The sequence below is a fragment of the Corvus moneduloides genome, chromosome 2 (assembly GCF_009650955.1).
Source record: "Corvus moneduloides isolate bCorMon1 chromosome 2, bCorMon1.pri, whole genome shotgun sequence".
Classification (NCBI taxonomy): Eukaryota; Metazoa; Chordata; class Aves; order Passeriformes; family Corvidae; genus Corvus; species Corvus moneduloides.
In genome coordinates this window covers 20,005,481-20,293,838 of record NC_045477.1, presented here as the reverse complement: position 1 = coordinate 20,293,838, position 288,358 = coordinate 20,005,481, and the positions used below count along the sequence as shown (strand labels likewise).

Sequence of the window (288,358 nt, the reverse complement as noted above, 5' to 3'; positions counted from 1 at the left end):
TTTTGTTTTTAAGTTTCTCTGAGCTCTCTCAAGAGCCATTTACTCATCTGTATCTCACCAAAAAAAATCATACAGCCGGTGCCTACCAATGCCAATGACTTTCAGAAGCTGTCGTCTTGTGGGTACCATGAAATATTCACTAGACAGCTCAAGATAGTTTCCAAATATAAATATCTGTCTGTGGATTACTTCCAGAGGCATATGGGGCACAAATCAAAATTCATATGAATCTTATTTTTAAAAAAATAGCCCTATAACAAAAGAGCTTGTTTGGATCACTTACAGAATAGATAAAGGAAGTTATCACTGCAAATGAAGTACTCATTAAATTAAATATTTTTCAATGATTAAAAGAAACCCATGTTCATCTACTAGGGAAAAGTTATGTGCTAAGGCACCAATGACATTGATTTATGCATAACTGGATATAAAAGAGCAAAATAACATTGAGCTTTCAGATGTGAAAACGTACCTTAAAAACAAACTGCAGGTTTCTTGGACATTTTCACAGACTAAAAATAGTCAGCCCTTACATTTATCTTTAAATCATAATATAAAATGATGAGGTCTACTTCCTCAAGCTTCAGGAATCCAGAAACATGTCACATAGCCAGGTCTTATCAAGGCAAAAAATGTGGGTGCTTCCAGAGGGTAATTATTGCTTGTATTTGAGACTCCTGTAATGGGGTGGAAGAAGGCAGCTGGCTCTTCTTGAGCTCAGGAATGCTGAAAAGTTACACTGGATGACTAAGTGGCTGCTCTTCTGGCTCATGATGGAGTAACACAGAGAGGTAGTGCATCAACAAAAACATGGCTATATTCTGGTGATTGGGACATCTTAATTTTACTGTACAGGAGGGAGGTGAGAGTATTGGAGGAGGGGAAAAGGTTGGGCCCTGTGCAGTGGGAAATGGGCATGACTTAGTGGTATGGTCTGGGAAGCTAGGAGAGCTTGTGTCAACAAGTACCAGTTCATGATGTTCTATTCAAAAAAGGATTATCCTTTAAGGAAATCCAGTCTGTGTTTATGGTTGTTTATGCTATGTTTAGTGGAATACAGGTGGCCCAGAGCCATCAAGAGCGGCACTAAATGTTGAGCTGTGAATGCTAGAACTAGGCATTCCCAGCTTCAGTTTCTCTAGATCCCCTCTGCTCCACTCTACAACAAAAGGAGAATAAGATGGGTGAATCTGGCGCTGTAGGCAAAATATCGGGGAGCTAAGACAGAAAAACTCAAATTTGTCAATCTAATGAGTACAGCCTCCAGAAAAATGCTGTATATCAGCAGGAGCATAACTGGTATCCTGTTCTCAGATAAGAACCATTTTACCATGCTTTCATAAATCTAGCCCCTGGAGAGGACATGGATACTGGGTGACAGTATCTTGGATACTCAGATAATGGTACTGGGTGACAGTGGATGGCATCAGTGTATAAAACAAAACATCTATCACAGGCATTTTTATCTTGTTTAAATTATGAGAGATAATGCTAAGAATACATCCTCAGTTAATTATCCTCTACACCTTTTCCCCAAAGCTTGCATTATCTAATTTCAGAGCCATTTTCACTAGCTTTTTAGTCCATACATGTTCAGGGCACATCTCTCAAAAGCAAAATCGTGGACAGTTGTATAAAAGAAGTTCTTGCCAGTGCAACACAAGAAAGCATCCCTGCTTCTGAGCTGTTGCATCACAGTGAGGTAACCATTTTCTTCCCTTTGCCATTGAAACTCTTTGTAGCTCATACCACCAAACTCTGTCCAACAGCGCAGCATAAGAGAAGAGCTATAGAATGAGCAGGCAAAAGGATCTTTACTCATGATGAAAGTTTGGAATTAAAAAAAAGGTATAAAGCATCAGAAGCAGAGTTAAATTTCCCTACTTTTTGGGGCTCGGTGGTCCCAGCCAGACTTCATGCATGTGTCAAGGCTGAGGGACATGAAGATCTCCTCACTTCCTACCAATATCATGCATCTTTGCATATGCTGCCTGCAGGTGTTTGGGTGTCAGATTGGTGTGTGTCATATAGCTCGCAACTTCTGGTTTCCTGTGGAGGGGAGCTTTGGTCGGCAGGCAGTCGGAAAGCCATGATGCACACGTTTCCAAATCTGGATGCCCAGTGAAGACAGACTGATAGTGCTCCCAAGCTCACCAACCTTGACTGTCAGGCAGAGTCGTGTCTCCTAAGGGTGCAGGGACTGTACTTCCACGTGTCTGCTCCCATTCACTGTAATTCTGCGGATCTGCACCGGGATGCATCCACCAGCACTGAGTGAGAGCTCAGGGGTGAGGCCTCAGTCAGCATCAGTGGTCGTTGTGCTAGGCATTTTCCTGATACATGAGGAAACCTTTTCCACATGGATGCTGTGTGTGTATCAGGACTCTTCTGTGGCTGTACCACTAGAAGGTAGATATCTAATTAAGAATTTTGACTCCAAGATTAGACATCTTTTTAAGGCCATCTGTAGCCTCAGCCAAAAGGCAGCTTCATCCAGTTGACAAGGCTCTAGGCAGATGACTGATCATTTTAGGTGGTGAGTCAAAATTGACTGGTTTTGATGACAACTTTGTTATTTCCTAGCTAGAGGAGTTGGTCCAACTTAAGTAAAACATAGTTCATGTTAACCTTAAATAAACAGGAACCCAACTTCCACTGAAAAATCCTTAGAAGATGAAGACCTGCTTACTTTTCTCCTATTCTTTACGTTGATTACAGTGGCCTTTGTTTAAGGCCCTGAGTGAATTTTACATTAACACATGCGTGTTAAGTACACATTTGTATAGCCAAAGGTTAAGGGGCTCATAACTTGGAAAGCTGAAGCTCTTGCTTGTGTCTGAATCGAAAGGAAAGACTTTGCTTCCTCAGGCAGTGCTGGTAGATTTTAACTCTGGGTCTGGAGAGTCTGGCTGCAGAGCACAACTCCTCTCCCCAGGCTGAAATGTATGCAGCCTTGTGGGGGGGTTGTGCTGTTTTTCTTCAGCAAGTAAGTGCTGGCTGTACCCCTGTCTGCCTATGGGAACTCTCTGTGCTGGTGCATGCCAAGTAACTCAAACTGGCCTTCCTGATAGTTACCTCAGCTGGTGTGAACATCCTTAGCATCCTTGCTTAGCTTGTGCAACCCAGGTTAAGTGCCTGGTGCAAAACCTTCAGCATTATCAGGTTAAACCTGCTCAAAAGTCAATATTACTCAAAAGTCAGTATTACTGCCAGTTGCAGTGTAGGCAAATCCCAAAGTTTCCTGTATTATTTGTGCTCGCTCCTTGGCAGTACTTCACTGTAAAAGTTCTCCCCTCCCTTTTAATACAATCTTTTCTTCAGTCATGCAAATCTCCAAAGACTCTGAATCTAAAGAGCAGTCTCATTGATTTGCCAGCTAGATCAAGATAGAGGAGGGAAAAAGGCTAGAAGCAAATGTAGATTAGATTGAACAGCTATGCAAAGGATGCATATATAGTCAATATTAAAATGTGAAGAGTAAGTTAATGGCATAATGTCAGCATCATTTGTGGTACAGAAAGGTTAAACTAGAAAGGTTAAAAATAAATAAATCCTTTCTGAGTATAGTCTATTTCATTTGGGTATGGTGTGAGCTATGAAGATTGCCTTTTGGAGAGCTCAAAAAACCTTGGACATGCTTGCGACCATCACAAAGCACAACAGTACTTTTCAGCCTGCAGGAGGGACTTGGTATCCCCAAAAGTTTTTTGCATTCCTCTGATTATTTAGTACTTGCCAGCCACTAGCTTAAACATTGGTAACTTTAGGATGAATGACCAGAAATGGGCTATTTTTCTGAGCAGACAGGGAGAGAGCGGGAGGGATTTGTCTGCATAGTTTTCCTAACCTGTTTTCCACCATCTCAGTGTTTGGGTGATATGATATTTACAGACACTGTTTCAACCAAAGGGAATGATAAAAGGAAAACAAAAGCATAATTCATGGATGAGAGGTAGTCTACAACCAGCCTGCACAAGCATACGTCAGGACCTGTGGCTGGGGAAGTGCAGATCAACTTCTCAAACAGAATGGCTCCTCCACCTACCAATCATGGTTAGAAAGCAAAGGAGAGATCAGAGTTCCCCTAAATGGAAATGATAAATGCCTTATTATGCCTCAATAAAAAGAGTGTTCAGGCCCATACTCACCTATCTGTCAGTCTTTTCCAGCAGGAAAAAGTTATATATATACATATATACATATATACATATATATACTTTTTGTTTGTTTGTTTTTGAAAGGGATCATTGCACCAGATTTCATCACAGTCCTCCTGTGGCGGCCTTCTTTGAAGTTGAGCAGATAAACACTGCCTTCAGGGATTCTATCTACACTCTTTACACACATTTGTTCAAAATGAAAATGTGAGCTGGCAGCAAGCCAGACTTCCCCCATTATCTCCTTCTTTCTTTCTGACCCCTGAGAGACACCATGGATGTGTATATACTGCACATGGGCCTTTCAGCCCAGAATTCTGATCGTCTCAGAGCTGGGCTAGAGAGAGCCCAGGTCTTCAGCTGATGGTTTTACATTTTATGGCCAATAAATTTATTCAGAATTCACCTTTCCTTTCCTAATTGCATGCCAACATAAGCCCGTACATTTCAGGGGGTTATGTACATCGCCTTCAGAGGCGATTTGCACAGCTTCTGTTTCCTGTCATTTGCTTTACCTGTAGAGCTCAGTATAAATCCCTGCTGCAGGTCCACTCAATTAATGTGGAAGGGTCACTGAGCAGGCAGAGGCAGGAAAAGTAGGCCATCAATAAAAACAATAAAAATTCAATAGAACTTTTGATGCCCTCTGCAAATCAGTGACATTGTTCTTTTAGATGTCAAACAAAAATGTGTTACCATTTACAAGATAAGCTTAGAGAACAGCTAAAAATCAAACAGAAATTTCTTAGCTACCTCCTTGTCAGCTGAGAGCATCACCAAGACCGTTGTTACCAGCATATCTAGTAAGCTTGCTGCATGCAAATAGCACTTGATTTATTTCACAAGCTCCCAGATAAACCCAGTGATCATTTGAATTGCTGTTAGCCTGAAGCATGCTACAGAAGCATGGGGAGTACTCAGGAAACAAAAACTCAGGGAAATATGTGTGAAATGTAATCCTGTTACCGTTTGCCACATACTGAACGCATGTGTCATCAGCACAGGAAATGAATAAGCTATAGGTCAGGAATATCCCCTGGACCTAGGAGACAAGCTGTAGATGATTTTTCGTTGTGCTAACCTCATAATCTAGACAAGCTTTCAAAATGTGTAGACACTGCTCTCCTTATCCTGGCAATACCACCCACATTTTTTTCCTTGCTTCATGTTTATTATTGTGCTTAATTGGCCAAAATGATTGACATGTTTCTGCTTCAATACAAATTCTCCTGGGTCGAGGGTTGAGGCTTAGCAAGGGGATTAGAAATAGGCCTTACTTGATGTTAATGGATTCCTGTCTAGCACAAAGCAAGCAAGGATGAAAACAATAATACTACATTTTTCCAGTGGAATCATTCCTGCTTCTTTTCTTCAGTTCCCAAAATTAAATATGTTCTTTATATTTCCATTTTCGGTGCGGCATCATATCATGAGTGTTAATGTTTGCTGTGATGCAGTTTATAATCAGTTTATTCATTATTTAATGGTGGACTTATTGCTTTTTCCTCCAGTCATATCTAGGAAACCCTTTTTACATTAAATTTTTAGTTTCTGAAGATACAACTGACATAAGCATGTGGTGCACAAAGCAAAAAGCAGATGGGGTTGTCACCTGTGAAGAGATTGAGAACAAGTTTTATTTCCCTCAAGGAGTCCTCTGTCTCTATGCCATTATCATGAAAATGTCCATTTTCTGGCTCAAAGCTTAAGCCAAAGAAGTCCCTGCCAAGCGATTACCTGCCTGTTTTGGCATTCATTACTTGCCTGTTTTCTGTCTCAGAGTCATACATTCCTGGAGCTGGGACAGAAAGTTCACAGGCTGGGATTATCTAGGTGGCTGACAAAAGCAACACTGTGATGGCACTTCATGCTGCCATTATTTCTCCTTAGCAATTAAAGGTGTGACCCTCCCTGTATTCTTAAAGGGAAAACTCCAACAACACTAACGGGTACAGTTGCAGTACTAAATCCACTCATGGTAAAAGTCATCCTGGAGCTGAGGGTGGCTGAGCTACCTGACTCCATGGGGCCTGAAGTGTGGAATTTAGTTATCAAAGATATCCTGTATCCACTATGATCATCAGAAAAGCCACTGCTCTGCTCCCTACTGTTTCCTGCCCATGCTACAGGTGCATAAGCATGGAGGTGAAGGTCTGCTACTTAAAAAGATGCCCCAAATCTTCTGAGATCTCATAATGACTACAAGCTCAGGCTGTCTGTTTTTACCATGTCTTTGAGAATCCTGCTCCTGTATTTGAAATTCAAGTGAAACTCTCTTTGGCCGTCTTGAGTCTGCACACATCATATGCCAAGCAGCAAGGGGTCCTCAGGAAAGCTGGAATTTACTTTTGACATACAGCACTATCCTAGCCCAGAAATTTCAAAACAAAAGAAGTTTAAAGCCCTTCTTGAGTGTTCTGCCCTTTTTTTTCTGAAGTTCACAGCGCCAAAATCACGTACTAGGCAGAGCTCCACCCCCTTCCCCCTCCCCCTGGTCATTCTTCCTCTGTCTGTCGCCGAGCTCTCATGTTGGGGTCCCTCCCCCGCCGTGTAGCCCTGGGAGAGGGGCCCTGAGGGCACAGACACGGGGCTTCCCTGCCCCTGCTCAGCCTCGTTCCCATGGGTTGGTTTGTGTTCCCTGCGCGGGCAGAAGGACCCTTGGTCCCGTGACTGGAACAGTTCCTCGGCAGAGCTCCGGCCATGCGGCTGGAGAAATAAACATCTCTGAAACATCTAGCAAGAATCTGTCTGTCCATATATATTTCCTTTCCACGGGACTCCTGGTTTGATATATGCGTGTTGCAGGATCCCCACTGCAACACTCTCAGACAGTCATCAGCTTCCAGCTACCTTGACCTGCTGTCCAGACTCCCAGCTATGGATAAGAGCTCTGACCTTTATATTCAGAACCTAAGGTGTCTCTGCAGTAATAACAGCTCTTTAGGAAAGGTAAGCTATAGGTAGGGTGATCCCTGCCTCTGCTCCACGGGTAAGCTGCAGCCTGAGAGAGAGCTCTGTGACATGAGCATCACCCCTCCTAAAGGAGGAAGATCTGGTTGAAGAAATCCAGAGCATCCCCTTCTCTTGCTTTTCTCCTCTGCCGATTTTTTTTTCCGTGTTACCATGAAAATTGGTCATGGGGCCTACATTACTGCGACAGAACGTTAGGGCAGCTGGCATTTAATTTGACTGAGGATGGCACGTACAGGTGCACTCTCTCCTTGTTTAAACTGTGCTGAGTCGTTTGTGATGAATGGCTCTAATGGCCCTGCAGATCAACTATATTGCTGGGTTTTGGTGTTCTAGGAAGGTAGGGTAAGGATTATTGAGGCTTTGCAGAGGAGATTAAGTGTAACCCACATAGAAGGTATAGTAAAGAAAGCAGAAGCAAAAGAGAAAAAAAAAAAAAAAAAAAACAAAAAAAAAAAAACCAAAAAAAAACCCCACCAAACAAACAAAACCAAAAACCTTAAAGAAAAATTATTGTGAAAAAAAGGTTGGATTATTTCTTTTCATTTTGTAGTTCAAGAATGCTTAGAAAGAATACATCTTATGATTATACATTTTACTTCTCATTGGCAGCAAGGCTGGAAACCATCTGGAAGATGCCTGTAGCCTGAACTGTGCAAAATACACCAAAAAGGGTTACTAAAAGGCCTGACAGTACTTGATCAATTTAAAATTTGTTTCTTGTGACTGAACTTTTGTGTCACTTGATATGTCACACCTGACAAGCATTTTCTTTTGCCTCGGTCTCTATATTAATGTTCAAGTTGCAAGCAGGGGGAATAGAGGCAGAGATGAAGGCAAACAGCCAGGAGTCCTAGTCTTTGAAATGACCCTCCCAAGAGCTTTAAGTGAAAACATGTGTAGATTTTTAAAAAATGCAAATAAATCCTTCACAATTGTTCTAGAATTCTTACCCTTTTTGTCAGCTTTGCTTCTAGCCAAGAAACTGTCTACATTCTTAGTCTAAACACATCCTCCTTGTCTTTAGTTTTTCATAATTAAACACATTTTCCATAGTGTGTAATCCAACTGGGGCAGGTCTAGATGATTGCCTTTCCATGTTGTTATAAATCGAGGCCCTTCATGCAGAAAGAGGGGAGAACTCTCTGAGCATGCCCAAGTAAAACACAAACAAACACAAGGCCCAAAACAGATTTAAATGTCTCTGCAGTTTGTCAACCCCTTCTTTGACCCCACAGGACTTGGCTGAAACAATCAACAAACAGCAGGTACATCTGCTGCATTTGCTGCAGTCCTGTGTGTGCCTGGCGGAGGTGCATTGCTTGCAGGTTGTGAGCAGCCCCTATGGCTGCTGTGCTTATCTCTGCATTTTGAGATATGTGGGAGTGCTCCCAGAACTTCCCAAAAGAGAATGGTGGCTTGCAGATTTACCCTCAGCTTTTCCATGCGATGTCAGCAATGATGCAGCTTTCTTCTGCGTTTAAATGGCAGCCTGCATATGTCAGAATTTCCTAATAGTCTGTGACAGCATGTCCAATTTGCCAAGGCAAATTTCTTGTGACTCAGGAACAGCTGACCAAGGGTCCTCTCGAGAGGTAAAGGAAGACTAGGATGAGAAACCTTCACTTGTCTGCTTTAAAGAACTGACCTTGCCCATTGACCATGATTTGAATGAGAGGTGGTCTGGTTGAGGTTTGGAAACAAACAGCACAGGCTCTTAAAATCCTGCCAGTAGCCAATGAGAGTTGCTCTTTGCAGTTAGATAACTTCAGTGTTTATAATATTCAAGGAATTTCCTGTAGTAAGTAGAGAAAAGTACAAATTATACTGAAAACTCAGACACAGCTGTATCTGTTTATCTTAGGTAAAACTGAGAAACTTTCAAAGGATGCTGCTCTTCATTCCTCTTTACATCTGGTCACCTAAACACAGAAGTTGCAAAATAAAGATTTGCACCAAGTGCAAAAAGGGATGTTTGTGGCATTTCAGTGTTGTCTGAAGCAGAACAGTTCTACAACAAGAATTTCAGAAATATCAGAAGAATTGAGTATCTATATTCTTTTCAAAAGTCTCTCTAGTTCAAAAAGGACCCTTGTCTTGGATCTGTTTATCTTCAGTCTAACAGATTCTCTTTATTGCTTTTAGTCCTCTTACTAGTTAGCTCACTGTCTTTTTAAACTTAATTACCTTGCTGACATAGAACATGGTGTTGTGAGTGAAGAGGTCTGAGATCCATACCCAACTAATCACTCATTTCAGATGCTCCTTCTTCAAAATCATTAGATGTAAAATTTGTAGGATCTTAGTCCTCTGAGGAAAACAGTGCCAGGGGATGCTCAGCACCTAATTCCTGCTAAAGGAATGAGCAGCATCCTTTAAGGGTCCTGACACAAGGAACCAGAGGCTTTGCTCGGCAGAGACATATAAGGGACAGAGCAAACTTAGCCAAAGCCTGCTTCCTCAAGTCTTTCACTTATTTAGGACAAGCACAACAGCAGGTCTTCATGTATATTTCCTGTGTGCTTGAAAGCACCTGTTTACTCCCACTACATGACTGAAGAGACCTGTGTCCAGTGTTACAGTCACTAAAGCAACTAAGTACAAATCACGGAAACTTAGACCACCATCCCTTTGAGATTATGCTATTTTTCATTTCTTAAATCTTTTACAGATGGTCTGTCTCCTGATATTTTCTTTGATTCTTAGTTTACACCTGGAGTTTTACAGAGATTAATTTTCCTGCTGACTTTTCTTGATTATTTGTCCTGTCCCACTCTAGCTTCGCTATGATTCAGCCTTTGTGTTGTTCTGCTTCTGTGGAAGTTACATGGTACATAGCTACACAGCCTATTTCTAATATTTACCAGGCATATCTTCAGAGTGAAGGACTTTGCCTTCTAAATTTTGGATTATTTATAAAATTCTTGCTTGCTTCTCATGTCTTTTATGGTTTCTTTAGGAAAAAGAAAAAGCATCCATGATGCACAGTTTTGGCATGCTGTGGACAAACACTGGGTATAATCAGGGATTAAATGACGCAGTGTTTTAAAATGGAAAAACAAAAAAGAACTTTGTGACTGGGAAATTTACCATCCCTCATGATGTCTGTGCACAACTGCAGATCTTATGTTAGTCCCGTTAGCAACACGAACGTCCAGCAAGGTAGAGGTCATCTCTCTCTCACACTTGTCAGACTTGAGACCATATTTGAGATATCGCTCATATTTGATGTCCCTGTTTGCATTGCTTTCCAAATTTTCAGTGCAAACACGAGCTACAATAAGTGCCTTTCTTTGCAAGCAGCACCCCTTTTTACCCGACCATGCTGCTAAGAAACCAAACAGCCACTCCTTGCCCCATGAAAGGGGAAAAGGCTGTTCAAGCAGCCCACAGCCATGTGAGAGCAAACAGGAATGACTCACCAGCTGGCCTGGGTCTGCTGTGGCAGAGGGGATGTAATCCCACTTTGACACCAGGTGATGGATTTGAGAGAGCAGTCCTTTGTAGATCCCTAGGTAGTTTCACAAACAAGCAGAGCAGGTTCTGCCCTTGGTGTGAGCTAAGCATGCACCTAAGTGTGCTGAAACCCAGGGGGCTTCTGCTTAGATCCCAGCACTGATCTAGCCTCCTTTCATCAGTGGCTATTAAACTGACCACAGTCTCCATGCCAGGAAGTTCTTAAACTGCTCAATGACAGGAAAGAGAAGTGAATACCAGAGGAAGGAATGCTCTGTTGTGCCCCACCTCTCATGGGTTTTCATTAAACTGATCTCACATCAGCAACATGATGCAAGGCAGGATCTAGTATGCCATTCCTATAACTCATTAATCCAAACTACATGAATCAGGTGACAGAATTATAGGTAGTCTTGGCCACTGTGGTTCTACCAGAGTGGAGACAGTGAAAAATCAGGTCCACTGATCAATGTTTAACGTGGTTTGCTGATCCAAAAAGACAATAAGGAAAAACATGGCTAATGTAAAGGTGAAGAACAAACAGAAACTTAGGACAAATGGACATAAATAGAAAATTCTCCAGTCCATCTTTGTCTCTGCAGATGTTGGGTGTTCCCAGTTTTAATCCTGATATGCAAACAGAAGAGTTCTCACCTCCAGCTCCACAATTGCCTCATGCTCTTTGCAGTGTCTTGGTCCCATGAAGAACCCGAAAAGAACCCTGAATAACAGAGTCTGAGGCCAACTTTTGAGAAATTGACTGACAATGTCAACAGGCAGTGCTAGCTTTCTAGCCCAGAAGGAAATGTAGAAAGATGAATGAAAAATCAGATAAATACAGCACAAAGACATAAAGAGGGGAAAAAAACCCAAACAAACCACCCACACAACAAACAAACAAGGAAGCAAACAAAAAAAGAACAGAAGAAGGTGTCTGAAATCTGAAAGGCTCCAAAAGTGATCTTGTTATAGATATAAACTATGATTCTGTTTTCTTTGAAAGAAAAACTAAGCAAAATCTTAGTCTTTCAAAAACTTCTCTCCTTCCAAAAATTTACCCATAAATTCCAGTTGAACACATCATGAGTTTTCTCTGTTTTTTCATGTCATTTGTTAGCTGTAGCTTTCTATGTCCTTTCATTTACCTAAGTCTTGTCTTTTCAAGCCCAATTTACTGGATTAACCTTGTTGCTCAGATAGCAAATTTTAACTCCAAGATAAGCCTCACGAGGGGATTTATGTGCAAAATAACTTTTCAACCTCCAGAGCCTCCTCCAGCTCTGACTTAGTCACAGAGAGTCCATACCAGCTGACCTGAAGGCCATCCTGGCTTGGTGCCTGGCTATAACTCACATGTTTCTGAGCAGTGGCCAAAGGAGTCTGTCAGAAAGCAAAACATATGGAAGCTGTTTTTCTCTGAACTGTGGGGCCTGAATATTGAAGAGGTCCAGCAAACAGTAATATGGCTCATCTTCAAAGCAGGAAAGGAATAGTGTCTCATCATGCCCAAGAAATGCTGTGGTAGCAATTATACAGACAATAGGCATCACGAACTTTGTGATTCATTGGTATCAGGCTGGTGTCTACACTCAGAAGACCAAGCTGCTGAAATGAAGGTGAATATGGGTGAATGAAAGCTAATTTGTCTCGATTATGATAGAAATAGGGGTTAGTGTTCCTCATGGTGAACTGCAATATTTTTGCCTGGATCTATTGTGAGTTCTGAGAGGATGGCAACTCAAAACTGCATCAAAAGCCAAAGTAAAATAGGATGGACATTGAAGAAAGAGCCCTCCCAAAGCCCAGAAGCAGAAATGCACAATTATGTGGGTATGTGAATTGCATTTTTTAGCATATGGAACATCCCTGAACATCCCTGAACATCCTTGGGTTCCAGTGTTCTGTTATGTCGTGACAGAGCAGAGCACAGATGCTGGTGTTGGAGAACTGGCCAGTACTTTGGCCGCAGATGGTCTGATTAAAATGGTGTCTGCTTAAAACTGCTAAGTTTTATAATGAGGAGGAAGCACAACAACCTGCCATTCTGTCCAACTCCAGCATTCAGAAACCTTGAATGACACCTTCCCTTCCTGACACCCTCTCCTTTCTCAATCAATCACAGGACTGACTTAACACCAAGAAAGCAGACAATTTCATTTTACAGTCTTTTTATGTGTGTTCTGGTGCTGGAGCATTTAGAACTTTCATTTCCAGGCACTGTGGGTGAGAAACATACTCCTTTAAAAATAAAGTGAGATTTTCAGGCAGTAATCTCTGTGCAGCAGCTATAGTTTTCAGAAAAAAATGTTCAGACTAAAAGTGCAAAGCCTGTGACTGCTCATAGACTCCCTGTCTGCACCAGGCCTTATGCAATAGAGCTACAGTCTGGCTGAGACCCCAAAACATTCACAAATTTTAAGTGATAATACGATAAAGACATAATGTCTTTTTTTTTCTGTCCTGTTCAAGATAATCCTGCATGAGCATAGTTACCTAGCTAAAGAGATCTGTCTTTAAAACCAGCTAGAAAAGACATTGACTCTCCTGCACACCAGTTGCTAACTGGCATATTTCCAGGCTTTCTAACTTCACCAGTTAACAGAGCAATAAATGGGAGATATTTAAGATTTTAATTTCTGCTAAAACCTGACCATGTAGGAGATGGTCTTATTTTTTCTGTGATATATTCCTTTTATGTGAGAAAGTAAGATCCACTTAGTGCTGGAATCTTTGCAAGATGAGTGTTCACTGGTGAGCAATTCATATTTGCAATATCTGCATGATATAAAAATACCATTAAAAATATACCGCTTTAAAAAGAGCAATTGCCAAATGCTGTCTTACACATTGCCTTTGGGCCCAACCATGTTATTTAGTTTTTGTAAACGTTGTTTAGGATTTGGTCTACACTGCTGCCACAATCCCATTTGGCTGTCACTTTAGGTAATGCTGGCCTGAGCTGTCCCATTGCAGCTACCCTGAACTTCTTCTCAAGGAGCTGTGCTCACAGCCACATCCAGATGTGCTCAGCTGGGAGCTGTGCCCCAGCTGGGCAGCCATGGCACAGTGCTCCTCTTGGCAAAACCAAGCCCACCTTAAGAGGAAGGGAAGAATTCGCAGCTGGTTTGATGCAAATCTTAACTGTTGATAATTAGCAATGGAATTTGTGTACCACTGTGACTGGCTGGACATTGAGGAAGTGCCTCCAGGAAAGGCCAGGCTGTGGGCATCTGATATGCATGCAGATATTTTTTGCCCAGCATACCATCCACAAACAGTACCCAGTGCAATTGCAACACAAGGTCTCAGAGTTGGGCATTCATCTATTGATGCTGAGTCTTGCCTGATTTTCTTTAGAACTACTGAACTTAAAAAGACAAGGCTGAAAGGTCTATCTGTCTCTTCCAAGAGTGTGTGTGTGTGTGTGTGTGTGTATTTTATGGCCAGAAATTTTCTGCAGTGTTTCTCATTTACTTTTGTGATGGGCACTAGGCCAGGATAGCTGTCTGCCTCCAACCTAAATGAGCTTATAACTTTATGAAGCATTTTTCACTGATGCTTTGGGGGTCAGGAAAATGGAAAGGCTGTGCAACTCCAGAGACCTCCAAAGAAGTGGAGTGATGACTTGGGCAGCTCTGTGTGCCTGTATGTGCTATCTTACAGGCCACATATATATAGGATTTATTACTGGTTTTTTACTGAATTAAAGCAATGTGAAAAACTTACAAGGGCAATTTTATGAACATTTCTATGTTCTTTTGATAGGGGGAAAGACTGAGTATCACTTAGTTTCTCAATTTTCCTTCCGTGCCTGAAGAGCCTGAAGCAACCCCATGGCCTGTTGTACCATTTCCCCAAATGGAGATATTAATTTATAATGTTGTCCACAGGTCCTGACAACAGGCCTAGTAGACTGCATCACTAAATTAAACAATGGCCTGTTCCCTGGCAGGAAGATTGATGAATAGAAAAAAGGGCACAGAAGAGTAGAAGTACATAGGAATCTTGCTCTCTACTCTTTGCTATTTTTTCTGTCACAGGTAGGCTCCCTGTACCGCAATTTCATTTTAACAAGGCATCCACTTCAGCTTGACTCTACACCTACATCACTCACAAATATATAAGCATCTCCAGAATGAGTTCCTGTACCTTCTCATACAACAAATAGAAAATACAAGACATATAAGAAGATGTTAAAGGCCTGATTGAAGTAAAAAAAAAGTAGGAAAATTCGAAGATAATGAGGCCAGCCTATCCTTACTTCACCTAGAGTTCCAGAAGATTATAGAGATCATTTATGGTACCAGCTACTGCTGGGTATCATGCTACAATAAAAGAGAACACAAGATGCGTTGGGTAGTGGCAATGGACTGATGTAATCACAAAGACTGAGCATTTACTCTGAATTTCATTCCCTTTGGCAATTTATAGAGAGAATGCAGGGCCTCCAGCCAGCTTCCCCCTCTATGCTGTGTGTACAGAGCTGAGGCTGTCTCTTATGTATCATCTCTTTTAAACATCAGATGTCTGCCTACCTGTCTGCTCAGGACTGCCAAACCCAAGCACTTAAATATAATTTGTGGTCTCTTTTTTGTTCACACACTCCCCATAAAGACAACCAAGATATTAGGTTAAAGATCACAAGGGTTTATAAATTATACTTTCTATCAGCCTTCAGTCTCCAGCCGAGAGATGTGCACCCATGTCAGAAGCTGCTCTCAGAGACCTGCAGAACTTGTAATTTGCTTTGAGGAAAAAGGGAAGTGAGCTGAATTTCCAAGGAAAGATGCCTGCTTCCTACAGCTGAAGCCTAAGGAGAACTCCAAACCTCATGGAAAGTCTGGAAGTCATGCTGCGTGCTTCCAGATCTGCAGGGAAGCCAAATACAGAGGATTTCATGGAAGAAGCAAGAGGCATGTATCTATACAGACAACTTCTCTCCTTGTCTCTTGTGGAGCTCTGACTTTTGTTCTTTAATCTAAAATTAAGAAAAACCCAACCAACCAAAAAAAAAAAAAAAAAACCAAGAAAAAAAGCATATAAAGAATATATCCTACTTTTGTATGTTGAAAGGTTTACAGCATTATTAGTGCCATGGAAAAAACAATTTGACCACACAAAAAGCTCTCATGTGCTAAATGTTAAAAAGGCCTTTGTGGATTTGAATGGGGTGTGTCGAGGGAAATGAGAGGAAGGAAGTTTCAGGTGCAAATGACTCCCATGCTGTTACATTTCCAGTCTATTAAAAATAATATATTTTCCTTTTACTTTAGAAACTTAAAAGCAAGACAGCACTAATAAAATGGCACATTTTAACACAGGGAGTGAAAAATAGGATCATATTTGATGAAAAGTCACATTTTCAAATCCTTAGCTTATTTCCACTAAATTGGAAGCAAGGAGAGAAGTTAACATCTGATTTGGGTCGACAGGTTTGCAGCCAATACTATTTCCCTTCCCGCTACTATTTTCTAACATATTTTTTGCCACTGAGAGTCTTTCTGTAGCAGAATGCTGGCAGTGGCAGAACCCAGAAGAAGGAACTTGGCTGTTTGCAGAAAAGGATCATTCTCATTAGGAGATGTCAGCTGCTGCTGGCTGCTGAGATTTACTAGAGCTGGTTCCAAAACTCAAATACTAAGTGCCTCTTTCTCTCTTCTCCATCCTACTTCACACTGGAGCAAGGAAAGTTAAGAACTAAAATGGAGGAAGAAAACTCTTCCAGCATTGATTTGTCAAATAGAGCTGAAAGCATAAGCATAAGCAGACAAGCATGATTTGCCCTGCCTGGTAGCATCAGAAAAAACACTCACTAAACAATATCCCCTTTCATGATGAAAGTCACTACAGTCCTTACTAATGTGTGCTGTTCCTGGGGTCACAGCTACAAAAATGTGTGTATAGATGTGGTCTTGTGGCCTCTGCAAGTCTGGTTGTGTGCAGGACTACTCATTCTGTGAACTTACATTTCTCTTTAGGCCATTGAAGGAACAGGGTTAAGGTCATTATATTGAACAATAACAACAAAGAAATCATTCCAGTGGGATATGGAACCAGAGCCTCAATGACACTTAGTATTTATCCCCAAAAATATCTGCCAGTTTTTCTCACCTGGACTCAAATTATTTTTGAGAACCAGATGTGAATGGCTAAGTGCTACTGGTGATGCTTTTGTGATATATGCATTGCAGTGTGTCTGTCAGGCTTTCAGTAAGACTTCAGATCTGCCTGGGCACGAGCCAGCTATTATGTTCCAGACTTATGCCCTTTGGAGTTTTCCTGGCTCAGAGGCACACAAAGTGCATCCTGGGGCTATTTCTAAAATTATTACTTATAATTTCCCTTCCCTCTGGCTCCTGTAATTGGACTGATGTTAGTAAGGTGTCTAGCTTTTCAGGAAGGTACTTTAAAAGAAAAATCCTAACAATAATTTTAGAATGTGTCTTTAATTATATTCTGTTTTATTACCCACCGCCATGACCCCATGAAGCAGGGGTTGACTGTATGGCAAAAGAATTTTGTCCTGACTTGACAGTGGGTTTATTACTTGTCAGGTGAAAGGCAAAGACAGAATTTTTATGCAGATCTTTTGAATGCCAGATCACCAAACATACACAAACAGAGAAACATAAACAGGTTTATTTTCTATACTGCACATACCATATGCATGTGTATGTGCATCTTAAGGCAGATATTCTGCCCAGCTAATCTGTCTCTACATGTAAAACCCAGTGCTTCCCATCAAATTCAGTGGACAGACCCAAAGGCATATAGATTTTCCTTCTGTTTCCCTCCTCAAATGATTTCTGGCACCTTTTAGAAATACAAAAAATTACCTTGTAAGTAGTTATATAAAATAACCAGTCACCTCTGTACTCAAGGGAGAAAAATATAAATAAGCCCAGAAAATGGAGGCCTGTCTAGCCTGTGCTCCCAGGCACTCTTCTATAGCATTATATTTTTGTGTGACCCTACACCTATGAGCCACAGGAAGTATTTTCCCCAAACAAAGCATGCATAGTCATTTTTTCCCAAAATCATCATGATGAACTTCCATTCTTCCCAACAGCTGCAGATGATACTTCTGAGGGACAGCTTGCTCTTCTGCTGCTGGAGATCCCAAATGTGGCTTTGCATGAAGCTACCTATACCTCAAGAGTACCAAGGGCTGAAATTAAGCTCTGTGGTGCTGTCTTCCCCTGCCATCCTCCTCTCCTTTTCCTAAACATGCAGGGTGTGGCACGGGAAGTCTAATACCGTGGGCATTGACAGCAAAGGACTACGTTGTACAAGAAACTGAAGCACAACAGAAATATTCATCTGGGAGCCTTTGGTTCTCACCCTAGATTTCATCTCTCCTGGGTGAGGGAACTGACTAATTAGCCATGAGATGTCAGCTCTTACAGCTCCACACACATTTCCTACAGCTGAGAGGCACAAGACATGTACAACACACTTGGGTGAGCCAAGAGAGGAGGAGGTCCAGCAGTACACTGATGTTGTATCCCACCTTTCCAACAGAGGATGGAAATAATTCAAGCCTGGGGCACTGAGTGCCTGGGCAAGCCAATGATGGCTCCCTTGGGAGCCTCTGATAACTCCTTCCCTCTCCCTGCCTGGTATATAGATTAAGCAGCATCCACTGTTAGGAATGGACCTGGCAGTGCCAGGTTAACAGTTGAACTCAATCTTAGAGGTCTTTTCCAGCCTTAATGAATCTATTATGATTCTACAAGTCCTGTGACTTGATAATATAATGAGGTCAGACCTAGAGTTGCATTTGATCTGCTGGAGAACTCAAAATTGGTAACGTCCCTCCTCCTTCCATTTCTCCCTGGTCACCTCTGACCCTGGATAAAATGTACTAAATGCCTTCCAAATTTTGGCTCTAGTTGCTAAAGGAGTGACAGAGGAATTGTCCTTTATCTCACAGAGTTGTTCTGAGTACCCAAAAGATTGTGAGGTATTCAGATAAGAGCACAATGGCAAGATAAATAACTAGGAATTAACACAAGCACTGCCAAACCCTCATCATATGGTGGAAGCCCATTTCTTTATCAAACACTAATCCAGTACCAAACACTGTCTTGAAGTTTAGGGGGGGTAGAGAGAGAGGGGATGGGAAGGGAAAGTTTTGGGAAAGGAAGGAAGCTCTTCTTTGGTGGATAGCTTGAATAGTGACAGCTGTATGACACTACCAAGATGTCTGGGATGTTTGAGTCGAGCAGGGAAGATGGATTATTGGTCAGGGTTTGATGAGCCAGCTAAGAGTGTTTGACAGATTTCTGAACTGTATGATGAAAAATGTGTACTTTACACACTTTTCAGATTAGCTTTTTATACAAATATATATGGGGAGGGGGCTTTTGAAAACCTCTGTAAATATTAATCTGTGATGGTCAACTACTAGTCCAGTCAAGTTCACTGTGATGTGAAATTTCTACCGTACAACACTGGTTGCGCTTGGGTTGAACTTAATTAGAGATGTGCAGCAAAATCTTTCGTGCTGCTTTTCCACCATTTTGGAAATTAAGATCTCTGTCATACAGGTGTTAATAATAACAATGTTATAAATAAGTTTAAAGTTGAGTCTTTCCAAATTTGCAGCAGCATTTGTCCTTTAAAGGGTGTCACAATGGATATGGCTCCAAAACCTGATCTATTATAGCTCATGGAATCTGTATTCTTTAGTTTAGCTCCTTTTATAACTGCAGTTTTTAAAGTTATCACCAGATATATGTAATTACTCAGAGTTGCTGTAAAATCTGTCTCAGGGAAAGGAATCTATTATTATGACTGTAATTTTTTTACAAGATATGGAAGCAAAATTATGCTTACAAGGTTCTTTGATTAAACTCATTGCTGACCTATTAAGAAATTTAACTTTTTTCTGTTTACATTAGGAGTTTGATTGTGTTTGTTTAAGCCAGGGCCTCAAACACTAGATTTTGGCAGTTTTTTCACTTGGATGGTGCTAGCATGATTGAGGTCATGATTTTGTTTCCTCACACTCAGCTCACCAGCCCTACCCAATGATTAAGCTGTTGTACTTTGTCTCAAAAATGTAATGGAAATTAATTCCTTTATAGTGGGTTTGGTAAGGAGGTTGCATATTTTTAGTCCTCCATATATGTTTTGCAGTTAAACCAGTGGGTTTAATTGTAGAAGACTGGAAAGTACAAGGTTTGAACATCTTTTCTTATCTAAGTTTTTCTTGATAATACCTGAGGTTGTTACACATATAGCTCTGCTCTGAAGCATTTTCCTGGAGCACTTGGAGGGTTTTCAAAGGCACTTAGAGTGGAAGGGGATAAGATATTACCAAGACCTATTAAAAATATCCGGACATTATTATCTAAAGAGCTTCACTTGCACTAAAATGAGATTCTCAGTATGACTATACTTCATGAACAGTTATTCACACACAAGATAAACATTTCTGTACACATGTTTTCCCACTTGCCCTGGAAAAGCTCAACTTAAAAGCATGACAGGGTCTCAAATGCTCCACAGTTTTATTACTCAGTCTGTATGACACAATAAAATATCAACAGAACACAAATGCTAAAATGCTAAAAGAATGCTCTGTACTTTGCCTCCACTTCACAAATGTTGTTTCTCTTTGACTTTCTCCTACTTTGCTGTAAAGTTCTAAGGAGTCTGCATTTCATTATCGCATCCCTATGAGCTTGGCATTAAAATACACGCACTTTTGAATTGTTGTGCTACACACAAACCAGACAGTATCTCTCCCATAGATCTGAAGAAGGTAAGCAGCGTGTTTTACATATTAAAGATCACTTATCGACTCATACACATTTCCCCTTTCTATTTAACACTCTAGAGTTTAATATATGGCATAAAGGCCAAATGCATTGCTTTCCTTTTCAGATCAGAAGAGATAACACAAAACTTATAAAGAATGCATGAAGCTCTAAATATAGAACTAGATTTCAGCTAGTTTAATGCTGCTTCCTGTGCAATAGAAGTGTGTTTTACCTCTGGTATGCAAAAGCAATATGTACCCAGGGCCGAGATATAGCATTTAAGAGCCAACAACTAAATGCCAGGCACTGGAAAAGCATGGAAGCACTCCACATAGGCATTAGCTTGGCTGTTAATGGCAGCTTTACTGTTGGCTTTGACCAATATAAAAATAAAGCAGATCTCCGTGGAATATTGCAGTCAAGCGTTCAGAATCTGGTGCACTTAGAGACTATTTTAATAAAATGACGACAATAATGGACTGTAGTTTGACACAGTGTAGGCAATAAACTCAATGGAGTCTGAAGCAAGCTCCCAGAAATGAGGCAGCCAGAGTAAAATACAGTGACTAACTGTTATATGACCAAAGCAAAGGAAAGTACCCAGGGAGTAGATTCCAGTTCACTCAGCAATGGGAATAACTCTAGATAGAAAGGATTCTCTCATTCAAATGTAAGTGAACAGATCCAGGTATCTGCTGCAAATCAGAGCAAAACAGAAGCAAATATTAACCCCTAAATGAAAAGTACAGAAAAACAACATAGAGAACAGAAATCCAGGTAGGAACAGCTGGACAGTCTGTGGGAAGAATCCAAGACTGGATTTTTAAGGGCTATTTTTCCCTGGCTTCCACGGGATTGACCATAGACTTGTGACCAATGGGTGCAATGCAAATGAAATCCTGAAGGTAGAGTAACAGCAAAAAGTGAGGGGGACAAAACATGAGACCCATCAAGGTGCTACCCCATTAACCACTGTCAGTTTTCACACTGGAAATAGCCATAGGAAAATATATCTTCTACCCCTGCAAAAAAAGTGTGACTTTTTTTTCCAAAAAAGCTAACTTTCTAGATAATAAATCCAAAGCACTTGAAAGAAAGAGAATCAAAATTTCAGAAGGCCTTAAAGGGGAAAAAAGGGTGTATGTGATGTCTCACGATCCTAAGATAATGAGCTAAGCATCATCACCCAGACACACCTTGTCACTTTAATTCAGTAACTGGAAATTTCAGAGATAGAAATTGGGGCCTGGACTCCGAACATTGTATTCTGGCAGATAAATGGATTCATTGTGTGTAGGAAGCCTCAGAGCTGGATTCCTTTTCATATCATTTTGTGGGGACAGGGCAATACCTGGACCTTTGCAAACAGAAAAGGATAAAATAGGACTTTTCACTTAAATTTCTCTCTTTGCAAGGAATGCCAGCATGCAGCAAAAGCTGAAGAGATACCAAAATAAAGCTACCAAACTTCATTCTTAACAGAGTTTTGGTTTAACTCTTTTTCCTGAACAAGGACCAGCTCTGCTCATTGTGTTACTACAATGCCCTTTTCCTGTGTTTTTCTTTTCTTTTAAGGAATTGTCTCCCATGCAAGAGCTCCCTCCCTGTAAATTGTCACAGCCATCAGATGGCAACAGCCTCTTTCTCTGAAGACAATTTTTATCTGAATAATCTTATGAATGTTAATGCTCAATGGCAATACAACCAAAGCCACCTTAGCCAGGCCTGAGAAGGGGTTAGCAAATCTAAGCACAAGGGGAGGCAAATTAAAAAATTATAAACCAACTAAAAATCTTTAGGAAAATCTGAATAGGAAAAGGGAAGTAACTGAAAGAGGATTACACATTACAGACATTTCATACCTCATGAAAGTTGTCTGCAAGGTTTGGGTGCCTACACAGATACCTGTCTACACAGATATCCATCTACATAGAAATCAATATTTGTCTTTTACAGAGAGCACCTCTGAGACCTGCTGAGAAAGATGAAAGAATTATTTCATGCACCTGAGAATATTTGTGTCTTATTTCCTGGGGCCCCCTTGTCCTGCTGACAGTGTTATTTGGGAGGCCCAGTAAGCAACAGCTGCTTGGAAGCATTATTCCACTGTGATTCAAAACAAGGAAGAACAATGCCTTCCCTCCTAACCCCACTTTATTTCTTTCAGCAAAGGACGAAATACAACCTTGATTTAAGATGTTGGACATTTCCATCAGAAACGGAAGTCTAAAAGTAAAAGAGATGCCAACAGTGGAGTTCAAAGGAGCCAAACTCCAAGACTCAAGTGCCAGCCTCCAACCATACATAATGCAGTGTCTTCCTATAGAAGCCTGCTATTTTTGACCCCTCAGTGTACTAGTTCGAAAACAAACCAGTGGGAGGCACCAAGTCAGAATGACAATTTAATAGGGAAATCAAAAACTAAAGCCAGAAAACACTGGTTCAAACTGACAGTCAGGATACAACCTGACACCCTGTTAGTCAGGGTGGCGGTGGCAGTCCAATAAGATGGTGGCTGCAGTCCTCCTGAAGTGATGGATGTGGTTCTGTTGGAGCGGTGATCCTGTAGAAAGGGTCTGCTCTTCCTCAGAAGGTCCAGTGGTGGCTGTGTAGCTCCTGTCCTCTGGGAATCCAGTGGAAAGGGTGTCTGTAGTATTCGGAATCTCAGATTATATCCAGGATGGAATGCTTCTGGGTGGAGCATCTCACAATAGGATGATGAGCCGTGAGGCAAGGCATTAATGGGCTCATTAAGAGAAGGTGGTCCGGAGGGAGGAGGCACGGAAACACTGCCCCACCTGGTTTCAACAGCTCAAGGATGGTCATAGAATACACTGTAACCCAGGACACTCAGAAAACATTATTCTAGCACAGAGGTGTGAGCTGGGCAGTATGAGAGCTACCTAGCACAGCAACAGCAGTTAACCTCTACTGCTTTGTCTCTAACTGAGAAACAAAGTAATGAACAGACCTTTTCATTTCAGAACTGGACTGTTTATACCAATCCTGTATTTAGGTATTTTTAGATACCCTTTAGGGAATTAAAGGTGCTATTCGAGAAAAAAGACCTGGACATACAGAACCGACTGTGACAGGCGTGACATAAAGCGTGGTGGAAAAGGGAAGAAGCATCTCCAGCTGGCCCATTCTCCCATCAGTGTTCTGCTCCTCCATATTCTTAGAGATGTGTATGGTCTTTGACCACATGCCATGACCTGGCAGAGAAGAGGTTAAACACCAGCTCAGGGTAGCAACAGACACTCAGAGTAATAAAAGTCTGTCAGATTAGTAAGACTCTGTGGATGAGTGATGACGATGAACATAATTGGCAGCGGGAACCTGATTTCCTGCAAGCAAAGCATGTAAGTGAGCAACAGGGAAGGTATTCAAGTCCTGGAGCCATAAACTGTTCTTCTGGATCAAGTGAAAGCTATTCTTGATATAGACTTCAGGATAAGACAGAAATTGTATCCCACTTTCATCCATGTCCCCAGTCGTTAGATTAGATTTGGCTGCTAGCAACAATTGAGGGTGGCTGGAGATTTCTTGGCTGAAATATTGCACTGCTTGTTAAAGGAGAAATAATGGATCTGATATTTATTGCCTTCATTCTTTTCCAGACCTAAGAACAAGTAGTTTGTTTCTTATTTGTACTCAGTGACACTAACTAAGGATCAGGATATGATTTCAATTTCATGCTTCGTATTTTTTTTGCACAAAATATTTTCAAAAGGTCATTCAGGTATTTTGACACATATTTTCCCGGGACTGGGCCATAACAGAAAGATCTTTCCTATTTTTGCAAATTTTGTCAATGTTATTTATTATTTTAAAGATAAAGATGTATTTTGGCACTGCTGACTACAAGGCTTTGTTTAAAATAGATTTCATTGGCTTGTGGTTCATTTCTGTACTCAGTCATGGAGGTGATAGGGAAAATTTTGGCAGCTCTTTACACTGAGACAACATTAAGTGCAATCAGGAAGTGTTTGTAGTCTTTTCAGTTGCATGAAAAATTTCATCTTCTCCTAATCCCCGTCCTAAAAATACGAAGCTTTTTTACAGAAATCAGCTCTTTTCATGAATATATAAACTAGCTGAAAATCCTGTTTTCTGTCAGTAAAGTGACAGAAAAGTTTTGAACAGACCTAAGCCCTGCCTTGTTTTAAAGCGTGCCCAAAAGTTTGTTCTTACCCTTCTTTCTCACCTACCAGCTTCCCCTGCTTTCAAGAAAGCATGTGTGTTCAAGCAGTGGTTTCCCTTCCCACAATAATGTGATGAGTTGTGGTTGCACATACTTGGAGCCCCCTGTGCCAGCACTCGAGGTGCTATGTGGGCCCACAGCTGCAGGGCACAGCCCTTGGACTGCATGACCTCAGCAACTGGTGGGACAAAGCTCAGCAGAAAGCACATTGCCACTGTCATCACTTTTGGACAATCTTCCTTTGATATCTTCAGTCCTCCTTCACCGAGTCCTCTTTCCTTAGGTTATATGCAAAGCAGCTGAGCCTCTTCACCTTCCTCTGTTCTGTTTTTCAGGAATAGATGCAGGCAGCATGCTCAACTCCTTTGGCTCCTGTCATGCCATCGCATTCCTGTCAAGCTGCTCCTTTGAATCCCTGCTCACTAGTCTTTCATCAGCAGTGACCTCTGCACTGCTTGAGTCAGCTAACACCTCATTTGCTTTCATGTGAAGTGCCTCCTGGGCAGAGGATATTGCCAGTGGCAGGTGGGTGAACTCCTGCTAGTCACTGGTGTGCTCAGGCTGTCAGTCTGCCCTTGCCCCACACCCCCTATATCCAACTCAGTTTGCAGGGTCTGGGCTACGCGTGTGAGAAAATGCATCATAGAGTTGTGGGCAGTATAGTCTTGAGTAGAAAGTGGTTTTCTCACACTGATTTTGAAGAGCTCCTTCAGCTCTGCATATCGGGATCTTGTCACTGCATCTTTTGAGATCCTCAGAGTAAGCTATTTTTTTTTGTACCTCAAGTCTGTTCTTTTCTCCTTCTTTCCCTCCCTCTCTTTTTAGATGTGTGCTTTAGTGCATAAATATACAGTGTACAAAATTCAGTCATTTCACTCATTGAAACACATCATTGAACACATCAACATTTGGAGGGTTCGAGTTTTCCCTCTCTTTCATTTGACTTCAGCGAGGTCTGAGTTTAATGGCTCTTTTACTATTTTCTGGTAGATAGAATAGCATGGTGGTTTGTAGCCTTAGGACACACATTGTGGAGTATTTGCCATATTCACATTGTCTCTAATATCTGTATTTTTAAATAACCCCTTAAAACCTCACTGAGAGCCAAAGGATGCCTAGAGACAGATTTCAATAGGGCTGTGTCTCAAACAACTTAGAACAGTGCTCTGAAAGTGATTTCTTAATTATATAATTTGTTTGGGATTGCAAATTGCTTTCTGGAGATGATTGAACTTTCCATCGCAGTAGACTGGGAAAGTACATGTAGTCAGCTCTGCTGAGGGAAAACTGAATTTCCAGATGATAAGGGGCAATGTACTGACTTGATTGATAGCAGCCAGCTCAGAATATGTTGGGTTTCTCTGCTCTGCTTCTGCTTCTGTCTCTGTATTTTCTTCTTTCATTTTAATCAGTACAGTCCCTGAAGCTTGTGACTGCTGTCCTCTGGAGGGGTGTTTTCTGTGGAATTCAGAATATGCAGCATTTGTTTGACCTCTGCCTCCTGTTGTACATGGTCATGCCTCACATTTCTTGTCAGCCTTTCTTTATGGCTAATAAATTCAAATATTAGAGAAAATTATTCTTCCTTTCTGACAGCTGGTCTTTCTTTATGCAAAGATGTTTGTGATGCCTCAAGGATTGTGCTTGTATGGATAATCCCACAGGCTTCTTGTTGGTCTTATGCTAAGTATTTCCTAAACTATAAACAACTGGCCTGCAGTTTAACCCCAATCTGGCACTTCTTGAGTGTATCACACTCACACACAGACACACACACAGACACAGAGCTCTGTTTGCTGAGCATTACTGCTATCTAAACTAGTTTGTTTGTACTGGCTCTAGGTCAGATTGATGTTCTGTTTGACATCTTTGACTAATATCTCAGCTTGCTGGTTTATGCATCTCTAATTGTGTGGCTGTCAGACACAACAAAATGATCCCCCTTTTTCCCTCGTACGTATTTCTTCCCACTTCCACGTCTGAATACACGAATGTTTAAGGATTCCTCTCTTTATTTCTTTTCTGTTAGGCTTTTCTGAGATATTTGCCCTGATTTTTTTTGGTCAAAACCACATAGACTCAAGTTTTTTGATAGCTCATGGCCAATATTACAAGCTCACTTGTCATGTACTTCTCATATATTATCATTTAAAATGGCCTGATGTGGTACAGTATTTTAGGCAAACAAAATGCTGGGTTTGACTTAAGTAGAAAATGAACCAGACCATTTCTTCCCTGGCTGCCTAGATGCCTATGGAAGTCTGTACCATAACAAGTTTTCAAATATTTTTAATAATAATAATAAAAATGAATTAGTTGTAATGTATGCCCTCTTATAAATATGATAGTGTTTTTGCATAAACTGACTACTGAATTTAGCAGATTGTGGAAAAATAAAACTTCATAAGAAGCACAAAGAATGAAACCTGCCTTTCTCTGGCTTTGTTTCTCAGGGCACACTGCATCAGTACAGACTCACTGGTGCCTGATAAGGTTTGTGCTCATACTGCAACAAGACACTAGCAGGGGACTCTCTATCAAACTGTCTGTATGCAGTAATTGTGAAGGAAGCGAGCAGATCTGAGACGTCTGTCCCTTTGTCAAAAACTGCCAGTTGATTTAAAAGGCAAGGCATGATACCAAAAAATAAGTAGACAATCTGAGTGTTTAAACAACGTTTCATTGGGAAATCCAGCTTAAAAACAAGACTAAGAAAAAACGTCACTGCTACGTGTAATCTTTTATCTGGGATCAAAAATATGCTTTAAAGTAAGATCTCTTGCTAGAGATTTTCATTCAGCTGGGCTAACTTGTTCATTGAACTCCACTACATGGATAACTTCTCTTTCACTTCTTGTCCAACTCATATTTGACAAATTGTGCAGTCTTTTAGGTAATTGACAATATGTCTATTCTGTGTCCTGCTAGCATCAAAATGATCAACTCCCATCTGGTGTCTGCTTTTAAGAAACATTTCCCACTTCAAAGTCCACTAGCAGCATTTTCCCCATGTTGTCAACAAATTGCTTGCTCATTTAACTTCTGACCCTTCCTGTTGCCCTATAGTGATGCTACAAAATAAATTGTCCTCAAAAAAAAAAGTCCAGAAAGAGTCTTTTCTCTGACTGCCAGCCTAAAGATACGCCTATGCCTGGTCTTCTGCTTGCCTTCCTGACATTAGTTCTGGCAGCTGTGTCTAAAAGAGGCTGATATATTCAGTGTGCTGGAGGTAGGCTGCATTAACCAGAGGTGTCATACAGCAAGAAGGACATAAAGGACTGCAGCATTGCCATCCTATTCCCAGTTTGGCTGAGTGTTGGTTGTAAAAAACATGTAAGAAAAGCAGTAAAAACTTTGTTTTCCTTCTCACCATATACCTCAGCATAGCATTAATGCTGGCACTCACATGGAGCTGGTAAATGCTATCATTATCTGTAAAGCCAAGCCGCTTTTACTAGGTTTTTTTAACCCTTTTAAATACAGGAAAATTAATTTTTTAAATGTACCAGTGCAATGAATTTAAATCAGGAGTTGTCAGAGTATTGAAATAAAACCTCTTGATCTTCTCTGTTGTAGTTTATATTCTAAGTAAATACATTTAAAATTCTAGCTAGGAAAAAATATAGCCTAGGAACCTGATTAGACTCAGTGGAAAGCAATGTCATTGAGTTCTTCCTTTCTTTTTTCTCATTTTTAACAGGAAAAAAACACACCTTAGAAGCACTGAGTCCTGCATGAGTAATACATCTCTATCTCAGGACAAGGCATGCTGGAGCAGAAAGGGTCTGTTAAGTGCTTAGCTCCTATCAACTTTCAGTAGGATTTGGGTACCTCTCTGAAATTTTCTCCACATATGCATGACCTGACACTTGTCCCTTTCTGCAAACACTCTGCAGCCCACTGCTAGTAAAGGCTGGTTCACCAAGGGCTCTTGGCTTTGGATAAGAAGCCTGTACAATTATATTTATAGTGGAAGTACAGCTGTCAGAGGACAGCTTGCACTCTACACCTCCAGGGACCACATATTGGAAGAGGTTGGCTGGACAGGAGTACATGAGTGAAGGGGTGCACCCACTTTATTCTGGGAACCCCAGGTAACAGCACCTTCTTCTAGCAGGCCATGGGAGTGAAGGGAAGAGAAGCAACTTATGAGAAACACTGAGAGAAATGTGGCTGTCTTTGTATTGGAAAGTAGGTGATAAATATGTTTGAGTTTCAAAACATATTTCTTTTCTTCTTCACCTAAAACTGGTGGCTTTGCTGATCAATTTAGTTGGCTAGAACACCTGGGAATAAGTCTTGTTTTGAAATAAAAAAGAAGAAAACCACCTCTTATAGCTCGAGAATACAAATTTCCCCCCCACTTGCCACTGGAGAACACATGACTCATTCTTGCAGCTCTCCTGAGCCTATTGCTGCTGCATAGTTGTCAAGATCCAGAGCACTTCTAACCTTACCTGAAAGCAGAATGGATAGTGAAAAATCTCTGTAATGGTACTATCTGTAAATGAGAGAACTGAGGGTATAAATCAAAGGCTTTTGACTCTCATTTCGGTGAAGCGGAAAATAGAATTGTCCAACTTGAAAACAGAGAAAAAGAAGAACAGAGCATTGGGTATAGAGGAGATGGACAATAGATTAGCTTAAGGATTTAAAAAATCACTGCAGGAGCTCACACATAAGGCTTTTCAGTACACTTGTGTGTGCTTGGAGGTATATCCTGCTACACAAGTATTCCCTGCCCCTAGATTTCAATAGAGCAAGGATGAAAATAATAAAGGGTTCAGCTATGAAGACAAAAAGATAGTGCCAAGAGAAGCAAATAATATTCTCTCACAATACTAATTTCTTCTTCTGATTTTCTATCAGTCAAGAAACAGACACCTTGTACTGATTTTACCTCATTAAAAACCAGTATTGTATGAAGAATATCAAACATGCACTTCACATTTAAAAAGAGCAAGAATGAAATCTTTCTTTTATATTATATTAGCACTGATATTAGCTTTTAAAACTCTCTAGAAAAGCTGAGAAGTTTTTCAAAAGCTACTTTAATACAGTTATACTGTAATACACTTGTTCTTACATATATATCAGGAACTATGATATAGATTCGTACACCATCAAGATTACATTAAAGAGGTATTTTTCTTTGGTCCAGCAATAGCATTCTGATAGGCTTGTAGTAGATTATAATTAATGCATAGTAAGTCCTGTCTCCACCTACATACACTCATGATAAGAGCTTTTTTGAATCATATTTCAGAACCACCCAAAGAAGAATAGGCAATAAGACATAAAGTCTGCCTGTGCCTCCTTTGGCTTCTGAGCTCATGTCTTTGTACCAGGTATTTTGAGTGTGATAAATCTGCCTGCCAAGAGTTGTCTTCCTTAACCCCTTCAAGATAAGTGAGAATATACATTATTAATTGGTTGTATCAGGGTCATTCACTTAATCAGTTCAGGCATATCAATATATTCTTTTTGTTCTGAAGTAAAAAAGAAAGTACAAGGAGTATGGAACAAAACTCCAGTGTATGTGGGCATACATACATTAGGCTTAGAAATTAAGCTCAGCTGTCCCCAAAGCCTAGGCATTGGTTCCTGATAGATGTCATGGTAAAGGTACCCAAGAAAAACGATACACAAGTGTCTGAACAAACTCGGGCAAAATTTCTTTCCCTTCAAAATTTATCATTCTCAAACATCACTTATCACCAGTGAAACATTACTTATTAAATCTGCAGAGTACTTTGAATATCCATTGTCAGCATGAGTCATGTTTCATCAGGAAAATAGCTCCATTCTTAATAACTGTTCAATTTGTTCCCTCATTTTTCCTCCCATTTAGAGGTTGTAGCAATACTTCTCATGAAGTCCATGCATCGAGGACACAGATGGTGGACGGGTTCCAGCACCATGACTTGAAAATTAATTACAGGGTTCAAGATACCAGTACTTGTAGCCAGAGTATTCTATGCCTCCCTCACGTGATTCAGGACATACCTTAAAAATTTAAGGTTTTCACACTTGTGAAAAAACTTAGACGAAATTATTTATGTCTACCCTAAGTTCTCACAAGCTTCAAAAAAAAAGAAATAAAAGTTAAAGCAATGGAAAATAAGGACACAAAATTTCCTGTCTTAAGGAACTTTTACTGGATTTTGAAATAGTGTACAAGGCAGAAGAGACTGTATGTATCAAGCTGCCCCTTCTTAGAATCATAGGATCATTTAGGATAGAAAAGGCTTCTAAGATCAAGTTCAGCCATTAATCTTGATCTGACCCAGCTTTGGATCTGGTCCATAATGTACCAGTAGGTTATGGTGAAGGAATTTCAACTGGACATACAGGACCATAACAAAAACAGACTATAGTTGAGTACGTAAGATTACTTACAGACATCAGATTTTACCTTCTTGAATATCAATGACAATGGTAAGGGACTTTCTCTCTTGTTAAATAAATGTTTAAGATGCTTATTGTGACATTTTCATTTTTCTCCTGAAATTAAAATAGATGCTCATGATTCTCAGACTGATAAGCAAGCATACTGGACACTTCCAAAATACATTTGTTAAACATTAGGCTTCACAGTCCTTTGGAGGAGAATAATATTTCCAGCACACAACATGATTTTTATACTGCCTAATATGAGTGTAGGATGTTCTAGAATGGCTTTTTATATTCAGTCTCTAAGGAACTGCGCTAGAAGGGCTTTTCTGGCTCAGTTGTCAATACAATGGTGCTCAACCATGCTATAATGCATCTAGGGATTAATTTATTGCCATTAACAGATTCACAAGGGAAACACAGGTGGCTGGGAACAAAAATTACCTATCAGAAAAGGAGGAGTATCAAAACCTTTTCAAGTAACGAAAGGAGAAAATAGATTGTAAGTGAAAATGACAATACTGCTAGAGAAGACTGTCTGTTATGGGTGACTGCTGACAAGCAGTAGTGAGATCCACCCAGTGATGAAGGAAAACCAGACAGCGATATACCTCTGATTTAAGGGATGAAATCACTATAACACAAGAAACCTCTAGGGAGAGTAAATTTGGCTATACTGGAGTGCCTTTAACTTCTGTAACCATAAGTAAGCTAAATTAAAGCTAACAAGGGCAGGTATTTGTAGTAGTGTAACCATGGCAGCAAAGAACTCAGACTAAAAAAGGCTCCACCTGCTCAAGGACTTGCATAAATACTTGCCATTTGGCCCCACAGAGCCCTCGACTACCATAATTACACCTCTGATAATCCAAGCTAGATATGCTGCACATAATAACCACAATATGGATGCTTCTTCAGACTGAAACCCCCTTAAAAGGATCCAAAGACCTTTGGTGTCCCTAGCAGACTTTCCATTGATTTCAGTGAACTTCGTCTCAGGCCTTTTAACGTTAAAGATGAATGTAACATATTAAATTATTGAACAGAGTACTTGGTCTTAATAAGAGCAAATTATTTCTTCAGGGTAATAAAACTGATTCAGCTGTAGTGAGATAACAAAGAAAACAGACTCAAGGAAAACTAATTAAAGCATTTTGAGTACTAGAACTAAGTTTCTCCCTCCCTGACATAAGAAATTATTTTCAGAACTTTTATAAAACATTTATTCTCATATAAAGAAGGTAATAAAAGTGATATACTGTAGCCTTCTTCCCTAGCCAAGATCAAACTACCTACCTTCTAAGAAAGGGAGCAAATTGCGCAGTGTGCTCTTGAACACAGAAAAAAATGTTTGCTATTGAAATGTGAAAGTCTATTAAGTGTTGGGCTGTGATTGCTTTCCAATTAGCTTTTACAAAGTTCTAAGGGGAAAAAAAAGGAAAGGTGGATCCCCAGCTTGCAAGACAGCCATTAGATTTCTAGGCAATCAAGGGTCACCAGACGACCATGCTTTGTTCCATCATCTAGATGTTTTTCTATTAAGGAGAAAAGGATTTCTAGGAGAAATCGAAGGGTAAAGCCAGAGAGGGTGAGTTGCTCTTTAATTAGTAAAAGCCATTGCTGGCTTTACTGAAGGTCAGCACTCCCCAGCAATGGACACAGGCCACTGCAGTAAATACATGTGGGTACCGAGAAGGTGATGGAAGGGGTTGAGTGGGGATGTTTAGATTGAGAGGGATAAATTTGGGCCAAAGCAGCTTTGGAGCCTGAACCAGAGCAGTGTGTGGCAAGTCCAGCAAATCTGTAGAAAGAGAAAAGTAACATGTTAACATCATCAACAGAAATATGAAACAAAGCCTTCCCTTACAGTGACTACTGTGGGTGTTTCAAGCCTTGATAGAGAGGGGTTAGATCTAAATAATCATTTATGCTGGTATTTAACTGCAAATATATGAGAAGCCCTGTTGACATTGCCAAGCCAATTTCAAAGAGAAGAACAGATTTAAGTGCTCTGCTGGATGAGGGCCAGAGGTAGCTGAAGATAGCACTAAGATCACTTTGGAGAGTTTTTTTATTTCTGAATTCTCAGAGCACCCAGATGGACCTCTTCTTGGATAGTCTTGGGAAGGATTATCAAGGTAAAGCAGATTTAAAACATGCAGATTTAAAAACATCTGGAACAGACCTTGAGACACTAGCCGAACCCCTTTCCATAGACAAGAGAGAATTTCCTTTAGATCTTAAACAGAAATTTTGTATTAGGCTTTTAAACAGCTTTAGGGGCTGTTTGTTTGTTTAGAGGCTATTTATTGATTGAGACTTTTAAAATAAAATATACAGGTAAATATTTATTTCCTCATTGGAATTGCTTTATATCTTCCTGATCTTATTTTTCAGGTCAGAAAAAGGACTGTGTCCAAAAACATTTCCTCAGAAACTGGATTGTAATAATAAATGTCACCCAGGTACACCAGATAGCCTCTGTTTGGATGCCATCCCTTGTTTCAAAAGGTATTTGAAATCAATTAATCACACTGGGAAGGACTGTAAAGATGGGCTTCAATTCAACAGAATTGGCTTCTGTGTTTTCTGATCCTTGGAAGAGAAATTTTCTCCCTGGTTTTACAAAACTTTCTTTCACACTGTGCTATTTGCTTCCAGTTGTTTTGGACAATCAGGAAAATCCCACTCCAGACATGGCTGACTACAAAAGTTCTACTAAATTCACAGGAGTCCAGAATTTTTTCCAGTAGAGTTATTTCCTAACCCCTGGGTCAAACTAATAGAAAAGTACAAATTCCCAAACTCTAACATGGTCTGAATTGTTATGGATAAACCCTTGAGAACCAAAGGCCTTTCATCCATTCAGATTTGGAATGATGCACATTTCCACTCTACTAACTTTTGCAACTTGAGGCAATAACGCAGTGCTAGAACATCTTTTTACCATTCATATTTACTTGAAATTGTGTCAGGTCTTACTTGGTTGGAAGCAGGGACTTTGCTTTTATTCCTTCCATTTCTTAAAAAATAGGCTTCCACAAGTTCTTACTGAAAATAAAGTATTCAATACAGACTTCGTAAATCAATTTTGTCCATGACTTAAAGACAAGCACAGTGTCTGGAGGACGTTTTCAACACTGTAATGCAGCACTCTCTGTTTACTTCTGCAGTTTATGAAGAGTTCAGGACATGGAGGGTGCACATGCTCAAAACAAACTCTTGCACAGAGAAAAATGTAGTACTCCTGTTCTCTGGTACAGATTTAGAATATATTGAAGTCTATTCTGCGTCACTGCTTAGCTGGCACTTCAGGAATTTTTAGCTAATTGACAGTGATGATTAGAAAGAATAGCATTATCTCATGTTTAGGGGAGCTACAAAATTCCAACCTCAGCATTCCTGTGAGATCTGTGTGAGAAAACAGGGACAACAGATGAAGATGGCTCTGGGAAACTGCTCTGAATATTTGTATTTGGGGGAAATGTTTTGAATTGAGTTTATCTTTGTGTCATGATGAAAAGCTGCATGATTAGAGTGGTATTCTTACTGGGACACTATTTCTCATTGCATAAATGTTCAGTGCCCCAACAGCAGCACAATTCATTTGCTCAAAGGGATGGAAGTTGTTTGGTTTTTTTTTTTGACTGGGTGAATTTTCACAGGTGTTAAAAAAGGCTATTTAGAAGTACTACCCAGTTTGTCAAGGCATTAAAGTTAGATAAATCTTCTTGCCACAATTGTATTAATGGGGTTTTACATTAACAATTAAGTTCTAAAAGAAAGAATTTGTTCTGAAGAGGTGTCCCTTTGGCACACAAAGCGTTGCATCCTGCCAAAGATCCTAGTTGCAGATACACTGAAATCCATGTTCCTTCCTGACTTCTGAAGCTTGGCCACAAGTTATCCCTAGGGGACTTGGCACCTGCCAGTGTCTCTTATTGCCTTGCAAAATTACAGAGTTTTCCAGCAAACATTCTTTCCTCCCTCTGAAATCTGTAAACACTATACTATATAGGCACTTATTTTAATTAGTATTTTTAATGCTGTATTTTCAATTAATTTGTTGTGCTACTCGGTTAGTATTTTCAGTGACTTTCCTTTAAAACTGTTCATTTGGAATATTTTGTTTCTCTGGAGTGAGCTTTTCTCTTCACCCCTGTGGCTCCCAGCTCATATCTATGGATAACAACAGTGCATGTACATGCTCTCAACACCTTGGGAGGTGAGCTTATACAACACCTCTTTCATCACCTGGATCAGTGCTCCAACTGGGGTTTCTCAATCTCTTCAGTCTCCAAGATTTCCTTACTCATAGAGCGTCTCTAGGCCTGAGTCACTTCAGTGTTTATTCCCTTTAAAAAATAAGAGAATAAATTTTTTTAAATGACTAAGGTTTTGGTTGAAAGTGAGCACTGTGATTAATATGCAGTTTGATATGCTGCAATAATTTTTGTGACATGTTATGACCTACAGTGAGGCACCACCTTTAAAAACATAAAAAATCTTGATTTTCAAAAGTTCAGAGCACTCTTGGACTCCAGCAGCTTTGGTGGGAATGTAGGGTCAGCTCTGGCCTTCCCTGCAGTCAAGAGGACTTTTATAACAGGGTGAGTTTTGGCCTATACATTTAAGCAGTATGATCAAATCACTTTCTTTTTGAGCTTAGGTAAGGATTTCAGTTCCTCACTTTAATGCACTCCAGTCTGAAACATTTGTTCTTAACAACTGTGAAAAAAAGGAAATGTTCAGGAGAAAGTTGTGCTTTATGCTGGAGTTGAACTTGAAGTGATCTCCTGAGATATCTTTTATTTGTATGTTAAGCAGAATGCACATTTATGGTGCTGTATAAATAATAATAATAATGTTATCATCTCTCTGTATTCTGTTTATTGTAATCTGTTTATTCTGCAAAACTGAGCAATGAAAGTAAAAATAGCCTCACTATGTATTTTCAGTGAAGATCCATAGCCGTTTTTATTTCATACAAACTTGTTCTTCCCAAGTTATAAGGCACTTCATATTTAAAGCTATCAGAAGAAAACAAAACCAAAAAAAGAGAAAATCTCAAAAACAAATGTTCTGACATCATTAAGTAACTCAGCTCCATAAAAACATGATGCCATAAAATCCAGTAATGTTCTTAAGTACTCCACATTCAAATCAGTGAAGAGTTCTACCTAAAAATCAGTGGTGGTTGATGGCCAAAGGAATTAAAAAAATTAAGTGGAACCACAAAACTTGAGGAATTAGTCATGAGACATGGAATCTTTTACCTATAAATCAGTGTGAAACCATCTCAGTTTCAGTAAGTAGCCACACTAGTTAGGGATTGATGGTCTATAGGGATCAACATTAAAAGGCAATAGCTACCACATTGTGGTATACAAGATATTAAAGCTATTTCCCGTACCCAACAGAGGAAATCAAGAATGCATTCAGATATTAATGTCAGCCAGCATTTGTGAAATGAATAGTCTTGACCTCAGTCCCCCCTCTTTTCCAGCAAAAAGGAGAAGCTGCAAAAAGTGCCTCCTTATTTGTGACCTTGAAATCACCATTTCTGTGAATGATTAACTTGGTGCAGAAGGAGGACAAGAATGCTGGAGGAAGAAACATAGAGGAGTTGTGCAAAACTTGCCACTTGTAATGACACCCTTTCCACAGATAAATAGTTTTTTTAAACCCTTACACTGCCAAACCCGCTCTTTTATCACCTGTAAATATACTAATGGCATGTAAAAAAACCCTCCTGAAATAATTCAGGGAGAAAACATGAACTGACAGTCTGGGCATTAATCACAGTATTTTATATTACTCTAGTATGAAAGTCACCACCTTTAGAAACTTTCATTTATCATGCTTCCCTGTTTAAGCCATTCACAGAGGATTTGCAATAGTTTCCTCATTCCAAGTCTAGGAAATTGTTACAAATGCAATAATCAACATTGGAAACCCCCAATAGCATCATTTTAAAAGCAAGAACTGCATATTGCTGCACGAGATTTTAGTGTGGTTTAATGTTGACAGACACCAGTGGCCAGCCTTTCACTGAGCAACACATGCAAGAGCCAGGGGATGGAAGTTTACTCCAGGAAGAGATGGGGATCACATGTTTTTAAGCCTGGCCACACTGATAATTGATCTCATCCAAAATAAAATACAGCAAACTATGCTGCATTAACACCTCATTTGCATGGGGATCCTAAAGGCGGTATGCAAAGAGAGCTTAGCTGAAGGCATGACTTCCCCACTGGAAGCAGAGTCACCCAATGCAGCAACAATCCTAATGACTCCAGGAAAATTAAATTGATGTCCATCCTTGAACAGCAAAGGCCCTAAGGCATCTCTCAGGATGCTTCAGCTGTGGCTTGGGGGCATGGAATGGCCTGAATGTGCATCTCTCAGGCTGATGGTCAGATGAGATGTTGGCTTGTGCTGGGCTACAGATTAGCAGCCCCCCCGGGTAACCCCGCCTCAGAATGACCCTTCTCAGCCCTAAAAGCTTCCTTATTGGTCAACAGTGCTCTTGAGGTCACCGCCCAAATGCTGAAACAGAGTTTGTCCAGCATGGAGGATGTCTGGGCATCAGAGAGCGGTATGTGTGGTGCCTTATGAGCCAGTTCCAAGCCATCATGCCTAACTGGTGCCTAATGGATGGCTCTAAAAATAGATTGCATTTCCCTGGGACTAAGGGAGGTGCTGTTCCTCTCCGGCCACTGTGCTTTCCATCCAGCTGTCTCTCCAGGGTGATGGATAAAGCTGAGTGCCATGTCATTTTGGGTGCCAGCTTCTGCATGGTCAGTCTCACACAGTGCTGGCCCTTCCTAGGTGCCAGGCATTTTGGGGAGGCAATGGGTTATCTGCACAAAGGGTTACACCTTGCAAGCCCTGCTTGTGTGTAATGCAAATGCTGACCTGCAGTGTCTTTTTTTCCTCCCTTACTTTAACTTGTTAGCTAAACATAGCAAGACCACATCCCCCCACGTGACCAGGGCTGCTTACTGCATCTTGTAGCATCCATCCAAATTCAATACCTGCATCACTTCTGACAGCTTTTGCTACAAAGACCTCTGAAGCCTTTTTGTCCCATTTAAGACCTCTCAGTCCTTTGCTTCTGTATAGCGCTTCCTAGCCCTGGGTTGAAGTACATTATTAAAAATTCCTTACAGACCTACATTAGTATAAATTAAGAGGTAGAGGACATTATCCTGCATAGAGTGTGAATTTTTATTCAAATAATTCTATTAGCATAATTATCTTTTTCAGAAATTAAATGAACATTATTACACTTGATGTGCTACAAATTATAAAAGCAAAATTTCACTTGTAAGGTTGCACAGCTCTCAAGCAATTAGCCATATTGCACCCAGCAAACCAAAATTAAACACATAAATTAAACCAGCAGGGGGGATAATAATGTTAGAAAGGGGGTATAGATTTTATGTGGTTTGTTCGTTCTGAAGCTCCAACTAAAGGTAGTTCTGACAGGAACAGGTCAGATAAGTGGGGTTAACAGGTTCCCCCACACTTTTCTAACTTGCAGTGTAAAAATCTTACTTGACAGAACAATTATGTGGACTACTTTCACTAGGGATAATAACATAATCTAAACAAGTCCTTTCCCTGTGTTCTCCATGTATAGTCTTGCAATCTGTCCCTAATTTTTACAATACATAGCTGTTATTGGCATTTTAATCAATAGGCACATTGGATCTGAACTCAGCATTCATACTTTTTTTATGATTATCGAATGCCTGTGGTTGCATTTATGTGCAGCTACCTACACAAAAATATACAGCACTTTATAGACACACCTTTTATTCTGCAGGCATTAATTATTACAGCTGCCAAAATTTATCAACATAGAGAAATATTTCCAGGTTTGCTAAAGCATTTAGATGAAAGCAGTAAATTAAAGAGCTTGAAGAGATATGTGAGTGCTACTGAATGGTCTCTAAAGATGTCTCACACTCACAGAGTTTGCTGAAATTCTTCTAGACCAGCTTCAACACAGGAAATGTCCTGTGTTTGAAAAATACACATTTGTTTTACCAAACTTAGAGTTATGCCAGTCCCTCAGCTGAGGGACCCATGCTGTCCTTTGCTGTGCAAGTGCTCACCATGATGATGTGGAGGAGCTCTCCTCCTCTGCTATCTGGTGGGTCACAGTCAGCAGGAATCAAGAGCCCTTACAGCATGCTCTGCTCTCTTTGTCAAATGAGAATTTTCTTTGAGACCAGGCCTGAAGTGCTGCAATGAATGGCTATAAACTCTTCAGGAGGGACAGTTGTTTGCCCTGGAGAAGACTGAGACAGGGCCTCATTGATGTCTATGCATATCTGAAGGGAGGATGTCAAAAGGATGGATCCAGTCTCTGCCTGGTGGTGTTGAGAAATGGGACAAGAGGCAACGGGTGGAACCTGATGCACAGGAGGTGCCACCTGAACAGGAGGATGAGCTGCTTCACTGTGCAGGTGACCAAGCATTGGAACAGGTTGCCCATAGAGGCTGTGGAGTCTCCCTCACTGGAGGTACTCAGAAGTTGTCTGGACACATTTCTGAGTAGGGTGCTCTAGGGGACCCTGCTTGAGCAGGGAGGTTGGACTAGATGACATTCAGTGATCCCTTCCAGCCTTAACCAATCTGTGATTCTGTGACAGGCAAAGAAAGAGGGGTGGTGGGGTAGCCCTGTGTTTTGACTGGTGACCATAGGGCTGAATGTTTATGAGTAGGAGTCAGAGAGAAGGCCAAGAAGGCAAAATCAGGGAGGGAGCCTGTTATAGACCATCTAACCAGGATGAAGAGGCACACAAAATGTTCTATATGCAGCTGACACACCCAGTGAATGAGCCAACCATGAAAGGCATCCCACTGGAACTTGTGTTTGTGAATGGGGAAGGGCTGGTGCTTGGGTCATAGTAATCACGATTTTGATTCTTGGAGAAGTAAGGAGAGGAGTTATAAACTGCCTTGGATTTCTGAAGGGCAGCCTTTGGCCTCTCTAGAAAACTAGCCTGTAGTTTGGGAAGCAGTCCTGAAGGGGGAAGGAGTCCAGGAAGGTGGGACACTCTTTGAGACGGAAATCTTAAGGGCACAGGAGCAGGCTGTCCCCAACTCCCAAATGGCAAGCAAGGAAGACCAGCCGGGATAAACAGAAAGTTTTGGCTGGAACTCAGGAAACAAATGAACTTTAAAAGAAGGGACTCACGCACTTTAAAAGAAGGGACAGGGAACATGGGAGGACTACAAGGATGTTATGAGAAAATTAGAAGGATCAAACCCCAGGTAGAACTCAATCTGGCTAGTATTGTAGAAGACAATTTTTAAAGTTTCTATAAATACATTAACAAAAAAAGGAGGATTAAGGATAATCTCCATCCTTCATTGGCTGCAGGGGAAACGTAGTGATAAAAGCTGAGGAAAAGGCCGGGGTGCTTCATGGCTTCTTTGCTTCAGTCTTACTATTACAGACCAGTTGTTCTTCAGGTACCCAGCCCCCCAAGCTGGAAGAGAGGGACAGAGAGCCAACTGAAGACTCCCTAATCCAAGAGGAAATGGTTAGCAACTTCATATGCCACTTAGGCATGCACAAATCTATGGGAACAGGTGTCATCCACCCCAAGAGTACTGAGGGTGCTGGTTGAAGAGCCACTTCCTATCATTTACCAGCAGTCCTAGCTAACTGGGGAGGTCCCAGTTCACCAGAAGTTAGTAAATGTGATATCATCTACAAGAAGGGCTGGAAGGAAGATCTGGGGAATGACAGAGCTGTCAGTCTGACCTTGGTGCTAGGCAATATCATGGAGATCGCCTTGAGTGCCACCGCATACATGTACAGGACAACCAGGGGATCAGGCCCAGCCAGCACAGGTTTATGAAAGGCAGGTGCTGCTTGACTGACCTGATCTCCTTTTATGACAGGGTGACCCACCTAATGGATAAGGGAAAGGCTGTAGTTGTTGTGTACCTGAGTTTCAGCAAAGCCTTTGACACCATTTCACACCGCATTCCCCTGGAGAAGCTGGCTGCTCTGGGCTTGGATGGGTGTGCTCTTCTCTGAGCACTGTCTGGGCTCAGAGAGGGGGGAGAATGGTGCTGCCTTCAGCTGGCAGATCGTCACAAGCAGTGTCCCCCAGCAATCAGTGTTGGGGCCAGTCTTGTTTAATATCTTTATCAATTATCTGGACTATGGGATTGAGTGCACCCTCAGTCAGTTTGCAGATTACACCAAGCTGGGTGGGAATGTTCATGTGCTGGAGGGCGGGAAGGCTCTGCAGAAGGATCTGGGCAGGCTGGATCCATGGGCTGAGGCCAGTTGGTGCAACAAGGCCAAGTGCTGTGTTCTACACTTGGGTCACAGCAGCCCCAGGCAGTGCTACAGGAAAAGGACCTGGGGGTGCTGGTCAACAGCAGCTGAACACTAGCCAGCATGGGCTCAGGTGGCCAAGAAGGCCAGTGGCATCCTACCCTGTATAAAAAAAAATGTGGTCAGCAGGACCAGGATGATGGAGCTGGTGAAGGGTCTGGAGCACAAATCTGATGAGAAGCAGCGGGCTCTTTAGCCTGGAGAAAAGGAGGCTTGGGGAAGACCTTGTTATCTGCAACTCCCTGAAAGGAGGTTGTAGTCGAGTGGAGGTCCGTCTTTTCTCCCAGGTAACAAGGGACAGCATAAGAGAAAACAGCCTCAGGTTGCACCAGGGGAGATTTAGATTGGATATTCAGAAAAATTCCTTTGCAGAAAGGGTTTCCAAGCACTGGAACAGGCTGCCCAGGGAAGTGGTGGAGTCACCATCCCTATAGATACTTAAAAGATGTGCAGAAGTGGTGCTCAGAGGCATGGTTTAGTGGTGGACTTGGCAGTGTCAGGTTAATGGTTGTACTTGATGATTTTAAAGGTCTTTTTTAATCTAAAAGATTCTATGGTTATCTTATACATTTTATACAGTCTTTCCCTGATAAAAAGGTAAAAATTCTCTATTTTTCCTGCCTGGCTTTGAAGAGAAAGCAGATGACATGCTTACCATGAAATGTTCTGGCGTTTGGGTAGTTTTCTAGCAGAAGCCAGGTTATTTGCTTTGGCCTGAAATACACTGAATTGTTTGGAGGCTGACTGCTTTAGGGAGCATCTGTCTCCTCATGGTACTGCAGTACCATGGTGATATAAAAGTGATTTGCCAGTTAGGAGAGATTTCAAGAGAGAGGTCTTTGACTTGCTTTCTCCTCAATCCTCTGTATTTTAGCATCACAGAGTTTCTGTTTATTCAGGTTCTTATGTCACACACTCTCTTAATTTTCTTTTCTCTTCATTGGAGTGCCTGTTCTAATATCCAAGAAGGATTTGATTTATAGGAATCTTTTATACATGAAGATTATGTTCTGAGTATTTGTCTAGTCCATACTGAATGGATGGAGTTTTGTATGTATTTGTGAATGCATGGAGAAGAAGAGTAACTTCTGATAAAATGCAAGTGCATTTAAAACAGGTTAAGTATTTTTGCTATGGTTGTTTGGAGAAAGGGACAAAATTAGTGCTTCCCAGTGTCAAAACTGAGCATAGGAAGAAAGAAAAAGGAAAAATAAGGAAAAGGAAAAATAATTCAGAATTCCATTTAAGTTTCTCTAAATGACATTAAATTCAATATTACACAAAGTAATTGAGACAAATTGATCCAATCACTTTTGCATTGCTTCTGTTTTCCAGCATAAGAAAGTATGCATTTCCAGAAAAAGAAATGAATATTTAATTTAGTCATACAGGTGTAAAACCCTCTGGGCAAAGAGCAGTAAGATTAGTGAGTAAGACTGGCCTCACTCAGGCCACAGAACTTCTGAAAGAGAAATGCTCAGGGAGCTCAGAGTATGCCATCATTCCAAATCCAACTGAATCACTGTCATGACAAATATGAGCATTTGCAGCAAGGGCACTGACTGAGCTTAGTGTTTACTCAATGATCTACTTCTGCCTCAGGGGTGTGCCAACAGGAAGAAGTGTGAGGAGATAATAAATATGGCCTGAAAAGTGGCTTTTGTAAAGACACGAGGAAGATGTTGAGTCTCATTAGTGTAGTGATTCCTGAAGTGCTGTATAAAGGGAATGGCAGTAGGGGTGTCATTTGGTTGTGACTACCCCAATTTGTCCATATCCCTAGTACATCATCTTCCAGAAGAATTAATTTAGTCCTTTTCCCTTGAATTGATATATGAGAGGAATGATGTAGTTGTTGTGTCTACAACAGTTTATCATCTTATTCTTCAACCCTCCATCTACCAAGTATCAGAGATGGTGATGTATCCACTCACATCTATCAGTCCCTCTCTTCAGCAGTGACACGTATTTCACCTTCTCCACAGCAGTAATGCCTCCCATCAGAGTCCTTCCATACCTGCCTCATGAAATGAAAAAAAGAAAAAAATAGAGGAAGAACAAAGAAACAACAGCAGTAATGTGAAATCAGCGGTGGTGCAATTTTGCTAGAGTGTCACATGTGGATGCTGCGACATGTCACATACACCCAGACAAAATGATCAGAAATGCTCAAATCAGTCCTACAATTTTCACTTTTATACAGTGTTTTATGCAGATGAAACTTGAAGACCTTTACACATTTTTGTAAAGAATCCAGAGCAATGCTGTGGTTTGATCTATGCACTGAAGAACATCAGTTTGAATGTACAAGGGTTCTTACTCCCCTCATTATTTGGAGAAGAGCTGTTTAAAATCAGTCTGAAAACTCTATATCCACTATGGTTTTGATGATTAAAGCATTAATGGGACTAGGTACCACTAGTTCAATACAGCAGGAGTTCTGTGTTCTCTAACATTTCTTATTTATCAGATACAACGGAGAAAGAAAAACAGTTAATGAAGGTTGATTTTGTTCGGAAATCATCCAAGGGAACTCCCCAAAACCATGAGTTCAAGTAATGTAATTAGTACTCAGCAGCCATAATAAGGAAATGAAGAGGGGCAAAATAATGCATACCGTATATGGATGTCTCACACCACCTTGTCAGGTATAAATCTTACATTACATGTAAAGAAGCTGTGATACAGAGTTATATGATTTTCTGAGAGAATTTTTGTCAGATGCAGATATTCCTGCCTTCTATTATATTGCTTTAACCACTAGACTATGCTAAGTTAAAGATGATCATAGCCTACTGAGATCTAACTGGGCTTTATCAATTTTTTTTAAATAAATAGTGGAGGGTGTTAGTGATATGTTAATGGAATTGTTGCCCAGGGCAGCTAGAACTGGAGCAGGAATCAAGAGAGGCTTTCAGAGTAAAAATAGAGGTGAAATGAAAATTAAAATATTAAAACCAAAACCCTTAGATAATCATATAGTTTTTAAAATATCAGGAGAGTTGGGGAGAAGGGGAAGGTCTTCTAAAAGATCATCTCTAGTGTGTCCATCATCCAATGCTGGATTATTGTCCTTAGCTTGACTCTGCAGGGGGAAGCCAGACACACTGGGCTGGACTTGCAAATGCCTCTTGGGGTGTCACGATGGCTATTTCTTACCCATGAGGATCTGCATCTCTTCTCATAGTTTTTCAGACTTTGGAATGTGACTGAGCTATAAAGATTTAACAAGTTGGGCTGAAGGTCCTGAGAAGAAAGTACAAGGTATAAAAAATATAAGGAACCAACTGGCACAATCTTGTTTTAAAAATGCCTTCACCATGCATTCTCCCTCAGGTACTAATTTTAGGGAGGAGAAGTATGATATCCTACAGTATTGCATCTGTAATTTCAGAGAAAATTTTGTTTTTATAGGGATAAGATACAATGTCTTTGACATACCCATCTTTGCCAGTTTTTGGCATCAGTTTAGATTTGGACAGGAGTGAAGTGATTAAAAGCAGCAACTGGTCTAATCATCCTTCACTTAACTTTCTTAAGGCAATTCACTACTGAGGCTGCATTTGAAGATCATTTCATTATTTTTCAACAGAACCCAGTGCTGAGAAGATGGCAGAAGCATAAGTTTGTCTGAAAGAACTAGAAGAGAGTAAAACACTGCCTATAACCTGAAAAAAAGTTATTTTAAAAGTAATTTGGGGTGTTTTCTCAATATATAGATTCAAAGGACTTTTAAAATTAGTATCTCCAAAACAATGAAAATCAATATTATATGAATGATGATACTCCTTTATTAGCTAATTATTGTTCCTGTAATTAACTGAGAGCAACTAATCTCACTGATACATCTTTTGAAGAATTGACTGATTGAGGTAATGACTAGCTTTCAAATGTATTTGTCACTAATTTGTAATTCACATAGGTGAAAATGTGCAGTAAAGTTGATGGCTGCTTGGAATCTGAAGTAAGAGAACAATCCTCTATTCATGTCCCTGTCACACTGCTGTGATGAAGCAGCTTTTTAAGTGCTGCTTGAGGGAGTTTGCACATTTGCCATTTTGTCATTAGTGTACTCAACTCTTTTCCCTCACAGGAGATTGACGAAGGTGTGGTTGGCATCTTAAAAGGGAGAAGATACTCCTCTGTTTATCTGACATTTTATTCATATGCTCTCTGAATTCCTCTCTGGTAAAAGAAGCCAAGTCAACAGCCTGAGAAACTGGAATTTGTGTTTATCCAAAGACTATGGGAAAAACAGAAGCTATCTGCTCTATTCTAAAGCTGGCTTTAACCTTGAATATTTTGACAGCAGACCGGTAACGTTGCTGGAAAACAGTGTTCCAAGGCAACAAAAAGCCCTTCACAAATTTTATCAGATACAGTAAATAATTTTAGCTGGAAACATGGAGGGAAATGCAGCGAAATGGAAATATTGTATATCAATGTTTCTAAGCTATCAGAGTTTGCTTTTTCATATGATCAAAATGTTAGAAAAGGATGAGAAAAGGGTAAATAACTGGCATGAAAAACATAGAAGCATTTTCACGTTCAGGTGAAATTAGGGTGTTCGCCAGCACTGAGTGTTCATAAGCCTCAACATAACTAACCCAGAAAGACAACTCCTCCAGGAGGTGACTCAAATTTTAGGTGCCTCTGCAAAAGCATCTCTGATTCCACTGATTGTTCAGCAGGCCTATGTAGACAGGGCAGCTAAATTAGACATGTCTCAGCTGTCTGAAATACAATGGTGTGACCTCTAAAACCGTGTCACTTTGCTTAAATTAATTATTGTAGGCTAATAGAAAAAAAAAAGGGGGGGAGCTGTCTCTGAAATTGAAAAAGTATCTCTGTTCAACTCTTCTTTTTTTGACACAAAAGAAAAAGAAAGAAAGAAAGAAAGAAAGAAAGAAAGAAAGAAAGAAAGAAAGAAAGAAAGAAAGAAAGAAAGAGAAAGAGAAAAAGAAAGAAAGAAAGAAAGAAAGAAAGAGAAAGAAAGAAAGAAAGAGAGAAAGAAAAAAGAAAGAAAGAGAAAGAGAAAGAAAGAGAGAAAGAAAGAAAGAAAGAAGAAAGAAAGAAAGAAGAAAGAAAGAAAGAAAGAAAGAGAGAAAGAAAGAAGAAAGAAAGAAAGAAAGAAAGAAAGAAAGAAAGAAAGAAAGAAAGAAAGAAAGAAAGAAAGAAAGAGAAAGAGAGAGAGAAAGAAAGAAGGAAAGAAAGAAAGAAAGAAAGAAGAAAGAAAGAAAGAGAGAAAGAAAGAAAGAGAGAAAGAAAGAGAGAAAGAAAGAAAGAAAGAAAGAAAGAAAGAAAGAAAGAAAGAAAGAAAGAAAGAAAGAAAGAAAGAAAGAAAGAAAGAAAAAGAAAGAAAGAACGTACTTATAGCATAGTCCTAGTATTCTATTGTAAATTCAACATTCAAAACATTTTTTTTTCCCACCCACGTCTTGGTTGACACCACTGAATGTTTTACCAAAACTAAACCAGATGATGGCTCCAACATTTTGATCACTGTTGGCCTACCATGGATATCTTCAGGCCATTGAAACTTGTGGATGAAAGAATATTTTCTTGTTCAAATCATGCAGCATGGAACTTCACTACAGGGCCAACCACTGTCTGGTGGGGAAAGGATCTTATCATAGATTTCCGATTTGGATTTGCAACTACAAAGTTAGAGACTCTTCTTCTGTGGGAACAGGGAAAGGAAAAAGTAGGATAAATATGGGGTTATTTTTAATCTAGAGAGAAAACCAAGCATTAACCAGGAATAAGAGGTGGTTTCCTCATTTTGGGATGTCACTCCAAAGGTGAATCCAAATTCACAACAGGAACACTACTTGAGAAATGTCTTCCAAAGCTGGATGAAGAAGGAAGACAAAGTTACATCTGAGATCCAGCTAATTCTCACCACTCCTCTGACTTGAATGATATGATTGTGAGCAATTGTGAGATTTGACCTTGAAACAATTTTCATATTTGCATGGAATGCTCTGATTTGGGACTGCAGATGCACAGCTTGGCCAGATGTCAGGCTGAACAGTGTGAGTGTTGATTTGCTCTTCCTTGTCTGCAGTCACCAGTGTGGCTCCTGTGCACAGTCTCAGGGTCGTGGTCAGCACTGTAGCATTGCAGGGATGCAGACACAGAGGCTCCTGATGAAGGCAAAAGCCAGTAGCCCAAATCTGACACCGAGCTCTGATCACCACTGCCTGGTGGGACCTGCAGCCGAGAGACAGACACCTCTAACTACTCACTCACCCACACAGGACATATTGAGCCTAGACTTTGTATGGTTTAGGCTTTGTATACCATTTCTCACTCCTCCAGGCAAGTGCAAGTTAGCCCTCACCACTCTTGTGCATTTTGCCTGCCTTTGTAACACTGAAACAGTACAACCTCTCTCAAGCCTCTGGTTTGAGCAATCTGACCAGGTGTCAAACCAGTTTTCAAAATAGAGGATCCAACTTTAAAGGATCAGAAAAAAATAATAAAACCCCATCTGTCTAACCAGACACCAATCACTGTGTTATCTCACAAATAAAGCATGTCATACAGAACATTTGTTGCCATTTATCTCGGGAATGGTGTTTGCGTATCAGCCTTTATCTCGGGATTTTGCAAATTACCTAAAGGCATTTGAGTCAAGGCACAGAGGACAAGGTGAGTAATAATCTCAGTCATTCAGACCTCATGACGCTTTTCAAAACTGTCAAATAACAGAGTTAACTAATGAGATAGTCCACACCTGTGAAAAGATTCGTAAAGAAAAAGGACTCTATCTTCTTTTCCTCCACTAAACTTTCAGTTAATTACCAAAAGGCTCCAGCTGACCATCACAGAAAGTCAATTCTGGGCGTGTAGGAGTACTTAAAGCAAAAGAAGCCCAACCTGCCATGAAGACAATGTCTAAACTCATGAGAGAGTTTAAGAGCATGGCTGTTGTTCTAAGCCAAAGTAGGATCCAGCAACACCAGACCATCCTCAGTCCTGTAACAACCCTGCACCCAGAGAAAACTAATTCCATTTTTTCCTCCACATTTCTATCTTGAAAATGCAGATAACAGCATTTGTTTTGCTCCCTTCAACATTGTGATTTTTTTTAAAAATTACTTTCAGGATCTTGATAGAAGACATTTCTGAGTTTTAATTGATCACAAGCACTGTTTTTCGGGTAACAGGACAACAATGATGAAAAAGCAATAGGTGGCAGAAAAGGTTTCAGGTTTGGATTAAAACTACATAATTTGGAATAAAAGTATGTAGGATGTAGATCACTGAGATGAGCCTTCCTGAGGGAGCTATTGCGGAAATACTTCCAGTTCCAGGGAACATGCTGTACTACTGCAGAACATTTCAGTCCTTACTCAAACACTGACCCTTTTTTGTCTCTCTCTGACTCCAAGTTGCACCCCAAGGGACCAGAAGTCTAAGTGTTTTTTCAAGCAATTATGCATGATTACATGGTGATGCAAAGTGCCATAAAATGAATCAGTGAAGACATTTGCAAAGTGCTCTTATAATCCTTATGATGGTGTACAGTGGAACATTTTATCCACACTCAATCTTCATATTTCCTACATTTACATTATACATTGTAGTCATATAATAGGCAATACAATCTGTTGAAGTGTGCTTTAATTAGCTTGGCTTTTCTTCTAAACAGAGGTCATATAGTTAGTTATTAAGCAGTCAAAGGAGTCAGAGAAGTCCTTTTTATCATGTTCTGCTCCATAATCTACAGAATGCAATATCTTCTGGGGAAGGTGCAAGGACTAGTCTTAGAGGAAGTCAATAGGCATATTACTATTCTCTAGAAGTTACCATCGAGGTAGCTCTTGCAGCTGTGAGCCAAAGTCTAGATTAAACAAGGCCTGTATCTGCAGGGACTCTGAAGGTGTCCCATCTATTCAAAAGGGGCAAGCTTCTGTGATATTGATGATACTTTATGTGGCAATACTGTTGAGCTCTGCAAAGCAAGGACAAAGGATTGGAAGTATCATCATGCAAAGGAGATACATTACTTATCCTGTAGGCTTGGCTACTCACTGAAGTAGGAAGGATAAGAAAGGAGATTAATTTATATAGCCTGACCTACCTTACATTAACTGCATAGCCACATTTTCTTATTTGTGGTAAATGCAAGGTAATCTTTTCCTGCTTATAAATTTATATTACATCATAACCAACGGAATCTTGTTTGTAATGATTCCCCAAATGCCTGTTCCTTAGAGAAATCCTCTCACCCCTCATAGTAAACTGCCAGGGGCTGAGACTCTTTCTGGGAGTTCTTCTACATCCCAAAGATATTCACATTTCAGTAGATTAGAAAAAAGAAAAAATCCCACTACAGACAGAAAATTTATGTTTGTTCAGAAAATAAAAGAAAAAAAGAAGGGACAAATCAACAACTGATTCACAATTTATGACTTGCTAAACATTTTGCTTCATAACCACAATCTGTTTACATGAATTGCTTTAGTGTAAAAGTCAGAAAGTTAATTGCCCAGTTGCAGGAACCTTAGATAAAAGCTGGTTCAGTAACTATAATTCACTGGAGCCTACCAGAAGTCTGGAAATAAATAACTTTACACCAAAGTAATTCTACTGCCTTCTGATGCTTCACACGCAGCAGAAGGGGTTTAAACCAAAAAGAGCTTGTTTTACAAAAGATGTTTCTGATTGTAATTTATTCCAATCAAAGCTCCCAAGTAACATAATTTCTGAGCTCTTTATTTCTCTGAGTGTCCATTTCAAGAATATCCTAAAGCTTGGATGAAGGTTTTCAGAAAATAGTGCCTGTACTGGTCTGCTCCCCAGGCAGATTCAGCAGTGATATACTTTCAATGCCACTACCTCGCTTCTGACAGTCTATGTTTTTCTACATTCCACTGGAGTCCAGGAGCCTTTAAGATAATATCCAGAAGTGATTACATCATGTCCTTCCTTTTGCTTCCCATAAAGTGAAATGTCATCTCTATAAACTTCTACTCCCTTTTAGGCCCTCTGGGCAGCATCTCACTCACTTGCCTTCAGATCAAGGGTCTGCAGAAGCTATAACTCCCCAACATCCCTCTGCACTTTGTCAGCTGCTGTTGCCAAACTGGACAAGGACTTTGGGGAAGCTGCAGGATGCATCCCGTAAGAGCTGTATTGATGCATGAGGCAGAATGGAGATAGAGCCCAAGCCTAAGCAAGCTTTCTTCCCTCCCTGTCGCATGGTTAGGACCTTTTTTCTTCTCTGCCCAAGAACAGCCTTTCCTGGGGACCTGTGGGATTGCTGACTGCACAGGGTGGTTTCCAGCTTCCACAGCAGCCCCTCCTTGAAGCACACACTTCTCACAAAGCCAAGGCCCAAGGGCCTCCCACTACATGCAAGAGCTGGTAGAGGGGCCTTGGATTACCACATTACAAAGATGTCACTCATATCTCCTTTGCCTTTGTAGCCCGTTTGAATGGATCTAGACAATTGAGTTGTCACCTTAAGTTGGTGCACTTCCGTCCTTTTACAAATCCCAGTCACCTCTGCCCTGGCATCAATGTGATGTGCAATAACTGTATTGCAGACCTTATAAGTAACAGTCTAGGCTTGTTCATGAATGCCTGTTATGGATATTGAACTCAGAAAATAGTATTGTATTTCACCATGTATTGTACCTCACTTGTATTTGGCCTTTCTCCCTGGCTTCTTTGCTTTGACAGACACGTTTCCAATATCCTACTATCTTGTATGTTTGTACTACAGTAAGTAGGCATAAGTGATTTACCTTTTCTCTAGCACTCACTGCTTTCTATACTACCATGCTGCCCCTTCTTATTCATCTTTTCTTCTGAACTGAACAAAGAAGTTTGTTAAAAAAAACGAAGAACAAGATTACCACTGAAAACTGTGAATTTTTCTTCCCTTCACTGCACAGCCTCCACCTATAAACTTTCCTCAGCTTTTTACCTCCCATTTAAAGAAAACTTCCTAGCCTGGCTATTTTCCTTTCTCTTCCCCAACTTCAGCTCTGTGGGAGCACAGAGCCACATGACTTTCCAGCACCTTCATCTTTGCAGCGACATCCCACACCAGCCCTGTCCCTGGTTTGACGGCCTTGGGCCAAGTGGAGCCACAAACAGCAAGCAGCATCATAACAGATAATTGTTCACATAATTAAATGCTTTCATTTTTTTATTGCATTTTGGCAACCAAAAATCCTGAAAAATGTCCATACCAAGTCACCAGCAAGGTCTGACAAACTATAAGCATATCCCCCCCAAAATCATAAACTATGAGGCCACAGGTTTAAAGAGCCACATGTCAGTGAGACTCTCACAATGCACATGATGCTTCCTTCTTGTGAAAAAGAGATCTTTTTCTTGGACTTCTCTAAAGATGCACAGTTATCAAGCAGGAAGTGAAGAGGCTTAAGAGATAGAGAGGGTTATAATCATAGAATTAGTACCATCACAGATGTCTCCAAGAGCAACTGTACTTGGGAAAAAAGTTACTCAGTGAACATGTGAATCCCTGCTAACTCAAGAATATAATTCACGAGGTACCAACTGACTGTCAATGACTACTGTCTGCTCAATTTTTACTTATTTCTTCTAACTCAGATAAATAAATCTTGTTGTGACCCTAATGCATGACTCAGTGCTCAGTACAAAAAGCAGGTTAGTAGCAGCAGTTGCCTCAGTTGGGAAGTACCAGGTGCCTCTCTCTATCTCTCACCCCTTTTGTAGCAGTAACTAGTTGGTGTGGTGAAGATAAGAGAAATGCTATTCAGGAGTTCAAATGCTCCCAGTGAAACTAAAAATTAGTGCTGAAACCAGCCCCAAATTGAAGAGCAGATGTCAAAAAGTCCCCTTCAAACCATATGAGGGGGCAAAAAAGAAGCAGAGGAAATGAGAGATAGAAGGATGACCTGGTTTTTCTGTGCTTTTTCACTGAATGATTCCAATAAACCTAAAGCTTTCTTTTTTTTGATAGTAAATAGAAAGTTGCTTCAATGAAGGCCATCCCCTACAGCCACAGGATTCATTCCCTTAAAAAAAATTAAGAAGTTACATCTTCCTTTTGCCAGTCTATAAAGGTAAAGGAAATTAAAGTTACAAGGATTAAGCCTGCTGTGACATCTTGGCATTCATTCATTCATCTCCTGGCTGAACTTCAGTCGTTTTGCAGGGCAAGGCTCAGCATGAAATTGTGAACTCCTCTGAGAAAGGGACAAAGTGGTCTCCCAACTTATTTCCCTAGCATGGGGATAGAAAGGGCACCATCACTGCTCATGGTGACCAGAGCTGTAAATGTTAAAACCTGAGGATGTTGGTGAAGATTATATTGCCCACAACTTGAATGCTTTTGTTGTTTGATGAGCAACTGAGGTTTAGCAGCCCCATCTAGATCCCAACAATCTCACTGGACTCACATGTGCATCCACTTCAGGATCCTTGCCCCCCAACTGCTCATGTTGAAAATTGTTAATGTTGAGAGAGGGGTGGAAAGAGGTTGTACAGGTTCTTGACACTACAGGCGGATTTCAGCTTCCCAGCTCTGATACTGGTTCTGCAGAGACCTCTATTCTGGAAGCGAGGTAACTGCCTAGTATGGATTTCAGCATGGACCTCAATAAGCGTAAGGAAATAATATTTAGTCACTGCATCTAGTGAAGGGTGAAAAACCTTCATGGGTTTAAAACTGACTTAGTTAATGATAGAAACGTCTGCACTAATGTGTTCCTCAGCTAAATGTGCCTTCTCTTAGTTTAGTGTAACTGCTTCTTCATATGTGTTTGTGTGTGTGTATGTTTATGTATACATAACTAAAGTAAATTGCACGCATACAGAAATAACATATTCTCTGCCCTCACAGAAGCTTAAAACCATTCTGTTGGCTGAAATAAAATGAGCAAGGAATTGATAAGGTACAGCTTTACATTCATGCAATATTTTGTATTTTCAAACCTTTAAACTGCATCTTTATTGGCAATGCACTTTGAAATTTCTGGAATCCATTTATAGATGGAAAAATTCTTAAGGACCTTTCTTATTTTCATTTGATCCACAGTACTGCACACAAAAGGAGAATATGCAGAAATGTTTCTGAGAGAACAAGGAGATACTTCAGGCTGTGCACCCAAGAGAACCACAGCTGAGGCTGGTTTGGATTTGTCATTCTTTTCTGGCAGTGTGTTTCCTGCATGCTGTATCTTTATCATGGGAAAGTAATGTGAAGAAAGATTCCTACAGAACCCGTTGGCCTAGGTGACTTGGAGATCATGATGTATTTTAAGACTTTTCTCAACACCAGGGAGTATTGTAAGCTGGATTGCTTACAGCTTTGTGAGACTACAGCTATTTAGTGGAAGTGTTCCTTATGGTAGTGGTGGTTAGTGGTTTTCTCTGTTTGTGGTACATATGATTACTCTTTATCTGAGGTTAGGGGAAAACACTTTTTTCACTTTTTTTTTGGCACCTTCTCCCAACCTCAATTTGAAAAATACCTGCATCCTCCTATTTTAAAGAAACTGTGGTCCTCATGTCAGAAATGTAGTTTTCCTCTTCCCACAAATAAAATTCCCAAATTTCACCTCATTGTAGCCCATTGCAACAGAAAAAGAGAATCTCTCAGTTCATATGTGCAGGGAAAATTTAAGTCAATGCTAAATGTCTGCCCCACTGGACATGAGTCAGCCCAGGACTAAAGTATGATTCTTCCAGTTAAGTCTCTGAAAAAGTACTATAGTTCAAATGTTAAAAAGACCACAGTAAAATCTTAGGTGAGTTGTTGTTTTTTGGGAAAAACATGCTTGTAAAATAGAGTGGATAAGAAACTGCAGTGTAATTCTCTGGGAAAGACACTAGGAATTTCCTTAGTCCAAACTCCTCCTGAAAGCAATGTCAGTCAAGAAGTCAGATCAAGCTTATCAGGGCTGTATCCATTTAACCTCCTTCAAAACTTCCAAAGATGGAGCCTGCTCAGCCTCTCTCAGCAACCAGCTCCACAGCCTGACTGTTCTCACTGGGAAATACTTTTTCTTATATCCAGGCTGATTGCTGTCTCCTTTCACTAAATCACCTGCCCCATTCACCAATGGGTCCACATTTTTCTTGTTCATCCTTTTACTGCTAAGTAGCACAGAAGCTTCTATTGTTTTCCTTGATATCCCTCACAAGTATCAACTCCAGCTGAGCACTGGCTTTTCTAGCACCATGCCTATCCTCCCAGACAAAGTTTCTTAATCCCTCCTTTGAACCCCTTCTTGCTGTCCACCCTGTGAATTCTGCCTTTTGCATTGTCCAGTTATCTAATGGCTGTGCCTGACCCTGTTTCCCCTCATTGTGCCTGAGAGGAGACAGGGCAGCAGTCAGGGATAGGGGAAGGGGTCAGGGAGAAGGAGTGGATCGGACATGAAATCAGGAACAGCAAAAAGCAAACTTCCTCTGAGCAGAAAGAAATTCTCTGTGTTTTATATTCTGGGTATCTGACTTCATACTCTGGAGCCTGATTTCCTGAAATGCTGAGTATTCCAGCTGCAACTGAGCTCAATAGGACCTGAACTCTGCTTTAAACAGATAAAGTTGAGCACACTGGAAAAATCTGGCCATAGGTGCCTTAGACTGGAAAACCAGAATTTTGTCTGTGAATCTGTAAAATAGGGCTAATAATATCTCTCATTCTCACAAGGGTCTTGTATAAATAAATGCATTCATTGCAAAGTGCTCAGATACCACAGGGATGAGCTCAGTAGAAAAGCCCAGGAGGCAACTGAAAATTCTGTCTTTAGAGAAGGGTTTGAATAGTGTGCAGCAAACAAGGCTTGAGTCCTCTCATCTATGTAATACGGAGTAAACAAGAGACAGAATAACTGCTGGTTAAGCGAGCAACATCTATCCTGCATGATGAATGAGGTATGGTCCTTTGGAAAAAACCTATATGCAACTGTGTCATTAAAAACTGTGTCATGATACATAGACATGGTGGAGTGGACATTTATCTCCTGATAATCACTGTAATTCTGACTTTTCCTGATTTTTTAGTAAAGTGACTCTGAAAACTTAAAACTGTTCTTTTAACATAATTTCTGCACACACTTGTATTTATGTTTATTTAAAATATTGTGGTTTAATACAGCTTCAAACCAGTCTATTTTTGTCATACAGACTTACTCCCATAATTTTGATAAATCAAGGAATACTGTCACAGTTTACATTTTCTATTTGTTGCACTAGTTCCTCCTGGTGTACATGAATCCTTCTAACCTATCAGTGACTGAAAATTAGTTTCTTCTGGGGTTTAGTAGTTTCCATATTTAATCCATTGCATCAATAATTGCATTATAAATGTATGTGTTAAATGTGTATCTGGCATAAAACAGGCAATTCCATTACTTGGGGACGCTATATTCATGTCTGCATACACAGTAAAATCCTGGGTAATGTGTTTGTCATAAACACTTGTAACGAGAAAGAAAAATTGGGTTGTGGGTTGCTAGAAGGAGTTTAAATAAATTGCTTTATTGCTATAGAAAATTTCAAAACTAAGATGCTTTCTAAAGCAAGGTGCAGTACTGATCTCAGAAAGTAATTTTACTTCCTTTAAGCCCAAAGAATTTTTTTAAAATTCCATTCCAGTTTGATCAGGCACCTGCATTCAAAACGTGTCCTACTATAGAAATAGAGTAATTTTTGGGCTACTTGCAGTCTGGCTAGGCTTAATATTATCTTTTGTTTGAAATGACACTGTGCTATCCTCATACAACTTTCTGTTAAAAGAAAACCCACTGTGGGGGATTTACACATCAGTTCTTGGGGCAGCTTCTCTAAGCACTTTAGACAGTTTGCAGCAAGACTTTTTACCCATTCCTATTCATAGCTGCCAAAATTAAGTAGTCTTTGTTCTGTCTACCACTTGGGAACAAGGCAAACACACTGCCAAACCAGCAGGAGAGCACACTGCTGCACCTGAGAACTAGCATCAGGCTCCACCAAAACCCTTCCAGAAAGAATTCAAAAACCAACCCCTGGTGTCTCCTGCTGCTGCTGCTGCTGGTAATTACCACATCATTAAAGCAAATGGGTTTTTACAAGGGAAAGCAGAAGTGTGTTTACATGAAGGTAAAATGTCTGAAGACACAAATAAGTGTCATCTACAAGAAGGGCTTTAAAGTTCATACCCGGTCAAATCTAGCATGAAGAAGAGCAGATGGTATGTCAGCACCAGAAACAGCAGCAATTTTTTGGGATTAACCTGGCTTTTCTGCAACCAACAAAGTGCAGGGATTATCAGCTTTCAAGATTTTGTTTTCCTTCCTGTGCTTTAGTGTCACACAATTTCACAGCAGCTAAACATGACAGACAATGCTGCTATCCCTCCTTTGGATTTTATACTGGAATGTTATTGGAAAATTCAAGAAAGTGCTGAAGATGGTTTAAGCTTTCAACACCAGCCTTGTCATCAGACCAAGAACTTGTGCAGGCACATAGGGGAAAGAAACATTACATTGATGGGGGAACAAGTATATTAGTATTTTGCTGTAACTTTTCGTCCCTGGGAGGCTTTAAGGATCTTGCCACACATTTCCTGTCAGATTGAAGTCCTGCTGCTGGAGTGATCTCTACTCCCTCATTGTCCACTCTGTCACCTCTTGAAAGCTGCTGTTTCTGTAGCTGAGGTGGCTGGGTGGCTTTTGAGCTACCTCTTCACCATAACATTTTGCAGGGCAGCATGTTGCCATGAATTAAAACAGATTAAAATCTCCTTTAATTAGCCTGGCAGCTAACTGCATGGATTTAGGAGAAGCCCCACTCCATATTATGGGGGCAGACATTTCCTAGAAAAGGGGAAGGCAGCAGCTAGAGAGGGAAACTGCCTGCCACTGCAGTTCAATCTGCTTCTGAATGTACATCAAAGTTTTCAGTGGAATATGATGAAAACATAAAAAAACCATGAGGAACCTACACAGAATAATAAGATTCATGTGATAACTCAAGACTAATATAACCTAACCTACAAGATCCCATCCCTCCCAAGAATTATGTCACTTTTCCCAGTGACACGAATCACATAAGAAATCATTGCTTTTGTGAACAAGGAAATGTCATTTAAATCTAACCACTTAGCCTGTTGAGGGGAGCTTCCTAGGGACTGGTAGAAATTAAAACAAGGATAAAAGCATTGAAGGATTTTCTTTCATTAAAAGTACAATTGATACTGGATAGTATAAATATTCATTTCCAAATTAAAAATAGAAATTTAAACAACAAACAAGACACAAAACAAGGAAGTGAACCAACCCCAGATAACATCTTTACTCATTCCCTTGTCTTTAGTCTGCATCAACGTGCAGAAAAGGAGAAATGTTTAAGCTAATAGGAGACAATTATAGCAGTCAAGCTTTTTCACACCCACCTTTCGTTCCTGTCCTGAAGTGTATTTGCCACCCAGACAATAGCAGGCAAGATATGCCATCCATTGTTTTGGTAATGATAAAGGTGGGTGGAACAGGGGCTGCTCGAATGATCCTATGACAGAGAAAAATTCCCTGTCACTACAGTGTGCTGGAAACGTTATGTCTGAGAACCTGTCTTGTGCCATCCCTTCCTGCAGCCTCTCCCAGATGGGGGAGGTGGGCTCCCACTAGGGCAGCACTGCAATTTGGACAGAGAATGGGGCTCTCTCTAGGGCTTGTGAATGTGTTTCTAAGGCCAAATCTCCTCCTGCTGCCTGGCCCAAACCACCCTCCTCAGTGCTGGTTTGAAGCTTTCAGCATGAGACCATTCTCTTCCGAACATAATCCAGAGATATGAAAATACTTTAAACTCTGCAGTCCTTTGCATGATCCAGGATCCCCTGGGCTTAGCTGAACAAAAGGGATGAGAATCTCCCAACTGGAGCTTGCACATGCTCCAAATACCACGCAGGGTTTGCTGTAATTTGTAACCATCACTAGCACACCAATGCAATGCCTGAGCCCTGACAACCCTTCAGCCACATCTCACTGCCTGAGCTGCAGCAAGAAGCACCTGTTTGCACTACAGGGACAGCCTTTGAGGTCTGGGGACCACCAATAAATAGCCACATCCTGTGGTGCTGGGGGACCCAGCCATTTGGGGAAGCTGTGTGCTGACCAGGCTGCACTATTGCTGAGAGCAGCCCACCAGCCAGGAACAGTCCTGCATGGCTTAGCAGAGGTTATTGAGATATATGCCATGGGAAACCTCTTTGTGTTGTAAGGAAAGGCAGCAAAAATCTGAAGAATAATGAATATATGGTTTCAGCTTTGTTTTCTCAAGCTGTATATTCTCCTGCCCTATGAACTACAGGCAGTGGAAAGTAATCGGTGACTACTGGGTGGAAGTTTTTAAAAATGCATATAGCTTAGAAAAGCCTAAGTACTTCAATTGACATCTTACTCTAAAAACCTGCACCCTTTCTCCCCTTGCACTGTAGAGGATTCAGACAAACAGTCCTCTTATCAGATATATTAATCCTAAAATAAGGAACACATATAGCTATAGAATTTAATAGGGTTATTGGAATGGAAAATGGCACTTCTAGAAAATACATATCTTTGTTGTTGCCAGTCTGTAACACAAAACTGCATCTGGAACCCCTGCTTTTGTGGCAATGTCTAAAAGGAAGTTTTATTTCTGCAGTAATGAGAGGCAAAGCCATGTAATTTGTGAGCTGCTTCATATTTTGCATGCCCTGTGCAGAAGCTGCTTTTAGAAGGCACTTCACCTATACCAAATGCTGCCACAGTGCAACAGCATAATGGAAATTTTACGTTCTCTGCCCCTTGCAGGACCTTTCTGGCTTCCCAGCACACAGTTCAGTAAGCAAAGATACAAACTAATAACAAAAGAGAAAATGCTTTTATTTATTTTTCCCTGATCTCTAAGGTGTTGGTGACACTCAGAACATACTTCCCAAATGAGTAATTTCAGTCTTTATGGCTCATTCAATTTCAGTTTGCACACTGCATTTTATCCAGCTTCGGCTCTGTCAGTATAATGCAAAAGATAGCCATTCAAGATACTGGGTTTCTATTCTCCATATATGTAACATTGGCCAGAATTCAAGCCCAGAGACATAACAGAGTCTTTTGTGCAGATATTTTTGGCTGATATTAGGAACTGCTACAATAAAGAGGGATGGAAGCCATCTGCAGAAAACACACACACACAGACAAAAGCAGTTTTACTGGTCAAGGAATCCAGGATCAATGCTTTGCTTGAGCTCTGGATATTATCAGAGCTATGCAGGAGCCAGAATTTCTGTCTCAGAGACAATCCAGGATTTTGAATCTCTCCATATTAGATCAGAACAGAATGTTTATTTTCAGAATTTTCCCTACAAATGTTTTCAATTAAAATGCTACTTTCTGTTTTGACATTTGTCAGTTATAATTTTTCATTTCAAATGAAAATTTGCAGTGAAAACCACTCCAAAATGGAGCCAAGGGGTTCCAGTCTAATCAGCTTGTCATTTCAAAACATTGCCTTACAGAAAGTGAGAAGGTGGCTTCATTACTATCCATTTTGTTCAAAGTGAAATATCATTATAATCAATATTTCCTGCAAAATGTCCCAGTTATAACAAGCTGATACTATCTAACATAAAGCTGCTTCCACCAAACGTTTTTGACCATATTTGCTAAGAAATACTTATCTACACAGGAGGAATTCAGATACCTGGTATCCTTTCTGTGCAATAGTTCTTGCTTCTGCCTCCCTCAACCTCATTTCTTATTAAAGCCTCAGGAGGAAGCAAACTAGAAAAGCTGTAGGGGAGGGGAAAAAGACCTAGCGGGAGAAGCAACAGCTGACACAAAAGAAGGAAATGCCTTATTAGGGACACCACTAAAGCTAGCAAGCAGTCCCTTTCTTGCATATTCCTCACTCCCAATGAGCTGGGGTGCCAAATGCTGTCCTGGAGGCATGAGCTGAGCTGAGCTGGGCTGATCTGGAAAGCATGAGCTGAGCCAAACTAAGCTAAGCTGACCTTGTCATCTCACTCATGCAGGCTATATTCAAGGGCTCTGGAGCCTGTCTGGCTGAGCCCTGAACTTGGTTCAAATGAAATATTTAGTAGGAGAGCCAAGAGGATCATCTCTGCACCAGGCACAGATTCTGGCATTTTGCTCATCCCTGTCCTCGCTGAGCTCTGCCAGAAGTGGAAGCAGAGGCACTGTGCTGATAACACATCCTGCAGGACATGTCCAGCCAGGCTCCCCGACACATGGCAGGGAGGCCCTTCCCTGGCAAGAGGCATCAGCTTAGCTTTGAGCTCAACAAGGGCTCTCTCAGCTGCCCCACAGTAACTCTGCATGGGATCAGTCCCTGCTTCTCTCTGCCCAGCATCACCCACAGCAATGCTGAAAGGGTCAGATGTTGAGAAAATGCTGCTTAAAACTGAAATGCAGGTTCATGTCCTCACAAGAAGCATGGGACAAATAGGCACTACCAAATGCCCTATACAAAAGACAGCATGCTGAAGTCGTCAATGGACATATTTAGAACTGGAAAGCTAAGATAGGAAAAAACCCTGAAACATTAATTTTAGGAACAATTATTTGCAGAATTATTTATGTCCTAGTGAATCAAAAGACTTAGTCCACACTTCATGAGGATTCATGCACAGCTTTCCTTCTGCTACTGTGTCACTTGGACACTTCAGTGCCTCTTTCCTGCCACAGTCTGCACCCCCAGCCAGGCTGCCCTAGAGGGGCTGGAGAGCCCAAGGGGCTACAGAACAAAGCCCAGCACTCCTTTCCTTGCCCATGGTGCAAACTCTGCCTGCCTCTGTGTCCTGTTGTCTACATCTGGATGGAGGCTTAAGGCATGGCTGGATGGCAGTGAGCTTGTAGCTGCTTCCAGGCTGCTTTCCCCTTTCCCCTCCCCTCTTTTCCTCACCAGGCATGAGGACTCCACAAGCAGCTCCACAGTGTGGTTCCTGTATGCAGTAATACTTTTGCATCAGCTGCAGCGAGGTGATGCCAGCTTGGTGAAGCCTCTTGCTGCAGCACTGCTTGTCTACAACAGCATGGCAGTGACAGCTTGATTCAGACCCTTACAATGGAATTGCTGTTTATGTTTTGCAACTCTATGAGTCTGTGCTCCTCTGTAGTGAACTTTAAGAAATTTGGGTCAGACTTAATTTTTTTCAACTGAAGATCCCACAGTCAAGATTCCAGGTTTGGCATTGCACTGCACAAGGGCAGTCTGACCTTAACTCAATTCATGCCACAAGTGTGTCAGCCTTTCAAAGCAGAGTCTCTCTGGTGTAAATTTGGGGCAAAAAGATTAGAGCTTTTTGGTAGGACCAGAAGAGTAAGGTGTCAGCAAAATGAAGAATCCGGTGCAATATTGTCTTTGGCTTCGCTTTTAAATTAAATATTTCTGCTTCCTTTTTAAACAAAACATGAGGACTGTTTCCTCCCTCTCTGGGTTTGTGTTGCAGTGTTTCAGCTCAGACTGGAGCTTGTATGGTATATTATTAATACAATTTATTAATAGGAGTTAATAATGGAAGCACAGACACTTTAGGGAATGAGATCACTACAATTAAGAATAAGAAGAGCTTACACAAGAAAATGAAACCTTACATTGCTTAAACAGTTTTAATAATAACTAGTGAGTTTCCACTCATTAAGTAATCGGCATCAGAGAGATGGTCAAAGAAAATATATTCAGAGATAAACTGAAGAATAAAATGGGGCAATGAATGAAGAATGAGGTCACGCTTCTTTCCAAATATGCAAATAGATAAACAACGGAGCAATAGATTTTCTTCTGTTCTGTTCACAAAGGTGCAGTTTCCTTATCTGAGATCATTGTGAGGCTGGTAAGAACACAAGCTTTAATACAAAATCTCCCAGAGAAGACAAACAGTTTTGCCAGGCTGGCTCTATTGTAGAAAAACCCTTTGTATGTATACACATACACAGAGTATATATGTGTGCGCACACGTAAAACAAACTACGCTTATTTTTCACTCTACCTGCTGTTCACTTTATACAGAAATATAATTACACAGAAGAGTGGAAATGGGAAAACAGTAATTTCTTTCCTTTAGCTTAATGGAATGTATTATGTGTGTATGTATAAGGCTGTTGTCTGTGTGACATGCAGAACTACGTCTCCAGACCTACTTCAGTCTTCAAATAGCTTTCATGTGTCATCTTATCTGTGGTGATGATAAGCAAGTCTATATTTCTTTGCAAGTCTAACAGTATTTACTACTGTCAGTAGTTAAACCCTAGACAGAAGGAGCATCCATCTCCTTCAGGGCCGAACACTCATTTTAGCCCTCTAATACATTTGCCCCTCTCACCAGTCCCACACAGAGCAAGCCTACAAGTGGAGAAAGAAATTATACACTTTCAAACATGCCAACCATCTACTGTGGTTTGGCAAGGAGGCCTGAAACCATGTTGTTGTGGGAGATCTTTGATGGAAGATTGTATCCCCAGGCTTTTCTTTCGGATGAAAATGCTTCAAAACCTGAAACATGAGCTGGCTGGTTGGAGCTTTCACTTTCCTTCCCATCTACTCTCCACTCCATGGTCCTCTTATTCAGAATAGAAAACTCCTTGTGAGCTTTGTCCAAGTTCACTGAAGTCCTGGGTCTCCTTCCCCTTGGTTTAGAGGGCATAGTTTAGATATTGAACATGTATGGAAGAAAACTCCATCACATAAGAAGGTTGCTGGTGGCGGCAGAAGGTTTTACAGCCAAGGTCTTTCCATGATCTTGGGTGACCCTGCCAAGGGAGCAGAACCTTCTGCCCCAAGTAAAAAGCATGGAATTGCATGAGCATGCATGCTCAGCACTTTTCACAGCTGAAATCTAAGGTGCCTTGTTTTTGTTAAAACCTGCCTGGGCAGAAGCAGAGCCTGCTCTGCATGACATGCACTTCAGGATAGCAACATTCACTGCCTCTGAGCATGGGGGGAAAAGAACAGTGGGAATGGCCGGGCCATTTGGAAATCCTCTTTTCTATTCATGGCTAGTTACAGCTTCTCCTCCATGTGTAGTTACCTGCAGGACCCAAGCAGTGAAGACAAGGTGGCACAAGCTTTGCTACGAGCTGGAAAAAGTTTCCAGGACCCATTTAGTGCTGACGTCTGGACTATCCCATCTCCACTGCATTTCCTCCTGTGCCAGCTAGACCAAAGTCTGTGCAAGTGCATCTGTCCATTCTGGGGTCATTCCTTAAGTTACAACATATAAAATTCACAGAATTATGATCCCAGGTTTCCCATTTGGTTTAATGAGATGGGACAAATGGTCCCTTCATTATACCCCTTCCATGCAAAGTTTACTTTAGAAATTTTTCATAGTGCATATAAAATTCATTCAGAGCCTGAAAAAGCATAACAACCAACCACACAGCAAACTTGTGGTAGCCTTTTAAAACTGTGTTTAAATCTACTCTGCCATCCAGATGCTAAAGGCAGGATTATTATCCAGCCTTCTGCCTCCCTCATTACACCAGCTTCCCTAGCAAGAGCAGGGAATCAAAGGAAGCTGAAATACAAAACAGCCTGTCAAGCTTTTCAAAACAGAAAAAAAAGTTACCAGGGCTTTCAGATTTTCATTATATTTTACCATCATTAACTAAACCTCTTTCTGAGACAGATGTATTTTATAATCCAATTTCTTTAATGAAGAGTTCAAATTCACAGACTCTGCTAGTGTCAGGGACTGGAATGGGAACTTATGACTCTGTGTCTGACAAAAGCTAATTCATAGGAGTCATCTGTGTGGAAAAATAACTGCAATAGTATTCATAAAACACATTGTACCATTAAGAAACTCATGGCAAATGTAGCCTGAATAAGTTTTCACCACTGCTGTTTGCTTGGAAACATGCATCATTCCTTGAGAGGTACACGTGGTAAGTGATGCTGAGAGTTGCAGTGCAAATGCAGAGTGACTGGGTACCAACAGCTCTATCAAAATATATTCCCCAGATAAAAGAGAAGTTGTCATCCAGAAACACAGAGTCAATATAGATGAAAAAAATTGCTTTAATGAGGAAATCAGTGTCAGTAGAAAACAGTGATAAAAAAGGAGCAAAAACATAAACACAAATGTGGAAAATGTGAATTACATCATTCTGTGTTACTGAAGTAATGGTGTAGTCACAAGGGGAATAAAACGGTCAGAACGACCAAGAGGGGAGAATTGGGTTCAACTTTAAAATGTCAGTAGTGAAAAAGAGGCATAAAAATCTGACTCTGAAGGGACCTACATAAATGAGTGCCTGATATTTCATCCGAATGCTTTTTTTCTCTAGATATCTTTATCCTTTGTGCTAATTAAAAACTTCGTTTACATGTACTTTGTCTCCCTCTTTCTCTTTGCAACTTCGTTTTCTGTTCTGTTTCTTTTTTTCTCATCATCTTTTATCTTTGCAGATACCTTCTAATTAATTTTTTCCTTAAGGTCATTTTTTTTTCCTACCCAATGCAGAAGTAATTGCCATTTGTTCTCTTTTTCTTTTCCTATCTTACCTTTTTCCTTTCTCTTTTTTCCCCAGTGTTTTTCAACACTTTGCCCTCCTTTTAGAGAGCTCTTTTTCTGTTTTCATGTTCCCATTTTGTGGCTCCCTGTGCTCACTCCCTCTCTACCCCACTACACTCTCTTTTTCACCCTATCTCCTTTATTACCAAAACTCTCACATAATCCCTTTCCATAGCCACAGAAATTATGATTACTGCCTCCGCTCAGACACATTCTCCTTTCTTTGCAGTCTTTTCTTCTCTAAACACGTAAAACTCTCTCCAAGGCATTACTGCTTTGTCCCAGAACCTACTCACAATTGCAAGGTCCCTTTCCACCAAATTCACTCATGCTCAGAATCATGTACTTTTTGCTGCTGTCTAGAGATAGAAAAAGGTATTAAATGCCCTATCTTCTACTATTTTAATTCCAGAATTCCAGAGCCGGGTTAGGTCCTCAGAATTGAAGATTTTCATTCCGATCATCTTAGCATCTGCTGCCTGGGCTACAAGCTCCAGATCTGTTAGCCAGGACAGGAGGGCCATGGACCTCTGGCTCCTTCTCAGAGACAGATACTGACCTGATGCCACAGGAGCTGTGGATAGACAGGTCTTACCTATGATGCTGTGTGTATGAGTCTTACCATCCAAGCCCTTTGAAGGCCTCATGATTTTTGATGAATATTTCTTGGCCCAACAATTCCACAAAATAGGGACATCAGAAGTGGGAAAGTAATGAGAAGACTAAACAATGTGTATTGGTCTATACAGAGCCTGTAAGAGAGCCAGGAACTCAGTTTCTCTCTGCTGCTTTGCCCTGCTATCTTTTCTCAGCCTCCCATCCTAGGCCATGCAAGCCTTCCCCAGCTCTCACCATGCACTCCTGACCTTTGAACACATGTAATCAGTTTCCTGCTTTTCTCAGAAAGACATGTAGCTCTACACTCCTCAAACACACACTGACTTCTTTGCTTGTTCCTGTACACCCCTTTCTCACAGTAACTCTTCCCTACCTCTTGTCCTTTTCTGTATTCATATTCCTCCACATTTTTGAGTGCCATCCCAAACTCACTCACCATTTCTAGACTCCTTTTTGCACCTCCAGGTTTCTTGTACTAACTCTAGCATCTAGAAACAGCTCTGCCTAGCAAAGGAAGTTCAGTGTCGGGCCAAAAAGAAAACCATAGCTTCTCCTAATCCTGTGAGCATTGTCACCTCAGTAAAATTGGGCAGCTTGCTGGCAATTGCCACTAACAAGGAAAGGTGACCAGACTGGATGCAAAGGAAGAAGTGGAACAGAGTCATGAATGTGAAGGGGGTTTGGTTTTTGTTTTTTTCCTGCTGACTTGGGTAGGGCTGAAAGCAGCAATATCACCTGGTGCAGGAGAAATACAAGGAAGATAGGAGCATCCCTGTGTCAATATTAGTAAATGCTACGTGGGCAGGCACCCTGAGCTGAAGTCAGGTCAGCACTCCCTGGCACCAGCATGCTCTCAGAGGGACCTGTATACATGTTCTTTTAAGCATGGCTTTCTACACCACTTAAATATACATTAATATGTAGCACAGCACCATGGAGTCCGTTTTCAGCCAGCTGTTTTGTAACCTAGAAGCAGCCTTTTGAACAGTCAGTGTGCAATATTTTTGTGTTTTTTCATGACCCACCTCCACTCACTTACTTTACGCAGATATTGGGAAATGCCCAGCTGCTGGAAATGTGTCTGAATACCAAAGACCTGAAAATCCAAGGGAGTGATTAAGAAAATCTATGACAGTTTCTAACACACCTTTATTACCTCGGTAATGAATGTTGATTGATTTGATGCAAGCAGGTCATTATGAGTGTTTTTAAATCAATTTAGAGTTCAGAAATACTCATGGAGTTGGGACGATGACAAGCATCATGGAACCATGTGAGGTGCGGTGCCTGGGTGCACCACATGTTCACACTGAGGTCTCACACTACATTTTTGGGTGGTGGCTGCTCCCTGCCAGCTGGCTGCAGGAACAGTCACATGCAATCAGAAAGACCTATGTCTATTTTAAATGTGAAAATAATCCTATTCCCACTTTTGTAATGTTGCTAGTTTCAAGTTTGGGGTAGATGTTCAGATAAGGCAGGCATTTTAACTGCCTAGATAATACCAACATTTGCTTTCCTTGCTGCTTTTCTCTCCTTTGCTCTGCAGAAGACTAGTTTGTTTCACTTCAAATACCAACAGCTAAGTGATCACCATGGTTTCTGGCTAATAAGGGCCTGAGTCAACCAGCTGACTTAGTATGTTGCTTCATTTGTCTTTCTTGCATTCTGTCTCTCTCTTTTATCTTTTTTTTTTCTTTTTTTTTTTTTTTTGCTTAATTCATGGGCACAAGGTTAATTCCGGCCACTCACTTCCTCTATAGAAATCTTCTTCATCTACAGCAATAGATCTGGAAAGATGAGGGGAAACAAAAAGAAAGTCCTGATGCAGTACATAAATCAGGACACTGGCAAACCAGGCAGGATTCGTTGGTTCTTTCTCGTTAGCATTCTTTCCCCACTAGTTCAATAGGGAATTTTATCTGACTCTTCCTTTTGAGATGAGGCCCTCAAAGCCTTCTCTGCTGCCAGTGTCACATTACTGTTCCAGCTTTTTCACCTCTACTTACCTAAGCTACTTCTCAGAATGTTTTGAAGGGCTCAGCAATCCCCAAAGTCAGACCTTTCACGTGCCCTATCTTCACGTTCATTTATGCCTAAAATTAATCCTTAAGGAGAAGAAGAAATATTTGTTAGCTCAGGAAAAACATATATATGTATGAAAGCAGTCTAAGTGCTAAATGGAACCTGGCCACAGGGGAATTGAAAGTGTGGAGGCATGCTGCTGCCTACACTAAAGCAAACTCATACTTTCCTTGTTTCTTTTCCTGCTTGTGGTTATTCTTTTTTACTATTCCTTATTTACACTCTGGCAGCATCTAAAATCCAGATCAGGGTAGAGGCAACTTCTGTGCAAGACTTTTGCAGTCAAAATACTAGACCTACTAGAAAGTAACCTGGGGGAACACAAACTTGTTCTGAAGAAGAGCTTTGAGTTTGGAAAAAAAAATCATTTTTTGCACAGTAAAATTAGAGGGTTTAATTTTTTCCAGAAATAAATGCTTTGAGGCTCGGTTTCGAAATAAGTTCATATTTCAAAATATTTTACATAACCCCATATGCTATAAAAGTGTAACATGAGATAAAGTAAAAGGGTCCAAATTCCTGCACAGTGCTTCAGTTTTAGAAAAAAGAGTAGTCTCATGCTTAGCTTAACAATAAACTTTGTGTAAGTGCCCCTTTTCACTGGGGATTTTGAATTTCTTCTCTTTACTGCAGCTTGTAATAGAATTATAAAAAATTAAATCTTTCAGATATAGGGATGTAAAATTTCTATGTTTTAGGAAGTGGAAAATACTTTGTGTTCTTGGGTGACATTTATGAGTCAGGAAAAGACTATTGCAGAGTTATAAAGGAGCCGGTTACTAATGGATTGATGTGCTATCTCATGTCATGTTTGTGGGATTAATATTTTTCTCTGATGCATATATTTGATTGGAAGAGTTCCCTGCTCTGGAGGTTTCATAATTACTCAGATATAAAGATTCACATTGAAAAAAAAAAAAAAAAAAGACATTTCTAATGTTCAGCCAGAGCTTGTCACCAGCCCCAGGGAACAGAGTCTCTAGGAATATTTCACTATTCAGTAGGTAAGAACAGTCACTCACAATTACTTTATTTTCTTTTCGATATTTTAATTTCCATGCTGTATTTTAGTGACTTTGAGAGTAACAGTCAGGACAAAACAGACATAAGCAACAGTTCCTTGCCACTGCTCCCTAATAAAAGGAAATGTATCACTTGCTATTGCTTGGACCTTTTGTAATGAGACATAATGAAGTGACATGAAGAGAAGGGGACACACAGCTACTGAATTTACACTTGAAAGACTTCATCGAAATGCTCAATTGACATCTCTAACTTCTTTCTAAACAACATGTTTGCTGAGGTCAGTGCAGGATGTTCTCTTGACATCAGGTTTTGGTGAGGCTCTTCAAAATTATTGCACTGACTACCTGAGTACTCTCTGTATCTAATGCTGAATAAATACAGAAAATGGATGAATGCAGTGGCTTTGTGAAAATAGAGTGTGACACTTGCAAAGATATGAAATTAAAAAGACAGAAGCCGAAAGCAAAAACTAGCTCTTTGATGTTTATTTTTCTTAAAAAAAAGATTCCTGTTTAAATCTACAAAATGCTATCGTACTTTAGCTGAATTTAACAAGCAATGTGACCAAAATACTTGTAATCCTGTATTGTTCATTTTGTCTACTGTTAAGGGCACCCAGAGTCTAGAGCTATTTAACAGCAGACAGAATTATTGATTGGTTTTGTTTTGCATTTAACAATGCAAACAAATAATAAAAAGAAAAACCAGCATTTAGAGTTCTTTAGCAAAATACGCAACTGTTAATGAGTGCATAAAAGGTAAGAAAAAGGAGACTGAAAACCTAGTCTAGACACCATAGAAATAAAGACACTTTCCTGTCTAAACAGCTTTTGGCAGATAACTCTTCTAGCTGCTTCTCTTTGACGTTCTTGCTGCTACTGTTCTTGACATTTTGATGACAATTTGCAGAGAATCAAACAGTTCAAAAAGAAAAGAAATCACTTAATATAATGTTTCATTTTACCCAAACCAGGATTTTTAAATTCCAATCTGAGAACTTTATAAAAGACTGTTATTCCTCCTACATAAATCAGAAAAATGTTCCAAATGACCTGAGGTAACTGGGATGACTCTGCAGGTCAAGGTCGTTACTGCCATGCAAGGGTGCAAATAAACCAAGGTCATTATTGAATTTAAGACAAGGCAGAAAAAGAGAACAATGGTACAAAGGTACTCATTTCTATAAGCTTCCCTATTTCTTTTCTTTGGGATGGATGTACAGTGAATACCTGTACAGATGTCTCTATTGAGCACTGAATATTCAAATATGAGATTATCTATAGTGGTTAATATGGCTGTAAAAAATATTCAGCGTGGTACCATATAAAAGTATTTTTCCCTTGGATTGTTTCTGAGCCTCAGCAATTGCAAATAGGTTCCAGAAAGAATTTAAAATTATCTCCAAATTGTATACGTAGTGTTTTAATAGGGTTTCAAACAATTTGAATAGACAGTAATTTAAAAATAGTTCCTCTATTCTGCTGTGGCTTGGCAAGAATGGAGGAGAGAACTGTCTGATAAAAGATGGGTTTCCACTCTGGAAAAATTTGAACTAAAACACCAGGAAACAATATGTATACAAACAGCAGAGTATTTGCCAGAACTTTGTCGTTCTTTTCCTACTGCGCTTGCAGTTTTTTGAAAGAAAGGAGATTATTTTTCCAGCTTATGTTTGGAGTGGATTTCTCATTGAAGTCACACTCCAGGGTCTACAACCACAGAGATCAATTACACATGATGGATGCCATAAGCCAAATCTCTCCTCCTGCCGAAAAAACCTTGGGAGATAGAGAAGGTGTAAAACAGTAAATACAAGGGGAGAAAAATAAATGATCAAGGTATAATTTCTTTTAACAGTGCAGAAGCTGCCTTCACAATTCCACATAAAGGCAAACAGGGTTTCTAGGGGGAAAAAATGCCTAATTTCTTCCAAAACCTTCAGTGGAAGGCAGTGTGTATTTGTTTACACTAGAGGATGTGCCATAAGCTCCTACCAGCAACGCTACAAGAAGACTGAGAATTTCTATTTGATGAAAAGATTTATCTAAAGCATTCTATGTCTACCTCATCAAAAACATCTATTGTGGATTGTTTCATGTGCACCATGCATAAAATAATAATCCCCCTTCTTCCATTACGTCCTTGGGAAAAGCAGCCCTGACCTCTCCCATTTTTCTCAGCATGCCAGATCAAAACTTCAGAAAATTCAGATCTCCAATTTCCGCTTTTTTCCAGCTTGGCAGACCTCTCTCCCTCACAGCTGTCCTGCCCACCATTCCTCTCTAGCCAGAACTGAGCTGAGGCTTTCTGGTGGCTACGGCACACATTTCAAATCAGAGGAGGCTGCCTAGGAAAGGAATATCTTTCAACCTGGAGAAAGTAGATGTGGTGAAAAGCTGAGGTGTCTGGCCTGGCCCAGAAATTTATGCAGAAGCTCTGGATGAAACCAGCCATGGGGTGGTAGGGAAGGTGTTTAGACTCAAACACAAGATGGCTCCTTCTGGAAAAAGTAGGATGTTAAGATTATATCACTTTCTCTTTCCTAGAATTGTCTTCCTTTTTTTTTTTTCTCCTTTCATTTCCCACATTCTGCTGGCAGTTGAACTCCACTAAGCCTTTTGGAGATGGATAGCTTCTCACCTCAACCATTCACCACTTCAGAGAATTTGCTCAGGGAAGTACCAGAGCTCACCTCAGTGTAAACTGAATCAACATCAGATAAGTAAGTTTCGCTGCATCTTAGGGTTTGCCTTTGGGGCCTGGTATATTGGGAGGAAAAAATTAAAATGAAACATTTAATATTCTCTAAAAAGTCACTAGATTACTGTTTCCACCTTAGTGCCTTATTAAAGGAAGGTTTCTTCTGTCCATCAGCATCAAGAAGCAGAGCAAACTTAGACAGTAATGCTCAGAAATCTCAGGGAAGTGACTACATTTACAAGAAGAAAATGCCAAGGGAAAGCGGTCAGTTCATAACACTGGCATTCAGTGTTAGTTGGTTTAATTATCTGAATGTTCAATTACCAAAACACTTTGCCTTCTATGCTAATGCTGTTTCAAATAATAGATAACAAAAAAACAAAAACAGATAGTCCATTGGAGGCTAGGAAGAAAGCAGAGAATAAAAATTTGGGATAGGAGATAGGGAAAAATCAGACATTTGTTGAGGAAATACTTCACCAGGTAACATTTAATTTCACATATGATTATTCAAAGAAGGCATACGGTGGCAGTTCAAGTGTACACATTGTTTTTCATCACTGTCTTAGATAAACATTGTGCTGTCATTAAACCATAATGGAATTTATCTGAGGGCTGTCTCTACTTTAAATTCTAGCAAATCTCTGTATTTGTCTGCCCAGTGTTAAAAGGAGATTCCTGTCTTTGAACTTCAACATGTGGCATTCCTTCTTAGCATTTTAAAATAATACCCACTTTTATTTTTCTTCTTAATATTTAAGCAGGTTGAATAATTTAACGAAGAGAATAATCCTTTAAATTCACTGTAATGAGGGTTTTGTAAAGACAAACCCTGCAGAGGTTTCAAAACTGTGCCACAAACCACATGGACATTAAAACCAGGGTATGGGCATTAAGCACAGCAATGATGCAGCTGCCAAGGCACCTCACCTCTGGTTAACCAAATCACAGACACGGCAGGAGCGCTACTGAAACGCGATCCCAGCGTCGATGGGACCCGGGTAAGGTTAGGCCTGAGGAGTGAAACTACGGAGATCCTACAGCACTCCTGCCAGACCCCAGAGGTCAGCACTTGTTCCATGACAGCTCCCGGGCAGCTCACTGAAGGTAGGGTGAGTCTGTGCAGCAAGAGCTGAGGCCACGTTTGGCTACAGACACCAGCGTAACCCCCTGAACTGAGGGCAGGAGCTCCAACTTCAACATTAAGCACACGCACTAAGAGGCTGTACTGAATGAGTACCTCCAAGCTCATCTTCTGCCAGCTAATAAAATAACTAAATATACTGCCTGGACATACATAACTTTCCTAAGCATGACCCAAGCAAAAAAATAAAATCCCCAAAGCCAACCCGCTCCCCCAGCCTCCTTACCCAGACAGTATAATGACATGCATTCCAGCATAGTTCTGCAAATCTGTTACGCAAGAACCATGTTCCCAAAAACAGCCTCTGGTTATAGCGGTGCTGAAAATATGTTGTTGTCCTTTTTATCAAAAAAAAAAAAAAAAAAAACAAGGGGAAAAAGCCTTATTTTTGTAAAAATAAATTTCCAGGTTTTCATTTATACAGGAATGACTTTGTTGTGTGGTATGCCCTTCAATAAAATTATAGCTTAGGTCCACAAGTGTGTGCATGTTTTGAGGTCTTATACTGAGTTTTATCCTTTCTTCATTTTAAAGGTATTCAATATTGTTAACAACCAGGAATGTAAATTACAGACATGTACTCATGTACATTGCCTACCTAATTTTACAACTCCTATTAAATGCTTTAATTACACACAATGGGTTATAAATAATAAGACAGAAATACATCTAAATATTTTTCCAGGAACACCAGGAGCTATAAAACTCCTTATAATATGAAAGGTCCTCACTGAAAAATAGCTTTCAAAATTTACAAATGAAAAGTCTTTGAGAATTCAAACCCTTAGGTAGCATTGTATTTTTTTCCAAGTTTTAATCCATGCTGTACTACATTAACAGTATTTTAAAAGGTTTATGGTTTAAAGTCCTTGCTGTTATACTAGTGTGCTTACATATTAAAAAATACAGTAGAAAGCTATTTCTTTTACCTAATTATGAAGAGAATTAAATTATTGTACTTCCTCATAATAACTCAGAACTCCCCCAAATGCACATATTTTCATTATTTGCTTGCACATTATTTATTTCTATCCTTGTGACCTTATTTTTTAAAAAAATACATTTTAAACTTCTTCACGAGTATGGAAAGAATATTTAATACAAAGCAAAGTAATTATACTCTGAAGGTTCTGAAATATAACTGAAGTGTATCCCTGGGGCTATTTCCTGATAATTAGGTATGGCATAAATAATCATGATTAATTATGTTTCTGGATAGTCATCTGCCTCCAACGAAATATTGTTATCTCTGATAATGCTCAATATAAAAAACCCCCACAACTAAGTGTGTTTAAACAGAATATTTTCCTAAAACTCATGTGCAACTCAGTCACACAAACTATAAATATCTTTGATGTTACTCTGATACATTGTGCCACTGGAATACCAATTCTTCATTTCTGAGTGCATTAAATAATATAGTCTGGCAACAAATCAAAATCCAGGGGACCACAATTACACTAAATAATTTGATGAGTTTTTCTTAAATGGGTTTGGAACATGATCTTGATTTTTCCTTTGTCCAGTTTATTAAAGATGTAACAAATTGTTTACCCATTTGTTACATCCCTCTGATTACAGATGTACCAAGAAACAGTACAGGAATGTATATGGATCAGAGTTTGGGCAGCTTTATTCATGATGATTTTGTAAGTACCAGCTGTGGGTTTGGATCAAAACTGAATTTTAATTCTTTGAAAGAAAGCCAAGGCCTGTCCTGATTATGTCCAGCACCTTCATGTAGTATTATTAATACCTTCTTGAGGCTCATCTTAAAATGCACAAGGCACTGCCCTGCCAGCAGAGTTTGGAAGCAGAAATGAAAGCTGAAGAACACAATTAACAGCACTTTGCACGTGAAAAGCCAAGAGGTGGGGGTGGCTCAGAGCTTGACCTTAAGGACCAGACTTCCGCGTGGGCACTGGCCCTACCCAGTGCAGCTTGGTCAGACTCATCTCTGCCCAGCACCACACGAAGGCTGAGCCCTGGCAGAGCAGCAGCAAAGGCAGCCCTCAGAAGCCATCAGGCATCCTTGTCTGTCCTTGGAAGGGCAATGTGGGAATTAGACAGTGACATGCTGCTCAGGACACATCCAGACACCCATCGAGAGGAGAGGAGAGGAGAGGAGAGGAGAGGAGAGGAGAGGAGAGGAGAGGAGAGGAGAGGAGAGGAGAGGAGAGGAGAGGAGAGGAGAGGAGAGGAGAGGAGAGGAGAGGAGAGGAGAGGAGAGGAGAGGAGAGGAGAGGAGAGGAGAGGAGAGGAGAGGAGAGGAGAGGAGAGGAGAGGAGAGGAGAGGAGAGGAGAGGAGAGGAGAGGAGAGGAGAGGAGAGGAGAGGAGAGGAGAGGAGAGGAGAGGAGAGGAGAGGAGAGGAGAGGAGAGGAGAGGAGAGGAGAGGAGAGGAGAGGAGAGGAGAGGAGAGGAGAGGAGAGGAGAGGAGAGGAGAGGAGAGGAGAGGAGAGGAGAGGAGAGGAGAGGAGAGGAGAGGAGAGGAGAGGAGAGGAGAGGTTCCCACCAGGAAGATGATGAGTGTCTTTGCTGGGAAGGACTGGTCACTGCCTGAGCTGGGTTTCCTCTGGGTTATCCAGGTAGGTTGTGCTCACAAAACCACAGAAAGACCCTCCACAAACCCAGAAACAGAAGCAAGGGGTCAATTCTAGACACTAATGGCCAGTCCTTCTTTCCTTCTTTGCGCTGGGTCTTTCAGCTGTGACTAAGTTGCCGCCCTTTTTGGCAGGGAGATGGGGAAGAGCTCCATTCTGGCTAAAACCAACACAGTTGCCATGTGCAGACATGAAGATGACTGCTAATGCAGCGGGGTGATACCTGGAGATCCACGGCTTCAGCAGGCCAGCTGCTGGATAAACAGATCCCCAAAGTTAATGCACAGGAGGTGGGGGAGAAATGAGGAGTGCTCATGTTTAAAGCAGCAATCTTACCAAGCCTCAAGGTGGAAGCAGAAAAGCCAGAGGGGATGGCACCTGTCGCGCTGAGAAACAAAATGAGTGAACAGAATACTCTGTTTCAAGAAAGCAGCAGGAAATAGGGGGGCATATTCTTTAAATACTTCCATTTAAGAGGGCCTAAAGAGGGGAGACAAGGACCAAAAGTAGGTAAAATAATAAAATGGTCGTAAAAGCCCCACCTGCCAAGAGAGTCAATAAAATGATAGGAGCAAAGGCAAAGGACATTTTCTTGGCAGCAAGAAGCACAGATGGTCAAATATAAAAACCTTGATTCTCTATGGGATTTTCATCTGTGTTACGTTTCCCATGAATGAATGCACAGGAAAAGTGTGTACCTGGATTATGCTAAGTGTGAGCAAACTATAGATTTGTATTCATGAATATTCTTGCCATAAAGCCGTGCTAAAGTTTTTTAAATCCTGTTCAGTTAGGTCTGAAAAAAGTATTATAGAGTAGCAATGTATTTGGTGAGGTGTATTCATGCAAGGTGGAAATGGAAGCATAAAGAATTCTGAAGAGATTTATTCATTTTAAACATACTTGCGCTTGACATTTCTTCATGTCAGGAGTTGGGTAAGATAATACCTAAGTTTGAAGCAAATCACAGAGTCAGAAGGCATTACCAGTCACTGTCATTTGCTAGGAGGCATTCCTGTATTTAACTTACAAATTTGTGCTATTGTTACTGACATAATCCCAGTTTGTGCAAATATTCAATGAATGTGGCCAAAGTTTCTGCCAACATTCATTCACCAAGCTTCAGCTGAACTCTGTCCACATTCTCAGTGACTGAGAGAATGCTACTTTTAATGCTGCTTGAACAATAATTTACATGGCAGATGTAACCAAGACATATAACTGTACCTGACTCCTGCAACTGAGCTTCTTTTTTAAGAAGCATCTTTCAAGGAGACAAGATTCCAAGGATGATGAAACACCAGCAGAATAAAGACTGGCGAAGGGACTGTCTCTGCATCCTCTAAAAGTGAGGAAGAATTGGGAAGTCTCTGCTGTCTCTGGAAGTGCAGAAGGGAGTAAACCCCAGCCCCTGGGTCAGCTGATGAGCCTAGATTTGCATCCTTACTGACTCTTTGAAAGCATCCTGGCAAAAGCCTGTCTTAATACTGATACTGAATAAAATATTTGCTCAGTTTTGCTGAGATTCCATCTCAGGAGGAATGGGTGTTTTGAGGCTGCAAAGGCAACCATGTAAACCACAGTTCAGGACTGAACATGGAGTGAATTAAAGTGAAACTATAAATATAGGAATATGAACTCAAAGCAAAAATGGAAGTATCAAAACTTATCTGCATTCCCACTTTGATAGGGTTATTAAAAGTAAGTTATATGCTTTTTCCCACCATGGGCTGAATATGTTTAAGCATTGCACATTAATTTTAAAAAAGTTATGCACCTATGATTTGAAGCTGTCCCTTGAAAGCAGCTTGAGCTTTTTTTTCAGTGCGGGAGTTTCCTAGATACTTTTTTCCTTTGTTGTATCTGTACCCATTGGCTTGGTCAGCACATCCTTCCTTCCTTCTTTGTTATGTTGTTTTGCAACACAGTCCTATTTCAGCATGGGGCTGCTTCTCATTCTGCCTTAGAACACAGGCATGTGGTAATTGGCTCCAGGAAGAAGCCAAAACACATGTTTCCCTATGGCACTAATTAATTAGTCATATGCACACTTCAATACTTAATTGCTATTGTACACTCTGGCCTGTTTGACTTCTGGGAAAATATCTGACTTTGCACCTATCTCGACTGGAAACACATGCAAAAGTGAAAAGTGGCAGTATTTTTTTACAAATGAAAGAAGCAGAATTTCACTAGTCACACTATTCATTCCCAGCACATCTCTTACTTAAAAATAAAAAAGTCCTCTGCACTGTGCTCAGTGCATCTTCTAACGTAACCAAGCCTAGAAGCATAAAGCATCTGTGCTCTACTTAAAGCTGCTGATACGACAAAGAAAAACCTCTTCCTCAGGACTACTACTCCTATCCTGTAGCATAACAAGTGCTAGTCAACCACAAGTGCTCCTACAAATGGCTACTTTTAGTGCTTCTTACCAATAACAGGCAGAGGTTTTGCCCATTAAGGGTTTTATTTTCCATCTTACAGCAGTGACAACCATTTGGAGTTTTGCCCATACTCCTTTGTGCTGATTTTTCAGGTATTTATAACAATTCTATTGTACTTACCCCCATATTACCAAAGTCCCTCACACTCATTAATCTCCCATATAAGTTGTTCCTCTGTTCATTTCTTAAATGACTTAGAACAAGACCACAGCCTCTTAAGCAGCTCTAGCAGGAAAAAAGAAATTGAAAGTAAATTAGATATTCTTATTTTCTCATTACTTTTCCACTTTAAGTGTTCCTGAAATAGCCAGAATTATTAAAAAAAAAAAAAAAAGAAAAAAGAAAAAAAATAGGCACAGGGCTAAATTTTACCCTAAAAATGTGTAGGTGACTGTGAATTTGGAGCTACTGGAGACTATCTAGTGAAGTGCCATAAAGAGGGTTAAAGGACTGGAGCACCTCTGCTATGAGGAAAGGTTGAGAGAACCGGGACTGTCTAGCCCTGAAAATAGAAGGTTCAGGGGAATCTCATCAATGTCTACAAATACCTGAAGGGAAGGTGCAAAGAGGACAGAGCCAGGATATTCTCTGTGGTTCCCAGAGACAGGACAAGAGGCGATGGGCACAAATGGAAACACTCAAGATTCTCTATGAACGTCAGGAAATACTTTTTTCCTATAAGAGTGACTGAGCACTGGCACAGGTCACCCAGAGGCGGGGTGGAGTCTCCCTCCTTGGAAGGGAAACAATAGCCCTGGGCAGCAGCCTCTGGACTGCCCTGCTTGAGCAGGGAGGTTGAAGTTGAGGAGCTCCAGGGCCCTTTCCAACCACAACCATTATGTGATGCCATGAACTCCACAGGACCCAGGTCTGAGTGTGTCTCCAAAGACAATGCAGATAAATTTAAAACCAGGACAAAACATTGCATGTCATTCAGGTAACTGTACAAGCTCAGTCTGAGAGCAAAGTTCTCAAGCTTTTTAAGTGATTCAGTGTAATAACTTTACTAGTAAACCAGTATCAAACCAAAACTTTGAGATGCACTGGATTTGGGAATAGAAGCTTGGATAAATGGACAGAATAACTTATGAACTCAAAATAACTAATGATCTCAAAATATACACACACGTAAGCACAGGCAAGAAGGGTTACCAGCAAAGAGTCAGGGTCATTGCCTTTCTCAGCTGTCCATCTTCTCTCTCAGGTCCCAATCCTCCATGTCCATCCACACAAACCTCAGGAGCTATCAAAGCAGTTGCTGGGTGACCTCCGTTTCTAAACCATCACAGTAACAGGCTCCCGCTTTTCTATCAGGCTGTGATTTGCATAGCTCAGAGATTGGTAGGGGAGCAAATGAATGCCCTGTTAATGAGGGAAGAATGGCCAGCTGAGCTGAAAACTTTTTCATACCAACAGTACTAACCTATGCCTGGGAACCTACGGAAGACTGAATTGTTTACAAGCAAAAGAATATTTACAGAGTAGCATGAATTGTTTGCAGCAAAACCTGGTATCTCAAAGACCATATACTGCCCAATTCAGGGGTTACAAACTTGCATTTAAATTCACGTTTGCTCAGAGTTTGCTATAGCACAGAAATAAGTAGTGACTGTGGATCAAAGTAAGATTTTGTGCTATTCCATTCCATTGCACAATTGCATAACATGAAAATTGACGGTTTCCAGTGTTTTCTAAACCTCAAATTGCAGGCATAATTCAATGCCTGAATAGCTTGAGCCAGACCTAATTCCTGAAAATCTCATATCTTGTCTTTTACACCTGTGCAATGAGATGAGCAAATGGGGAACTGAAGGGTGCTATTTCTCTCTCACTCCTTACAGAGATGTAAATGGGTTCAACAAAGTGAAGGGCAGTGGAGACAGCAATGAAAAGTCAGGGAAAATACAACAGGAATAAAAACCCTTATATTCACACAGAAGGAAAGTATTGAAGAGAAGCAAATCAATAGGCAAATGTACAGAAATTGCATTGGGAAAAGAAGGGAAAGAAGAGGACTACAATTTGAAAACAACCGTATCTAAAGCTCCTTATGAGTCAGAGGGCCAAACAAAGGCCAACAAGCTGTGAGTGGAACAACCCATTCTCTCCTTCACAACATGTCACCCCTGTTGTTGCTGGGATGTACCTGAAATAAATGTGGCCAGTAACATTTTTCCATAGAAAGTTGATTATGACATTTCTGAAGCTAAGGAAAAAGAAATTGGAAACATTTTTTTTGAAAGATCATTGGGAGTGTTAACATGTAAAGAAGCTATATCACAGAGAAATGTTTGTAGGAAACCTGAATGTCTAAAGTGATGGGAGAGAGAGAGAGTTAATGGTAACCCTAAGTGGTAGTGACTTCGTATAAAAATCCATCATCATCACACTGGCCGCTCTGCTCCCTCATTGAGCCAAGTTATAAAATCAAAGTTAAATTTTAGAAGGTGATGTGTCCTAAGAAATTATCTGATGAGGATTGGAAAGGCTCTGGTTTCACGAGACTGAAAACTCCACTGTCTGGAATTTCATTTTATATCTCTGGGATCAGTGGGCAAATGCATGAGGTAATCAGGTTGGTGACTGATGAATGTCTGGCAACATCAGTGCTGGCATGTAAGTTTACTGATGTCAATTTGCAGCATGAGGATTTGAACTGGCACAGGCTTTTAAAAGAAATTTTAATGTTAATTAAACATCAAGTTTGAAGACCCCTCTGTGCATGCTTTTGGGTTTGATTTCTCAGCAGATCTTGAAGTCAGTGGATTGACAGTGCCCAAGTAGCTGGACCTCTGTGTACACTTTCCTTGTTCTTGTTTTAAAGGAACCATTATAAGGACATTGGGAGAGATCTGCCCTTATACAAAGAAGAAAATCTGTAGCTAGATTGAAGTGAAATGGGGGTAACTTCCTAAATATCTTGAGAAAATCTCCCTCCCAAAAAAACCCAGACTAATCCCATATGACCACCAATTGCTGTGAATGGTAACTTGACAGGCTTCTTTCTGATTCAACCACTTAGGTTATTGCAGATTCAGAGCTTAAACACCTTTCACACTGCAAGATGACAGCAGAACACCTATTGGCTTCAAAGGGGCCAAAATTTCTTGAATGAGAAATGCATGGCTCTTAACTTGACTGAAAGAACTTGCCTCATGCCAATGAATCTCTCAGCAGGACTATGCCTGGGGTCTGACTGTCCTGTGGGCACAGTCTATGCAAACTGTTCTCTGAGAAAGCCAAAAGTGAAATACCTCCTGGGAGACCACCACCTCCACCCTCTCAAATTTCAGTGTTGCTAAAATGCTATGTCCTCAACATGCTTATACTGCAACACTTTCCAATGGACTAAGGATCTGCTCAGCTTGTGAATGTCTCCTTGAGATGCTCATTATGCCAAAGCAATATAATAATGTTTTGAGGGCACTTCAGCACTGACATGAGCATTAAAAATATACTCACATTCACAGAGCAAAAAGATTGTAGCTGCTTATGACAGTGATGATTCAGCACAGAATGAAAAGAGACAGTCACCTTCCTGAGTCCATTTGCCTTGGGAGCTAATTAAGAGTCCTCAGCAGAGTGAATACATAGGGAGAAATTGATATTGAGTTTAGGATTAGGAAGATATAAGTCTTTCTTACGCCCTTGCTGCATTTCCTTATTCAAGTGTCCATGTCAGCACTTAAGTGCTTGGAGGCTACAGGTGATGGATGCTTAGTACAGGATTCCTTACTCTGCTGCAGGACAGATCACACAGGCCAAAAGTTTGCTGTCTTTTACACTTACACCTCACTTTACAGAAATTCTGCTCCAAATACTGCAAGGGTAATAAAGGATCCAAAAAATGACTGCCTGAATTCCTGGTTTGGGCATTTTGCAGTGTTTATTGTTTTAGTCCTTCAAACTTTCAAGTTTTATTAAAGTAACACTATCTGATGTTCAGGCAGAACTCTGTCTCTGTTTATTTTTCCCCTGTTGAATCAGTCTCACAATAATTATGTGCAGAGATGCAAAGTGAAAATACTGTAGTAAAGGTGCAAATTCAACCCAGAATGAAAAGGGGCATCAATTTCAAAGTCTATAACTAAGTATATTTCAATATCAAATGCTCAGCAGGAGGCCAAGAACTTCAATATTTTGAGCACATTATGCTTTCTCATTACATAAATGCAGTTCTGTGGTACAATACAAAAATATTGTTTTTACAAAAGCCTTCAGATTATAGTATTTGAAAGGTTGCACTAATATTCAGTTAAGCTTTGGTAGCCAGAACAAATGTATTAACTCATGAACCCTGAGGTCACAGGTTCTCCTAGAAAACACTCACATTCACTACAGCTGTTCTATATGTATTTGTAACAAAAAATAAAATAATTTAATATTGATGTTTCAAGAATGGATAAATTGGCAAAATAAACATTCCCAAATTATCTGCTAACCTCTGATGATTGTGTCAGTTACCTTTTGCAGAAATAATTAAAATAATTTGCAGTAATGGAGAAAGAATATGAAATTAATTTCCTTGCATGGTCATTGAACAGTGGTAAAGTAGTTGCACTAGAAAAGGATACTCAAACATGGCAAAAATGAGAATTTTCATTGTATGGAGCAATTTAGCAATTCTGGTATGTTAAAATGATCAATTAATGTTACATTTAGCATTTTTACACTTGCCCAGAATTGACAAGGAATTTATGGTAAACTGACACATCATTTGCTTTTGGCAGATGTCGATTGCTCTCATCATTTTTTCAAAGCAGAAATTATAATTGAAGGAAAAAAAAAGGAAAATTATTTCATTTCCAGCCCAAATAAAAATATATTCGTATTAACTTTATGACACTGTTGGCTGCTCTTCTCCTATGTTTATATTATTTAATCAGAAAGTTTGTCTTGCTGTTTTGGTAACTTCTGGAGGTAGAAAGTGGAACAGATAAAATATTTCCCTTTATGTTTCTGAATAAAGGATGAGCTATTTTAATGTACTCCTGACTCCCTGACTCCCTGAACATCTGATGGAAAATAAACACTCACACTGATCCTAGCAAGCAGGCCACTACAGTCACAGTGCCAGGTTGAACCAACTCAGTAAAGAACTCAGTAATAACTGCGGGGATTTGTCATATCACTATGGGCAGACAAATTTGACTCTTCCCATGAATGGGGATAGAAACCAAGGTATGAACCAGCTCTGAATTAGAAGCCATTTAATTAAAGTTAGCACAGTGCTGAACTCAAATTAGCGAGGTTTACTAAGAGGCAGCATATTACTTGAGCTCAGCATGGTGATAGAGCACTCTGCTTCCAGCCAAGTTTGCATAAGCAGTAATCTCCTAAAGCACAATACCTTCCAGAGGAGCCAGCCAGCCAAAGAACAGGCAACGCTGAAAGACTTAAAAAGAAGTTCTACTATCGCTTTCCTTATGTATCACCCTTTGTGCTGGTTTTGCATGGCCTGGTTTTTTGTAGTGGTGGGGGCACAGGGGTGCCTTCTGTGAGAAGCTGGCAGAAGCTTCCACCATGTCCAGCAGAGCCAATCCTTGATGGCTCTGAAGATGGACATGCCACTGGCCAAAACTGGGCCAATGAGAGAGGTTGGTAATGCCTCTGTGATGACAGATTGAAGAAAAAAATCAAAACAAAGTGGGCACAGTTTTTTCCTAGCCAGAGAAGAGGAGGAGGTGAGAATATATGAGGGAAACAACATGGAGACACCAAGGTCAGTGGAGAAGGAGGGGCAGGAGGTGCTCCAGGCGCCAGAGCCGAGATTCCTCTGCAGGCCGTGGTAATGACCATGGTGAAGCAGCTGTGCCCCTGCAGCCCATGGGGATCCACGGGGGATGCAGAGATCCACCCACAGCCCGTGGGGGAGGTGCCCGTGCCGGAGCGGGTGGATGCCTGGAGGAGGCTGTGATCCAGTGGAACACCCCCTGGAGAGAGGGGGCCCCTGCTTCCAGGCTGGAGCAGCCTGTCCGTGGAGGACTGCACCCCGTGGAAAGAGAGCCACAGCGCAGCAGTTTTGGGAGGGCTGTGTGCCCGTGGGAGGGACTCACGCTGCAGCAGGTGCGGTGTGGCTGCTGCTCATGAGAGTGGCCCACGCCGGGGAAGTTCATGGAGAACAGTCTCCCCTGGGAGGGACCCCACGGCCTCACACGGGAAGACTCCTCTCCCGGAGCAGCGGAAGGAAATCTCGGTGATGAACTGCCCAAGCCCCCATGTCCTGTCTCCCTGCGCTGTCGCTGGGAAGGAGGGAGGGGTTGGGAGGAAAAAGGTGTTTTAAGGGCTTATTTTACTTCTCATTATTCTGTTAGTAATAAATTCAGTTTGTACCTTTAAGCTGAGCCTGTTTTGCCCTTGGCATGTTTTCTCCCAGTCCTTATCTCAACTCATGAAGCTTTCATTCATTTTTCTCTCCTCTGCCCAGCTGTGGCAGGGGAGGGTGAGTGAGCAGCTTTCATGGGTGCTTGGAGTTCGGCCAGTGTCAAACCATGACACCCTTATGAAAAGCAAAAAAACCAGGAGGGAAATACAGCCCAAAGGTTGCATAGAGTATTTATTATTCCATCATGGCTCCAGGTACAGCTCTTCCAAGTTCATACACTCAAAGCAGAGGAAAGAGAATGGGTTATGGAAGACTGAAGAAAACATCCTTTCTTTGCCCAGATGAAGTATGAAAAAGTTGTGTTTTTACGCTACTTTGATATGCATAGATATTGCCATTAAAATACCACGTATAGCTGAAATACTTAGCATGTAGACAATTTTAATTATCTTTTCAGTGTGTGTAAACATCAGAAACAGCCATGATATTCCCAATTTACAAAGCTGCAAATCAAAGTGACAGAAGTTATTGCCACTCTAATACAGCAGGGAACTATTTAGCTTTTCATTGCTCTTCTTAATCATTCTCTTTTGGTTTTATTTCCTTTCATCTGCTTTGCAACTTGGTTAGGGAACAACTGTATCTAGATGCCACCTCTAAGGTCCTTTATATTTCATTCAAATAAGCAATCCAAATTTGAAGCTTTATCCAAAATTTATAATCGGTATTTATAATTTTCTAAGGGTCCAAACTATTTCTTGAATCTAGGTAACTTCAAGTTTTGGGACCTCTCTAGCTGGATACTCAGGTTTTGGCACACTAGATGTTGTCCTTAGGTGAAATGGAAGACAATACGAAAATACAATATGAGTAAGATTATATCTGTGAAGATAATCCCAGAAAAGAGAATTATGTATGTAAAAGGGTTCAATTATAACTTCTACTAAGTACTAAGGTAAGTCAACCCAATAAAATATTTCTATTTAGAAAAACTTGCAGTTGTGCTTTTTGAAAAATTAAAATCAAAACTGTCCTTAGAAAGTTTATGTCAAAAAAAATATCAAAAAAACTTAGTTTCCTCTATAAATTGGATAGTAATTTTTTTTACTATGACCCCCTAGTATGATTAAAGATGAGTAGATATAGGAGTCTTCTGTATCATCAGAAAGGAATTTAGCAGGAGTCTGAGGAAAAGATTTCATAAATAATTTTTATTAAAAAAAGAATAAATGGTTCAAAATAAAACTCAGGTAAATACTACTATTCCTGTGAAGTAATGAAGGGAAAGTTTGTCTATTTGGGGTTTGAAGTACTGCCTTAAAGTTGTCTTTGCGCAGAGGATGGACTGGCTTAAGGAGTGGAGTTCTGCATCCTGTTGGTAAAAATGCTTTCACTGACTTCGAATCATGTAAGATAAGCTCCTCACAGAGAGACTGGAAAATTTTCTAGGCTTAAAACACGTGGATGCATTATTTGAGAAGTAATGCATGATCACCCTGTTAAAGACTGCAATAGGTGAAGGACCGCAGTTACAATTGCATGATGTACCTCAGCTTCTGAAACATTTAACTTCTACTGAATACTAGTGAAGCCATAGTATTGTAAAACATATGGTTCTGTACTTAATGGGCATATAAATTGTATATATAGGGAGCATATGTAGATGGGTACCCTCCTATATATATGGACACACACACATATAAAAATTTATGTGCAACACAGTCTTGTACAGTAATAAAATGAATAGGTCAGGCTAGGGAAGTGCTTCTAAAGTGTTCAGCAGGAATTAATATTTAATCTTCAAGTTTTCTTTAGTATTTTGCCATTCAAAGTTCTAGAGCAAAATGGAAAATATGCATCAAGCTCAGATCCTTAAAAATAAACATCCTCACAGAGAATTTCAGCTGTGGAATCAAATGCCTGCTATTTGAACTTCCAAAGGAAAAAAAAAAAGCAAGGATTTCACACAGAACTAGTTGCATCAAAAGAGAGTTAAATTATTTCATAATAATGACACAAAGGATGCAATTTTCCTGTTTCAAAAACAACAGAAAGGTATTGAGTTAGCAGGAAATTCAAAATTGCAGCTTCTTAGAAGTGTAGAGTATAACTGTATATCCAAGACATGGAAAATTCTAACTGAGGAAGGTCAAGGTTTTGTGAGATGTAAATTCCCCTGAATTTCACCATTCAGCACTGCAAACATATTTTCTGCAGGACTACTGATGCACATTAAAAAAAGGTTACTAATTATCAGCAGTAATAATTATACATTTAACAAGTTACCATTATACTTCAAAAAGTTCACACTAATGTGTGGATAATTATTGGCCTAATTAAGTATCCAATATGACATTTACAAACAAAAATGAAACATTAGTTAAGAGTGTGACAGTGTTTTTTACGTTAGTTAGAAGGAAGAGGTGATTCAGGTAACTAATTCCTGGACTGAATTTGTTGCACAGAGCTCACAAAAAAAAAAAGGAGGTAATTTCTATCTTTCCAAACATTTAGGAGCATACTTTTCTCACACAACTCTCTCTTTCCAGTGCAGTATTCAACTGTACATCCTTTTTGTTTTTTCCCCAAAGGTGAAATCAAGAAACATCAGGAGCTCCAGGTGCTCTGAGGGGCTTCAGGGTGGGTGTCTTTTGGAGAATGGAAGGGGTCTTGAGCAATGAACCTGCACCGAGAATCCATCAGCTTTTGCATGGCAGAGTTCAGGGTGCTTTGTGGTGCTTCAGCTGCAGGAGTTGACTAAATCATACAGTAGACATGAATGTCTCTCAGTGATACACAAGTGATACACAAGTGTAAACATTTAGTAAAAAGCAGCTTAGGATGCAGCACGTCATGAAGAATGGCTGTTGTTAAAGTGGCTTTCACCCAGTTGTTGCTTCTGTATTAATTTTCCTCCTACCATTTGCACAGGACAGATAAAGCCAATTGCTGTGATAATAGTCATTTATCCACATATCCATGTATCCATCTGTGGTCATTTGGGCCTCAGCAATGAAGGACGGTAAAATTGTGGGAAGGAAGATGAAGCCTCCCCACTCACCTGCAAATGCCTTGATTTCAGAGTTTTCCATTTTTATTAATATTTGTGTGAGTTTCCTCAGTCAGGATTATTACATTTTATCAAGCACAGCACTAAGTCATCTTAGCTTGAATATCCCCCTATTTCTGGCCAGTGACATAAAATTCTACTAGCCCAAAGGACAGACTGTTTCTGTGACGTTTTTCTGTTCTTCCTTTCCAATTCATGACAGAATTCCCTTCACACTAGACAGGTTGCATAGCTGGTTCTCCCATAGAGCGATGAAGCCTATGGAAAATATATCACCACTTTTGCTGTAGCTTTGCAGGAAAGCCTAAAACTTCAGGAGAACTATTTGAACAGAAATGCAAAATAGTGTGTAAACATAGTCCTGAGGCTGCCAAACCATAGCTAACTTGTATAGCTTTGAATCAGACTGCAGCTCATAACTTCTCTGTATGCAAGACCTTGAGACAAACAACAGGATTTGCAACATTCCAGTGTGAAACTACTTCAAGTGTGCCACTGCTGTTTAACTCCTTGTACTCTGGTCCAAAAAACCTGTTATCTATACCGTAGCTCTGAACCCCTGAATTTGCTGTTGTTGTGCTCCTTCAGTACGTGCATGTTCAAAAGTCTGCTTTAAAGCCTCTTCTAAAAGCAGACTGGAAGGTTCATATTGTTTTCAATAAGAGTTCGCAGGACCAATACTGAGAACACATGCAGGCTTAGGTGTGTTTATTGCACAAATCCCTGAATACACACATCCCTTCTGCACCCTTGGACCAGTGTCCAGTGGGAATTCTTACCTGCTTCTCAAATGAAAGGTCATTGGAAAGACTGAGAGCCACGCTCTTCAGCGCACTCAGGGCAACTCTGCAATGTGCTGGATAAGTGAAAAAACATCATTAACAGCTGAAATTTAACGTTTCCACACTTGTATATGCAGATTCTATACATTAAAAAAAAAAAAAGTAGAAATTTAAAACTAACTTGCTCTTCCTACACCCTCCTTCCATCTCATGATTATTCAGTATTGTCATGGGTCCCAAAGACGATCCTGAAATTTCTCCTTTAAACCCCCGTGTGGAGCTGGTTGGTGGTAGCAGTTAGAGGCACCTGGAGACAGTCTCCAGAAATGTAGACATCCTGGAGGAAAATAAGACTGTCCAAAATATAGGACCAAGAAACTGGGGGAAAATGACAGATACTTCTCCTGCTGGAAGGTACTTCAAAAACTTTTTCCAATCCCTGTGAAATATCAGGTAGGGCATAGACTGCATCCCCTGTATTTTTTTTCTCACCTGAATACTGCCCTGCCCTTGTTTAGGAATACATTAGAGAGCTGTGGAATGAACAAATGAATGATCCCATTTTAGCAAATGCTCTAAATACACCCCTCCAGGTATCAGTGGACTTTACATCAGTCCATATTTGTTTTCTTTCTGATGGGTTTGGATACACCTTTTCTATTTATATCAGTGTGACTCGACCAGAGCTTTCAAGATATGCGTAAGCTTAAATGATTTACATAGGGACAGGCTTTATTAAAAACACAGTTTAAGTGTGGATTTTTAAATGTTTTTCTCAAAAACAAAATAAGCAATGTTGGAGGCATGTTACCCAACCCACTGTGTTTTCTTGTGACTACATTTTAATCATGTATTCCTCCGCCTTTTATACCCATCATATCACATTTCCATAGTTTTAAGCTGCGCTACAGGTAATGATAGAAATGTGTTAATTGCAGTTATACTTTCTATGGCATTAAAAATACATCAGAATACAAATATTTTTTCAAATAAATGCTTCAGATCAATATGCCTTAAAATATCTCTCTGTACCAGCAACTTCCGGTTAAGGAACTTTTCACTTGTCTTTCAAAGTTAAATAGATTACTTGAAGAAACATCCCCTGAATTGTAGAATGAGTCAGCAACACCTTCAGTATTTTTGGGGCCAGGCCTTATAGAGGTTTCTTTTGCTTAAGCCATTAGCAACTATTAAATTTATTCTCTTCATTTCATATTGTATGCATCTGATGGAAAGTGTGGGGAAAAGGCAGTCTTCAAGGCATTAACCCCTTCACTCCACAGGATGTTTTTTCTGCTTGAAAGGATTTTGATGATTTCAGCTTTCTTCTCCTTCTTAGCTTTGCTTCCATTAGAATTGCCTGCATGAATAAGGGGTTGCAGAAACTGGCCCTTATATTGTAATGTAATCACAGATTGATTCAGCTCTGCAATCAGCCACTCGTCTGTGATGATCATCTCAGGGTCCTGCCAAGAGTTTCTGGAAGGCTCTGTGCTAGCTCTCTACTGATCACATAAGCCACTAAAAATTTTCCTACATATTACCTTCCACTAAATCAGATCTGTGTTATGAGGGGAGGGAGAAAGAATCATAAGGAATCATAAGAAATGCTGCTTCTGAACATTAATAAAATATCCATGCATACCATGCCCAACAAAAACACACTGGAAAACTGAGGATACAAATAAAATCTTCTGTTAAAAAAAAAAGGGGTGAAAAAGGCTGAAAAAGCAAGATTCAAAGAAGGGAATTGTTACGTGGTTTGGAATGTGCATTTGGAGAGAAAAAGGATATCCGAAGATCAGCATCTCTGAGAACAGCCTATTTACCAATGTCTAAACAGATAATAACTGAATGTAAAAGTGTCTCCTCAATCTAATAAAAATATGCTATTGTATTATTTACTACAGTATAAACTTTAAAACATTAACATGAAGAAGGTAAACAGAAAACAGAATGTTTACTGTGTCAAAGACTAGCATTGCTTTCCAAAGTTTGAGTTAAATATTGCTACTAATAATACTGACAGGAATATTTCCCCTACTGCGAGTGAAATTATTGATTCAGAGTATACAGAAACATCGAGTTTGGCCATTTGTCTCTTGCTTTGTGATATCCATTTCCACTGACTCCCTTGTGCTTTGGACATCTAGATAGAGCCATGGGCTCTGGAGTTAGTTAATGTCTAGGACTCTCAGTTCTGTGTATGAGATGCCACAAAATCTTTTTATTTCTGGTATGTCTACCCCCCTGGAAGTGCCACTGCTATTTTCTTGTTCAGTGGCTTGTATCTGGCCCTTTCAACAATATTGCCCTCGCTCTCTACACTCTAAAATGATAAATGCATCACCTGGAAGCTGTATCCACCAGTTCCTGTATAATACTTCTCTCTTAAAAGGTGGCATAACATTTTAGAAGTGGAAAATTAACATCCCACAAGGAATTCTCAAGAGGGAAGGACATGTGCAAGTGCAACCATGCAGTGCACTAATCTTTGTCCACAAAATGCCAACGTACTCTTGAAAATGCAGATAAACTCTACAGTGAGGCACCAGTAAAGCAACTAAATATAAACCACACAGGGCCACCAGTGCTAGACAGTCCTGGTATCTGCTCAATTGTTAATAGTTGTTCTCCAAACTAGAGTGGTTTTCCATGGTGCTGATAAGAACTTTTGCTAGCACACCTTCCATACACATGGAATCTAGCATCAGGGGACTGCCAAAGGCTGCACCCACACTGCTAAAAGTATCCCCTCAGACAGCAGTGCATGGATCCCCAGCCAAGTAATGCAGACTGGCCCACATCCCTCTCTAGATGGCCTGTCTCTCTAGGGCAGGCTGACTGCACATGTTCTTCAGAGCACTCAGCCTACAAGTGTTCAGAAGGACAGCAGTTTTCTCTAGGTCTCAAAGGCAGGCATACTCTGAGAGCACCTCACCCTCCCCAGTCTTTACCTTGACATGAGAGGATCTTTGCTGTGCTGGTTTTCCACCAGCTCATGTATTCAGAAGAAATTCTTTGCTGTGAGGGTGGTGAGGTTGCCCAGAGAAGCTGTGAATGCCCCATCCCTGGAAGTGTTCAAGGCCAGGCTGGATGGGTCTCTGATGGAAGAGACCTGGTCTAGTGGAAGGCAGCCCTGGTGGAGTGGAATGTGTCCCTGCCCATGGTAGGGGGGTTGGAACTGGATGATCCAGTTGGAACTGGATGACCCAACCATTCTATGACTGTGTTTTTACCCTGAAAGGTAGGATGTGGTTGAAGGGTGGTCTTGCTGTACATTCCATGTGCAGAACTCCCCCGGCTGCACCGCAGGTGACGCAGCATGGCTGTAACAATGGGAAGTGGTGCAATGTGTTTTCTACCACACCTCAATATAATTTGGTTCTTTCCTGCGAAGAAAACTTGCTACAGCTGAGTACTGATTTTGCTACTCAATCTGTGTTATTAACTTCACTGACGGACTTGTTAGTGTGAACTAGAAACATGATGATATAATTTTTGTAGATTAAGCTGTGATTTTCTGGCTGCCTTGGGAACAATTTTGGGGCCAAAGAATCTAGACTGGCACTCATCCTGGAACTCCAGAAATTCCCTGCATGACAGGGAAGGTTGGGCCTTCCATGCCTAGAAAAAGCCACAAAAATCGCTTAGAAGAATTTTATAACTGTACTCACTTCTTACACAGCTAACTATGCCAGCTGGAGGCTGAATTTCACACCAGCGGTCAGCAGTGTACCTCCTGAAGTGAGAAGATCTGTTTTACAGCTAGGGCCACAATATGACCTATAATTATTAAAGGCCAGAAGAGACTTCAGCTCCCCTTTGTGAGCAGTATCACTGACTATTCTTGTGAATTACTATGTCTCAGAAAGAGAGGTAGAATATTTACAATCTTTTTTAACATCCAAAGTAAATAGCAAGTTCTCATATCCAACAAAAGTTACAATATTTTCATTAGGAATAATTCAAGCTAGTTTTCATAAAAATAGGGGATATGAATAATTACTAAGTTCTAGAAAGCCTTTCAAATTAACCCATTTTATTGCTATAAGTCCAGACTTTGAAAATCTAAGTTGCATTTGACTGTACAAGTATGCCCTAAGGGACTGCTCTTAGCATATATTATCATTTGGTGTGAGTAAATCAATATCCAGCTGGCCATAATTTTTAGTAATAAATCAGATTTTACAGTGTAAGTTCAGAGGTGAATTGTATAAGGAAGTTCACACAGATTTGAAAAGTGAAGAAAGATATAAAGGTATTAAAATGTACAGCTCCTTCTTATCACCTTAAAAAAGGTCTGAAATTTGGAAAACTTTCAATAATTTCTCATTATTTCTGCAGATTGCTCATAAATGGATCCAAGAATAAAGAGAAAAAAAGTCAAGCCAGTACTTAACTTGAAGTACTAACTACACATTGCTCTCCTATAAGCACTCAACAGATCTCTTCTTGTTAAAATTATGGCAAATTGGAACAGCAGTTCCCTTCTGAATCAACATTCATTTCTCTGTCCTTCCCCGCTGCAGACTGTTACACTTTGAAGTCACAAATGATTATTTACTTATTCCCCTATAAAATGCATGCATGGTCCCAAAAGCCATAATATAACACCCTGCAGTACCCACAAATGCAGTGCTATTATTACAAATTATTAGATCACTTAATCTTTGCCAGTTCCTTCTTCAAAAAAAACAAACAAACAAACAAACCAAAATTCACAGTGCCCCAATACAAGCCTAAAACAATAAAACTAATAGTAATAATAATGATATGTTTCCTTGGTCTTTTATGGCACAGGAAACAAATGCCTCTTGACTTGTATTGCTGGGATATACACATTGCAAGTTGATACATGGCTGCATCGCTCAGTTCCCTACCCTGAGGATGCTCAGTCTGGGTAGAAAATGTTCACTTGCTTTTTAGGATCTGGAAAGAACTATAGGAACGAGATGAAGCCACAGTGTTCTGAGTCCTTCCCTTTAAGATAGAGAACCATCTCTCAGACCTTTGACTCAAAAGGTCCCTCTACCAACAGCAGGATTTGGTGGGGTCTCTTTCCTTTGCCCAAATAACCATGCATTGCCTGGAACACTGAAACAGGGCAACATCAGCCTCCAGGCTGATGCCAAATCCCACTTGGGATGCTCACCTTCTCCTGGCTTTGTAGCTTGCTTTATCCTGTTCCTCAAACCCAGCTTCTGCTCCAGAGATCTATTCATTCACCTGACCTTTCCCATTAATCCTTTCTGTGTCAAGGGCTGTTTTCCTTCCATTACAGTCAATGAGAGCAAGCAGCCGATTACAAAGGGAATTTCTGAGCAAGAAAAGACAGCAGCAAAGTCATCCTTTGCCTTCTCAGTCATCCAAATAATGATTTAAGTAACACAGTAAAATACAAAATCTCATTCTCCTGGAAAGCAGTTATGATCAGAGGTGATGTAAAAAGAATATGAGTTCTACATACCCTCAGAAATCTTTACATTGGTGATGAAACCAAATCTTCTAAGATCTCCTGAAGTGAAATCACTTTATTTACTTAGGCTACCAGTCAGCTGCAGCAGAGTCAGGCGAGGTCTGAAGACTTATTTTTTCAGCTCTTAACACTAACTGGAAGTAACGAATTCCTGGTAGGTGTAGATAATATACTCCAACCTTTTTTTCTCAGTCTGGGTGTCTGAGAATTCCTTGCATAAAAAGGAAATCTGTTCGAAATAAAAAGAAAGTACACATCTTCACATCTCAGAAAACTGTACTGCAACTTATGTGGTAGCATTGTAACCTATGTCACTTAAAACCCAATTGATTCTTGGGTGGAGTATCTCTAGGAAAAACAGATATGAAAATAGAAAACTGGGCCTTCCTCCTCTTGTAAAATGTCTGTGGGGTCCTGAGATTTTCCCAGTGTTAACACCAAGTATAACTAGATTAGAGAGGCATAAATTTTGCTGTGATTTGTGTTGGTTGTAGCAACAAGAGTGCACACACTCCTGGGCAGCAGTAACCATGATTTCATTATTGTATAGTTTCATGGTATTATTTATTACCACACCTGAGGGTGTCCAAGTGAAGACCAGTGTCTCATATGGCAACACAAACCTGCAGGTTTTTACAATATGGGAAATGTAGTTGGGGTCTCCCTGTCTTTGGACTTAAATTCTGTGAGAAGGTCCTGTGCAACAGTGACATCTGTGGTGTCTTCAACAAAGGTTCTTAGAAAGTGTCTCTAATTAGTTGCCTTCTCTTATCTTGATTTTACTTAGAAATTGAGTGTTTACTTCAGGATTTCAGCACAATCTATTTTCTGTCACCATTGTGCTGCAAAATCACATGGAAAATAAGTAAATCAATTTTGGGAGCCAGAAATGGAAACATTGGATCAGACTAATCAAACCAGAACAAGGTAGGTGGCTTGATCTTCAGGAAAGAGTTGTGATATAGGCTCTTCTTCTACCTCCTTTGTCAGGCAAGGTAAAAACAGCTTGTTAAATAAGCTGAAATTCCTAACCTGTTCTTTCACTCCCACTCTTCCAGGACCTGTTAATGCATCAAACAATTATGCAAAGACTTTAACACAGGCTATGTAACATATTCTGGGAACATACAGTAAAAGAACCTTATTAGCTGTCTCCATTAGCTGAAGTGAGCAGGAGCATAATAGTTAGTAAGCTGAATTTTAGGTGTAGGGCATTACACATCCCACAGAGATAACAGAGAAAATTCACGCCTCTTTTAAAAGCTGTCAGAGTGTAGGCTGGGAAAGATAATACAGCACTGGGTTACACTAAGATCAGGTACTATGCAACCAGAAAAGGTGGAAACTTAAGCAAAACTACAAAAGCTCAATTTCTGAAGCTAAATTTTACCACACAGTCAGATTCCCAAGTCGTTGGGTAGCTGAAAAATCCCAGAAGACAGACAGCCAGGCACAGAGCAGTTCATTGCAGGTCTCTGCAAACTTCCCACAGAAATCTGCACTGAACAGGGAGACTTTGACTCTTGGATGCCTCTTGATTTCTTGCACCTGTTCCTCATTTCTAGGAACAAGTAGTTACAGTCATGAAGGACCAACCACACAGATGCCATTCCTCTCTGTCCCGTTTGCCATCTGAGTCAGTCACACCAAAATCCACAGATGCCACCAATTTCTCTCTGGACCTAAGTACAATGGAAAGAAAGAATTAAAAGTAGAGACAGCAGAGTCAGGCTTTCCTGAAGTGAACATAAGAGCTGAAAATGAAATCTTGAAAACTGCAAGATTTCAAGAACAGACATTTTAGTTCCTGTGTTCAGACTGAGAAATGGATACAAATCACAGAGCAGAATGCATAGGGCTGATGGTCCTAGAGACAAAGCTTGACATGAGGAGAAGTTCTTTGCAGAGTTTGGTCTGTAACTATTATTTATCTAGCCATTGATGAGAAAAATCATAGAATGATTTGGATTTAAAGGGGCTTTAAAGGCTACTTAGTTCCAATGCCCTTCCAATGAGCAGGGACAGGTTTCACTAAAGCAGGTTGCTCAAAATGCCAGCCAACCTTGAGCATTCCCAGGGATAGGGCATCTAGAGCTTCTCTGGACGACCTGTGCCAGTGCCTCACCACCCTCACAGTAAAGAATTTCTTCCTATTATCTAATCTAAATCTACCCTCTTTAAGTTTAAATCAAGTGCTACTCTTAACACATGGGCATCACTTTTCCCATGAGTAAGCAAAACGAATTCGGCAACCTGGACAGGACTACCACCCCTGCCAAGCCTACTGAACTGCAAAACAACTTCCCCCAGGGATTCTCAGGTATTTTAAAACTGTCTAAACTGAATTGACAACACCAGCTGCACCATTCAAAACTGCAAAAAGCCTTAAAGTGTCCAGCTTTCTACCAGCATCCCAGACATGGCTTTTTCAGAAATGAATTTGAGTTGAGAGTGAATTTGAGAAGGGATTTTTCCTGCATGGGAAATCTAAAACTTAATTAGTTACTCAGATTTCACTGCTTTATTGCTATAGGAAAACAAGGGGGGAAGGAGTGGTGTCCATACTCCTTTTTGCATAGGGGGCATTAATAATCTACGGACATGAGACAAGAATGGGTACTTTTCATTTTTTGTTACAGCAGCAAGTCCCTGCATACTCCTTCATGAAACGAAATTCATAAAATTCTACTTGACAAATGTATTCTCAAAAGTGTCTCAGAGGTTTATTTCATCTTCATTAGCAGTTCAACCATTTTTAATAACAATTTTTGAGCACAGGTGAAAAGGGAGGGATTGTCTTGCTGACAACTATTGTTGAGAATTAATTTTATTTTGTGTGTGTGTGTAAGCAACTTAACAAGGACCAAACAGCATGTGAAACGTTTAGGAAGAAATTACATCTCTCCATCAAAACACCTGTACTTGTGATTTAGAAAAATATCTGTTTTGACCACCTAGTATATAAAGACAGGTACAACATGGCAGCTACTACTATCACATTCTTGATCTAACAATTCTGGTTCTATAGAATAGAGATATTTTATTCCTATCCTTTTTATGGGATCAGATCCTCATCCCTGGCACACTTTACACTTGATAGGAGATTTTCTGACTGTATAAAGCCAGGGTTGATGACCTGACACTGTGTGTCCCTGAATTCTCTTTCCCAAGATACAGAGAGAACTCTGACAGTCTGGGACAGCAAGGAATGCATCTGGGATCCAGATATCACTGTTCTAAATAAAGCAGCCCACAGATCAGACAGATTTGTTCCAGGAGTCAAAATAAAGAAGGAATAGAAAGGTGACAGAAATCTACTCTTGTCTGCCTAACCAAAAGAGTAAGAACAGTCTCCACTTACACGTGAAAAAGGAAATGCCTATGACATATGCATTTATTTTAGACTGCAAAGTCTACTGACAGTTTTATCAAGTCTATGGAAGACCTTGACATAATGGAGAGGGTAACTACACAAACACATCAAGGGAAATTTTGCTCTAGATTAGTTTTCACACATCTTGGAAGAGCACCATGCAAAGGATGCAGAGCTGGTGTTGACTCAGCTAACTCCAGAACCAAGTGTCAGCTAATTCTGTCTATTGAGTGGTTAGGCTTATTTTCTCAGGCACAGCACAAGATGTTGCTTTTGAAAGTGAGTTACTGTACCTTCAGCTGACTATCTGCAACCCTTAGCAGAAGGACCAGCTTCACTGCTACTGTGTCCTAAAGGTATGCCACTGGTCTTTCATTTCCTTAAATTGAAGGCACTGCCTGAAGAAATTGAGCTTAATTAATTTATGAAAAAACACTACTAAATCAGAATCTGGTATCTGTTCTTTGGAAATAACCAGAATTTCTCCTTGTTTTCAGGGAGAGGAAAACACTTTATTTTCCTTAGCTAATAATTCCAATTAAAATGTCTACAAATCACATCAGATTAATTAAGTTTTATGTGAAAGTACAAGTGTATATGTTTTACTTATTAATATATTTCATTTGCACAACTCCGGTTATAAATATTGATCTGTTTGGACCATTAACTGAAGTGCAGCTTTAAAAATAGAATGATTAAATTCAATAAAACCTAAATTTAAGAATAGCATTTTTTGTCTTTTAATACAGCAACCATCAGCTTAGCAGAAGCCAGCTGGATTGAAGAAGAAACAGCTATGAGGCTGTTTCCCACAGCAGCTTCTGAAATAGAGATGACAAGTGCATTCTTCAGCTGTTAAGAAGAATCATGGTTTCTTCTGCTAGTTTACTAGTGACAAATTGGCTTAAAAGAGTCACCATAAATAGATAACATAGGGTAGCCAGTGACAAATGTGCTTATTAGGTTAAATAAGAGTATTAACCCTAAACCCAATGTGATTTCCTGTCCACATACAAAGTCACTAGTGTGAAAGGTACTTGCTGTTACAACTCTGCATTCTGTGTCATCTAAGACTTGCAGGCACTGCACTCTGGCCATGGTCAATCAAACTCTTAAAGACCACCAGGGCACTGAAAGGTTAATCATTATCTCTCTGTTATTCTTTTGCAAGGAAGGTAGGAATCTCGGGGGGTAAGAGAAGCACGCACAATGAAAAGGGGAAGGAATAAATAAATTCCAGTTTTCTAGCAAAAGGTCAATTCATCTGTGCATGTTGGGTTTACCATGATCAGAGAACAGTGCCTACTGTTCTAGAATACACAGAATGCAGAGTGATAGCAGAGTTAAAGGTGAAACTAAGAAGGAAATAGGAGTTTGTCCAAGCTCTGTCTGCAGAAGAAGTGATATTGATGCTAATGGTTGCCAAAGAAGACTCAAAGAGAGACTTGTTTATGATTTGTAGGGTGGATGGCTCTCATAGAGCACTTTCCAGCTTACATGGGACTGGGTGAAGAAATAAGGTGGGTCTGAAAACAACCCGTACTGTCTCTACTCTGTCTGGTAAATAAGGGGTGCTGGGGACCACCCTCCAGGTTACAACTCACATGTCAGGCTGGTTCCAAATCTCCTGCTGAAATACCTGAACTTCCTATTTTACTTGGGTTGGGATGAGAAAACCAGATCAGTTTCAGCTCAGTTTGGCCTAGCATTCAGCAGAGAGCAAGTGGAGGCTCAGAAAGTTTCCTACTTGCTGAGCTACTGTCCTCTTAAAACAATCCAATGCAAGCAAATGCTATTTAAATTGATTCTGTGCATTCGCAGACAAGAGTGGTTTAAAATTTATTACGTGTTGTGGCTCACCGTGTCAAGAGAGAGCAGAGCATACATTTTAAAAAACAAGCAGGTTTTCTTAAAATAATCAAACATTCAATTAAAGAGGTTTATTGCTGCCATCTTTATTTGTTAGGATGGGGAATGGATTTTTTTACTCTTCTTCTTGCAAGCTAAGCAGTGTTGAATAACCATGGGAAGGATACAGGAATTTGCTTTATTAAGTTTAGTAATAATTTCAATTTTCTTTGAATTTATTTTAATCTTGATTTAAATGTATAATTCTGTGTATTCATCTCTGCAGTTCTTGAATTGCCCACTTGCATAAGAAAATACGCTCCAGAACATGCTTATTAAAGAACATAACGGCTTTGAGGGATTTTTAAAAGCAAAGAGACGTTATAATCTTCTTTCGCTGTAGTAGTTGCATACTTCAAATGTAGACAACGTTTGCTTTACAATTATTAGTTATTATGGCTGCCAGATGCAATTAAAGAACAGCTTGTGTTCTTCCTATGGCTCCCTTCAAGCATTCAGCATGTAAGTCATTACTGAAATAGCTAGATTAGAAAATACTAATGGCTAACACTTGTATGATCTTTACTCCCCAAACCCCTAAAATAACTTGCAAAAGAGGGGCATTATTGACCTGTTGTTCTGAGGAGGAGAAGTGAAGGGCAGAGACATTCAGGCAAAAGCATTTGCCCATTTGAGGTAATTCCACATGTAGGAATTGTGCATGGACAGTACAAAGCCTTTTCAAAGGCTTTTCACCACATAGTGAAAGGACTTTCAAAAAGCTTTCAACAAGCTTCCTCTTAAAGGGCTTTTAAAAAATATTTACAAAAATGCTGAAAAAAGAAAAGGAGGGAAGAGTGAGAGGACAAATTTTTTAATGCTCAATTATTCAGAAGAGTGGAAAGGAAAGGATGCTGTAAAAACACACAGAAATAAAGCACAATAGTGGAGAATAACATGGAAGCCAAAATGCAGTGTCAGTAAATATGCAGTGATGCACCAGGAGACACAATTTCACCTGATGTGTTCAAGGACAGGCTCTAAACTGTCTGCCCTGTGTCCAGAATGAGAACTCCCAGTTACAGCAGCTGATTCCATAAAAACCTCAGTTGGCCCAAGAAAAACACTGGGGATGCTTGGAAAGAAATAGAGAATCAGGCTGCAAATGTAATTATTTCTTTTTACAAACCCATGGTGTGCCCATAGCTCAACACTACCTGCAGTTCTGACTTTCTGGTCGGAAAGGCTGTATGAGGGTGAGAAAACATTCAGATGAAGGTATCACATAGACAAGAATAATGTACAAAGTAGAAATAACTAGATTAAGACTCTTTTGAAGAGAAAACAGAGAACCAAGGGTAGATGTGACACAAATTAATAGAAATGTCAATAACATTGAGAAGATCATTAGGAGATTATTTGATTTTTCACAGTGCAAGAAATAGGGGCAAAAAATAACATTATCAGGTGACAGGCTGAAAACAAACAAAAGAAGACACTTTTTCAAGCAGCACAATTAAACTGAGAAATTTCTTGCCCAAGATTGTTCTAAATAATGTTTATTATTACCAGTTCAAAAAGCAACAGGGCCAATTCATGGAAATTATTCCACCAGGGATGGTAAACCCAAAAGTTATGTTTATAACCAAGGAATTTGTTAAACTACAGATTGCTGGAAGCAAGGACAATATGCCAGGGAGGCATCACTGCATACTTGCCTTGTCTTCCTCAAGCATTCAATAGTCGACTACTGTTGAAAGCCAGCTACATACTAGAAGAATCTTACCATCCTTTAAAAAAATGCCTCTGAAGAGGGCTGAGGAGAACCTCTACAAACAGAAGTATTTCTGCTGATATTGATACTTCTGTTATTCATTGTGATCAGTGGGCTTGCCCAAAGAAATTCAGTGGATCCCAAGGAGAATTTGATGCCACAGATGATACCAACATCTATGAATTATTTCCTCTTGGGTGGAAAGACTATACTGACTATGTTGAATCAGCAGAAATGTTGGCACCCCCTGCAGTAGAAGCAGGGTTTTACCTAATTCTACCTGACTCCCAAGACTCAAGTACTCCCAACACATCAGGTTTTCTCTTGGTGACTGCCTGAATAGTCAACATGAAAGGACAAGAAGATTTCCAAACCACAGAACTTTGCAGCATGCTGTGCTGGTTTTGGCTGGGGTAGGGTTAATTTGCTTCACAATAACTGGTATGGGGCTGTGTTTTGGATTTGTGCCGAAAACACTGTTGATTATGCAGATGTTGTTGTTACTGCTGCTTGCACAGAGTGAAGGCCTCTTCTGCTGCTCACACCACCTCACCAGTGAGTGGGCTGGGGCTGCACAAGAGGCACACAGCCAGGACAGCAGATCCCAGCTGACCCAAGGGATATCCCACACCAAATGGCATCATGATCAACATAGAAAGCTGGGGGAAGATAGGAAGGGAGACGTTTGGAGCCATAGCGTTTGCTCACCGTTACACTGATGGAGCCCAGCTTCCCTGGGGATGGCTGCACACCTGCCTGCCCATGGGAAGTGGTGAATGAATTCCTTGCTTTGCTTTGCTTGTGAACAGCTTTTGCTTTCCCTATGAAGCTGTCTTTATCCCAACCCGTGGGTTTTTCCACTTTTACTCTTCCAGTTCTCTCCTGACCCTGTGAGTAGGGGAGTGAGTGAGGGGTGGTGTGGTACTTGGTTGTTGGATGGGTTAAACCACAACACATCTCTTCAAAATAACATGAGAGGAAGTGTTCAAGAACTACAGGACTTTATACTAAAAAAGCATACAAAAATGTACGAGCACAGTGACTCTGGAATTGGTCTGCTACACTCAGTCTTATCAACACATTAGCTCTGTTTTAACATTCAGATAGCTGAGGTTGAAAGCAAACCTGATTTTGCATCTTAAACAGAAGCATGTAAAATGTTTTATAGACTTTCACACTTTATTTGAAGATTATTGTAAAGTGAGATTTTTTCATACCACAAAGAGCGTAAACCATAAACCTTTTAAGACTGCTGACAGTTATCATAGTCTTTTCAGAGAATGATCTGGTCTATATTTTCATCAGAATTGAAAGCATCAGAACTTAAGTTAGAAGTCCGTAACTTAAATTGAACTGTCCCTAATTGAACAAAGTTTCCCTGAAAAAAGGTTGTACTTATATGGATTCTGCAAGCACATTTTCTTTGGCCTTTCAAAAAACATTTGATTCAAAAGATTATTTGATTTTTAAAAATGAACCTGTTAGTGGATTTCAAAAAACATCTGATGTAGTAGTACTCAGGGGCTGAAACAAAGAGTTATGAACTAAAGAATGAGTAAACAACCTCGTGTAGCAATATACATTTACAGTATCAACATTTTCTTGATCCATACAAAAACAATAAAGGAATGAAACCAGAATCACTGCTTGTTTAGAAAACCTCTCTATAAGGGAGTGTTTTCTGCACATGCCTGACATGCCCCCATTTATTAGTGAGAGTCATTTCAGTATTTCTTTAGGAACAGCAATTTTCTTAATTGTGGCTAAGAAAGATGGCTTGAAACTGCTGAGATACAGAGCGATTTTTAGCCATGAGAATTCATGAGGTAAACTAATCTCTCCTTGACAAGTGAATCAAATTTTTGGATTTTAAGTCTAAATCCAACAGATTAAGCTAGTCCACTGAGGGTTTTAATAATAAGAAAGGGGAAATGAGATGAACTATATAGCTAAATTGTAACTATATGGCTGAATTATTGTAACTAGACAGTTGGAAAAGCTGAGACAGTTTGCACTTGTAACAAGTTAGATCTCATGAAACCATGTAATGGAATAAAAACCTTAACAAAGAATTAAAACAAAGATGGAGGACTTTAATTGAAAACTTGATCAATTAGCACAGAGGCCATAAGAAGGAGGCAACAGAGCATGAAATTTGATTAAACTGAACCATACGTCCTAGTTCATTTTCAGCGATGTCGCAAAACTGATGACCTTGAAAAGAGAAGACATTAGAAGAGTGTAAAATAGCAGTTATCTCCATGCTGGCTAAAATAGAGAACTGATAATAAATATTGTACAGTAAGGAAGCCTTAAATTAAAATCACATACATATTCAGAATGGAGAGATGGGTAGTCATAAATTGCAGTAATTGACACGCAATCCAAATTTATGACAATGGATCTAGGCAGAGGGAATGCAAGCAAGTGCCCTAACTCCACAAATTTGACAAACGGAGCAGATCATACTCCAGCTCACTGACTACTCAGGTTATTTTTTGATAGTTGGCATGATTCTACTGCATTAGGTGATCTTTTTGCAGCCAGTAAAGTAGATTAAATTATAAAGATGCCCTGAGCATCGACAGTAACACAGCACTGGAGTCACAGTGTGATTCTTCTGTTTTGACCCAAAATTAAATCAGAAAAAAGGCACTCCTTCACCCATGTCACGCTACCATAAACCTACTGAGAGTTCCCTCTTTTTGACAGGTGAAATAATAGGTGAACCTGATACACTCCTTTGAATACAGGGATGTCTTTGTTCTTGCTGCGGAGAGGTAAAGCTCTCCATTGCTTCTACAGACCCCTACCGCACATACACATCCAGCTATGAGCCCATATTCTCATAGGACTAAATCCAAGGACTCTGACATGTTCCTATTGCCGTACAGAACCACCAACACTTATATCTTGAGCTGCATTTCATCTTTATCCCAGCTATAAACAAACAAATGATGCCTTTCTGACCTAAATCCTGCTAAAACAAAGGTTCTCCTTTAGTATTTTTTAACAACTTGAACTGACAGGGAGACATTGTACAGCTTCAGTGCTTTATTTCATGTGGCTGTGGTGTTTTGTTTCTCTACAGTGCTCCTTAAAATCAGATTTACTGTCATGTAGAAATACAGCTTAAGTGATTCTGTGGTGGATTTTTTCCAAAGTGGCATGTCCTTGCAGACATGCAATGCCAGTAAGACATGAATGAGATCATCACAGATTGCTTTTGAGAGTCCCACTTATTGTGAATTCCAAAATAAAACAATATCAAACATATATGTATGATGTGATGGTTTTGCTACCATTTTTTATGAGCAAAAAAATGTTACAAGTAGAAGTTCCCAATAAGAAATTTGAAAAAGATCTTTTTAGGTTGAAGAGGATTTACAGCTTACTCTACCTGTTCATGCATACTCAATGCAAAATTAGGAGAATAATATTAGTATCGTGTCATTTTCTGTTATGATGCCAAAAAGCGAAAAAAGAATATTTAGTTTTGTGATGGCTGAAAGTGAAAGGAATTTCTGCCTGTCATGTATCAGTAAGTACTGCACTGTACTGTCTTGGAAATAACTGAATTAGTTAAACACAATGAAATATGTTGTCCACACATATTTCTTGCTTTACTGAGCTACCCTCCTCTGCAAAAAAAAGAAAGGGACAAGCACTGGTGTAGGACTGATTTGCAGTGGTCAGGGCTTTGGTGCATCCTGCCCTGAGTTACCAGTGCAAAGCACAGAGAACACTTACAACTGTGAGGAATATTTAATTTTTTTCCAAATCATTCATGAGTAGTTTTGGTTTTAAGCTATTCCCTTATTTTTAGTTCCCTTTTGAAGGGTCCAACAAATATTTTTGCCTGCAAATTTCACAGTCTGACCTTTTTAGTTCCTTCCTAACCACTGTTCTCTAATTCTGTGGGAAATGGAGAAAAAAGGCCTGCAAACACTGGACATTTTTCCTCATACATTTGGTTACATTTTCCTTGGGCAGAGAGAGTACTAGCCGAGGCCCTCATATTCCTATAAGGAATATATATTTTTTTTGTCTTCTGTTCTTCTTCAGCGTGTGTACAAACTTCTCTTTCTAAAGCAATGAAAGACGCCAGCATCCAGTCAAATAGTCATATAAACACTCATCTAAACAATATCAACATGCAAGGAGAAGGAGTATTATTTATGAGAACTGATTTTTTTTCCCCTTTTGTTCCAATGAAGCTTACAACAATTTGCATCAATCTGGCTTCTGGGTGTCCATGGCAATTCTTTCTTCTCTTTTTTCTTTTTTTTTCCTTTCCTTTCTTTCCTTTCTTTCATTTCTTTCTAGCATCTGATTCCTTTCTAAATTTTATATCATGCATGAGCGGCATAATTTATTTATTCTGAGATAGTATTAGTTTCATACATTGCACTAAATGAAGTGTACTGCTAACTACTATTTTTTGACAGTAAGTGAGATATGAGAATAAACATGAAAATATCGATATTAATGGGCTGCTAAGGAGGAGGTGTAATCTGTTAACGCAACCAAGAAAAAAACAAGGAAAACAAGACCTAATGTTCTAAAAGAAATAAAATAACCAAAATAGATCAGTAATTCACATTCCTCAGAATTCACAGGCACCAGGAAGAGACCACCACCATGTTTTAAATATGCACTACTGATGTATGGGCTGTAGGAACACAAATAGTGCAACAGTCAATTCTTAAAAGGCACTTTTCTCATCCAGCCCTCACAACTTCTGCACTGGTCAGCAATGGTTCGTAGGTAGAGTAGATCCCAGAAAGATGCAACAACAGCATATAAGAAAAACCTCTAGAGAAGTCTCTTTGCTAGCAGGAATCACAAAATGAACAGAGCATATTCAAGGCAGTTCAGCAGATGCAGTGACTCTGCACACAATTGCCACAATCATCATCTCCACTGGCCAGGCACCTGTAGAGGCTTTGCACACCTCTAACACCGGAGTGTGAAGTGTGAAGCTCCTTCTTCCTTGTGTCAGGCATGAGAAGTGCCTTCAGACAGAATCCAGAGAGGAGAAATCACCAGTATTTCCCTCCATAGGACCATAGAGCCAATTATATTATCTTTTTTGAGAACTGGCTGCCTTTTTAAGCCACTGGGTGGATGCTTTCTGTGGATTACACGTGCTGATTCTGTTATAGGAATACCATACGGATTTTTTTTAAACCCCATATGGATATTTATTAGCACTGGTGAGGTTTGACAAATACATTAAAAGAAAATAGAGATCTCTAGCCTTTTTGGGACAACAGAACTCCACGAGTCAATGGAGAACTCTTTTTCTGAGAAAAAGACAGAAAAGGAAGAAGCTGAGAGAATAATTCTGGGAAGGTCCATTTCAACCCAAATAATTCACTCCAAAAAGTCCTCCCACCCCAAAGTCCATGCTGTTGCGCATCCTGTAAAAAGGCACACGCGATGAACATCATATTATGTTTTTACCTCTTTTGGACTATGCACCAGCCAAACAGCAATCACTGTTACTCTCTTGCTACAACTCCAGTGGACATGTGGGTCCTAAAAACTCACTGCAAGACCACGTGAAGCCAGATAAAGACTCTCAGTCTCAAGTCTACTGCCTTTTTGGACCCCAGATTTCCTTGCTCAGGGGAAGGCTGTTGTAAACTCACTTTATCCTCTGCAAAGCCCATAGAAGCAAACAAGTCTTAGAAGGGTCTTGATGTTACCTCCAGAGTACAGGAATTGTAGGCAGCCTGGCCCAGGGGCACTGTCCAGGCAGCAATGCAGATGCACAGGCAAGCTATGTCTGCTTTACCAAGTAATGCAGGCCAGCAAAAGAAGATTTTTAGACACAAACAGCTGGTGCTTAGGAACTGGTATCTGCATGAACTGCACTTCAGAGAGCTTCAAATTACTTCTGGTCTGGCCTCATGCACTGAGCCCATCGCATCTGAAGCATGACTGGAGCATGTGTAATGGTTTAGTTTCCTCCAAAAGAAATCCCCTTTGAATACTCTCAGACTCGTTCATGACGTAAAAGTTTGCTGGGTGTAGGGAATGAGGAGATTAAATCCAAAACCAGTCCAAAGTAAACCAGAAATGTGGTTCCATCCATGAAATCTTTAGCAGAAGAGTCAGGGATCTTTCAGACAGCTCTGTGACATGAACTGATCTGGGTATTATCTCACTGACACCAGCAGCTTAAGGACTTCCTATTTATCAAGCTTGATTAGAGGCAAGAGGGTTTCCTAGACCTGGATATGTTGTTTTACAACTTGTATGGCATAGTTTGTGATAGGTGATATGACTCTAGCAATACTCTTTGTGATATCTGACACCACATTATAGAACCAATATAAATTCAGAAATGGGGCTATGTTTCATTCTTTGTTTAAACTGAAGTGTTTTGTGTTATTGAGTAGAATCAGATATCTTTGCTGTAAAATGTGATAAGCATGTAGGATATCAGGTAAGAAACTGTAAAATGAAATATAGTAAATGAGGCATTTCAAATCTTAGTTTCCTGCATTCTTTTTTTTTCTTCAGGTATTTCCATCCCAATTTAACTTCTACTGATGTTCAGCTTTTCTTGCCAAGTCCCCAGCAGGTTTATCAACCAACTGTTCATTGTTTTAACCAACAAATTTGTTCATTTTGTTGTTTAGTGTGGTACCACACTAGCTGTCAACCTTGCAGTGTGCCTTCACTTTAATGGATAATTTACTAATCTTTTTTATTATTTCAAAATTATCAACATTGCTTTTAAGATGTTGCTTGAAACAATTAGAGTGAGTATCATTCATATAGATGCTCCTTTTCAAGTGGGTACAGCAAGTCTTTTGATTTTTCTCACTTATTTTTATCCTCTGTAAGGCTTTAATTCTAGTAGTTCTTATGAAAAATTCAAGAACCACAGTTGTGTTTGCAACTGCAGCTTCTAATTTATGATTCACCGCTTTTGGAATACCAGACTTAAGATACCCTGCAGCTAATTTTGAGAGGTGCTGAATGTCCACAGCTGCTGGTGGCAGCTGCTTGATGCTAGTCTTTCTTGAGATTGGCAGAGGGATGGCATGTTAAACCAAACGATAACATTGCCAGTGGCCCTGTGTCAACCCTGAGCTGAGGGAATTAGGTCTAAGAAGAGGGCTGCACAAGTTAGGAAGTTATTATGGGTTTGTACACATGCCATTCTACAATCACTCTCTGTGAGAAGTTTATTAATGCCACAAATATGACTGAAGCACTTCAACCTATCTTCAAAGACATTAAGCTTCCAAAATAGCTTTGAGAGCCAAACAGCTTAGAAAGCACATTTCTAAGTAAGCTACCTTTCTGATTGCTCATAAAAATGTCTACACAAGGAGGTAGTTTGGAGTACCCAGCTGAAGGCTGGGTTTACTGACAAGGAAATGTATCTGCACTCTTACTCATTATTCCATACTCTCATTCTACTAATAGCACTCTCTGTGGTGCTCATGTTTCCAAAACACAGGACCAGACAAGGCCACACAAACATCTCCTTTTTCTTCCTTAGTGTAGAGTTCTGTGCAACACCACACCAATTGCAATTTCACACTCTGGCTTTGCATAGCAGTAACTCTGTATAAGTGAAGACCTAAGGATAAGAAAACAGCTTAATTGCTACATCCCTTTAGACCTGCATCTAAGCCAAGCAGAGCTTCTGTCCCTGGCACACAGCCTGCAGGAATTTGATGGAGAGGTGTCTCTTCTACTGCAATTAAGACCGGCCAACAGAAATGCTTTGCAGACAGTCATTCACTGTTACTTAGACTGAAGGAACCAAGCAAAGACTGATTCTGATGTACCTGTTTTCTTAAGAATTAATACGTGGTCAAAAGCTGTTTCACATTCAGAAATGCTGCATTAAAATAAGATGGGGCCAGTTTTCATCCCCTTGAGAGAAAAGTATAAAATTGATTCTTGTTTCACCTTTTGCTTTGATTCTGTCATATTAAAACCTTATGTTTTGAAAAGTTGGAAGCATTCAATATAATTTTTTTAATTTATCAATTTTGTTATTATTATCTTTAATTTACAAGGTTTCATGTTCTTTACATAATGTTCTTCAGACATTTGATTCAATATAATATTCTGCTTCAGTATTATTAAAATAAAATTGTTTAGCATTCCAAAATAAATTAGATTAGCATTTCTAGTCTAACTGAGATTTTCATTGTAATTGAGGAAAAAAGCACTCTTTGAAATTCCAGAATATCTTGTGGGATACTACTTTCTCACTTGCTCTGCTTCTGGGTCCTTATTAATGATAAATGTAAATAAGTAATACAAGCTAGTACCTCTAGAGGATGAAAATGAAATCTTCTAAATCTTGAGTCAGATATTATTTCTGTACCTTCATACTTGAAAAAGAAACTGTGCTAGTTAGCAAAGGTCAACACATCACATAATCATGTCAGTAATCATTATATAACCTTTCTTTCTTCTTCATTCTGTTACAATAACACCTAAGTGCTGGATGACAATCATAACTGCAGTTTACAATTGCTTTTCATGCCAAAAAATCCTAATGTGCTTTAAGAGCCTGTATAGAAATGTGGTTTGTAGAGATTATTTAATCTACCACTACTGTTCAGACATCTCTGGTAGGAAATTTGGCAACTGCTCAACATCCTAATCACACAGAAAACTAGAAGTCAATAGATGAATCACAGGTCAAAACATAATCATCTACCAGAGATGAAACCAAAGTTTCAAGATTAATAATAATAATAACATAAGCAGAACACAGCAAGTTAACATACCTGTCTGAGGCAATGGTCTCTATGGAGAATGATGTGCAGCTTACCAGGCTCTGGGAAGTACATTATTTTCTTTGAAATGAGTCTTTCTCTTTCTCCATACCCTGTCAGTGCTTCTGGAAAAAGTGGAAAAGTGACCAGGCTCTGGGATGCTTGTTCTCTATCATATAAGAAGAAGGATTTGTAAGGACCTGTCTCACTTCACTCTTGTGAATTACCTCGATATAATCCATAAATTAGAGGCTTCTCCACACAGTCTGACCTTTAATGAACAACAGTTATCAAGACAGTGTCTTTTTAATATCATTCCATTTCATTCATGCTCCACCTATCATCTAACACCTGCAGTTAGTTATACACTGTCCTTTCAAAGGAATCCTAAAATCCCTTGAATCTAATTCCTAAAATGTCCAGGCTGTGACCCCTGGAAATGGTCTTACATGCCTGGAAATGGAAGTTGGTCATTCTGTGACTTCAGAACACGTATCCACATGCAGGACTTTGGGATTTAAGGCCTTGCTGCATACTTTCACCTTTGCATTCTGTCTTTGCTGGAATAGAATCGAAGGTGTTTAGTACAAAGGCAAATGGCAGCAGCCTGTGCATTGCACCCCTGCAGCAGAGCACGAAGACTTAACAAAGATCATGGCAGGGTTTATAATGACACTACTCTTGCTACTGTGAGTCAACAGACTGAGCCACACCTGTCACACACAAAATGCAGATGGGACCTTTCCTCTCCTCTTGCCAATATTAGGTTCTGGCAGTTTGCATACGTGGGGCCAAATCATTACTGGATACTCCAGTCGCACCTGCATTGCTCAGGATCTTGGCTCCAGGCCATATCTGCTGAAAAGACACAGATCTTGGTGCTGCTCTCATTGCATGCATGAACTGCGTCTGCACTGAGAACAGGCTGAGCTGTGCTTAGCTCGTTGCTCACTGATGTGCTCATGCAGTGTAAAAGAAATATTTTTTAAAAATATAGGTCAAAATCACACCTGCCTCAGTTTCTTCATTTGGTGATTTAACTATTTAAAGTGCCAAAGTTTAAATGAACTATTGAAAAGTGAGATATAATTCTAGCTAGAGCGCCATTATTATACTGAAACTTAATAGCCCACACACATTGTCATTCTGACACCTTGTTTTCATGCGTTCATAAATTTCCAAGGAAACAAGTTTTGAACTGGGCTTTTTTCAGATTTGGTGCCCTTTCACACGCTCGTTTTGGTTTTTGGCAACATGAACAGGAGTATTTCAGCATTGCTTTATTACAGAGAGAGTGGGCATAAAGAGCAAATTAACTCCCATGGCTTATCAAAAAAAAGTGTTCCATTTTATGAGTTCTGGCACCAGGAAGACATAAAGGTAGAAAAATTGCAAGTGTCTTCATTGTGTGTTTTTGTGAATGAAAACATACATTTTGATGTATGCGGGACCTGGCTGTATATGAACACACATAGAATAAATAAAGTGTTACATAGGAGTAACATCTTCAACACATTTGGTTCAAAATCCTGCCAAATCAGTAACAGTCTTTTCAATCATGATAAAGGGTTTAGGTTAGACAGAAATATATATTAAATCATAAGGATATCTGAGTTTTGCCAAAGAAAAAGGTTTCCATTCTTCAGGGACCACAGGGAGCTGCCCCTCCATACAATTTCTCCTTCCACAGAACCTCTGGATCTGCTCCATGCCTCCAAAATGCAGTGTTGGCCTTGAACGCATCTCTTGTGCTACCATTTGACACACCTACACAGTGGGAAAAGAAAACTCCAGCTGGATCACCAGAAGAGACGGGGAACCCTTGTTTTAGCTTCTAATGTACCTGCTTTCTACACTTCTTGTTTAATGAAAAGGAAGGTTTAGAAGTTGCTGGCTTGAATGGGGATAAGTGTCCAACTGGTGACTCACTGCAGTATGCAGTCTCACAGACCTCCTCAGCATCCTACCAAGGCCCCAGGGTGCTTTTACACCATACAAGGTTGCTCCTTTACAAATTCTCACTAGGGTCTTTCCCAGTTTCTTCCAGAGCCAGCAGCCCCTGTGTTGCCTAGAGCAGGACTGACCTGGTTCTGCAACTGTCCGACACCCAGCCCCAGCCACCTGGGTCACTTACTCTGCCTCTTCCCTTCTTACCTTTAGCTAAAGCTCCCAGAGTGTTTCCTGGGCCGCAGTTCTGTGTCATTACATGATGGGAAGGCAAGAAATCATGGCCATGTGGATCAGCAAGGAGGCAGCTTGCACTCCAGAGGAGAGCAGCTGCAGGGCTGTGCTTCCTGTTAACCTTACACATTGAGCAGAAGAACAAAATTATGTCTGTGCCTTGTTGTTCTTGTACAGCATAGTATTTAGCACTTCCTGTCTAAAGTTTGAAATCTCTTTTGGTGAGATCAAATGAGCCTATCAGGGGCAAATTTTCAATGCCAGAAATACACAGTGAAATACCCTTTACTTTAAATCAATGCTCCACAGATTCAGGCTGCATACTTACTCCCTCATGTTGTTTTAGAAAATCCTTTTTGTCTACCTTTCATTAAGTTTTCAACCATAGGGTCCCCACATACATATTAGAAATTCACAATTAAAAGTTTCCATTCACATTCTATGAACCTTGATAATTATGGGATGTCTTTTCCATTATTAGACTAAAAAGTTTGACTTTTTTTCTTTTTACTTACTTTTTCTCAAAGGAGGTCTGGTAATATGTTGTACATTCAAAAATATTATTTTTTACAGTTAAAAGCCCGCTTTGCTGTGTCAGAGGCTATTGTTGCAATGGTTTATGTAAATTAGCACCATTCTTACTGTGCCACTTGATAAGGCATCTAATTTAACACGTGTTACCACTCTTCTGTTTGCATGCAACCACTGGGATACATATCTTTCCCTGAAGTGATTGATTTTCTGTTGATGCAAATTTACTGGAAATCCTGAGACTCCAGAGGATGTTCGGCTGATGGCTCTGAGTCCAGAATATGGATTTTAAAATACATTATTTCTTTATTTCAATTTGCAAAAGAGGCACAGACAATCAGATCTCCTTTTAAAATGACACAGTAAAAATTACATACAAACTTAAGAGTGGTTGATTACAAGAAATAATTCCATTTGAGACTTTGCATATGATTGACATAGTCTGTGCTTTGATTAGATTAAAAAAATCTCCAGAGATAATCGCTCATAATGAATCGTTTATTATGTATATCTCTTAATTCTAGAAGGGTTAAGGATGAGTGAGCATGAAAGCCAGGGACAGAGCTTTATGCATCCCATAAACACTCCTTGCAGATATTTATATGTGTCCTCAAGCACCTCTGCATGAAATGCAGGAACAAGGACAATTATTACATTTCCTGAAAGACTTCTGTAGCATGGAAAAGCACTTCTGCACATGGAAAGTGTTGGCTCTCTTGGATCTGAATCCTGCCATGACCCCAGAAGCCAAGTGGGCAAGAACACGGAAAAGACCAGCAGCACACTTGCACAGAGCAAAGGTGAAGCAACCCTTTCTTTGTGCCAGACAATTGCAGGCAAGGGGTGGGAGGTACAGAGCAGCCAGGCTGTGGCCCATGCACTAATTTACCTCACAGACGAAAGGCAAGAATGTTGTGCAGGGGGCTGGGAACAGCTACCAATGCTGATATGCCAAGGAATGCATATCTTTGGCTTTCTGTATGGCCTGTTCTCACTAGACAGACACTTGGAGGAGTATTTCTGTTCAGCAGGGCTTTTTGGGGTCAAAGCACCAAAAGGCAGTTTACCTATAAATACAGAATGACCTTATCGAGAATATTCGACTAAAAATTTCTGTCCTTGGACCAATTACACATTGAGCAAAGGTTTTCTTTTCCTTGCATACATCCTTAAAAGAATTCTTTAACCATTCTTTTCAGGGTCACAGACCAAAGTTCAAATTGCTTTCATTAAACATAAAAGGAAGATTTTGTAGCCAAGTTGTCTGCACACCTTTTTTTACAAGCTGGCATATGAACAGTCAGCAGGTGCCTCTCCAGAGCGACAGGCGTGATATACAGCTCTCAGAGCCATCTAATACCAGCACAAACACCATGTTTTACAGGCTGCCAGATGACTTAGACAAAGAGCCATCATAATGACTTCCCTGGCTCTGTAATAGCTCCATTTACAATTAGTGTTAGGAGGTAGCAGAGCTCAGTTTTGTGTACCAAGCTGACACAGTTTAGGTAGGACACTCTGCTGTATAAAACACACCTGGGCCACTGTCTGCAGAAATTCATGCCCTTGTTATACAGTGGTGGCTACTTGGATTGTTGAAAAAGGCCTGCCTGAGTATTTTTGTACCCTATGCATTTTGTTTGTAGAACACAGCTTAAAATTCCAGACTGTGGCTGTCAATTTGAATATTCACCTTTTGCTGTCCAAGCTGCATAGATGAGATTTTAGAGTGGTTTGATTCACCCTTGTGAGTGGGAAAAGTGCCAGAACTTATGAGGGAATTAGGTACAGTTGGAGCGAAGGTCTGCAGGGAACTTGGCAGTTCAGGATGCAGGGAGCATGGCAGGTTTGGATACAGGGAGATGACACATTCACAGCCCACTCCTGGCCATAAGCCCAAGAGTGGGTTTTTACTATTGCAGGTGAAAAAAGTACCCTCCATGATGTCAGGAACTTCCATTAAAAATGTGTGAAAATAAAGATTATAATCAATAGTAATTTTCTGGTAATAGCACCATTTTGCTTGGGTTTGGTCACAGGTATGGGATCACTGAGGACACACCACGGACGAGTTTCCCTGATGGTGTGGGACACATTACCCAGCAGTGCTTCCTAGTTCAGACCTGGATGTGCTGCAAACTTCTAAACATAAAAAAATTTCAACAGCAGCAGTGCTCAAAACACATCTGATACAAGCAGTGCTTAAGACACACAAATTTTTTAATGCCCCCGGTCTTCAAAAGATATAATTTTAAGAATTTCAAATGTATTTTTTCTGCTTTCTAGTATTGGAATGCTTGGTTACTACTGTTTGTTCTTTCATTTAAGCAATATACACTGCCCCTCTTAGCGTACTTCTTCCACCTAAGAATCAGGAGAAACCTATTTCCTAAACGAGCAGAAGCCCTCACTGAAATACACAAAAAAGCATAAAATATTTCAGCTTGCCAGAAATTACTGAAAGGAAAACAGGAAATTGCTCCTGTTTATATTTATTTATTTATTTATTTACTTTTGTGCTTTACAAGTGGAAAAAATCCTCTAAAAATCATCTTGTCAACCTGCTTATTATCTAAAACAAACCACAGCCACTATTAAGGTCATTTAAAATAGAGGAGTATGTAGAACTATTCTAATTTAGTGGCTAAAATGTATTATCTACTGCGAAAAAAGAGTGGAAAGACACATACTGAATATAATAAGGAGATCACCAAACTAAAAGAAATCTATTTTTCATCTAAAAATCAAAATAAATAAGCAAATCCACACATTTAAAAAATAAATACACTAAGCACACAAGTGTTAGTAAAAATCTGGAACTTTCCTAGTAACACAATGGAAGAGATTAAAAATAGAAACAATAATAAGAACACTTCTATATGTATTACATGAGATTACAATCTGTGTGTGTGTGCAGATTACAGGATATTTCAGGTATCTTAAGCCAAGCATTTAATCATACGAAAAGTACAAACAGCATGTTTCAAAATAACATCTAGGAAGAGAGGACACCTACATACTGAAGAAATGTTTTTGAATTTCTTTTTCCTCACAACTGAAGAATGGAAAGCATACACAGAATGGGAGCCACCTGTGTCAAATTGACATTATGATATGGTAACTGGTTATTTCACAGGTCCAGAAAGCCACAGTCTGGTACTCTCTGTGACCTTGGGTTAGATTTTTTATGTCAACTGCTTTAGTGAGTTAAAAGGGTCTTTAAGCAGAGCTCAGGAAAGAGATGAGCTTCCTCAGCATTAGCCAGCTCCATGTCCTACACTCTCTTATCCCCTTCAATGCTTCTTTTCCTGATCAAACAGTCACCATGACCTTCCCCACCTGGAAGGTCCTCTCCTGTAACCTTTAGGCACACTGACTTCTGGCCTATTGTTGATGTGTATGAGGCTACAAAGAGTTTGAGACTCCAGAGCTGAGAGCACTCGTGTAAGAGAGAAAATACAGCCACACACACACACACACACAAGCACTGCCTTTGAAGATTTGCATAAAATTATTCAGGTGTAGAAACCCTAGATCTTTTCCCTAAAATAGCTCTTGGCATACTTATCTTTAGGGACTTTTCACCTTGTGGGTGTAATTCCTTAATTAATTACTTCATCTTCTGTCTACAATCTTGCAAACCTCTTTGCAGATCTGTTAAAATACAGTTACATATTCATGTGATCCAAGCTTTGTGGGTTTTATTCATAACAGCATGGATTATAATCACAGTTCTTTTGAAGTACAAGCTCATCAATACACCTAGCCAACACAGGTTGCTGCTTAATAAAAAAAGATAAGTAGCAATGAGCTTGAAGTTTCAAAGAAAGACACGTTTAAATATATACCCCATTAAAAGTAACTCTGCCTAGTTGTGCAAATGCTGCACTTCATTCATAATTAAGGTAAGCTTTTACCTCCCTAATGTAGTTTATGGAAGACAAATATTTATGCTTTTCTGCACTCACTAAGATAGAGGCAGCCCCTACAACAATGGTGAAGGCTGCATCTCAAGATTCGGGTTCTGTGTGCTGTCCAGGGCACATGGGAAGTATACTCAGTGCCTGTTCAGTAAAGATTTGATGTCCAAATTTATGGCAGCTAAGAGGCTGATCTCCCAGGTCTCCTTGAAGCAAAACAAGTTTGAGTACATACCCATTTAGCTGGGAACCTTTGTGCAAAAGGAGGCCTCTGAGCAGCCTTCAGCCCACGTGGGCATTCAGGTGCAGATGTGGATGCGTCCAGCAAGTATAAACACAAAACCAAGAGGTGAACAGGAATCTTTTCAGGTTGAAGTTTCAATCTGGAGAAGATGGAATGTGAAAGAGTTTCAAGATGACCAAATGAGACATTGTAGGAACAAAAACTAATATTTAACAAAATTTTGTCCAGCCTGCTCCCTTCTATTAACCGAGTTGTGCATATTACCTTCAGCCCTGCACTGTTCAGATGCTGGATGACTTTTAAGGAAATAAAGATTTCCCCCACATCTTTTCTTCTTTCTTCTGCTTCTTGGTTTTGAGATTCGGAAAGACGTGATGATGTTGGAAAGCTGAATCAGAGGAACAAACGTGTCTGACAGATCTCCCTGGGCTGATATTCTAATTGCTTGCTAAAGTAAGTTTTGCACATGACATAAAAGAGTATCCCATTATACGTCCTGAGATTAGAAACTTCACTATTATGACAGAAATTCTTATAAAAGATGATGCTTGTAAAGAAAGATGTGCTTACTTGAGTAGCTTTGGCAGCCAGTGTGCTTTGGCTGCTATGAAACTAGTGTGAATGTCACGGATTTGGCTCCATTCCCAGCTCTTTTGTGAATTTGCCCAAAAATTATCACTCAATCTAGTCCTCTTGTTTTGTTTCCTCAGTGGTGCCAGGGTTGGGACTGTTCACACACGACTTTGCAAACTACCTAATAGAGTGAGTCCCTATTACAGCTAAGGAAAGGAAAAAAAGGCAAATCCTCTGTAGGCTTTTGAGCATAAGGCAGAAATTTTAAGTTCATTCTGTATTCAGTGGGGAACCAATGGAGAACAGAGCACTAGGGAAATAGATTTGCCTGTGTTTCTAAGTAGACAAGTTGCTGCATTCTGTCATCATGGGCTGTTTTCAGTCTGGGTAGCTGTATTTCCAGATAATGAGGCACAATTTCTCCAAAGCAGCTTTAAATCTTGCTGCAGATGATGAAATTTTTCAATACTTTTTATTTTCTTGTTTGTGTACTGCAAAAAATCAGGAGAACAGTAACAGGAAGTTGATTGGAAAGATATTGGGGACTATCAGGGGCTTCAGAAAAAAATTACAAATCCTAAATATGCTAATACCTACAGTTTGCTAAAAGCAGCATTTTTGTGGCATTTACTTTAGTGCACCCTTTTCATTAAAGAAAACTTTATGGGAGTTAAACTTTAATGCATTTTTTGTCTGTGTTGACAATTTAGATGGGTCTTGGGATTTGTTTGTTTATTTATTTCCTCTTAATTGGATTATAAATGGTGACAGAGCCAATTCAGTCTCTAGAGTCTGTAATTTAATGATGTTCTGAACCTCTTTCTGAAAGTTACCCACAGAGGAGCAGTACTGAGAAAGATGCCACCTTCTCTTTTCTTAGTGTAATTCAACTTTACCTGCCTACCAATAAATTAATTTACAAGGTCCTCCTATAATTTAAATGAAATGTGAAAATTATCCCTTTCTTGACTTATTTTCAGGAAGCTGAATCAATATAATTTAGGAAATTAAATGTTACCCTGCTTCCTTCAGACAGCTGATCTTAAAACCAGCCCCAATTCCTTGTTTTCTCTCCTTTGCTACCAAAATTTTTGTACTTTGCATAACTCAGAAACCACCCATATTTTGCCAGTGCCAGATTGGCACATATCAAAAATTAATCCATAATTAAGTGCAGATAAGGTACATGCAGAAGCAGCACAGCTGCAGCCCTGACAATATTGCCTAATTTATTGCATCCAGAGAGATAGAGTTATTTCATGTGCTATGTCAGGTGGACTAGGAGACAGAAAACAGGCCCTGGACCACTAGTAAGAATGAAGCCATTGAGGCTTTCACCTCTGAAGAAAGATTGATACCCCTGGAGAATACCAGCATGAGAAGGGATTTCTGGTATAGTAAGTCATAACAGATGTGACGGCACGCAAAGAAAGTGCTTCCTCCCATGAAGCCCTGCTGACACAGTCATGTTTTGGACTGCTCCTGTAAGAAAATTTTCAAGGAGGGGTGAGCATTAAAAGCAAACTGTCAAACCCACAAGGCTGTGCTACTGTAGTTCAACTGAACTTAAATATTAGAGGGATTTAAAAAGACCGAAAGATTTACAGCCTCATTATACTGAAAATAGCTGCAATTTTTATATTCTTGAGTTTTGAGGACCTTTAAAAAGTTTTCTCCTATAATTTGGGACTTCTATGCAGTATAAGGAAAGCCTCATCAAAAGAATGAGTGTCTGGGTCAAGACAAAGCCATAATTCCCAAGCTGTTGGAAGGAAAAGAGATGAAGACAGAACTAGGTCAGAGACCCGGTGTTACAGCTCTGCAGATTTGCTTCTGGTGCTCTTTTTGGTATCCAGGGACCAGGGAGAAGAAGCCTTGTGCTCACCTCCAACAACAGGTGCTGCCCCAGCCTATCAACCACCCACCTTCAGCTTCATTTAAATCTGCAGCTGGCCTGATTTTGCAGTGCTCTGGTACAGGCAAAGCTATCAGGAGGTCATCACCACAGGACTGCGCAGAGCAATCTGCTATTTCAGGCAAGTCTTTTTGCCTATACCTACAGACACTCCAGCATTCACGTGTTAGTGAGAAAAGGTTTCCAAATACAGAAATGCCAAACTGGTGGCCACCAAAACCACTGGAATGAACAACTTAATTTGCAGTATGTGATAATGAACTACCTTGCGGTTCTTAACTAGTCTTATTTTTTTAATTCAACTCTAGGCAGCTTTGAAGCAAAATAAAAATGAAGACAGAACACAGTAGGAAGATAATGATCGGCATAAAGCAAGTAAATAGTCAAATCAAATTGCAATCATAGGGTACAAAATAAGAGTTTTACATAAAAACCAAGAAAGATGAGAACAAGGGAGTAAAGGTTCTTTTTGTAATGCTTATTAAGAGTACCTGAAGCCATGACACAGGCAGAGGACAGAAAGATTAGTCTACACCTCAGATAGCTTACATTTCAAACTGAACTGAAAACCCTAAAGAGGTTTTCAAAAAGGAGAAGCAAGTTTCTTATTTAGAAAATAATGCAGGTGACACTAAATACTTGCATGACTATAAAAGATGGGCATCCAAAGTTGTTTACAGAGTTCAAAACCTTGCCATATCTGTCACCTGCAGGTAACAACTGTTTAGGAGTTTTAAAATTAAGCAAATGGAAAACCCCACAGGATGTTACAGATTATGTGGATTTAGTGTTTCAGAACTTCTAGATAAAACGATGACTTGTCTAGGCACTGCTCATCTTTTTAATTACCTTTTTGGTCTCGTGGATGAGATCAAGCTCAGAATTATGGAAGTACTTATGGAGGTACAGTCACTGTGAACCAGACTTCAAGCTATTGGGAGAGTGACAGAAGTTAAGCCATAAACAGTCACTCCTTTACATTCAGAATATATATTAGTGAATCACCATCTATGCCTTCTTTCTAAGTCACGAAACACAGCCACATGCTTTATGTTACTTTGCACATCACGCAGCATCACACTAAGCCCTGCTCAATTCCCCTGCATCCATCTCTCACCTGCTACTGTAACTTGCAGTGACTCTTTGTCTGCTCTGTCAAGCCCTCGTATTGCATCCGCCTGAGACTGACGCTTCCCCAGCCCCTTAGGAATAGCAGATTTGTCTGCAGTGTTAATATGTCACACAGTACACCTGGATGTAAGTGAAATACCAGCCCGACCTGTTCATCCAGTCTCCAGATCGCCTTGTAAAGGGTTCTTATATAACCTTGTGAGGTCATTTCAAAGTACTGCTGAAAATTAAAGAATGTTGGTAGCCAAGCTGAAAGCAAGCACCCTCAGAACTGCACCCATTTTAGAACCAAGCGCACCTGAGAAGAAGCAACCTGAGGACATTACGTTTCATCCAGTGAGGGCATTTTTGCCAATTTACTTTTACATTTGTTCTGTACTATTTAAGTTAGCAACAGTACCCACATATAGAACCTCATCCATTCCTATGGAAAGATAAAGCAGAATTTTGCAAAGGTTATCTGTTTACACAAGACCAAACTAACGCAAGAGCTACACACACCATAACAAAGAAGACTCAGAAGGATAGATGGCTGAACTGAACAAAGGCAATGGGAATGTTTGTCTGCACTAAAATCTCCAGCAGCCAAAGGCAATACTTGAGACAAGTTTTTCAAATTAGGTGGCCTGAAGTTAAGCACCCGCATTCATATGTAGGCAGTGATGTGAGTGATTTGAGATATGAAGGATTCAGGCAACCACTGCTTATACTGGAATCACTCATCAAAAATCAGGTCATACACTTCTCAGCCTACATATAGATTTAATGCCTAAATTAGGAAGGAAATTTTGGAAGTCTTGAGTTCTGAATCTTAAAAATACTTGAAAACTTTAACAGAAACATGGTGTCAAATCTTCATATATGGTAAATCAGCATAGCCCTATTGGCATAATGAAAAAGCATTGATTTTTTAATGAGCTGAAGATCTGGCTTTGCAGTCCACTGTGGCATTTGTGTGTCCATGTATGGATAATATCTCTATATTGGCAGGGAGAGCTGGAGAGAAACAAGTCCCAGAAAGCAGGAGCTATGGTTTCAAGCCAAGATCTGCATCCAATCTGCTGTGCTATCTTGCACATATCACTTTGTAATTCTAAACATTTTCCCAAACAAATCTTCACCTTTAGATACCTGCTTAGACTGTAAAACTCCTCCTACTATGCAGTCACACAATGCTGAGCAGAAACAGATTCTAAGCTCAGTTTGCGCTCTCACCTGTTATTCCAAACGCTATCAATATTAAATATATCTGAATTTATAAAACTAGCCCAAACTCTCTGACTTGGCTGTGTAAAATGTGCCCCTGATTCTGCAAAGAAAAAATACACCTGACAAGCCTTAAATCTGTATCTGCCTATGTTTGCACAGTCTCCATGTAATGGATCTAACTGCACATGAAATGTTACAATGACAATAAATACACATAAATCCACTAAACTGATGAGCATTCAGTCAGACCTGATTAATGATGCCCTCAAGAGCAGCACCAAGCTGCATTTTCATCCTTAAAAGTGAAAAGCAACAGTTTTAAAGGACATGAAGAACACAGAGAGCCATTTCTCTTCAGAGCCCTTGAGAAATATTTCCAGCATGATTCTTCCCATCAGTACAAAAGCACCGAGTGGCAGCCAGAATTCCAGGAGGTACAAAGCCCCATCAGCACCACCACAGGAGGGACAGGAACATAATCTCTGCACCATGGTAAATAAAGGTGCTATCCAGCACCTGAACAGAGACTTACAGGAGAACCCCACACCCCCCACAGCTACCCTGGAGCACCCCCACAATAAAGTGAGCAGCTCTGCCCTTCAGCCTCATACAGCCTGGCAAGAAATCTCCACAAGGTCCTGACCAGAGCTGGCTTTGATCCGGACAATGCAAAGGAACACAAGCTCTCATCTGCCTGTGCCCATTCATGCAGGCATGGCTAAAGAAATGCACTGAGCTACAGTCAGCTGGGGAATCAGCTTTAAGGACTCCTGTAACTTATCCTGTGCCCAGACCAGCAGCTCTCTCTGCTAATCACATGCAAGTTTATGCTGCCAGTGTTATTTAAATGGTCTGAATTGGTTTTCAGAGTATTTAATAAATATTCCCTGCTGGCATAAAAGGAATTGAAGAGCTGGAGATCTGAAAGAGCCAAATATCCCTTTTGGCACCTTTACTCTAATGATGCAACTGTGTCTCTGTCAGTCTCTGCCAGTCTCAGCAGACTGGCATTAAAGTGATGCTTTGCACAGGAAAAAGTAAATAAGCAGATTATGTTCCATCTGATGCATAAATAGTGTGATTTTTATTAAAAGCCACCAAACGCAGCTTCAAAAAGCAATGCGTTGTATTCTATGATTCATTTGCAAACCATTGGCCAAGCAATAAAATCTGTCGTTGTGAAGTATTTTTATTTTAAATAATATGTGGAAATAGATTTCTAATTGTTTTCTTCTGGGAGGACAAAGGAGTTCTGATAATTAGGCCACCTAGTTAATTACTAATCCTCTTCAAATATGGCTAATAGTCTGGTTTGTCAACATAGTTTAATGGAGATGGAAATGAAACGTGTCTAATTTTCCTAGCCACAGGACTTTCAGAAATGACAGAGGTGTTTTTCCTCCCTTTTCCTACTGAAGAGCAGATGTACCATAGGTCATGGCAACATCCTGGGCACAAGCACAACTAAGTTTTGATATTGAGCACTGTTAGCCTTCCTGGCTTATCCCTGCCCTGGTCTATGCCTTTGTGAGGTAATTGTAATACTAATTCCAGGAATAGATATTAATTAATTTCACTTTTTGAATTCCTCATTGTTGCACAATCTCATAAAATAAAAACAAGCAAAAGCAACCACTAAATTTTGGCTACTTGCTACAAAAGGGACTTTATAACATGGCAGATTTTTAGCTTTCGTTCAAAAAAGCCAGCTGTGGAGATTTTCAGCATGACAAATAATTCAATTTTTTCAGTGCACAGTGTTTTTGACAAAAGACTGACCCTCAAGTCATGTCTCTTTTCTGGTCTAAAGGACAGTGCAATGGGCTGGGACCCAGGTGATTTTTACCCTATTTTCCCCATTCTAGTGTCATTCTACAGGTGTATCACTTTCCTTCTGCATCCTGTGGTCACCAGCTGCAAAATTCAGGTAAAGCTAAAAAATTCCCTTGTGAAGGAATGAAATTACCACCCCAAATTGCCCCCTCCAAATTGCTACAGAGAAGTTAGGCCCTATTACCCACATTAAAAAAAAATGGAGTCAACATTTTTGTTCTAGCAAGATCATGGAAAGACCAATTACTCTCCCATATACACATATTCATTCATTTTACCACAAAATCAAGCCTAATATAAAGACCAGTTAGACACCTTTAATGAATCAGAAGGAAGATAAAACTAAATATTGTCAAATGAATAGTCTTCTGTTGTCATTATTAGATTGTCAGAAATATCATCCTAAGTTTCTTTTCTTTTTTACATTCTTCTAACTCTGCACTTTTAATAGGTGTTAAGGATAAAATTTCACAGACCTAACTTCCAGTCTTCAATGGATGAAGCTGAATACTTTTATTACAGTTTAATAAATTGTTAATATTGAAGATGAATAATGAGATAACTACTGTCATGTAACCCCCTAAAAACCATTACAAAAATATGCTTTCTGACAAAATTTCAACTTATTATTAAAATATATAGACTTGCCCCTATGCAGGCAAAGGTAATTTTTCTGACATTACTATTTCTAATAATAATTTTTTTTAAGATAAAACCTTATTTTTTTCTAAGAAATGTCAGCTTTCATTCAAATAAAACACTCTGAAGTTGCATCCACTTGTTTTGCACTGCTTTCCATTCATTAATGGATATAGTAGAGAAGTATTACACTCTTACTCGGAGGAGACTGAAATCTTGGACACTGCTTTACATGGAGACATACAGAAGCCAAAAACCATCCACGAGCATGGTTATGGCTATCCTGGGCTGGCCTTCAGAATTCTCCATCGAAGTTTGTACTTCCATACCAAAGACTTATACTGCAGCAGCTTCCTGGTGGCAGATGCGTAATTCCACGCTGAGTACAGTGCATGAGTTTTCTTCAATATTAGAAACTCATTTGAACTCGCACATCTAACTTCCCTCCAAATTAACACTGGACATGTCCATCAAAGCATGTTACAATTTTATGAAACTCTAGTGCAGCCCCATTACTCACTAGCATGTTTCATCTCACTCTCCATCTCCTATTTTTAAGATTTCATTTCGGAAAACAAATGCACACATTTATAGGTTGTGCAGTCCCATGACTGCAGTATTGCTATTGATTTCTTATGTGACAAACCAAACACATATACTCAGCAGGATCTGGGCTGGTGTAATGATTTCTGAAAAATTCCACTTTTTGCTTTATTAAGAATGTTTGGGGAAATAGCTTGGTGGTTTTACACAGGATACATTAAAACTGGAAAATAAGGCTCACTCAGCTACAGCTTTGTTTCTGTTGCTAAGCTGTCTTCTCGTCAGCCAGAACCTGATTTGGAAGTCCTTTGGGGGACTTCAAGAGCCCAGCCAGAATCTGGGGAAACCTCACTATTCAAATTTACCATTTTTGGTAGAGCTAAGCAGAAACTACTGAGGTGCCATATAAAAACCAACAAAACAACCAACCAACTAACCAAAGAAAACATCATCATCAACACCAAACCAAAACAAAACCAAACAAAACCCCGATCCACCAAAACCTAGGGATATCATCTGCTTTGTTTCCTCCTGCCTTCATCCCACCATTTTTTTCATATACCAGGTTGTTTCTTTTCTTTCCTGAGGGCAGTTATTGTTTGATCATAATCTTGCTGCTCTCCTAGCAACCTGATTAATGTAAGCATGTTTTTACTTTAGGTTCTGCGTGTTCAAGATTAAGCAAACTGTTGCAGATGTTCTAAAAACGGTTAAATAAATAATTTTTAGAGTATTTTCATGATTTGTCCTGAAGCATTGTAACATCTCAGACTGCCAAAACATGAGCCAGGTCTCAAGGTTCCGTTCATATCAATGGGAAATAAAATGAGATTTAACAAAGGCAAAAAGATGAGCTTGAAACCTTTCTAGTAGAACAATCATTTGGATGATAAAGAGATGTGAACTGGGAATTCCTACAAGAGATAATTTAAGAAAGGAATGCTGTATCAAAGGCAATTTTTCTTCTGTTTCTTTATAAGAGGCTGGCAAAAACAAACTCAAGTATGCTTCAAACCTGTGATATTTCATTGTGTTCTCATGCAATCAGAATGTCCTTCAGAATAGGCAAGATCTGGATTTTTTAAATGTAAAACAAGCAAGCAAACAAACAAAGCAACGAACCCAGAGTCCTTCATACAAGGAGAAGAAAGTGATGCTCATTCTGAAGAGAAGAACAAAGGACAAAGGGGTTGGAAGCAAATACCTGTATTCCAATGAACATGGAACACAACCTGTCACATCAAAAGACTGTATATTTTTAAAGGAATTATAGAATTCCTTAATTGGATATACTGAGAGCATTGCACATTGCTTGAGAACACTGTAATTGCATATGTAAATGTTCTGAAGTGCATTGCCATGAGGGCATCCCTTCTGTATGTCCAGCCAGAAGGCAGGAAATACTGGCCAGAGCACACTTTGGGATAGCGTTTTGGAAACCACACGGTGCACCTGGTGATCAGTAAAGCTCAGGGTCTGAATGGAAATACACTGTTCCACTTTTAAGAGCTTCCAGTATCCTAGGACATAACACAGTACACACTAAGGAAAAGCAAACTGAGCTCTCATGCCTTTTTCTGAACTTACAGGTGGACAAAGGCCAGAGCCTCTTTCCTAGGGCTTTTCTTGGATCAAACACAGATGTCTGGCACAAAATGTACATTTGTGTTTGTACTGGATGCCAAGCTGAAGCTTAGCTTTTCTTGATTTCTCTTCAGCCATTCATCATACGGATGGTCAAGTCATTTCTCTCTCAAGAGCCCCTTTATCAGTTTAAGAACACCTGACCTCTGTTCAGCCCACAGATCCAGGAGGGGAAGAAAAGTGCAGACAGAGATGCCTGCAATTTACAGGCTGAGCCCCACAAGCTCTCATGCACAATGGGCAGCTGAGCCTCCAACACCTTGGGCACAGAGCCTGGCCCCTGGCCCTCAGTGCCCCAATGCGAGCCACAGCGACTGCAGCAGCAGCAATGAAATCAGCCACTCAAGTGGCTCCTGCTGCCTTCACAAGTGGGCACGGTCGCAATCACCAGAGCCACGTGCCAAACGCTTTTGTTGTCTGAAGTGAAAACTGTAGGGGGAGAAGGAATATTTAGGGACGACAGCACCTGAAAAAGAAACGTGTGGAAGCAGCATCTACCACTGCATTGTGTTCTGCTGTTTGGAGTCCCTCTGCTGAAAAAGAGATAATATTAACTTTCAGCAAACAATGTGAATAGAACTAAGAATTCCTGAATCATTTCTAAATTCCCAAGTGAAAGCTGCTATATTTAATTTCTTATTACAAAACATGCAAACAATAACAGTTACAAACAATTACCAGATCCTGAACTCCTAGGCAAAATGCCTAAAAATTGCATCTTCATTTTCAAAAGAATTCAATGGCTACATGCAGTATTTCAATATAACATTTCAATATAACACCCCAAAAAATTTACTATATGTGTGTGTCAGACTTAACTAGATGCTCTTCCTAGACATCAAGGATTGAAATAAAAACCTACAAAGCATTTACTATCAGTATACTAATACTACCTTTTACTTATCTACTATTATTATTATTGACAGAACAAGAGCTGTTAACAATGTCAAAGAAGTAATTTGAAGAAATATTTAATTTAAAATTCCGAAACATATAGAAAATAGTAAAATAACTTTTTTAACATTTTATTAAAAGCTCCAAGTGAATTGATACGTTGAAATATAGTCAAATATCTAAGTAGAGTTTAAAAGCCACTGCACATTTTAATAAAGGTCTTGCCAAATAGTGTAAGACTCTGCAATATTTCAACATAATATCTTGATTGCAAAATGTTTGAGTTCTTCCTATGGCTCTGTGGAGAGTCAAAAACTCACACTTCCATCATTTCGTTCCTATTAAAAAATCTACCCAGATAATTTGATTTTGAATAAAATCCCTAAAATTCTTCTGAAAGGGATTGAATTGTTATGGGGAATTGCAGACAAAATTGAAGATAATTGATTTTTATGCATGAAAATTTAAATTAAGGCAGTTCATGTTTAGAGTGACAGAATAGAAGTGTGCCTGTTGAGTTAACACCTTGCAAAATTCAGCTCTGATTAAACTCATCCAGATTCGTATAAGGGGCTAGCCTAAGATAGGCTTTTGGGGGATAAAGCAAAACTGAAGTTTATCACATTTCACATTCGCTCACATACCAAAAAATGTGCTGGCAATCAGGAAAGCAAGAATTTTGCTGGAAGATTGTTGCCTGATTCCTATTCCTTCAGATTTTTGTGTGAGTTTTAATATTATATATTCAAGAATAAAAAATAGATGGAAATATTTTCCCCAGAAAAGCTCAGACTGTGTTTCATAATTTCAAAGTCCATTTTCCAGCCTTTACTGGGTGAAAATAAAGAGCTTCAGGTAAAAATACAAAACTGTGGACTACAACAGAGTATGACTGAATCCCTAAAACACCTCCTGTTTGGACTATGGGAAAAAATATAAATTATCAGAGCTTAAACATCACAGAGTATGAAAGTACTAGACTAGAGATGGCCAAGTTACATCAGTCAATTCCCAAGTCACTTTACTATTAGATAAAATATTGTCACGTTTTCAAATTGTTATACCTTTTTACAACATAGTGCTGGTTTGCAATTGTAAAGTGTTGGCAAGTGGAGAAAAGGGCAGGAATTTTATGGAAACTTCAATGGAATGAGGTAAATCTAAAATACTCTCCAAGAGCTGTGTGTCAGGATGTGCTGGTGCACTTCTAGTCCATGAGAAACTGCACCATGGTTCCTTATTTTGTCGTACCTTCAGACCGAAGAATAACAATTTGGGCTTTTTTCCCCAACCAAAAAAATTGTAAAAGATGAATAATACATTAATGGAACTGTAGCACAAGCTTACCAAAACACTTAATTTATTCAAATCTTTATTAAACACACGCACACAACATAATATAGAAGTGTGAATAAAACAATGCAGAATCAAAATGTTAACATTAAGAGAAAATACAGCAAAAATATTTCCAAAGAAAAAGCACAAAATGTGTTTTTCATCTGAACATTGATTAAAATGTTTTTTCCTGCAAAATATTTTTATTCATTCACATAAGTATTTGAAATAGTCCATCTAAAACTGTTTTAACTACTGCTAACAGTAAATGTACATTTGAAAGCTAAAGGAACATGCTGGCTTGCTATACTTATTTTTTATAAAAGGAAGCATCTTTGCCAGCAACTTATTTATTACTCTAACTCTTTCTGGAATGTGACTTATCCAGCACAGCATAACAGCAGAGCTTTGAAGCAGAAGGAAAGAGAGGAGCGAAAAATACTAAAATACCTTGAAAGCACAGAAAATATGGTACTAAAGCCAATGGCACAGTATCTGCACAATCTAGAGGATCAACAAGGCAGAGAAATGTTTTCTTGTGGTGCAGGGGTGAGCTGGAAGCAATTAGGAAAGAACAACCCCTCAGTGCTACTTACAAGCATGAAGCAACAGTCATGACTAAAGCACAGTGAATCGGCGCCTGCCACAGCCAGCTGCCATTTCGAAAGTGCTGCTCCAACAGTGGTTTGTGGAAGGAAGCCTAAGATGGATAAATGTCTGCAGGAGCCCCAGGGACATGCAACTGCTCTAAGGACATTAAAAATAGCAGTGTGAATTCCTGCTCTGACACTGCGGCTAGCAGACAGCTCCTTGGCCCCAAGCTAGTTACAAACTGATATTAAAAACCTGGGAAGCCCCTTAAAGTCTCACTCTGGGCCAGCCAGGCAGATCCCACAGGCTCCTTGGCTAGAAGCTGAATGCTGATGAGCAAAACCAAGAAGAGGGATATAGTTTGGGGATAAAGCAGAAAATGAATTTGCTGAACAGAAAGCTCTGCTTGGCCTCCTTAATCCTTGCAGGTTGGGAGTAATTGCAGTGATTCCATAAAGCTCAATCACAGAGGGTGCAGTGGTTAGATGGTCATGTCTTTGGCAGGCAGTGGTTCATATTAATAATGTTCCAGGCTTTCAAAAACAGTCTGTATGTCTAAATCAATTACTTCCCGCAGCCCTTGTGTGTGGTAAGCAAGCAATGCTATCTCTTTCCTGAGATAAGGAAACCAGAAGGAACTGAAATCGTTACAACAGGAATGTGAAGCAGACAGGACAAGGGCCCCATATTTCTTTTGTTTAGAGTTGTGCTTTGAAGAATTTCTCCAGCCTATTTCTCTTTCTCCTTTTATGTTATTCATTGTTATCTCTTCAGATTTCAAAAAGTGAGTTAAGCACCAGAAAATGTGCAGAGCTGCTGAAACGCCACCTAAAAGGGCTCTGTAAGCCTTAAGAGCCCTACAAGGGCTTCACTACAAGAGAAACATTTCATGTTTTGGCCTTACCGTTTAAAAAGGGCATCAGATGATATTTGCAAAGAAAAACATGAAAACGACACAAAATGCAAACTTCTATTTAGAATGAAAGCTGATACTCAAACATGTACCTACAGTAGCTGCAATGTTGAATAAAGCATTCAACATTGACAGTGGTTTGATACTTGACATCATTTTATCTATGAAAAATATTAAACTTTTTCTATTAATCCTCAAAATTACTTCAAGGGAGGCAATTTAATAATGAGGACAATCTCTGTGGCTGGCCCAGTGTAAGACTTCCCAGGGGGCTTCCCAGGTTTTTAGGATCTGTTTGTAACTTGGGGCAAAGATCTTTCCACTAGCCTCCTAGAATGGAGCGAGATGTGTGCTTCTGAGGGGACTAAGAAGATTTATTCTCTTATTTCTTAGCAGCATGATTTGCTCAGCATTCCCACTGGACATGCCCATGCAGTTTATCCAAGGGTATCTTTGCTAAAAAGCACAGTGGATGGAATTCCAGCTCTACTGACGTTGATGGCAAAAACTCCCAAGTATTTTGATGAAACTCGCCTGGTATTAATTTCCTGAGTCACACTACAATTTTGGTCATTATTTTGGGGAAAAATCAAAATCTGCACAATAACCTTTGTGACCAGATGGGAAAACTATTACAGTACATCTGTATGTAGTACATCTGGTATGGGGTGTCCATGCATGCAGTCTATAACTCAGGGGCATTATAGAATAATTCTCTATACTGTAGAGATATGTGAATCAGTATAGAAGCAATCCAACCGCAGTAGTACAGGCATCTACCCAGTCAAGAGTGTTTAAAAGTAGCTCAGATTTCTGTGTGCTTTGTATACTATGCAGTGAAGCTGTTCCCTCTCTGACAAAAAATATTTACATTAAGCCCCTTTTATCAGGACGATATGTAAGCTTAATTACAATGTAAACATAATCTTATGTTACAACAAAGACTTCTAATTGGATGTTATAAGAAAGACTTCTTTTACTGGTTTGCTACAAATCCACTCCACCTCTTCTTAATATCTGTTCTGTGCTGGCAACAGATAACTTGGGTATTTTAAAAGCAATAGGATTTACCAAAAAATGTCCCTCAGCCCAGCATTATTTCTACTTTAAGTCAGAGACCTACAGAAAGAATTGAAAGATGAGGGTCTTTTCTATACTTTGACAAAAAGCCATGCTAAAAGTATTGATAAAACAATAGGAGAAAAATAAATCAAGAAATATCTCCAAAGTCTAGCATATAGGGTGTTTCATTGTTCCAAAACAATATAAAAGAGAAAGTTGGTACAGAGCTCAATTATTGCCTTGAGTGCAGTATCAGTATTGCTCATGTCTTCGAAGAACTCTCTGATTTTTCCCCTAAGTTCATAAAGCTGCTGTAGGCTGCCTAAGAACTGATAAAGAACTTCACTTTCTGAGGCTAAATGTGATGTCCACACCAGAAACAGCTGTGTTAGGAGGTTCTGACAGATTCCTGTTGTCCCAAGGGTCATTTCTTGGTGAGGTACATTTGTTCCTATCACTAAAATGCTGCAGGCAGAACCCTCAGCTTGCACAGATGCTTTGTGCAGACTTATCAGGGAGAATCCTGGGCATCCTAACCAAAATTTATGTCCTAATTTCAGGGGAATTATGCCATAAGCAGCCACTTCCCCACAATGTGGCTCTGGAATCTTCTAGCCCAGAAGAGTGCTTAAGCTGCTGAAGGTGTAGGTAAATCCAAGCAACCAGCATGAGCGCGTGTGTCATGTAGGAAAACTCCAGAGGAGTTAGTGTCAGAGGGATCCTTTCCTGGTGTCCTGATTTTGTACCTAATCTTCTAATCTTTGATGGCACTAACTGCTGGAAATAGGGAGGACTGACCCTTAGAGCTGCTGCTGACAAAGGATGAAATATGGCAGTGGCACAGCACAGCAACAGAACTGCCAGTGCTGACAGGTCTTACAGGCTCTGTAGGCAGCATTTGAACCACAAATACAAACACTTAGTATTAAATGGAGTAGGGTATAAAGGTGAGGAGCTCAGACAGGAACAGGCAAGGTGCATAGGTTGATATGCACCCCAAGATATCTGCATATCTCTCTATGAATTGACTTACATAAAACTTTTGGAAGTGCTAAATAAACATACCACGTCAATACTTCTTCAACTGTCACCTGGAATGTCTGCATTCCCATTTTGGTTCTGACATTGATTCCCTTTTTGCCCTTGGTGAGACAATTAGCAGTACCAGGTTAGACCACCTGGATTCATGACACAGAAGTCCTTATTCTGCAAATATAGAAGGGTTGCAACTTGCTTTAATGTTTTCACTCATAAAAGCAAAATATTATAAGAATAATATATATCCTTCCTGCTCCCAGTTGGGTTAGGAGATTTCATGTTTTTCCAGGTCTTTGAAGATGTAAAGATTGACACTGAAATCAAGTATTTTTGATAAGTTGCTTATATGCCATAAAGGCAGCATGATAATCAGAGATATTCTGCAAGGTGATCTATTACCTCATCTTAATGTAGTTTTTCTTAACAAGGTGTAGCTTATCTTGTATAACTGAGTGTTGGAGGAGGAAACATGGTGGGAATATTTTGGGTACTTCTATATCTGGTAGATCATAAGCCAAGACAGATATTTTTCTAGATAGGCTGTCGTCTTCCTCTTTGTACTGGTCCCACTACTTTGGTATGTCTTATTCAAACAACCCTGCACTTGGACCACCACCTCTGCCTTTACGTCACTAATGTACTACTGTATCTCAAGCAATAAGAAAAAGATGCAGATTTTAGGGGATTTGAATAACATCACTTAAACTGCAATGACTCTCCTGAATACCTGAGGCAGTGTAGCCTTTCTGGAGCAACATTCTGTGCTCGGGATGATGCATACATGCAAGCAAGACAACAGTGTTTCTTCTTCCCTATAATGTACATTTGGCCAGCCTGATTCCACCTAGCTTGTGTGCTTCTGAAACAGTATTTTCAGATACCCACATGTGGGGATAAGCCCTTTGAAGTGTTAGATCAGATGGTCATGAACAAAACGCCGTGATCCCTCCCACAAACTCAAAAATCAGTGAGAGATGCTCAGAGAGCACCTAAATCTCAGCTTTGGGAGGAAAAAGCAGGAATAATGGTTTCAACAACAGCTAGAGAAAAAAGTTGCCAAATGCCCCTGCCATCCTCAACCAATCCCATTGCCCTGTTTCCTCTGTCAGGGGCCTCCCCACCCATCCTCAGTACACTCAGGGAACCTTTTCATGGGATTTTGCATATATGTGCACTTTCATATGCGTTATAGTTTCTTTCTAAAATATTCAAAACTTCTTTCAAGTCCCAGGTCTGTGCCAAATTCAGCATGTGTGAAGACCATGGACATAACATAGGAAACTGGATAAATTGATATTAAAGGATTTCAGTTTTCAGCACTAACATTGTGCAAGAAGTGCACGTCTCTAAAATAAGAAGGGGAATAGCATGCAATGGTGAACATATAAGAGCCTAAGCTCTAAGCTGGAAAACCTGACTCTTAGCAATTTTCCTCTGAAATTTTCACAATTTTGTGCTCCATGTCCTCTACTGTCCGTTCTACATCTTTACTCTTCTCACCTCAACAATGAATTTACCAAATTTATTGACTACAGTGTGGAATAGCCCCTACAGTACAACTTGCAAACCAAAAGGGTTTGTTTCTTTTTCCATATACATGAAATGCTCCATATGTAGAAATAGAGACTGGAAAAGGCTCTGTCAATCTGACTTCAGTAATACTCAACATGTCTTAAAAAAATGTTTTAGAACTTTTTATTATTTTTGTTAAAAGAGACTTGCTTCCCATATGCAATTGCTGTGAGATTCCAAGACAGAGTTGTTACTACAACAGGTATCAGGTTTAAAGAGCTGAACATAAATGTTATAAAGGAAAGCATTATCTCTATGCACAAATGTATGCATGCGTGGGGATATGTGTTGATGTGTAAGTGCATGTACATATATTTATCTGCATATATTCCTGGTTTTGTATACATGCCTCCCTCATCCTGCCATCACGGAGGCAGAAGGCAATTTTGAAGCTTATTTTAAAGCAAAATAAATTGCCTACTGGTAATTCCATCTTCAAAATGTTCCAGTAAATTGTTTTGTTAAGAGTAACATCATTTTCATCTCACCTAATCATTATTTGTCTAAACAGTGCTTTCCTTTTAAAAATACATTGCTTTATACTACTGTTTTGCTGATTTATAAACTTCACTGCCCCTAAACTAGCAATATTGCAGAGCATGCTGATTACATGACTAGATTGTGTGTGACTATGCCTGAACTTCTTTCTGAAAATGAGGTCTGAGCTACAAGGATCTATTGTCCTCACCATGAGCGAAAACAAGGACACAAATAACACAGCTATTACCTATCTATGTCAATGAAAAAAAAACTTGCTCACTTAAAAATATGTGTAAAATCCGTGTGTTGCTTAAAATTACTTCTCCAAAAAGACATTAATTTTTAAATCCTTTGTTTTTCCCTCCAAGATACCAGGAAAGCAAGACTTTCAGGAAGGGGAAAGGGAACACTGCTCTTGTACACCTTCTGTGTGCATATGTTAACAAACAGGAGTTCACTGAGTGTGGCACATTCCTTTCAATCCTGCAAACACAGTTACCATTACTTCCCTAAGCCTGAGTGACCAGGACTCTACGTGCCCACTTCCACAGAACAAGAACCAGGTCCAGATATGTGCATTACATTAATTGTGCAGGATAGGGCACTAATCCTTACTCCAAAGCCCTTTCTTTCATACTGCAGCTACATCAAAAGTAGAATTGCAAGAGAGCACAGAAAAGCACAATCCAGAAACACATGGACTCACTTCTCAAATTCAAAGGCAGATGCAAATTACAAGCAATGAAAAATAGGAAGTGCTGCATTCAGCTTTCTGCCCTGGAACACCATGTAGTAAACTCCCAACCACAGCAAGCACAACACACAGGACTGTGTTTTCATGAAAGGCTTGCTCCAGCCTTCTGCAGCAGTTTGAACTGAGCTCTCAGTCAGGATATCTGCAGACTCCGTAAATTACGTGGATGATGTAATCTAGGTCAAACTATGAAGAAAAAAATCCATATTAATTTTTCTTTTCCCCAGCTCCTTTTTCATCTGTTTTACAAGATTTATTCCCTCCATAAAATTGTACAGTAGTTAAATTCTTAACAAACAGGATATCTTGGTAAAAATAGTAGAGTAATATATCTACTAGGAACCTTAAAAATTATTATAATTAATGTGCTAATAGTTACAATAATATTAATAATAATAATAATGACAATGCATATACATTTATTTAACCAACTGGCATCTCTGGACTCAGTCAAGCACAGAGCAGAGTCTTCACCTCTTTTCCTACATATATTTGCAAAGACCATTTCACTGTACTTCATCACGGAGTTTTTGGAAACATTGTTTCTTTCCTGCTCAGGTTAAAAAAAAGTTTTAGTAGAATGTCCGAGGGATTCATTCAAATCCTTGACTATAGATTCCTAAAAAGCCAGGTATTTCACCTAAGTCAAAGACTATGTAATGCTTCTAGGGTCTACCGAGGAAACAGTAATGGACCATGGCATTTTAAGTAAAGACTTTCCACACACTATTCTGTTCTGCCACAGTTATCCGGTGGTACATCTTTCAACCAAACACCAGGTGTGAGATGCATTCCACATGAATTTACAGGCATACTCAGAATGCTGTAAGAGTTCCTGACATGATGTGTATGCATTTCCTTTTCTCTTTTTTTTTCCCAGGGATATCTGGAGTCGTCGTTGTCATTCATCGCATCTAGCAGCTTCCAATCTGACTTAAAATCATTCTTTGCCAATATGAAATATCTGCTGGTCATGATGCATGCCATTTCTTATCTCTGAAGATGTGAACGTGTGTTTCAGATGTACACAGCCCCATACCCTGCTATCTCTTAAGGGCAAGTTTCTGAAAAGTGCAATGGATAACAGGTCAATGAATAGCAATTTTTTTTTTTTCTCACAAGAAAAAAACTGTTCTAGTAAAGACAAGATGCATTCAGGCACTTAATATACACAGATAGGAACAGTACATTGCATTACGAGACCTTTCCCACTCATGTGCCATTAACATTAACCAGAAGCATAAGATATTAAAGGCTTAGATGCAAAAGGAAGATGTTGCTGCAAACCACACACTAGACACCCAGACAGTTCTAGAAGCATCAGTGTGATACACAAACAGTATTGAAACAGAAAAAAAATATTGTACTGTATTCAGGAGGATCTGTTTTCCCAGGATGTTATACATGTAAATGTTTTATAAAAACAAGAAATACATATATCAAAATATATGGAAGAAAACAGAAATGTATAGTTTACAGTTAAGTGTCATCCACATGTTAAGGTGTTTCTGGGATGCCTGCTGCTGCTTGTCAGACCTGCTTCAACATGACTAGGCACCTCAGGGAAGTTTTTTACATAAGACGAGTGGTAGAAGGGTGAAAGATGGAAAATCAGGGTGATAATGATGGCTAGCAGGGCAGAGTATGAAGCAGCTGACAATGGAAAACCAAGACAGTAGGAAGACCAGCACAGATAACAAACTCTTACTTTCTGTTCATGTATTTAATGTCCATGTGTGGTGGAGGTATATATCTACAGGTGAAAGGAATAATCTCAGATTTTAGGCATCGTAAGCATCAATGCCAATATATATATTCTTTATTTGTATAAATATAGATGTAGATATTCACATTTATAAGCCTTCTATGAGCCTTCTAAGATGCATATAATTGTTTCTACCCTGGAATGCTTAAAATTAAATGAATGGCAATTGCACTTCAGTAATGCATTCTACCAGAGAAATTAAAACTAAACTTGCCTATTAGGGGAAAAGGCAGGTGCTACATTATTTCTATCATGCCTCCAGTGGAAATCAGCTAAATGATTTCCAAATGACAGAAATTGTCTCAGTGACTTACTCGCTAATAATACTAATTTGAGTTAAAATCTGTTTTCTTATTGGTAATATCTGGAATTTTATTCTGCCTTCTTTGGAATACCGATACAGTACCAAAGACTTTGGAATAATAGAATGTGCAATAATTGAACTTTGAGATTATAAGTGTTATATTGAAGTCTCAAAAAAACTGTTAACTTCTCTCAATTAGAATAAAATATAGTTACTTCTTCTTCCAGAGATTTCAGCTACAGATGCAGAAGTGTTAGAGAGGTATCCTCATTTCTGTCCTAAAACGTTTTTGCTGTCCTCCCTTAAAAGTCTATGTTGATTTAAAGTTCTTTTCCCTCACAAAATCTTTATGGTAGCTAGCTAGTATAGCTTTCAGATTTTATCTTGCCGTATGTTTCAAGTTGTGTGCTTCAGTCTGCATCTGCGGAGTGTCTGCTACGGTAGGGCTACAACATCAACTCAAAACAATTGGGACTACAGTCTTTATAGTAATTACTCTCCACAGCTGTTGAAATCAGAATCTCTAAAAAAGGAACTTAAAAACTGTAGCTTCTCTCCCTCTCCCTCTCTTTCTTTATTTTTATCTGAGGCAAAAACAAGCACATCTTGATGGGGCTTTCTGAATTGAAAGATGGAAGCAGATTTTTTTCATGGTATAATATAAAAACACACTGCTTTAGAGTATGGAATAAAGGTACATCTGTCTTTAACCACAAGAGATGATTTAAAGAAAATCTTATGTAGAAAAAAATGTTATAGTACAATACATCTTAGGTGTTAGAAGTCTCATTTGAAAATGACATTGACTAAGTTCTGCTTTTCAAAAAAAAATTTGCTGGTTGTCAGAAACTGAAGAATTTATTAACAGCTAAAATTCTAGCAATACTGAGCTTGCCTCTCTTACGGTCTATGAAGGTATTGCCAACCTCTTTATCTCAACAGCTAGACATCAAAAACAAAATCAACCTGTCTTTCCAGTAAATATATCCAAGCACCTGCATGTCGTTAGATGTGGCATCACTACAATGATTCAGAAGCTATAGAGAAACATACTTACAGTATCAAGGAAGAGTTTGACCCTGCAGTTCACACAGAACTGCTTGATTAGACTAATTCATTCACAATCTGAGTGCAGTAGCCATTTTTATCTGTTCCAGTAGTGTTATTTTAAAACCACTGTAATTAAAATAGTATGCTCATAGGATTATAACAATGCTCAGTTTTAAGTGACCTCAGGAAGTCAAACACAGGATCTCTATTGAGGGCAGATCAGGTTGCTCACAAATTAGTCCAACCAGGTCTTGAAATCCTTCAAAGACAGAGACAGAACAGCCTTGTTGAGCAACCTGTTCCACTGCCTTACTGTCCTCTTGGGGAAAAAGTTTTTTTCTTGTATCCAGTTTGAACCTCTCTTGAACTCCTGTCCACTACCTCTTGCCCTCCCACCATGCTCCACCATTTGGAACCTGTCTCCAGCTTCTTGATCACCTCCTCACCTCTCCATATAAAGCTGCTATTATGTTTTCCCAGACCCTCTCTTCTCCAGATGGAACAAGTCCTCCAGTAATAATGTAAAAGCAAAAAGATACATACACATATGAAAAAAGCAGCAGTGATTGCATTTAGTATTATTATTGCTGCTAAAACACAACCAAAAGTTGGCATACTGTTCTGTTTTTAAAAAGGGAAAAGAATGTTCCTGCCCCAAATGATTGAGAGTGCAGATTTTCAAAGGTATTTAAGGAAACTGATTTCTATTAGATTTGGGGGAAGCCAAATATCTAGATAGCTTCAGATATTCGGCCTTAAAACACTGTAAGAAAACACTACTGTCACCACAACTGGAGTCCTTAAAGGTTCAGCAAACACAGGAACTTAAGCATTTGAGCAGCCACATCTGGAATACTTTCAAACCTACAAGGAGCACATGCATAAATGTTTTCAGACTATTAGCTAAAGAAAGGGAGTGCAAGAAAAAAAAGGAAGGCAACAAATACAGGGGCAAAGGGTATGTATGTGATGCTCAGGAGTACATTTTTATGATAAACCCAGTTATTTTCTTTTTTAATGTGTTAACAAGTTGCCAAACAAATCTCACTACTGTGGTGGTGGGAAACTTCATTTCTAAATCTCAACTAAATCAAGGAGCAATGTCAACACTTCTGTGACTGCACTGTGTTAAAAAAATATACAAGGTAAATTGCTCTGGAGGAGTCTTAATCCATCCATGAGAACTGAATCTGAGTTCTTCTGTTTGTCTGGAGTTCAGGAGATGAACTCTGTCCTTTGGCAATACATTAGCAATGGCTCTAAGGTTCACTTTTCAATGAGTTCCTCAATACTGCTGAAATCCACCCCTTTCCTTCGTGCATCACAAGGTTCAAATTATTAGAACTGTTGCTATAGCAGCATTGGGAATCTTCTTCAAATTAAAAAAAAGCATTTTGGTTTATTTTTTGATCTACCCAATGATTTTCTTGCATTTGACAAGGATGTTGCTTTTGGTGGGAATTTATTCCATTCTCAGATATGTGTCAGAAGAATCTAGAATGTTCAGACAGATCTCTTCCTGTTACTTTTGTGCTATAAATTTAAAAATTAATAACTAGGAAATAAATGTAAATTATTTCCAAGTAATAAAATGTTATATCCTCATTTTATGAACATTAATGACAATTTAAAAAATGGTGAAGTTCAATCTGCCTAGGCAGACTCTAACATAACAATTCAGTTACCTAATTACATCATGATTACCTACAAAGTCAGCCACCTTACACATCTATATGTGGATGAAGTTACTCATTTTTTGCAGAATTTGCACCATGCATTACACGGGCAGGAGTTGAGAAGCTAATTTGAAGACACTGAAAAAAAGAAGATGCACAGGAAACAATTCCTTTGAATTATTAAATATTTAAAATTTTGGGGAACGAAAATAATGAAATACTGAAGAGAAGCGGATATGCTTCTTTTATACAGCCTAAAGGGTAGACCATTAAACAATGTATTTTAATAATAAAGTTCACCTTAACTGAGTTTAAAAGAAATTATAGGCATTTTCTTTTTCCTCTTTTAAGCAATGTTGTACAACTTTCTCTCTCTAAATACATACATCTACATCAGTGTGAAAAATGTCCTAGGATGTAACAAACAAAAGTACATCTATCAAACTCCTGGTTTTTCTTCTTATCCAGCTTCAGAAAAACACATTGAAGTGTACTGGGTCTGACCTGTGCACTAGATCCAAGGAGCACCAGTTATGAAAAATGTATATAAATACTTGCAAGAATAGAAGAAGTTGATTCTACTATGCTGGTAGTTTTTCCAGGGCTCATTGTTGCTTTTTCTAGTCTTCCAAAGTTTCCACAGAAGCCCATGGTTAAGGCACAGAAGTTGTGCAAGAGGGCTGCTGCAGTTTTTCTGTTTTGATGAATGTATCTCCAATTCTTAAAGCAAGATAGAAATCAAGTATTTAAATAACTGTAAGATTCTGTATTTGTTTTCAGGGACACTAGGAAGATGGTAATTATATGAAGCAAGTCTTACTCTTTCAAGGTCACTCCTCCCTACTCTGCCTGTGTATGTTTTCTCTCTAACTAAATGTAGACTGGAAGCACATGGAGAATAATAAATTATGGATAACAACTTTAATTCATAGCCCTCATAACTGAGAACCCTCAGTAATCTGCACTTACTCTCCTATGCAGCAGCAAACAAGCTATAAATCTTCTGAATGTTTTACTAATATGCCTCTCTTTTCCAGCAATCACAAGCAATGTCTCCAAAAAATAGTTGCCTTATTCACTCCCACGGTATTGTGGAACAGTTTGATAACCATGGATTTACCATTAGTGGAGAGTTCAAACACAGTTTTAATCTCAATGAAAATAGGAGGTTTTAGTTGGTTACTAGGGCACAAACTCATCTAAATCCTTTGCTTTGTTTACACTCTCAAACTATTTTTTTCCAAATAGAGGTTGATAGCATAGGAAAATTGGGAGGAAAATGAAACAAAGAATACATTAACAAAGTGAATACTGGATCAAATTCTTTGCATCTTAATTAAGCCATGATCTTGTTTAACAGGAAACTTACTTGGTTAAAAACCAGCAAAATACAGCCATTGTCTGGGGAGTATGGGAGGCACATTGAACAACCTGTGCAACAAGAAATTCCATTGAAACTTGCTTGTGACCTGGTGAGAGTGCTGCCAAAAGGACCTCTCTTGAAAGGAAGTGAATGCCACTTGGACTGCTAGAAACAGCATCTTGCCACCAAGAGGAACATGGCTAAAGGAAACGAATTCTGGTCTGCTGTGCATGTCTGCAACAGCAATGGCTGCTACTAGCTGGAGTACTGAGAGAAACACAACAGGAACTCAGAGCAGGTTAACTCACCACGTACCTAGGGAATTTCATGGAGAGCATTTGCATCCTGTGGTAGCTGCATCTAGGCTAAAAGGCAATGAAAATGTACTACACACTCTTCAAAAAAGCTACTGCCCTGAATCAGCCAAGACTTCTTTCACTTTTAAGACAAACAGGATGGACTTAAGCAAGGGCATAAACAATTTCTCAGGTCAGCAGGAATTCATGCAAAAATACTGGTGTTTTTTGACAATCCAGGAAAGTTTTAATATAAATAAATTACAAGTAAAAACTCAATTTCATGTTGAGATATAAACTCTACAATAGCCCGTTTATTAAGATAAGCTCACATATGCTGCAGAAGAGTGTTAAGACCCCCTCAAACAAGCCATTGGAGTAAATTTGAATAACAAAAATAAATTATCTCTGGACAGAAATTATTCAAAGATTAGCTTAGCAAGCAAAGTATTATGTTCAATGATTTTTTTTTTCCCCAAACCTACTATACTAAAATAAAATAGTTGTAGACTTAGGAATAAAAAAGACCGAAAACAGGAATGTGAGTTAGCAGGCATACAATATGTCTCTGCAACTGATTCTCACTACTCTTCAGCCTCCCACCAGCTGTAACTGAATCATTTTTCCAACTTGTTAAAGAGTGGATTATTTCTGAAGCTAATGTATCCTTGTTCAGAAGGCAAAGGAATTTCCAAACTTATTTCCAACCTACTCTTTCCCTTATATACATACACATATAATCATGTGTAGCCACTGCTGCTGTGTTCCATGTGTTCAAACAGTAGGAGTCATCAGTAACAGCAGCTGCTCTGCATGGGGAACATGATATCCTTCTGAAAAATCAAGACCCAATTCCTATAGCCACGAACAGCCTCAACACTCTGAATCACAGAGTCACACATTTCTGCCCATCTTTTCCCATGAATGTTCCACAAGGATCATGGTACTGTCTGTCTTCTGATCAGAACTTAGGGCTTCATGATGAAAAGGTCATAAGAACAAGTAATTATAATGGCTACTACATTAACTGTAGCAGTCACCCAAGCACCTGTACAAGAAAAGTACCTCTGTCCCCCATGGTTTCCACATAGTTTTGTCTATCTTCAATTTATTTACAGATAAATAACATGTCCTATATATTGCATATGTAAGATCCCAAGGATGTTTTCATTAAAAAAAAAAATCTAAATGACCTAATCATAACTTATTTCATTGCATACAGATAAAAATCACATTTAACCAACATTATCTAAAACTTCATGTTTCAGCAAGACTTATCTTCAGTAATGTCTTTGAACAAATACCTTGAGAGGGCAATCTGCTGTCACAGGAGGATAATGCACCCACTGCAAAGCCCCTGTGCCAATATATTTGCTCTCCTTCTGTCATCTCTGGCTCAGCCTTCTCCCTGCTCTTCATTCTGGTCCTTGTGGTTGGCAGCTATTGAAATAACAAGGACCACAGTATATGACTTGAATGCAAAGGAGATAAATCAGCATGCTGCCTGCCTCCTAACAATACCGTTTTCCAGATTATCCATGGCTTCTGCAAAGGCTCCACATATACTTTGGGAAGGACATGAAGGATTCAATAGCAAAGAGGCATTGGATTAAAAAAATACTCAAAATCAGACTTCTTAACATTTCTCAAAGAACTGAAGTGGCCCACTTGAAGAGTTTCCCTCAAGGACAGCTTATTCTCAAGCAACATTCAGAGGGAAAAACAAGATGTTAAAGATTACAGGGCATTATTAGCATTCATGGGACATTGTAGCTGTTCCTGACTCTTTTACTTGTTGATTCAGGAATTCAACACTTCATCCCTTGCCTCAGTTTCCCAATCAAACACAATATAAATAATGATACTGACATTCTTTCTTAAAGTGCTGTTGGAACTGTGCATGATGAGCACTTCATAGAAGCTGCGTGTAAGTACTATCATTCTCTTCTTTTTTTTTTTTAAGTTTAAGAGACACTTAGCTATAAGTGAGATAGATGCCATTTCTAAGAACCTCTTAAGACCTCAGAATTTGGTTCATACAATATAAGAATTACATGGCTGTGCCATCCTCTGTGTCATCAAGTAGCATTTGACAAAGCAACATTAATTTGGTAGGAGCTCAATTATAGGCTCAAATCCTCCTGGTTGCCTTTTAGAGGTTCTGTTTTTCAAGGGGTTCATCTCATTCAAAAGAGATATGATTTGCAAAAAAGAAGCTCACAATGCATGCAAAATTAGTTGCAGTGGTTCAAAAGAAAGTGGAACAGCAGCATTCACTTCAGTAACTGCATTTATGCCTCTCTAAAACTTCACCTCCATTCTCAGAAAACTGAATCTTCATACACTACTGCCCTGTTTCATTGAAGCAAATTTTAATTTCCTTCCCCTTCTAACCCACAAAAGGACTTATAAAATGTCTACACTCTCTTCCCATTTCCAACTTCTTTCTTTTGTTTTGACCTTTTATCTATGTGAGAAAGCAACAACGCTGAAAGATTTATACTTAAAGAGTGGGGGAGTGAATGTGAGCAAGGTGCAGAGAACTGTGATTAATGCATCCAGTTTGTTTGTTTAAATAGATTTTACAACTGTCTTACAAAAGAACAGCAGGGGAAAAGTTTAGTTTGAGGATCAAATGGTTCTTCAGCATACATCTTACACTTATAAACATCCTTATCCTTGTACAGATGCATCTTCATATCTTGGACTACATATTGAACATACAATTTTGTTGGTGAATAAGTGGCATGACCTCTGTTTTGTGTATGTCATTATCTATTAATAAAGTGGTATAAAGCCTGTTCCCTTGTAGTGACTATGTAACATCTTTAGCATAGGGTGAATTAAAAAAAGTACAAAACAGAAGAGAAATTCAAACAATGTGTCAGAAGCACTCTGCAATGAACAAGACCTGTTGTATGTTAGCCCTGAAAGGCAGCTCACACCCACCCAGCCACTTGCTCACTCCCCACAATGGGATGGGGGAGAGAATCAGAAGCGTAAGAGTGAAAAAACTTGTAGGCTGAGATAAAGACAGTTTAACAGGGAAAGTAAAAGCCATATATGTAAGCAAAGCAAAACAAGGAATTAATTCACTACATAACACGGACAGGAAGGTGTTCAGCCATCCCCAGGAAAGCAGGGACCCACCATTTGTAAAGGTGATTTGGGAATACAAACACTATTGTTCCAAACATCCCTCACTTCCTCTTTCTTCCCCAGCTTTACATACTGAGCATGATGCCATATGGTGTGGAATATTCCTTCAGTCACTTGGGGTCTGCTGTCCCATCCATGTCTCCCCACAACTTCTTGTGCACCCCCAGCTCCCTCACTGGTGGGGTGGTGTGAGAAAGAGAAAAGGACTTGACACTGTGCAAGTACTTCTATCAGCACTGTTTTGGTCAAAGATCCAAAACACAGCACCATAGGATCTACCAGGAAGAAAAAAAACTCTATCCCAGCCAAAACCAGTACAAGGGCTATAGGTGCATTTCCAAGTAACAGGAGAATCCCGTGCTGCTGAGCTCAGCAAGCAGTGAGTAGGTGATTGTTGGTGGGAATTAAAACCAGAGCTAAGGGGTTCTTGATCTTCCTTTTCTTCAGAGGAAGGTGCACGGAAAAAAAGTGGGGAGAAGAACTGAATGGTAGGTTGGAGGCTGCTAGGCTGCAGACAGGCAGAGAGGGAGAAACCTACCTGTGGGGTAAGACTAATGACTGAGGGTGGGGGGACAGACCAAGAAATAACAGAAATAGGCACACAAATGAACTGAGATTGACAGAGAAAAGAAACAGAAATAGTAGGATGAAGGAGAAACATCTTGTCTGTGAGACATGGGAGACTGTTTGGCAATGAGAGAATAGGGTGAACAGCAAGTCTGCAAATAAATTAGAACTCTGGATAGCAGAGTCAAGGGAATAAATTGTGCTCTGAAAAATGTCATAGACTTAAAAAGTTAGATCAAATGTAAGCCAGAATAGTAGAGAGATCTTGATAAATCTGCTCTAAGCAAAACAGGTAGACTCCTTCTTGTTACTAACTGCAAACTTTCAGAACATTAATGCCAGGGAGGTTTGAACCCTTTTGACTGCCATTCCTAGCAAAGAACCATTACACACATCCTGAGAGAATGTGAATCTGACCTTGAAATCTACAATGTGCCTGTGAATCCATCTCTTGCAGAGTGTGATCCTGAGACAGCTGATAACAATTGTCTTCCAGCCTTTGAGTTGCAGACTGCTACTAAATAGATTGGCAAAATATTAGTTATCCATCCTTATCAGAAATTCTCAGCACTCCATATAAAAAAAAAAAAAAAGCCCTTGCAACACTGCTTCTATAATTGCACTGATTATTTTAGCCACTGGAAACACACGGGGCAGCTACAGTGAGCCTCTCTCACAAGGATGCGCCAGTAATTGGTATTACCTTCTAAACTGTGACTCAGCACTAGTCCCTAATCCAACAACCTGTGGTTACATCTTCTGCCAACATACAATGCCATAAATCTCCTTCCCAAAGACATCTTTACAATTTCTTGAAGGTAATTACAAGTTCATTTTTATGAAAATACATCCCCTATTATAATTTCTGCAAATCAAAAGGCTTTCTTCAAGTTTGATTTGACTTTTTCTACAATTTTTTTTGCTTTAGCATAAAAAAGAAACATGTACAACAGTTTAATGTATTCAACTGAGCCAGGATGATGTACAAGAAAAACAATTTTCTTTTCCTTCAAAACACATTTTGCTCATCCTGTCTAGTTTGTCTGTAGCAGGAGCTCTTCCTTGTTCCAGAACAGCAAACCTATTTAAAGAGAGTCCAAGCACTTCAGAGACTTTTGTTCTAATGCAACATACATATTATATCATAAGCATAATTCCTACATGGCTAATTCTCGCAATCCGTGTGCTATCCCTCCACATCTTCAAGTATGTTGGCACATTTCTACCGATTTAATGAAACTCTCTATTTTCAACAGTTTCAATCACAGCCTCCTTTCCAAGGGCTAATATCACCTTCTGAGGAACCAGCATTACATACATAAGAGAGATATTCCAATACTGTTCCCTCAAGCTGTGTTGCAATCCAAACAGCCTGGTCTTGAAAACCTTTCCATCTTTGAACATTTAAAAATATAATTTACAAATCTAGCCTAGACACGGGTATCCAGATAAATGACAGAAGATCAAATACATTTTTCCAGGGATCTGACAACACATGGCTCTGAGGAACACATGACCAGCTGGTGGCCTTTTCACCTCTTGAGACAAGCCTATTCCTGCCTTGGGTAACTGGCAGACTGGAAAGAAGCAATTCCTTTCATTTACTTAGGAATTGCTCTTCGTAATCTACAAGTGCTGATGTAGCACAACTGGGGGCAGGCACACTGCAGTAAAGGTTGCAAGGAAGAAATCACAACTCTGGAACACAGACAGTGGATTTATTTTAATGGTTCTGCGTATGGCTACATTAAAAAAAAAAGCATAATTGATTTCCTGCTGATGCTCTCCTCCAAGTTAATGAATGAAAGCTGCTTATGTTAAAAGTCATGCAGCATGATAAAGTCTGCTACTACTATCAAGACTGTAAAGAAAAACTGATTATTAGGGTCTGAGGCAATACCTGTCACATAAGGAAAATGCCCAGCTTTGGGATGTGCAGAGTCCAGTGTCCTAGCATTGAAAAACAGTGTGAACCTGGTACTGACTCTCTATTTTAATTCCTCCTTTCCAATTCTCATTTTATTGGCATCTCTTATTTTCTCATTTCTCATTTATCATTTGCATCTCTCAAAGGAGCAGTACTTTGAAGGAGCTGAACTCTGCAGTATGATGCATGTGCTCCACTCAACACTAACTCATCAGTTTTCAACACTTGATCAAGGTTCTTTGGTTTGCCCAAGACAAAAAGAGAAGAAAATTGCTTCTGCAGGAAAGGTAACAAATTTCCTTTGGTCCAAGTTTAAGTTCTGAGTAGGCATGAAAGGCTCTGAGCTGTCTTTGTCCTGTCCATCTTCCACAGAGGCCTACAGGTTTGCTCAATTTTCACTGATTTTCTTCAGCCACAGGCGGACCTAAAACCAAGTGGTCTCCAGGTGGATAAAGTGCAGACTCTGTTCCATTTCTTGCACCCAAACTTTCTATAAAATAAACTTCACTTCTTTCCATCCTTACTTTCACTGCTATTTTCATAATGCAAAGGAGCAAATCTACAACATGCTCTGAATAGGTTACCTCCACTTTTCTCCCCTTGGCTAGGTTTGAAAGTTAAGCATGAGCACACTAACTAGTACAGGCAGGAGCATTTCACTGAATTGACAACCAGCCATGCTTCTGATCTTTACATTTGTTTTTACTACCTTTCTCTAACCAACAGAAATATAAACAGAGTAGTTTCAGTTTGGGAGGTTGAGGATGAAATCTCAGGAACTCTGAATCCTTTCTTTTGATCACCATTGGTTTTTCAAACAGATTAGGAAATCTGTTCATATCTCTAGGGTTCAGTATCTTGTCCAGTGTCAGAGGCTGCCAAGCAGTTAATGCTCTCACAGAATCCGAAATCCTCAAATGAAAGGCAAGACGAAGGTGAAAGCTATTTGAGTACCTACCTTATAAAATACCATGATTTAAGGTTTAATCAGACCCCCAGATTAAAAATTGCACAGTATCAGTATTCTGATTAGATTTGATCAAGAAGATTTTTAAAATTATATAGCTCATACAGAAATCAGGAATCCACGTGAGAATTTGATTTTCTTTTACGGAAATCAGAGATAGCCCCTGTAAAAAAGGAAGTCAAAATTAATTTTTTAATACAGTGCTAAATAGTCTTCCATTGTTGGTGCAGGAGGGGGTGCCTGTGGCCATGTCCATTGCTGCTCTGTCAGATTATTCTCCGCTAGCCCCCCAGCAAGGGCACTCCGTAGGGAAGGATCCATCTCTCAATGCTTCCAGAGGTCCCATTTGCACTATTTCACACTTCAGAAACTGAAGGCTCCTCCTAATGCTGTTTCAACACTAGCACCTGCCCCAGCTCATCTGATGCTGCACAATCCCTGAGTGATTGCATATTGTCTCCTGACTGGCAGCATGGCACCAGGGATAAAAGGAGGCTGCTGGCCAGAGCGGGCCTCCATTCTCCTCTGTTGCTCTGCCAGGATGTTGTCTGCACTTGCTTTGGCAACATGAGTAGAACGGGGTAACAGAGCCCCAGATTTGGAAACTGGGGCAGATTATGCCAGAGCTGACCTTGCAAGAATCAAGCTAGTCCAAGTCCCAGACCGAAGTGACATCAAGGGAACAGATGGGGAACTGCTTCCAGGTGAGGCTGGCACCAACACCAACTGCACTCCACTCCTTTGTGAACGGCCCTGCAGAAAGGCTCCTCAGCCCAAGAAACAACTTCACAAGCCAGGACTTGGCTGAGCGCTTCTGGGAACTGTGTTCTGAACCACTTGAGACTGCCAGTGTGTAGGATGGACTCAGGAGAGGCCAGCTGCTGGTAGTGTAAGGAGTTGTCTGGATCCATCCAACAGGGCAGAGAAACTCAGTGACATCCTAATAAATCACATGACACTCTGCTCTTTCTTGCTCCTTCACAGCACGCCAACATTTCAAACCAGATGTTGTAGAACTGCTTGCAGGATATTTCTGGCAGAATGCAACATGTCTTGTCCAGGATGCTCCTTAGTACAGGAGACCCATCAGATCCTATATTATTAAGGTATTTTCCTGTTACAGTCAGGGACTCTTAATGACTAGAAAGCATAGAAAGTCAAAGAATTTAGTTTCATGGACACTGAGAAAAGGGAAAGCAGTCTAATCATTTTAGCAAAGCTTTGTATTACAGGTATTTTACTTCAATACGTATCAGTGCTACTCTTCACACTTGTGAATCTCACTGGATATTCATAGAAAAATAATTCTTTTCCCTCATAAGTGGCTTTTGTAATGGAAAAAAGAGACCTGAAATCTGAAAACTGATCACTTTTACCTACCTCAAACCTTTATAAAAAAGGCAGAGGAAAAGGCAAGTAGGTGTCCAGCAAAGTTGATGCATACTGGTCCAGCCTAAAGAACTGGATTGCTTTTTCTCTTTATGTAGTTCTCAATCATCAGCAGCTAATGTGACTCTTGTCTATTTTGTGCATAAAACCTACTTATAGTCTAAAAATTTTGTTTTCTTCATGTTTGTTAAGGCAGAACACAAACTTTTAAAGACAACCAGCTATTCTTCAAACTCCTTACTCTCATGTTCCACTTGTATTTTATGAAAATTTCATCTCAGCTGAAAGCATTCTGGGTATTTTGTATATAATAGAAGTGTAATGTTATTTTAATGAATGTTTGTACAGTACTGGTCCTTTAGTTACATTATGTAAAAAAAAAACTGGACACGGGTAATAGGAAAATAAGTTTGTTTCAGGAGCCTAATTGCTACACTGATGACAGTAATAACAACTCTGGCAGGCATTTGCTGATGTTTTGGAGTAGTATGATTTTTGCAGTGAAGAAATACTGAAAACACAGATTCCAGGTATTATTCTTACTGTAATTTGTCAGGGGTTTTTTATTTATTCCAAATATATGAGTCTTGTTTACTTAGTCAGAGACAGCCACATTTGCAGATACCTACAGAAACCCTGGTTAAGTAGGCTTTCTTCTTTGCTACTATTGGTCGCAATTTGCCTTTATGCCAGCTCTGGTTTTTGACCATTTTCTGTGTGTCCTGCATATTCTGTTTGAAATACTTTACAACCTAGAGACACTTGACCATGTACAGCTGATCCAATTCAGAAAGACTTTGCTGCCAGTTATCCTCATGTGCCAATACTGAGCAATGCAAAACAATTTGTGACAGACGAGCATTCATCTACCACAGATTCTACTGCAATCAAGCAAAATCAGTGAAAGACTCTGCTTGACTTCAGCATGTGTTGGCTCAGATTTGCAGAGCCTGGTGTTTAAAGTATTCAAGGTTCATAAGGGGACTGGAAGCACCTTGTGGATTTCTCCAGTGTCATAAAACATGAGCCAAGTCCCAGATGATTCACTAAAAATTCCTGTAGCTGTGTTGTAACCAGCAGCATGGATTACTATATGCTTAACCCTTGATGTTAGATAATGCTGAATCACATCTTAACACAATCATCTGTACCCACACAGGTCTCTCCTGAATTAAAACCTTTACCCCAGCAGTGCCCAGCCAAACTAACAGAATCAGATTTGCAGAAATGCAAGGCTGGACATTGCATTCAATACTTGTCTCACAATTCAAGGGTAGTTTCAACAACAGGTTTCCCCTTTGCAGACTGTATTTTGAGTGCTGAGCCAAACCAGCCTGCAAAGTTTCCTTGAAATAATATTAACAGTCCTCCACTCACTATTAACCACAGATTAAATTACCGGGAGCATTGTGCTCTATTAAACACTATTCTCTACTATTCTTGCTAGAAATTTGCTTCCAAAGTGTTTTATGCACCTGTTGTAAAAGGGAAATGACGTTTCAGCTTAACAAAAACTCTTTGTTATTATGCACAACCACTATTAATGGATTACACTTTTAATCCACTTTGTCACATAAATAGAAAATCTATGGTTTGATAGGATTAAGCATTTAACAAAGTATTATTATTATTGCTTTTCAAAAACAGTTATTTTCTACTAAAATTTTTTTGTACTAGTAAGTGTTTTAACTTGTTCAAAATAAATGTTTATTTTGGTCTTTAAAGCCAGGCAGTTGCTGCTTTCCCTCACTCACTCACGCTCCTATTAACTTCAATAGGAAGAGGAGCATGCCCCAAGAAAATAATCTGTAGAAAAACAAATCTATGTTCTATCAACCTAATAGACATTAAAAGAATTAATTTTAAATCTCAGAACTGAAGATAGTCAAAATGACATAGCATATAAAGATATCATTAATAATTATCTTAACGATTTCTAATCACGTTTAGAATCCTGTAAAGTTATCAAAACCCTCAAGTAATCTGATCTTGAGATGTTTTCTATTTACTCAGAATTCAAAGAGCTCTTTTCATGTGAAAGGTAGAAACAGCTTTGAAGATAAATGACAAAGGAGTGAGGGAAACCCTAAACAAATCATACCTCTGATTAAAGTATTATGTCCTTAATGTAATCTCCCGCATTTCTCATATTTCTTACAGACTTTAAACAACACATTCAGAGCAAAATACTCCTCAAATAACTTTTCTCAATACTATCTTGAGTATAAATTGTAAAACTACTCTGTATGGTTTGCCTGCCTGAAATGTGTAGTTCTATAGCTTGCCTTTTAGTCTCTGCACCATGCCATTGGAAGTTATTTACAATATTCAGAAAGACTTCCTCATCCCTTCTCCCAGTGAGAGAGAACATATACTATTAATTATGTTGATGCAAATGAGGCAGCAGTTAATCATCTGCTTTGAAAACAAGGTACTTGGGCATTATTTAATTTCCTAAACCAGCAAACCATGTGTTTGCATTTATACAAATTGTTCTCGCTATTGCTATGTTGAAAAAAAAAAGCAAACATACTACATGCAGAGTGAATTCTGGCCTATAAGCCTTTTCCTATGTTTATTTGCATTTAGATCACTTTTAGAGTTGGCCTTTTCTGTCTTTTTTTTCCAGCCACAATTCTACTCACTTCAGCAAAATTGTCTATATCAATGAAGAAGGCAGAATTAGGCCCTTAATTTGCAATGGAGCCCAAGTTGTTGCAAAATCAGCACAGAAAATTAAAAGATCTATAAATTTAAAAAAAACCAAAAACAGTGGAAATAAAAGTTTGAACTCCATTAGATGGTCATCTCAGTGCAATTCTATAGAAAGCCTCTCTGAAGATTTTGAGCGGGTCTCCAGGTCTGACAGCAATAGGAATATTAAATATCCCTGCTAATGATTACCTTACCACATCTAAACACGCAAGAAAAAAAAACACAGAATGGGAAATACTAATTTGTTTCAACAGGTAAACAAAAAGATTATTGATCTTAAAAGTAGTATTTTTTAAATCTGTTTAGTAATACGCCCGTAAAGAGAAATCTGCTGAGAAAACAAAGGATGACAGAGTTCTGCTGAGCAGTAAGCCTAGAAAGTAAAATATTTTTAAAACTGATTGCATGGCATGCCTTACACAATAAGAAAGATAATAATAATAATGTGGAAGAACAGAAGGACTTTTTGAAGTGAAGACAATGCTTTAGACTTAAAGTTCTAAAAGCCAAATATTCTTAGTCCACTTGACAGAAAACAAGCATAATACACAAAAAAGTACACAGGCTGTGTTTTTTAAAGGTACTCTATCACGGTAATGTTTAAGTATTTTTAGTTGTTAGCCACCAAGAAAATTGTTTTGAGAATTGCACAATAGACTGGTTAAGTTTGTCTTTCATTTTCAGGAGTTTTGGGGAAGTTCCCGTCCAAGAATTCAAATCATCACATGGTGAAGTGAAGAAACACTTGACACTTCGGATTTCACTACTAGAAAGTCCCTTTGAAGAGACCAAACTATGTGCATTATTCATATTTCAGATTTTGGACATCAGGTTTACTTCACATGACAGCGTGGGCTACATGTTGATCACGCAGTACTGCTAGCTGAGAAACTTGGCTGTGCGGCTTCAGCGTGCTTATTTCCCTCTCAGTGAAAGAGCACTGCTTACTCAGACCGAAACGGGAGGAGAATAGAGCGCTGTGCATGAAAGCGCTGCTTCTGGATTGCGTTACTTTGATGAGGAATCTTTTTGACCTTTAGGGCGGCCGACTTCCACAAGTGACGAAAGATCCCTCTTCACCCTGCAGTGCATTTCTTCATGCAGCTAGAGTGTTGTGAGCTCCCTTCCTTTGATCCAATCCTCTGCTATATCAATTAAATCAGATTAAGCTGATCGTTATTATCTTTGCTTCCTTTTCTTTCTTTTTTCATTTTGGCTCAGAGGAGGAACCATCTCGTTTCTATACATACGACAGAACGGGCACTGCCATTATTATTTCATTTTTTTAGCTGAGGATTTGCAGTACTCGTAACCTACACGCATCCTGAACACAGCACCAGAAAACAGCCCATGCACCGAGCAGAGGCAAAGCAGGGGTAGGTGAAGGGGGGATCGGTTTGTCCCGCATGCTCGCCAGCCCCGCCGCCCAGGCCCCCTCGCCTTCACAGCGCCGCCCCGGTGGCAGCGGCGCATCCCGGGGCTGCGGGGGAGGCACATCCCTGGCGGCAGCAGAGGCACATCCCCGGCGGCAGCGGAGGCTGCACCCGGCGGGGCGGCAGCGGGGGCTGCCCACGGGGCTCCCCCCGCCTGCGCGCCGTGTGCCGGGAGGGGCGGGGGCTCGGGGGGCCGGGCCAGCCTCGCCGCTGCCGCCGCCCGGCTCCTCCTCTACTGCCGCAGCGCTCAGTCCTGGAGCGCCGCTCGGCTGCCAGAAGGGAGCCGCCACCTGCTCCGGTGCGGAGTCGCTCCTCGCTGCGCGCCGAGAGGGAGAGCAGCCGCCCCGCCGCCCGCGCCCAGGAAGTTACCGCTGCTCCTGCCGCCGGGGGAAAGCCGCCGCTGCTTCTTCCTGGCCTCGACGAGGGAGAAGTCGCCGCCGCGCTCCAGTGCGAGAGGGAAGAGCCCCCGCGGGCGCGCCGCCCCGCTCCGCCGCCGCCTCCCGGTCCCGCCGCGGGCAGGCGGGATGATGGAGCCCCCCGCCGCCGCCTGCGCCTCCTGCCGCCGCCGCCCGCTGCCGCCCCTGCTCTGCCTCCTGCTCGCAGCACTCTGCCTGCCGCCAGGTGAGCGCCCGCCCGCCCGAGGGAAGCGATGGCCGCGGCCGCGCCGTCCCGGCCGCGCGTAACTTGGCGGAGGGGAGGCCGGGGTGCAAGTGGCGGTGCCCGCCCGCCGCTCCTCGGAGCGCCCCGGCACCTACCGCGGGCTCTCTGCGCGCCGGGGGTGGCTCCGACCGGTGGTGCCCGCTGCGCTACTGGAGGAGAGCGGTCCTCTCCTGCCCTCCGAGGGTGTGCCGGCTGACGCCGTCTTTTCCTGCGGGAAAAGCAGGAGCTGTCCCAGCGGTGAGGGGGACCAAGAGGCGGCGGTCTCATCTTTCCCCGTGGGAAGCGGCGGTGGGGTCCCCCCGGGGCGTTGTCAGCAGGCGCCGGGTAGCGCTGCCCCCGCGGGAGCGAGAGCCGAGCCCCGGCGCGGTGCCGGCTTCACTCGCAGGCTGAGCGGCACGTCTGCGCAGCGAGCCGCCTGCAACTTCCGCGCTTCAGCCGCTTCTCCCCTCCCCGCCTTCAGCGGCCACGGCAGCCCGCAGGGCCGGCGGCCGCCCGCCGCTTTCCGCTGCCGCTTGGAGCGGTGCCGGGCGCGGCGGGGCAGCCCCGCTGTCGGTGCCCCCTCCGCGGGCAGTGTGCTGGGGAGCGCGGGGCCCGCGCCTGGGGGCAGCGCTGAGTGCCGTAGGCTGCTCCGGCGGATCGGGGTCGCGTGGGTAACTTCGCTTCCCCTTTCCGCTCCGTAAAAGCACTCTCGAGGCCCTAGGGAAGTAGGAAGGCGCAGAGAGTGCTAAATACCCTAATTGTTCTGGGAATATTTTGGCTATGAGGTGTTTGTAGGCTTTGTTTTGTAAATATTGAGCGTGAAAGTGAAGTATGAGGAAAAAGCTGTGAAGTGAGTTCTGCATTCAGCGCGGGGACCGTCTCATTATTCTTGTAGAAAGAGCGTCAGCCTGTGGTAAAATTTTGTATTGCTTTAAGAAATGGCTTTGCCTCTATGTGCCTTTGCAACAACGGATGGTTTGCCGAAGTGTTGAAGTTGTTGGTGGTTTTTCATTCCTGGCCTCTGCCTGGTTGTTATGTGCTCTCCAGTTAACCATTTACGGCCAGCATGGTCTTGTCGAAATGGAAGAGACGAGCAGACCTTTTTCACTAGATCATTTATGCTTGTGTTTTACAAGCTCCAAGTAGAAAACCAGCTACAACAGTAAAATAAGGCTGCTGAATCTATAAATTTCAAACAGAATAGTAAAAAAGCTCCAGACAGAATCAACAGCAATACTGGAACCGTAAGCAGTGTGTCAGGCTGTGCTGCTTGGCTTTTGCTTTGGCAAACACAGTGTATAATCACTGTCGGACATAATAAATATCAGTCCCGGTGGCAGAGCTTACAAAGAATACTGGTTGCTGTGATGCAGAGAAAGTCTTCAGGAAAGATTGTTCATTTTAGGAAATCTTAAAGGCATGTGGATTATCAGAGGGATAAGGATCTCAGCTTCTAAGAAGCAAGACTTGGCCCCTGTGGAGAGATTTCGCCCAGTAAATACAAAATGATCTTGCTGATTGTGTGACTGTCTACATTTTCCGATTGAAGAAAATGTGAAACCGTAAAATATTTTATCTCAAAGGTTGTGTTCATGGAGCTGTATAAAAAGATGGCACTTAACTACCTATGATCTTAATAGGTTGTCAGCAAAACCATCCAAATTGTTCTTTCTGCTCTTCATTCCTTCTTTGCCCCCTCAAGGAGAAACTCAGGCTTAAATGTAAGGAAACACATGTGGGGAGAAACCAGCCCCACCTCAGCTGGGAAACTTTCCCTGCAGTACTGAAAATGCCTGGAAAGCCCAGAAGAAGATTTAAACCTCTAGTTCTCTGTTTATTCTGAGAAATATAAAAGATACTTGGAATAAAAATACCTATTAAAAACTCTTGATATTGCTGTAGTTTTACTCTTTCTCCCCCCTTGCTATCTCAGCTGTTTTAGATGATAGCTAGTTTGCTATCATCAAAACAAATTCTGGATGTATTGCTCTGTCATGGTGCTTGGCTTTTGGGAGTTCCATTGGAGCTTTGGATCTGGAAAGCAGTAGATGAGCTATTAAAAGCATATTAAAAGTTTATGGGCTGCAGGTATAAATATCTCTGGCAATATTCATGATGGACTGGAGATCCTTATGAGAAAACTCGGGTTTATTTCTTCACAGAACAACCTGCCTAGGAAGATACTCATCTTAAAAAGAGAGAGGTCCAATACACATTTGGTACTAAGAGACTAACTCTAGGTCAGATTAAGTGAGAACACCGATTATAATCTCATACTTCTCTAGAGGAAATGGTTGTGTATGAAAAGAAAGTCAACTGTTAATCAGCAGCTAATCATGACCTTTGTAAAGCTTTCCCCTCTCCCTGCTTTCTGGTAGATTGTAACAATGAAGCTCTTAGTCTCTCGTTTTATTAATAGACTTGTTACATATTGCCATATTGCCTAAGCCTAGTGAGACTGAAACGTGTAATCTTATTCACGTGACACTCATTGTGTCCTCACCCCTGACTGCGTTTTTTCCCTGGTGTATCTGGTATGGCTTTGAGCTAGGGAAACTGGATTTCTACATTAAGATCTGGAATTCACATGGGTTTTCTGAAACTGAAGTCAGAAAACATCTGCACCACGTGTATATGCTTCAGTGTGCCATGTGTTTGTGATCCAATATACAGGTTACAAACCAGACTCATTCCTAAGTGAGTTATAAATTGTTAAACTGATTGTTTTGGGAAGAGTTTGATATGTTAAGGGGTTTTTTTTTTTCTTTTTTGGTATATAAGTCTTCCAACATAAACTATTTTTCTTGTGCTCTCCCCTCCACTGTTGGGTTTGTAGCACTCAGAAGGCAGAGGGCAACAACAGAAATCATCCAGGTCTGTAAATCCTTGAAATTTCAGCCAAGTGATTTTTATTGAAGAAAATATATGTTATGTTCATGAAATAAATATGTCTGTTGCAAGTCATATTTAATTTCAAGATATTTTATTTTCACTTTTCAACCTGTGTAAGAGTAATACCCTTTCTTACAGTACCATCTGTTCTCCTTCCTGAAAGTAACCTGGGTTGTTAAAATTATTTACCCTGGGGTTATATATTATCTTTCTTTGCATTAGAAGTCATTTGTTGACTTACTTCCAGCAGAAATTTTTGGGGAACAGAATCTCTAAATATTTATGCACGATGATACATAAAGGGGAAAATAAATAGCATTAAGTGTTTTGCATAATGCAAATTAGATCTGTGTGATCAGGATAAAACTGTCTTCTCTATTTTCTTGCAAGTATCTTACTTATGTAGTGTGGTTTACAGTCTTAAGCTGTAAGAGTGCTCACTGCAGATTTCCATGATGTCATACCTGATTCCGTATGAGATCCTTCTGAGCCAAATGAAAACAAGCATTTCTGTAGCAGCAGTAGCTTTAATGTATTGGCTGCTCATACCATATCACACCATCATGGGCTTTTTTAGGTTCCTACCAGAGGACTTTCTGGAGAGTATTTTTTGGTCAAAGTGTTTTTGGACTGCTTGGGTTAAACTTGAGCAGGTTGCTGAACAGGAAACCGACTACAAAGGAGCACCATTTCTGTATGTACTTTGAGCCTATTAACACTGGAGAGACTGAATGTGCTTATTTTGTAGGAGCTGTAATTTGTAATTGGATCTCCTAACACTAGATTACCAATATTTAGTCTCCCCTTCTTGTGATCTGTACTATATGACCATAACATGATGATCACAGAAAAGCTGGCTCGAGGTCTGGTCTCCAGTGCTTGTTCCACTGCCGTTTCACACACGGGAGGTTTGTGGCTTTTTTTAATACTACCATGCTGATTGTTGAAACTGTTTTTCCTCATCACTAATAGTATGGTTTCTTAGTATAGTCTTGGTTAGTTCTGCCAACTCTCTTCAGTGCTACTCAAGGTTCCTCTGGGTTGGCAGGTGTGTAGCTTTTTCCTCTGGTAATACAGTCATTTTTTATTAAAAAAATGTTTGTAAACTGAAAGGCCACATTTGTAAGAGAATTGAGGACCTGTTGCAATATTCTGATTTCTCTCAAGTTCCTCTGTCTTCGGGAAAAATAGTTACGCTTCTATGCACTGATGCTCAAATGAGAGACTCTTAAAGAACTGTAAATGCTGTAGGGTGGTAATTAGAAATGACTCAAGCAGAACGCCATTTTTCCAGGAAAACCTGAATATTAACAACTCCCGTTGATATGAAATGGTTGAGTGTTATCTTCCCAGAAGACAAGGCTTTGACCTACATGTTCTTTATCTTGGTATATTTTCTTTAATGGGAACAGGATGAATATTAAAGGAAGCTGTACATTTCTGCCTTTAATACACTAGAAAATGAATATCATCATTTAGAGAGGAGATTGCAATTCACCTTGTATTCTGGCAGTCCTCTACTGTCAGTGATCAGATCAAGTTTCTTCCTTTTTTTCTTCTCTGGTTTTGTTTCCTTTTTCTTCTTCCCCAGTGTGTTTTATTGAGGATGGCTTGAATCACAATCATTCCTACATCAGTGGATGTTAATCTACTGCTTCAAAGTGTTGGCTCTTTTGAGGAATTTCTGCCTAGCTTAAGATCAAATTGCATTTGTTATCATGCATATAGGTCTCCAGAAAGACAAATAAATATTTACTTATTAAAACACTACTGCTTCTGCTGAACTAGTATTTTTATTGTTGATAAGAAATACACTTCTTTTGGGAGGTAAAAAATGGGAGAAAATGATAAAATAGTGTAGAGAGCAAGACAAAGTACCTGCAGCTTCAGGGTGTGATTTTTAGAGGTTATCAGGGGTTAGAACAGTTCTGTAACATTTGGTTAGAAAGCATTTGAAGTGCTTTCAACAGCAATGGAAGTACTAAGCTGTTCCCTTGATAAGAACTAAAATGTGCAGTTGGTGATTTAATGAGTGTTTCAGCAGTCTGTATATCCATACATTTTGTTTAGGTTGTACTCTGTATAGTTAACCCCTGTTGTGAAGAAAAACTTCAAAAGCTTGAACTGCATGCGTTGTGTTTTGTGCTGTGGTAGCACCATCTGTAGTACCTCCTGGCATCATTAATCATGGGTGCTGGTCACAGCAATATTGGACCTGAGGGAAACCTCTCAAATAGCAGCCAAGGATAGCAGAAGTCCCCAGGGCTGGAGCCCTGGCACGCAGTGACGTTTTGGCATGTCATGGGCTCTGTGTGGTGGCTGTCCCCTTCCCTTGGCTGTCTCTTGCATACAGTATATATGATGGGTCCCAGCTGCCCAGGCTGGAGGGTTTTGGGTTTTTAATAGAACATAGATTCTTACCATAGTTGGCATCTTTTAAACTTTGAAGAGATATTGGCAGCTAACTCAATAGAGGGAGCTCCGCTACTTTACTGTTAGAAGCAGCGCGTCTCAGCTTTTCCCAGACCTCTGGCTTCAGCCAGAAAGTTATATTAAAAGTCTTTGTTTCTTCACACTGTTTTGTAGTGGTAGGCTTTGTTACTGCAAGCATCTTACTTTCATCACAGCCTTCCTGTTGCATGAAGGGGAAGGAAGGGCAAATCCAAATCACATACTAGACAGACCCAAAGAGATGACTCAATTAGAGACGTTCTCTTTTGCTGCAAGGCTTTGGGTGTTTTAGATGGATACACTACAGAATCAGGTTTTTAAGTGACACTTGGGGAGGCAGGTGGTGAGATTCATGGAGAAGAATTAGAATAAAAAGGGAGTATTTTCAGGGATGGAATGGGCCAAAAGTGGTGTGGCATGAAATAGGGTACAAAGAGGATAAGGAAAGGATTGTACCAGACTTATTGTTGTGGTGAGAGAAAGCTAGAACACTTCCAGTAAAATGCTAGGTAGGATATTTGTTAAAAAAAATCTGTTTTTTCAGTAAGTTCTTCTAGGATTTTTTTTTAAGGGGAAGTGGAATATGTATGCCATTCTGTAAACATGGTCATTGTGAAAGAAGCCAGCTTAGGTGTGTGCTGGTATGCTTTTAACCCATTCCATGTCTTTAATGCAGAAAAGCATACATACAGAAAGCTGATAACTGCTCTGTAAACTTAGGACTTTATATTTTTCATCAATACTTTCCTTTTTAAAATATTATTTCTTATCAGATGGTTTTGAAACTAATTATGAAGTCCAATTAAAGAGCAGCACTCCTAAAAAAATATTCTTTCAGTCACCTTCAAGTAAGCCTGTAATGAACTCAGCATTATTCTTCAATCAGATGAATCATGGACAAATGCCCTTTATTATTTCACTTGCTGCAGAAGTTTCATTTTTTAAATCAATTTTTCTCCAATTTAACTAAAGAAACTAACCATAGATAGTGGAGAACAAAATAGATATAGCTTGTGTACAGCTTGATTTAAGTGTGGCATTTTATATACAACTGACTTATTTCATGGTTTGGTTGTTTTGCCTTTTTAATGTGAGTTTTTGGTGGGGTGGGTTTTGGGTTTGTTTGTGCTGTTGTTGTTTGCTTGTTATTGTTAGAAAATGCAGTAATTTATTTTTTGAGAACTCACTATTGAGCTGAGTGAGTTTTTCATGCTTAGGAAGAATTCCTAAGACTCATATTTTAGAGGATTGGCACAGTTTATCTCTGAGGTGGAATGGTAAATGTTCACTTAAGAGTCTGTAAATGGGTACCTTACAGAGAATACATGGGTTGAACTGGGCTTAAAAATGGGCAATTGAATGGAACTGTGAGATCTCAAAATTATTTGTGAGGTGCTGTTCTTTTAATTGCAGCTTCTGAATTATTTTGCTGTTGATGAGATAGCTAGAGTATTAATCTATGCCTTTTTCCATTTTGGCATGGAATTTTTGTTTGCGAAATGTACAAAGCACCATGTGTTTAGCAAAGTGAGTTCTGTGACTTATCCACATAAAATCATGGTGTGTTGGTTTATTCTAGTTGTTCTGGAGAGTAGAGATGAACTTAATGGCCTTTACCTACAAAACCATACATGGAACAGGGAAAGGACAAATGGAATATTTAGGCAGGATTGGGGAGCTTCAGTGTAGCTATGTAACTTCAGAGAAGAATGCTGAATCAATTTCTTCATTCATGATACAGCACATCAAATGCTTGCCTGTGGAGAGGATTATAGGGTAGGTTTTATCTTAAAATCCACACAGTGACACCCCATTATGGGATTTGCTTTCTAAAACTGGGGAAGGTGGAAATTTCTGACACTGACAGCAAAGTAGTGCCCTGACAACTGGTGATGTAAATCCAGAAAACATTTGCATCTTACACTTGACAGTTTTAAAGGTTAGTGAGGGGATAAGTTTTCCAAATTTAACTCATGACTGAGATTTTTGTCAAGTATTTTTAATGTTACTCTTCAGTTTTCAAACTGCTGCACAACTTGCTGCTAAACTTGAGCCCTGCCTACACACAGAAGCAATAAGGAAGTCAGTGTTATAAATGTCCCAGCAGCTTCCAGTTTGAGTGAATTATGTTTCTTACTATTGTGTTTCTGCACAGACAAGAACTAAGTGATTCAAAGCTTTACAGTTAGTAAAGTAATTCTAGTAATTGTGATTAGTAATGGAGTCCTGTGGTTTGAAACAGTCACCAATGTATGAGTAAATGATGACAGCTACTTCGCATTGCATATGTTTATATTTTGCACCTTTGTTTTCCACAATATTTTTTGTTTTGTTAAATATTTAAAGCTTCTAGAAAATGGTTTGCTCTGGTAGTTTTGCTCTTGACATGGTTTCTGTAACAGGACTTTTGGAGGGGTGACTATTCCATAGTTCCGTTTTACCTGGCACATCACACTGCTGTTGAATGATGCAACATGTTCTGTTTTACCTTTGAAGTTTAAGTCCTTTATCCTCAAGATTTAACCCCAGTTAATATGAGGTGCCCCACAGCAGCAAATTCCGAAGTGTCTGTATGAATCTCGGAGTGCGCCTTCTGGAAGTTCACCTGCAGGCTTGGTAAGGGTCAGGTTCTGGTATTTCATCCAGACTCCCTTGTGTCTGTGGGTCATTTCTTGTCACTTTAAGTACCCTGGGTTTGTAGGAACCCAGAGTGCAGAGAATATTTCTCTCCGTGTTTTGAGGGGTTTCACCTCCCTGAACAACACAGCTTTTGACCTCTGTCTGTGGAAAAAACTGCCTACTCTTAGAGAAGAACTAGAAACTACACTAATGTAAATTAGATGATAGACTTCTAGGTAAGGTTGTCACAGGGTGAAAAATTTAGAGGTTTTGGGTTTGTTAAGGTAGTAAATAGATAAAAGCAAAAAACATCAAAATGGAGGATTGTTGTTGTTCTCCAAACCTTCTTCTTTTTCTACTACTCCATATTCTGCAGTTCAAGTAGTTTGGGATGATTGGACAAAGAATTCCACAGTTCCTGGCTGTGTTATTAAATAATTGGTAGAAAAGTAAAATTAATGTATGTTTTAGTAACCATTGGTTGACTTACCTTTAAAAAGGCTGTGTAATCTTGATAATTCGACTTTCTCCTGTATTCTCTGCTTTGTGCTATGTCTGGGTCACGTTAGTGACTCTTTTTTTCTGATAAGACTTAATAAACAACTATCAAGAAGCAGCGAAGGCTGAGAGTCCCCATTTGTCTCTGGAACTCCTGGCAAGGACTTTAAAAACTCTCTCCCATCAGGAGAGGTTTGATTACAGCACGATCAATGTCATGGGGTGTTAAATCCAAAACTTCTGCACAGTCTAAAACTTTTTAAGATAGTGGGAAATAAGTGGTGTGTTGCAAAGGAGACTACCATGGATGTAGAGGCAGGTTAACCATTTCTTAGTAGATTCACAGAATATTTTTCTCATCTTCTATGCCTCCTAGCATACTGCCTGCTCTGTAAGAAAGTTCTTTCCTTGTCTTGAAAGAGCCTTAAGCCCTTGGTATCTGCAGCCAGAAGGAAGGCAAACTTTCTGGCCTATGTATAAAACTGCTGGTGTATCAGAGGGCCATAAGAGATGCATAGTGTCTGCCTGAGAGCCAAAGGGATAGGAGCAGGGGAAGTGAGAACTGTGGTTTTTTAGAGGTCTTGTGGGAGTGGGAATGTAGCTGGGTGTTGGGGCATGCTACTAGCAGTGTTAGGCTCTGCAGAGCCTGCTGGGTGTCGTCATCCAGCAAAGGGGGCCTTGGTTGGAATGCTGAGGCAGCCACCAGGGCAGCACAGCTCAGTGTGGGGAGCTTTGGAGTTCTCTTGGACAGCATGCAGCTCAAGAGCCAGCAGGCAGGATCTCCCTGTAATGGTGGTCACCTGTAATTCCATGGTGGCTGTTTCATTTCTGCTGCCTAAGAGGGGAAAGATCTCTATTCCTCCCAAGCATGAGAAATTCCCACCTTTTGCTGGGGGCATGTTTGCTCTCTGACCTACTGCAGAGAGGTGTCTGCTTACTTTAGAAACATCTCACTTTTTTTTTCTGCTCTGAATGGTGCATGAAGCCCTCTGTGGCTCACTTTTTAATCATTATGTCCATCTGCAAGTACAGCAGTGATAAGGAAAGATGGGTTTCAGCACATCCAGCATGCTCACAATCTTTGGCTCTCTTTCCATTGCATCAGTGGCACAGGGCATAGAGGAATGAATAACACTGTGTTTCTTTAGTGAATGCTGAATGGCTGAATGTGAGCTGCCAGCAGCTTTATCCAGAAAAGTGGGGTGTTGGGAGGAGTGATATCTGCACCCAGAGGAGGATAGGCAGGTGAATCATTTCTAGCTGGAATGCTCAGTCCAGTTTTATTTGATGTGGGAGTAGTTTTGAAGGCTGAGGTTGATGGCTCAGTCCAAAAGCTTGTCAATTTTTCTGGGCAGAAGTAGTACGTTCGAAGTGTTTCTCAAAATGATTTATTCTTAGTTTTACATATGGTTACTCCTGAGGGCCACATATGAGCTTCACACTGGAAATTTTGTGTATTTATAAAAACTTAGCCCTCTTGGTATGGTGGGATGCCTTGTTTCTGGTGTGGATTCTAATACACAAAAGTAGCATCCATAGCTTGATTTTACTTGTGTTTCAACTGGTTTCTAGTCTTCCTGGGAGGCGTTGTCGTCTGTAAACAGCAACAATTGTTCTGGGAAGCTTTTCATGTAAACGTGAGAGAGCAGAGTGCTGAGCATGTGGGGACCATGACTCCTTGTGAGGAGGCTCTCTTCATGCAATAGAGTCAATATTTGCTATTTTTTTGGACATGCTGTACAGTATAGATTTTTTTCATGACCACAGAAGGAGGTTGGTGGCTCACAGACTGCAAGTTCTGTGACAGTGTGATAAACTCTACATAAAACTTGAGGGACCCTGTTAATTAAAAATAGAAACTTTAAAAGGAATATTGCAATGAAAATCTCATTTTCTTGCTGGAGCGTTTCATGATGCCTGAAAGGGTTTTTTAGTTGGCTTTTAAGTCACTTCTAATTCTGTTTTTTGCATTTTCTTTTCCTTCTTTAAAGCTGAACTGTGTCTTTAGGGAAGGATAGCTACTAGAAAACCAAAAGTTTTATTGGGACTTGCGTTAATTCCAGGTGTGAGGTTATGACCTAAATCTTCCAGCTGCTGATAAAATGCTAAGCTCTGCAGTTTTCCATTATCTTCCTCAACAGCAACTTGAAATTTAAAAAGAACCCAAAACCCAGAGTTTCTTTAATTCCCTCTGGTTGGGGAACACTGAGGACTGGATGTGGATTTGGTGTTGGATGGGGTTTTTCGGTTGGTTTTGTTGGTTGGTTGTTTTGTTGTGGATTTCTTTTTTCCTTTAAGTATAACTTAATGAAAGAGGAAATTGATCAGTGTTCTCTGAAAACAGTGGCACCATATGCCAGGATTTTCAAACAGTGGTATTTGTAGAAGCTTTTGTGAGCTGGGACTGACAGTGGCTTAGGAGAACCATTTTTCCCTTGGACATGTGAGCACTCCTGGGTTGTTAAGTCAGGGTGGAAGTACCACAGCGTACATTTCATTTGAAAGAATTTGAGTGATCTCTGGTACTTTAGTGGTGAAAAAATTATATAAGATTTATGTTTCTTGTGGCATTTGCTTGAAGCTATGCTTCAAACATAATGGACACTTCACATCCTTTGGCTGCTTGGCAATGCTTTAGTTGCAAGTGCAAGGCTGGATAGTTTGTATGGTCTGCTTCTGCAATGGATGCACATCCTTGATAATTTCTATTGACAACAAGGTGTTGGTGAGTCTGGAATGCTTAATCTTCTGCAAATCATGTTTGCAAATATACCAGATGAACTGTATGTTGAAGAGCTCTCCCAGTGTCAGGGATGGGTGAACTTTGCCCTGCAAGGCTTGGAGCAGGGAAGTTTCCTTGTGATCAGAACCTGAACAGCACGTGTCCAGGTCAAAGAGCTCAGGGACATCCAGCTCCCACCACCATTTGCTTCAGGAGTAGCAATTCCTGTGAGACACTATTTCTTCCCTGTGTTGCAGGAAGGGACTAGGCTGAGTGTTTTGTGACTCTCGAGGCAGTCTGACAGTGCCAGCTGGTACCACCAGCTACTGCTGCAGCTGAGGAGCATCAGTGTCTGTGATTTAGCCTTGGACTGAACCCTCATGTGGGCTTTAACTATGCCTTCTAGGTGCTGTATTTTGTATATTGCCACATGTGATCTCTTCTATTGATGACACACACGAATGAAGGTTTAAAATTTTGTAAAGTGAGTTGGATGCTAAAGCTGTGCTTTACTGACGTTTTATTTTGAGGGGAGTCTGAACCTGACTTTTCAAAATCATGGGAAAGGGAAAATGATGCAAAGATTACTTAAATTCTTATCCACCAATTTTTATTCTTTTGGCAGCTGAAGTTTAAGAGAAAAGGTCTAGATTTCTTGTTTAAAGAAAGCAAAATAACAGAGGTATTTTTGATTTATAAAGCACTTGAACATCAAAAGATATTTGAGAATGTTTCAGGCTGAGAAATAGAATTTTTTTTTTGCTAACGTATTGTTTGCTTAACTTCAGTGTCATTGACTAGTGTACGTCTCTATGTTCTGTAGGCTTTGGAGAGTGAAGACTTTAGAGGTCGGAACAATTAAAGCTGGAGCATCTAGGATTGCAACAGCAGCACTTTGGATCTTTGACAGGGTGTATTAATGTGTCTACTTAAAAGTTCACTTTTCTGTCACTATTCTGTAAGCAAATATTTATGACTGGAACATTTACAGACTAGAAAGAGAAGTTTGCTGTCAGTAGCGGTGATCGAGCCAAAGATACAGATCAGCATCTCTGCAGAGTGGCATACCCAAATAAAAGGCAAAGAACTTACTTCCAGCATATCCAACCAGGTATGTCCCTAAAGCCTGTGAAAATAAATAAATAAAAATCATGGGAAGGGGTCTTTGCAATGCTGACCAGGGAGGATACAATGTCATTTGGGAAGCTGGGACAGAAGGAACAGACAGTGCGCGGGCAGGAGGAGCTGTAGCTGGCGTGTGTGGGGCTTGCATGTCTTGTGGCTGTGAGTTTCTGGAGAACAGTCGGCTGAGTCTGAGGGCAGCCCTGCTTTTGGATCAGGGTTGTCATGTCCCCTGCTGCTGCAGAGACGGGGAAGGAGTGTTGGTGGTGGAGAGCCTGGGATGGGAGAGCAGGCAGGCCGTGGCAGGAGGAAGGAAGCAGAAGGCCCTGGCACAGCTGCACAGAGCCGGTGTGTGCTTCCTCTTCCCCTTATGTGGATGGGGGAGGAAACTCCTCTGCACAGAAAGGGCAGCTGGATTTGGGCTTGCGAGTGAAACAAGTTGTGACAGGAGAACAGAAAGCATTCTGAGAAATGGTGGGGTTGAGGAGAGCCCCTGATCAGAGTATTTTGAGGGAGAGGAGCAGGGGAGAACCCAGTTTCAAGGTAGGCAGTGCCTGCCCTCCCCTGTCTGTATCTTCACATGCTCCCCTGGGTTTGGCAGTCACACCCTTCCCTTTCACCTGCCATAATTTAGCAGGATGTCCATTTTGGTAAAGATCATGTTACTGCCATGTCACCATGTTGTTCGTCTTCTGTCAGCCACACAGCTGAGTGATATTTCCTGTCTCAGGAAGCCGTCTCTGCTTCCCCACAGGGATTTTGCAAAGCTGACACGTTCTTACACTGGGAATACGTGCCTTGTGCTTGTAGAACAATCACCTGGACTAACACACCCTTTATAGACAGCCTCCCTTCTCCATGTAGGGGTCAGGACAGATAAACTGAAAAGCTCTTCATACTGACAGTCTTTTTGGGGGGAGACCCTCAGTGATTTCGTCTAATTGTCATAAGAGTCTTGGTGTATGAGGTAATGTGTCGGGGAAAGGGTGTCATGTGCTGAGCATAATCGGTGGGTGACCTAAATGTCTGTCTCTGTGCTGTTGGGCCACCAGATGTTCTCTGGGGTGACTCACACCTTACAATGTGGGCATTCAAGGTGGTCAAAAATCTCTCACTCCTGGCAGGAAGCAGCCTGTGTTCTCGCAATGCATTTTTACCAGTTCTAAAGAAATGTAACATTAGTTGTTTAATAAGAACATTGTAATAAATGCAGATATATGATGCACTGTTGCTGAAATTGCAACAGTCAACTATTTTTCTGATCTAAGCCTGTTCATGCTGTGTCTGGACTGAGGTAGGGAGAATCAACCTGTGGTAGTTGACAGGTGCTGTAAACCTATAACAGCAGCTTTGCTTAGTTACTAAATCCAGAAACTGAGCTAGCACAATAGTGTTGGGCCATGATCCAGCATGTGTTTGAACACCCAGCTTTGAAATTATTTGAGTATTTTAATAGATTCTTAAAGACCTAATTTTTAGGATTGAGATAGCAGGGCCCATGCAGAGGGGGCACAGGAGGATACAGTAAACCATGGTGTAGAGGCTGTTAAGATGCTAGATACTGGCTGTGAGTCATAGGATCTTCTGCTCCTTGCAGAGCGTGTTGAGCTATCATGACTTGCAGAGAAATAGTTTAGGTAGGGGGTTGATCTAGTTCAGTCTTCCCAAGACTGATGCAAGTTCACCTCTTTGGCTGACTTTTTAAAGCCTCCATTTTTAAATTGCACACGCATGGTTTTCCCATCTATAAAATATAATGTATGAGAATGAATATATATTTTTTTTGTGCCTGTCAGCAGGGAATAGGCAGCTTACTAAGCTTTCTTGAGTATAATTTTAAATGGAGAAAATGGTTCTATATAAACTGAGATTATCTCATCACAATATTTTTATGATAGTTAATTAAAATGTGAGAAAATCCTTTAGAGCAGATTTGCAGTTTTGTGACTTTTATGAGACTTAACATGAGAGATCTATTTTTATAGTTATGCCTTCTTATTAGTTTTGGGATTAGGATATGTTTAAATGCATGGCTATCAAATCCTGTGATGATTACTTGTTTATTTTGCAGTATAGACTAATTCAGTTATGGTCCCATTCATGTGGTTTTGTGTCCCACTTTTCAACGAGATATTGTAGTGCTTTATTGTTATTGCTATTTAAAATAAACTCCCTGAATAGTTTTAATTTCAGCTTGTATTTTTTTAAATATTAAGTTTCAGTGAAGCATATTTGATTAGATTGTTGTGAATAATGGTCATTTAGGTTGTTCCAGCTCCTGGACATCCATTTTCATTATACTGGAAGACTGTAAAATGTAAGTGAAGGAAGGATCACTGTGACTAGCTGCAAGAGACTTAAATACTTAAAAAGTTGTCGAGACATAAATAAAATCCTGTAAAACCTTGGCTCTCAGTGCATAAAACTGTGATAGGAAGCAAGACCTGTAGAAAATTTACTGGGATAAAGCAGGAGTTATTGAAGACTGGCATGTGCTCTGTTCCCTTTGCAGTGGACAGGCACGTCAGTGGAAGATTGATCTCTAGGCATGGTGCTTTCTACTTGAACTCATCCTCAGTCTAAAGAAATAATGGGCTTAAACAAATATTTTTTTTGTTTTGCTTTAACCATGCCTATGATAGCATGACAGCATGAATCTTTTAATCACAGGCTCATCTGTCATCTCAAATAACACCTGGGAGTTTTTTGCAGAATTTCTCAGTCTAGGAATCATTCCATCAGAAGTGAATGTGATGAGGATTCGAAGTCCTTTGCCTTGACCTATTTGTGTGAGTGACCATGGGGAGAGACTTGTGCTCTAGGCCAGCAGGAGATTATGCAAAGGAGTAAAGGACACTGCTCTTTTCTCCCTGTGGGTCATTAAACACAAGCTTTAGGGGTTTTGGGACAATCTAGAGAGGAAGCACATCAGATAAACATTAGGTAGAATTCTCAGGGCTAACTACCCAGCAGACTTTGCTCAATAATATAATGCATGTTTCCCTGATGCTTCTATGCCAGCTCAGGTGTGAGCATAGATGTGCTTACGTAAGCAGACTGCACTGTCAAAAACAGAGCAAGGGAGAGGAAGAAGGGAGAATTGTTATGCTGCCAGGAATACACATGCTAATGAGAGCTATGTTTATATTAGCAGACTATTCTGATACATCTAATTAATCAGAATTTGTCTACCAAACTATGTCTTGGAGATCTAGAAACATGGGGATTATGAGATTTGCCAGATCTCTGTGGCACAGATCTTCTTGGGAGACTTGTGAAACAATGGCTAATGATTGCTTTTGACTCCTAGATTCCCTCCCAGAAAAGTAGAAACTTAAGATAACCTTGAATCTCATTTTGTCTCAGGCCATTTACCCAGTAGTAACACTACATACACTGAAGTAGTCCATATAATTTTTTATGGCAATTTGAGTTCAGTCTTTATTCATAGAGGGGAAAGTAGGCAGTGAAACAAACTGTTAAATAAAATACCAGCGTTTCACATACAGGCTTTCATACCAGTGCAGTTGGATGCATACTGAAAGGGAGAATCAATTATATACCTGCTGCTTATCAGAAGTTAGCAAACAGTAAATGCAGTTTCATTTTTATAATCAATTACCTAGCCCTGAAACTTGTTAGCAAAGGTTAGGAGCTGTAATAATTTTCAGTGAATGCCTACACATTATCTCAGTGTATTTCTACATGCTGCATTTTAGGGAGATGAAGGAAAAATGTTTCTTTCCTGAAGTCTTTTAAATTGGCTTCTGAACGATGAGGGTCAAGCTCTTCAATTTCTAAGCTCAATTTACATTCATCCCACAACAAAAATGATGGTGTGTACTTTCTCATTAGTCAAACACCTTGTTTTTTCACTTGTAAGCATAGATTACTTTACTTTCAGCTTTGTGAGTTTAAAGAATGCTTGCATCCCTGCATGGTTAGTTCAGCCACACCATTGTTCAGAATTTAAAGATGAGTGGGAGAGTAACAAAGGATAACTTTCTTCTTTTTTTGTTATTTTATTTTCCTCCAACATTCTCAACAAGGATCCAAAATTCTTTGTATGCAGAAGTTATTTGTTGCTGGTGACAGGCTGTGAGTGCATTGTGACATGTAATTGTCAATCTTTCAGTCCTGCTAGCCCAGTGTTTGCTGTTTATATACAACCTTTCATGTTCTTATTTTTTAAATACCTTCTTGTCAAACACTCCTTTATTTTTCCTCAAATGTTCTATAACTGATGTTTGATTATTAACTCTTCTATGATGGTATTTCTGGAGGCTTGTGCAGGCTTTGTTTCTGGTTTTCTGCTGGATGGCAGCATATCCTGTCAGAGTTGCATATCTCTGCATAGCTTGCTTCACTGAAATATTTTAAAAAAATATCTTTTGTGCAGTATAATACTTGAGGGTGGTTTTTTTGTTGTTGTTTTTTTTGGGGGGGTTTTTTGGTTGGGTTTTTTTTTAAGTTCCTAATATCTGCAGCTATCAGAAATGGTTGGATCAAGTTTCTCCACTAGCCAGATCATGCCCAGTAGGGTATTTGATTTGTTTGTATTTCTTGGTTATTTTGCCCAAGATAAAATTAATTTTGGTGAAACTGGGTGTCTTGTACCTCTTCTTTGTTTGTTTATTTCTCTTTGAGCATGGTAAAATCTACTGAAACTGCTTGGTGTTACCAGTTGAGTTTTTGCTCATTTTTAATTACAGAAAAAGCATTCTTGCTCTCTGTTAATTTTATAGTTATTTAACACAACTATTTGTTATTTATTGTTCAAGGCTGGTTTTCATAGACCAGTTAGTTTCTGAATCATACTGTATCATAGGCATCCTGTTTTTTCAAAGAGTGTTTAATTGGCATTAGTCAGGCTCTCATTAACTGCATTTTCTGTTTCAGTATTATCTTTTTTGGTAATTGACTTAGTGTCCTCACTGCATCTCTATTTTTAAAAGTGGTAGATAGCATTTGAATCTCTGGAAATGTCCAGTCATTTTAAGTTTGTGGAAGTTTTTCTTCCCAGGTCCTCACCAAGAAACTCAACTGCCAGCTGCAGATTGCAGCAGCAGTGAAAATGAAAACATTTCTTAGGTACTCTTGATATCTTTATTTAACTCAGAAATCTTTATTTAACGGGAAGCAATGGTAAGAACAACAACCTCCTCTAGTCTGACTGGCTCGATGCTCCTTCAGGCCTCGATATCTGTGGTTAGAGGGGCTATTTTTCTATTCTCCAAGACCATGCATGTCTTCTCAAGTTGTCCCAAGCTTCTGCACAAATTAGTCAGGGAATCCAGACCACACAGATGGTTTAACTAACTCTTCAGTGAGCAGGGGGTTGATTGCAGGGCCGGTGTCTTCTGGCAGTGGTGTTCTGGGGTGCTAAGTGTGCCTGGGGCTGTGCAAGGATCCTGGAATGAGCACAGCACTCTGGAGGGGAAAGATGTAGCTGTGGTACTGCGCTAGGAGTTGATTTATGAAGGTGCTGCTCAGTTGCATTGTCAACAAGGCAGTTTTCCTTCTGGTTTTGTTGCTACCTTGTGGAACATCAGCTCAGAGGTGCCCGAGCCATACAAAAGGGGTTGGAGACTTGCAAGACTGTTTCTCAAAGTCCCGTGTGGATAGGACAGGGACATAAGAGTGAGCTCTGCCCTCTGCAGAGATGAGAGAAGGGTATTAGAATGAAACTGGTTTGTCACCATCACCACCTCATCCTGGCCAGGTGGGGTTGTCCCTCTAGCAAATGCTGCTGCACCTGAGGCAGTGCTGCTGCCGGATGCCTGGGGGAGCAGGAGCTGCTTGGTTTGCTGCTGGCTGGGTCAAAAACTCAGTGGAGCTCATTTGTATAATCATCTAAAATGACAGAATGAAAGAATTTAAGTAGCCTGGGAAGGACTCTGTTGCTGCATGAAAGGAGAAATTGGATGGAGATGGCAAAGCTAAGTGTAAGGTAAAGGAAAAGAAAAGCAGAGGGAATGAGGGCTGTTGCAGAATTTTTTTCAAAAATTAAAAAAAAAAATAAAAATTGCTTACTGACATTAAGTAATGAAGCCCAGGAATGGTTTCTTTGCTTTCTATTTTATATTTTACACAGCTTATAAAAATGATATAACGGTACTTCATTTATGCCTATCAATAATTGAGTCTGTAATTAAGGCTTTTATTACCAATAAACCCTTGTGATTCTGTGTGTAGTGAATATTATTAAAGCCCATTTTTCATTATAAATTCCTCCTGTTGATCAGTTATTAAAGTGGTATTTTTTAATTTTAAAATAAATGACATAAAGCATTTAGTTGGCAATTTTTTTTTTTTTTTGTGAACTAAGAGTAGAAGAGAGCGATGCAACAGAGATGATGATCCAAACACTGCTATCTCCATTTTTTTATCTCACTAAGAAAACATAGAATTATTTTCTTTTTCAAATGGGCCTTGGGCAGTGTTGACTGAATGTGTTTTAATTCTCTGTTACTACATTGCAGTTCTTTGTTTTGCTTTATTCCTCAAAAGCTATGCAAGTTCAAATGCAAGGAAAATAAACTGTAACAGAGGTTTTCATAAGCTGCTTCCTGCAGATTAACATGTACTTCTGCAGATGCCTTTTTTCCTTATGCTTTGTGTCCTATTACCGCACTGTAGAAACATCCTACAGAAGAAAAACACATAGTGGTGTGAGTGGACTCCTGATCACTGTATTTTCATATAGTGTGACTGGTTTCCTTAAAATAAGGAAATAAAAATACTGCTTAATTATTTGCTGTTACTGTCTGCATTTTAATATTGAAAATACAGGTTAGATAATGTTTTGACTTGAAATTTGGTGAAAGAGAGCATGCTGTGCTATACAGCAATGGTTTCTGCTCCAGCATGGGCTGTTTCTCAATATCCTGAGCATTTTTCCTCCTACCAAGTGACTTGTTGCTGAAGCTGGAGCTGCTGCTTTGAAGACTCTTGTCTTTAAAAGCAGATCTGTACTTCAGACTTTTTGCTTTTTTCCACAGTTCGAGGAAATTGGCACCTGACTGGGTTTTTTAATTTTCCCCTCCTTTCTTCCTTTTCTCCTGTCCCAGTCCATGACAGGCTTGGCTGTTTTATTCCTATTTCAGTACAGCTCTCATATTGCCTTGCCTCATCAGCCAAGGTAATGAAGAGGCACACCACACTACTCTCAGGATGCAGTTTCCAGCTAATTGTGTGCTCTTGAATTGTCCTCTTAAGATAATTATTTGCAAGATGGACTATATGTGCCTTTGTAGCCGGTTTCAAAAACACCTTTGGGTGTTAGAAGCTCTAAGGCAGCTGTCCAGTACCTTCTCTGGCTTTAATTCATTTACATGCTCTGGAAGTGGAGCAGCCCGATTACACCTTATCACTTGGAAGGTCACTTTAGCAGCTCTTCCAATTAAGTTGTCTGTATTAGTAAAACAGTTCTTTTTCCTCAGATTCTTATTTGACTAGCGCTGAAGTCTCTCATGTCCCTTGGGCAGTTGCTGTAAAATATCACCAAGTGAAGAAAAATAGTGATTCCAGGATGTAATGTACTGTTTTTTCAGAACTTTTATGATGTCAAATTGCAGGGTTTGTTTAGTGCAGCAGTGGTGTCCTTAGTGGAAGCTAGGTGATGTGTAGCTTCTGTCAGCTGAAATCAAATCACCTGTCCTGCTGAGTTTTTGCTTGCTTTGTCTTAATTTCTTTGGCTGATCTTAGAAACCATTTAAATTTTTTCAGCAATGTGAGTTTTCAAAGTGGAATGACTCATACATACGTGTTGCTTAAGTTTCACCATTGCAAATAGCTAGGGTTCTTTGTTTTTACTATCATTAAATGTGCTAAATAAACAGGGAAGTCCCTGATTATTTCTAATGCTGACAAACTAATTCTCTGCTGTTACAAGGTGGCAGCTCTGCCCCTGAGATCCCTGTGACCCAGTATCCGCTCTGTGTGTATGTAACTTCTTTATTAAATTAGTGAAGTTCTGTACTGGTGTATTTTAAACACAAAATGACTTCAAATTATACATTTTTACGGTTGTTTCTCTCTCTTCTAGTCTGGCATGAAATCTCTTCTGTAGGATTTTTAATGCTTAGAGCAGAAAGCAGAATAGCCTACCTGTTCTAATACATGCAAGAACATGCCTTGGTGGCTGTGACAGCTTGCTCTGTTTGTGTAAGATTGATTGCTATACTTCACTTTTGAGTTCTTGTTTTAGTTTTGCCCTTCAGAAGTTTTACTAGAATAGTTTGTAAGTGCCAATATCGTACCTTAAGTGGGTGTGTTAGATATTCTTAGGTGCCATGTTCTTTATTGATGCTTGCAAGTTGCACTAAATATTGTTGGGGAAAAAATATAAAGCTAAGCACAAGAGACCTTTATGAATAATTGTATGCTTTGAGAAATGTTATGCTTAGCTTAATGCACACTTTAATTCCCAGAAAGCACCCAAGCAAAAGACACAATGCAACAAACTTAATCTCCCTCCCTTCTCCTCTTCAAATTACATCTATCACAGCACCACAAATATTTCTGCTCTTTTTTTAATGCCAAAAAGGTGTGAGTAGATCATGGAGCTATGGGAAAATGGTAAATTATTTTGCAGGAAGATTTGTAATTAAAGGACAGAAGTAAGGAGGTAGATGATGATGCAAATAAATGAAGTATAGCGAGCAGGAGAAGATACCTTAAAAGAAAGTACATTCATGAAACAGCTACTCACATAAAAATTTATATGATAAAGTAATCTTAACTGATCAGCAGGAAATCTGAACCATATAAAACTCTTTCATCAGAGTACAATTTGTCAAAAACTTGTATTTCATACGGAGTTGAGTTTGGTTGTATTCAGTTTGGAGTTACGGGCTAAATGGAAGACTGTGCTTACCTGTTTAGTCTTTAGTCTGTGGATAGAGTTTTAGATGATGTAAAGCTAAGTTTCACTCATGGTGGATCATCAAATATGATCCATTTAAGTTCTGTAATGAACTCTATCTTTGCTTTTCTGTTTTAGGTGTAACCCTTGACCCTGAAAATCTGCCACACTGTAACATTAGGTTTCTATGGCTACAGGTCAGCTGAGACCATAAAGACCTTTAAATTCAGTCTTTGGATAACACTGTAAACAGGATGTGTAAACATCCTGTTTCATGTGTGTGTGATGGGAAGAGATGTATGTATTTTGCTTTTGATTTGGGTGCCCTTTCTGAAACAAAATGATCTGATATCTGTATGCTTCCAACACAAGATCAAAGCATCTTTTTGGGGATCTAGTGAAACATATTGATCTCTGAGCATATGGCACTGAGCAAGATTCACAGATTTTTATGAGGGCAAGAATGGATTACTTAAGCTACTGCATTAACTAGGCTTGTTACTGTCAGGGCACACAGTCCTGGCTCTGCTGTCAGTCACTGGGCTTACAAGCAGATTGGATCAGTAGTGCTGGTGCACACATCTGTGAGCTGTGGTCTAAGGAGGATAAGTATTCCCTGGAGAAGGTTGGGTTTCTCTGAACCAGTATGGTGGGTTTTCAGGGCCAGGTTTTGGTATTGGTGAGGCTAAAAGGGTGGCTTCTGTGAGAAGATGCCAGAAACTTCCCCCATGTCCAATACAGCCAGTGTCACCCATGGAGCACATCAGCAATGGTGGCAGTACCTCTGGGATAATGTATTTAAGGAGGGGGAAGAATCTGCACAGTGGAGATTTAGCAGGAGAGAGGAGTGAGAATAGGTGAGAAACAGCTCCAAGGGCAGAGAAGGAGGGGCAGGAGGTGCTCCAGGCACTGGAGCTGAGGTTCCCCTGCAGCCCATGGTATGGCAGCTGTGTCCCTGCAGCCCATGGAGGTCCATGGGAAAGCAGAGATCCACTTGCAATCTGTGGAGAACCTCACGGCAGAGCAGAACCCAAAGGAGGCTGAGACCCTGGGGGAAGCCCACACTGGAGCAGGTTTGCTGGCAGGACTTGTTACCTCATGGGGGATTCACGCTGGAGCAGTCTGTTCCCGAAGGACTGCACACCATGGAAGGGACCCACACTGGAGCAGTTTGTGAAGAACCTGTGTGAAGGTCATGGAGAACTGTCTCCTGTGGGATGGAGCAGGGGAAGAGTGTGCAGAATCCTCCTCCTGAGGAAGGAGGAGCAGCAGGGACAACATGTGATGAACTGACCATTTCCCATCCCCCTGCACCACTGTGGGGGTAGGTAGAGAATTCAGGAGTAAAGTTAAGGCCAAAAAGAATGGAAGTGTGGGGGCAAGGTGTTTTAAGATTTGTTGTTATTTTCTTATTATCCTACTCTGATTTGACTGGCAATAAATTAGATTAATTTTCCTCAAATCAAGTCTGTTTTGCCTGTGGAGGTAACTGGTGAGTAGTATCTCCCTGTCCTTATCTCAGCCCTTGAGCCTTCAGTTGTATTTCTCTCCCCTCTTCAGCTGAGTTGGGGAGTGACCTGTTATCCAACCAAGGTCAGCCCACCACAACCAGCCACATACCTTGTGGGAAAGAACTGCCACAAGAAATGGGAGATGTGGGTTGCAATTCTGTGTGATTGGAGCCCTTGAGCATGGTGTTTGAGTGCTGGGGTGGGTCAGTGTGTGGAATGGCTGGAAGCTGTTCAGTTCTGTGCATGGAACAAGCCTCTCAAAGTCTTTTGACTTGGGTATCTGCAGGAGCGCTCATTCAAAGAGATTCAGCTCTTAATTAGTTGAAATTTGAAAGGTGTTTCTAGAAGCCAAAGGCATGAAGTACTTTTAAGTTGAGTAAAAGCTGTCATAGTTCAGATGAACAATCTCTTCCAACCTTTAATCTACCTGTGGTCATACCAGCAATACCAGTCTGAGGTCATATCTCTGAGCTGATGTCTGGGGTTACATTTCTTTCACTGAGAGGAAAAGTCTTCACAAAAAGTGATAAAAATGGTCATACCTGTCTCTTAAAGTAGAAAAAAAAGTAAATCCCAGAGCTCCTATTTGTTTTATTTGGCTTGTTCTAATTTATCATATACATAAGAACCATGAAGTTTAATCTGCATATGCCTCATCAGGGTTGTTGGGTTTTTTCGGTCTAGATTAAAATGTAAATGTAAGTACAGAAAAGCATCCATATTAAGAATTCAGCGACTGACTTGTTATAATTGAATTTGTGTCTCAGACTAGGCATTTGTGCTTTAGCTGGTTTAATTTGCATTTGAATGAGTAAGTAGAAACTTTGAATTGGATACTCAATTAGAAAATGGTATGCCGGTACATTCTTCCTTACTGTAGCCTCTAGACACATTTCAAAGTCCAAGTTCTAGGTTTCTTATTCAAAAATTAGGTTTGAATTTAAGAAGTATTGTAAGGGTTTGTTAGTTCTGTTCTGTACCAAAATCAAATCTAGAACCACCAGACTTAAATTAGGACTTCGTTTCCAAAGTGTTGGTTTTTTTCTTTGCACTGAAGAACAACGGTTTTGGTATTTTGCTTGCTGGTGGTCTTGAAAAACAGTAGTATCTGGTAAGAGATGTGATTTAAGCAGAGTTGATGCACTGATAAGCCCCAATCCACAGAATCAAATTAGATGAAATTTATTCCAACTGAGCAAAAGAAATATTTTTCTATATATTTAGAACACATAGGACAAGGTCTGTAATTTAGAAGTTTAATACCACTTTTATGGGGCGGAACCTTAGAGCTTGGCAACACCAGCAGTAGTGCTAAGAAATTGCAGGTGGGAGATGCAAGCAAATAAGTACTTGCTATTAAACCGGCTTATTAGATGCTAAAAACGCCATGGTGTGTCGAGTCTAAAACCTCACTTCAGAATCATTTCTGAAAGAAATGTATTGCAGGGTAAAGAACGAAGGACAGGAAAGGGGAAGGAGAAGGCAGAGTGTGAAGTATGACCAAAGATGGATCTTCCCTCCCCAGTGCTGCATGGAGATGTGTGAGGGTATCACACACATCTGGTGCTCCTGGAAGCCTCTAAGGCTTCTGCCTCAAGTACTGGGCTACAGCATGTTGTTATAGGCCCAGGAAATTCAGCAGGAATAAATGGGTATTTGAAACAAGAAAATAGTGAAAACACAGGAGAGCAGAGAGGATACAGAAATTTTTAGTAGATCTATGTTAAATGTGTAAGGGGCTAGGCAGCAAGAAGCTCCTTATAGGGGAATTTGTTTAAAAATTCAGCAGACTGGAAAATTGAGATAGGCTCAGAGGAGTCTTGCATTTCCAGTTCAGGTGTTCAGTGCTAATTTCAGGCTAAAGGGCATGGCACATTTGGGTGAAGCAAGAGGTTTATGCCCACACTGGAATTTCCTTTGGGAAGATTTATACTGATATTACTAAGAGAGAGGTTCACATTTAAGACTGGAAGAGGCATCTTGGATCACTGAGTTGGTGCCCACATAGTTGCAGATGATAATATAAATTTTGCTTATGAATTGACTGACTCCCTTTAAAAATTGTTTTCTGTCATTGTTTCTTCCATTCAGAAGGGAAGAAAACTTCAGCTTGTCAGAATGCATTAGTAATATGCACTAGTTTTTTGGCAGTATTTGAACTGTAGCTTAAACACTTCTATCTCCAATATGTTCAGATAAGAAAGTCTTCTCTCTTAGTCTTCCCTCATGTGATATACTCTTTCTTCTTGCAAGTAAACTATCATTTTACTTGTTCAAGTTAAATCAGGTCTTGAAGATATATTTACAGAAATGAGCTCTTGAGTTTAGGCTTCACTGTGGTTTTGTGCAGTGACATTAATACTTTGTCCCCAGGTATAATTTAGGGGATTTTTTTTTTGAGCTGTCTGGCCATAGTTGCTGTGTTATTATCTGTCATGCCTAGACTTGTCTACTTGTGCAGCACTTGCGAGATGTTCTGCAGAACTTGGGCTTTTATATCTTTTGTCCCATTTCTATTATTCTACTCCTAAGGCAATCCCAGATCTTCCCATGCAGTGTTCTTTGCTCTAATGGCAGCATCATAGCATCTCTCCACTCTGCTCAGCCTCCCAGTGTTCATCCTTGTCAAAATTTGCCTTGCAAATGAACACAGTGAGAGGAGGAGCAGAGCTGTTGACTTGGTTATGAGCTGTAATATGTCATTGTCTTGACTAAAGCTGTGGTAATTGACACACTGTTTTCTCCACATCTTAACTTTTAGAAGGTGGGTTCATTCACCTGGTATCAGATTCTAAGTACAAATATGGTGGGGGTTTTGGGACAAAACATTGTATTAGTGGAGAAAATGACTGAACTGTGAAAATGTAATGAATAAAGCAAGATGGATGTGGATAGAAAACTTGATGGATATATGTTAAGGCACATGAAAGTGTTAGACTTTTATTCTAAAGACTTAGTCATATCTCTTTATACATGATTTTCTTATAGCTGTGCAGAACTGAACCTAGTTCAGATGATGCTGTTTATATCCTATTCATCATCAGAATTTTCATTTTCTGTTAGTTTGCATGTGTGCACAAATATATCCTTACTACAACTGATTGAAAGGAGCAGTCCAAACAAGGATGTCTTGGAACTTAGAACCAATGCCTGACAAGTTAGGACACAGTTTAGCTCATGGTCCTTGATGTTACAATGTCCAAGGTGACCCACATCCCTCCTTGGTTTTTGTTTGCTTTTTTTCCCCATTACCTGCTGTTCATTGGAAATAGAAGAATTCACATAGCTGGAGGTACAAAGTTCAGGGAAGTTTTTTGAGACATAAAACATAAAGGAACTGTGAAGGTAAAGGTGTAATCACTTTTTACAGCATTTCAAAAGCAGGACATAATTAAATTGCTCTGACTGTATCATTAAAATTAATTTTTTATGCTTTAAAATATCAGTTCCATTAAGGGATAAAATTAATGCATAACTGTTTTATGGAGTGTAAACTCAGTAGAAAAGTAATATAGTGGGAGGCAAAAGAGGTAGACGAGAAAGAAAGGTGTGTGAGAACAGTGAAAAATACCACATGAAAAGTCAGTATGATGTGGTTTCCTATGGTCTCTTATCAACGTCAGATCTCCTGATTTCAGGCATAGATCACAGCATTTTTGTAGGGCAGGTAAGCAGGATCTAAGTAATATGGAAATTTTGATTCCTTGCAAACTTCTGAATTGAGTGAAGAAACCGAAACTGGTATTTCCAATGAGTGACTGTTCTGGGAGAAGACATGAGCTTCTTTTCACACACATCTAACTCTCCCCCACCATTTGAAAAATAAATTGTTGCTTTTGCTGCTGAGTAACAAGACCCTGAGGGAGCAGAGCAGTGAAGTACTAATGAGAGAGAGGGTGGCTGCAGGACTGGCAGGAAGGAGGCTGGACTGAAGGATGCCCAATACCTGAGAGTCCGCCTACTCTCGTTGTTGTTGTTGAGTTTTTGTTTGTTTGTTTTCCCCACTAATGTAAGGATACAAGTATTGCAATAGCTGCTTATCTTTTAAAGAGGGGAAATATTTGAGATAGTGAAAGACAGAAAAAGACAGTGGAAGAATATTGATTCCCAACCAGCATCTTCTGAGTAGAATGATCCTGAATGGTTTTGCTCTGATATTCTGTATATTCACCAATTACTTTGTCCTTGGTATTACTGAAAACAAGCAGTCATTTTTCAGAGTGCCAGTAAAGCAATGCTCTGCTATTTCTCACTTAGCTACTGGAAAGGTTGCTCATTTTATGCACATGTGAACCAACACAAAGAGATAGTTCAAAACAGCCAGGCTCTACTCCCTTGTAATTAGGAAATCAGAATGAATGTTTTCTATTTCTTCACATGCAACATTTCTTGCCATTACCTACACAGTGTAAATGCAGTGATGAAATGAAAATGAAGGGGGGGAAATATCCTGCGCACTAATAGATTTTAATTAAGAATATGCATAATTCTTTGGAATGACACACAGCTGGACTTAGCTTCCAAAAATGGCATTGTAATGAGACCCATGCTAGCTTTTGCTTTGCCTGCCTCTAACTTATGGCAAAATATTTGTTATCATATATTATTTCTATGAGACATTAGCTGACTCTGGCTGTTTTAGTGATATAATAAATTACAGAGGAAGTTATTTCTTTCGGATTTACAACAAAAAAACCAAAACACAAACCCTCATGAAATAAACAACCCAAAAAACTAACCCAAGCCCTAGCAATGCTGTAACAGGGTGGTTGTAAGGCTTCCTGCACTGGAATTTAATGTTTGACTTCGGAGTTAGCAATCAAAACTCTTGTTTTTCATAAGGCGTAGCAATATGGAAGATAAACGAAGATAAGTAGAATGTCTTGCTTTTGTATTCATTTCTCCCCAGCAGAAGGAAATTGGTGGTGAGATGATAAAATACAAGGCAGCCAAAGATGATTTGTGCTGCTGAAATCTCATCCTCTGGTTATGAAAGCTAGTTTCCTGCAATGCCAGACAGTGACAGCCCATGCATGTAGCATTTCTCTTAAAGCAGAGGGCATGTGGTCTTGAAGTGCAAAACTGGTTTATTGTAGTGTGTTTATTCAGTTTAGGGGGGTTTTCTGGCTTGGTATGGTTTTCTGTTTTTTACATAATAAAGACAAATCCGCAGATAAATCTGAAAAAACATGAAAATATTTTTTAAATTTATATATTGACTTTCTTAGGAAGTGGTAAATATCACTCTTCATGAGGAAAAAATTTACATCAGGGTGGATGGTTTTGTTTTTCCCACAAAGAGTTTAAGAAAAATATCAGATTAGGCTATCAAGAAAAAAATACTTAAATCGCTATATTTTACATTCAGACATTAAGCTATAATATGAGCTATGTGACTTTTCAGTTTTTGGGGCTAGCTGATAAATTCAGTTACAATATTTTTTCTTACACTGCAGTAAATATTCAAGGGATAATGGAAAGGCAGGATATATAGTGAAATCACATCTGGCTTTAAAGCAAGTGTAGTGTTAATGTGCCAAACTTCCAAAACTATGTTTAGGTCAGAGAATCGCTTGGGTTGGAAAGGACCTTAAAGGTCATCTAGTCCCAACCCTCCTGCCATGGGCAGGACATCTTCCACTAGACCAGGTTGTTCCAAGCCCCATTCAGCCTAGCTGGTCGCTTCCAGGGATGGGGCAGCCACAGCTTCTCTGGGCAGCCCATGCCAGGCCCTCATCACCCTCACAGTAAAGAACCCAAATCTCCCCTTTGTCAGTTTGAAGCCATTCCCCTTGTCCCATCACTACATGTCCTCGTAAAAGGTCCCTCTCAACTCTCTTGTAGATTTCTGAGAGGCTGCTGTAAGGTCTCCCCAGTGTCTTCTGTCCTCCAAGCTGAACAGGCCCATCTCTCTCAGCCTGTCTGGGTAGAAGAGCTGCTCCATCCCTCTGATCACAGGGCTTAAAAAATTCCCTGAAATGGAGCTTAAAACATGAAGGGCTAAAACTGGACATCTTTCATGTTTAATATGATTGCAAGAATTTTTAGATAAGTCTTACTCAAATACTGAGATTATTAATTGTGTTGTTACGGTTGTGTGGGAAGAGACTGTTACAAGTATAAAGAGCTGTCTTACTGCCTTTATCCTACTCCCACCTTGTGTGGGAGGAACATGGAAGGAAAATGCAGGGACAGAGATTAAACTGGCAGAGACCATATGTAACACTAGCGGGTTAGAGACAAGCCTGCTAAAAGGAATTATATCTGTTTGGTATCTATGTGGATGAAGACTTTTGGACTTCAGCTGTCTAACCCAGAAACTCAAAAAAATTAGAATCTTCCATGAAAATGAAAACCAATGTACTAGAAATGAGACATAAAGTGTGAGCAAATATAAGATAAGTGACTTTGCAAAGCAGATAAAGATGTTCAGCTCAGAATTAGCGTGATTGCTGTTTGCAGTGGTGTGTTTTTTTTGAGGAGCTGGAGATGCAAGTCTAAATCCCCTTTGCCAGCACCCAACTTGCAGGATAGAGAGAAAGATCTGTACAGCCATCCCATGTATATTTGTAAGCAAGGGGAAGTGGATCTTGCATGCGTCAACTCCTAGGAAGCATCTCAACCCCCAAAAGAAATAATTTTCATACAGAAGAAGCATGTCAACAAGAGACTGAGGGGGTCATGGCTTTCTGTGAGTTTCTGGTCTCACAGCTGGGCTTGCTACTGTGATGTGCTGACATTGCTGCAGTCAGTCAAGGAAGCTGAACCCAAGAGTTGAGGGAGAAATGAAAAGTGCGTGCCTATACCTATTTTCTGGTCGGTATTCTTTGTAATGAGCCTGTAAAAAAATTGGTATTGTTTTGGGTTTGTTTGGGGTTGTTTTGTTTTGTTGTAGGGTTTTTGGTGGTTGTTTTCTTTAGTTTTTTTTTGTTGTTGTTGTTTTTCTTTTGTGTGTGTGTGTTCTGGTTTTTCTTCTTTAATCTAGTAGATTTTGTTGGGGGAGTCTTTACTTCTAGAACTGACTTCTGTGTGAAGAATTTTTAAAGCATGAATCAATTACTGCCCAGCCATAGCTCCTCTTTCAAACCTTCTGTTTGTGCCAACACACATCCTGTTCTTGTTGCTGAATTGTGGATTATGGCTGTGGCGTGCAGCATGCTTGCATGAATATGGCATGAGAAAAGAGGTTTCTGCTGGGAGGCAAGAGCCTTGGGGATATGAGCCCTGTGCCTTTTTTTTTTTTTTTTTTTTTAGTTGCTTTTCTCTGTGAAAAGGGTGATCGCTTACTCACTATACTGACAATACAATGTGGAGGCTTTATTGCCCCGGGAGAGTCCAAGGAGCCCTGTATGTTCCCATAAAGAAATGTGTTTTGACCTAAAAGCTGAACAGTTCATTGTAGGCAGTGTTAGATTAACATATTGCTGTGGTTTTCTGATCTGTTGGTTCAGTAGCAGTTAATTTTTTTGGCTTTGCTTTATAAACAAAGGGCTTTTGGAAGTCTAGCCCACAGTTGTATCAGAAGAAATGCCTGTTAATATTTTCTGTTCTCTTCTCAGTGGTTATGAAAAAACTAATTTTTGGATGCTGTTACAAACCAATGAAGTAATGGGAGGATATTTCTTTCTCTGCCATCTGAAAGTTGCAAAAACCCCTTTTCATAAAATTAGAAACCCCACTAAAGCCTTAATTACTTGACATCCATCCCTATTAGTGAGCAGACAAGGCAGGAACTGGATAAAATTATTTTCTTACTACTGAGGATTTTTTCTCTTTTAATTTTTTTGCAGGCTTCAAATTCAGGAGTTGCTTAGATTACTTTTTGAAGGTCCAAAGATGTAATCTTCAGAATATAGGTGGGATTTTTTTCACACAGTTGAGTAGCAGAAGAAATACATTATATGAAGGCGATGTCAGGATCAAGAGCATTAGACTGTTTTTTATCGGAAGTGTGAAGTTTTAATAGCCTTTTTAAAAGCTATTGTGAAGCACTATTCATATTCTACAAAGGTTAAGTTTTATAGCTCGCTAAAAATGGTGTATGCTTAGGTTATAAATGCATTTTGAATTCTCTAGTACCATTTTAGTGTGGTAAAATTGGAATGGCTCTTTTCTGACCAATGACCAAAACAGTGAAATATATATTTTTTTCTCAATAGACAGTTTCTCCTCTTTTATAACAAAAAGTATAATATATTTTTTTTAATAGAGGAAATGGCCACCAGTATGTGGATACATCAAGTATACTGTGTGCTATGAATGGAAGCACTTCAAGCCTTAAATTTAGGTCAGTGAAAAATCGTGAGGGAGGAGATTACAGGCAGCTTTCTGGCAGACTTGTGGTCTGATCCCTCGACATCTGTATCACACTGGACAGGGATTGTGTTGGCCAGTTCTACCTGGTGAATGACTCTAAAATTATCAAGGGATGAAAAAAGGCACATAACACGTGGCTAACAGGGAGATACTTGTGTATCACTGCAGTTCCTTGAGTGTTTTCAGTCGGAGGAGGCATCTTTGTGTGTTCTTGCAGGGGGATTCACCTAAGCATGAGCTTATGACCTTGGACAAAGAAGAGGAATTTTGACTTGTGTCACCTAAGCTTCTTATTTAAGAAATGAACATAAGGGGTTGGTTTGGTTTTTTAACTACACACTAGTGAAACATCGGTCTGATTCTAGCTATTTTTGCCATTGTTTCCAGTATTTTTCTTAGCACATACATACACAAGATAAACAAGTGAAACTGAGATTGACAATATTAAAAGAGCCTGCTGGCTTTCTTGGACAGAATGTGCTGAAAGCCACAAGAATTCTGTTGTCTTTCTTTGAGGTTTTGTTTGTTTGATGGGTGGGGTTTTTATGGTTTTTTGTTTTTTCAAAAAAGGGGAAAGAGGTTATGCAAATAGTGGTTCCTGACAACCCTGAAGAGCATTTGTGACCCGACATGCTTTGTCCCTCTTCTTCTAGTGTATCCAAGTAACTACAAGTTGCTCCACTTCTCTAAGGCTGTGCTAGAATATGTTTGCTAGAATGCAAACAGTTACGAGTGATTAAAAATAAAATTTCATCTATGTGCACAGTGCTTAATTTGATTAGGGAATTTTTTCTTGGAAACATTCCCCTCAGAATGTCATCAGTCTTCATTTAGTCGTCAGTGTTGTTGCCTGCCTTGCAGCATGTACAGCTGTGTGGCTGACGGTGACTACAGAACTCATTAGCCCTTCTGAAGGGCAGGGTAGCAGTAAATAAAAGGAATTGGGTGTTTTTTCCTCATCGAACATCAGTGTATCTAGAATCTGGCAAATTTTGTGGCAGATACCAAGAGATACACACTTTCTCTTACTTAGAAGCAGCTTTTCTGGCACAAAAACCTGGCAGCTTTTGTGTCCTCTAATGGCTCAAGTCAGGAGGGCTGGAGCAAAATATGCCTAGTGGGGGATGTCACTTGTAACACAGAAATAGGAAAGCAAACTCTCAAATACTGTTACTGGGCTCCCAACACGATAAAGTGCTGCTCTTGTTTCCTCTAACTTTTCTATCCTAAGCATTTTTTCAAATTAATTTTGCAAGCTGTAAATAAATCTAGGATTCTGCCACATGTCGAGAATCCTCTGCAAAAACAAAAACAGAAGCAAAACCACCATTTAAACAGGGTCTGACTTTCTGAAAAGGAACTCAGAATTTTTACTGTAGCTACAAATGACTGTGAATAACCATCTATTTGAACTGGTTGTCTGTTTCCAACAATAGATCTTTTCTCTTTCGTGGTAACCATAGTGAAATGCCATTCAACTTTACTTGACTTCACAAGAAGCCTGGCATAGAACTTTAAATGGCTAAGCCATTTGTTTAATATAATCTTATGATTGGAGCAAAACTAAAATTCTTAGTTAGCAGTATGTTTTGTGATGCAAAACTTGCTCAGGAAATTCTTGTGAGCTTCTTAATGATTGATTTCATGTAAGTTAGCATGCTAAAACTTAAAATATATATTCGTGTTACTGCTTTGAACAGATTCTGAGTTCTTTTCTATGTAATATCAGAAATGAGAATTATTGCATAATGGGCTAGTCCAAACACTGGGAGAGCACTTTCCTAGTTTGGAATTTTCACATGTCTGTGTTCAGTCACTATGGTTTTGTGTGTGACAGCAATTGGCTAATCCCAAGTGTATGAACGTGTGTGGTTCGTTAGGAAAGACACGGAATAATATTTGGGGTTTTTTCCTGTATGTTTCAAATTAAAGTAGGCCTGAGAGCTCTTACTGTTTGATAAAGCTGTGAACCTGTTTCTTGTGATTCCCTTGTTAAAAAGTGTACTAGTAGAACTACCAAGAGAAGCACTCAAGCAAGATGAGGTTAAACTGGAAGTGTTAAACGTGTAAAGGCAGTAATACATGAACTGGAGTGTTGGAACATGCCGGCAACTTTGTATCATTCTAAAAGTTTGGTGTGACAGATTAAATTTTGGGTTACTTAGCTCCTTTGGTACTTACGAATTTTCAGTCTCAGCCCAATGAAGATTTTGCATTTCCTTTTTTTTTTTTAAATTATGTTGTAAAAAGACCATAAAAATGTCATGTACTAAAAAGTGTAGTACAGTTGTTATCAAGTCTCTAAAAATTGGGGGAAAATGTCTCTTAAGCCTGTAAATCTGCTCCATATTAATTTATGCCAAGTCTAGAAGTTTGATAAGCCGTACTTATGGGAATACACAAAGGATAAAGTGGTCCTGCTAAGATGTTCTCTGCTACGCTGACAAAGCAGCAATTTAAGTTGCAAAGAAATTGTGCAGATTTAGTTTAGTTTATTACAAAAATATTAGTTCAATGCATCTACAATTCCCAATTTTTTCTTTATTAACTCGTCCCATCCCAAGTCTGACCCAACTAGAGCGGGAGCTATTTCTTATTCACATGAAAATAGAGGGTTGCTATGGTTGTGTTCTCAAAGTGGATAGCACCTATTTTTCCATTTTAAAACTCAAAGACCCAGATGGATCATACTTTTATGAGTAAAAATCTGTAAGATTTTTTTTTTTCCCTGCAAACAGGATTAAAGCATTAGTGTGGAGACATGGAGAAGGGGGGAAGGCTTTTAATGACTTTTAATCTCAAAGACTAAATATTTGAGCTCTGTTATCCAGCATTTCCTCATGTTTTTTATTCACCTCCTTTTGCTAGGGATGTGGTGTTTCCTACTGTGTTCCTGCTTTTTCCACCTGATCCCCATTAGGGTTATTGCTGTAATCTGTAGTCTCCCTGACTCTCTTCTGTGTCCACATCCATACTAGCCGAGGAAAAGGGCAGGTGGTAGAGCATGGAGTGTACATCCATCACCAAACATCCTGCTAGGAGCAAAGTCTGGCAGGTGTAACTTTGCTGTTGTGCATTTGCAGTGGTGACATTTGGCTTTTTTGCTGGTTTTTTGACTTGTAGAAACCCATCAGTATACAGTCCTGTGAACATAAAAAAAAAAAAAAAAACAAAGGAAAGGGAAATACAAGACAAAGTTGAAATTTCTAAAGGTGTAAACAACACAATTTGTTCACAAACATGGCTCTTCTCTAGGGCACTTGGGAGGTTTGCAAGTTTCCTTGATCAACAGACGTTTCTCACTCACTAGTGCTTAGTTCAAAATTGAAAATGAAATAAATTCTGTTGCAAGTAGGAGGATTTTTGTTATGGTTTCAGTCCTCCATTGCAGAAGATACTGTGTTGTTTGGATCTTTCTGCAACTCTTGTTTGTTTACAAGTTATTTTACAAATTGCAAATGCCTTCTCGCTTATAGTGGGAGTCTAGCATCAGCATTAGAAGAATGGGAGGGGAACAAAAAAGCTGAAAAGCTCAAAGACTTTTCTGTTTTCCCTGACAGTAGCACCACTGCTTGGACAGAAGACAATTGTAGGCAACAACAGAAACCGTGCACTTAAATACTCAAATGCTGTGTGTTTTAGCGTTGTGTTAAACACATTTGCACAAGAGTAATTGTCCTGATCATCTATATGGAGTTTAGATGGTTACTTTCTGAGGCATTTATCCTATAAACCTATAATTAGAGCACTTAAGCACTTGCACAGGTGCGATGTAGCGATGACACAGTAAGAATAACTCTGAAGTTAATTTTGTGTTCAGAGGGTATTTTCACAAGATTTCATAGCAAGATGTATAATTAGATCCTTTGTTGCAGGAGGAAGGTTATGGGGTTAGTTCTAGGTTACAGTACACTGCATTCAATAATTGTACATTTCAGCTCATTTTTGGTTAATGAAAATGAACAATCTTGTGCTCACCAGTATCCTTTTCCTTAATAACTTTCTTGTCTTTATGATACATAATTCATCAAAAACACCCACAGATATGCTGTGTTGAAATTTCAGCAAGGAAATGTCAAAACTTAAATACTTGAGCATAAATAGCCTTTCACAAAATTCTGCCTTCTGATCCATGTGAATGCCATCATGAATGTTTCTCAGATGTAATATTTGGGCTTTGCCATTGGAGGCTGTTAAGAAGGCATGGCTTGGTTGAAGAACAGTGACAACTTCATTGCTATTTTGTGAGTGAGGATTGTGAGGAGCCTGTGTGTACTGTTCAGATTGTTGAGATTAATATGCTGTGTGCCTTGTGTTGATTCTTAAATACCATTGCCATCTTCTTAATACAAACCCTTAAGCGGGGGATTATTTTACCTACTTTTTTTTTTTTTTTTTTTTTGCCTGATTATGTGCTACAGGGATAATAAACTTTTCGATATTCAGTGTAGAGAAGCTTAACACTTAGGGCACAGCTCTCTCTCATGCATCATAAAAGGAGCATGGAACTTGTTTCTTTTTAAGGGCTTGTCCAGGCAGGTTTGCTGGAGAAAATTAGGTCATGATAAACAGGTCAGCTCAAGAGCTCGGGGTCATTCTCTACCCCAGAATAGTAGAAATACGTGGAGATTTGCAGTTGTCCATATCAAATGTATTCATTCAGTTGTTTCACCATATTTTTTCTGGTAGTGCAATGGCTTCTAGGAAACAAGCCCTTAAAAAGTGCTTCGAAACCACTGAGTGTCACTAGGCATCTGAAATAGAAATGAGTCCTATCTGACACATTTTCTGGGGTTGTACTGACAGCGGAAAGAGCTCTTCTCTTAACTTAGTCTCCTGACTGCAGGTGTACCCTTCAGCAGTACCTGGGTGTAATTTGCTGAGCTGTGAACTCTTACCTGAGTGTTTTGGAATGTTATTGGTTTGGCATGTATGCTAGGAGAACTTCCATCAGCTACAGGGCATACTCATAGAGGCTTTTGAAAGGCCTTTGGTTGTGTGAACAGTTGGAATGATTGCCTCCAGTTACTTTTAGTTTTTGGAAATAGTCTATGACAAAGTAGGTGGAAAGCTACCTGAGGGAGTTGTGTTGTAACAGTGTCATGGAAAAGGTGGAAGAAGGTGGTAGAGAGTTTTATTAGTCACAGAAATCTGGAAGATAATTAAAAATGAACTGGAATAAAAATTGCTGTACGATTGAAGGAAGAAGTAAGTGTGTTTGCTTGCTATGAAATTAGCTTACCTTTCTGTGTCAAAATTGAGGAAACCAGTTAAACTTTCAGTACAGCAAAAGTCACTATACTGCTAGCAGTACAGACTAAGTACCAATCTGTGAGAGAAAATAAGGAAAAACCCCCTTATAATCTCCGAATCTGTACTTGTAACAAACATACTGTGAGATTATTTTTTTAATGTATTAATTTACTTTTTATTATTTTTTTAATGGCTGAGGATTGATATATTTCTGTTGTAAGAGTGATGGCCATTCAACAGCTTTCGCAGTCAGCTGTTCCCTGCCTGATGGTTAATTAAATGTTTTATTCAGTGAGTGATAATTGTTACTGAAGGTCCAGTGCCTGCTTTAGCATGTTGATTGCATGTGTAGCACAGGTGCTCCAGATTCAAGTTTGATCTAAAATTTCACTACGGGACACACGCTCTCATTTAACTTGGAAGTGCAGGATGCTGAAGAGATCTGCACTCACATGGGTCAAACAGTGGGTTTGAGAGTCCCTGGTTGGAGAAATGTTGTTAGTACATGAGCATGAAATTAATACTTACAGGATTGGTACATACGTGAATGATGCTCAATATTCTTAAGACATTCCCGCTGTTCTGTTTTGCTGGGTGATTTTTTTCTGAAGAAAAAAACTATTGTACATTTAAAGATTCTTATGAAAATTAGCCTTCCAAAAGATAACTCTCAAATGTTATATAATTAACCACTTTTGGAAACAAGGACAGTCAGATTTTTGAATGTGCAATTTACACTGATGTCACAGAATCCATAATTCAGGAGATAAGGGATGGGCTTGTTTGTTCTTGATTGATTGTAATTGCAACCAGATTTAAAAAAAAAAAAAAAAGGTTAAAGACAAATTCTAATGGTAATTTTAACATGGGAAAAATAGATGGTACTGGTATGAAAATCGTGACTTTTGACAATATAAATTGACAGAATCTTAATATTACAATATTCAGCGGTGGCATCAATCAGCTTTTGACCTTCTCTTTTATTTCATACTGATCAACCTTTTCTGAAGCTATTATATTTTCATCCCCCTGAACAGCTTTAAAAAGTAGTTATCTGGGGATAGGGGAAGATGAGCGTGCTGGAGCTGTCAGATCTCATGCTCACCAACTCAATGGAAAAAGAGAAATCCGTGACTGGCTGTAGATCTTGTTGCAAGCAGTCAAATGTGCGTAGCTGGAGGACACAGGATTAGCTGGTACAATGTGCCTGAGCGTCTTGTCTTACACCAGTCTTGTGGCAGGAAGTTCTTTCAAACTAGTGTAATATAGATGGAGCTGTTCAGACACAGAAGGAAAGTTTGAACTGTCCCCTCATAGCTGAGAAGTAATTTAATGGCAGATTTGATCTTGGTCATTTTGGATAAATACAAATGTCTTATAACAAAAGTATAGTACAGGTCAAGAATAAACATTTGTACTTGAACTGCTGTGCTGACTGTATTAAGAGCAGGCTAACAAAGGGCTCTGCCCTTTAAAGTGGCTAATAAAACTTTTTATCGCACAGTGAAAATTCTGCAGAAAGTACCAGGTAATGACTTGCTCAGTAATTGTTGCCTTTTTTGAGGCACAGCTTTTTTTCTTTCATTTTTATTCTTTTTTCTCTTCTTCAGAGGAGGAGAGAGGTGGATGGTGAACACAAAAGAGGCAGAGTCTGTTCATTGGCTTCTTGGTATGAATCAGACAGAACTGGCATATCTGGGAGGAGAACTGATGACATTTCTGCAGGAGGCAAAGTTGTTTTCATTGACTTTGGGGGCAAAAGAATCATTCCAGAGTTTCCGTCTTTCAGAGCCCTTCCTGTAGTTTTTCCTTCAAAAGACCTCTCTAACAGTGAATAAACTCATCCCAGTGCTTGCAAGGAAATGTTTTGTGTTGTATGTGGATAACACAGAAACTATGGAGAGAGGACACATTTTAGTATTCATCTCTTGATATGGAGAAATGAGTTACGTGATAGATTTAGAGGAGGCCATGAAAATAGCCTTATGAGATGAAGTATTACTGTCTGGGATTGGAAATTCGTACATTGAAGCAAAGATCTCTGAAATGAGAAATTTGCTGTTAGGTCTGAGAAATGTGAATCAGAGAAAGAGCTGTTGATCATCTCTAGGTGTAAATCTTGTCCTCAAATAAGGCTGTAGTATTTAGAGTAGCTTGCTTACTTTCTCTTAATGATGGCTAGCAGCTGTTTGCAATGCTGAATTTCAGCCCTTGGAGACATGCATAGCAACCAGTAGCACTCAAAAATACATGATAAACGATTGTGGTGTGGTTTCTCGTTCAGTGTGTGCCTTTGTGATGACCATGCGTGAAGTAGGATTTATAATCATATGTTTCCCTTCCAGGGAATAATAGCTGGCTGGGAAATGCAGTAAGTGATCCTGATCACCCTCCCCAGTGTTTATTCACATTAAAGACTGATGTATGGCAAGCAACCAGTTAAAAGTAAAACTATAAATAATTGTGTTAATCAGTGTATAATATATCTTTGTATTTGTTTATTGCCTTGGGTACTTGATTAGGCAGCTCTAACATACAATTAATCAGTAACCTTCAGTGTTAACTTCTCAGCGCTCTTTAATTAATCAGTTGTGTTGCAGAGGCTCTGCTGGCTTGGAAAGCCAGGAACTGTGCCATGTAAACACTTTTGTTAATGTCAAGTGAAGGTTGCGATATGCCTTTTTTTTTTTTTTTTTTTTTTTTTTATTATTAGCTCAATTGAACTAATCAGCTTTTCGGGGTCTAGGTGCAAGTTCTAGAGGCAATCGTAAACACTAGACAAGAAACATGGAAACTATGTGTCCTGTAAGTGCCGGGAAGTTTTTGTGCCTTAACCATCGTCATAAGTCTTTTCAAGTGTACTGATAAGGACATGTTTGTTAAGTGCCAATCCAGCTATGTTGTAATAGCTGTGTATTTCATTAAGAACAATTGGAGGGCTGATTTTTGCCCTTTCAAAACACAGAAAAGCTACCTGCAGATAAGTAAGCATGGAAGGATTTCATCTTGGCACTGCTGATAAAAACATAAACACCGGTACCTGATGCATTTTGGATATTGGGTCATATCATAGACTCAAAATGATTTGGGTTGGAAGGGACTTTAAAGATCATCTCGTTCCAACCCTGTGCTGTGGGCAGGGACACCCTTCCATAAGACATGCTGCTCAAAGCTTTATCCCTTGAACCCTTCCAGGGATGGAAGGAGATTTTGAAGTTCTTCTGCAGGCGTTCAGAAGTGCATGAAGAGGCAGGTTCTGGGATTTTACAAAGAAGCCTTTTGTCAAAGTTAAGCCTTGGCCCACCTACAATGTTATTCAGACCCTCAAAATAACAAGAATGTAACCAACACTGATTTTAAGTGCCAAGTCTGTTTGTAACAGTTATGCCAACTTGAAAGTTTTACATTTCAGTCAATGCTTTGAATTTAGTTACATTTAAGAAGATTGTATGAATGAAGTACTAGAGGAAGAGCTTTTTATATGTGTTTGTGTTTCTGTGAGAGCACCAAAAGAAAGATCAGGGTGAGGACTGTAAGAACAGCCTGTCTTGCTAACAGCAGACACAGTTTGAGGGTGCCACTCCCAGGACACCATTCCTAGTAGTAACACTGAAGAACATATGGTTTATATGGAGACCAGAAGACTAAGACCTCAACATAGATGAATGCTCAGAACGCAGTGTCTTCTGCTGGCAACAGGATGGTGACACCAAGGTTGCAGAATATCATCTATGTGATTTTTCTTTCCTGGGAGCTCATGAGGGAAAAACAAACACATTTCAAACAAACAAGGGGTAATGGCCAGCAAACAGCAACCTGCCTAAGATTTATGAAGGCTGAAGTAAGCAACACTTTGAAGCAAAGGACAGTGCCATAACAAGTGTTACCTCAACAGTTTACATGAGAATGATAATACAGGATGTTGCATTGAAGTCAGTGTTGCGCACAAGATATATTGGCCAGACCACTTGGACACACAGGCTTGTGTGGGATTGCAGGAGTGTGGGTCAATGAAATCTTTGAGAAAATGAGTCAGGTTGAATCAGCTTGGGGATATGATAAATATCACATCACCTTCTCAGAGAGCTCTCTTACAGAAATTTTCTGATTATATTTGTCAAGGGCAATCTTCCTGAGAAAGTACAACTCAGGACTTGCTACTGTCCATCTTGATCATGTTGGTTAGAATATACTGGTTAACATGTCAACGTGTTCATCTGCAGGGAGAAGACATAGTAAAGTCTCTTTTCAAACAGCACTGTATTGCCTATCTCACACCTCTCTTCTGCCTTCTCAAGCTCCTGAAACCTTGAGGTCATACCCATGATAACCCTGACTCACATCCAAGGAGAATCAGCCAGACATGAATTAATTTTTCCAAAGGGGAAGAAATTAAATTAAATTAAACATGGGCTTCCTCATAGTACTTATCTCTGTTAAATGAGAAAATTGTAAGTACTGAAGAACTTTGAGGCTGGTAGCTGTGTATCAACTCCAAGATATTTTCTGGCCAAAGTAATTAGGGCTCAGCTGATGGATGGACAGGTACACAGTTCACTGTGTTTACATAAGCTCTGTTTCAATAGGACACCAGGCTCCATATATGACAGTGTTTATTGTAGATGAGCAAAACCTATTGTGGCTTTCATCCAGCTGGATGATAGATGGGGATTCTTCACAGAAAGAGAATGAGAAATAACTGCCAGTACTGACAAAAATGCCAGACTGCGAACCGAAACAGTGAAAAGGTGCTATTGCAAAATCAATGCAGCTCCCATACAGGATAATACAGAGGGGTCATCTGTCTTCTTCCTAGCAGACAGTCATCTACATCAGATACAGCTGAATATGTTAAATGGAAGCCTCATCCAAAAAAAGTATCAAGGATGACAGTGCTAAAAAAGACTGATGTTACTCCTTGTGCCTGACAGTTAGGTTGGGCTGGTTGGTCTCTGTCACACAAAAATACTGCTGTCTAGACATGGGGGTGGGGGAAAGCCTTTTGCTAATAGTAAAGTGGTTATAGAGTGCTTTAACTGTGAAGGAAATAGTCTCCTTTAGTCTTTCTCATTCAAAAGTTCTATTTATTAAAAAGAAGAATTGGGCAATTTTTATATTTGTTCTTTGAAGTTTAGCATGACCTACAAAACTACCATATATCCAAACTCAGGCAGAGGATTCCTTCCGCCAATATTTGTGTACTCAAGTGTATATTTTTCTAATACTGCTGAAATGCTGCAAAGTAGACATTTTTATTCATTGCACGCATCTGGTTGCTTTAGATAAACTAAGTAAAAAGAACTAAAATACTGATGAGAGTATTTTTCAGCTCAATCTTTATTTTCCTGTGCTTTGCCATAAGCTTCAATACCGAACTACTTCTTAGCCTGGAAGTTCATATTACATTATCTTTCTAATAGTTGGAATAATATCCAGACACTGAAAGGCTTATTACTGCCTTAAGTCTGGGTACAGTGACCACTGCTATCAAATGCAACTCTGTATCTGAATTCTTACTGTCCCAAGTGTGGCTGTGCAAAGTCAAATCATTCAAGTACTAAAAGACATTAAAGTCTAGAAGCAGTTTAAATGCATTTTTTCACAAAATCCATCATTTACACCAGACTTAATACCTTAGAATTATAGAATGGATATTGAAGTGGACTTAGAATTACTTTTTTTTTGTTAACACTTACACTATTGGACCAGCTAGGGGTAATATTTTCCTGATCTGTAGCTCATGAACAATTAGAAACTGATGGTGTAATCAATGACTGAAGCAACCATGAAATGATGGAGAGAAAGATTGTAAGGGGATCTCAAGTTACCTGGCAAGTTCTTCACACTGATATTTCCCTTCCCTCCTTTGGGCTTTCTGCCTGTTAGTCAGCAAAAAAAGTAGGTAGATCACAACTGAGCTTAATTTTGAATAAGCTGTACTGGGGAGGTGGGAGCAGCAGCAGGCTGCAAAGGAGGGATTCAGAATTATTGCACAGGCACACGGTGATGGCGTTAGGAAAGCCAAAGCTCACCTGGAGCTGGAAATGGACATCAAGGACAACAAGGCAATCTTGTGCCACTGGATGGGCAGTAAAAGAATAAGCAAGGAAAATGCTGCCCTGTTGCTGAACAGGACAGATTGAGTGACTGCACATAGATAAGAAGTCCTCAGGCAGACCAAGTCTCCAGAACTTTCTTTTCCTGACTTTTCATCTGGATCTCCTAGAGATCTCAATAGGCAAACTGCCCACAAGCTGGCAGTGTGCCCTTGAAGCAGACAGCAAATGCTATATGGGACTGCATTAGCAGAATAGCACCAAGTCAGGAGAAGCAGTTACTTCCTTGAACTGGTATTCCTAGATCACATTGGAAAAACCGCACCTGATTTTGAGCTTGTAGATACAAGATAGATGTGGATAAACTGGAGCAATTGTGGTGAGGAGTCTGCCATGCAGGAGGGGCTTTTATGATTCTATGATCTGCCCAAATAAAGCCTTGGGGAACCTCAAGTGGCCTCATGGCTGACCCTGGTTTGAGCAGAGGAGCTGCACTAGAGGCCTCCTGGGATCCTGTTTAACTTGATTTACTCTGTGATGATTCTGTGAAATAGGTCACTCTCTGGATTATTGTCCTTCATTTGCTTCCCTCCTTCATTCGTAGTCTTGATACTGGATATACCTGAAGATTGTGTGAAATGTGTATCATAAGGGAAGCAAAAGATCTTTTGATACCCTGGTTTGGGGGCTTGTCCAATAGTAAATTGTGTTTGAAAACTAGGTATTAGTAGTGAAATGTGATATGCTTGGAGTTGGTCTGAATTGTGAGGTTCTCTCCCTAATGGTAGCTTGTTAGCAATATTCAATCCTAGCACAATTCATTGATTTCCTTACTTACTTGGGAAATGTATTGTGTTCCCTTCTGACTTTTCTCTCCTTCTATACTTTACTACAAAGGCCTGTGTCACAGCATACATTTCTTGTTGACATAAAATAGCAGGAGTATAATACCATGTACTTAGTAGGCTGTGTGTCATAAGCATTAGATACCAGACCCACTGGTGCCAAACTAACTAACAAAATCATTTATCAGATCACTTCAGGGATTTTCCTGCATTTGCTTTACCACTCTTTGAAGTGATGTAATAGGCTCTGCTGACTTCTTGTCAGCAGGGAATACACAATAAGATGTCTGGCTTTTGTAATCAAACCTCCAAGGGTCTCTATGCAGAGCTGTAATGCGGCTCTTGAATTCTCAAATACAGACAAGTCCACTTTCATAAAAAGGCAGTTTAGTATGAATGACACATGCAGAGCACTAGAACTTCACATTCAGTATTCCCCCGCCCCTTTTACTAAGAACCATTTCTCAATTGTGCATTTTTCAGAGGAGGAGTGACTTAGGCCAGGTCACTTGAATCATTTAAAGCAGACAAGGTGGAGAACTCATGCATGTGTTGTATACTTTGATAAGACAGTTGTGTTTTGTCAGGAGAATGCTCTAAATTGTTGAACTTTGCTCAGTGTGGCCTCTATTTTGTATATGAATGTGTAGTTGTGATGTCACTCCTAGCCAGCAATGAGTTCTTTGTATCTCCTTCCAACAACATTGTATGAAAACATCAATACAAGGAAAATCATATATGCCTTTTGATGCATTTATTCTGCAGGGATCTTTAAAAACCTTTACTTTCACTGAAAAATAGATCATCTAAGTATTTTAATCAAAACAAGCCATTATGTTGGCAGGTATTGTGTGCTTTGGCCTTTTAAGGAGGAAAAAAAGTGTGCTGAAGTGCCTGTTTCCTTGCTGGTTTTTTTTCCGGTGGGTTCATGAGTAGAGACTTCTGTTCTTGGGCTTTATGTCTCAAGGCAATGATAATTTAGAGGGCATAGCGTAAAACTCTGTCTGCTAGAAAGCTTGACAAATTTTATTTAAAAATCAGTAGTTTTTTGGTTGTTCAATTTCCACTCCTGAAACTTTTCTTATTTTATGATCTTCCTGAGAAGCTGATGACAACTGCAATTAGAAGTATAATCACTAAGGACAATAGTACTCAGCATTCTCTAAATATGCCATTATTTTTTACCTTATTGTTCAAGGGTATTTGAGGAAATTCTGTATTTCAGTTGCTTTATCCCACTCTTACCCGAATTCAGCATCTAAGTACGGTACCAAGTGTTGTGCTTCGTTGCTAAACATCTGCTGAATCTGGATCATGATGATTTTGAACAACTGGAGCAAGATTTCCTGAGCTCTGCAGTGTAAATCGGAAAACTAATTTGGCACCATAAATGGATTTATTGCCACATGGGCATGTATTGCCCAAAGTCTTCCACCAGCCTTGCTTTCAGAGATCTGTAGTTTATTATGAATATGGAAGCTGTGTTCTCAAGTTCTTGGCCTTTAATCTAGGGAGTATGTGATCTGGACAGGTTAACTAAGTATTCTGGGATGTCATTTTTTCATTTTGAAATGAAGTTTCACACGCTGTGGGCTAACTAATTAGGCCCATTTAGAAAGCAATGAATGATTTACTCCATTTGAAACAGGGTGTGAAGTTAAAGAACCTGATAACTGCTGAAACTAATGCAGAGTGGTTAGGTCCCATTAACTGCACCTTAAAAATGTCAGTCTGTTAAGTAACTTCCTTAGCACTTAGCTTTTGGCAATTACTTAGAGAGTCACCATTTGCATTCCTCTTCCAACCACTTTGGAAGTGGGAAGAGCTGGAGCTGCCTGGGCTGCCAAGAGCTGCTGTCTCCTTTCGATGCAGAGCCTGGCACTCCTAAGGTCCTTCAGCTGCACCTCCCTTCCTGCTTGCTTGTCCCACTGATGTCAGGTCGGTGACCTGAGGTGTTTGTGTGTCTGTCAGGGTGGTGACCCTGTACGTAACCACCTTGAAATGAGGGCTGATACAACCTCTTTGTGTTCCATGTTTGGTTGCCAAGTTCATTACTCTGCTGGATATGAAGTCCAGGCTCTCTCAGCTCAAACCTGTGTTAAACTGTTGATTTTTCTCTTTTTATTTTGTTCAGCTTTTGTGCTTGAAAACCAGAAATGGTAATACTGCTTTTTCTGGGTAGCTTATGAAGATGTAGCAAAAATGCCGGTAAACTGGTTAATTTAAAAAAATGTTGTTTAAAAACAAAATCATATGAAGTATATATCAAATACATGAGGGTCCTTACATTTGCAAATTTTTATATTGACTTCAGCTTTTTTACACTACACTGGTACATGTTTTGCAATTAATTTCAAATGGCAAAAGGTTGAAAAGGCAATTTTTTTCCCCTTTGTCAGCTACTTCATTTTCTCCAGCATTGTTGAAATCAGTGTAGCACATGTGTTATGTTGTCTGCTGGATTTATAAAGTGGGATGTAATTAATTAAGATGAATGTCTCCAGAGCCAGTTTGTAGATCAGGTGAAACCTCTGGCCTTGTCCTCTGTTTTGAATGTGGTTTTGGTGGGTGGAACAGAGACATCCACAGAAAACTGAATGGCTTTCATTTTGTTCAGAGTGTCTAGTTTGTTGCTTGGGGAGGGCAAAGTGCAGGAGGAAGAGGGAATGTAGCCAGATGAGCTGTTTGCTTTTTTCTTGCCTTTCCCACTCTTATCTTGGAAACTTTATGGTGAGGAAGTATGGCCTGGGATCCTCTGAAGAGAAAAGATAACAGGTAAATGTGTGATACTAAGAGCTGGAAAATGAGACAGGAAACACAGGACTCCCTGCTGAAGTGCTTTGATGCTTCTGTGACCTAATGTTTTTCCTTTGTCTCCTCCCCAGCAGAGCTGGGAGGGTGAATATTGCCTACCAGAAACAGCCAGGATTAGTTAGTTATGCATTTGAAGTTCACCAGCAGGAGACCTTCAGGGCTTTCAGACAGCTGCTCTTGGAGCATCGATCATTCATTCAGGTTGTCCCACTTCATGAGAAAAGTAATTACTATTGGTGAGCCAGTAAGTATGCACTCTTTTCTTAATTTGCTTTTTGACATCTCTGAGGGAGCAACCAATACACTTAAAAGTGCCCCCAAATTATTTTTTTAAGTTGCCTCGTAAAGGTAGATGACTTTTAGTCCAGAGTTCTTATGACATGAGAAGACAACTGTGTCCCAAGTCTCTGTAAAGTACTGTCTCTTCTCTCCTCTGGTTTCCTTTAGCATTTCCCACGGTACTAAATTGAAGGGCAGGGGAGTGGCAGAGGTAGCCCCGGTCTGTTTGCTCTCTTTTTGTGTTCAAAAGCATGTTATCCTGAGTTTGAAATAAAATGTTTCATTCTAATGACCATAAAGAATTGACTTAAAACAGTTATCTATACAAGAAAAAATAAAAGCCTGTTCAAACCCACCCAGTCTGTCAGCCTTTGTGATTATCTTCTGTTCTGTACTCAAGAGATTTGCCCACAGCATAGAAGAAAAAGCCAGCTCCTCTTTGTGCATCTAACCCTTGTGGGAGACAGTGCTCTTACTGCTGTGCCTCATCCACTGAATTTAGAGTCAGAGTATAGCAATGGAAGACATCCAGGGTAAAGTCACACCACTAAACCTTTACAGTCTGTTACATGTGCCTTACAAAGACAGCTTTCATACTGACTGCAGAAGGGATGTAAAACATGGGTTGTAACAAGGATTTGTTTGCTCTTGGCTTACACACAATTCTCACAAAATGACTGCAAAGATATGGGGAAGAAGGGAATAAAACTCTGGAGATAGTACATGTCCAGAGAACTTTAAAACCGTATGTTGATATAATCTGCACCAACTCTGCTCTTTTCCTTGATTCTTGGATGATAGTACAGATTATGCTGAAGATAATCCTATTCAATTGTTCTTTTGCTGTAGGAAGAAAATGCAGGCATAGGTCAGGGTGTGTGAAATCCCTTTTCATCTCATCAATATTATTTCTACCATCAGAATTAACAACACATGGTACCACCTAAGTTATCTGTGGTTGTAGAGGGGACATGACATTAATTTCTATTTGTTACTTTTGTGACCTCACAAAGAAGAAGAATGGCAGCATTTATCCTTCCCTGTGAAGGGCCACATACTAGTTAATAAAGTCTGTGTCTACTGATAAGAGTGACAGCAGTCAGTCAGTCTGTGCAGATGTGTGAGAAAATGAAATCCCTGTAAATGTCCTCCAGATCAGTAGATACCAGCTAATTTCCCTGTTCAATAGAGCAGATAGATATCCATCCAAATATCTAATATCAATATCATGAGGAGGCAGAATAGCTGGATAGTTAAAAATGCAGATCCTTCCCCCATCATCTCTCCCCAAAGTGCAAAGATGCTGATTCAAGTGATACTGATTCATTGGCAAAATAAACGTGCTCGGGTGTGCTAGCTCGGTTTGCAAAAAAGGACTTGTTACAATCAACAATGGCGCATTTAAACTTTGAAACTAGATGTTTCTTGGCCGTGCCTCAAATCAAGTTCCCTCTACTCTTCACTGCTGTGGGAGACAAGCTCATCCTAAGTGATTCTGACTGAAGGCTTCCTTGAAGAATTGCCTGAAAATTGGAAAAATTATGTGTATCAAAAAGTGAGTTTAGATCATCAAGAGAAGATCACGAAATCACAAACAGCCTACAGCTCTGTAAAAGATAAGGAGTAGCAGCTTCCAATGCTTAAGAGAGAGCATAGGGAGGATCACTATGTTGCTTGGGATAGTAGCTAGAAATAAATAGATAAATATTAAACTATATTGTTAAAATTGCTAGTCGTGACAAAATATTCCTAGATAAATTTTGTCTGAAAACAAATGAGAAAAATTTTGGATTCTTCCCTTGAAAGAGAAACTCCGTGCCCTTCCTGGGAATTACAGTATCTTTCTACCTCTCTTTTTTCCTTGTGTTGGAGAGCACAAAGTAGGAGAAAGGACTTGTTTTGTTAATCCTGTCTTTCTCACAGGAGCAGACTTTCTGTTGAAAAATCAGCTGTACACAAGTTCTTAATTGTTGCAGTCTTTAAACAGATTTTTTTTCTTGTATACATTTATTTACTTACTTTAAGGGTCAGAAAAGTTCACTAGGAAATTAGTTTGGTAGTTGCTTACAAAAAAATTGTTTCAAATTCTAGTGATTATTAGTTGAAGCTATTAAATGAACCTGAAGAAGTAACATAAACCATTGTGTGCTTCTTTTAATCTTGGTGATTTATGGTAATGGTGATATCTTTTAAAAATTCTGTAGGTTTTTAATTGAGATATCTAGAGAATCTCTGTATGTAGTTTGCTCAATATCAAGGTCTCCGTGAAATAAAGTTTTATACATCGGTGTCATTGTTACATCCTCAAAACATTTTGAATGTTCTATTGCCAGAGACTAGATTAAATGCCTGTGCAGTGTTCTCTTCTGTATGCAGTGTCTGGGAAATATCTTCCAATGTCTGTGGAAAGAAATCCATCACTTATATTATCTGTGAAAAGTAATGCTCTCAACACTGATCTTACATGATTTTGCGGTTTTTTTTTTTTTTTCTCTAGTTCTATAACTTTAAGAATATTGGTAATGCTTGGAGCAAGTTAATGTCAGCATTTTAACTAGAAAACCTTTACTTTTTGTCTGCAAAAATTGTAAAATACTGAAAGTGCTTATTCAGCATTTCATCTTGCAGACCAGTGACTAGAAAATCAGTATTTGTACCAGGGTGGTAGAAATGAGGATGCTTTTTTTTTTTTGCAACCATATGAACCAAATCTTGATAGATGTCTGAACAGTCCTTTAAGCTCCATTGTGCTATGTTGTTATTTTGTGTGTTGGGACTTCCTCAGGCATCCAAAGTCACTTACCTGAGGGAGGAGATCTGCTGCATGTGTAGACCTGCAGCAGTGGCCAGTGTGGATTTGCTGGGTGTCCCTGCTCTGCGGGGAGGACTTTTGGTAGCTTTGGGTTTGTAAATGTACCTGCCCAAGGCAGAGCTGGAACAGTTGCAGGCTGCATGCACAGTATATTTGACTGTCAGCTTCTGCTGATAACTTCCTTAAAAAAATCTGTTTTCTGTTTGGGATTTTTTTGTTTTTGAACAAATATTTTGAGTAAAGTTATCACAGGAGTTTATCTGACCACTTGGGCAGGTGTGCATCTGAGCCAGCTGTGCATCTGAGCCAGCTGTTTACACAGCATCTGCTCACAGTCAAGAGGGCATGATTCACTGTGAGGAAGAATATTCTAGTTCCCTAGAAATGCCGTTTTCCCTCATCTGAGCATAAAGATGATGCTGAAGCCCACACTGAGTGTAATTATAGTTAGGTGAAATCAATTTTACCTGAGTTTACTGCTTTATTAATTTTTCCTATAGTCAGAGAATGGCTATAGATGGTTCTGTTGGGGGTAACAAAAATACAGTGAGATAAATATCCTGAGTTTATGACTTTAGGACTGTGTTTTAGTAACAAATGCTTGGTAAGCTTTACATCAGCATACAAAAAATCAGTCAAATTTCTAAAAAACATACTTAACCCTGATAATACTTACCCTTAAAGGGAGATAAGTGGGAGTTGCTGAGGAGCTGAAATGGAAATTTTACAGCATGAATAGGTCAGCCAGGAATGGTAGTCTGTTCAGCTGCATTTTTTTGGTAGGTTTTCTGTATGCTTCAGATACTGGTGGAAATAACTTTGAACTCAGCTCAAGGACTGTTCATGAACCAAAATTAATTTGTATGCCAAAAAACCAGAGAATTTTGACATTACTAAGACATATGGGCAACAACATTCAGAAATCCCAACTTACCAAATCACAGTTTGGAGAGATATACAAAAGATACTGGTCTTGATAATTTTCTAAGAAAACCTAACAAAGAATTTTTAAATGGCTTTATTTATAGTATCCAAAAGTCTCTTTACAGATTAGCAAGCTTAAGATCCTCAAAGTATTCAGTGATTTAATAGAGTCAGATTAAGCTAGAATTCTTAATTTTTTTCAATGTTCTTTGAAATTTGTTTTTTATGTCATGTAAAACAATTTTCATGGGCCATGTTAATTTTGCCAGTGTTTGGTATTGAATCACTTCAATTCAGTTAAAAATTAATCAGTTTAAATTTTTTTTCTATCTAATCTCTTGTTACTCAGTTGATTCTGCTTCCTCACCTTTTTTACTGGTATTTTTTTCTCGATGTTATGCTTCTTTCAGTGATATTTATGAGGAACCTTGACTAACAAGAATAGCAAATTTCAGATCCATCTAGAGTGACATTACTTAAATAGTGAATCAGCAATTTTTTTTCCTCATAATTCTTTTGGTGATATTTTTGCTTTGATTTGTTGCAGTTTATGTTACAAGAAATGTTACTTCTTAACATTTCCCCACACACACCTAATGGAACAGATCATGCCCTGTCTGCATAAGTGCTAGAGAATGATTTCTTTGATGATCAGCTGTTAAGTTCTTCATCTTTTGGGTGCAGAGTCTATTTCTTTTGCTTCTCAACATCAGGTTCAGAATAGTTAATCTCATTCTCAAGAGATGAAGTGCCCTCTCAGCAGCTGCTGATGTGTTTTGGAGACTGGTGGTCTGGCCTATCTAATAACACTGGCGTAATCTTCCTAACAAGTAGATGCTGATCCTGGTTTCCCACCAAAAGTCTTTGATAAAATCCACAGAGGTGGCTACTGAAAGGGCAAATAGCACCAATTTTAGCAATCAGATGCAGAGTTCAGGGCAGGGGGGAAGCCTTCTTTCACAACTTGAAATCACATTTCTTTCTCTTCTTTTTTTCCTAAAATACTCCTTTTAACAAAACTCACATTCAGAGGATCTTTCTTCCCTGTGGTCTTAATCTGATATTGAGTTTCTTAATGGAAGCAACCTTGGAGTGTTCTAGTTTTGATTGGTTGTAATTCTTCTTTTTCCAAATGCCTCTCCTGTAGTTAGCTGTTCTGCACAGAGAGTTAGAGTTTCAGATCTTTCCTTATTCTTCAGGAGACAAATTTTCCTCCTCCTTTCACCTGGTTTTTTTCCAGTGTCCCAGGATTCAGTTGAAAAATTAATTTGCCCTTCAGTTAATCAAGGCTCTGTTCTGCTTCCTTTCTCGTCAATATCCAGCACATCTTAGCTGATTAGGGCATTGTTAAAACAGATTAACCTTAGCTGTAGATTAAGGACCTAAAGTGTTTGCTGTGATCCTCAAGGGAGAGCCTTACAAGTTTAAAAGAAAAACCTGTCCTCTTCAGTTAATGGCCAGATGCTTCTTGAACAAACTTTGGGATTGACAAAGCCTTAATTAAATTGCTTAAATTCTCAGGTGTGGATCTGATCCAGCAGTTGTTGAAGCTGACTGATACCAGCAAGCTTTAGACAGACCCAAGTCTTACACAAATGAGGTATTCTAGTACTGTCTCAACTGTCACACAATAATTACAAAAAAACTCACCAGCTTCTTTCTGTCTCTAGCTGGAAAACAATATTGTGGCTTGTGTTTTACACCAAATGGCAACTGGAATACAAGGTCTCTAGAATGCTCTGGTAAATCTGGAGCTGCATTTTTATTGTTTGTTATCTCCATGTTATTATGAAACTCTAGAGCTAGAGGATACTGGGCATTTTGGAGCATCATTTTAACCTTGCACTGTCTTTGTCTCCAAATTATATTAGAAGTTGTCATTCCTTGAAGGAAAAAACTTAATATATGAAAATCAGTCAGAATGAAAGGCCTCCATTGAAGTCAACATCCATCTGGCATCTGAGTGTTCTTCTTGCCCTTGTTACCTAATTTGAAGAGGATTAGACAAAAACGTAGTATTTCACTGTAAATAGTTAAGAATTGGCTTGACAGGGCCATACATAATCTGATCTGGGCTTTCCTTTAAACAGAAGGTTGTGCTGGATGATTTCCAAACCCCCTTCAAGCCGGGCTTTGTTATGAGTCTGTGATTCTACAGTATGTTCAGGGGCACAGTGGGGACACATCTACCCAGAGCTGGCTAATACTAAAGATGTATCTTTGGCTGACTTTATGCTCATGCTGATCTGTATTCCCATCTCCTCCAAAAACCCCATAAAAAGCAAATCTATAAGTGATGAACGTCAGAAGAACTGGGAGTGCTGCTTCTGTACTTGGCAAGAGCAAGCTTTTTAGAACATAGTGGTCTTTGCATTTTAGGCCTGCAAGTAATGAGTTGAAAACCAAAGGAGGACTGCAAGCAGTCCTCCTTTAATGGAGGTCCTGGAGACACAACAGGGTATCCCACTAAGCAGAGTAAAGAAGTAACTTATTGCTTTCTTCCTTTGAAAAACTGTTTGCTGGGCCTTTTAATGTGACATAGAAGATTTCAAGTGTGTGTAACAGCAAAAAAAAAAAAGTATTTTTTTACAGCTCAGCTTTATAACACTCAGTTTTTAGAGTGCCGTGAGATGATGTGGGAAGAACTGGCATTAGTGAAAAAGCACCTGGCTTGGGTCTGTGATGAGTCCCCTGTGCAGTTTTTTCCCCCCATAATGTCCTGTCACGTGTTTCTTCCAGATGGAGATGAGTCCAAGTCAGGTTAGTTTCTAGCTGGGGAAATGTGGGCTGAGTTAACACCTGGACTTTTATTTTATATGCACAAAGAGGGAACACTTGGTGCTCTACACTTTTCTGCAACTGGGCAGGAAAGACGAGAAGAGGGAGGGAAGTGTGGAGATTGCAGCTATGAACAACTTGTGTTGTGGATCCTGTTACAGTTGGGGAGTTGCCTGATGACACCTTATAAAAGCTGGGGAAAATCCTTTTAATTTACAGCACATATGTCTGTTTGACATACCTCTGAGGGCTTGTGCTCTTCAGCTGGCTCTGGCATGTTTTCCAAGATGAGGGGTCTCAATTCCTCGATCAAATCAAAGAAACCCACAGACAAAGTTAAACAAAATTTTAAATACCTTTTTACAAATCCTTGTTCAAAAGTTTTGATTCAAAAAATCAAATTTCTAAAGGTGTACAAGGATTTTGTTTGCTTTCCTCTTAAGATATCTTCAGAGATCTCTTCAAATAATAAAAAAAAAAATTGTTTCTTCAACAACTTGCAGCCATGAATTTGCTGAGTTGGGATGGATTTGGGATATTAGGTGTTTGATTTAGGGTTTTTTTTTAATGTCCGTATACATTAATTGAAATTCTAATATGATGATAGAGGATTCTGTAGGTTTGAGCCAGTTTTCAGAATTTTGCTTACCCATAACAACAGAATTTTGAGGGGGATCCTATGTTTTGTAGAGACCTGATAATCTTAAGCAGCAGTGCAACTGGTTGTACTTAGCCTTGGGATGTCAAGCTGGATATCTTCTCAGAGTGTGACTAGGGGGCAATTCAGGAAATCAGATTTCTCCATTATATGTCACTTTGATCACCCAAAAAGCAATACTGACTTTCTAAATTAATGTCTATGCTCTCTTGCTCATACAGAAATGTATCCCTGATGGAGTTAAATGTTTTTGAGAAGGACTCTGATTTATAAATGTTCTTTATTAATTTTTAACTCAAATAAAATATCTATGGCTTATTAAGGCTTATTGTTCTGTAGTTTCTGCTACTTTTACTTCTTCCTCCCTATTAAAAAGAATAAGGTTACTGTCCAGGAGCAGCTTTACCAGCTGCATACTTTTCTGATAAAAAGCATGAGATTATGTGGTAAGGGGTGAGTGTTCAGACCTGTCAAGCAAACTGTACATCACTTGCTCATGGCTGATCATTCTGCACCAACAGACTCTACATCCTTCCTAATGCTTCATTTTTCATAGCCCTTGGTAGCAGCATCCATGGGGATTTGTTAACAGAACTTACAGTGGAACGCCATTTCTGTAAGCCAGACCTGGAAAAAGCATGAAGTAGCTGTTGCTCTTAGTGTCTCTTTTGTCTGGACCCCTCCAGAGCTGGCTTTTATGTGCTCACAGAGCTTGTGGCTGTGAGCCCAGGACTCAACAGATTTTAATATCTCTTGAATCTGTGAAATGTTCTGTCCCTAGGAAGAAAGCTGTCCCTGCCTCTTAGCCCTTCTCATCTCCCGCAGGCTGCCTTTTCACCATTTAAAACAAGCCAACCAAGGTACCACAGCAATGGCATATTTACAATTGAATTCCTCAGTTAATCTTGTTGGAGAAGGTGATTTTGGTCTCTGTCCCTTTGTGAGAGATGGCTCTGCCCCCCCTCTGCAATTTCAAGCCTGGATTTGAGGAAGATCATCTTAAAGACTGAGATTTCCATCTGCAGTTGAGGCTGCTGGTGAGCAGCAGGTGTGACCTGTTCCACAGTAGCATTCCCAGCTCCATGGTACAGCTTCTCACCTCCAAAGCACATCAGTGTCTGCTCACTGGATCCTGCTTCCCATGGCTGATTTGAGGGCAGGGAAGTGGGGAGAAGAAGTGGAAGAAGAAATGTTTTGCCCTTCATTTTGTCCCTCTGCCTTGCTTGTTTTGCAAGGATTTGTGGCAGTCTACCTCCAGAGATGTGCAGCGCCTGGTACCATGCAGGCTGAGTCTTCAGGTTGCTTCATGCCACTGTAAGAGAAGCCCTAATAATGCCAACATTTGAAATGCAGAGAGAAATTGTGGTATCTGAGCAGTATGGAAGATTGTAAATCTGTAATAACATAAAAATATGCTGACATCTCTAGAATCAAGTAGATTAGATGTGTTTTAATACTTACTCCACTGACTCCTTTTTGCTGTCAGTTTTTGAACAGAAAATATAAAAGAAAGTGTAAAGGAGTAATTCTTGTATTTGCACACAGTGATTTTGAGTATAGTGGAACAGCAAGTTTTTAGAAGGACTGATTACTGTGCTGTAGTGGAAAAGTTACAAAGTCTTGCTTTGTCTTCTCAATTTTCTGACAGGCAGCTGAGTCAAATTAAATTGTGTTTAGAACATGAGGTTAATACCCAGAAGACCTGGAGTTGCATTTGTAATTTAATGTATTATGGGTTTAATTTTCTAAGTAGCCGTGCCTCCAAGTGACACTTAAAAGCACCAGTTTAAAGCTGCTTCTTCGCACATTATATTTCATGAAGAATGAGCTGAAAGCAAAATCTGTTTTGTTTTTCCAAACCAGAAAATGGTGGTTTTGTTTTCACAGTTGGGTGCCAAATGATGACAATTTTTTTTATTCATGCTATTAAACCTGAAGGTTAGAATTTCAGCAGCACTTTATAAGTTCGTATTTCGACTTACAGTATGTATAGAATGCCTTAAAGAATCATTTGAAAAATTATTACTGTGCTTATTCAGTTTATTTATTCCCCAGATCTATAAGGCATCATAAATTTTATGTGTCATAAAAACCCTGAAAAGTCTCACAGAATTGTCACTACCCCACCAATTTCAGATTTTTCTGTGGAAATTGGTGAACTTTTATACTAACTGTGCATTGAGAGGGTTTATTTGGCAATGCCCATAGAAGCTGGATTAAATAGCAGGTTTTGTGGTTACTTCAGAGGCAGCTACTCCTGCAGTACCCATCCCTAGAGTGGAAACACAGGTCAGCCAAGGGAGCACGTGTGCTGTAATCCAATAACAAAGTGTCAGGTAAAACTCAATGTGCCTCGGTGGGCCTGGACCTCTGACATTGCTTCCTGAGCTGTTCCGCCTTAAACCTGATTGTGTTGGCCTGTTTGGGCAAAAGTCAGCAAAATCACTTAGATCTCTTTGGTTTGTTGTGAAACAGACTCCATTAGCCTGAAAGGGACTCAACAGAGAGTCCTGTGAGTTGCTTGGATAAGCCTGAAGGCACAGGAAACCTTTGGGCAAAACTGTGGGGGTTTTGGTCAAGGTTTCTTTTGCTCCCAAAGGATGTGGATATTAGCAAGTTGTTTATTGTGCAAGTGTAGGCATTATGTTTGAAACCCAGCCTGTTTTAGAGTTCATTTTGATGTTCAAGGATGTTACAGGACAGGTTCAATCTGCTTCATGATATGTAGGTAAAGCCAACATTCATTAACCAGTTATCTACATGCACTGTATACATCAGAGGAAAGCATCAGATAAGAGAACTTCTGTCCAACTTCCATCTGCCTACTTGGGCACCTGGCTTAGATATGAATATGCTTAGATCAACAAAGTAAACAGCTAACCACATGAAGGCAGAGTTATCGCTTTGAATTACTGCCCTATTTTAAAAAATAAGAGTTGGCTGTGTGTCTTGGTTCACTTGAATTTCTTATTGTAAAATACAACTTTGGCATTCTGGGTTGGATTTCTTTTCTAATTTTCATCATATAGTTTAGTAATCTTTTAACTCCATGTGTTGCATGGGTAACTAAAACCTCTGTAGGCAGGAAAAACTGAGCGTAGTAGGCGAACTGTGAAGGAAGATTTTGGGTTTCAACCATTGAGACACTTACACAAGCCCAGAGGGCTGTATGAAGAGCTGCTCTGCCCACTGGAAGCTTTCTCAGATCATGTGCACAGGATCTGAAGAGTGTGCAGTCAAAAGCAGACAGTTCTAAGCTCAGGTGACTACTTAGGTAGATGTACTGAGCAAACCCTGCGTAGATAGCAATTGAAAAGTTTCTCCAGTGTAGGAAAGAGATTCCCTGTCAAGGAGCTTTAGCATTTTCCTAACCCACACAATGTTTCTTTTTTTCTTTATAATTTCTCCTCCATTTTTGCAGTGCACAGTGGGTGTCACCATTCTATTACTACTGCTAAGCTTTTCATTTTGGGAATGTGTTTTTCTCTGCATTCTTACTTCGGTCTGCTTTAGGGATGGTTTTTATGAGTTGCCTTTATAGTGCCTTGCATACTGAAACTCTAATGATATAGAAAATACAGTAATTGTTTTGCAGTATTGAAATACAAGTATTTGCCTTTATTTCAGAACAGTTTGTCATCATTTGTTATGTAACTGCAGTGTTTAACCTAGCAGAGTTTAAAACTACGTATTTCATATCAGTAGTCAGGTGTTAGATCATTTAACAATATTATCAAAATCATTATTTTTTTTATACAATGTATTATTATTTCATCACAAAATACTATAGAGCTGGTTTAAAGGTTCAAAAGCAATTTGCCTGATGCATATTTTATTTTTGGTGGCAGAACAAGAATACAAGTGTCCTTGTTCTTTAGTCAGAGCTTTAGCCAAAAGACCTTCCTTTCTCTAATACTCATATGTTGGTTGTGGTTTTCTATTGATACTTTGCTTGTTACTCCAGTTATAGAACACACAATTTTCCTAGCAGTAAATTATTGAAATTAAGGTGTTTGGTTCACATAAGGTCTTTCACCCTGCTTTACATGAAAACTGACTGATGTGTTTAACAGAATAAACCTAGAAGCAGCTTGAAAGATAATGCTGGGTTGGTTGACTGGCTTTAGCAGGGAGAAAAGCAAGGACATACAGATTTGAAATAATTAGCTTTTAGTGCTTTGTTCTGGTGGCCATAACAGACTTTTCCACTGTGATTTAAAAAGTATACATGATGACATTAAAAATGTAGAGCCACATCTTAATTGCTCTAGTATAAATCTGGAATAACTTTTAAATTTCAGTGTTTTATGAAGCTGCAGCTGAAATCAGAACCCAAGCCACAGCTATTGCGTTTCATGCACTTAAAGGGAGCTTGAAGGCTGAAATCTCAAGAAACTGTAATGAGTTCACTAACCTGGCAGGGCATGTTGGCTCTTTTTTTTTTATTTGGAGTTTCAGTAATATATGCTTGTGAGATTGAAAAGAAGATGATGTGAAATCCGGCCATATTTATAGTGTGAATGAACACATAAACAGCTGTGTAGGTACATACATACCCTACATTTAACCCACTTTCTCTTTCCAGAAACCTGAAATATAAAATCTCTATCGAATTTCTTTTTCAATTGAGTGCACACAATTTTTCATAATATTTTGATAAGTCCCATCTTCATCTGGTAATTTGAATATTTCATATTATTTGATTTGTCCTTTGATGATATCTTGCAGGAATATGTAGGTGAAAGTATAATGCAGAGATTGAATCCTAATAGATGAAAGGTTTAACATCTTTATAGGCTTCTGCTTTGCTGTAGATAGGATTCTGCAGAATTGTGCAAAATTCTTAATAAATCAGAACTTTTACTTGCCAGACTGCTTGCATTGGAAGAGCTGAACTGGATCCCTTCTCTTGTTTTAGACTGTAAGGGCTGTTAGGTTTCAGCCCATGAGCCCTAAAATGTGCCAAAATCTAAAGTTTGAAGATTTTGGGGTTTTTTTAACAGGAAAGTGATTGTATAAAATTTTGTAACCAAGGAAAAAAGTCTATGTTTAATGACGTGTGTTTAAATAATTCAAAATCCAGGAATATATCATATATATCCGTGAAATGCTGAAATTATTATTTTCAATGTACCTTTAAAACTAGATATGTTAGCTCCAGCTCATATCAGATATAAACTTTAAAGTTATCCCTCAAAAAATTTGATAGCTCAACCTTCAATATCTCAAAAAATTTTACACACACTTCTTTTTAAACTGAAGGGGTAAATCTCATAATCAAAAATATTTTTATTTAGTTATCAGCTATCAAAGTGTCAGTATTTGGCCAAAAATACCCAGTGTAATGCTAATAAGCTCTAGTTTAATTTTCTTTTGGGTTTGTTTTTATTTTTTTTGCTCGGAATAATGAGTGTTTTAACAAAATTTCACATTTATACAACTTATTTCATGTGGATTTGTCTTTTTTTAAACCAGAAAAACAAGTTATTAATGAAAATAATTTTACTCACTTGTTGAAAAGCAACTGCTATCACAGAAGAATGTAAACTCTGTTTAAGATGGTATGTCCTGTGTAAACAATAAAAATAAGAAATGCTGCATTCTGTGTTCGGTGAACGACAAACCTCAAGTTAAGGTGATGAACCATAGTTCCGAGGAAAAAATTATTCAGAAGACTGGGGCTTTTTTGTAATGTAAAATAGTAATGCATAAATGTGTAGACATTTTTAAAAACCCAACAATTTACCTAGGATCAAAAAGCTATAGGTCTGAAGATGCCTGCTTAAATGTGTTCTTCACAAAAATTACAATGTGAAGTTAGGTAGAAAAGAAAATTGCGTAAGTGTTTTCCTGAATATATGGCTCCTTTGAATAGAACAGAGCCAAAAGGCTGCTTGTTAAAATATGATTCACTTCTCTCCAGTGGCTGTTTCCACAAGACAAGAATAGGATTGTTTCTTTGATAGATGAACAGAAGAAATACAGAAGAGGCAAGAAAGCAGGTGTGTCAGCACATAGCAAGTGTCCTTCTGAAAACAGCTAAGTCCCAGGTTTAACCTATCATTAGGTTTTATGCTTTGAATTAATCTGCACAGTGAAATCTGGTGAAAAGTACAGGGTAAGGTTTTTCAGTAATTACTCCTAAGCATGTGTTTCTGTTATGATAAGTGACTAAGCATAACAATTCTGGCTGTGATGGAAAACAGGGAAAAGTCTGTCCTTGATTTGCTTCTGACTGCAGCAGCTGGCATAGGTGTATCCAGCTAGATGTGCCAAAACCAGCTTGGATAGCTATTATTTTACTAAATAGATGCTCTCTGTCTTTTGAGGATCTATTGATTACCAAAAGGTTTGATGGTTTTTTCTCTTTAGTATATAAATTTAGCAAGCTTACTGATTTTAAAAAAATTAAATAAACACATTAATTCAAAGATGCATTCATTGTCTATAATACAGTGCAGCTTTCCTCCTGTTAGAGGGGCTTGTTCATAAGCAGTGTAGGTGTGTATTCTGATATTATTTTTTGTTCATGTGATAGCTTTGTGTTTAAGATGAGATAGATGATAAAGTACCTCATGAGGCATCTTCAGTGCCCTGAAATATCATTTGAGCCAGTTTCACTGTCCAGCTCTAATAGTTTGATTTATGGAAGCTCTCTAAGCATAGAAAGTATGGGGTTTTGTTTTACAGAATTTTGAAGGCATTGACTACTACTTTCACTTAAAAACTGTAATTTTAAAAGATGAAGTTGTGAAGACTTGAGAGGACAAAGTTAAGTGCTGACACTAAGAGAGCTTTTCTGCCCCTCTTTCCCTCCTCTGTGAGGGAAGGGGAGGCCAAGGTTGAACAATCCACACCAAATTACATATATTTGGTTTATAATGTTGGAGGATGAGGTGACATTAACAAATACAGCTTTCAAAAACATGTCTGGTCCGTCATATAAACTGCACTAGGTAATCCTACTGGGATGAAGGGGAGAGAAGACAGTATGCAAAAGATGATTAGAGACTAATATGCTAGTGCTGTTGTTAGTTAATGCAGCTGACTTTATCTCCTGGTGCCACCACTTTCACTCTTAACTGGCATCATGCCCTTGTTTTTGCCGAGTGTTTCTTTTGCTACCGTTAGGTGCAGTTATGTGAAGTGTGTACCTATTTAAGATGATGTAAACTGCTCTGTTGCATGTATTTGTAGTGGTCAACACTCCAAGAACTGTGGTACCCAGAGAATCCACCTGCTGCTGTGTTCTCTTAAGTTCTTGAAGCTGCAGGTAGGTAACTTCAATTATCAAGAGTGCACAGATTATGTAGCTTGGACCTTGGAATATTACCTCACAAGCAAATGAACAAAAGTAAGTAGCTGAAGCTCCTAATCACAAAGCAGGAGAAATTCTGTATTGCTGTGTACTTTAATTTATCTGATGTGTATACCAAAGGCCAGCAATCTGGAGTTTTTGTTAAATCTTCATCATTTGCCCACAGTAGCTTGGTTTTGTCTATTTTTATTCTGAATGTTCCCTCCAGGTTGACTGTTCTTATCACTTGTGTGCTCTTGAGTGGTGTTTAAAAAGTCCTTTTCTTTGCTGTGTCAAAGAAAAATAAAAGCAGAATCACTGCATCTGCCTTGGTTAGTAGATTGACACTTCGTGCTTCTGGTTCCCACGGTTTGTAAGGAAAAGTACCTTAACACTTCAAATTCAAATGTAAATCTTTTCTTACTCAAGAATATTCTCGGTAAAAAAAATTATCCTCCGATATTTCTGAGGTAGAATATGAGCAAATCAAACATACTTAATCTTTTTTTGGAAGGGACTGTAAGTTTTGTTTAGGTCTGCTTTGGCTCAGAATGGTTCGAGATGGGCTCCATCCCCATCTTTCTGTCAAAGCTTTGCAGAGCTAAGGGGAGAAGGGAAAGGCGCTTAACACATTGACATGGAAATAAGCAGCTCTGAGCCCCCAGCTTTGAATGCCTGCTGAGGGCAGGACTAATGAATAAAGCATCACCATTTTTTCATTGCTCATTTTTAGCAGAGCCCCAGCACCCTGGCAGAGATTTAAATAGTAACTCATAAAGATTAAGAGTTGATATTTTTCATCTGTAACTTTTCCCTAACAAAAACAGTCAGAATTGTACCAACAATTAAAATGAGGTACTGCTTGGCTACAAGCTCCCTGTGCTTTTGTCTTGTATTTATTAGCTGATGTAACTTTGTATTTGATTTTCTGACTTTTATATGGAGAGGTATGTCTTGGTGTGCAGTGGTACAAAATGAGTGTTTTCTTACAACCTTTCTCTCTGTCAAGGCTCTAAAAGAGAAAAAAAGGAAACAATATTGAATGAAACACTAATGCTGTACACTGGTAATGCTTGGGTGTACTGGAAGTAATGTGTCTCTCAGTCCGCTCCCCTGCAATGTCCCTTAATTCGTTTTAATGTCTCTCTTCATTCTTATTAATACACTTTGTTGTTCTCTATGCTTCTGCCACGTTGTATTACAAGTAGCTACACGTGAAATCTATTCTGCTCTTCTGTCACCTCCAGGTCTTTCCCAGCACAAGGACTATCCCTACATGTCCTCTTCCTTTTTTGCTGACACTTGCTTTGGAATTTTTTTCCCCCATAAATTATGACGCTTTTTTTTTCCTAGTGCAGCATCTAATCTGGATTTCTATCTCATATTCAAAGTTCTCTGAACAGTTCATCGTTGTGATCTCAGCACCATTTTCCTCATATTTTTTGTATTAACATAGTTGCAAAAGTATCTTGACAGCTTTTAAATTCTTTTTAAGAGAATGTTGCACAGTGTCAGGTTTTATACTTTCAATAGGTGTACCTAAATTACATAATGCTTTGTCTTCCAGTGGGCTCTAATGTTCTTTCACAGAAATAGATTGAAATCTGCGGTATCTCAAATTGGAGTTGTTTTACCCAAAAAGTCTTAGAAGATATCTAAGCAGAATTCCTTACATTTATCAAGACCTAAATTTATTGCAATCTCTAAAATAATTTACAATGTGTTTCATGAGCTTTAAAATATGATTGAATTTTAAAAGCTATGCTTTTTAACTGTTAAAAAAATAGTCAGCTCAAGCTTTGGAGTCACAAGTCATTAATGTTGAGTGAGAATAAAGATTTTAAGCCATTTTAACCAGAAGTATGTTCTTTTTACACTTCCCCACATTATCTTAACAAAATGAATGAGCTTTCATTAGGAAAAAAGTAAAAAGTACAAGATTAAAGTTGATGAGCTAAATCAAGGTGTCCTGCTTGGCTGATTTAAATCCATGATTAAAATCAGTGACTTGATTTAAATCAATCCACTGTTCTTTCAGCCAGTCTGAAATGAACTGTTCTTCATTTCCTGCCTAATTAGAATTGCTTCTGTAAGATTAGTTAGGACTGTGCTTTGATACAGAAAATCTGCTGCACCCTCCGAATTCCCTGAATTTTGGTTTTGGGGGATGAAGACCTTTTTTCCTCTTGTTTTCCTGCTTCTCAAATAATAGTTTTAATGAAGTGAAACTACTCCTAGAACAGTATACCTCTGTCCCTTAATGGCTGGAGATAGAAAAACAGGTCTACAACCACAGCTCACCTTGTTAAGGATCATTTCAGCTGATGACTTGTTCAGATAGCAGGGAAGGTGCTGGTGCTCACTTGTGTTTTCCTTTCATCTGTCCGTTATCCTGGGACTGATGTTCCCAAGTGCCTGCCTCCTGCAGAGCCTTGCCTGTGCAGCCTGGTGCAGGTCACCCTCACCCACAGAAATGACTGAATAAAGGGGTGTGGAGATGTAACTAAGGAAGTGAGGGACAGTAGACCTAATAATGGCTATTTTTCCCATGGGCTTCATGCCCATCAGTCCACTGAAAATGAAGCAGGTAGAAGGTCCTGTGAAAACTTGCCTCTTCCTAGGAGCCTTGCAAACTTCGCAGGTTGGATGCTCTGGTAGCCTGTCAATTTAAGCTGGTTTTGCGGTCTTTTTCTCAGCTGGCCACAATCTTTGATTTATTTATTCATTTATTTTTCCCTCTTCCCTGTCTTCATGACACTTTTGATATGAACTACTTCTTACATTCCTGCGAAACTTAGGTGGAAATTGTCATCCTCTTAACTCGTTGTCTTGCTGTGGGGGGGTACCTGTGAGCATCAGTCACACAAGCTTCATTTTCCTTTGCTGTAAAGAAAAGCCTGTCACACAGCTCTAAGGAAGGTTATCGTACTAGTTCAGGGTTTTTTAGGCCCACAGAAGCAACCTATGATAAACTACTTTGTTCTCTGAAGTGTAACTAAATAACAATTTCTGTTTGTAGCTATTGCATCCATCCTGAAAAATGAAGAAGTGATTTCATCCTGGTGTGAAATCCAGGACAAAACCAGATTATTTTACTGCATGGCCTATAAGCAGATCTCTTCAGAAAAGCCCTTAGTTGATTTAATTCCTTTGGTTGTTCTGGAAGACAAGTCATAGGAAGGATGGTCTTCTGCATCACAGCTTTGGAAAACCAACTCAAAGTAATCATCCTGCCAAATGCTGCCTGCCTGGCCTTTGCCCATCATGAGAACTTTGTGCTGCACCTGCCCTACAGGAGAAAACTGGTTTCAATAAGTCTCTTTTCCTTTGATTGTCCTTCTTACTTAGATTGCACAGCTGTTTAAGAGAGAGATTACCATGTACTCTGGATCTTTGGAGTGCCTAATATTGTGAGCTGCAGGGGAGGCATGGAGGCAACTATGAAATATTACGTTATTAGTGGTGTGCAAAGATTGTTTGGAAAAAATACTACTGACAGTTCTGAAAGCTGAAGAATTTACCTTTATGATGAAAATGAAAAATAGGTAAAAGCTTGCTTGTACTTAGAACAAGAAAATAATGTTTTGTTAGCTAGAATATAATTTAAAATATGTTATGGAGATTTACATTTTTCTAAAGAAAGAGCTGCCAAATCAAATTAGTTTTGAATTCAGGAAAACTCTGGTTGAGGGATTCAGACAAGCCATATGGTACTGTCTTGCAAACACCAAGGCAAGGGAAAGTATTGTGTGGGCTTTTATCACATTTTAGTCATTTTGAGAAGAAAATATGTTTTAATATTTTTATGCATACAATTTATATTGCAATTTAATGAGAAAGAAATGACATGTACCTAAGATAAATCTAGATAATGAAAACCTACTCAGATGCATTCAGCTTGATTTAAGGTGACTTGTTTTGATTTTAGAGCACTTAATATATTGAGGGTTTTTTTTTTTTTAATGGCTATGATGGATATTTATCTTATGTTGGACTCATTTCAATACTGTAGCAGCCAATTTCAGGTACTTGTATGGATTGTCTAGAGAGGAAAAATAATTCTTGCAGCAGCTGTTGGTGCACAGAAGGCAGGTTCAGGTGTGAAGCTACTCCTAGGGACTTTTTGATATCTCCTCCTCAAAGCAGAGGCGTGGTGCTTAGTAAACAGTACTTCAGGATAATGCCAAGGGTATAAAATGAACCACTTAAAACTCTGCAGCCTGGTGCTCTGTCACCCAGTTCAAAGCTGCCTTGTGCCAACTGTCTGTCACTGCTTCTCCCCATCCCAGCTCTGCCACAGCTGGCAGCCCTCCACACCATGGTGTTCAAGGCACTGTATGTCTGGGGACATTTTCTGTGCTGTTTTAGAGCAAGGACAAAAGCAGTTATGTCCAGGAGTATGTGCTTTGAGATTCACTGGTGTGTACAGGAATCTGTAAATGAACAGTTTAAGTTTTCTTACTTCTTTTTAACAGGTACTTTTTGAGCCCTGCTCCCAAAGGTCCAGGCTCACAGCCCCTCAGTGCAGAAGCTGTGGGTCCCTGTTGAAAGGTGCCCATGCTGCTTTCCAGAAGGGGGGATGACTGGGGATCAGCTGGTGAGCAACTGGTGCACTGCAGCCCTGCTCTGAGGGCTCTACACCCAACACCTGTATAAGGGCTCAGAAAGCCAGCCTTTCACTCACTCTTCTTGGCCCCATTCCTGTAACTGTTCAAAGCCAGCCTAGACAGGGCTTCGGGCAACCTGGTCTGGGGAAACGTGACCCTGCCCATGGCATGGGGGTTGCAACTAGGAGATCTTGAAGGTCCCTTCCATCCCAAACCATTCTGAGATTCTGTGGGTTGGTTTAGGCTGTGAACATCTGTTTTTCAGTGTGAATTTGCATATCAAAGGCATTTATGAAAAAGAAAAACATAAAAAGAAAAGTTAAACAAATCAGCCTAAAAAGCTGATTTGTACCTGTGAGAGGCTAAAGGCAGCTACTCTTTTGCTGGGGGCTGGCATGGGTTGCTCTAGGGTTTTGATTTGTATGTGGTGGGGCTGGTTTGGGATAGGTGTTTGTTTGTTTTTCACAAGCCAATTAAGACCAACCTGAAATACCATCGATTCCCACCGTGCACGCATAGCTCATACCACATGTGCCATGGCATTCCTCCCTTTGGTCAGACAAGCTGACACTGACATTTCTGCAAAGACCCTCACCTGTTACAAAAGGCAACTTCTAAAGAATGAAACTTCACAAAGTCACTTTTATCTTCACTGTGTGACACTTGTTTCCCATTAATTTAGAGAAAAAAGGCTTGTTGTCAGTATTGGGGCATTAAAAACATACATCATTCCGTGAGCTGTTCAGAGATGGTCAAAGCTCACATAAATAATTCTCTAGCCTTGATATTTTAGGAAGGACACCAGATGGTGCTCCAGAAAGAGGGGGGAAAAAAAAAGGATTCCAGAACTATTAATTAATTTTCAGGTTGTCTTTAGAATCATTATATATAGCAGCATTTTTTAAAAATATTTGTGCTAATTAGTGCATGTTTTTACAGAAGGTGGGAATGATTAAAAGTGTTCTTCATCCTCACAAAAGATAGAACAAGTTTTTTTGGGGGGGTCAGATTCTTTGAGCCTATGAGCCATCTTGGCACCCCTCCAAATGGTCAGAGGCGGCTTGGAATAGCTGTAGGATTGTTTCTGCCTTTCAGAAGTGTTTTCTGCCAGGTACCCAGCACGGTTATATTCCTCTTGGTACAGAGCAGTGATTTGGGAGGGCTGCAGGTAATGGGTGCTCTAGGAGTCCCCTCGGGCATGATGGCTTTAGAGCCACAGCACAGCAGGACAGCTTGCAGCTGCCTGACTCAGAGAGGCTTTCAGCTTAGCAAGAGCTGAGGTAGTCCCACGCAGACCCCATGTGAATGCGGGTTCTCTGCAGAAAGCACAAGAGTGCTCTTAGCAGAGAAGTAAGGTACCTCTCACTTCTCAGTACTGCAGTATAAAGGTGCACATGAAGGCTCTGCTCTTCAGGAGGGGAGCTGCTTCAGCCAAGAAATGCTGTGCTTTGCCCACAAATGGGCTACATAGCAAACACCTTGTCTTCAATGGCTGCAAAATGGTCATTCTCTGAGTACATAATTAGTGTCAGAAGATGGATAACTAGCACTGTACCGGTAAAAGCTCCTGCCACAAATCAAAATAACAGCTCAGGAGACCTGTCCTCTATGTTCCTGCTCAGGGGCAAGTGGTGATATGGGCAGCAGCAGCAGCAGTACCTAGACAGCGAAATTGGTAATTATGGCCCAAATGTGTAGGTCAAAACATGATGTTCAAATGTACTTAAAAGTGCATTAATAAAGTTGGGCGTTAACGCGGTTTACAGGAGCATGATGCACTGCAGCAGCTGTCATGCTGACTAAAACACGGCTGCCTTCTCTGCTGAGTTTCTGACAGGTGTATAGAGGAAGCAGTGACTTTCACACCAAGATTGGTGTTTACAGAGAGTTTCAATGACAACATAAGTGCAGCTACTCTGCACTGGAAGCTGTGCATCTAAGGTGGGCTACTCTGAAGGAATTGCTGTTTACTTGGCCATTCAGATCAAAATCTGAAATTTCAAGCACCAGAGCCTGTGCAGCTGCTATCATTTCTGATACTGCTGTTCAGGACTGTGTTGACGTGAGCTGTGTGTAAAAAACACATTCCCTAAAGCCAGCACAGTGTATCACCCAGACAGTCAAAGTTTCTCTCTTCCTGCAAAACACGTAGCAGGTTTTATTGGTGACATAGGCACAAACCTGGAGTTGCGACGTTCCATTGAGCTGGGGTTATGCTCTGGAAGTAGGAGTGGCTCCATAGGGGTCCTAAAGTGCTCTGCATAAGGTTGGTCTGGGCTGGATCCCTGAGCAATCATTTGGTTGTCTCTCCATATCCTCTTACACATGGGGTCCTGGAGTTTCAGGATGCTACCACAAGATTTATAATAATAGGGAGTGAAGCCTAGTCAACATAACTGTTTTCTAGTAGTTATGCTGATATTTCGTGTCTTCATCCTCATGCTGTTGCACTGTTTGTTCTTGATGACAAATACGTGCGTAAATATTTGAAAGATTAAACTTCTTATGGCTTCCATTCTCACACACTGACAGTAACTCTGTTTTTGGGCCCACATACAGGCCTTGCAATGTAACCTGCTGCTTTTAAACTTTTTAGCAGCATTGTATTTGCAGAAAGTAGTGCCTACATTTTAAAATTCTAGAAAGTAACTCCTGTATTAATTTAAAGCATTAGTAGGAATCATGCTTTGCATTTTCTAACCTTTCATGGCAGCTGAGACTTACAGCAATTTGTTCAGTAACTGGACAGTACCTATATGTTCCAATGTTATATTATATTGGAAAATCACTGTAAGCTGTGACTGCATCCACCATCAATATAGATTTGAACTGCTGTTATGTGCTCCTTTCCAGCATTGTTTTATATATGCAGCATTATTTTAAACAGTGGTTTGTTTTTTGATTTTTTTTTTGTTTGTTTGTTTGGGTTTTTTTTATTTGGCTGGTTTTTTGGGGTTTCTTTTGTAAAAAAAAAAAATTCATGAAAAGCAGGAAAGTAATAGCACAACAGATGTCAGTTTGTATATGCAGGTAGAAATGTAAATACACATGAGGTGGAAGCAGAACGTGATACTTGGCAGCATTTCCTACCCTCACATGTCAGTAATATCCCCAAGTAGACATGATGGGCACTGAAGTCACACCAGCCTTACATATCTCCTTATCCATATGTCTATGTTTCACTGTTGAATAAGAGTCTGTGTAACCTTTGTTTTTATATATTTGGGTTTATATATTGCTTGCAATCTTTGCTCTTGACACACCTGTGAGTTTTCAGCATACTGGTTAAGAAAGGCAGGTAAAGACAAACTTGCAGAAATGAAGGTGGTCTTGATTTCTCCCGTTAGTGAAAGTGCACATCTGCTTCAGCTCATCCTCCTAAGGCAGGAGACTGTTGCCAGTACCAAGGCTGCCTACAGGCATCTGTGAAATTTAAAAAACTCCATCTGTGAGGAGCCCATTAAATCTAAAGAGTGCCACAGAGGAGATATCAGTCACGTATTTTAGCATAAATCATAAGGATTTTGTAGCATTATACTTTCAAGGAGCTTTTCCCCTTCCACACTTGTGTTGTTGTGCTATCAGTGAAATGATAGGTCCTGTTTTCAGGTAACAAAGACCTGTTGATGATTTGGCAAGGCTAAGTTCATCTCATCTGCATTGCTCTGTCTTCTCCCTTATCAGTAGGGAAAGCAGCTGGAAAAAAGACAGAGCAGCCAAAGCCTGTTGTCAGCTGCAGGGTGTCTGTCCAACAGGCTCTGTTCAAAGCCTGTACAGCTTTTTACACCCACTCAGTGTCATGGAAGGATAAATCTGCCCTTCATCTGTGCTCTCTAAAGTTGTATCTTCTGTAAGGCCTTGGCCTTTTTTTGTTTGTGTGGCTGGGTTTTTTTGTTTTGAGATGATGAGCACATGGTTTTCACCACAAGTTAATGAAGCTCATTCACTGAAAATAATATTCTGTACACATTATACAAATTACAGTCACAGGTTATTATTTTCTCCATCATGAAGGCTAGCTGATTTGTTTGTGACTAACTGCTAAAACCAGCAAGCAGCAGGTCTGGTAAGTGTGACTGCAGTAAGGCAAGTGTGGCAGGACATTGTTAATTAGCTGTGGACCCCATAGCCTTGATGAAAGGCAGGTAGGACAAACATTCTTCTGTGATACACAGTATTGGATGTGCAATTTTGGGTGCCTGTCTTGGCAGAGTGTCAGTGCCTTGTGCCCTTCTGCAAGTCACCTATCAGACTTACATTCACCAAATATTTTATTTCTTAGTTATTGGGGTGTATGGTATTATTATAGGATTACAATTGAATCTTTTGCAAGTGTTTCAGAGCACTGATAAAGAGAACCAAGAAATGATGGCTTCTCCCCACAGGGTCATCTCTGCTTGCTGGAACCCCTGTTTGCTGCAGAGGTGATTATGGATAGCAGATAGTGAGCCTGTGGCAGAAGCTGAGGAGCTGAGCCTTAGGACAGTTTTGTATGAGTAAACAAAGGCCTAGGTGGATGTGCAGATAATGGACGGGGGTACGTTTGCAGATCTGCAGCAGTCAGTAGTAGAGATCTGGCCGTTTTCTGTGTTTTAGGATTCCTTGACAGAGCAAATCATGATTTGAAGTAGAGGAGCAACAGGCATGATTTAAAAAACTGCATTGCTGGAACCTGTCAGGCACTAATTTTCAACTTCGAAAGATCCTAGACAGATGGAAGGCAAGTGCCTGTTCCTTCTGACTGTGGGCAGAAAGGACACAACTCAAAGGAGGAAAGTGGTTAGAAGAGGAGGAAAGTTGTTTGCTGTTGAGCTTTCTTTGCATAGGAGGACTCTGGTGGCATTCATTTAACTACATCACTTTTTCTAATTTTTTGTCTTACTTGCCTTTTTTTCCCTAATTCCTGATTTTTTTCCACTGCATTTATTTACTTTTAACTAGAGTGATCAGTGGTATTTTTCTCCCCTCATGCTTTGCAATATTATTTGCTTTATGGTGCTTCAGTTTTGCTCCTGAGACTCCTTCAAGCTTAAATAAGTATACAAAATATATACATGTTTTGGAAAGTTCGTATTTTTTAAAATATAAATAGTTACTAAGCTTTCACTTAGCAAGAAATTTAGTATCTTTTTTTACATTTACTTTATAGCAGGAGATATGGGTAATTCCTATTTATTGCTGTACTTGCCAAACCTTAGGTATGTTATCCATGCAATTTTTGCTAAATGAAAGTGAAAAAAGGCTCAGGGAACAAGTCAGGAAAAGCAAGTAGCTTTAGTGCCAATGTTGGCTCTGGCAGTGTGGCCATGGAGCCCCTCCATGTGTTTGACTGGGAGTAGGAGGATTCAGCATCAGACTTTCCTCTATGATGCTGTAGTCTTTGTGTGTGTTCTTGCATCTCGCCAAGGCCGGGGTGAAGAAAATACTGCTTATTGGCTGCTTTTCAAAAGCTAGGGCTAGAACTATTTTTCCCTTGTTTTGATGCAAGAGTTGAAGCATGGATCAATAAGGCATCTGTTTCTTAGATAGTGCCTAACTCCCGAAACAACTGTAATTGGAAGGTCAATCTGTTCCTTCTCCTCTTACCTGCTTATGGAGCCTCACAGACTAGAACCTAAAATAAGGTACTTACAGGGGGTACTTGAATGTAGACAAGCTGCCATGTGCTTTACTGGCATGTGTAGGCCATAATGTGTGTGAAAGAAAACTTTTTTTTTTTTTTTGGACAGTTGGAGAGGAGCACCCTGGGTCAGGGACTGAAGGGCACTTCTCTTTTTGGTTAGCTGATGGTCAGAGTGAAGCCTTAACTTGGCTCTGTGATTGCGTCTTCCCAGAAACAGCAGCTGACCAAGTGGGTTGCAGTGACCTCCCCCTTGCTGTCTTGCAGTTTCTTCTCACTGGTTTGATCCTTCACAGGCTGGTGGGAAAAGGTTAATGGTGTGGTAGGAAGGGAGCCCAAGTGTCTCACCCTATGAGGAACAGTACATTTGCTTCCAGGTGCCCCTGGAAAGAGCCAAGAGGTTTGGACCCCCTTTGGCATCTCCCCTCTGGTGCCTCCATCACCTTTTCCCAGGCTTCTCGCTGCAGTGAAGCAGCAGCACATGCAGGGTGAAGGGTAAATGTGGCAAAAGTTCAGCCTCCTTTATCAGAAGATCTTGTCTTCTCCTTTGGTGCACTGCCAGTTGGACACTGACTTAAAATCTGGGATAAAAGGGGGCAGCATGTTCTTACTTAGAGCACCAAATCAAAGCCTCTCATAATTTTGGTATGAAAAATGTGTGCTGTTTAGCCTTTTATTCAGCATTTTTGTATAAATAATGTGGGTTTTCTATACTACTAACCTGTGAGATATATTGCTCTGTACTGTCAATATCAAGCTAGGAAGAAACAAGAGGGAAAACATCTTTTTTTTAGTATGCTGTCTATTGACTTTTTTTAGTTGGAAAAAAGGGATTCATAGAAGACTACAATGGGGATTTTTAGATAATTGTTTTTGAGCTGCAGGTTTTATTGGACTTAGGAGAAACTTTTAAGTCCCTTTAAGTTATTGGCTACACACCAGTCTTGCTGACTAGCATAATGAGAATATAAAAAACAATTTGAGTAGTTTTAACAAATGGAGAAGGTCTTTAGAAGTGCAAGTGAGAAGCATATCAGAAATATTCTGCAGGAGCAGCCAGGGGCTAACCTCAGAAACAGTGAGAAGTTTCACTAAGCCACAAAGGCTTTGTTGATTCCATTTTTCCTAATTAGGTATACCCTTTAAAGTAAAAATTCTTTGCAGTATTGACTCAGAAACTGTTTTCTGAGTCATATTTCTTGACTCTTCTCATCTCTTGGCAGATAGCTTGTGTCATCAGACTTTAGTAAGCTATAACTCACTTCCCTGGCAGATGTGCCTGACCACTTGTAAAAAATCACACCATATGTTGGTAACTATTTTAATAAACTACTCTCAATTTCTAGTATGTTAAAAAAAAAAATCATAGTTCCTTTAGGCATGGCTACATCTTGAACAGAAGTATTTATAAGAAGATTCATTAGCCATTTTTTCTCTTCCTCTGAATTATGGAAGCTATCCTAAGAAATGTGTAAAAAATGGTATGAAAATAAATTATTAACCCTGGTCTTTCAGCTGCAGCATCAGTTGTGGGAAAGAACTTTTTTTCCCACTGTATGGTGCTCATAAAAGTCATAGCTGGGTTTTCTGATGCTGATCACAATTTGCCAATGTTGGACGTGTCTTCTGATGTGGTTCCACCTGGATCTTGTGGAAAGGTTGTCTTTACTAGCCTTATACTAACTCAAGCATTTTTAAGCAGGTAGTTGTGTGTTCTTTAAGTCCAATTTGTAAGTATTTGCTTGGAATTACACTGCATTTTTTTCTATTTACAGCAACACTGCCATATATGTAACTTCTTTTAAACCTCTAAGATTTACTCAAAGGACTTGAAAATTTAAATCTGCAAATATGACTAGTTTTGGATTAGCACTGAATCCAGAAACAGAGTTAAATAATTCTGAGCCAAAAGCAAGGACTTCTATAAAATAGTGTGATTAGAAGGCCACTGAAATCACAGTGATGTCTTGGAGTGGTGGTTTGGGAAAAGAAGCTTAGGTCTTTCTCTTTGGAAGGAAAATCTTGCTATAACAAAGCCCATGTGCTACAAAGGCACTGGTGGCTTTCATGGGTTTTCCTTGCAGTTCTTTAGCAGATTTTGGAGCCTTCCTGATTTTAAAGGGAGTAGATTAAAAAGTGGAGCTTTTCTGGTCCCATTTGAGAGCTGTTGGACTTAGCAGTTCCCTTTGTTTTCATGGAGCTGGGCACTGGAGCAAGGCTGAGGTGGTAAGGTAGGAAGGTTGATGTGCTGACACAAGTAGTTCATTTTGCAGTAGCATTTTGCATCAGTTACTGAGCTTTGAACTGCTCATTTAGTCTCAGGCTTTGCAGAGGGTAGTGCTAGGAGCAGCTCTTTTATGTCATTTGAAAGCTTTGCTGACTTGGAAGCAGTATCTGTTTTACTTTAAATGACAACGATAATGCATTTAATGATGGCCATTCAAGTTTTAAAGGAGTATGACTACGTGCAAATTTCTTTTGCATACCTATCAAAAGTTCTAGAAACTTTTGATGATTATGATCTGGAAAATGTCATGGTTATTGCTTTATATGTAATATTTGAAGCTACTAAGCTGACAAAAGATTATTAGTCATCATTATTTAGATGCGTTCTTGGTGTTTGGGTACATTCAAAATGAAAAGCTTTTTTTCTGTATGTTCTCCAGCGCAGTGCTTTAGCAATGATGATGATAGAAGATGTTCAGAGAAATGCTCGGTGTGAACCTCCCTAGGGTAAAGCTTGCAATGATGATAATCCTTGTAAACTACGCACTGTGGTATCCACTACAAAACCATCTGCTCTCGAAAGGACATAACTTCCTAAAACCTCTGCCTTGCAAAGAAACTTCCCTCAATCTTCCCAAAAGCTTCTGCTAAAGTAGTTCCAAATCAGGCTACATGCAAATCATACTGAAAAAGAGCATAGAGATAGGAAAGCTGTTTTCTGGCTTGGGAAGTGGGAAAAATAGTCACCAAAATACTGAAACAGCTGGATATTTTGAGACCTTGGAACAGAAGTAGCCCTCAGTGAAGTTAACAGCAGTTGAGTAGTCTGGTGTTTGAACAGGCACACAGCACTCAGAGCTCTATTTGGTCACCTTGTAGGACTTTGAAAACTGTGGTTAAAGTGATCCATGGGATTTTGGACCTAAACTCAGAGGCTCAGCCTGGAGCTCACACTTGGGGCTACATAGCTGAACCGTAAAGCCGAACTGTATGCATTTGTAGGAAAACTGTTCATCCCTGCCATTCAAGACTGGCTGAACTATCGAGGAAAGAGCCAGTGAGAAACATGCAATGGACTCAGTCCTCTTGAAGGAGTGGGCTGAGGATTTCTTTATTGATTTAGGTGATAGAGCCCATGTAGCTTTGGTCAGATGGGACAAATTATCTCAGCTAGTTTCTAATTATAGCTCATTTCTTTATACTGATAAGGAAAACACTTGTTTTATATGGTATTAGAGAGGGATAATTGTTCATATTCATAAGAAAGACGATTTCTGAAGGGCTGACATGTTTCCTTCAGGATTTTTTCGTAATTCATGAAAAAAAACTGTGTTTTAAACACACTTAATGCTTGTGTAGGGTAATGATAGCTGAATTCTGCTGGAATTTAATGCCTACTCTGGTGTTTTCAATATCTCTTTAGCTTTAAATACCCTGCCTGTTTGCTGATGTGTACTGTCCTTAACGTTGTTGGGTGCCAATCTCCTTTTCTCTAGCCTGTTTGAGTACTTGCCAAAATCAGTGTTAAGTACCTAAGTGCTCCTGTTTGTGTGGGTTTGGCTACTTGTGTCATTGGAATTAAGTAAGTGTTTATCTGACAAGCTTGTCAAAGGCAACTCAACATCTTCCAGAGTCACAACCATATTTTTACCTGGATCTTCTCCCCTTCCTTCCCTCCCCTCTCCCCCTGCAAAAACAAACAAACAAACAAAAAAAAAACCCAAAAAAGCAAATGAAAACTGTCCCAAATGTGCAAGTTACTTCACATCTTCAAAGAGCTCAAGTTAGCAGTATGCATTCTGAAGGGTAATTTCTGTCTGTTCCATCAGTGCTTATAAGATGATAAAGAATTTTTTTCCTTTAAAATTGCCTGGGCTCTAATATTATTCAGGGTTGAAACTAATTGAAGGTATACCATGATAAAGTATGAGAAATCCTTCAGAAAGTTCTGCTGTGTTGCTTTAAAAGTGTTTGGTGCATCAAATACTGATGTGTATGTTTATCTACAATTAGTTTCCCTCTTGGATACTCTTGATGATTCTTTGTAACTAATAGTCCTTTTGATGACCTAGTCACTCATGTGTGGATTTGTTTCACTATTTAAACAGGTAGAGATAAGAAACAATATACTGTTTATATAACCTGTATCAGATAACATATCAACAAACACATGCGCCTTTGTTTTTAATCATATTTGTGCAGTGAAGATAATCAGTGTTTGAATTTTCTTGGAAGTGTTTGCCCTGCTTCCCTATTTTCATGCCCAGCATATGAATGATCATACCCACCTAGCTGAAATAGGGGGTGTCCCATGTGTGAGTTTTGATAACATGACCCTTTTTTTGCCTGCTTTTACCAGTCTTTTGACATCTGATGTGTGTCTTGTGTTTTCTGTGCTATGTCAGAAAATTAATGAACACTGTGTGAGCTGTGCATAGGACTGCCTGTTGTAGCTCATGTGAAGAGTAGTTGTTTTCAGTAGAACAAGCTGGATCATGAGGATGAGCTTGTTGAGAAAACAGCAGCTGAACCTCTGTTGTAGAGATGTGCAGACTCAAGGCTGGGTGGCGTTTGGCTCCCTGGCTGTTGTGGCTAAGCAAAAAAGGGTTATTTAAAGGCCCATTATATCCATACAGGTTTTGTCTCGGTTTTCAGCTGATTTTATCAGACACAGGTGGCAAAATAAAAGGTCCATGACGTATTTGCTGTATACAGTCTTCACTCACTGTTGTGAAAATCTTGAAAGCCTACTAAATGGCTTACTGAAAAAGTGACCTTTTGCCAGCCAATGAGAAGAGAGAGAGAAGGAATATTTAAAAGTTTATCCCTACCTGAGAAGTCCATGCAGCATGGAAAGCAGCTCTGGAGAGAAGATCCTTTGGTAGACACAGAGTTGGACATGATTGATGTACCCATGCACAAAGATGGCTAATGAGATTCTGAGCTGCACTAGGGAAAGTACTGCCAGCAGGCTGTGGGAGGGGATCCTTCCCCTCTGCTCAGTGCTGGTGAAGCCACACCTGGAGCAGTATGTCCCTTTCTGAGCTCTGCAGTATGAGAGACATGGGCATACTGGAGAGAGTCCAGGGAAGGGCCACTGGAGCACCTCCTCTGTAGGAAAAAGCTGAGAGAGCTGTTCAGCCTGGAGAGGGGAGGGCTCAGGAGGAATCTCATCGCTGTGTACAAATACCTGAAAGGGAGGCTACAAAGAAAATATAGACAGGATCTTCTCAGTGATGCCCAGCGACAAGGCAAGATGCAGTGGGCACAATCTGAAGCCCAGGATGTAACTCTGAACATCAGGAAACACTTTCTTCCTGTGAGGGTGACTGAGCACTGGCACAGGTTTCCCAGGGAGGCTGTGGTGTCTTCTTCCTTGGAGATGTGCAGAAGCCATCTGGATGGAGTCCTGGACAACCATAGGTCAGGGCTGTAGATTGCCCTGCTTGAGTAGAGTGGTTGGACCAGTTGCCTTCAAAAGTCCCTTCCAACCTCAGTCAGTCTGTGATTTTGTAAGCTCTCTTAATTTTTTCTCCAAATAGTGCTTTTAATTAAATGAAAAATATTTTTTTGTGTTAAAACCTGCTTTAAGGCATCAACAGTTGGGACAGTAAACACCTGCTGTCAAATCTTGTCACATCCAAAGTAGGAGAGTTTTTTCTAATACGTTTAGTATTGTACCAAGCTGTCATTCATATACTGCTTTGTCTTAAAAAAACCCCCAAAATTACTTTTAATAAAAGCATGTTCAATGAGGAGCAATTAAGCTGGTCAAGGATATAGAGAGCAAGTCGTGTGATGAGTGGCTGAGGGAGCTGAGCTGTTCAGTGTGGAAACTAGGCTTATCACTCTCTGCAGCTACCTAAAAGGAGATTGTAGTGACATGGGTGCGCACAAGAAATGGCCTGAAGTTGCAGCAGGGGACATTTAGATGGGCTGTTACGAAAAATATCTTTACCGAAAGGACTGTCATGCCCTGTAACAGGATGCCCAGGAAAGTGGTTGAGTCACCATCCCTGGAGGTCTTTAAAAGACTTAGGGACATACTTGAGTGGTGGACTTGGCAGCATTAGATTTACAGTTGGACTCAATGATCTAAAGGGACTTTTCCAACTTAAATGGTTCTGTGACTCTAAAAGGTGCCTTCCCAATCTTAAGAACATGTAATGGTTTTGTGAAACACTGATGTTTCCTAAAATAAATCATTTAGGCCAGTACCAGCAATTTAGGCTGGTACCTAAGTGGGAGCCTGGTAGGACCTATGTTTATGCCTGTATAGCTGAAATCCTTTTACGAAGTGGAGGGCAGAAAGAAAAGTAGCAAACAACGTAATATTTACTTCATGAGGCAAAGCTTTATAACCTCCCAGATTCTATTTAGTACAGGCTAGTTGGGGCTACTTGGAGAAAAGATGGGACGGCTAATGCCTCAAGTAAAGATTTGGAGTGCTAATCCTAATGTGGAGTTTCCAAAGTAGTTAACTACAGTTTCTGAGGTAGGTGCTAAATAGGCATAATAGCTCTTGAGTTTGGACACTGCCACTGAAGAAGCTGCTAATTGACCTCCCCTGCTTGACGCTGCTGATTGCTGCAAAGAACCGTAGCAGCCAACGTGTCCTGCTGTTCTTTAGTAATGAGACTTTGCTCCTTGGGTCCAGAAAGTGTAATAAAAAGCAGCATTGCTGAACCCGCCTGGGCAGAAGCATCAGCAGTAAAAAATGAAGTGCAAAGGAGAATATAGGACATCTTTGTAGATGTAAAACGTGATTTAAATCAGTGGATACCAATGTACTGAGGGAGGTTTGGTTCCCCAGATTTCCACTGCACTGGAAGTAAGCCCTGCTGTGCAGACCAGTGCAGATGAGTCTTGGGCAGTACCTGTGCTAGCCAGTTTTCAAATACAGGTTCATAGTCTCACATGGAGCTTGCATCTAGAGGGTGTTTGAACAGCCCTTGTTCTGTTTTACATTTGTCCCAAAAATGCTATTGGTAAGCACCTAGAAGATGAGTTTGTGGCAAGAAGTTGTTTCAGTATTGCAAACGGAAGGTAGAGGTAGAAAACATGGCTGCTTTCCACACACTTTCTACAGCTTTTGTTATTTCCTTGGAGAAATATCAGCTTCCTAATTTTTTTTTTTTTTAGCTTACCTTCTATCCATTCCTCCTACATGATCCTGTTGATTTAAAAATAATAATTGGTCTAAAGTATGACTTGCCTTGTACTTTTGGTGAGGATCTAAAATAACAACAGCACCTTCTCTGCCGTTAAGCTTCTGTTCAAGATTTTTTGTTTTGTCCCTTAATATGTGGGTACTGTTTGGTTCTTCCCTTGTGAAACACAGGCAGAGAGCAGGACAAAGAAGGATGCAGTTAGCACTGCCATGGAGACATGGGAAGTTCTCTAATTAAAAGCATCAACAGCTATGTCATCTCAATTTACCAGTGTCCTGCTGGGATCTTACTCTGAGCCATCATACCTCATGAAGCTGCTGCTTTCTTCCCATGTTTGAACCTGTGTGGAAAGGTTTCATCTGGCTCAGAGTTTCTTCAGCACTGGATCAAAGAGAGGGAAATGAGGTAAATCTCAGCCTGCTCAAGCCTCTTATGTATGTAAAGAAATGGAAGGAAAGTGATATAGGTGTAATTCAAACCTAGCAGGTAGAGCTGCTCTTGGTGTACATGGGGCAAGATCCTGCCTCTGAATTAGTGTGTTGTTAACAGCACTGGCTCAGTTTCAGAAGAAAACATCTGAAAATCATGTAAGGAATCTGGCTGAGCTCTTAATTAGCTACAGAAAGGTGCACCAGAAATAGAGCAGGGCAGGACATGATGTCCGGTGACGTAGCGTTATTCCCTGCAGCCGCCTTTGCGCCCTCCTGCAGTTAATGAGAAGCGAGGGCCCTGACATTGACCCTGCATCGTGTTAGGGCACGCAGAAATTTGTTATGTATTTGTAGATCCTGCTTTCATTTTTTTTTTCTTAACATGAGCTGGAAATTATGTAAAGAGGTCTCACAATATGATGGTTGATGGTAAGCACTGTCATATCATTAAGCAATAATTTTCTTCTTCATCCCGCCATTTTACAAATATGTCTAGTAGCAACAGAGAGAGGAATTTCCAATTCTGTTGAAGTGGTTTTTCTGTTTGTTTCTTAAATGTATAGGTTGGTAGGGTTGTTTTGTGGAGATTACTGCAGTTACTGCAGTGAAAGTTTGAAGTTATTCAATTAATTTCCATTCCTTCAATGCGCTAGATTTGTTGCTACAGAAGTAGGAGGAGAATATTTTTCAGGGGGACCTTTTGTATTCTTGTAAGGACTATTTTTCTGTATTTAAAGTAAAATCTATGTCTTTTTGGTTCTGTGGTAGCAAATTCATAGAAAACTGTGTGATTCTAGTATAGGCAAAATATATGGCAAGTCATGATTTTGTCTATTTTAAGAAATGCCTTTCAGCTGAAAGAGTTCTAAGATCAGAGGCCAGTCTTTCCCTTCATCAGGCCATTCATCAATTACCTGCTCTGAATGCTGTAAAGAGTTTTTCCAGAAACATTTTCATTCACCTCGTGAGGCTGTTTGTTGAGTCTTCAGTTGTGTATACTTGCTACCTTAGCAATTTTGCGGGGGCTAAATGGGTGTCTAGAAGAGAGCAGCATTTCAGATCCTGGGGGGTCATTTTGTTTTCCTCTAATGACAGGGAGTATTTCCTCTAATAACAGCGAGTATCTCATATCAGAGGAGCAGTTTTTGGTTTTCCGTGTGGTGCAAAACACTATTACAGGTTTCAAATTACTAAATGGCACTTAGCTGGAATTTGAACAGGTACCAACCAGTTTACTAACTGAATATATATTTGCAAGTCTGTTGTAATTTTGGTCCCATGGGAGAGAGGAACCAAAAAAGGACAGCTTTTTTCAGCTGTAGCAAAAAAATGAAAATCAGGATTCAGCTTGCAAAGCCAGAGTTGCGTTGCCCCCCCTCCGGTGATCAGAATGAGGATGAGTGCAAGAAAGGGCCAAGGGAAAAATTCATTCCAGCTTTGAATTTTATTTCAATTTATGGCTTGATATTGTAAAACATTGCTTCTATTTCCATGAAATTGAAGTTATCTGATCTCTTTAAAAATTTTTGTTTCATTTTCAAAGATTGCTCTTACTCAGCACCATCTAGTGGAATCACCATTATTGTCATTTAGGAAAAGCAGCTGGTCCCTGTGAACCATATAACAAATTAGAGCATCCAGTACTTACAGTGTGAATAATGCACCTGAAGCATGTTTGTGACTAATTAAGTAACAGAAGCAGAAAGATTACTAGTGCTTTAGCTGAAAAGGAGCAGTTGAACGAATGAAAGTTTAAGATAAATGCAGGTAGTGGTGCCTGTTATCTCCTGTATTCCTTCAGTCCATTAAGCTCCAGCCTGCTTTTTTGCCTTAACCATGTGGTGCCATCCAGGTTGTAGCATCTCTAAGGAAAGATTTTGGAGTACTGTTTCTTTGTGCAGTATCACACAGCACAAACCCCACAGCCTCATTTGTCTCTGTGATACATGTGACAAGTACAAGCTGATGTTAAGTGAGCTGTAAAGTCCTTATGTGAGAAAAATGCTCTGAAGTCTTTTTAATTTAAATTGTAGTCAAGGAATTCAGGTTTTGGCTCTTTGAAAAGGCATGACTTTCTTTAAAACAAAAAACAATCCCTTTGAAAAAGCTCCCTATTGAGTGCAGCTATGTGCTCTATAGAATTGTCAGGCCCTCCCAGCAACTGCCTTATGACTTGGGAAAAGCAGAGGGGTGTGTGGCTCAGGTCTTTGGGGGTGGATGGGAACCTGTTTCTTTTCCAGCTATAGAAAGAAAGAGCTGAATCTCCAGAAAAATTAATGTTTCTAGAAGGAATGGATGATTCTCCTCAGAAACACCTGGCTACATCAGCAGCATCTTACTTCTCACTCTTAGATACAGTTCCTTTGGCAGCAAGCCCTTAAGCTACAGTTGCAAATGAAAGGGCAGCAAAGGGGGAGATCCTGAGTCTCTGAGCAAAGAATCTGACAGAAGTCGCAGATGTGCGGCTGAGAGCAGGCAGCCAGCACACTCTCTGGGCAAGCACCAGAGGCAAAAGCTCTCTCCAGTGCAAGGAGCAGCAAACAAGAGGCAACTAAGGAAACTAGAAGCAAAGTTGCATTGTAGTAAATGCACCAAGTTGTAACATCTTCCCCTTTAAGCCTCCTTGCATTTCAGCATTTCTTCACTTTAGGGTCTGTTGGTTTTGTTCAATTCACATGTTTCGGACAATGAAAATAAGTGGGTCAGTTTTATTCTGTAAATTTATATGCATTAGCACAATAACATTGTGCTGAGGCTTACAAAAAAAGCTGTTCTTAAATAGCTCATAGAAGCATTTCACTTCATTTTTCCAAAATCTAAATGTACAGACTAGTTTTTTCCCCCCCCCAGGTTTTAGGGAACACATTTTAATATTATCATTCTCTTTTCTGTCATCATTTCCTAGGTTTTTAATGTTGTGGAGCAGTCAGAGTATCACTTCTTTGGTGGCCTCCTCACAGTAGTGTGTTGCAATGTAACCTTCCCAGGAAGAATTGGCTCTTTTTTCAGATGAAGAAAATAAAGGTTTAGGGATTTTCCCTTTGTACATTTTAAGTTTGAGACAATCCCAATTGTAGGGTAGGTATTAATCTGGTTGAACAGGTGCAGTTGTGTTTGGAAATCCACTTGGCTCCCATTGACTCCAGCAGGAAACATGGGTTCAAAAATGTCATAACATTTACTTAACAAATTTAGTGACAGGAATTCTGTTTTGTTACAGGATTGAGGATAAATCCTACGTGCCTGAAAATAACCATTTGCAAAGGAGCTGGTGTTGCAATAGGTGTGAACCAAATATTATCTAGCATATGGGAATTCAAGAAAACACTTTAAATTGTTTCTTCTCTTTCTGTTTCTCCTCTAGCTCTGGGATTGTACACAGTAAATGCAGTATATGGAGACACTATTACTATGCCTTGTCCTCTAGAAGTACCAGATGGTCTTATGTTTGGAAAATGGAAATATGTAAGTATAGCTCATCTTTATATTTGTTAGAGCTGCTATAAGATGATGTGTATTTTTTGTGTGTGTGAGATTTTAAGATTCCAAATGATAGTATTTCTGCCTCATATATGAAGCCATTTATTCCCGTGTTTGTAAGACTGCAAGATTCCAAGCTGTATAATTTCTGCCAAGCGTCGATTAGAGGTTTGAGGAATTAATCTCATTGTTCAATAGAAATAATTATTCAGGAGTTCTCTGCCAACCTGTATTAGAGATCTGGCATGTTATCCAGTGGTGTCTTGCTCACTTGACAGAGCCATTGTTGTACATTTGAGCACTTTTGAAGTCAGCTGCCGGAAGCAGAGCATGCTCCATCCCTGGGAAAAAGCCCTGCCCCGCCTTTGGTTGATCTGACAGTCACTCGGATCTGTTTCAGGCTTCGTTGTGCTCAATACACAGCGAAGAGGAGAGCAGAGCTGACCTTAGGAGCATGGCTGGTGGTTTCACTCTGCCATTTCTGTCAGGGAACAGAGGCAATAATGTGGGTGCTCTCTAGGTGTGCTGGCCAGCCTGCAGTAGGAACACTGCAGGATGAGCTTCTCCTGTATATGATCGGTATCCCAGGTCAAAAGGAGAATCAGAATATCAAAGTCAAATGAAACCTGGAAGCATATGCGGATAAAAATGCTGGCATACCAAACCCCTTTTGCTTCTCAGACTGGTATTGAGACAAATGGTTTTCCTGCCTCTGTGAAGTTCATCTAAATTTCCTCTTCTGCTCAAAAAAAATGTACCTGGAATAATAGATAATTTCTAGTTTGACAGTGGATTTAAAATTATGTAGCGCTAGCTCTCTCTTTACAAATAGCATCCACCAGCCTATTTTACAGGAGAATGATCTGCCAGTGGCAGGGGGAGTCCTATTTTCCCCTAGCTCCTTCCTTTTTACCTTCAGGTTTGCAGCTTTTGCAGCCCCTATCCACTCAGTAGTTCCTTTTCTGCAAACACGTTTTGGGAAATGAAGTCAGAAGTCTGTGGAGAACGTTTCCCCAAAAGGGAGAAGTAAAACTGTTTTATAGGAGCATTCAGAAGATGGAGTGCCTACATTTTGCAGTAGCTTTTTCAGTCTGCTGGCTTTTCTTGGGAAGACACAAGTCCATCTCTCTAAAGGTGCAAGGATATTCTGAAAAATAGAAACGTGTTATCTTTTTCCATTGCATTTGGATTGCCTGTGTTGGACAAGTACCACGCAGCAAGTGGAGATGTTGTAGCTTCTTCTAAATGGAAAGGGAGACAAAACCTAACATACAAAAAAGCCTAAGTTTCTGTTGTATGAAATTGTTGACAGCCCACACAAGCAAGTGAAAGTGATGCCTTTTCTCCTGGGGCAGCTAACAGCATGGCAACAGAGAGGGTTGGATTCATTTTTTTCATCAGGTGATTATTTAGTTGGAAGAAGGAGGAACTCTGTTTTCTTCTCTCCTGCCTTGGGAGGAGCAATTTGGGTTCCTGGTGGGAATGTGGAGGCACTGGGAAACTTGCACCATGGCAGGTGTTGCTCACTTCAGGGTCTACCTGTGTGTGCTTGCAGCTAGGTAGGCTATGGGAGTCAGGAGCTCATTTGCACTTGACAGCCAACTTCCTGTGTATCAAGTCAAGACAGTGTTTTCTTTCCTGTGTGACAGACATCTAGACAAATCCAGCAGTTAAAAGTAGGAGAGGGAGAAAGACTGCAAGGGAATTTAAACTCCACAGCTAGCTGATGCCTCCTGCTTTCTGCCCAGCTCCGACACCACTCATCTCGTCACAGCATCGTCATGCTTTTGTGGGCTCTGCAGTCCAGCTGAGGTATTGTGCTGGGAACACTGCTAACACCAGTGCTGCAAGGTATAAGGGACAAAAGAGAATGAAAACCTTTTCCAGCCTCCAGCACAATACAGAATATAAAGATAGAATCAGTGTTTCACCTCTCTTTAAATAAAGGCAGATACTGTCTGTCTGCTCTGTGCACGTGTTTGTGTAAGGAGGAAGGAATCAAATCCTGTAGAACCGTCCCTGTAACTTTGTCCCTCAAAAAATCAGATTTTTATATGAGAGATTTGTGTAAGGCTGTCAACTTTGTATTCCTTCTTGGGATGGCAACTGCATAAGGAGGATGTCTAGAAAATGGTACTTTGCAGATTAACAGTATTTGATTGTATGTATATTCCCATACTACAAGCTCTCGGGTCTTTTAAAAACAAAGGGAAATAAAGCTAAAAACTAATTTAGAATAAAATAGGCAGTTATGCCTGATTAAATCCTGCATTTGGAATGAAGTCTAAATATCCCGAATAAACAATATGAATATGTAAAACAATAATGAAAAAAGGAAATTGAAGCTGTTGAGACTAGCTCACACATGCGTCTATTTCAAGTACTTTTTCATACAGACACTGGCAAGAGCTGCCAAAAACACCAGCTTTTATTAGAGAAAGCCCTTTGCTATGCTGAGATTGAGCAAAAGGATTGAAATAATTTCTATTGATGATATGCTCAATGTGTACCATGGCAGTCTTAAACTAGCTCTCTTATTACGCTGAATTTCTTCTATGTACAGTAGAAATTAATCAGGAAAAAAAAGCCATCTGATTCAGTTTGCAGAGGGTTTTTTTTTGAAATTATGGGTTTGTACCAATTGCAAATCTTCAGGAACTTTTAAATGAGTGTTTATGCAAAATAGAGGTGTTTATCCTTTTATTATAGGAAATGCCAAATGGATCTCCAGTATTTATTGCCTTCAGATCATCAACAAAAAAAAATGTACAGTATGATGATGTACCAGACTACAAAGACAGGTTGAGTCTCTCAGAAAACTATACATTATCCATCAAGAATGCAAGAATCAGTGATGAAAAGAGATTTGTATGTATGCTAGTTACAGAAGATGATGTTTCCGAAGAGCCGACGATAGTCAAAGTTTTCAGTAAGTAAATCTAGTTGTTACTACCATTAACATTCATCAGCATCTGAATCATAAATTACAGAAACTTTTGTTTAAGGCAGGATTAAAGCCAAGAAAGTAAGTTTGGCTCAGTAAATTACTAAGACTAGCAAATTTCTGCAGCTTTCAAAAATGTAATCTACTGGTGGCATTTATGTAACAGGACTGCCTGCACTTGCAGTTTATTCATGATAAGTGCTGGCTCAAAGAGAATTTTAGGCCTTGATAATGACTCACTTATGTGATGTCATTTGGCCTTGGAAATGAAAAATGTAAAATTAGCATTGATTATTTTCCATTTGTTCTCAGAGCAAATTTTTCTGCGCGAGGGAAACATTAACCGTGTGCAGTCTGTAGAATTAGTTCAGGCAAGAGGTTTGAAGTGGCTCTAAGCAGCTACTGTGCAACAGCATGAACCGTGAGGGAGAGAGCAAGGGGCTGGAAAATGAGCCACCAGCCCCAAATGCTTGTTTTGTCCCGTGCTGAACGGTAGGAAGGAGAAGTACCAGTCTGCCATTCTCTCCTGGAGCAAAGCAAGGTTTATTAGTGTTTGGTATCACTACAGCTCGATGGCAAGGCTGGTCTGCAGTGCAAACCCCAGTCCTCTGAGGCACAGCCCAGCTCAGAGCTCACACAGGAGCGAGGACAAGCCTGGTCTCTTCTTGGTGCTGATTCAGAGCAGAAGTGTAATCCATCAAACCCTGAGCCAGCCTGGGGAGGCGTCCATTGTGGCTTTTAAGGGACACAGGGCTGTGGCTGCAGTGTCTTATCTTCCTTAGCTTCATGTTTTTATATGGCTTTTGGCCTTTGTTGCTCTTCAGGTGCAGATTTACACAGTCAAAGTAAGTCTGTTGTGGGAACACGCTGACTGCAGGTACGGGCAGTTTCAAAGTGATCACACTCTGCTTGAAAAACAAATTCATGTTTTGGAAGGGCATTCTTTTGCTTTTCTCAGGTAGAATGTGTCAGGGAGTCCTCAATGATGTCTATGCTGTCAGTCACATAAATGAGTTTAAGGCCAGATTAGGAGCCAATAGTAATTCCCTCGTTTCACTTTCAATTTGACTGCAAGAACAATTGAATTAATGACAACAGGGACGAGTGTGCTCAGAGCACGCATTGTAAACACAGTGCTTCAAAGGAAATGATCAAGAATTATCATGTTTACTTATTGCACAGTAGTAAATATGTAGATGAGGCAGTGGTATATGGTGAAATGAAATGCTAACTGCTTGAATTACTGTGTACTCTACTAAGTATGAACACAATGCTAACTCAGCCATGGAGCACAGCTTGTCTGGTTTATTCTGTGTATTAGTACTAATAGAGAAATCTTCTATTTACTAAGGAAGATAAGAAGGGAGGATGCCACGCTTGTAATATGGCCAACTTAGTGCTGCAAGAAGAATTACCTTTATGTTTTTTCACTTTGCATTCACAACTTTATTCATGGTTCTCTTAACTTTTCTTTGCATTTAATTTTCTTGAGTCTGGTTTTTAAGTTCTCATTTTTAGTTGTTTGCTTGCTTTAATTGCAGAAGAGTTAAGAGTTAAGCTGGCAAGCTTCGTTTATTTAGCCAGGGGAGTTTCTAACTCATTGAGCCACAGGTACAGAGCTACGCAGCTGCAGTGTGACCCTCATAAACCAAGACCTTGTGCACCTGAAAATCAGCTGCATCCCAGGAGTCATGGCTGATTCTGGGTTTTGCTGGAGCTTGTTATGCCCTCAGCTGTGCTACCTGGTTAACTCAGGACGAAGGAGCTGAAATGGCTCCTTGTGCAGTTACCACCTGCTAATCTCTCTCACCGACTACTCAAACAAGCACTACCAGCTTTCCAGATGGATCCTGTCAGCAACTTTTTTGTGGAATTAAATGGCCAGTTTCCAAAGCAGAGCAGCCCAGCAGACAGAGCTGCTGTCCTGCTGCACTGACACTTGGCTTTTGTAGGCAGTGAACTCTTTTTCCCTCTATTATGAGGCCTATATAGAGTTGAAAAGTACTCTGGCAAGCTCTTAAGCTGAGAGATAAGCAGTGTGCTGAAGTTGCAAACCCACCAAAGTGGGGTTTGCTGCCAAGTTTAAAATTTTTTCTCGCTTCAGACGCTGAGCTGGTAAATGCCAAGTAAGTGTTTTACAGTGAATTACCTTTGTGCACGTGCAGCGGCTGTGGGGGTCTGGCAGCAGGCATTTCCTTTGGAGGCTGCTCTCAGAGAGCAGGTGGCAGCCTCTCAACTGGAACATCTGCTCAGTCACAGAGCACTCAGAACCAGGAGAGCCCCACACAGCAGCTACGGAGCAGGGGCCTCCCCTTTCCCTCGTAGGATCACTGCGGGGCAGGGGCGTCCAACGCACCAAAAACAGGGTCTCATCTAATCAGTCCTGGGGGAGATGAGAGATGAAAAGAAGCAAAGCTGAGGTGGAAGAAGGTGTTGTGGCTTGGTCAGCTGGTGACTGGGACAGGCAGGCAACTATCCCTGTTTATGGGACCCAAAAATCTGACCCAGAAAGCCTGTTAATGGTCTTGTAAAACCACGTTTTCTTGAATTGACAGGAAAATATTTTGTCCCTGACTGGTTCTTATATGAAAAAGATTCACCTTTTTCCTTTAAAGCTGACAAAAGAGAAATAAACATGCATATCTCTCCTAAAAATAAAGATCTTTATTAGTCTTTAGAAGAAAATATGATGGTCTTAGTGTATAGCTTTGACTGTTTCTTTTGTTTGGTTTTCTTTTTTGCCACAAGCAAAGTTGTTTGAAAATGTCAGATGAATAGGTTCTTTTATTCACTTTCATTTCACTTTTGACCTGATTTTGCTCCGTCCTGGAGTAGTCATCCAAGTGAAGAGTATCTGTGCATGTATGTGCACAAGTAAAATGGATTATTGGGAAAACACACAGGCTTGCTACGTCTGTGACAACAGGAGCAGTGCATCTGCACATCAGCAACTTCATCAGTGTGTGTAGAGACCTTGGCAAGATAGTGGTGAAGTTCACTTAGGGCTGGGATTAGTGACATACAAACAGTGCTTCATAGGAAGCTTGATTTGGGGAAAGGGTTCTGTAAGTTGACACGGTTAAGAATGTTTCAGTCTGTCAAAGTATGCTTGTTTAAACAGTATAGATAGGGTGTAGAGGCTCTCCTTGACTGTATAGACATTGATTTATTTTTTATTTCCTTCACTCTTCCCCTCTCCTTTTAAAATTGTGGGGAAAACTGTCTCTTTTTGGAGATAAAAATTTGCATTCCGGGCTTCAGGCCAAACTGTTTTAACAGACAAGTTATATAGTCTCTAGAAAGTAGTCTTTTACGATGGAAACACTGATAGATCCTCCACTTTGGCAAGCCAAGAGGTCCATCTACCATAATAAAAGTAAATAAAAAGACTTACTGGCACTGAAGAAAAAGTTTGTGTTTTTTTAAGAGAGATATAACTAACACAGAATTGGTTAAAATAATTACACTTCTCTCTATCATCTGAATTTCTTAAATGTAATAATCCCAGTTAGGAAAAAATAAACATTAGAAGAATTATTAGGTTGACTTTGTTCCTTTATAATGTTGACAGCTCAGCTACAGTAATATCTGCAGGAAAGCTGCTTTTTTGTTGCTACAGTTTCTGTACCACTGGCTCCTTCTCCAGCATGTATATCCTATAAATCGATAGATCAGATCAGATTCTCTCCTCCTGGGTGATGAACTAGTTTGTCTGGCTAAAAGATGTATTGTCAGAATACATGGAATTCATTATGGAAGGCGTGACAGGTTTAAAGTGAGAGTTTGTTCTTCTCAATCCATTTGCCAATACTGAGAGAGAAGTACCTCACCTTTTCTTCTTTTAATGGGAAAACATAGGTAAGGCTGTGATAATCAGGCCAGATTATTCTGTTTAGTTTCAAAAGTCCACATATTTTTAGTATTTTTTTTTGCTTTTCAAACAGCTGTTTGTGCCCCCTTCACCAGTACTTTTATCCTATTTATGTTTTAGAACAACCCTCTCAACCAGAAATCTTACATCAAGCAGACCTCTTAGAAACAGAGAAGCTACAAATGGTAAGAGAAGCATCCTCCTTCACAGTTATGTTCTTGACAGCTGCCTGAAGTCCCTTTTCAGTCCAGACAGAGGTGGTGGCTCAGAGAGGTGAATGAACACCTGCCTGTGAGTCTATAGCCAGGCTGAGCACAGAGCATTTGCCTTGCCACTACTCTCTTTATTCCTGCCTGATCTGCAAACAAGGGCCGTCCTGACCTTAGGCCCACCACCCTCTTCCAAATTGTACCTCACTGATTTGATTTTCCCTATTTAAGAAAAGCAGTTGAGGTTAAGCCTTTGAACTTTCTAGAAATTTTTACCCAAAACAGCATAAGTAAAAACAAAATTATGTCAAAACCTAGTGGAGGAAACCAGTGACTAATTCCTGTCTGTTTTGCAGCTCGGGGAGTGCATTGCAAGGGACAGTTATCCCGAGGGCAATGTCACGTGGTACAAAAACGGGAGAGTTTTGCAGCCCGTGGATGATGGTATGTTTTGGTAATGACCAATGTCCCTGGATCCACACATGGCTCAAGAAGAGTGTTTATAAGGGTTGCTCTGCTTTCTTCTAATATATTCTTCCTTTGAGAAAAGCTACTTGTATGTATATACAGATGTAACTAGAAGATGTTTAGCCCTTTCAGAGTACCCAAGCTATGCCACATAATCTTTCTCTTTTGGTACCGGTTCTAAAACCACATCATAGGGAGGAGAATTGCCTTTATTAATGCTATCACAAAGCTATTTTTGGGCCTATGTAACCAATAGAAACCTGTATCTAATTTTCAACTTCTTATAAGGCATTAACTGTCTCAGTTTCATACCTGTTCAATATTGTGTTTTGGACCATGTAGACCATCATCTTATACAACTGTTATTTTCCAGGATATGTATGAATGACTATTTTTTTCCTTCTTTTCAACTTTGACAGACTGATCAGGCTACAATATTTTTCCTTCCATAAATCAGAGAAAGCTTAAAAAATAAATTTGATCCTAATTTTTTTGCCATCATTTTTGAGGCCTTCTTTCTGTCTTACAAATTAGGCTGAGATTTGTATTAAAAACCCCACCAGTTTGCAACTAGGTTTTTTTTGTTGGAATGGATTTAAAATATTTGGTAGGTTAGGAGTATGTTGTTGGTAAAATGTTCCTTGTATACCTCAGTGGCAGTACAACAGGAAAAGTTTGTACAATCTCTTGGGTGACATGTCGTGCTGCTTGTGTGTTTGCAGCCTGATCACAAATGCAGAACAGGCAACAACATACAGGAAAAAGGTTTCAAATTCTGTCTGTGTGACACTGAAACATTATTTCCTTTTCAGTTGTGGTCATAAATTTGCAAAAGATTGTGGACAGAACAACTGGACTTTTCACCATGACATCGTCTCTTCAGTACATGCCAACAAAGGAGGATGTAAATGCCAAGTTCTCTTGCATTGTGACTTATTATGGACCATCTGGCCAGAAAACTATGCAGTCTGAACCAGTTGTCTTCGATGTTCACTGTAAGTTATCAAAAAAGCGTCTTTTGCTGTACAAAGTCTACCTCCAGGGCAGGGGAAAGCAAAATCAAAAACAGTTTACAAAATTAGAGAGTTACTGCTTCTTGGCTATTGAAATGGTTTCTTCAAAATTGGTTTGTATCAAGAAGGTCTGAGTACATTGCCAAGGTGATTTTTATTATCTTCAGATTTACATGAGATTTCATTTTTCCTAACAATAGAATACTGAATATCAAGATTTCGTTGACAAAAGTGGTAGCCATAAAGAGTCACAGTGAAATGGGCTTTTGAGAATTTTAAGAGAAGTTATAGTGGTTGATTCTGTGCCCCCTGAAATATGCAGTAAATACATAATACAGTTTTTAGTAAACTCAAATGTTTTTCATCTTTGCAGAGTCAGCACCAAGCAGTTAATGCTGGCTGTCTACCTTGCATAAAATGCTTCTCTACAGCTGTAAGATGCTGTGTTTTACATTTAAAATACATATTTTGAATATTGGTAGACTTTTAAGTAGAGAATTTGTGTAAATAATTGCTTCTAACTGGACTGAATTCTAAAGCAGCTTCCTTACTGTGTTACTGACAGATGTGGAAATCAAAATGCTCCTTCGAGTAAACAAAACAGGCTGTTGGCAAGGAAAGATCAGAGGAGGTGGCAGCACTTAGAGACCAGGGGAAGAGACATTTCAAAGTCTTGTAAAATGACACTTCTGAAGGACTGTAGAAGGGAGCAGGTCACAGCAGGATGTAGAGGAACCAGAGATAGACAATATATCCAATCAAGTGTTACCTCTCTGCACACTTCAAGAAATACCTCATCTTATAAAAAGATTAGTCCCTGTTTTGGGAGTGATAGGGTCTAAGTATACAGCCCAGCATCTATGTCTTAGCATAAATTGTATGACAGCCGTGTAATCCAGCTGAATACAAAGCAAATAAGTAAGGCACTGGATCTCTCCATGCAGTGTGAGTGCACCATTGCCTTGAAAACAAAAGCCATGGGCTGGAAGTGCCATGTATGTTCTGCCTAGATGATAGTTGCTTTTCCTCTACAGGTAAAGTTTGTTGAGCCACAGGGTAGGGGATCGGTTTTGACCTTGCCCAAATAAAACCAAACCTTGGAGGTCTTTGGTTTCCTCTGGATTAAGGTTGTCTTTTCACCAGCTGTTTCTCCAGAATGACAAGCAGAAGAACTAATGGAGAAGAAAACCCCTGGGACAACTGTTACTCCTGGAAACACCACAGGCATTCCAAGCCTGCAGACACCTATCCCATCACTTTGAAGCTAGAAGCATTTCTTATTTTTTTTGGTTTGGATCTAAAGCTGGGCACCAAATTTCACTGTGGCTTTTTTTTCTGTCATTTGTGGAGCCCCATGACCATGAATAACTCCTGCTGTGCATGGCAGATGTTCCCAGGAAAGAAATGTAATGACCAGAAAGCATTTGTTGCTATTACTTGCCAAGAGGTGCTGTGCTGTCCTCATTTCCCCTCTGCTTTCATGCATTAGGGCCACTTCACCTGTTGAGGGTGAGGCTCTTCCAGGTTCCGGTGGTGCATGTACTACATGCACTCGCAAGTAAGAGCTCCCCATGTGAGGGGAAAAGAAGGCTGCACGGCTGCAGGATGGTCACTGGCCGTGTATTGTGTGCCCTCTGTATAAAGATTTAATGGTTGATAAACTAGCTCTTCTAGTCCTGGCCTAGTAATACACTATTTAATTAATTCCACCAGTGTGCTGCTAATTAGCAAATAATGGAAGGCAGGCACACCATTCAGTACCTCAGAAGAGGCCTCAAGTATGAATTCTGTCTTTAGAATGTGGAGTTTCCCAACTTTCTTTATGAGTATTTTCATCTGCTGTAACTTCAGTTCCTTACTCTGCATAAATGCATCTCCAAATGAATTTGTGAAATTCTTTGTTAACAGATGCATTTCATGACTTCTGTTAGTTGATGTTAATGGCCTGTCTGATTTGGTTTTGCTTTTTTAGTTTAGTACAGTGATCCTAATTCGTTTCTCAATAATTGTGATTTTTTTAATGAGTCAAATATAATGCAGATTAAAAAAATGTCAGACTCCAACTCTAAGAAATTGAAGTCTTTCAGCCTTTTTTATTTTAGATGGACTGTCAAAACTATGATATTTTGCATCTCTAAACCAATAGAACAAAATCATAAAGACCTGCTGCTCATTCCTTGCAACTTATCCATTTATCCTAAAGAAATGGGGAGAGCATGATTAAAATTATACCGGCAGAAGATTTTTTTAAAGATATATCTACTCACTCAGGATCTAAGAAATGTTTCATTGTTTGTTTTGGTTTTTTATTTTATCTTTTGTATTGAGTTAGTGCAATCTTTAGCATGCAAGTGTTTAATAAGCTAGTTCATGTCCTGGAAGGAGCCAGCCACTGTAACCTAGTGTGAGAAGAAGAGTGAATTAGCTCTTGCTGTGTTGGATGTTACTTGGATTAGGATAATTTAGCTCAGCTAGCAGCAGTTACGTGCTTGGTTTTGCAGCTGCAAGCAAGGAAGCTACTGAAAGCTAGGAGTACTAGGAGAGAAGTCTTGGAAGTGGGCACTTAGATAGTATTTCAGATATTTAATTATCTAGGCTCCAGTTATGTGGGGTTCTCCTCAGCAGTAATCAGTGTAAAAAGATAATGTTTGTCAAGCAGATTTCCCAGTCATGCCGTGTTGTTAGGTGTCTGTCTTGTTATGGATAAACTGCTTTACATGACAGATTAGAGTCAAAGGCACTTCACACTCATACTGCTTCCAGCATTGGCGTTTTCCTTGAAATGGCACATTGGCTGGGACAGCTCTGGGATAGCAGCATTCATTTACTAAATGGCTGCCTTTTGGTGCTGGCTCCTGGAATTTTGCTGTTGTTGAAAGCAGAATCTCAAGTTTGCAGAAACACCAAGTCAGGAATATGTGCCACTGAGAGGCAAGACGTGCCTTCACCAGGCTGCTCCTGTTTATTAATGAAAGCAGGGGAGCACATTACTCATGCCAAACACCACTCTGCGTGGCACTGGATACTATCTTCCTGTTCTCAGGCTGCATCTTCCTCAGAAGAGTGACCTCTTCATCTTAAACATCTTAGTTTAAGTAGTCTTTTGCTATTTACTTCTGTATGTTTGGGGTTTTTTTCTAGTTTAGCAAATTAAATTAAAATTTGCTCCTGGTTGTTTACAGTAGATAGAAGGGTAAGATATTTCTACAGAAAAGACTGGTGCTTTGCAAGAATGTTACTTTTGTTTAACTGTGCCCATTTCATCCAGTTCTGTTTATCTCTGAGAGGAAAAACCTGTTCTAGATTAAAGTCCTAAAGTCTTACTCTTTATTAATTCCTCCCTTTTCAGTCTTGAGACAAAGCCTAAGCAATTCCAGGATATATCTAGACTTTCTTTATGATAACTTTACCTTAACGTAAAGTTGACAGAAGGAGACACACGTTTTTGCAGCAGCCCCTGAAACTGAGTTTTTGGTCCAGCAGCTACCAAGAAGGGCATGCACGTCATTCCTGGCCAGCTATCTCATTGCATCTGTTGTATTCCATACCAGCAGTGATGCTGGACTTCCTTTTTCTAAGCAGGAGAAGCTGTGCCTCAGCTCTGAAGGTACTGGGGAAGGAGCCTGTTCGGCCATGGAAGGGAGCGGAGGCTCTGAAGGAGGGAGGGAGGCTGTGGCTGGTTGGAATCCAGTACCCCTCCTGCCCTGAGGAGGGGTGAGGTGCTGTGCTCTGCTGGGGCTCCCAGTCCTTGAGAGGCCCCAGTGAACTGCAGCTCCTGTTATTGAGAAATCCCGTCACAGAAGACAGACGTGATAAATGCCTGGAGGGTTGGAAGGGCTGTAGAGCACACGCTTCACTAAGCACACAAAATCACCTGTCAGCCAGGACTTTCTTTGCTGTGGAGATTTTTTAGTGCCTAATAAGGTGCGCTGTACTGTATCTTAATGCAAGACTGGCATCTCTGATGGAATTTTATTTATCCTTTGAAATTAAAATGGTGAGAGTTATCTGCCCATATTATTTTTTTTAATTTTGTTCATTTTACTTTGTTTTTTAAAAATTATATTTAAGCCTCTACTTAGAAAGAATAGCATCTGCTAAAGAATGCTTTAGAAAATTGTGAAAGTAAAATGTAAGTTATAGTTCAACTTCAGTGAACATGACAGAAGTATGTTACATTTACTGTTCTGTTGACTATGTTAAGGGTCCTATTATGTTCACCAGATTTATCTTTCTGAAAGCCTGTAGTGATCAGCATATAGAATAGGCTGAATATAGTTGCTTAGTTCATATTTCTTTCTTTTTAATGCCAGAAGGCTATTATCTAGTACTAATACATGGTGTTGAGAGCTTCAGTTGTTTTTCTGAGTGCTGCAGTCCTCCAAAAAGGGAATTTCACAGAGGACAAGTTAATCCCTCATAATGAAATCACACCATGAAATGGTTCATACTAATCAGGATTTCTTTTGCTTTAAAGCACATGACATGTTTGTAATCATTGCTGTTTCAGTTACAGGTATTTTGGAGAAGAAAAATGAATTTTATGTCATATGACTTCTTTGCACTTAATTGGCAAAAATATAGAGAGTGTGATTAACTTCAAGTTCTTTTATGAAAAGATCTACACGTGCAAATATTTTCAGCTGCAGGATGATAAAATTGCGTTTTCTTGGGCCATGAATATTGCATGCATAATGTTGCTGTGCGGATTATGCTGAAGCTATTAAATATGTACATTATTTTCACAGACCCAACAGAGAAGGTGACTATTCAAGTGCTGCCACAAAGTAGTACCATTAAAGAGGGCGATAACATCACTCTGAAGTGCTCAGGAAATGGCAACCCTCCTCCACAGGAGTTCCTGTTTTACATTCCGGTACGTCCTGCCTTGCTGTCGCTGCCTAGTGAAATATTCTGTATCATTCCTTCCTACAGACATTGCTACATGTCAGTGTATACGTGGTTTTGTAACAAATGAAGGAAGGAATTCGATGCGACAAACACTGAAGATAGACATTGACCATTATAGCATGCTCTGAGAATGCCTCACCTCAGTTGGCAAAATATTTTTGAAAAAATCTCTCCTTTACCCCAGCCCACCCGAATTTTGCAGGAGTATAGACCGACTAAAAATTACAATGCTTCATTTCCCATCATCAGGTATTTTAATAAACAGTTTTGATTACAGCAGTTTAGCACCTTGAAGGAAACCAACTCATCTGTTGTCATAACACAGATCCAGCAGTGAAAGTACAGCAAATTAATTCAGCTATATTTTGGACTTTCACAGATTAATCTTTGTGCAATTTCTTTTCTTCAGTTAATTAATTAATTGTTTGGTGGCATATAAAACAAAAAAGAATGTGTGTGACAGCACAGGAGAACAAATCTGTCAAATGCATAAGACACAGACTGAGAAAAATAAAGGCTTTGTTACCATTAATCTTCTTAGTACTGGTGAAGTCCACAGACAGATGTGGCTTTATATGCTAAGGCTTCTGGTCCTTGTTCCCATGTCCTCCTTCCCGCTCCTAGTTTACATGCCTTATTTGTTCCTGCTGCAGCATTGAGCAGAGCTGCTCTTGCAAGAAGACAGAAGTGGTATCCTTTCAGATATTTCAAACCCAGCATATCACCTTCTGAACATAATTGTCGTCTACTCTGGGCTCCTGGCATGTTTGAATTGCTGAAGAGAGCAAGGGGAGCTAGGAGCTGAAGTCCTTATCTCAGAACAGCCATTTAGATGCAGTGAGTCATCCTAGAAGTGCACTAAATGCTAGTGAAAAAGTGTCTGGTATCTCTCCTTGCTCCACTATCACAGTGAGTGAGCTAAACGCCCAAGTTTGTCTTATCTTTGGACTCCCTGTCTTTTCTCTCAAGAAGAGCTGCAGTGGGTGATTCCTTCAAAAGGCTCAGAGGTATTATAAATCTCTTTCTGGATCCAGAGATAGGAATTAGGGTATCATCCTATGCTTGTTTCAAAGCTGATCTAAGTCAGTAATCAGGGGGAAACTAGGGAACTGGACAGCCAGAAAGCAACATTTGCTGGCTAATTCAGAACACCAGTGTCTGTGGATAAATGCATATAATGCAGTGTATACCTGACCAGGGTCTATATTGTGATGTGGATAAAGCAAGGTTTGCTTGTGCTGTTCAAAAATTTGCAATGCAGTACAAATCAGTTCATGATTTGTCCTAGACTGAATATATCAGAATCAGATTTAGCTACACAATTTGTTTTGGTTTTTGATTTCTGCAATACTTATTCTGCTAAACTTTCAAATTTTGTATATTAACATTCTCTTAAAATGAGTTAGTCATTCAATTAAAAGAGTAAGCTCTTGATTGTAGTTGTTTTTTAAAATTATGTTGTCACACAGGAAGTAAACCTCAGTATAATTAATAGGAAATTACACTTCAATGATGCCCTGTCTATATGTACTTTGGAGTATTTAGCTATCCTTATAATTTAAAAAATCCTCAACAAAAATTAGTGGGTTTAGCAAGCCCATGTACAGTCTTGTTTTCCACCCGCAGGGAGAAACAGAAGGTATAAGAAGCTCAGATACTTACGTAATGACAGATGTGAGACGAAATGCAACAGGACAATACAGGTGCTCTCTGACTGACAAAAGCATGATGGACTCGACCACCATCACTGTGCACTGTAAGTCATTGCATTTTGCACTCTTAGGTAGGATACAAACTGATCTTGGACCTCCTGGGATGGTTTCTCTGCTTTATGTATGTAGCTTAGTGCAGTTACCTACAGGTGAAGCAGTTGGTTTGAAGGAGTGTCTGGTCATTTCTATTTATTTTAATGTATTTCTGTTTGAAAATCTCAACTTTCTCAATTCATTGGCCTAGATACAGTTTCACTTCATGTAACTTTTGTGTAGTATACACTGTCACATACAGTGAGAATTTTGGTATTTTATATTTCGGTCATGTGAACGTATATAGGGCAAATTACTCTCTTCTGGCCGTCCCTTAGAATGTACACAAACATGGAAGCTGATCCACAGGGATATCACTGAAGGCCATTCTTCATAATCAAGTTCACATTCCCTCAATGAGCTTAACATGTAAGGAGTCTAGAAAAGAGACTCAGGATGTTGTTATGTTCTCATAGGAAAAGTTGCTTTTTTTTTACTTTTCCCAGGATCGTGGGAGCTACAGAGCTCAGTAAATTTTCTTTAGCTGGATACTGTTTATTCACACTATCAGCAACACTTTGAAAGCAGCCATTGAACTGGTGGAACCATTGAAGCAAGAGTTGCTTTTAATCTCTCTATGGAGAAGACATGCGCAGGAACTCTCAGCCGGGGTGGTTTTCCACTAAAAATATTGACGGTCTGAAGTCTTCACGGTAGCATCAATAGTTGACAGATTCAGAGGGATCTGATGGATAATGAAGTTTAAAGGCTTCCACAGTTGTTATACTTTACATGAAAACAAACTTCATGTTTTTGTATTTGGTTTTGAATTTTTTTTCCTGGAAGAGGTGCAATACATCCATAATATATCTGTACATGAACAATTACACTGTTATATTTAATTAATATTTTGCCTTTAATAAGTTCATCTGCTGTTACCCTGCCCACCCCTTCTGTTTGCCAAGAGTTGGGCATGTAAAATCTGAAAAGAGCCCAGTGCTTCTGCCTCTTAACTTAGCAAAGTTAAGGTAGCAAATGTAGCTTTATAACTGACCCTTTAATTTTTCTCCTAGTGGACTGCAGGTCTACTCATACTTTCATAAATAATTAAAAAATCAAGTCCTCCGCTCAAGTTATTTTTAACAAGCCAGTTTTCCTTTCTCTTCTATTTTGTGTGCACATTGGAAGAGCTTTACTATGCCAGAGAAGCATGTGTTTTCTAGGTGTGAGTCTTCCCAGTGTTGGCAGCTAGTGCAGCTACCCAGAACTCAGAGCTATGCTCTAGTACCCTACTGCTTCACTTTACTTAGGGTTCATTTTGTTTTTCCAAAACACCTCTATCTGCAATAAAGCCTTTGCTTAAAAGAGGCGCAATGGCCTGGAATAGTTCTGTAATTCCTGAATGTCCAGACCATGCCCTATCCTTAAGGTACTTCAGTGTCTTCCTTATGCTGCTCTAAAGCATTTCTGCAGGATGTAGTTTGTCCTTCAGATAGTACTTACTAATGCCTATCAAATCCTACTTTTTCTCCCTCTTTTGCTTTATTTTTTACCTTGTCACATATGGATGAATATTCCTCTCTCTGCTGTTACACTGAAAAAACCTTGATTAGGAGTCAGGGCTTTTCATTTCTTCCCATCCAATCTCAGTATTTTAGATTTTCTGTTTTCTTTTTTAAAAACCTAACCACAAACACAACAAAAAGCAGGCAATATAATAATTTAAATTTGAGAAACTGTTTACAGTAATTTGTTAAATTTCAACTGTAGTGCTTTTTCCCAAAACAATTTTATTGAGCATTCTAATTACCCTGATTTCTTTCAGTGTCTAGGTAGGGAAAGCTTCTTGCTGGTATGAAAAAACATTATAATGCCATATTCCTCAAATATTATTTGCAGAAAAATATTCTGGCTGAATACAGAGCTCCCTTTTTGCAAATTGAATGTAAATTATGAGACTTACAGAAAGCTGAAAATTGACATTGAAGCATCTGAGTTACCCATAGTGTCTAGGGAAATATTTTATTTATAAAGGAAATTGAGGAGGGATGAAAGGACAAACTGTACAACCTGAGTTCTTGCCCTTCAGAGCAGGATCTGTGCAGCCAGATCCCAGTTTAGAGTCCAGCAGAGCTGAGTGCTTGTGGTTGGCATGATTTGTCCCTCTACAGAGGGAGCAACAGAACAAGATTGATGTTGTGGGTTTGGGGTTTTTTACACTAGGTTGTAAATTCTCTGCCAGCTCTGTTCCTTCAGTGAGTTTGCCCAGGGTCAGATGAGCAAAACTGGCAGGGAAGGGGACCAGAGCAAAAGCTGTTTACAACCACTTACAGAGATGTAGCAGCACTCCCTGAGCGAGGCAAGGAAAGCACCCTGCAGCAGAGGACAGGTGTATCTTCTCTCAGCTATAAAGAAGCAACTCTTTCAACCCACAGTCCCCTTTCTTTATCTATTGCTATGGGGATTTGAGCAACTTGGCCTAGTGCTGGTGTTCCTGCCCATGGCAGGGGGGTTGGTAGATGATCTTTTAGGTCTCTTCCAACCCAAACATTCTATGATTCTGTAACTGTTTCTGCATGTAGAACCTAGTATGGAGTAAGTAGGTCTGTGGAACTTCCTATTTGTGATGCTTTCCTTTCTGCTAAAATGGGTTCTGCAAACCGTCCAGTAAATTAAAGGTCTTAGGAGTATAGCACTTGTATTTCTCTGTAGATATTTTTATAGCCTTGTATTGACTTGTCTCTTTCATTAAAGCCATCAAAAATACAGGGGAAATCACCTTTTGAATGTTGCATGGGAAAATATATTCTCAGGATACTAGGAGAAGTTTCTAGTTGTCTGCTAGTTTATTCATGGAGTTCAGACAACAAGCAAGTGCCTGCATAGTTTTCCCAATTGTAGCACAGTACAATCAGAGGCCTCCTTTAAATGCTGCAAGTCTGTCCTAGATGTGCCACAGTTTCCAAACTGAATTGTGTGCTCCAGTCTTGCCCACATTAATTCCATACCTCCCTCACATGATGTGGTGATACGTGCAGAATGCACTGTTTGTCTCTTCCCTGCTCTACTTGGTATGCAAAGACAGCACTGAAATCAATGCAAGACTTCAAATGAGACCACATTAAGAGCTAGCATATATTGAAAATGGTGCCTGATGAGGAGCTTGTTTCTGAAGAACATTTCAAAGCCAAATGTGAAATGTACAGAAAATTCTCACAGAAAAGTTTTTCTTTCAATGGAGACAAAAATTTAATTTTGACAGTCTTCTGTATGCAAGAAATATTTTCTCCTCATACTTCTGTACCAAAGAGAGATTATTTACTAAGTAGCGAGATAAAGGTAGCTACATAGCATTTCTTTGTGGACCTGGCAGATAAACTGGCAGAAAATTAAGCTAAATCAAGTTGCTTGTGCAGAGTTCCTAGAGGGGATCCTATAACAGTAGCTGAATTCTATCTTGCCTCACAAGTCATACAAATACTGCTCTGAGTTACGTAGCTCATCTCATACACTGTAAATTTTCCTGAATTGCTATAGCAACCAAGACCATGGTGTGAGAGGGATTGTAGTCCCAGTTACACCACACAAAGGGGCTGGCAGGGCACAGACTATCCTGGTGGAAGACTCAAGGATTGCTCTGGGCTCAGTGTCACTCTTGCCTGAGATGAAGGCAAAAACTTTCATGAATTTTTGCTCCCTATGACAAATGTGAGAGGAACACCTTTTGAATGGTCTTGGTGATCTCTTGGGGTTGAGGTGCTATCTTGCTTCAAAGAACAAGAGGTTTAAGTACATGTATAAGGAAATTCTTGAGGGAAAAAAGAAAAAATCTTAGCTTTTTCTTCAACCACCCCTCTGCCTTGATAGAATGTGTTTAAGGGTAACAAAGCAAGAAGAAACACATCCCATACACCATCCGAATCTATATACTGCTCACCGGAGGAGTCTTGTAATTTTATTTCTTTATTTTTCTTCTGGAAGCCACCAGAGAATAATTGGATTCCATTTACTGGTTTCAGGAGGGAGGATAGGAAATCCCCATAGGAGTACAGAAACAAGATGCCATTTTATCTCATCAAGATCTTTGACAAATGCACAGATGAAAGTACAGTCCTTGTGACCTCTTGGACGAGACACTGGGCTTGTAACACAGATAATAGTGCTGCAGACCAGTAGTACAGGCTGAACTCTAGTTGTTCCCTGAAGTTCTACCTCTAATTACAATGGTGTTCCCAGGGCAACCACTGAATGAAGCCAGTAGGGAAGTTCATTGTTTTGTTAAGGAAAACTCGCTTTCCTCTACTGTGATTTTTGTCTCAAGCTTTTTTTTAAGTTCTGCTTAAAAGCCAAAAGGAGGCTTTACAGTACTTTGCCAGCAAGTACTATATTTGTGATGAAGTCATGTGTGCATTTGACTGCACATGTTTGTGTGTGCACACACACATCTGTGATAGTCATTCAACCAGGCAACTTGGCTCACAAGCAAGGCACTGTCAGAGGGGAAGCAAAATAGAGATTGGCAAACTCTGCTTTTCTTTCACTGTAGGATTAAAATTTTAAAAAAATGACCAGCCCATTTATACTAAGAAATAGCTTATATATATAAGGTTTATATTATATATAAACCTTTATACTAAGAAAAATCCAAAGCAGTGTTTTCTGATACTCGGGTTACTGGCTCTCACCCTGCCTTGTGTCAAACACAGCTGTTGCTGACTGCAATTTCCTGGGAGCTTAAATATGTCAGGCAGAGCTTGGAGTCTTTTTTGAGGTACCTAAAGTGGCACTTTAAGTAAAGGGCTTCATGTGTAAAGGGCCCCAACCCTGTAATTCAGACATCTCACCCCTTCAGTCAGTATCATGTCTCATACACCTTCTTTGACCACCTTCATCTCCTTCAGATTTTGAGGATAAAAATCCTCTAGTTTTATCACACAAAAGAAAGGTACCTCTTGACCTGCCTTTTTCTCTACAATTACTATTTAGCATAACCTGTCCCCACCTGCACTAGTCCTCCCCTGAAGATGCATTTTTACCTGGCCCATAGCAAGCTGCCCTCACAGCATTCTGTACTTCCTTTTCCAAATTCACATACTTCTATGTGGAGTACTTCTTCATCTTCTTATGCCTACTTTGTCATTCTTTCAGCAGAACAAGGTGAAGAAAATGTATCCATTTTTCTAGTGATTAGTGAGGTTTTGCTTTTCCTGTTAGCCTATAATTACAGCAAAAATATGAATGTTCTGCAATGCCTATTTTAGAATAATTCTCTCATCTCCCTTACTTGTAAAATTGACTTAGATTTTATTGAAGAAATGAAATCTTGAATTTAATGAGTGCAATTAGTCACATTTTCTTTTCTTGGTAAGCCTCTGAAATGGGCCAGGCTTTCTGAGATTAACTTTTTACAAATGTTCTTTCTATCCCAGATTTGGATTTGCAGCTTACTCCTAGTGGAGAAGTCACAAAACAGATTGGAGAGGCCCTGCCTGTGTCATGCACGATTTCTTCCAGTAGAAATGCAACTGTGTTTTGGATAAAGGTCAGTAATTAATCTATTTCACACTTCATCTGAGTGTTCACCCCTTCATATTACTGCTGCTACTTCAGTGTTTTGGGAGGAAGGAAGGAAGGAAGTTGTTCGTTGGGCTTTTTAAAGAATGTTGTTAAAATGAGTCTTATGCATATGCTTAAAATGAGATCTTATTCACTCACATTGATGACTGAAAATCAGTTACTATAATTATCAGCTCAGCTTTCAAATAGAGAGAATTAAGGCATATTGTAACACAAATACAACTTTCTCGAAATTGTCTATGCAAGGCCTTTTGAGAATAAGGTTCCTCTAAGAAAAAAAGCCCATTTGGAGGAATTTTGGTGCATTTTCTCAGAGGTGAGCTTGGTCTTTGTTCTGATAAACATAGCAAAAAGGGCAAGGGTTGAGAGGTCAGATAGTGAAAAATGCAGCTATTGAAGAAGGTGGCTTTACACCAAACCTGTAGTGCTGGAAACTTACAGTAAGGATGCCTAATGGTTGTTTATGAGCATATGTCGATCTCGTAAGCTTGGCCTAGAGGAGAGTTGCTTGTGTCTCAAACATGTTTTGTCACTTGTGGTCTTGGCCAACCCACTAGAAAAGCTCAGAGCTAATAACTGATCCCATTTATGCCCTTGATTTAAAAGCAATATTGTTCAGGAAGAAAGGAGATGGCTTCTATAAATCTCCATCAGTTTCTACTTTACATGCTGGATATTCAAATGCTAGTTATTAATGGGGAAACAGCTTGAAAGTGTGGCTTTAATTTTCCAAAGCATGTGAAAACTCCCGTTGATAGTAGTCACATCTGTCATCAAGGGGTTAATGTATTGTGAGTCTATCTCTGTCACTTCTAACTCCTGACTTTATCAGGACAATACCAGAATGCAAACAAGTCCATCATTTTCAAGTCTTCAGTATCAAGATGCTGGAAACTATGTCTGTGAAACGACCCTCCAGGAGGTGGAAGGATTGAGGAAAAGACAGACACTTAAACTTATTGTGGAAGGTAAGAGAGCAGAAAGTTATGATTATTATTGTTCTTTTTAAATCAAATGGTTAACTGCAACATTGTTCTTGTAGGAAAACCTCAAATCAAAATGACCAAGAAAACCAACACAAATAAAATGTCTAAAACAATTATCTGCCATGTGGAAGGTTTCCCCAAACCAGCAGTGCAGTGGACAGTTACAGGCAGTGGAAGCATCCTAAATAAAGCAAGTATCTTTCTTATTACTTTATTCACCAAAAACTAGTGTATAGGAAGTGCAAATTAAAGTCAAGGAACATTTTTCAGATAGTGAGATTGAAGAAAAGTCTTTTTCATTTATCTAAGAGAAGGTTAAGTGGTAGCTGTAGCTACATGGTACTTACATGGATTATTTTTTATGATAAAGCCTTTTTAAATAGAACAGGTGAAGGCAAAGGAGATCCACTGGCTACAAGCTGAAGCTGGAAGGAAAAAGAAAAGGTTACAAATGAAATATGCATTTTTTAAATGAAGGTACTTAGTCGTTTTATCTGGGTAATGTGCTGATTTCACCATTGCATAAAGAATTTGCAAATAACGATGGAATTGTAGAACTTACATTAGAAAGCAAATGGGTACTTGATGTAGGCATTAGCTGAGTGAAGTGTAATGAAATTTGGCATGTGTGAATCAGAAGTTACATTCAGTATAATTCCTTATGGGCTTTGCAGCTTTTATCCTAATATTTATAGTTGTTTTTGTATGGTTATACCTGTTGTTTCTCACATTATGCCCGCATCCTTGGGGATAAATAAGAAGAACTCCTACATAGCAGGCAAAATACCTGGAAAATATGCAAACTGAAGTATTTTTATATGGATTACCAAATCCCATGCAGAGTATTGCCACATTTTGCCTTAGCAGGAAAAATAAATGAGACCTCTCTACAGTCAGTGGATGGAAGTACAATGTACAGTGCTCCTGTAGATTCCATTACATTTCATCAGGTTCTGCTTTAAGCCTACAGAAATTATGTGTAGCTGTCAAAATTTGTCCATTTACTTGTAGGTATAGGACAGCAATTGTCTTGAAGCTACACAAATGATTGGAAATAATTTTCTCCGGGTGTTGCATTAATCCAAGAATAATGTACAGCAAATTTAAGGAACAACACATCACTATTACAGTGCAGATACTGTAGGTGCTACTAAATACACGGAGCTTGCCAAAATAATGCTTAATGTGGAAACAGTTTGGAAAGCTGGAAACTGGAAAACTTAGAGCAATTCTTTTCCTTATAATGACATAAATGAAAAACAGCAAGATGGAAAAAATAACACCTTAGAAGTCTGAAATTTCCTTTAAGAATTTTGTCATTTGGAATATTTTTTAAATAGTTGAAAGAAAAGCAAATACAGAATGTTGTTAACTTTTTCAGAATAAACCTTTATTATCATTAGTCTTACAGTGTGCACTATGCCATCTATAACTGGATATTTTGTCCGGCTTTTTCTTTCAAATATTTGCATTGCCATTTAATAAAAAATGTATTTCTATTGCTGTTGTTTGGAGAACTGAAATAATAGTTGAAAGTTGTTTCCCTCTGAACATTTTCAGTGTGTAACACAATTAATGAGTGTACTGTTCTTTGTGTTTTTAAAGGATACTAATCTTCATTTTTCACCTTTTCAGACAGAGGAGACAAAATATGTTAATGGGAAATTTTCCAGTAAAATTGTAATTGCTCCTGAGGAAAATGTAACTTTAACTTGCATTGCAGAAAATGAGCTAGAAAGGACTGTGACCTCCATGAACGTCTCTGCTAGTGAGTGTCCTCTAAAGATCATTTCTTTAAAGTTACAGTTTCTCATAAAGTACCCATACATCACACTCAAATGAAGAGTAGGTCTGCATAGTAATGTTGATACTAAGATATTTAACCTTTTTGTCTTAAGTCAAGCAATTGTAAATCCACTCTGGATCAGTAGTACATAAAATTTATTGATTGCTTTCTACATGAGGTCACTTAGTCTTCATGACTTTCTTGGCTAGATACCTCTATTTAGAAAAGTAAACAATATTACAAAATAATAGTACAACACAATAGCACAAAAAACTGCAAAGTAATACTTTATTTACAAGACAGAGGTCTTTATTTATTACTAAATTGACAATATCCCTTAGTCCCTAAATTCCAGTTTATTATTACTGGTATGACTTGACTCACAACAGAAATCAGCCATACTGGGCTTTAATCACATCATGACGAAAAGTAGTGAGAAGCTTTGGAAGGCTAGCACAGAAATACTCAGAAATATTTCTGACTTTAATATTATACAGTTTTAGAGTAAAATTCTTCTAAGGGATATATTATAGTTACAAAGGAAAGACTTCTGTTTAAAGATGGGATTAAATATCTTGTTTGGCAAACACTGTTCCAGTTTCTGTCACTGGTGTAAATAGGCAATTAAAGGTGGTGTTCAGGTCAAATATGTGTTGTCTCTAATTTAATTTTAACATTTTTCATTTCAGTAAATATTCCAGAATACGATGAGCCAGAGGATAGGAGTGGTACGTATGGTTTTCTCTCTGTAACCCTTGCTTTTGATTGTCTCGGTTCAAGACCTGTGTAGAGCACTGCACAAGTTCCTTAAAGTCCCTTAAAGCTGGACTTGATTTGAAATAGTTAGTGCTGTGATTGACTAAGATGTGACTTTCTTGAAGCTTAAAAACACGTTTAAAGAGCAATGCCTAGTTTGGTTTTTTTTTTCCATTTCTAGTCCCTTTTCTTGTTTCTGGTGAAAATTCTTTAGAAATGTTGTAATGCTTTACTTTATCGTAGGTCATCTCATTAACTTTTCTTCTTTGCTTCAGATGACAATAGTGAAAAGGTTAATGACCAGGCAAAGCTAATAGTGGGAATTGTGGTCGGTCTTCTGCTGGTTGCTCTGATTGCAGGTGTTGTCTACTGGCTCTATGTGAAGAAATCAAAGTAAGAATTTTTGAAAAACTTTATACTAAACTGGAAAAAGAACAATGATAAGCAGAGATGTATGTTTACCTGTTTTCCTTCCTCTACAGCATTCCAGTGGTCTAAAGTGGGGAAAAGCTGTTACAGTAGGTGCACTTGGTAGAGAAAGGAAACTTGGTACCCCTGGCTTGTCCTAATGCTGAACAGGACTCATGTCCTAGAGGTGGGGTTCAAAGATTTTCATAGATCAGAGTTGTAATGAGGTCCTTTTCCCTGACAGCCAAGTCTGTGCTGACTCTTGCATTTAAATATAGTACTTAATTGTGGAACTTGTGTGGAAGTCTGTGTGGTTGTACTGGTGCTAGAAACTGCCTTCATTTAGAAATTGGCTGGCTTGTTTCCTTTAAAATGGAATAACATACAGAATAAGGCTCAGCCATCTCAGGGAAAAGAGAGATTTGTTTTGTTCACCTATACTTTAAGATTTCTGAAATAAAATTGGTAAACATAGAGCTTCTGTTGCTGAAAAATCTAGAAGCTCTCATCCCAATCCAGGTTTTAGCCATCACAGGCATAGAATAGCATTTTTCAGTGAGGCCTGCTTGCTTTCAAGTTTCTTCCTTGTCACAGAGGCTCACTTCTGAATATAAATGGGAGGGTCCCAAGAAGTGACCATGTTACTCTGTCCTTTTGAAGTTGGCTTGCTCCATTTGGTCTTATCCCTATACCTTTGTCTCCAGGGAGAACCAAAGGCAGTCAGAAACAGGCTTTCTTTCTGACAGCTCTTACAGCTGCTTCTTAGCACAGGAGGTTGTGGTTGTGCATAACACGCACTGACAAGGACAGGTGTAAAAGCAGTCTTAAAGTTCACTTGGTTTTTGTATGATCTTTCACTAAAATTGAATCAAATGAAATCTAAAATATACCAGTGGGATTTTACTATGAACAAATGTGTTTTCACTGATGTGCAAGTGCAACAAGGAATTCCCCATCTGCTAGGAAATGCTCTTTTTTTTAATTTTTTTTGGATAATACATAAAAATTTTAGTTCAACCATAACGGATTAGGTTTTTGAAATTTTTCAAATACAGAGTTGTTATAAATTACCCAAGCACAGAACCACACTCAGATATTAAAGAGGATTTTTTTGGTTTTTTTCCAAAGCTTATGCTTCTTGTGGTAAAAAATTAAAAGTAACAACATAGTGCTCTTCCTCCCACACTTTGCTACTGTTGCAGTAATGTCTAAGATAACTTTGTCATTCCTTTTTGAATGTGTGAATGTAGAATCATGAAACCGTGGTACACTGGTTTGGGTTTCTTTGGATGAGGTGGTTTGATTATAACAAGGGCAGAGAAGGTAAAATATATTTTCTTGCACCATTGAGTAGTGTGGGGAGAGCTGACAGGAATCATAGAATATAGCATGAGATGAATTTATGAATTACAGCAATTTTTTCTGCTTCAAAGATAGAATATAGCATATTCTAAATTGACAACACTCATTTTTCTCATGCTCAACTTCTCTTCCTAAAGCTTAGAGGAAAAATTAGAGCTAGAATTAATTAGACAGGTTCACTGGAAACAAAAATACCTTTATAGTTTAATTATAGTCTCTGTATTTGACATGTGGTTGCTAGCTTCAAAACCCCTTAATTGATGTATCATCATTGACAATCTCCTGTTCTCTGTACATGTTTAAATTGATCTGTTGTTATCTTCCCTGCTTTCTGCACACCATACTTGCAGGAGCAAGCAGAATGTCAGTACCTATTCTGACAAAGTTTTCATTATGAATCATAGCCTAGAAATCAAAGCAGGCCTTGCAAAAAGCACCTTACACCTTTAGGCACAACTCCATCCAGGCCAGCAGGTAGTAGTTACTTTTTGAACCCACCCTTGACCAGTAACTCACCTAATCTCTATCCCCAAAGTGACGCCAAAGGAAAGTCTGAGAACGCAGCAGCACAGAACTTTCCAAGTCTGCCGAGGCAAGAAAAACGTTAATTTTTTTTTGTTATTGGTGTTGTGGTTTGTATAATCTTCTATTGTCTTGTCATCCACACTAAGTAGGAATTATACTTGTAGCCTTGGAATATATTCCCAATAAATCACTTGTACAGTTACTCACTGCCTCAGCTCCACTTGATGGAAAAGCTGATTATTGCCACATATTCTTTTCAGTGTGAATATTATCCCATAAATCAGAGACTCATCTGTATTCCACGTCCTGCAACCAGCCTCCTTTTGAATAAAGAGTTGAGGCTACCTACTCCAGCATGCCTTGTTTCTCCTTCATCTGAGCAGAAGGCCAAACACTTGTTTTCTTCAGATTTCTCCTTTTTCCAAAAAGGATATTGTAAACTAATATGCACTGAACAGAATATAACTCAGCACTTCAGAATTTTTCTAAAATTTTTGTGTCAGACGTCAGTTGAGAGATTCCAGGACACCCATGTTCGGTAAATGCTTCATATATGAAATTTTCACCTTGCCAGAAACAGCTGAGGACATAGAAGGAATTAAAGATTCAGAAAGGAAATAGTGCACCCTGTACCCTGCTCTCTAGTCATGAAAGTTTGCACGTAGATTGGACCCTGGCCCCATTTTTGTCCCTGGAGTTTGGAGGTGCCCAAATCTCAAGTCACAAGGCTAGATAAAGGTTAAAATGGTTCAACATCCAGTGAAGGAAACTTCAAATGGACCAGCTGAATCACAGCAGCAGTCTTAAAATTGTTCACACTCAGAGCACATCAAACTCTTGAAGTGTTTCTTAGGTCACAGTGATGACAAAGGTTACTGGCATCTCTGAAACTGAACATTTGAAGCATAAAAATTCTGCTTTTCTGATACTTTATAGCAAACAAGCATATGAGTCCACACATGGTGGGCCAAAAAAGTAGGAAAGTCACTATGTTTTCAACAAGACTCAGCATTTGTGTTGGTTTTCACTCAGTTCCCTTCCAAAGAAAAGACATAGTTACAAACATCTCTGAAAGTGTCAGTTCATTACAAAAAACTAATATAAAAGTGACACAAATTAAAAACAGTCATCCATTTCCTGATGATTGGAATATTTTTCTAGGATCTCTGTGTTTTTTCCTACTTTTGAAAACAATCGAAGAAAGTGGAAGGCAAGGTTGGAGTAAGTAAGGAGGTTGCAGCTAGTCCAGATTGGGATGTATAAAACCATTAGCTCCTAGAAAATCTTCTGCAACAGTGCAGTTGAGTGTAGTTTTAATGAAATTCATGGCTCCTGCTTCAACCCCCAGAACTACACAGATGTGCATTATCTTACCTGTCATTATCACAAGATTGAGTAACAAGGACAAACAGCACTGCATACTTTCTTCCTTAAATAGTGTTGAGGGTGAGGCCTAGACTTGCGAGATTAAAAGAAATCAGAAATTAAAACCCTACTGCAATTTTTGGGTCACCTATATGTAGTCTGTATTTACACTACAGCAGGAAAAACAGTTATCATGGAAAATGGTCTTCATATTACAAACAATGCTATGAGCATCGTTCAGTATCTGAACATGAAAATAGTGGCCCCTCAGTACATACACGCCAAAGAATGCTAAAAACCTCACTTTGGTGCTACTTACAGACAGATTTTGATTAGGATTCCCTGGGGATAATTGTTTTCCTGAAGAGCAAGCATAGATAAATATTAAATATGAGTCATAATTTTAGCAAGAGCTCAAAATGATCCATGATTTACAAATTAATTTAAAGAAAAAAGAAAAGAGTTGAGCGAGTAAACTCATATTTATACAACCAACTTCTCACTCTTCAGAACAACAGCATACAAAAGTGTGGGCTTTTTTTGTGGAGCTGCAGATAATGACAATGTGTAAGAGTGCTCCAGGCCTGGGCAAAGTGGGCTGTCTTCCCTTTTGGGCAAATCCTTGGGAATACTTCTATCTGTTCAGACTCCATTGCCCACCTGCTCAGACATTATCAGGAGGTCACTCTTGAGTTGAAAATGGAGCAAGCTGACAAGAGTCAACGCATAAAAAATGTAAGGAACAAGTGTTGTTGAATGTTAAGCTGAAAAGGACCATTTGTCCTGTGCCTGAAGTCACCCCAGGAAGTGATGGAACCTGTGTTTTGAGACATTTCTGTTACAAACCCAAGCCACGTCTGTCAAGCCCTGGGGATTGGTGCCATGCCAGGGGTGGCTGTGCCTCTGCTGTTGGCAGGGCACTGCCACTGGATCACACTGCTGCAACTCTGCAAAATAACTCCTGTGTCTCTCAATGACACTATTTGGATAGCACTAAAAAAGGCAGCAGCATTGTTTGTGCTGAGGTGGTGAATCTGCCTAGATAATGGTATTTGGGGAACAAAAAAACCAGGTCAGCAGGATCACCAAACCACCATAAATAAACAGCTGCATTTCAGTCTCAGGCACTGAGAATTGAAATCCATCTGATTGCCAGACATGAAAAACTGCTGCTGCTCTCATTTCAAGCAGGTGGTTTGTAACATCCTCCAAAAGAGTTTTGGAGCACCTGCCTCTTTCAAAGTCAGTGTTGCTCTTTGAGTGTCCCATTTTTGCCCATTGTGTCTTTAGGAAAATAAAGGTGACATTCAGTTTCACTGTATGCAGAACTAAAATAGATTACTTTCAAAATCAAAACCTGATCGCGTTGGAGAATATCCTGACATTAGTCATTGAATACTTTTAACCTAATCGAAGACCAGACAGATCCCTGTGCTGTAACTGTCAGGTCCTATGAGATTCAGTCTGCTTTGGGCACTGTAAAACTCTTGATAAGAGGCCAAAAGAAAAGGATCCCAGTGAGCCATGCCCATGATCTATCCAGTCTCCGAGAGCAGACATTAGCAGTTATATGAGGACAGATGTGCATGATACTGCTTTCTCACATCCAACTCATTTCAGCTCAGGTAATTGCCTGAGTCCAGACTCTTTCAGCTTTTAATCTCTTTCCCTATTGTCTCCTATTTTGTGGGACTTATTTATGGAAAAGACTCATTAGCCACATGACAAGCCAAATTATGTGCTCAACCTAAACCAAACATGGTTTTAATTTAAATTTAAAATTTTTTTAATTTTCAAGGGATTTTTTTTTTGGAGGGGTTGTTTCCTTTTTGTTAGGATTAAAGAGATTTGTGAAAGGTTATTAAGCTCACAGAAGGTCAGTCTCTACCAAAGCACTGAATTTTCTTCTTCATTGCATCTCCCATCCTTTCCTTTTATGCATGCCATGTGTTTCAGGTTTTGAATACCAGAAAAAAATAGAATGTTACTGCCCAATGGAAATTTACCGCTGTAGAACAAGTTACTTTGTAATACTATCTCAGCACTTTTAAAATTAAATTTGCCTGTAATAAAGAAGAGCTCAGATCTTTGCAGTAAATGGGTTTTCAGGATGACACCTTCCTGTCAGTCACACAAATATAACAGAGGCACCCTAAACTGATAGGAAAAGGTAAATGCTGCTTTAAAATGTTAAAACTTATAGCACCTCAGGAAATAACTGCCTCTAAAACCAAAAAGATTTTAGAGTGGTCCCTTTCAGTGTAGCCTGTGGGATTTGGGATCCAGAATCCCATGCTCCCCTGGCACTCCACCTCCACGCTGTGTTCCCCAGCCCGGAGAGCAGCATTTCAGCAGCACTCCCCGAGGGGGGGGGTCAGGTGCATTGGCACCCCCGCAGGAGCTCTTCAGAGACAAAGACTAAACGGTGCTGTCTCAGTAGCGCTGCTCCCAGGGTATTCCAGCTCAGGGCACACACGGCAGGCAGCCACTGCTCCCGGCCTTTGCTCAGATGGAGGATGTGCACAGGAGCGCTCCACTAGCGCTAGCTCTGCCCGGTGCTTCGGGAGGTGCGTACCTGCATGGTGTCAGCGTGCCATGTCACACTATCTCCCTAACCTGTGTCTTCATTGTATTTTGCAAGTCAGCGTCACTCCGGGTCTTTACCCTGCAGCAAGGGTGAGCATATGCATCAATCTGTCACAACAGACCTCGCTTTTCTGTAGGGGAAACAAATTATCTGTAGAGAAAATGCAGCTACGATAATCTGCTTTGACACAAGGGATTTACTTCGTCCCACTCAAACACATTTGCCCATTTACATTTTCAAAATTGGGACCTTCAAAATGTTATCACAGCACTGCAGGAATCTTTCACCTTGGCAGACAGTGAGGCTTCTCACAGATTAAATGAATGGCATAGTGGTTTTATTGTGCTAAGCTAAACTAAGCACTTAACTCATTAATTCATCACCACTACTTGCATTAAGGAAGACCTGCTATTTTTAATGAAGCATACCTCTTTTTTTTCCCCCCCTCAAACATTTACACAATCTCATCTTTACCCAAAGCTTGTCAGTCATAGCTAGCACAGACCTAGAAGCTAGAGTGGGATTTTTTCTCAGTGTTGCCAGAATTTTCATTAGTTTCTTCACGTTTAAAGAGCTTCCGTTTGGCACGGGCTCTGAAAGTCATTTACTACGAGTACACAAAAGATTGCTGTGTTGATCAAGATATCTCAGCCATGCTCGGAACGTTTTAGTACGCCTTAAAGCAGACTCGTGTTTATTGAAACAAGCTGCACAATTACTTTCTCAAGAAACATGGATCTCCACAACTGGTTTAACCTTACTAAATGTCTGCTAGCTCAGACTAATTCTGAATTCCTCAGGAGGTAAATCAAACACACAGAGCCCTGCTGCAATACTTCTTGTGGTACTCACAGCAGTGGGGATCTGGTGTCACTGGCCTATTTACAGACATATGCAAACCTGTTGCTCTGCTCAGAACAGAACTGTCAAAATTTTCTGTTTACTGTGAGGGGAGGAGGCAGTGTCATGAATATGAGGATGGAACAAAATGCTGTAGACATGCAAAAATGCCCTTCCTTTACATTATAGGACAGCATCAAAACATGTAGACAAAGATCTTGGAAATATAGAAGAGAACAAAAAACTAGAGGAAAACAATCATAAATCTGAAACTTAAGAGAAAATGTGTCAATCATCATTCCAGGTAAGTGCTTCATGTTACAGCATTAACATCTCTTTGTCCACCATTTCTCTCTGGTGATTAAAGCTGTAGCTTGGGCTGGTGTTCACCTTCCAGAGGTGAGGCAGTAGGGTCGTTTTGTGGTGTAGTTTTAGAACAGACAGACTCAAGCTTTTGGCTAGGTAAGAATTCAGAACTGCACACAAAAATATAAAAAGAAGCCTGACATTCAGATGGGACTTAATATTTGGCTTTTAATGTATGTGCTCAAGGAAATGAAAATATAAATTTGTATAATGTATCACTGTGGTACATATGTGTATGTAGGGTTCAGAAGGTTTCAAGGTATGACTTGAAATGTTTACAGGAATTTCTTCCCTTACTGAAAGCAACAGTTTCCAAGTCCTTGGTCACTTTTTTCATCATTAATGCAAAGGTCATGAAACTTCCTTTAGAACAAAACAATTCTCTTAGTCTAGATTTCACACACCTGTTCTGTGATCAGTTCTATCCTGGAGAGAGACACTGTCCATTACATTAGTAACAGGTTTGAAAGTTTCCCCTGCTGGGATCCGTATGAAGTAAACTGTTTACAAATGATCTGGCAGATCCCCAAGTTCTGCTGGGAATTACAGGAGCACTGCAAAGCACCAAGAGCACCACCCTGTGCTCACACATATATACACCACTGCTGCACCTCTCCTCTTAGTACCCAAAGGAGGGGGTTAGACCATTTTTCTGGCCAATTTAGGCCATTTAAAATTAACACTGTGATAACACAAGAGTCTGAAAACCAGCTAACCATAGAGAGGTTTGTTGAGTTTGTCATCAACTGTTCTTAAAAATGAGAGTAGTACATATCGAGGGGTGTTTGCATTGTAAGCTCCTCCACAGGAAACCTGTAGACAGCCCTGATTTTCAGTGATCTTAAGCAAATAGCACTGGATACTTTCTTGAGGTAAAACGGGGTTAAAGCATTTGGAATTATATAGAATTATGGTATTTCATGTTTACATAACAAGGTTTCTTATTTCAATGAATGCAACTCTCATTATTAATGTCAATATGTCAGTATTGTCTGAAATTTTCAAATAGCAGTCACAAGTTTTTCACTAAATATTCAGAATTCATTGGCTTATATAGAGCAATTACATGGTATATAAAGAGATGCAGCATTGCTGTAGGCACTTTACCAGCAATATCAGTGTTTTACTAGTTTGGAAAAGGGAGTTGGGAATACCAAAATTATGGCCTAGGAAGGATTTAAAGGTGGAAAACGAGTCAATTTGGATGTTGAAAAGCTTGCAGCGTAAATACAATGTGTGCCTTCAGTGCAATCTTTTACTCTGTATTCCTTCAGAACAGTAGATCTACACAAATGAAATGGACATAAATCCATTACTTACCAGATAAATTTGCAATATTGTTCCCAGTACGTCCAGTAACAGTGATTCTTGTCATGAAAGAAAGTGTTTGCATCACTGAGCTGCAGAAGAAAGTACTATTCATGTATCTGTTTATTTGAAGTTTACATACAGAGTAGTCATGATGGGTAACATTTTAAAATGTTTAACTGGCTTTTATCTTTCATATTTTCAGAGAATACATATAGACCAATTGAAGCATGAACGTGGATTGTATTTAAACATATACAAAGAAGTGACAGCTATTCATGGTTCAAGTATTAAGCAGATCATACTACCAGGTTTTCAAAGGATTTTAGACACAATTATCTCAAGCTAAAAAAACCCCACAAACTAATTTTGGCAACAGCCATGATAATAGGTCACCATGTTGTGTTCTGTTTGAAATATTTTTTTGTAAATGTCTGCACTGAAGATTTCTTTTTGTTTGCCTTTATGTAAATTTTTTACGTAGCTATTTTTATACACTGTAAGGCTTTGTTCTGGGAGTTGCTGTTAATCTGATGTATAGTGTAATGGTTTTATTTCAATTGTTTTTATGACACCCTTCGAGCAGGTACATGTCTAATTCTGGTTGTTATCAGTGAAGCCTCTGCTTTGTAGCAAGTACCTAGAGTGTAAGATTGTCTTAAAGGAAAATGTCAAACTCCTTTTTCATTCTTTGAAATCGTGGTAAAGCAGAAGGGGGACAGCTGTGACAAGAATGAACTAAATTGTTAATGAAAAGGAACATTTAAAAAACCGTGCAAAGCTAAACAGACTAGAAAGGGAATAAAGAGTTTCCCTGAAGAAGTCTGGGTATTGAGCAAGGAACACTATGAAAAATTCCTAGCCTACATACAGCTGGTGGCTAATAAATCCTTTTCTTCTAGAGCAAGACACGCATTTTATTGATGGTTATCGGTCGTCTTTCATGTTAGCATTAGGATAAGGAACTGGAATTCTGGATTAATTTTGATTCCTTTATGTTATTCGCTGCCTTAAAGTACTGTACCTTTTCTTCATTTCAGAGAGATACCAGTCAGAATTGGAAACTTTTTTTAAAACGTGGTCATATCAAAGCTGCATTTTCCCCACAAAAATAGAATATATATATATATTTTTTGTGTGTTTTTGTTAACTATGCTACAGATATTGAATGCACCTTGAGATAATTTTAGTGTTTTTAACTGGTACCTAATTTACCAAACAGTACATATAATTGTAACAATGAAATGTCTATGTATCTTTAGTTACATTCAAGTTTGTAACTTTATAAACATGTTTTTTGCTTGAGGGAATTTTTAGAATGGTACTTGATAAGAAAAGGTTTTAGGGTGAATGGCCAATAGAAAGTTGTACTTAAGGGAGATAAGTTTCATCTTATCTGGAAAGTTAGTTTCTGGAAGAAAGTAGCTGGCAACTTTGATAGAGAGGAACAGTAGAATAAGCAGAACATCAGGTTTCCATTTACAAATATCCAGGGAAAAAGTAAGTTTTTATAGACTGGTAGGCAAAAATAAATAAATAAATAAAAGATAAAGATGGACGTTAGGAAATGTATTTTGCCACTTTTGCATTATTTAGGGGGAAGAAAACACTGTTACTTGTAAATTTGTAAAATGTTAAATGTCTGGGCAGTAGTGACTGATGTCTTAATAAAAGCTTCCTGTAGTGCATTGGCATGGATTAAATACATAAGATGTCCTATAAACTCTATGCTGTATAAAATATTAGAGGGAAATCCTGTTATATGCCTCTAAACTTTAATTTGTTACTGTTTTACTTGGCAAAAAAAAATTATAATCTTGGTCAATATTTAAACCAAAGTAAAATGGGGGAAAAACCAAAGTAATTTGTTTTGCATGGCTAAGCCATTCTGTTATCTCTGTAAATATTGTGATTTTTTTTCTTTTTAGAATTTTGTTAAAAAAATTCTAAAATTTTTAAACACCTGTTTTTCCAAAATAAAACGTGAACACACAAAAAAGTTACTTTATATATAAATATATCTTTTTCTTTTGGTGCAAGAACACTGCCAAGCGATACACGTTTTTTAAAAGAAAAAACAAATTCAGTGGGCATGACTCTGAACGGGAAAAGTTGTACCAGAGTCCTGTGAAGGAGTGTGCATCTATCACCTCTCTTTGTTTATAACACTACAAATGGTTCTTAAATACAGAGAGGAATCTTCCAAAGATAGGGAAAACTCCAAAGGGAAAGCATAGGGAAGGGCTGAAAATTTTCATACCGCTGTCAGGGGAATATAGGGCAAAGGAGAAGAAAAAAAAGTCCTTCAACTTTCACAGCTACAGAAAAAGGAATATAAACAACTCCTCGCCTTTGGGATTCTGCTTGATCTCCTATGCACTTTAAATCGTCAGTCCGAGGAGCTGGGTTTTTCACTGCTCCAAGTTCACTATAGGCAAGTCTCAAGAACCAAGAGTGCAAAAGAATTAATGTTTCTATCCATGCCTAAACAACAATAAAACTGAAGTATTGTCTTCACTGGCTTGTGTGAAATCTCAGTTTACAAGAACACGTGTGAGCCCAAGGGAAAGCGCTTACCCAGAGTAAGCTGCTGCTGCTGCTGCCGCCTCTGGTCCTGCGAACACAGCCCCGTAGAGTCTGGCTGGCAGGAAAAGTCATGGGATGCTCATTGTGGGTTTGTGGAGCTTCTCCTGGCCCACAGCACCTGGGGAGCACAAGCACTTGCTCAGAGGAAAGCACAAGCTGGCACACAAAGCCTTGCCAGAGTTCATCATGCAGGTCTCTGCTTGTGACCTGGACAAATAATTACCCCAGCAGTGAAGTTGGGGGGGGCCTGATCAAATCTGAGTGAGAACACCACAAGAGTTCAACCTCAGTTTACTACACACAGGAAGAAAAACCTCTGCTCACAAGTGGTTTAAAAGCATGATAAGGGGCAGCAGGGGACAGTCCATCCTCTTGCTTTACAGGCAGGAAATAATGTAATTAATGATGCCTGTTCATGGCTGCGCAGGAAACTGCCACTGAGCTTGGAACAAACCAGTGGGTTTGACTGCATGCTGCAAAGGCAGTATCCTGCAAAGAAACCCCATGGGCTTCCCAAGCAACTCTGGGAGTCCTCTGAAGCAGTAAGATCAAAGCTATAGCTGTGCTGCAGTGGATATGTGCCACAGAAATGTGATAATGGTGCGGCCGCAAGGTGAGGCCTTCTGGAAAGAAAGAAAAACACGTGCTTGGGGTCAACACTATAAAAGGCAAAGCATCAGGGACATTTTGTACTTGTTCTGAGTACTGCAGACCAGCCTCTGCTTTAGGGCTTTACTGCACCTACAGCTACTGTGCTGCTGGGGCCAGCAGCCAGTCAGAGCCTGAGCAGGGGACAATGCTGACCCGACTGCTGGCCAGGGAACCAAACCATCCACACCTCATTGTCTGGATATTTTCCAGGACTTGCCAGCATCAACCCAGATGGTTTAGGCAATATGTTACACCTCTTCCTGGACACAGGGTTTTCATCCTGTCATGTTTTGGAAAACATACACAAAGAAGTTCTATATTGGTTACTATTTGAACATTATGAGATACCAGTGTGAGTTTTATCCACATTGGTGCCAGCCCACAAGGCCATACAAAGAGTGAATAAATCTAAATTTGTTGTCTTGTTTTTTTTAATGATAAATTTTGTCAGGGAACATCCGATATTCACCTAATAGCCTCAGCTGCTGGCTGTTGCAGTGAAATCTGATTTACTTGTAGTACCACATGTAGCTGGATACCTTCCTGTTGACTTCATATTTAGACAGCCATATGTCTGTAATTAGCTAAGATTAACCAGTGACATATGAAATGAGATCATGACCTCCTGTGTCAACCACATCTGTGCAAATGTTTTCTGGGTTTCCTTTTGACGAGAATGCATCTGCATTCAGGTGTCTGTTTCCAAGAATTGCCCAATACTGCATTTTCAAGCAGGTTTCTCCTCCAGGCAGAAGGAGACAGAGGAACACAGGAGGTACGTAACTTCCAGTTATGTGCTTCTAACTCCTGAAGGGCTCCCAAGCTCTCTGGAAAAGGATAACATCCTCCAGCTGGCATAATTCAGTGCTGAGTGAGGCTCACTTCAGCCCTCTCTCCCGGTGGTCTGCCAGGGAGGGAGGGCACTGCCCTTTTACAGTGGGAAGATAGGAAGGGAGGCAGGCAGGCTGCAAACAAACCAAGCAGCCAACCCCCCACATACACCCCTTCATGTGTAATGCAGCTCTCACATTCTGTAAAGATTTGCTGCATTTCAAGTTGTTAGAGAATCAGAAGCTAAGCCTATTACTTATTATCAAATTATGTGAAAGCCAATTTCTAAAATAAGACTAACTCCATCCCCCCAGCCACTCACAATTCTTAAAATGTCTTGTAATTCATACATTTTTCTCATTTACATTCTAAATAGAGACATTTATTCTGTTAGTAGCAGGGCATTCACTTTGATGTAGTAATGAATTTCAGCTTGAAAAGGTAGAGCCTGACAAATTATTAGGAAATTTTGTTTCTTAGTGAAGAAACAGTAATGTACCTCTGTCATCACTCACCCTCCCTTCTTTCCCCCCAGATGTTTTGCCTCTTCTCATGCTCCACTTGGTGTTACAGCCAAGGCCTCTGTTGTCCTCTTCCCTGTGCTAGTGCTCATTGCCACATCTCCTGTTCTGTATAGATTGATTCTCTGCTGCCCTCACCATCCGTTCTTCATTTGCAGGACACCCAGTAAATACCAGCAATTTAACATAACCGTAGACACGAAACAGACTGTGAAACAGGAAAAAAGGTAGAAATGTACCAAGCTTCCTGTGCTTGGGCTTCTATGTGTTCACATCCATAGTTCTGGAGTCCCCTGGAGTTTCCCTATTTTGGGAAAAATGGCCAAAAATCTAACCCACACTACAAAGGCTCAACTGTAATACCATAACATATATCCGTGCACACCGTGTTGCCTTTTTTCTCATCTGACCCTTTTCCTGCCTCTCATAGCATTAGAAATAATGTTAAATAAATATCATTGGGTCCTTGAACAACAGCACAAGTCTTATGTTTAAGAATGTGATCTTTTTTCATATATTCAGTCCACATAGTTGTGATGCAAGGACTTATTACATGCTACCCAGCCCTGGACTTGAGAGAGCAGAGGGAAGAAAGTAACATCCTATTGCTCTAACAAGCAACAAATTAAATCATATTTAAATATAGTGACTTACACACATTTAGTTTTTCTAGGAAAAAGGAACAAACCTACGTTCAATTTCACTCAGATATATTCTACAATAAAATAATAAAATAATTATAAACAGAATACATTTAAAAGGAAGAACATATAATTGAATCTAAATTCAGGAAATGAAATGAATTAAAGACTCAAATAAAACCCTCATATAGAAAAAATATTTTCACAAATTCAATTTTGTTGATGTTGATATAAAATAATTCTCTGGTTTTATTATTCCAAATAAAGAAGGAAAACACTCATTTCCATGAATTTAGGAAAGTAAACACACACAACAAACAATTGGCCAAAGTGAGTGCACTTACTAAACAGAAAGAAACAAGATATGGAAACCAGCTCAGACAGGCTTTCTGATAAAACTCAAGTTAGGAAGATTAGCAGTGTGTGGAATACTCAGGCTTTTGTCTGATGTCAAGTGTGTTACCTATGCTAAGTGCAATGTCTTTCTACCCCCACTCACTGTACTTGAAATAATCCACTGTGCACTGCAGTCCAGGTTTGCTGTTTCTCTTCTGCTCAGCACTGCATCCCAGATTTTCCTAATCCAAACCACATCAGGAACAGCAGTGGAAAAGCAGAGTTTTTTCACTGAAATTTTTACACAGATTGAAGTCAGGGATAAGTATTAAAAGTTTGGCAACAAAAGTCATCAGTGGTCAGAAGCTCTTGAGAAAATTGTATTTGTGGACCAACTCCTCTCACTCTGCCTCTGACTGAAAAATCAATTGTTTTGTCCTTCATAAAGGGGTGTGGGAGAGAAGGGAAGAGTGAAACTGCCAGTAAATAGGAGCATAACTCACTATAAGTTGCCTTAAATGGCAGCTGAATACTTTTCCAAGCGCAAATCTTCAAAAAATAAAAAAGGTGGAAAAGAACCTGAGGTCGGAGGGTTGCTGTGGTCAGCAGCATCCTCCAAGGATGCAGCCCGTTGACAGCAGCCCTGCTCCATCCTAGTGCTCTCTCTACTGCTCTCCCTGGAGCACTTATTCAAACATTTGCTCTCTCCTCATTATCTATATGTTTCTCTGCACTTTCCTGAGATAAAAGGTGCTAATAGCTATCACTGAGAAGGGAGCTGGGGCTCAAGGCAGTCAGAGCAATCCTTTACAAATCCTTAGTGGTCATCTTTAGCTCTAACAGAGGAAGCCACCAAATCTCTCCATGTAGCTCCAGAGAGGGAACAGCCTACAGTACTGGGCAGAGGTAAATTCAACAATTAACAAATCCATCTAATTCCAGTTACAGCAGGATGGAAACGCTGAAAGGAACTTCAGCCATTACAGAAGGCACACAGAGAGCTGGCATTAAGCAGCTTTCATTTGCTCATGGAGTTCTAAGGAAGGTCTAATGGCTGAACCAGCAGTAGCAGCCAGAGCAGGACTGGCTGAAGCCCTAACCCAGCTTCAACATAGCAGCAGGTACCAAGACAACTTTTTAAATATCTGCATTTCTTCAATCAGTACAATTCTGCTCAGAGATGAACTGAGAGGAAAGGAAAAAAACCCTTCTTGAGATCGGTGGAAATAATTAGGCTGGTCAGGATGAGCCTCTTCAACTCTAAGAGATATGGAAACTAAACCCAAATAGCTCAGGTTCCTCAATATACATAATACTGCCTTTCTTACAATAATTCCACTTTCAGTGCAAGAACATTTGCATAAATTTACATGAGGGAAAGCATTCAACTTCATTTCAAGGTATTATTAACTAATAAGCCCTCTCAAATGGTATTTTAATGCACTCAGTTCTTTCATCCAACTAGATCTTGACACAAGACACAAGTATAATAAGTAATCCAACATAAAAATTCATAATTCATCATCCCCAATAAATCCACCTGAAATATGAGGCATGGCATTTTGTTGCTGGCTGGGCACAGGGCAGAGATATGGCCAAAGAAATAGTGATCATGGCTGTGGTAACCAGCAAAGTGAGATATTTTCTAAGTGGGAAAGCAGCCTCTACTTCCACCATCCTGAAGAGAATTTTGGTGTGAAGTATCACAAATAGCACACTAATTATGCATTAGTGATGCTCATCTACATGAGGAAAACTCTAAATTCTGGTTAATGCAGAAACTTGCACATCAGGACAAGAGGCAGTGAGAGAGAAACTGTCAGGCATCAAGGAACTGAGACAGAACAAATAATGAAATTATTACATTACAAGGGAGCTTTACAAATTAAAGCCAACATGCAGGCATTAAAGCTGACCCAAAATCGTTAGAAAATAGTCAAAGGAAATTAAATCAGGAATGAGAATTTTCTCAAAAAGAAACTAAAAAATATTTCACAGGAAGAAAAAATAAAAGGCTACTCAGAAAAAAAACCCAACCATACCATCCTGTCTGCAATGGCAGCTATTAAATACCCAGACAGATTTGAAAAACTGATTAAAAAGTTCCAAAAAAAAAAATTTGCCAGCCCCCCTGTTCCAAAACAGGAACCATAAGCCGAAACTAACTGAACCAAAAATATTTACAGGGACATTTGAGAGATTGGGACAATTTTGACCATGTAGGAACTAATGACCAAAAAATGGGTGGGAATAAAAAAAATTTACATTAAATACATCACCTTGAAGATTGCAGATTACTATGGAAGACAGTCTAAGTGGAAGAGTAACCAGACTGGTGTTGAACGTATGTTTACAACACCTTCTTACCACTTTGGGCTCCACAGAGACACAGCCATGCAAGGTCCAGTTTCAGAAGAATCATATGCTGGGTTGTTGCCTCAGGGTCTGACTCTTCTCCTTTATATTGCAGGCTTGAGATCTAACTGATAGGACCTGTAATTCTTATTGATTAATCAACATATTACTAATAAATAATAAAACTGTTTAATTAACTAATAAACAGACTACTGTTTCCAATTCACTTTATTTGGCTTGCTATTACACACAGCTACAGAGCTACCATTTATCAATGCTAAATCCTATTAATTACACATAACTACTACTGAAATACAAGTCACCCTTCTCTCCCCACAGCTTTTAACATTAAGGTGCAAGTTATCCCTCTTGGCTCTGCCCCCGTACACCAGTCCTTTCCAAAGCAGACCTGGCTGGCAGGCAAGCAAGTCGTCCCAAGGGTTCCCTCTGGCATCCTGGTGTTCTTAGGCCAGTGGGACAGCTACACTAACATCTGTAAAAGCTCATGCTCTTACTGCTGGAAAATCTGCCCTCCTTTGTTTTTTACCTGATTTTTATCTTACTTTCCATTTCTCCACTTCTGAACCCTTTTTGTTCCCCTTGTACCTCCTTTCCTCTAGCCAGTCCCCTCCCAAATTAATATGTTTCTGATTAGTGCTTCTCCACCAGTCCCAGTTCTGCTACATCTGTACCCAAATTCAGTGTTCAGTAACAGTAATGAAGCAATCTCACTTTACTGATATTAACTGAGGGGGGCCTGGCAAGACAAACTCCCCTAGAGCTGCCTGGTTATTTTTAGCTTACCTGCCTTCTAAGACAAATCACTCCATATGGGAGCCTTGATACCACTACCTGGATCCATTTAAGTACAAGCACTTGCTTGTCATCTGCATGAGGAGTGTGCATGTGACAGCAGCTTGTCACTCTGTTTCTGTTCACACCATCACCATCCTGCTCTCTCTTAGCTGATGGATTGCAGTGCATTGCCCTTTATGTGTCCTTCAGACAATCTACAGCTTTCCTGCAGACTTTAGAATCCAAGACCTGGCATTCCAGCAGGACATCTGCTTCCCCCCCATAGGTTAACTAAAAGTGATCTGAGGGAGGAAAAAATCCATAGAGGTTATGCTTAAATGAATAATCTGTGAAGTAGACAGAGGTAGCCTGGCTGTAGTGTAGAACAGAAGATGTGTTTATTTAAACCCACAATTCTGAAGTTCAAAGATGTAGAAGAAACATTGCTTTGTTCCCATCCCCTTGCCCCCCCAATAAAGTTGAGGAGCAATGTTAGTGATGGTGGTAATGATGGCAGCAGAGCAAAGCACTGCTTAGAGACAGCATCCAAAAAGCGTCCCCAGTGCCTGAAGTAACATGCAGAAGCAAAGCTTGCTGCTCTGAGCTGAGAGCAATGTGCACCCTCTCACACTGCTGGTGCCTGAGCTAGAGAGGATAAGCATTCTCCAAGGGACCAATTGTCCTGCTCCTACATATCTGGGGCAGGGGAACGTCTTAGGCACAAAGTAAAACTCCACACTGAACTTTAATGGGGGTCTGACTGTAGACAGTTACCTTCATCAGCCACAAAGATCAAGCAATCCCCACAGATACCCTCAGATACCCTTTTGATCCCTAATCATTCTTGACAGCAGGTGGAATTTTGTGTGTTGAATTAGGAGTCTGTCTTCCCTCACGTCAGAGATCATTTCCTCCCAGTACAGCCTCAGTGCCTGGAGAACACGGCAGCGTTAATAGGTTTCATTTCCCCCTACTGATGCTGAACAGCCTATGATTAATCACACTGTCACTGGATCCCATCCTGATGAGAAAAGTAGGTTAAGCATTATTTATATTCTAAATGTTAGGCATTTACAATATGGTTTTAACAGTTGGTACCCTGATTTTCTGTGACGCCGGTTTGTACGACAAAACAGCAATGGTTTAGTATGCGGAGATCTGCTGGCCAGTTCTTAGAGCCAGCTGAAAGTACCCAGGCTCAATAAAAAAATCACAATAAAAAATTTACAGGAATTATTTTCTCCTTTTCTTCTAAAATCTGTTCTCAGTAAGAACCCAAATGCCATTACCATTCCAGGTCACATCACGTAGGCAGTTTCTTCTTGCACACAATGAGCCCACTCACAAGGTGTGGGTGACATTTTCTCAGTGCTTTCCAGTAAAAGGGGTCGGCTCTCAAAATTGTTCAGAACTTTTTCAGCGTTGACTAGGCTGTTCTACAAATAAAGCCTTGTACAACAGTGAGCTCAGGGCCCTTCAGACCAGTCACCTCAGGCAAATGACAGCCACCTACCGGAATTTACATGCAAGTTTCACCTCATTCATTAAAGATGGAGATTTTCCTAGTCCCTTGTTATCGTTGTTTATCGTAACTAAATGATTTGGTAAAATCTTCTGCCTGGCTGTTTACAAAGTGCCAGTGCACATCCTATGATACTCAGCAACTACTCAAAGACCTGTATCCTGGTCAGAACCTCACAAGGAAGTCAGACACTGTAATTCTATTAACAGTTCCTTATTGAAAGCAGAACATCAGACTCAAGCTAATCTGTTCTGTTGACACAACAAGCTTCAAACTCCTGGCTTACTCTTTTTTAATCAGAAGCCTAATCAAATTTTACTTGTTAACATGACCTGATTATTAACTGGCCCAGAAAGGAAACATTTTTCTCCCCTAGTTATTCAAGCCTCCTGGGCTCACTGCCTAAATCCAGACACTGGCAAGTGGTGGTACAGATCTTGTTTTGCTGGAGTGGGGTTTTGTCACCTCTGAAATAAAGGGTAAAACCAGCCATGAATGAGGGAAAAGCCCAGCAAACGTCGTGCTTGTGGAAATGCAAGGGCACTTCCATAGGTGGCACTCAGGGCTACACTGAGCATCTCCCACATCAGTCCCAGCGTCTGATGGAGCGCCAGGCTTCCCTCACACGTGCCTGTCAGAAAGAGGCATTGCGGCATCACAGCCTGCTCCTCCAGCCACCCTCTGCTGTGAGACAAGTCTGTTGCTGCTTCCCCTGCATCTGGCAGCTATTCCCGAGTGCCAGATGTGCTTCCCCCTGCTCCACTGCCTCTCCCTGCACCGAGGGGCGGATGGAGCTGCAGTTCGCTGCGGGGCAGGCAGCCCGGGGCTGTGCACAGCAGCACGGGGACATCCTGCCCTTCGGCACTGCGCTGCCTCCCACGAGATGGCCGGCGGCAGGGACAAGGAGGAAACCTTGTACAGAGAGGCTCTGATGGGAAGATGGGAGGGAACACCTCATCAGAGACATCAGGGAAGCAAGGGGTGCAAATGACAAAGAGCAAAGGATGGGGAAATGCACTTCAGAAAATAAACGAGAGATCTTGTCTCCAAAGCAGGAAACAAGAGGGAAGAGATCTTAGAAAGCAAAGAGCAGACTAAACATGCAAATTCTGACCAGAAACAAAATAGAGGCTGGTGGAAGAGAAAACAGCATAGGACAGGACAAGCAGCTGAGCAAACAGCGGCAAACCATCAGCAATGCTGTGAAACACGACTGAGAAATGATATGCTGCTCTGCAAAGGTCAGACAAGGAATCATGGCTCAGGAGGAGAGAAAAGGACAGGTCTGGGGGAGATGACAGGAGATTAACATCCCAACACTTTGTCTTGTTTTGTACAACCACTAAATAAATAAATATTCTGCACTGAAAATATACACTGCATTTGTGTATGCAAGCATTATATATTATATCACAAACACTGTAAGGTGAAACATTACAATAAAAAGAAAATGGAGAGGGAAGCATGAAACAGAGAAAAAAAATTGCCCAGTGAATTCTACTTTGTGCTTCAATTTCCACTGGCAATCACTCAGAATGGATGGAAGGACTTTCTGGCTCTCCTGTTGGGACAATGCTACTACTTGGAGACTGGGGAGGGAGGGGAAGGGCTTCCAACATTTCTGAAAAACGTGCACCTCTTCAGAGCACAATCCCTCAAAAAGGGAGCAGTGCCTAGAGGGAGATAAACTGTAACATGCTCCCTCCACCATGTAGCAGCAAAGGTAAGCTCTCCATACAAATTACTCGATTTTTTTTTTTTTTTTTGCAAGGAGAATGAGTAACCACATGAGATATCCATGTGTTGATAGATGAATGTCACTACACATTCCTGGATAGCTCAGGAAACAAAGTATTAAAAAAGATTCTAATTACTGCAAATCTTAGTGGATTTAAAGCATTTGGGGGTCATCCATCAAAATTAAAGCATACTGTGATTAGAGAACCATATTAGGATGGGATACATTTTGCATTACAAGGGAGCTTTACAAATTAAAGCCAACATGCAGGGAAAAATATGATTCCTTTGAGCTTTTACTAAAATTTAGATAACTCGTAATTAATATGCATACAGGATGACTTGTAACTTAGTGGGTCATGTGCCTTTTTAAAACTTGGTAATTTTAATGCCATTTTTATTAATATGATTAATGCAAGCCTGTTTGTCTGATGAGAAGGAACAGAAGCAAATCAAAGTTATCTGTCTGCTTCATTTAAACTCAGATTGGTAGGAATATACACTGCTCTCTGGCCTGAGATATCAAATTGAGGGAGGAAAAGCAAAAGCAGCCTTACAGAAATTGAACCATTATTTACTGGACAGGATTGGAAGCTGTCATCCATTGAACAAGGCTTGGTCAACCAAACTTTGGGATGTAATTGTACCTTCTACAAGATGCCAAGAAAATGGATAAGGATTTCAAAGGAGTTTTATTAAAAGACAGTATTTTGCAGGATGTAAAAGGATTTTAGATCGACAAACATCCTACAAGAGTGAGCTAGGAAATCAGAGGGACAGTTTAATCCATGCTGCCTTGATTTAGGCTCACTAGAGTCACAAAATAGCTGCTGAAACACAGGTTGCCGTTTACGATGAATCAAACTTTCTCCTGTAATTTGACACCCTTTTATAAATGAGCCTGTGACTCTGCAGCTCAGGCTCAAGAGAAGAGGAGACAGGAGAGGCTGGCAACTCTGGGAGCCAAGCCTGCAGTGTCTCAGATTGAAGTCTTGTATAGCGTCTTTTCCACCCCTCCAGAGTGCTGCTGTTGAACAGCACTGGAACACGGGCGAAGCGAGTATGAGCCACGAGCCTAGGGATGACATTCACCCTGCAGCACTGCTCCTCAGTGGCTCCGGCTCCCGTGGCTGTGCTCTCCCTGTCCCCACAGCTCCTCTTCCCTCCCCTCTGCTGCAGCCACGGCAGAGGCATGGAGTGCCTTGTGCATGCGAGCAGCCCTGCAGAAAGTCCATTTTCCCTGTGTGTGCTACACAAGATTGCATGCAGAGTCAGCCTTGCTTTGCAGCAACAGTCTTGTTTCAGGCTTTACTACCCTGACATCACATCTTCCTCACAGCAGGAGGACGCGTCTGTCCTTCGTGTTCCCCTGTGCACAGGCACAGAGGGACGGACTGAACGTGCAGGGGACACGGCATTTCAGAAAAGCCCTGGGCAGGGCTGTGTATACACACAGAGCTGTGCAGATCTGATAAGCTCAGCTTATCAGCAAGCTCCTTCAGCAGAGGACACAGTTAAGCCCCCTGTTTTACAGGGCACAGGCCTTGGTCAGACAGCTCTGAAGTGCAGGGGAGAAATCATTATCCATATGCTGAACTAATACTAAACTCTAATGATAAAGTCTTCACAGAGAGAAAGCTGAAAACTGGAATGAAACCAGTGCTGAAGCAAGAGCCCACATGTTTGCAGGCAAGCATTATAGACACTTATCAGTACTGAGTCAGCAACTAAGGCAGGCAGTAGAAGTTTGGAAGGAGCATGCTGCTGGATAGGTTAAGTGCACTACACAGTCCACACTCCATCACCAAAACCACTTTCAGAAGAGCTGTGCATCCCTTGTCAAGCAGTTTCTGGACTCCTCTCCTCGTTTCTTCTTTTACTAACAAACCCAACCATAAGTGGGAAGATTCTTTCTAATCTCCCCCTTGCTCTGCCTCATACCTCTTTATCTTTTGTTTGATCTCCATCCTGGAAAACTCCCTTCAGCTAGTTTTGCACCTGATAGAAAGTGAAGCAAAATCCCCAAAATCTTCAGCCTTCCTGAAAAAGTCTTTTTTTCCCTGGCTTTAAATTCCTTCAAAGTATCTCAGTTGCTATCAATCTATCCCAATGGCATCCTGTATTTACCATAATTTTATCCTCTGTCCTCACTGCTTCTGCAATTCTACCTCCTTTCCATCTTCAACTTTACTTTATTTGGTCATTGGTCTCCCATTTGGTTTTGATCTCATGGTCATGGATTGGCAGCGATGTGACTTCCAGTCTTGCTTAAGCATGTGATTGGCACAGGTAATTAGACAAAAGCAGGAGGAAAGCATCCAAGTTTTTGTTTGACCCACACACCCTCAAAAAAGATGCCAGCAAATGAATGTGCAGATAACATGAACAGTGTGTTGTCAGGACTGACAGCGCCCAGGGTGCACTCAGCACTTTCTGCAACACAGAAACCACAGCAGCTGCAGAGCTGATCTGCAACCAAAGCACAATTACAGTAAATTCTTTGTTTCCAGGGCAGAGTCAAGATACCAACCCCCTGCAGCCAAACAACACACAAGAATTAAAAAAAAATATACTGCAGATATCCCGTGAAAGAGGTGGCACATCATTAAACAATCTTTTCAAACAGCCTTGACCAGCTTGAATACTCCCCTGTTGCGTAACAACCAAGCTGTTAAAAGGCACAAACTGGATCATTTCGAAGCACACAAACACAGCCCATTTCATTCTAAAACTTAAGATTTGCTAAAAAGTGGATTAAAAAACGTAGAAAAGAAAAAAAAAAATATAGAAAACCCATCGTTTTCCCAGCCTATAAAATTAGTCCCTTCTTTTTCACATCATTTCTCTGCACTGCTGCAATCTGCATGCTCTTAGACTTTTGAGCTGGTTATCATATGCCCAGTTCAGTGGGCTCCTGTTTGAAAGGGCAACTATATGTTGTTAACAGACATCGTGGGGAAAAGTAGATGAGTTTCTACCATTTGCATCTTCTGACTCACCTCAGGAAGACAGTTGGTACCACAGCTTTCCTGGCTAGCACACTTCATACAACCCACAGAACATGCAATTATCTGCATTTTCATTAAAGAAAAAAAGTAACAGGGAAGGAGGGCACATCAGGCTGACAGCAGCAGTCACATCAGCCCTGCCTCAAACAGCAGCCTTCATCTGGAGTCACCACAGAGCAGCATTGGCCCGATCCACCGCAGTTGTAAAGCCCAAGCCCTCGGCAGCTGTACCACTGCTCACACCACAGAGCGCTGCGTGCCTTCTCCCCCAAGAGTTTAACTCAAGAGATCCCACATGTTCACAGCCTGGAGCATTTTGCCTACAGATCAGGAGTTACCATTCAGCATCAGAGAACACCACAAAGTGGCAGAACTATGGAGACATACAGACAAGTACGATTCCAGCCAAAAAAAACCAACAAACCACTGACACAGTTAAAAACTTAATGGTCTCAACACAGCATCAATGCTTTGTGCAGGCAAGGCATGACTGCACTTAAAGCCACTTACAGAGCTGGCCAGGTACTTCAGGCTGGCACAAATAGCCAGGGAACAGCTAATGAACAGCTGCTAATGAGGGATTTGCTCACTGTGGAAGACAGAAGGGGCAAGAAAGAAGCAGAGTGTTACTGTCACTGAATGTCCCTGGGCAACAAAAATTGTAAAGGAGGAGAGAGTTCACAGAGTGACACAACCTTCAAGAGACAGGCACAAGCTCTCAGCAGCTGTGGTACTTCAGGCTGCAATAGCCAGCAAGGGTGGGAAGATAAGATTTCAAAATTTCTGAGGAAAATCTTAGTAACAGAGAAATCGTATCATAGTAAGCAAATAGAAGAGATGAGAGAGGCTTATAAGATGAACCAAGAGAAAAATATAAAGCCTGAGACTGAAGAAGTTGAGGTGAGACAACCAGTCAAACACTATAAGAGAGTTGTAAAAGCATAATTCAAAAACGTGCATCTGCTTTTACTGAAAATGGGACTGGGAGAGAAAATGAATGTTCTAAGTAGGTTTATAAAGGTATGAAGACTTCCCCCACTGCCATATTTCAGGTGTTTGGAAATTAAATCTAATTGGATTTTAAAAATATCTACAAAGATATCTCAATACTATACATAATTTTGCTTGGTAAAGGTCCTATGCTACCTTTCACAGTTGCTAATACAGAAGAAATGATACCTGTCAAGATAGTTGTTTGCTTGTACTCCCCTACATGGCTATTTCCTCATATTTTCCATTGTCTTATTCCTATATTTCAATAGGATATATATATATGTTTCTGCCTCACATTAGGGACAAAATTATTGGTAGAAGACATGTTTTTCTATTCTGTGTTTTCTACTTTTCCAGCATCTAGTTCACTGGAGTCTCACCACTCTAACAAGGTTTTTGTCCAGGATCAGATAAATAGCAAGAATGACAGCAATATATCTTTAATTTCCATGCTTACTCTTATCTCACAAATATGAGAAAAAAGATCAAGCCAGAAGCACTGCATTTAAGTGTCAACATCTTAACAGTTTCTTCTTCATGGAGCTCCATGTGTTCTGAGGTGGACAGAAAGAAAAAAACTCTCAGCAATTAAACTCCTGACTTTAAGGCAGTAGAAATTTGGTTGAGGAAAGGTCAGAGTGGAATAGGAAACAAAGTTTTTTTTATTATATTAGGAAAAAGATTAATTGAAACAAGATACATAGATTAATTAGAGCATAAATCTCTTCTAATGGCTTTAGCCCAGATCATCATCTTTTAATTGCCCTTCAATTCAAATCATGAAGTTTTTTGGCATATATACCTTATTTCTATCGATTCCATTTTTAAATCAATAGAAGTGAGTCACACAGAAGTCAGCCTTTACTGACTTAAGTATTTTGATAGAAGCCTATGAAACAGAAATGCACAGCAAGAGCTGTAGTCCAAACTGCTTGAACAATGTCCCTTAACCATAATACAGACTTCTTTTTACATGAAACTTTCCTCCCTTATATGGCCTTAACCACAGAAGCATAGAATAGCTGTAGGTAGAAAGGGACCTTTAAAGGCCATCTAGTCCAACGCTCCTGCAATGAGCAGGGACACCTTCCACTAGAGCAGGCTGTTCAGAGCCCCATCCAACCCGGCCCTGAATGTTCCCAGGGATGGGGCATTCACCACCTCTCACAGCAACCCTTTCCAGCCTCTCAACGCCCTCACTGTAAAAAACCTCTTCCCTCAATCTAATCTAAATCAATCAGTCTTCAGTTCCAAGTGTTACACCCTGCTAAAAGTTTGTCCTCACGTAGGCAACACTGCTACCTGCATCACACACAGAAAGTCTGGATAAATAAGAGGCAAATTCCATTACTCTCACCTACTCTCTGAACTTCTCATGACATCTCCTGCTGAACCCATGATGGTTTGACTCTCCCTTTAAGCTAAACGAATCAAATTCTTGTCTTTGCAAAATGACAAAAAATCACCCCATGACAGAGCTTGGAAAAACAACTAAACTGAGCCTGCAATGCTTTGTCCCACCACTTACAGACTGGCCTATCTCCTCTTACTCCCAGTACAATTGTAGAAAGGGGAAATTTCTTACTCTCTAGAAATGAGAAGGAATAGGTGCTTTGCAGATTCCAGTTTGCCATCTCCAGCATTGTGCCAACTTTTCACTTTCAAGAGTGCAAATAAATGAGCTACACTTATGATGTGTATTTAAATTCCAACTATCATACAATTAAGCTACAACTCTGGTTCTCAAGAAACAATATGCTCTTACAGCATAAAAAAAAAATCAGCAAAATTACAGAGATTGTTTCTTAGAGACATAAACCATTTTCATTTCTTACTGCTTGCCACAGGGATATTGCTTCACATCCAGAGGATGCCTCTCTCTATATATGTGAGTTCTGGTACCACCCTTCCTAAAATAGCTTTCAAAGCATTTTTAAAACTAATCTTGTGGAACCTCTCTCCCCTTCTTCCCCCTATCCCCCCTGAATTAATCTGATAGAGCTTTCATAAATAAACACAGTCTCTCCTTCCCAGTGGGGAAGGGAACAGTCACATACTTCAGAAACCATGGATTTTAGTAAACGGAGTTTAAAGAAGGAGAACTTATCTTTAAATATTTGAAAATAATTGTCAGTCTCCTCCACCTTAAACCCAGACAACCAAATATCCTGTCATTGTCTTTATCTGGTATTTTTAGATTCAGTCTTAAGTCCAGCTCCTCTCTCAACTCAAAGGCAAGTCCTAGCAACATTTCCTCTTGTCAGGATATGGCTTTGTAAAACTGATCCCTTGGTTTGAATAAGGCTCAATTCATTGATGTAGATTGCAAAAAAGTGCCAAAGCCTTAAGGACCTTCCCCTTCTTATTCTCCAATCCAAGAAAGCCCACTGCTGCTGCAGCTTCAAAGTAGCTGACATGCAGCCCAGAGATCAGGCAAGCATTTCCAAGCTTATTATAGGCTGGTTTTCCAGGAGTCTCCCTCTCTCTACATGTTATTCAGCGGACATGCAAATGAAGTATTGTCCAATTTGTTCCCGAGTTTCTCACAGAAATGCAGAAGCAGTGCTCTCCTTTGTACTCTCCTAAACTGCCCTACTGGCCTGGCTCACAAATTTCTGCAGTCTCTAGATGTGTTTCTGTGTTTAAACTGAGTGAAATACACATAAACTCTATTTCTTGAGTGATGAAACTCACACAAGGTTTACTAGCACCACATAAAATAAAAGCTCTACAAAGAAATCTCACTACATCACTACAGTTTAAAAAGATTAATTATACATAGAACTAGAAAGGGAGCTCCTCCCTCCACTCTCTCTCCTGCTGCCTTCTACACACCTACCAAGGGCATTATTACAGAGTTGCTCTAGATAAACAGGTTTAAAAAGCAGCTATAGATTTTGGGTGCACAGGTAAGTACACCGAGAAATCTTAAAATATTCCAGATGACAAGGAAGTTGCTTTTGAAACTGGACCACCTGAAACTGAGGTATCACAATTGCCCCCAAATAATTTCATTATATTTGGGCAGTAACAATTTTCAGCATGCCTGATGGCTGTATGATTTATTGCCAGTGATGAGCATAAAGCATAGTCACAGCATGACTACTCTGTAGCTGGAAAATTATTTCCACAACTGCGTTGAAAAGTGAAACCCAGATTTCAATTCTGAGAAAAAAAACGCCACAACCTCCCATGTCAAAGTAACCTGTAAGGTCTCAACACTTTCTAGATTTAACAGGTTCCAAATTGGGCTCAGATATGAAACTGCCAAATGACAAAGTTTTCTTTGCTTAGTCATTCATTTACAAGATTTGGTGAAATTTCTCACTATCAATTTCAAATCATCTAATTTTGTGAATCCTTTCTAAACTTAGATGTTAACATATTTTCATTATAGCATAAAGAACAAAAGAAAGGCCCATTCTTTCTGAGACTTGCTGTTAGTTTAAAGCAGCATTAAATGGAATTATTAAGCTGTATTACCCACCACCATTTGTGTTTGAGCTGATGATGTTATTTACACTTCTCATTTAGTTCTGGAGAAAGAACCTTCACCAATCAACCATTTTCTTTCTTCCTTCTGTGTTTTTTTCCATAAGGGTATTTTCTTCATCTTTTTTTCCTTTTCTTCCTTTGCAGATACCTGTCACATTGCTCCTTCCTGTTTCCTCTGACAAATCATTTTATCCTCTTATCACTGACAACAAGAGATAGACAACAAGGTCTTGTTCAAAGAGTGTAACTGCTGAACAAGCATCAGTAAGTTGGCATCATTTCAGAAAGTATAGGGACCAGAAGTTTTCATAATTGTTTATTAACTAAGAAAAAAAAAAAAAATAGTTGGAGGACATGCAGCTCCCTCAAAGCCACTGCTGTGGTAGCACCTTTCTTTTTTTAAAGGCATGTGTGATAGCTTCCAAAAACTGAAAATAAAAACTTCTCCACCATAAAACCGATTGTCTAAATAAAGAAATAGATTAAAAAAATGCTTCTCCTGAAATC

The 288,358-nt window shown here is 39.8% G+C and overlaps 1 protein-coding gene and 3 long non-coding RNA genes across 5 annotated transcripts; 1 reads left to right on the top strand and 3 right to left on the bottom strand.

Annotated features, from left to right (window-relative positions):
* Nucleotides 1–24,874: 24,874 nt before the first annotated feature.
* LOC116439176 lies at nt 24,875–35,298 on the bottom strand. The gene is made up of 2 exons (XR_004238092.1): nt 35,202–35,298; nt 24,875–32,748 (listed from the first exon to the last, which is right to left on the bottom strand). It is a non-coding gene; the product is annotated as an uncharacterized LOC116439176 (long non-coding RNA).
* Nucleotides 35,299–84,959: 49,661 nt separating this feature from the next.
* On the bottom strand, nt 84,960–100,319 carry LOC116439175. Its single transcript, XR_004238091.1, has 2 exons — nt 93,091–100,319; nt 84,960–87,694 (listed from the first exon to the last, which is right to left on the bottom strand). It is a non-coding gene; the product is annotated as an uncharacterized LOC116439175 (long non-coding RNA).
* Nucleotides 100,320–128,535: 28,216 nt separating this feature from the next.
* Nucleotides 128,536–153,606, bottom strand: LOC116439174. Its single transcript, XR_004238090.1, has 2 exons — nt 153,222–153,606; nt 128,536–134,919 (listed from the first exon to the last, which is right to left on the bottom strand). It is a non-coding gene; the product is annotated as an uncharacterized LOC116439174 (long non-coding RNA).
* ALCAM (activated leukocyte cell adhesion molecule) lies at nt 152,418–270,897 on the top strand. Of its 2 annotated transcripts, XM_032098367.1 has the most exons (17): nt 152,418–153,087; nt 235,238–235,338; nt 238,063–238,282; nt 242,289–242,353; nt 242,734–242,821; nt 243,658–243,840; nt 248,607–248,734; nt 250,396–250,525; nt 255,944–256,056; nt 256,924–257,059; nt 257,134–257,267; nt 258,713–258,845; nt 259,553–259,591; nt 259,895–260,012; nt 261,925–261,981; nt 266,896–267,010; nt 268,586–270,897. In XM_032098367.1, exons 1-16 carry the CDS (start codon nt 152,991–152,993, stop codon nt 266,981–266,983), a joined length of 1,830 nt encoding a protein of 609 aa, XP_031954258.1. In that variant the 5' UTR covers nt 152,418–152,990; the 3' UTR covers nt 266,984–267,010; nt 268,586–270,897. The 2 variants fall into 2 exon arrangements, with proteins under 2 accessions (XP_031954258.1, XP_031954259.1); XM_032098368.1 differs by lacking the exon at nt 261,925–261,981 and having other exon boundaries at nt 152,704–153,087.
* The last annotated feature ends 17,461 nt before the right edge of the window (nt 270,898–288,358 follow it).

Coding starts and splice junctions, on each gene's coding strand:
- ALCAM (XM_032098367.1), top strand. CDS start 152,991: ATGATGGAGCCCCCCGCCGCCGCCTGCGCCTCCTGCCGCCGCCGCCCG. Junction 257,060..257,133: donor ACTTAAACTTATTGTGGAAG/GTAAGAGAGCAG, acceptor TTGTTCTTGTAG/GAAAACCTCAAATCAAAATG. Junction 261,982..266,895: donor AACTTTCCAAGTCTGCCGAG/GCAAGAAAAACG, acceptor TTTACATTATAG/GACAGCATCAAAACATGTAG.